The following is a 288,358-nucleotide window of genomic DNA, read 5'->3' as shown; positions in this document are numbered from 1 at the left end:
AACATAAAAGGGTTGAGACCACCTGTTCAGATAAGCCTTGTTCAATTAGGGATTGCCTTTCAATAGTCATGCATGAAGTCTGAATTTGGGAGGTTCCAGATGGACACAGGACCTTGAGTCAGTAGATCTTCGGAAACTGGAATCTCCCAAGGTTGATCCCTTGCCATCTGTTTTAACAGAGGAAACCAAGAGCAATGTAGCCAGAAGGGGATTACAGCTACCATTTTGCAATGTTCCCTGGAGATCTTCCTTAGAATAGCGTGGATAAGAGGAATTGGGGGAAAACTGGGGGAAAAATGTAAGCCAGATCAAAAAAACCCTCTGATCAATAGGGCATCCTGAGCGGCCACCTTCGGATGGCACGGAACCTGAGTGTTCTAAGCAGTTGCCATGAGGTCCACTTGGGAAAGGCCCCACCTCTGGACCAATTGTTTGAAGACCGTCTTTGAAAGTTGCCATTCTGATGCTTCTATCTGGTGTCTGCAGAGAAAGTCTGCTATTACATTCTCCTTTCCTGGGACATAGATTGCACACAGGTAGTGATGTCCCGAACGGTTCGCTGGCGAATAGTTCCTGGCGAACATAGCTTGTTCGCGTTCGCCACGGACAGCAAACATATGCGATGTTCGGTCCGCCCCCTATTCGTCATCATTGAGTAAACTTTGACCCTGCACCTCACAGTCAGCAGACACATTCCAGCCAATCAGCAGGAGACCCTCCCTCCTAGACCCTCCCACCTCATAGACAGCATACAATTTAGATTAATTCTGAAGCTGCATTCATTTTTTTTAATTTTTTTTTTGTGTTTGTGTTTATTATACATTATCCTCCATAGCCAGTAACCTGTGTTTATTATACAGTATCCCCCATAGCCAGTAACCTGTGTTCATTATATATTATCCTCCATAGCCAGTAACCTGTGCTTATTATACATTATCTCCCCCATAACCAGTAACCTGTGTTTATTATACATTATCCCCCACAACCAGTAACCTGTGTTTATTATACATTATCCTCCCCATAGCCAGTAACCTGTGTTTATTATACATTATCCCCCCATAGCCAGTAACCTGTGTTTATTATACATTATCCCCCCATAGCCAGTAACCTGTGTTTATTATACATTATCCTCCCATAGCCAGTAACCTGTGTTTATTATACATTATCCCCCCATAGCCAGTAACCTGTGTTTATTATACATTATCCCCCCACAACCAGTAACCTGTGTTTATTATACACTATCCCCCCATAGCCAGTAACCTGTGCTTATTATACATTATCCTCCCATAGCCAGTAACCTGTGTTTATTATACATTATCCTTCCATAGCCAGTAACCTGTGTTTATTATACATTATCCCTCCCATAGCCAGTAACCTGTGTTTATTATACATTATCCCTCCCATAGCCAGTAACCTGTGTTTATTATACATTATCCCCCCCATAGCCAGTAACCTGTGTTTATTATTCCTTATCCCCCATAGTCATTTATCGTTGGACCTAGGCAGCATGATGTCGTAGGCCGGCCCAGAGAGTGAGTGAGTGAATAATATAATATATATGTTCAGAAACATATTAGTAATATATGTAAATCGTGTTCTTGCAAAGAGGGTGAAAAGGTATTAAAGAAAAAAACACACTTATTGCATCAAATTTACAAAGCCAAACTTTTAAAAGCTTTCCTCATTTCTTTCTCGGGATGAGGAATATATCGGTTGTAGACTGACGATTTCCATCTGCCCAATCTTTTAATAATCAGTGTTGAAGGAGACCGAAGCTGCCCCCATTCTAAATGAAAGACCCGAGACATGGATACAACCCAATCTTAGGAGTAGTGTTCTGATGTAGAAGATTAATTTAGCCGTAGTCAGAGGGATTCAGTGAGAGTAGTGGTGAAATGTGTGTGGCATGACTGAGTGTGGGTAAGTAAGAGTCAAGTATTTTAACTGGGCACTAGTTCTAGGTGGGATAAAGTGGTATAGTGGATGGATGAGTAGTTTGGTTCGTTTTAGAGGTTTGTAGAGAAAGTATATAGTGATCATGATTTTTAGCAATATCCAATATTTTTAAGGTGGTCCCAGTGCCACCACTTATATCTAGTGTCACAAGCTTGCATTTAACAAAAAAAAAAACCTTTTTTGACTGTAATATAATAGCAGTCAGTTTCCTTCACACGTGTGCGTTTCAGGGCCTGCCAGGGCACAGTGTCACACCAGTGCAACTCATCTGGTGTAACAGTAGTGTACATTTAAAAAAAAAAAAAAAAAAAATACAGGGGGCTTGTTGTCACCTTTCGGGGACCCTTGGTGTTGTACGTGGCTGGGTGGAGGACATCAGTGAGGACAAGAACAGGACATGGCTAGCTTGGTATCCAACCTTGAGCAAATGGGGAGTTTGCGGTTGTGCAAATGGACTGTTTGCGGTGCGTTAAACGGGGAGTTTGGTCTTCCACTGTGAAGCGGGCGTAACCCTTACACTACCTGATCGATACAACATCATACCTGATGTTTTAAAGCACGTTATTCCAAACAATTTAGGAATGTTAGGTGACTTATGCCCTTTATGGATTAAAACCAGACTCTGCATCAACTATGTCATTTTCCATGGGAGTTTTGCCATGGATCCCCCTCTGGCATGCCACAGTCCAGGTGTTAGTCCCCTTGAAACAACTTTTCCATCACTATTGTGGCCAGAAAGAGTCTGTGGGTTTTAAAATTGGCCTGCCTATTGAAGTCTATGGCGGTTTGCCCGTTCGCGAACATTTGCGGAAGTTCGCGTTCGCTGTTCGCGAACGGAAAATGTTATGTTCGCGACATCACTACACACAGGCTCTCCACATGTACCTGTGCCCAGTTCATAAAAGGAAGTACTTCTCTCATCAGGGCAACACTTCTGGTTCCTCCTTGGTGGTTTATATATGCAGCAGCCGCCTTGTTGTCTACTCTTAATTTGATCCAAGAATTCTGGATATGGTGTTGGAAATGTAGGAGTGCTAGACATGTTGCTCTCAGTTCCCTGATGTTGGAAGGTAAACACTGTGTCCGTGGGAGCCATTTTGCTTGAAAAAATTGACTTCCCAAATGGCTCCCCATCCGTACTTACCGGCATCTGTAGTGATGACCACCCAATCCATTTCCCTCAAAGGAAAACCTCTGGATATGTTTTCTCATGACATCCACCAAAGGAGCTTCTTATTCAGCTGAAAAGTAATGTGGATCAACATTTCCCAATCCCTTGTCCTGAAATTCCTCAGGAAAAAAGTTGAAGAGGACGCAGGTTCTATTGCGCCCACCTGTTGTGGAGGAAAAGGTGCATAGGAGACTCATGAATTCTCTCGCCGGGGCTGAGGTCTTTAGATTGAAGCACCTTTTACAATCTTGTAAGATGATTTTCCTTTCGTGTGCAGGGGATACTACCGCTGTGTTGGTACTGACATTTGCTCCCAAGAATACCAGTTCTCTTGTCAGATGTAATTGATTCTTCTCGTGGTTGATGAGCCACCCGAATTGAGAGAGAGTCTCGATGACCAGCTCTTTGTGTTGAAGCATGGTCTCGAAGTCTGATGCCACTACAAGATGTTGTCTAGGTAGTGAAAAATTGCAACACCCTCTTTCCTGAGAAGAGCAATGATGGTGACCAGTATTTTCGAGAAGGTCCTTGGAGCTGTACTTATCCCAAAGGGAAGAACCTGAAATTGGAAGTGATCGTTCCTGACACAAAATCTCAGAAACTTCTGATGTTTGGCTGTGATAGGGACATGGAAATATGTATCCCTTAAGTCTACTGACATCAACCAATCCCTGTGATGAACAACGGCAATGATGGAACAGATGGATTCCATGCAAAATCTTCTTACTTTTAAGGAAAGGTTGAGCTGATGGAGATCTAAGATAGGTCTCCATTTCCCTCCTGGTTTCTTGACAAAAAATAGGGGGGAATAAAACCCTTGGAACTGTTCTTTCACAGGCACTGTTATGATGACTTCTTCTTGTAGAAGATTGCTTACATGAAGATTTAAGACCTCTCTCTTTTGTCTGTTGGTAGGAAGCCTTGTTCTGATGAACCTTGGTGGAGGAGTAAAATCTTCAAATTCCAGATGGTATCCTCCGGTGATTTTGGATTTCACCCATGCATCTGGAATGATTTCCCAGGCCCTCTGAAAGAATGATAGACGTATTCCTACACGAGGTATCTGGTGCAAGCCACCTTCAGAATTGCTTGTCGGGGTGAAGCATTGCTGTCAATAGGAATGTGGATCTTTTAGCTACCTTAATGATAGGAGCTTCTATTTTTGGGACAGCTGTCCACATTCTTGAATCTTCCTCTTTTATCGGATATAACTTGGAAAGTCTTTCTGGACTGGTAATTCTTTTCCCTGGATTATGCCATTCGGAATGCATCAGATCCTTAACAGAGCCATGGACTGGGAAAGAAGGTCTTCTCTTGTGTAAGTCCCCAAAGTGTCTGTCAGAAGATGAATATTCTTTGACCTCTTCTGGTAAATCTTCTGACCACCATATTCAAATGCTCCATAGCTTTTGAGCCCAAAGAGCAAGGCTGTTCCATAAACTCTTCCCCACTGGATGAGATTGGCTCAAATTCCAGAGAGCCTGAGGCCTGTCTGAAGTCATTGTCAGACTGATCTAAATCCACGCCAAAGATCTCATATCTGGGTCTTTTACCTCTATTGGATTCTGCAATCTCCTCTACCACTGCCTGTTTAATACAGTAAGCAATGTCTTGGGCTGAAGAGGTAAAAGCTTGTGGTTACTTCCGATGTTCGGACTCTCCTGCATCCATGGCTAAGCATTTTCTGCACAGCCTGCAGTTAGACAAAGGCCTTGCACTGCATCCTGGGCATCCTAGATGGAGATCTGGGGCCAGACTGGACTTGAGTGCTGCAAAACACAGAAGTCATATGACAGTCCCCTCCATGAACTCTTTTAGTAGAAATGTAAGGTAAAAAAAAAAAAAATCTTACCTATGACCTATTGTAAATCTTGCTGATTTTGCAGAAGGTGATGATGGTTCTATACTGGGTGTAGGGCTAAGAAAATAAAAAAGGTAATGCCCTCTTAACCCTAATACTTTGGATCTTCTGTGAGAATTCCAATGTGGATAAATAAAAGGTAAAGTTCCTACCTGCAGAGCTTGGAAACAGAATAGTAGAGAGCACTGTACCTTTAAGGGAAGAGAAACGAAGATTTTATTCCTTAAAATACCACCGTTTCAATTTTCCCACTCTGCCCCTTTAAGGGAATGCACTTGCGCGCATTGGCCGCTTGTCCGCGACTCCGCCATTTTGGCTAAAGTGCAGAAATTACGGCCACGTTTATTGCGCATGCGTCTTACAGGACTGTCGATCGTCTGATCCCAGGGGTTCCCAACTCCGCAGAAATTGGGCTACATGTGCCTGGGCTTCCTGAGGAGGGAGGCTGACCTCCTCCACAGGACAAGACCATATTAACATGATCAGGTGAGCATAAAACAAAAATTACTATTCAGAAAAAACTGGATAAAAAAAAATAAATGTCCTAGGACTAGGAGGACAGGAAAAATACTGAAGAGTGGAAGCTAATGGGGTCCTTATTATACAAGGGGAAGGTATGCTTAATTGTTTCATTGATTTTGTTTCCTATCCTGAAAGTTAGAGGGAGGAGCTAAACTCCATATGTTAAATGCTGCCATGATTAGCCAGGAAAACAAACAGTTTACCTTGTTAAACATTATTCGCTGCTTAAAAATGATTTGCTACTTTGTATGGGTCATGCTATTGAAACATAGGCAAAAAAAACCCTGGTTACAAATACTTGTCTGTTAGTCCACCCATTGTACAGTGCTACGGAACTTGTTGGCACTTTATAAATAATAATAATAATAATGTCACCTTCATCAAGAAGGGATCCATACATTACTAAAATAGACATTCTATGCATTCAAGAAACACTTTATTAAAAATAAAGTACCCAAATTTAGACTACCCAACTCAATTCCACGCAACACATACCTCCAAATCCAGAGGAGTCTCAATGCTCTTCCACAATTCATTATCCTTTGAATTATTACAAATTAAATCTGACTGTCAGGGCTCTAATTTTGCACTGCATTATAAACAATGTTACATATACATTGGGGTGCAGTTATGGCCCTAATGACCATCAAAGAAACCATCTTCATAACATTTTCACAAAGATCACACCGACCCAAATCCAATCACTGATCATCTGCGGAGATGCCAATCACATATGAGGATGCTACTGCAGAGCTTCATCTTCCTCTAATCAGGTTTTAAAACCTGTTTCGTCAGTGGTTAATAGCCAGTATGACCATATCTCTGGGGCCACATTTTTAAGTCACACTACTTAATTTAAAAAAGCATCACAACCTTACATTACTTCAAGATCTGCAGAACACCACTAATTCCCAGCTCATTAGTCCCTTAAAGATGGAAGCAATTGTACAAAATAAAACCTTATATTTGAGCTATACGTCTGTTCAACCATAGTTTACCTCTTTCATATTACGTGCACCCATACTTATATATTATTTTGTTCAGGAGAAAGAGGGCTTTCATTTCACATCAAATATATATATATATTTGTGGCCGGGACAATAAGCAGAGTTATAGTAGTAGTGGCATAAGTCAGTTGTGGTGTGCGGGATACGACGTTCTGGTAGGCCTGTAAAAAAAAGAGGGCCAACCAAATTGAATGGTTTGATAAAGGGATTGTTGTGCTGTTCTCATACCCTTCGCACATTAAAAGTGCCATATTCTCTTCCTCACCTCACATAGATAGTGTCCTATTCTCCTCCTTATCTTACATAGATAGTACCCGAATTGTACCTGAAAAGTTAAATGATTACATCACTTATATGTTGCATATTGAAAACCGACTCAGGGTGTCACGGCTTACCTTGGTGGGAGTCCAGTGTGCAGAGATATGCTCACCCTTGCAATTAAACACAGGCCAAGGTGGTCAGGGAAGAACTCACCTGGCCTGTGAGTCTGTGCACGGGGGCTGTTCAGGATAACCAGGTCGAAGTACAGACAAGGACTAGAGCAGGAGAATCGTCGTGGGTAAGCCAGTGGTCAGAGGATGCCAGAATTCAGGATAAACGAGTAGAGAGCCGAGGTCAGAGGATGCCAGAAGTCAGGGTACAACGAAATAACAATCCAAGGTCAGGAGAACACTGGAACACGGAACAGCAATTCTCGAACCAGAGTCAATGAACTGACACTGCCCTTAGGGAGGGGCAGTGTCTTATACCTTGTTAATTAGGTATCAGATTCAGCTGGAGAGTTACTGACAGGCCATGATTTCTCCGCCGGTCTCTTTCTTCACTAGTCACCTTGAGCTGGACCAATCCTATTTCCATAGGTTCATTTGAGTCAAGAGGAAGGTAGGATTGCTCTGGGGCCTTCCTAGGAACAGGAGCATAAAGAGGCAGCACGGGGTTGTGGTATTGGTACAGGTTCCCTTTGTTTCTGGGAATCTGGGATCCTCTGGGACGTGGTGCTGGTTTAGGCACAGCGGTCTTGCTAGGAGTCTTGCACTGTGCTTCCATGGCAGTCATGAAAGCATCCCATCCAGCAAGGACAGGACTCTGAGACTGCAACATTTCATGTGCCCATTGTTTAATTTTTCCAGACAGCAGGTTAATAGCTGCTCGGACCTTTATGAAGTCATTAGCATAAGTCCGAGACTTCAGGGAAAACACCAATTCACAATCCACTTTAAAGCATAGGAAGGAAGCATGGTTACCATCAAATCTCTCCAGCATAACTGTAAACGGTTCAGGATAAACAGGTTCCAGGGCTGGGCCTACCGTGCCTTTAAGAAAACGAACTTCACGCTGCAGCTCCAAGACAGTCTGGGCCAGGCTGGATACTTGCTGGGTAAGCAATTGAGACATCTCTGCAGACTCCATTATGGTCAGTTCATTCTGTCACGGCTTACCTTGGTGGGAGTCCAGTGCGCAGAGATATGCTCACCCTTGCAATTAAACACAGGCCAAGGTGGTCAGGGAAGAACTCACCTGGCCTGTGAGTCTGTGCACGGGGGCTGTTCAGGATAACCAGGTCGAAGTACAGACAAGGACTAGAGCAGGAGAATTGTCGTGGGTAAGCCAGTGGTCAGAGGATGCCAGAATTCAGGATAAACGAGTAGAGAGCCGAGGTCAGAGGATGCCAGAAGTCAGGGTACAACGAAATAACAATCCAAGGTCAGGAGAACACTGGAACACGGAACAGCAATACTCGAACCAGAGTCAATGAACTGACACTGCCCTTAGGGAGGGGCAGTGTCTTATACCTTGTTAATTAGGTATCAGATTCAGCTGGAGAGTTACTGACAGGTCTGAGCCTGGTGAAGTCCAGCCCCCTAGTGCTGCAGGCAATTCAAGAATAAACAGGAGTTATCCAAAGTCCTGAAATGGCTCAGAGGTAATGTTTCTAATACCCCACCTCCTATAGACTGTAAGCTCATTTGAGCAGGATCCTCTTCAACCTATTGTTCCTGTAAGTTTTCTTGTAATTGTCTTATTTATTGTTACATCACCCCTCTCAAAATATTGTAAAGCGCTACGGAATCTGTTGGCGCTATATAAATGGCAATAATAATAATAATAATAATAATATCAGGATACAGTCCAGAAGAACCACGGTTCAAATCCCCTGTTGGCCGCTTCTGGGGTGACCACGTCTGGCAGTCGGGATGTCACGGTGGCGATCATGACACAGGGATAGGGAGAGAACTAGAAACAGAGCCAGGCGTATTAACATGTCACTTGCACCTCGCTTCTCAACTCCTGTTTTGTCTACTCCTTCTTTGCCTTCAGAACCTGAATTAGGGGTTATGAAATTGTCTGAGGCAAAGAAACAGTTTAGGAGAATTGAGAGCCTCTGTATTTACTGTGGTAAAAAGGGACTTCTAAGGAATACTTGTCCGATATGTCCGGAAAACTTGCGCACCTAAGAACCGTCCGGGGACCGGCCTTAGGTGTGATTTAAATGTCCCCTGGGATACCTTAAAGTAGATTTCTCCTTTGTCTTACCGCTCAGTATAATTAAATGTTTTACTTGTGATGCCTTGATTGATTCGATGTACAGTTCACTAGCAAACACCTTTCATATCTCAAGGAGAAATCCACACCTTTGACCGTTGAGGCCATAGATGGAGACCACTTTCTCAACCTCTTATTACTCATGAAACATGTTATGATGTCATGAAACAAACTGTTATGATATGGGCTTTGCACAAAGAATGCATCACATTCCAGATAATTTCTTCCCCTTCTTGTCCTATTATCCGTGGTTTCCCTTGGTTTATGAAGCACAATACTCATCTTCATTGGGTCAAAGGGGAAATACTGGGATGGGGTAAGGAATGTACAGAAAAGTCTATGGTACCTGTAACTAGGAGATTGGGTACTGTTAATCTGCCATCTGCTACTCTTCTTTCTGCTGAAATTCCTGTACATTATATGGAGGTTAAAGAAAGATTTAATAAGGTATATACTGGTGCTTTACCTCCTCACAGATCATATGATTGCTCTACAGAGTTGTTACCCGGTACTATACCTCCTAAAGGAGGGGTATATACCTTGTCACCTCAGGATATTAAAATCATGGAGAACTACATAAAACAGTCCTTACAGAAAGGCCACATACGTAGATCTTTGTAACGAAATCCCTGTTTAACAAGCCTCAGAGAAACAGCATTTCGTTTTAACCATGCGTATATATGCCTAATTCGTATAGTGCTAAAGAACCGAACAAAACTATCGAAGCACCCGACCTCCCACTGAGGTCGTGTGCCCCTCATTTACCTCCCAGACCCTGCGGTTAACCGCAAGGTAATTGACGAAAGGCATGGTGGTCCTCGTTCGTTTGACGAACACGTGGCAGTCGCCATTTTAAAACCGTCAAACGCTCAGCGGTGGAAAGGCAACAATCCTCTGGAACTATTTTCGGACACTTATTTTGCCACCCACCGCTGATAAGTACCGAGTCCTCGTCCATACGGCTAATACCTCCCGAACATGTTAATCACCTTGCCATTTGGGACTTTCTTTTCACCCAAGACCTACCGACCCCAGGTAGCTACAATTATGGAACTCTCTTCGGATTGAATTACACGAACAACTGGTGAACTTAAACTTTACTCGACGTTATTGAGAACTGTGTTTGTGGGATCTGAGCGCTATCCGCCTATAATATGCGCTCCGATCCAAGCTATCTGGGGGTATGTGGAATATGGGGACTACGTTCGGTTAAATATAAGTTATATATTTTAATACTGTTTGGTTATAAAATAAAAAGAATATGTTTCTCTCTGCCTGGAGATAATTAGGTTCTCTTCAACCACTTAAGTTAATTATCTCCAGGATAGAGAGGAGGGGTTACATTGTGTATATTTTGTCACAGTCTTCCACAAGGTCCCATGTGGGAGTGCCCTTGCTGGGAGACCATCATAAAAGGGCTGAGTTTGGCGATCAATAAACACATCGTTTTACCCCTTCATGAAGTCTTGACTCATGTTTGGGGGATTGGGAGCTATAATCACTACTTCACTCTATTCAGCTTGGATTTCGGGAATCGCTACAGGGATCAGCGCTGCACGGATAGCAGGATCTTTTACAATCTTCTTCTCTTGCAGGGTGAGGCTTCTTTGTTGTATCAAAGAGATCTACGTCTGTGTATTGATTATAGGGCATTAAACAAGATAACCATTAAAAATACATAGATAGCCAGATAATCATGGGAGTTGTAGTTCAGCAACATCTGGGGGCCCGGAGTTTGAGGACCCATGATTTAGAACAAGAAATGCAAAGCTCCAGCTGTATTTCAGGACCTCATTAATGATGTTCTTAGAGAATATATCTATACTTTCGTATAAGTTTATCTTAATGATATACTCATTTCTTCCCCCTATCTCCATAGTGTATTGCAAACTTGAGAAATGCCTATTTGATCAGACAGAGGAGCAGTTTTTGGGCTATATAATTTCAGCCTCTGGTATTCAGATGGATCCACGTAAAACTAGAAGCCATTCTGCTTTAGCCATTACCCAATGGGTGAAAGTGACTCAAAGTTTTATTGGATTTGCTAACTACTACCGGAGATTCATAAAGGGATTCTCTACGGTGATAGCTCCAACTACCAACTTGACACGTAAAGGGGTTAATTGTCATATATAGTCCATTCTTTGTCAACAATGGTCGGCATCCCATTATCCTCCCTGCTGTATTCTCTAGTACTGCTATTCCTGCATTGGATGATCATCTCACTTGTATATGTACGGACTTGGACTAAGATCCATACAGCATTGGAGACAGAGGCTGCTTGTTTCAAATTTCCAGCTGATAAGTGGCGTGGTGCCACCCCTGTTTATAATGAACGCCGCCCGCTTTGGTCCTATGAATCATTATAACCCCTCATCCAACCTCAACAAAAATGGCACAGACGTGTGTGTGACATCATGCAAACAATGTGCATGCACGTTTTGGGATCAAAGGCAAAATACAACCAATCATAACCTTAGGAGGGTTATTTAAACTCAAAATAGCATTTGGTCAGTGCCCTGTTGTTGTTTCCACTAGTTGGTTGTCAGAGAGTATGTTCTTGTTCTAGTTCTTTTTGGTTTTTGACTTTGGCTTGTATTTTGAATTTCCCTTATTACTGGTATCCGTGACCTTTGGCTTGCTTCCTCTTTGTGTCTCTTTCTGTGTCCCTGACCTCGGCTAGTATTTTGACCATATTTATTACGTTAAGTCCGCCCATTTTAAGGCCCAATAAACTCTGTCCTTGTTCATTGTGTGTTACCTATTGTGCGTGTTGGGTCATATAGTAATCATGACAATTCCCTACAGTGCCCCCCCTCATGCTCCCCTCCTGCGGTGCTGAAGGGTTAAAATCCCTTCAGTCACTTTCCGGAATCCAGAGGCCCTTGGTCAGGCTCCATCTGCACTTGGTCAAGCTCCGCCTACACTCCTCATCCTGACGTTGGCGGGGGAGACCTAATGCCCTTGGCGGCAATGGCCGCACTCGCATTAGGATTTCTCCATAGGAAAGCATTAATCAATGGTTTCCTAAGGGGAAAAATCTGACGCTGGAGTTCCTCATGCAGAATGTGAGGACGTCCAGCATCATATATTAGACCAAAGGTCCATTTCGAGTCAGGAAGCCATCTAGTGGCTGTCTGGTAGACAACCACTGTGAGCAGACTTAGAGCTGCAATGTAAACATTGCAGTTCTCTGGAACTGCAATGATTTACATTGCCTCACTTAGTGCAAAGGGGACACAGCACCCAGACCACTTTAATGAGCTGAAGTGGTCTGGATGTCTACAGTGTCCCTTTAATTGTTTTATTTAGTATTTGCTTCATAAAAGTTAGAATTGTATTGAGTTGTTGTCAATTTCGTTATTTTATATTCAGGCTTTCTCCTACTTCTTTGTTTCCTCACTTTTGTGCCCTAGTTTTGGGGGGTTTCCCTTTGACACCCCTTGCCCTGTACTCTTTTGATTTAGGGCTGGGACATCTTTGGGTTAATTCACCAATTTTTGGATGGATGGATGCCTTGAATGACCAGTCCAAACCGGAGCCCAATGGTGCTGAAGGAGATATGACCATCTCCTCTCAAGGCACACTCCCTGTCATATTTTCCGGTTGTCAAGTAAGTTTGTCTGGCTCTGGTGGAGATTCACAGAGTATACCCCTGTTTGACTCTGATGAGCTGCATCATCCATGCTACAGCTTATTGTAGCTGTTTCTTGTCTACAGCCTGCACCTGCAGACTTTTTGCTGTAAACATTGCCTTTTCAGAGAAAAAAAAACTGTTTACATTACAGCCTTCCTGGGTCAGGGCTGCACAGTGGGTGCTGCACAGCTTTGCATGGAGACACTGAACATTCCTCATGAAGTTGCATTAACTCAAAGCATCTCTATGAAGAGATGCTGATTGGCCAGGGAGGTGTTTGTCTCCACATCCTGCCCTACCTCCTTAGCTGAAGTCTTTCTATAGAGAAGCATTGTAATTGGCTGAGATCATCAATTCTGATTATGTCAGCCAAGGGGGCGGATTGAGGACGTAGTCAGCACTGGCAAGCCAGTGGCGACAGACCAGTGTGGCGTTGGAAATAAGGTGAGTTTTCTAGTTATTTAAAGGGGGCCAAGTGGGGTAATGGAGGCTAGTGTTTGTGTTCCTGAGCCTATAATGGTGCTTTTCAATGACTCGGAGTGTCTCAGTCAGTGAGGGAGCGCTTGAAGTGATCTGTATGGATATTGAGCCAATGCTTCTCTATGATCTCAGCCAGTAGAGGAGTGACAGCTGCAGTGAGGGACTAAAATGAAGTAAATTACTTTAATTAACTATTCAAGAATGGGGGGTGGGTTGAATCTGAATAGTCAGGAAAACACTAACATTACAATACATCTTTGTATTCTGAACTGAGTGTTTTCTTAAGTTGTAATATGGTTTAAAAGATAATGTACAGGGGGGATTATGCTTTTCTTCTCTTCTTTTTTGTTTATGCAGTTTGATAGGTAAGCCTTTGATGTAGATTATCTTAGTTACATAGTAAAGCAGATTGAAAAAAGCTCCAGTCCACCTGCTGCTTTAAATGATAATGTCTGCATGCCGTTCATTTAAGTAATGTAAAATATGTCCAAGTGAGATCACGACTTATTGTTTACAGGTTACCTGGCTCCCCACAGTCTCCAGAGTGCTGGAATAATACCTTTCCTGGAAACTTTTCTTTGTGACACGGACACAATATGCAAAAACACATCCTACTCACCAGATCCATACACCCCAAAATCTGTCAGCAGGTACCAACTGAAATAAAACATTTGAATGTTGAGCTAGAAAGAATTTATATAAGCTGTATATGTGTAAGCTTAAAGTGACACTATAGTCACCAAAACAACTACAGCTTAATATAGTTGTTCTGGTGTCTATACCAACTCCCTGCAGACCGTTTGCAGTATACACTGTATTTTTAGAGAAAAAGCAGTGTTTACACTCCAGTGGCCACTCCTCAGGTGCTTCTTAAAGGACCACTATAGTGCCAGGAAAACATACTCGTTGTCCTGGCACTATAGTGCCCGGAGGGTCCCCCACCTTTAGGGCCCCCTCCCGCCGGGCTCTAGGGGGTGGAAGGTGTTAAACTTACCTCTTTCTCCAGCGCTGGGCGGGGGACTCTCCTTCTACTCTCCCCCTCCTCGGCTGAATGCGCATGCGCGGCAGGAGCCGCGCGGTCATTCAGCCAGTCCATGGGAAAGCATTCACAATGCTTTCCTATGGACGCTGGCATCTTCTCACTGTGAAAATCACAGTGAGAAGAGCGGAAGCGCCTCTAGCGGCTGTCAATGAGACAGCCACTAGAGGCTGGATTAACCCATAGTTAAACATATGTTTATAGAAAAAAGGGTTAAACCTAGCTGGACCTGGCACCCAGACCACTTCATTAAGCTGAAGTGGTCTGGGTGCCTATAGTGGTCCTTTAAGGCAGTGCAGTCTGAAATATTGCAAGATAAAGGATACCATATAATGTTACTTTTTATATACTCCAAATAATTCTGTAAAGAACAAATGCATAGATGTAAATACGTAAAATTATGTAAATGTAATGTACTACAATAAAGCTAGTAGAAAGAATAAATAAATAAATACAATTGAAATTCATTAACACTGCTATTTTGTTCTGGAATAGACAACATCCGTTGAAAATGATCAAATTCTGATCTTGGGCGGCAATTTCTAGAGGGTGGCCACCCCCAAATGCCCAGGCAAATACCTTGTTTGCCTCATTTTATGGGAGCCCAAGAGCTGGCCGGCTGGCCACCTTTGGGCTCCCCCGGGAAAGGCGGCCAGTTGTTTCCCAGGCAGGAGGACGGCCGGCGAGGGAACACTTTCCCCTGAGCGCTCTCATATTCCGGCTCCCGGCATCACTCTGTGGCGCGCGAGGGAGCTGAGCAGAGAGAGCTCAGGGGAAAGTGCTTCCTCGCCGCCCTTCCGCCCCAGAAACAACTGTCCGCCTTCCTGCCCAGCAGCCCAACTGGACCCCAGGTGAAAAATCCACCCAGCTATCCCAGAAGTAGGGAGGCTGGGTGGATTTCAATTAAAAAAAATAAATAATAATAATTGAGAGTGGGGGAAGTGTGTGTGTGTCAGTGAATGTGAGTGTGTGTGTGTCAGTGAATGTGAGTGTGTCAGTGAATGTGAGTGAGTGAGTGTGTGTCAGTGAATGTGAGTGTATGTCTGTCAGTGAATTTGAGTGAGTGTGTGTGTCTGTCAGTGAGTGTGTGTGTTTCAGTGAGTGTGTGTGTCAGTGAATTTGAGTGAGTGTGTGTGTCAGTGAGTGTATGCATCTATCAGTGAGTATGTGCATCTGTCAGTCAAAGTGCGGCCTTGACAGGAAGGGGTGGGGAAAATTTAAATTAGGGGTCGTGCCCGAGCACCATCATGCCTAGGGCAGTACAAATCCTAAATACACCACTGCCCATCCCTTCTGGTGCCCACCTCAGCCTCTAACCCTCACTGTACCCACCTCAGCCCCCTGCACCACCATCATCAGCTCCTATGCATCACCACCATCACAGCTCCTATGCAACACTGCACCTTTCACAGATCCTATGCCGCCCCCTGCAAATCACTCACATACTACACTGCAAATAGCACAATCCACATACGCAAACTTCACTGTATGCACATAATCCCACAAGCAGCATCCCCAGACATACAATACCACATGCAGCCTCCCTACACATACACCTCACAAGCAGCATCCCGACCATTGCGATACTTCATATAGGCTTCTTACACTTACACGCAATTATTACAATCACGTATATATCACTAACATATTCTGCAGCGCTGCACAATAGGTAAAACAAGACAAACAATGAATTCTTGAAGAAATATCTTCTTCAATCCAGAATCACACTCCTATTCTCAAATACAAAATGATATGATGGAAACATTTAAATACATACATAAAGGTAATCAACACAGTAAAGAGGGGACTATAGGTTTAAAAATAATATCAGGAAGTAGTAATTTACTGAGAGGGTAGTGGATGCATAGAATAGCCTTCCAGCTGAAGTGGTAGAGGTTAACACAGTAAAGGAGTTTAAGCATGCGTGGGATAGGCATAAGGCTATCCTAGCTATAAGATAAGGCCAGGGACTAATGAAAGTATTTAGAAAATTGGGCAGACTAGATGGGCCGAATGGTTCTTATCTGCCGTCACATTCTATGTTTCTATGTTTCTAAAACATGAAAAGGAGGTTGAAGTGGTAATAAAGTAGGAAGTAAATGTTCTTCTTTTGCACTTATGGATAACTGACATGGTTTAATCAAATGAGCACAGGCACTTCTTGATCTCAGGTAAAATATAAGTTTCAACTTTTTTTTCTCGTCCGGTTGCTTTATTTTAAGGATACAAAAACGCTCCATAGATACTGGAGGACGTGGCTTAACCGATTTACGGATTAACAACTCAACATCCTCACGTATGTTTTTCTTTTACACCTTTCTATTTAAATGTGGTATTGCTAACAATGGTCTGAGTATAATATACGTTTCGGATAGATTGAACTCTCCTAGTTTTAAAGCAAACAAGATACAGGACTTCAAGTACTACAGTAGACTCCATATTACTGATACTGCTAACAGCATACACTTTGTACTCTCATATAGAAGAGAAATTATTATCTGAGCGTACAGTAGTGCGAAACATGCAGTGGCAATTTTTGGATCTTTTAATACTTCAGCGATCAGTGGTAAATACTATATTTAGTTGTATTCTTAAAATAATTATGCACTCAAATACTATATTAAATCTTCTTGTCTTCCAAAACAGTACATGTTACTGTATTTCACTAATATATTAATTTGAAGAGGTTTTTTGGGGGCCCAATATAAATCAGGGGTGGCTAAGACTTAGTTTCTAAAATGTTTTACGACTACCTCCATGCTTTGCCAGTTGGACATCTACCTTTTGTCAAAAACGAATGCATATGTTTGAAATCTTTGTGTGCTTGAATCAGGGATGCATTTATGTGTAGTGTTAATGTTTGAAAACAGGGGTGTATTAATATTTACATATATAATGCCACACACAAACAGGTGTACACTGACACATAAACCTAGAAATATACACACTGACACACACACACATGTATATATAATAAGTCCAGAAACCTGCACTCAAGAGTGTTGAAAGAAATTTTGGCCCGGTGCTGGTCAGCAAGATTATCCAAACTGCACATAGACGATAGCACTGCAAGGACTTCAAAGTAAGGTAAAGCAAAACTTAACTTTCATTCAGCAGATGCTGTGCAAATAAATAATCAACGTTTCAGTTCCAACTCAAACTTTCTTCAGGATAGACAGGTAACCTGAAGAAAGTTCGAGTTAGAACTGAAACGTCGATTCTTTGTTTGCACAGCATCTGATGAATAGAAGTTAAGTTTTACTTTACCTTACTGTAAAATCTTTGGAGTGCTATCTTCTATATGCAGTTTATATATATATATATACCACTGTCACACACACACACACATGATTGTGGCTCTGAGTGTGAGAGTCATCTGATGGGCCTCACAGTCACATGGGCCTTGGTGCAGCTCCACTCCTGCTTTGAGTTATGAGTTGTTTTTTTTATTAAAATGTCTTCTATTATATTTCAGAGAGCAATTCAACAAACGTGGAACTTTCAAGAGATTGTATCAATAATGGAAAGGTAATGTTGCAGAACTGCACTATAATGAATTAGAACAAATTAACTGTAGAATGAAGTAAAAAATGTACATGGGAAAAAAAGGAACAGGAAAATATATACTCACTAGAAATAATATAAAGAACAAATACCTACTGGAAAAGATAAGCTGGTTGTAAAACAATGTTGAATGGGAAAATAGGATCTAAATCATATTTATTATATATTTTACAATTGTGTAGACTTCTAATGATACTACATTTGTGTATTATATCATCACTCTTACTATGAATACAGAGAATGATTTGTTAAATATGTCCTCTTCTTTTTCATTTGCAGATGCTGATCGACTACTTGAGTACCGGAAACATAAAAGGAGTGCTATGTTTTTTTGTTAATGCAAACCTTCCACTAAACATAAGCGACACAAACCTCATCTTTACTTCCTTCTGCTCAAGCAACCAGACCCTGTCAGATTTCATTGCTTCACAACTTATGTTACAGGTATCATAATGATGTAAATCAAGGAGCTATTCATTAACCTCTTTAATATTTATAGCTTGTCTATTTTTACTTGAATGTAGGCATTTGTATTTCAATCTGCTTCAATTCAGAGTTTTAGTAAATAACCCTGCCAGTCAACAAAGAAGGAGAAGTAAAACCACCGGGCCCGGTGCAAAAATTGTCTCTTATTCTCTCCTTCCCAGTCCATCCATGTGTATTATTCCCCCCAGCCCCTCCATGTGTCTCATCCCCCCCACCCCTCCATGTATTTTATTTCCCTTTACAGCTCACAAATGTCTCAATTCCCCCCAGCCTCTACATGTGTCTCATTCCCCCCCAGCCCCTTCATATGTCTCAATCCCTCCTCTAAGCCCCTCCTTGTGTCTCCCCCACCCCTCAACTCAATGTGTATCATTTCCCCTTCCAGCCCGCTTATGTGTCTCATTTCCCCTCCCAGGATGCCCATGTGTTTTAAATTCCCCCCCACCCACACACAGGGCCGTCTTTCCACATGGGCACACTGGGCACTTGCCTGGGGGCCCCAAAAGCATAGGACCGCACAGCATTGCATTGCTCATGTTTCCTTTGATCTCCCCTGCCGGCCCATGGAGAGCCGGCCCTGCTTATAATAAATATACATATGATCTCTTAACCTTATGTGCCACTCACATACACACTTCACCCCACCCCACACACAAACACAGCACCCCTCACACACACAGCACCACCCCACACACACACACTGCACCCCACCCCACCTCACACACAAACACAGCACCGCTCACAAACACACTCTGCACCCCTCACACACACCAAACCCTCTCACACTCTATACCCCCACACACACTGCACACCTCACACACACACACACACACACACACACACACCACCCCTTACACACACACAAACATACAGCACACACACACACAGCACCCCTCACGCACGCACTCTGCACCCCTCACAATCTTCTCCCCTCACACACAGCACCACCCCACATACAAAGAACCCCTCACACACACACACACCACCCCTCACACACACACTTTACACCCCTCACACACACTGTGTGTGTGTGGGTGTATTCAGCAGTCGGTGTGGGTGTATTCAGCAGTCGGTGTGTGTGCTGAGTATACATACAGACAGACTTATGAGTAAACACACAGATAGACTGCTGAGTATACACGCAGGTTGCTGAATACACACACACAGAGACTTCTAAATACACACACACACATAGAGACTGCTGAATACACACACAGACAGACAGACTGCAGAGTACACACAGACAGACTGCAGAGTACACACAGACTGACTGCAGAGTACACACAGACAGACTGCAGAATATACATACAGACTCCTGAATACACAGTCTGTTTAGAAACATAGAAACATAGAATGTGACGGCAGATAAGAACCATTCGGCCCATCTAGTCTACCCAATTTTTTTAAAAATACTTTCATTAGTTCCTGGCCTTATCTTATAGTTAGGATTAGCTAGTTAGCCTAATGCATATCCCACGCATGCTTAAACTCCTTTACTGTGTTAACCTCTACCACTTCAGCTGGAAGCCTACTCCATGCATCCACTACCCTCTCAGTAAAGTAATACTTCCGGATATTATTTTTAAACCTTTGCCCCTCTAATTTAAGACTATGTCCTCTTCTTGTGGTAGTTTTTCTTCTTTTAAATATAGCCTCCTTCTTTACTGTGTTGATTCCCTTTATGTATTTAAATGTTTATATTGAATGAGGTCTCACCAGTGTTCTGTACAATGGCATTAGCACTTCCCTCTTTCTGCTGCTAATACCTCTCCCTATACAACCAAGCATTTTGCTAGCATTTCCTGCTGCTCTATTACATTGTCTGCCTACCTTTAAGTCATCAGAAATAATCACCCCCTAAATCCCTTTCCACAGATGTTGAGGTTAGGACTCCATCAAATATTCTGTACTCTGCCCTTGGGTTTTTACGTCCAAGATGCATTATCTTGCACTTATCCACATTAAATGTCAGTTGCCACAACTCTGACCATTTTTCTAGTTTACCTAAATCATTTGCCATTTTGCTTATCCCTCCTGGAACATCAACCCTGTTACATATCTTAGTATCATCAGCAAAAAGACAAACCTTACCATCAAGACCTTCTGCAATATCACTAATAAAAACATAGTACAGATCCCCGAGGTACCCCACTGGTGACAAGCCCATGCTTTGAATATACTCCATTGACTACAACCCTCTGTTGCCTGTCACTCAGCCACTGCCTTACCCATTCAACAATATTGGAATCCAAACTTAAAGATTGCAGTTTATTGATAAGCCTTGTATGTGCAACAGTGTCAAAAGCCTTACTGAAATATAGGTAAGCAATGTCTACTGCACCACCCTGATCTATTATTTTAGTTACCCAATCAAAAAATCAATAAGATTGGTTTGGCATGATCTCCCTGAAGTAAACCCATGTTGTCTCTGATCTTGAAATCCATGTGTTTTTATATGTTCAAAAATCATATCCTTTAACATGGTTTCCATTACTTTTCCCACTACTGAAGTAAGGCTTACTGGCCTATAGTTGCCCGATTCCTCCCTACTACCTTTCTTGTGAATGGGCCCAACATTCGCTAACTTCCAATCTTCTGTGACTACTCCTGTTAACAATGATTGGTTAAATAAATCTGTTAATGGTTTTGCTAGTACACCACTAAGCTCTTTTAATAACTTTGGGTGTATTCCATCAGGTCCCATTGACTTATTTGTCTTTACTTTTGACAGTTGAAATAGAACCTCTTCTTCTGTAAACTCACATGTAACAAATGACTCATTTATCCTTTTTCTTAACTGAGGTCCCTTTCCTTCATTTTCATCTGTAAATACTGAACAAAAATATTCATTGAGGCAGTTAGCTAGACCTTTATCCTCTTCTACATACCTTCCTTCTTTTGTTTTTAATCTAACTAATCCTTGTTTTATTTTCCTATTCTCATTTATGTATCTAAAAAATGTTTTGTCCCCTTTTTTACTGACTGTGCTATTTTCTCTTCTGTGTGTGATTTGGAAACTCTTAGAACTTGCTTAGCTTCTTTTTGCCTAATCATATAGATCATTCTGAGTATACACACAGACAGACTGCTGAGTATACACACAGTCTGTGTGTGTATTCAGCAGTATGTGTGTGTGTACTCTGCAGTCAGTGTGTGTATTCATCAGTCTGTGTGTGTGCGTATTCAGCAATCTGTGTGTTGGTACGGGCCCCAGTGCTTATAATGCGGTTAAGATGGCACTAACTAAGATGGTGTCTCATTTCCCCCCCAGCCCATGTTACTCAATCACTCCCCTCAGCCCACCCATGTTTCTCATTCACTCACCCCAGCCCCTGCAAGCCACCCCGGCCCCTGCAATGTATCTCACCCCCCCAAGTGTCTCATTCCCTCCCCCCAGACCATTCCTGTGTCTCATTTCCTTCCCCCCCCATCCCCTCCATGTGTACATAATGATGAAAACTTACATCTGATTGTATTTGTTTCCTTTAAGATAAAGGACCCAACATCGATAATAACTACAATAAAAAAAGTCTCAGCACTGATAACAAAAGTGCAAAGTAACACAGCTCTATGGATCTTCCTCCTGAATATCCCAGAATTTATCAAAAATCCAGAGAGGTAAGGCAGAGAAAAAATAATTCAACATCATTCTGATACATAAGACATATTCATCCCTGTAATTACAATAAATAGCATCAAAATCTTACTCCTCACTTTTTAGACAGGGTATAATTTAGTGTTATTTTGTGTGTTATGGCAATGTTTTCATTGCAGGATTAACCTGCCTCTAGTGGCCATCATACTGACACCCACTAGAGATGCTTCAACTGAAACAGTGTAGTAAAACTTCTCTACTTCAATCAGATGGTCTTATAGAGACCATCTGATTGGCGCAGCTTAGCGTTTTGCTGCCCACGCACACTAGCTTCCCAATGTTTTCCTATAGGAAAGGATTAGATTGAATTGGCCGAGATCATCAAGCCTGAATGTTTAGATGATAGCTGCCAAAGTTAGCCAATGGTGAACCCCTATCTAGATAACTGTTTTAAGCTCACTTTTTTATCTGGTCCGTAATATTTTGCTATTTATTTCTCCTGTATTTGGTATCAAAACTAAAATCACCGATACTATACTATTAAGTTGAATAATTACGATAAATTAATGCACTTAGTGTATCTTAGTGTAGCATATGGGGAGGTTTTTATTGCAGACATTAAGTGGGTTTGTGTTTTGTGCCCTCAGAGATTACAAGGTTTGCTATTTTATAATTGCTGCAAACACTGAATCTCCTTTATATTAAAGGAAAACTTTATTGCTAAGCCTTTAGTGCTAACATTAACGGGTCCCTTATTCGACTTATTTTGTGTAATAGGAACTGTAGCTGCGTTGTAAACTTCATGTTACATAAACCCTTAATGGTCTTGGAGAGGTGTGTCAGCTGCAGTACTTGTCTGTTCAAATGCTGCTAGAAATGTTAATGGTATTTTTATATTACCTAATATTTTAACGTAGCTTTTTATTCAATATCCATGTAATTCATTAGAAAATGCGGGATGTCACTTTCTGTTCATTGTGTCATTTTAAGTGAATAAATTACACATAATTTTATTTTTATCCCCTTTAGTCTTTTGTCTAACGTAGAACTTAATCTGAACATCTCTTCAGACATAATGGGAGCTTCGAACATACAATCCTGCATCAATTGCATCTTCAGAATTGAAAAACAAGGTAAAACAGAGAGGATTCTGTTAACGTTTTCTGTGACCCAGTGAGAACATTTTAACTTAATTAAATATTTGCCAGCAGAATGAAATAGTTTTGGTCATAGAAATCCTTGTATTTAATGTATTTCCTGTATCTCCTGTTCATAAAATATGGCTATGATCATTTCAACATTGATACATCAGAATTATTTCCAATTAGAAAATCAAAAACAAATTACTTTCATAAAACCCAATACCCATGTTAGAATATGTCCTTACTAGAATTATGCTTGTTTGTGTTTTATCTCAACCTATTTGGTATCTGTTGTCAATTGCATTTCCCATCCCCAACTCAAGTTAGATGCAGAGTTGTCAGAGATTTAAAGAACCACTAAAGTTACCTAAAGGAAGTGTTCTTGGAGTACCCCTTTAACCCCTTAAGGACCAAACTTCTTGAATAAAAGAGAATCATGACATGCCACACATGTCATGTGTCCTTAAGGGGTTAAACTTCCAACCAATTAAGCATTTATACAGGATCGCCACATTCCAGGCTCACATCTTGGAAGTAACGTGTTGATTTCTAAGCACAATGTCCTTTCATCAAGTTATAAAAGCTCTACTTTCCCAGTTTTCATGTTCTCCTTTTATCTTATTCTACTTCCTCAAAATTCTCTCTCTCCCACCTGCATGTAAACTTTTCTTCTCTATTCCGCTGTATCAAAACCATTCCCCATACACTTGTTCCAGCTGGAGATGGTTGATACCATTCTTATCTTTCCCTCAATCTAATGAAGCTATGTTTCAAATGAAACAGGTGGCTGATTAAAAGCAGAGAGTAAGGCATGTATACCATTAGTGAGAACCAAAAATCTGGACCAGAAAGATGATTAAATTTCACTTTACTATAAAATGATAACTATAAAGTACTGTTATTTTACCATGACCATAATACTTCCCTATCTATAGAGCTACCTGCATTATCGAGGCCCCATCTTCTATATTAGTGGGGCAAAGTGTATCTTTTTCTTTTTTTAACTTAGTCCACAAAATAGCTGAAGCTTACTTGTGTTCTGAGACAGCCCTGTAGCTACTGAGCAAGCCATGTAATTGTTTGTCTTGTTTATATGTATTGATCACTTAGAGACCCATATATTCTTCCTTTACAGTGCTAAGCGGTTCAGTTAATGCCACATTACTGGGGATCATGCAAACATTAGCAGACGAAAACCTAAATGAGTTGGAAAACTGTATCTCATTGACCAAGGTGAGACCTTTCAAAAGTTTACTATTATTGGCATGCTTCAGTATAGATTCACGTGGCTGTACATATCAATTTAATGTCCACTTAATTAAACAAGAAGTAGTACAATTTACAACATAGCTAGCTGATTTTTACTTTTGTTAATTGTGTCATTGGTTAGGTTATTTAACCTATTGCACCCTTATCATGTTCTGTGCATCGTTGAAAATGTTGGATTTGATATCCCAATGAATGCATTTAATGTCATGCTATTCCAGTGTATGTAGTGCTCGATTCCTGTTTGCAACAGGGCATTCCAGATATCTATTGATAACATCCCCATCCCCCTTGATTGGGGACTTGAGACTAATTACGAGGAGTGGTCAGACTCACAGAGATCATTTGTTACATAGTTACAAAAGCTGGAAAGAGACATGCGCCCATCAAGTCCAGTTTTTCTCACCTCTGTTTTCGGGGTTGATCCAAAAGAAGGCAAAAAAAAAACAGTTTGAAGTACTTTCCAATTTTGCAACAAACTAGGAACAACATCATTCTTGACCCCAGGATGGCAGTCAGACCTCTCCTTGGATCAAGAAGCTGTTACCCCACATATGAAAAATTATATCCCTGAATATAATGATTTTGCAAGTTTTCATCCAAACATTTAATTGTAACCAGACAAGTTGGACACACAGGAACAGAGGGGTTCAGGGCAGTGGCACACTGCGGGGGAAGCAGCCCAACCCGGGTTCCACTCACTATGGGGGTGCCATGACAAGGGCCTGACTTAGATATGTGTGAGCTATGCGGCCGCACAGGTCGCCATGGCAGCTGGGGCTCCGGGCAACCGACACAGCTCTCACATGCAGGGGCCGATGTTGCAGCTGCAGAACTTTAAAACCAGCCAGCCACATGGAAGAAATTTGGAGGCAGGGCTAAATCAGGGTGCTGCGGAGCCAAACCGACAGCGGGGCTAAATGCGGCCTCCACCTGCTGCTGTTACTGCTGCACATCTAGGGGAAGCAGGAAGGAGTTCCTGCTTCTCCAACTAACAGACTTCAGGAGCTTCAATGGATCCACTCCACCTCCAGCCCATACTGTCTGTAAGTAAGAGTGTGTGTGTGTGTGTGTGTGTGACTGTCTGCTGTGACTGTGTGTGTGTATGTCTGTCTGCCTTTGACTGTGTTTGAGACTGCCTGTCTGTAACTGTGTGTGTGTGTGTGTGTGTGTCTGTCTGTCTGTCTGCCTGTGACTGTGTATGTGTGTATGACTGCCTGTAACTGTGTGTGTGTGTCTGTAACTGTATGTGTGTGACTGTCTGCCTGTGACTGTGTCTCTGTAACCGTATGTGTGTGATTGTCTGCCTGTAACTGTGTGTGTGTGAATGTCTGCCTGTGACTGTGTGTGAGACTGCCTGCCTGTAACTGTCCGTGTGTGACTGCCTGTAACTTTGTGTGACTGCCTGTGACTGTGTTTGTGTATGACTGTCTGCTTGTAACTGTGTGTGTGAGACTGTCTGCCTGTAGGTGTGTGTGATGATCTGCTTATAACTGTGTTTGTGCGTGTGTGACTGTCTGCCTGTGACTGTGTATGTGTGTGCATGACTGCACGTGTGACTGCCTGTGATTGTGTGATGCTGCCTGTATCTGTGTGTGACTATCTGCCTGTTACTGTATGTGTATGACTACCTTTGACTGTCTGCCTGTGATTGTGTGATGCTGCCTGTAACTGTGTGTGTGTGTGACTATCTGCGTGTGACTGGCTGCCTGTAACTGTGTGTGTGACTATCTACGTGTGATTATCTGCGTGTGACTGTCTGCATATGTGACTGCCTGTAATTGTGTGTATGTGTGTGCCTGTCTGCTTGTAATTGTGTGTGTGTGTGTGTGTGTGTGTGCCACTAACTAGAGCGGTGCCATGACTGCCAGTGTCATGATACATCCATTATTATACTGAAAGCAGCAAGGGTTGCTGCAGATGGAGTGGGTATTCAAGAATGCACACTGAAAGTTGGTAAATGAGGGTAAATGGCAGGTTATTGGGATGAGGTTTGAGTGGTTTCTGGTTATCATAGTGTGTGTAAAGGAGGTGAAGGGCCTTGGGTTGGGAGAGACCTCGCCAGCTGCTAGAAGCAGGAGGAGAGAAAATTAAAAGAGGTGTAAGTGGGTTTTGTATGCATGGGGTCAAGGATAAGATCGATTGGGGAGAGAGAGAAGAAAATTTAGTGCAGGGCATGAGATAAGATAAGGGGAAGTATAACAGAGAGTGGGAAATGTTGAGGTTGTTGGGGGATGAGGGAAGTGGGTGTAAGGAGAGATTTTGAAACTGAGAGAGAAGAAGGAGATGAAGAGACGGAGAAGGCAGTTTAGCAGAGCATTGCTAAACTTGGAAAAAGTTAATTGGAAATAATTGGAACATCAAGAACAGGTGTACAAAGAGTGAAGATTAAATTGTAGGGCTTAAGAAATTGCAGGAGTGTACTGATTAGAGGATGCCATTGTACATTATGTTTACATCTGCTTATGTACATTTTAATGGGTGCCAGACTATCTATAAATGCAATAATGAGCTTTGGGTGGGGTTATTCCACAGGGTTGAGAGCTATAATTAGCAAAATGAATGGCCATCAATAATACCTTTATCAATAATAACTCTGGAGTTTTGTAAAAAGAATATCTAAAGTTTCATCAGGTTTTTAACTCGTATTGGTTGTATTGTCTTTATTTAAGAGTTTTTAAAATCCTATATAACCGGTATAAAAATCAATTATGAATTGTAAGGACCATTTATGTATATCTGAATGTATTAATGTATTTGTATGTCCCGATGTATTTTTGTATAATGGAAGAAATGTAATAAATATCAAACATTTAAAATAAAATAAGGTTTTTAACTCCTTATCAACCCACAGTGGCTTCAATGCGAGACTGGAATGAGCCAGTGCGGGCCTGAGGTGATGCAAGCATTTGAAATATCTTATTGGCTGGTGACATCACTAAGTAATGGAACCAATAACAATTTTTGTAAGTTATCTGTCTTAAACTGACCAAACTGACCCCCTTTAGGAATATAGGAATGCCATATTAGTACACAAAATTTAGCAGCATGCACAAGCATGACATTCTGGGTTATGCACTAACATGTGAAGAAAATTTGACATTTAGAATTAATTTTAGGCAAAAAATAGCTGAATGGAAACATAACTCCCCAATGGTAGTGGATTCCTGATGCTTGTAGGTGGTAGGTTACAACTTGAAGGTTTGTCTACAGCAAAGTGTGGAGCGACATAAGTCGAGCAGGAAAGAAGGCATACATAATTTTCTCCCACAGCACAACTATGACTTCATTTTTATCCGTCCGAGTGTCAAAGGTAACAATTACCTCAAGTGGAACATTATTTAGCAATGCAGTTCGTTATGCTGATTTTTAAACCTTAGGTTTTACTATGGGGCAGTAGAGTTAGAATATAACACCTTATATTGAGGAAGTTTCCCAGCAGTGACATCCTCCAATATACCTCTAATCTTGAGGTTTCTGTTCCTAGCATTGTCATTCAGAGTATCCATGCATAGCCTGGTGTTGTGTTTTCATTGGTTAGAGATGTATCATGCTGGGCCTTTCTTTAGAATCAAGTCTAGTGTGTTCTGCTCTGGAGTGCTTTTAGTGTTCACTAAAGTTAAGGAGCAAGCCTGAGGCAACAACTCTACCAATGCATTGAAATGTGGATCCTCAGAGGAGTGGAAGCGGAGATTCAGAGCACAATCTAATGTAAATATTCACCCCTTAAAGTGACAACTATATGCAACTTACTTCATACATAGTTTTATTCAATCTCTCAAAAAAGTCCAACTGGTCGTGGCAGATGTCTCAAAAGTAAAAAAAAAAAAAATCTGAATATTTGAATAGTGTGTGATGTGCATATGTGACTTATTTTTGTTTTCTTAGTCTCTATTAAGTATTTAATAAAGTACAATTTTTATCAGAAGGTCCATTTTCCTGTATTCTGTTTGGTTTAGATTCTGAAGTGTGGAAAGGAGCTTAATTACCTTATTTTTGTGCAGACAAGAATCTGTTGTAGTTGACCTATTTCCATTCTGTGTATATCTCACAGTTTTAAATCATTCCCCATGCAGGTACATTTAACAGAACAAATGTGACATGTGACAAACCCATCAGCTTTCAGCAATTGTTTCAGAGTGCAAATGTACTCTTTACAGATATGAGCAGTGATCCAGCTAACTTTCGAAGGTGAGACTTTTTAGTAGATTTGAGAAACCTTCTTACATATTGCACCATTATTAGATACATTTTAGTAACCTAAATATTATAAAGATAAATAGTATCCACTCTGCATAAATCCATCAATTAAAGTAAAATTACTTAATACAGTAGAAATAATAGGTGGCTCATTAGCAAATTAGGAACCTGCTTTTACAAATAAAACCCAATTAATCCTAATTTAATTGATGCTATATTATATTCCTCCTTCTTTAATAACCAGGAGAATCAGCTTTCTTAAACCTCTAATTAAAAAATATGAACATTACGTACACTTATGCCTGTAGCTATATCAATGTATACATATGTATGTATGGTTATTTTAGTCACATGAAGAATATGAGAATGCTTAAAGGGCAACAAATAGTTGTGCGCTAACAAGTTTAGTATTAGAATTATTAGTCATCTAATAATTAGTCATTAGTCAATTATTAGTCATCAAAAAACAGTTTAAATAACAATTTCAGACTTTTGGCCAATCTCATCCTTATTTTTTATTTTTATTGCGCATATGCTTACAAACAGGCTAGCAATACCACAACAGCATTTGCAATCAGTTAAAATACAACATTGTGAGGCATGTACATGGCGTGTGATGGATCTGCACATTTTTGTTAATAATGACAGGCTAATCAAAAAACAAGTACACATTAACAAGTATGTCAGTAGGAAGTTAATTCATAAACCATAAGCAAGTTTGGCTCATCTGACTGACTATAGTAGGGAGGAGTAGTGTAATAAACATATGCTGAATCCCTGGTGAAGGCTAACTGCCCAAACTAAGTAAATTGCTAAAACATAGATATTTGTGCCAATGGCTGGTGCTGTGTAAGATGTATATGGCTATTTAACCATATGGAGCAGCGTTAAGAAACACTGTCGCATAGTGCGCTAGTTTAACACGAGTGCTGTCCTTGACAGGTGACAGGTTATGCAATCATCTGTTATTCCCCTATTTCAGGGTGCTTAAAGTATAGTGAAAGAATGAAAAAACTGGTGAAAAGTTACCATAATAAAAGCTGTTAGAGCCCCTCAAGCTCCTATTCACTATCGTTATATGCAACCTTAACATGTAAAGCCCATCACATCAATGCACAACAAAGGACGTGTAGCAATAGCAGGAGGGGTATATTAGAGCAGGCTTAGAGAGACAAGGTGGGCTATAGAGAGTGATAAACCATCAGTAGGTTACGTGATAGTCCCATAGTGTGGACTGGAGTGTTGCCCAATTCCTCAACCTATGCCGGCTGTTGGCGTGCACAGAATACAGGTGCTGGTAGAGTCCGAGAAGTTGGCAGAGGGAGTGTGCTGGGGGACAGCCCTCCTGCCCTCCTGCCCCAGGCTGGTATACAGGCCAACCTCAATGATCCACAGACTCGGGGGCTCAAACAGTCCAAGTTCATCCCCATATTTGAGAGACAGAAGGCCCTGTTGTTGTGTCTCTGCTGGAAGTGGGTGGTCTCTTGCCCGTCTGATCGATGCACCAAGGTCTTGCCCTTAGTAGCCTCTAGCTCAGGTGGGCTTGAAACAGGTTTTTTTTGTGCTTGGGACAGTGAAGTGTCCGGATGTGTTCTGTCACCCCCACTCCTCACTCTGCTCCCGGTCTCCTGCTCAGGCTGATGTGACACAGCAGTGACCTGTCTTGACTCCAGGGTGGCCAAAAAGTGGTCAAATATTGCGTTGAGTCGATGTACAAAGTCAAGTTGCAGCCTCCTTGCTGCATGTGTAGTGTCTTGCTAGCTCCTGAGTCCACAGCCATCTTGAGTAGATGGGTTGTGGAGTACGCAGATTCAGGGTAAGTGACATAGGGTGTCGCTTGTGTAGAAGGCCAGCCAGTGTGGACCATGATAACCCCCGCCGGTCCAAAGGGGGTGGACAGAGTTGTAGCTTTTCCTGTGGAAGCTCAGTGCCACAAGGTACAGGCAAGCGGCCGTCTCACCTGTCCGACGTTCACACTAGGCCTCTCTCGCACCACCAGGGATTGCAGAGGGAGCAAGCTTTATGAATGCTCCGAAGTGCTTCAGTATGGTTCAGGCACAGGTTCATCATGAAATAAGGGCTGCAGGGCGTGCTAGAACTCGAGTAATGGGCTCAATATAAGATTTGAACCTGGAGCTCAAAGAAAACACTTCCAGTGGCTATGCTGCTCAGGCCCTGCCCCCCTTTCATCCTCATTTAAAATATTTAGTAAATCAGACCCATCATAATGGATATTTAATAAGCTTTTGCAATTGTTTTCAAACAGATTGCAATTCATCAAAATTGTGGCCAATCAGCAGGTCATCCAAACTCCAAAATACATATGGGTATATCACAACAAAAATGACACAGACGGTTAGAAGTTATCATTTATATATTATTAATCATAAATTACAAGAAAAACATAAACAATAAATAAAGCATGTTAAAATTAGCAACAATAGGGTGGGGCTGGGCTGCCATGCTGGCAGGCTGCAAGTCACCACGGCTCCTGAGAGAATGGCTATTTCTAGCTACATACCGGCTTTCTAAAGCTGGTAACATCCTGGAAACCCGTGGAACAGGACCCTGGAGAGTCCCAGTGCAGCTGGAATGCCCGATACTGGGTGAATCTGGGTCCTGGTGTGAGGCTAGGGGATTTGAGGACTGAGGCCTACCCAGGGGAGAGTGGGGTGGACGGCCGCTGCCCCACTTTCAATCCCAGCCACTACTACAATGCGACCTATCTGATGCCTCCACGGCCCCTTTCACCCCCCGCCTTGGAGGCTGCGCGGATGACCCTGAGCTGCAACACCGGGGTGAATCGGATCACCCCTTAAGATGGCCGCAGGACCACATGGCGCAGGAGCAAGGAAAACAAGCTCCCAAACAAAGGAGGGAGCCCCCACTCCAGCACCAAAAACCTGTGGGAGAGCTTTGGACGACCCGGCTTCTCATTAAGGTACACAGGATGGGCCTCCACTTTCAGACCGGGGGGCACCCCTCAGACTTACTCTTAGGCAGAACAACCAAGCCGGAAGCCCTATTGCTGGACACACTCAGAACTAGAACAGTGGGCACATGTGATAAGCTCGACTAGAAATGTCTGCACGACGGGACCCCATAAGCACTACACCTCAGTGAGAAAGAGGAATGAGCCGTTACCAGAAGAACCAACTAAATTGCCCGTGTGACTATACCAGCAGACCCGAATAGCAGGGACCGGGGGGCTGCGCGGCCCTTCCTAACGGAACTCTGTGGTTTCAGCATACTATTGTCTAAGCATCCTTTGTTTGCAGTGTTGAAAATATTCCAGCTGTATGTTAGTTTACACCATAAGCAATAGATAGCCATTGCAATATTAATCCACATCTTAACTAAAGTTACTTAACCTACTGCATGGCACAATAGCTACATAATTAACTAAGCCTGTTTACGTTATGAGCTCATTATTAGCTACTGACATAAATGTCCAAGCCGGTTTACAGCTTAAACTCACTATTGTTGATGACGCTTCAATGACATAAAAATTCTGTGAAACAAAACGTAACCCTAAGCTATGCCTGTTTTAATGCTCCATTCGTTCAAACTGAAAATACTAGCGGTGAATATAGCGGGAGCACTACATGCTTAAATACCTTACCATTATCATTATATAAAACTGTGCAGACCTTATATGTGGCATATGTGAATGGTATGTCGAAAAATGCACTTGTGAATGCTGTTGTGGCACCACGACTTACATGTGAAATCTTGCACACCAAAAATAAATAATATAATTTTGTATTTATTTTTTTTAATTAGCAACAATGTATGTATATATATATATATAATTTTATATATATATATATATATATATATATATATATATATATATATATATATATATATATATATATATATATATACACATACATACATACATACACATTAAAAACATACACATAATTGTACGGCTAAATCACTACGTTAACTGAATTATTTTATTTATTTTTATGTTGGACCACTGTGCACAAGTCTAATATTTACAAACCCATTATCATAGTTAACAAATTGTACTTTTTGCTAAAACGTTGGCAATGACTTCATAGTAAGATTAATCTTTCATATTAGACATATTTAAAACCTTTGCAAATGTATAGAGCATCTTTGGTATAATGTATTCCCCACCTTTATATCTGCTCTGGATCAGAAACTGGGTTCCAGCCTTGCATGTATAAAATTGAAGCCCTTAAAACATTTAAAGGTAATAGACTTTAATATCAACATTATCCATGTAATTTTTAAATAAGAATTTTGATCGTATATTGTTATATTATGAACACATTACCGGATGCCGAAGAGCTGATCATGATGTTGATGCAACCACAATCTCCCTGTTCCAGTACTTTTCAAAAATATTTTTTACATTTTCTCAACAATTCAGTGCAAAGGTGCCCTAAACCTTATGCAAAACAGTGAAGATTAAGTGATTGCAATCATTCCAAAGATTTATTGACACATTGTACACTTGCACACAGGACCGGTGCTAGGATTTTTAGTTACACAGGCGAAGATGCATTTTGGTGCCCCCCACCCTCGTTTAAAATAAGGTTCATACAAACACAGAAATAATCATACAGAGACATACAGACACAGACAGAGACATACATGCAGGCATATAGACATACATACAGAGGCATACCGTCATACAGACACATACATACATACATAGACAGACATACAGAAACATACATACAGAGACATCCAGGCATACAGACACATACATACATACAGGCATACAAAGACATACACGCATACAGAGACATACAGACACATACATATATACAGGTATACAGAGACATACAGGCATACAGACACATACGTACAAAGACATACAGGCATACAGACACATACATTTGTACATACAGAGACATACAGGCATACGGACACATACATTTGTATATACAGAGACATACAGGCATACAGAAACATACAGACACATACATGCATACAGAAACATACATACAAAGACATACAGGCATCCAGAGACCTACATACATACATACAGAGACATACACACATACAGAGACATACACAATTACATACTAGTTCAATCTTGTCCCCTGGATGCATGCTGTCTGGCTCCTTGGAGTCCTGCCCTGCAGCCCAGCCCCATCACAGGGCGCCAGCCGCGCTGTGTGGTACACAGGGAGCAGGGATATGATGTCATTCATATCCTCGCCCCCTCCAACACATGGCGGCGGGCACCTGGTCGCAGGGGTTGCAGGGCTGTGACCCCTGCGACCGCGGTATTTACGCCAGTGCATGCAGATGCACACACAATTAAAGGACCACTACAGACACCCAGATCACATCAGCTCAATGAAGTGGTCTGGGTGTCAGGTCCCTCTAGTTTTAACCCTGCAGCTGAAAACATAGCAGTTTCAGAGAAACTGCTATGTTTCACCGAGGGTTAATCCAGCCTCTAGTGGATGTCTCACTGACAGCCGCTAGAGGAGCTTCCGCTATTCGAAAACACTGAACGTCCATAGGAAAGCATTGAGTAATGCTTTCCTATGGGCGGTTTGAATGCATGCGCGGCAAGAGCATTCGGAGCTGAGAGGCGGAGGGATCCCCAGCGCCAAGGGAGTCCGGCGCTAGAGAAAGGTAAGTGCTGAAGACACACACACACTCTCACGAACAGATGCATACACACCAGCTAACAGACACACACATTTACTGACAGACACACTCAGCGACAGACATACATACACACTCACTTACAAAACATACACTCTCACTGACAAACACTCACTAACAGACATCAAACAGACTCACTAATACACACACAAACACACTCAGTAAGAGACACACAGTAACACACTGACACTCACTAGCAGACACACTCACTGACACTCACTAGCAGACACACTCACTGACACTCACTAGCAAACACACACACTGACACTAGCAAACACACACACTGACACTAGCAGACACACTCACTGACACTATCAGACACACTCACTGACACTAGCAGACACACTCACTGACACTAGCAGACACACTCACTGACACTAGCAAACACACACAGTGACACTCACTAGCAGACACACACACTGACACTCACTAGCAGACACACACACTGACACTCACTAGCAGACACGCACACTGTCACTCACTGACACTCACTAGCAGACACACACACTAACACTCACACTAACACATGTTTTTTTATTTTTTATTTAATCCCTCAGCCTCCTTACCTTTTTGGAGTGCTGAAGGGATTCCCTGGGGTCCAGTGGTGCTGCTGGGCTCCTTGGCTGGCTGGCTGGCTTTTTCCCTTGCTGGCTGGCTGGCTCCCTCCCTCCCTCCCTGGCTGGCTGGCTGGCTTTTTCCCTTGCTGGCTGGCTGGCTGGCTCCCTCCCTCCCTCCCTGGCTGGCTGGCTGGCTCCCGGGCGGGCGCGAGGGAGCACTCTCCCATGTGTGCTTCCTCTTCAGCTCCCTCGCGCACCGCGTAGGGATGCCGGCGCCGGAAGATGACGTCATCTTCCGGCTCCGGTATCAGTATGCGGCGCGCGAGGGAGCTGAAGAGGAAGCACACATGGGAGAGTGCTCCCTCGCGCGCCCGCAGAACCGGGCGCTCGGCCACGCTACAACAGGTCGTCGGTTGGAGGGGAGCGCAGTGCGCTTCCCTCCTTCCGGTCAGCCTGATTTTGCGCCCCCACGGCCGGTGCGCCCTAAGGCGGCCGCCTGGGCCGCCTTATGGTAGCGCCGGCCCTGCTTGCACATAGGATTTGACATACAACTGAAAGCATTTTCAGTACCCAGAAATTTTCCAAAGTTCTTTTATTTGAGCAGAACAAACACGACAGATGTCAACCCAAAGTTGATGACAATTGGAAGCAATGTTACCAAATTCATTCAACTGTTTCCTGATTAATCATTATAAAGTACAAATGCATTGTTACAAAAATATATTGTAGCAAAATAAATTACACAATTAATATAGACATGTGCCATACTCAAAAATGTCTACTTTTAACATGTTTGCAAGAAATGTAAATGCATATCAATATCGATTTGGGCCACAACATGGTTAATGGCACATGTATCACCCATTAACAATACAACTGCACGATAAAAGGATCAAACAGACAGGTCAGATCTTTCCAAGATGCTTCCATTTTGCCTTTTGTTGACCTTGCGCTCTAAAAAACAAACAAAAACAAAAAAAGCGGATCAGATTCAGGCAGAAGTTCATAAAATGTTATCACTCTTATATAGGTAAAGGTTTGTGATAAGGCCAGTATAACCAAATCTCAATATATACCTAATTGTATCCCACTGCTTAAGAGAAAATATACTGAACTTAAAAAAAAAAAATAACAACAAATATTTGTGGTTGATGACAAATATCCTTGTCCTACCCTAATTAATCCCCAATGCAGGGAACTATAATGTTACTAAAAGCAGCCACAGTTTGCCAATACCAGCATGTGAGTGAACCTGATAGATGGCTCACCTTAGTAGGAATAACTACATTTAAAAAAAAAAAAAGGTTTGGTGTGATTGATGTGCATTCCCAGATGTGATGCCATGATGTATAGGGAGGGGTGGAAGCTGTGCTAATATGCCAAGCAAACGCCCTGCCACAAATGCAAGCAATCCAGCCTTTCTACATATCATCAATCAGTCAAATGAGGTCATACAAATCATAAACTATTTGACAAGCAGTCAAATAGTAACAAATAGCAGTTCACTTAGAATATGGGTAAAGACTCCCCTTGTGATAAATACAATTGTGAGGCATGAAACCACATTTTTTCATATCCAACAATAAGATTAGCTAATCTCCTCCTCATTTAACAAAATATATTCTTTGTATATTAGAAACAGGGATATTGAATAATATAAGGATCATCTTGCAAATGTTTATTAAATGCATAATGTCAGGGATTAACGATGGAGGTTCATTTGTAGAGGCTAGCACATCCTTGCAAGACACCACTAACCGGGAGACCTGATAGGAGACAGGGCAACAAGATAACGCAGCACAAGAACTTATGTTTATTAGGATGGGATAAAGAAAGAACGGTCAATTCTTAGAAGGTAAGTTGGTCCAGGTGGCACAGGTTTTTAGTAGGGTTTGCTAGATGAGTTTTTACAAGGGACTGTAGTTTTCTCTGCAATATTAACAATTGTTTGTTATTCATATACATGTAGTATATATATATATATATATATATATATATATATATATATATATATATATATATATATATATATATATATATAAACCAAAAATAATCAGCACTCACAGGATTTGTAGAAAAAAAAACGTATCTTTTACTCCAATCGTCAACGTTTCAGTTCCGCTTGGGAACTTTCATCAGGACAGCAAGCAACCATATATATATAGTTATTATATAACCATATATATAGTTATTGAAAAGGTACCTCCTTTTTACATTTTAAACACTCAGAAATTACATTAAAATAAGAATAAAGATCATAGAAACGTCAGCTTATATTTCACATCATAGCCACACTGAGCTTGTTAGCACACAATATTTTCATAATCTCTAACCAGTTTTATAAGAAAATGTTTCCAAGTAAGAGCATTTCCTCAGATGTGTCCTTCAGCTAAAACAAGTTATTAAAAACCACCAGATAATAAAGTTATGTCTCCAGGTGAGAAATTTTGCAGCGGATAAATATAACAATATTTAATGACATTTAAAAACATTTCTTCATGCTGTAATATAACAATAACATAAAGTAAAATTAAACTTCCTTTTATTAACGTTAAATTAGTGTTAATTTCAATATACCTATGGATACTCTTTATTTTTATTTTAATTATTCATTCATTTTATCAGTATTAAAAGACAAAAGATAAACGGAAAATCCAACATACAAATATATATTGTGATGGAGCTCCAGTACTCTGACTGAGTCCCTCCATTAAGTCCGCTTCCTCATAGCTATCAGGAACCCTGGAGCACTTCAGACCCTGTCAGCGAGGCTTGACTTGGATCACTGAAGGTATTGTCCACCCTCGACTAGGCTACTAGGAATATAGCCTTGTACACCCTTTTCATCAGCAGACCTTTTCCCAAACACCAGATGACACTTGGTGAAGGTTAAAACAACAACCAACTTTAATACACATAGCATAAATATTTATGCCCCCCAACAGCCTCATTTACATACAATAGGGTGAATAGCGCACTATAGTACAAGGAAGGTTGGGGCCAGACATACCCTGTGTAACGGACCGTTTCAGCATAAAAGGGGAAAAATGCGTTTAGGCGATAATCCCCTTTTCCATAGACCAGCAGCTACCATAAGCACCAACTTCCCGAACTCCCAAACTGCACGAATACACCAACTCTCGAACAGCAGACACACGAACCCTGGAAGCAGCCGAACAGGAAAAGCAATATGGACAGCTTACACTCCTGGCAGTCGGCATACAGTCCCCTTCCCCCCAAGAAAGAGACACACTCCAGCTTCAGGGTTAAACAGCAACTCATTTACTCAGGGCTACCTGCCCAGTATTTATGCAGGTCTCCCACCTGGTGGACACTCCCCTAGGGGACCAAATGGAAGACTGTAACAAAGGACAGACATAAACCAATTACAGACACACAGCAGTAAACATTCCCACAATGCATCCTGGTTTCCTCTCTTCTGCCCTGGAGATAATTGTAGAGGTAATCCAATTACCTCCCAGGACAAAGACAAGACTCCATTACACATGTGGGGATCTAAATACAGTATTATGCTTTAAAATATATAAAGTCACTTTTATTCCACCCAACACAGACATGTTACATATCCCCAGATAGCTCAGGTCTGGGTGCACATTATTAAGTGACTGGCACCCAGACTACACGAATACAGTTTAATCGCCATGGAGCCAAAGTCTTTAATCACACAAATAGGCTCCATGGTATAGCTATCTGGGTTACTACAATTCCCATAGAAATACCGAATTCCAGTGTTCGGTTAACCTTGTACGATAGGACCCAGGCGACAGACGGCTCAGCGGTGTTCGTGCAATTAAGTGTCCGTTTATAGTTCCATAGAATCCTCGCCGAACACCGCTGGTCTTTCGCACGATTAAAATGGCCGCTACCTCGTGGTCGGCAAACGAACAAAGGCCACCCAGCGTTCATCAATTAAGCTGCGGTTAACCGCAGCTTCTGGGCGGTTAATTGACGGCACACTCCATCTCCTAGGTGGTCCCTCATACGGTAGTTTGTTCGGTAGCTGGAATCTACTGAACACCCCGGCTGAAAGGCACGAATATGCCTTTCTGCAGGTAAAATAAAGCTTTTTAAAGTCTGGTCCATAGTCCAAAGGAAGCAGGCGAGCAACCAGGCTTCTCCAGCTCATAGTGGCGAGGTTGGTTTCGCCACACTTCTCCCCTTTACCAACTAGACTAACAGGGTACCTGACCTCCTGCCGGTCAGTGCCCTGGTTAGTCCAGCAACCCACCCACAAAACACAACTATTAGTACAGCCCCCCCACAATAACTGGGTACTACACCTGAAAAAATTACAAACTTGTCCAGGTCCAGGTGTCTCACCATGACTGTGTGGGGAACAGTTAGGCTGCCTTGGTGGGTTGCTGAGGGGGCAGAGACCAGCGGTATTCTGTCCTGGTGCCAGCACTACCACGGAAGTAGTCTGGTTGGAGCCTGGTTGCTGGAGACTGACTGTCTCCCCTTTAGGTGCATAGCTCAGCTGCCGGAGGGGGAGACCGACTGTCTCCCCTTTGGATACATCGCTCTGTGGCTGGGGGACAGGACCGACCGTCCCTACCCCTTGGGCTGTAAGTACAGAGACTACGGTCCCATCTGCACAGTCGTGGGGCTTAACATCTCCCCTTGGTGGGTTAGGCTGCCGCTGGAGAGAGGGTGTAACAAGCTCCTCTCTCTGGACGGTAAACTGCCGCTGGGGAGAGGGGGTAGCAGGCTCCTCTCCCTGCCACTCTCTCTGCTGGTGGAAAGGGGGACCAGCTGTCTCCCCTTTCATTCTCTTGCCCGGCTGCTGGGGTGCGAGACTGACTGTCTCTGCTCCCGGCAGGACACACTGCCGCTGGGGAGGATGGACGACACCATCAGCTCCCTGGGGTACACACTGCCGCTGGGGAGGAAGGGCGACACCTTCTGCTCCCTGGGACAGACACTGCCGCTGGGGAGGATGGACGACACCATCAGCTTCCTGGGGCACACAATGCCGCTGGGGAGGGAGGACGCTGCTCTCCTCTCCCTTCGCTTCACACTGCCTTCTTGGCATATCACTTTGCTGCTGGGGGGCAGGAACAACAACCTCTGCCCCCTGTAACTCAGCCTGCCGCTGGGGAGGAAGGACTGCACCTTCGGCTCCCTGGGACACACACGGCTGCTGGGGAGGATGGACGACACCATCAGCTCCCTGGGGCACACACGGCCGCTGGGGAGGGAGGACGCTGCTCTCCTCTCCCTTCACTTCACACTGCCTTCTTGGCATCTCACTTTGCTGCTGGGGGGCAGGAACAACAACCTCTGCCCCCTGTAACTCAGCCTGCCGCTGGGGAGGAAGGACTGCACCTTCGGCTCCCTGGGACACACACGGCTGCTGGGGAGGATGGACGACACCATCAGCTCCCTGGGGCACACACTGCCGCTGGGGAGGGAGGACGCTGCTCTCCTCTCCCTTCGCTTCACACTGCCTTCTTGGCATATCACTTTGCTGCTGGGGGGCAGGAACAACAACCTCTGCCCCCTGTAACTCAGCCTGCCGCTGGGGAGGAAGGACTGCACCTTCGGCTCCCTGGGACACACACGGCTGCTGGGGAGGATGGACGACACCATCATCTCCCTGGGGTACACCTTTGAGTCCCCGAAACGCACTCTGCCGCCGGATAGGGCAACCGATACCCTTGGCTGGATCTGCCATGAACCGCAGGTACTCATCTACATGTCCACTCACAAGCTGCACGCATTTCTCCGGGGGGTTGGGTCCGAAGAAAATCAGTCGTGATCTCAGCTCTTTGTCAAACTCCTCCTGCGTGTAGCTGGGTGCCATGCTTGCTCTGCTGCAGTTGGTTCCTTGTAGATAGGGGCGCTGTACGGGTACTGGCGTTGCCCTCACTTTGTAATCCAGGAATGGTGTTGTCTGTAGCTGTCCCTCTGGTTGTAGGAACGATCCCACCGCTGCCACCAATTGTAACGGACCGTTTCAGCATAAAAGGGGAAAAATGCGTTTAGGCGATAATCCCCTTTTCCATAGACCAGCAGCTACCATAAGCACCAACTTCCCGAACTCCCAAACTGCACGAATTCACCAACTCTCGAACAGCAGACACACGAACCCTGGAAGCAGCCGAACAGGAAAAGCAATATGGACAGCTTACACTCCTGGCAGTCGGCATACAGTCCCCTTCCCCCCAAGAAAGAGACACACTCCAGCTTCAGGGTTAAACAGTAACTCATTTACTCAGGGCTACCTGCCCAGTATTTATGCAGGTCTCCCACCTGGTGGACACTCCCCTAGGGGACCAAATGGAAGACTGTAACAAAGGACAGACATAAACCAATTACAGACACACAGCAGTAAACATTCCCACAATGCATCCTGGTTTCCTCTCTTCTGCCCTGGAGATAATTGTAGAGGTAATCCAATTACCTCCCAGGACAAAGACAAGACTCCATTACACATGTGGGGATCTAAATACAGTATTATGCTTTAAAATATATAAAGTCACTTTTATTCCACCCAACACAGACATGTTACATATCCCCAGATAGCTCAGGTCTGGGTGCACATTATTAAGTGACTGGCACCCAGACTACACGAATACAGTTTAATCGCCATGGAGCCAAAGTCTTTAATCACACAAATAGGCTCCATGGTATAGCTATCTGGGTTACTACAATTCCCATAGAAATACCGAATTCCAGTGTTCGGTTAACCTTGTACGATAGGACCCAGGCGACAGACGGCTCAGCGGTGTTCGTGCAATTAAGTGTCCGTTTATAGTTCCATAGAATCCTCGCCGAACACCGCTGGTCTTTCGCACGATTAAAATGGCCGCTACCTCGTGGTCGGCAAACGAACAAAGGCCACCCAGCGTTCATCAATTAAGCTGCGGTTAACCGCAGCTTCTGGGCGGTTAATTGACGGCACACTCCATCTCCTAGGTGGTCCCTCATACGGTAGTTTGTTCGGTAGCTGGAATCTACTGAACACCCCGGCTGAAAGGCACGAATATGCCTTTCTGCAGGTAAAATAAAGCTTTTTAAAGTCTGGTCCATAGTCCAAAGGAAGCAGGCGAGCAACCAGGCTTCTCCAGCTCATAGTGGCGAGGTTGGTTTCGCCACACCCTGCACCAATAATGGGCACAGGGTGACCAAAACACAAGAGGAATCTGGGGATCTACATATAGTTTGTATGTTTTTTCAGATCATGGGATGCATGAAGCCCTCATAGCCGATTAGTCTCTGGAAGTCTTGTTTGGACAGTCCAGACTGGGCTTACCGGTCACCCTGGGCCCCTAATAAGCACAGGGTGACTTAGACATAAGAGGGGACTTGGAAGTGGAGAAAGGGTGCTCCCAGTGAATCTGCTGTGGCCCCGCTCCTAAACCTATCCCCATATGACCCCATTCTCAGGGGGACACCGTGATACCCACGAACCCCAACAGCAAATCTGGAACCCTGTGTCTCCAGCCTAGTATTGTTCCCATCTGTCACGTATTCATCCGCTTATAGAAATGCGGATAATGACATTTACTGTCCACACAGGAAAAGTTGTGCCGAGCAGCAACCTAATCCACAGAAGGGTTAATGCTGAGCAGCAATTATGCAAATGAAACCTGGTAACTGACTTTGGGGTCAAAGACCGGTTACAGCCTATCAGATCTAGAGGAGGCGTATTTAGGCCCAGTTCTCATCCTGCTCAGTGCCCTGTCGTGGTTTCCCTTGTGGTTGTCCGAGAACGCGTTCCTGTTTATAGTTTTCTTCCTGTTTTTTTACTTTAGCTTTGTTTATTGACTTCTCTATATTCTGGTATCCTGACTCCTGGCTTTCCTCATCACTGCGTCCCTTTCTGTGTTCCCTGACCTCGGCTAGTATTTTTGACTATTCTATGTACGTTAAATCCGGCCATTCTAAGGACTGGTAATACGTTACTTATTTGTCATCCGTGCTATACAGTTCTACGTGCTGGATCAAACAGTAATCCTGACACCATCACATTCCTCTCCCTTCACAACGAGATAAACACAGAAGGAGACCCCCTCCCCAAAAAAAGTGTTCACTGCCCCTTCTCCCTGGAGTCCTCTCACTGGCTGAAAAGAAGGCATGTTAGCTGGGGCCCCTCTGACACGTGGCGGGGGATCTGGGCCAACTGTCACACCCTGTGATCTAGGTGTGGAGACCACGGTCCCATCTACACCTCCCAGGCCAGAGACCAGCAGAGCTTTGCCCAGATGCCAGCTCTTCCACTGGGGGAATGGTGAACTCTGGCTCCATGACCACCAGAAGGCTGTCCTCCCAGCTCTCTATCCCTCGAATTGCTGCAAGTTGAGGGCAAAGGCCAGTGTTCCTCTTTCCCAATGCCAGCCCTTCAGCTGAAGGAGTGGTGTTTTCCACAAGCTCCACTATCAGTAGAAGGCTGTACTCCCTGCTCTCAAGCCCCAGCATTGCTGCAAGTTAGGGGCAACGGCCAGTGGTCCTCTGTCCCAATGCCAGCTCATCTGCTGGGGTTGCACTTTGCCGCTGGGGAAGAAGACTGACTACCTCTTCTCCCTGTGTCACACTCTGCCGCTGGGAAGGGTGACCAACCATCTCCTCTACCTGTAATGCACACTGCCACTAGGAAGTCAGACCAACTGACTCCTCTCCCTAAAATGCACACTGCCAATGGGGAGGGAGATCGATACTCTCATCTCTGTGTAACCAACATCTTAACTGGGAGGAAGACCGCCCGTCTCCTTTCCCTGTAACTCACACTGCTGGTGGGGAGAGAGACAGACTGTCTCCTCTCCCTGTAATGCACACTCCTCCTGGAGAGGAACGAGGATGCTCTCCTCTCCCTGTAACGCACCTTGCTTCTGGGGAGGGAGGACAATACTCTCATCTCCCTTTAATGCACTCTGCCGCTGGGGAGGGAGAACCATACTCTCCTTTCCCTGTAACGCACCCTGCAGTTGGGAAGGGGAGATCCCCAACAACGCAATCGTGCACTTCCCCACCCCTTTTTTTGCAAGTAATCAGTCACCACAGAGAAAACAAAGTGACAGGGTGTGCAAACATATAGAAGATAGAAGTCAAATTGGATTATACACAGGTAAGACAATCAAAGGCATAAAACAATGAGTAAATTAAGGTAAGTAAAACCAATAAAAACAATAAAACAGGTACCCAAAAGGAAATAGCAGTAGTCTCAACATTAAAGTGTTTGTGATAGGTATATGTAAGAGTTCCTAAACACCTTGTTGGTGGACTGTCTTCTTCATTAAACTTGCTAGTCACCAGGATGTTTAGCGTCCGTAGATATATAAAAAGAAAAAGACTCCAATAGTGCAATACGTCTATAAAGGAAGAGCAGGGATATAAAATAATAACAATTTACTCACATGCAGTAGAGCTAAGTATGAAGCGCATACAGTGGTATAAATTCCCCACTCATAGGATATCAATGGAAGATGTAAACAGCAGGTATCTCAATGAGCAGGATATACATAGAACCAAAAACAGAAATAAAAAGCAGCAATAGTGCTTACTGTTTGAAAGTTATAAACCAGGATTAATAGTAAATAAGATGTACTCACACTTTTTTGAGCAGATAGCCTGCTCAGTATATTCTGAGTAGGTTGTATAATCCCCACCTGGGATTTTTGGTGAGATCCTTACTGGAGAAGTAAAAACAGGATGCCAGGTAATAAAAATAATAAAAGCAAAGAATGGCACAATACCCCAAAAAGGTAGCCAATAGACCTTTAATAAATACAAGTGAAACAATACACAACGCGTTTTTCCCAAGTAGGGCTTTATCAAATGGTTATCAACGTTTGATAACCACTTGATAAAGCCCTACTTGGGAAAAAATGCTCTCCCTACAATGTTTGCAACCAGGACCTGACAAAACCTCAGTTCTTAATTCAGGTTCTGCTAACCTCAGTGACACCACTTTTATTAAGATTTGGGCTCACTTTAATCAGCCCCAATTCAGTCAAATTGTACAAATATGCTTGAACTTGACTTATAGCAATTCTATTGTCTCAAACTCATCGATCACTGATGCCTTCAACATCATAAACCAAATAATACATTTGAGTGATGGTTCTGAATTGACTGAAGCCTACTGTAGCGGAGAGCTGGTCTTTACAGCTCTCCTACTGTAGCGGAGAGCTGGTTAACTCCACTAAAGATCCCAGTGAGGCTCAGGAACAAGTAATAAAAATACCATAATCACAGCAAGTGAGTAATAATCACAGCAAGCAAGGTAATCCACGAATATCCCAATAGGGATCCCAATGACTGAACGACACACAGCATCAGGAGCAGAACTAACTTTTAATCCACACCACCTCCTTTTAAAGCATTCTCCCATGCAAGGTCGGGATTCACCATAATTATTCCAGTAGCCAATAGTCCCCTCAGTGTGACACATAATCCTATTAAACATACTGTACTTTCCCCCGAATTCTGGATGTACCCCAAAACAAGCAGTTAGAATAATACTTTGGGTACCCCTTGGTAGCCCTGATCTGGGTGACTAACATATCTAAAATTCATCCAGATCGGACCAGGGGTTTGGAAGGTAGGTGGAGGGTGTAATTTGACCGACCGCACACGAGGTGGTATCCGAAAAAGGCTCCATGTGTTTTGGCCTTGCGGTCGGTCTCTGTTCGGGAGTTAAAATACATAGAAATACCTGCCATCCACAGCTAATCTTCCATTCGTATTAATTCCCTTGTTCGGGGCATTGATTTTACCGAATGAGGGGCTGACTAGTCCCTCCGTTCGTGAGTTATGGAGCTCTGGAGGTCGCAGCGGTGTTCGGTTGTTTGAGTGTCCGATTTGAGTTCCAGACACTCGACGACCAAACACCGCTGAGATTTCCATGCGTAAGATGGCCGCCGCATGTGGTTCGTATGCCGAACGGCGACCACACAGGCACATACAATGTATCAATTAAGCTGCAGTTTGCAGAGTGTGAACGCTTAACGAGGCGCACACTTCTCACTGGGGTGGTCTGATGGTTCGGTAGTTTCATTCATATGAAACTACCGAACAATCATACGAAAACTACATACACTTTACAGATATACAGGTAAACAATTACACTAATACATTTTCAATACAAATTCCTAAGAACAGCCTTAATACAATCCGCTACACCTACTTAAAACAGATAATTATTTTTTTTAATATCTGATATTACCTTAAATAAAATTTTTAACTTAAATTCATACTTAAATTATAGCAAGTTGATGGATTCTCTACAATCTGATGTCATCACAAATTTTGTCTTGGATTTTTTCTCTTCATCCAACCTACAAAACCTGGATTTTAATGCAATCAGCATAACCTCAAGTTTGTTCTGTATCAACCTCTGACATCTCTATGCAGATTCTAGATGCAGTCTTATTGCACCAACAAGTGATCAGAGTATATTGATCAACCTTTCTCAAATAGAAAAAAAATACAAAGTTTTAACAGTACCCTTGAAGGTCTGTTGAGCTTGCAAATCTAATGAATGCTAGACATCTGCAATTTGCTTTGGTCCGAATTTAAATTCAGATGAATTTCGGCTATTTGGACATTCGGATGCTTCCGAATGTCTGAATTTCTGAAGTGCCGAATTTCCGAAGTGCTGAACCAAACAGAGTTGCAGAAGTGCTGAATTTCTGAAGTGCTTTGGATTTCTGAAAAGTGGCAAAACAGAGAGGGAGGGAAAATTAAGGAAATTATGACAGGAATTTAACCCTAACCCTACCCCTAACTCTACCCCTCTCCCTAACCCTAACCCTACCCCTAACCGCTAGCCCGTAACCCTAACCCCTAAACACTTCCCTGTAACCCTAACTCTACCTCTACCCCTACTCCTACCCCTAACCCTACCCCTTATCCTACCCTTAACCTAACCCTAACCATAGTAGGATTAGGGATAAGGTTAGGGATAAGGTTAGGGGTAGGGTTAGGGATTGATTCGGGTTACGGGTAGAGTTAGGATTGTTGTTAGCGGTAGGGGTAGGTTTAGGGGTGGGGTTAGAGGTAGGGTAAGAGGAAGGCACGAATTCCTGAAGTCACGAAGTGCAGAATTGCCGAAGTCACGAATTTCGGAAGTGCCAAACCAAACTGAAATTTTTGCCCATGCACATCCCTAATGAATGCATCAGAATATTGCAGTGGAGGAACGGACAATCACACATGCACAATTTACACTTTTAATCTACCTCCCGTTTCCAACCTTGAAAGGGGCCTTCCCTGGTGTCCGGAGTGGTGGCTGAGGCTGTTGTGAGTTAGGGGCTGGCTCTCCCGGCCCAGCCCCCCTGCTCACTGCTTCCTCGATCTCTCCTGCGCGGCTCTATATTTTCACTGGGAGGAAGTGACGCTCGGCCGTCATTTCCTCCCTGAGCTGCCGAAAAGCATGGGGCCGGTCGCGCTGTTAAAAGGATACAGCACGTGACCGGGCACCTGCTTACAAAGGCCCACCCGGTTGCACCGGGGACCCATGGGGAAAAAAATAATATTAGAGGGCAGCAGGGCCCATGGGGCAGCTGCTTTGGGCCCCCCTGAGTAACTGGGTCACTGCAGCTGCCCCGTTTGCCCTGTGTTAAAGATGGCCCTGCAGGTGTTATTAAATGATTCTGGTTGCCAATTACCCCTAACTCTTTCCAAGTCAATGACTTTGAGTAGTATCTTAGAAAGTGGGATGATTTCCATAATACATGAAAGTATAACTGGATGCAACATAGAAGACAACAGTGTGAAAGAAGAATTAGTCTGCCTCCCTGAATCACTCGTCCTTGTCATCACATTCATCTCTAGAATAAATAGTATCATTGGCTTCAACATTAGCTGGGTTCAAGAAATAGAGACACCAATTGCACTTATTTCAGAAGAATTTAAAGAAAACAACATAACATGTACTGCTCTAGATAGGCATATTGTAGATATTATTAATTACATTTCTGAAACTGAAGCAAACTCTTTAATATATTTGATATCTACTATTTATCATCAGTCATTAAATGGACAGAATCTACTGCAATATTCTGATTACTGGAATGAAATAATACAGTTATACCTTTCCACACAAGGCCAGACACTTTCAAACGATACCGTTTTTGATATTTTCAATTATACCATATTTCAGTTGATCAATGCCCTTAATGACAGCACAAAAACTTGGCTTGTAGTGTCAGCAGTTTTGGAAACTTGTCAACAAGTCTTGGGACAAGTGAGCAAATGAGGTTGTATTAAGATTCTAAACACTGTTAACACATTGGGTGGATTGACTGACAGAGTGCTGGATTTTATCAGCTTGCTGCCAAATGATTACCTTTCCAATGCTCTAAGTGGAAATATCTCAGCCTTTTAAAATCCTATTCTGCAGTCGGTTTGAGTACTGAATGCAACAAATATGGAAGGCTGTGATAGTTCCCTGCAATCTCTCCTGATGTCCTTTGAGCATATGAACCTAACCGTTTTAGAGATAGATGATGGGTTGGTTGCTAATATGAGTAAGCTGGCATGCAATTTCATATTTAAAAATTATTTCAAAACCAATTGGACAGAATAACTGAAAATAATCACAGCTGTAATAATAAGCATATAATCAGCAGCTTATCCAAATGCTGCCATGTATTGCCATGTACTTCTACCAGTCCTTTTCAGCATCCTTAGTATCCTTATCAGAGGGAAGGAGATTCTCCAGAGGAAGCAGGGAGAATATCTCCACAAACTCCCCCATATCTTCTCCTTCACCTCCTTCGATTTCAAATGAAGCCCCAATGGGCCTGACCAGCACATGTATGAATAGCCATGTGCCGCCGGAGCCACCTCCGATACCATAGCGGGGACTGTACCGAGAACCGCGGGTGCCCCAAGCACCGCAGATGCCGCCGGCCCCACTGGAACAGGGGTCCCGGCCGTACCGGCCCTGGCAGGCCAGTTTCCCAGCTGACCCGCATTTGCGCATCTAAAGACGTAGGTTGCAGCCAGGTAGCCCATGCGCTGCACTCCCATTGCACCAGAAACCCCCTCATACTATCCACTAAACTAGACCACCCCGCCAATGAAGTAGTGCCCGTGTCCCCCTCACCTCCCATTCCGCCATCCCTGGTAGTCGAAAGGTACTCACCATGTGGCCCAGGAGCAGCGGAGCTGAGCTAGGCGGAACACCATGGGCCGAAGCTGTAACATCCAGTGGAGACGTCCCAGGTGCAGGAGCTGCGGAGGCCTGTGAGAAAGCCCGGTCTGGAGCAGCCTGCAACGGTAAAACAGGTGAGACTCCAACCCCTCCAGCAACCACAGGGCCACTACAGGGGCCAAAACAGAAGGGGAATGCCCAGTAGGCCCAAGGAAGACAGAAGGGGAAGCATGGGGGTTACCTGACCCACTAGAAACTGGTGAGGGTGCACCCCCTGCGTGCGTGGCAACCCCAGCCCCCCCAGATGGATAGGGGTGCCCAGAGACCTCTGTGAGGAACCCTGCAGCCTGCTTACCCGCCCGGATGCCCGATCAGCATTCCGCCCGGACGCCCAATCGGCACTCCGCCTGAGAAGGACACGTGCTGGGAAGTTTTGAGCACTGCGTGGGCTGCCACAGACCTTCTTGTGGCCCGCAGTGGAGAGAAAGGAACCATAGAGGCCGCAACCGGTTTCGATGCCGTGAGCAGGGCTTCGGTGTCTGCAGGCAAATGAGCTGGGCCTGCAGCTGCGCCCCGCCACCCTGAGAGCCTCAGCCCAAAGAGCAGCCAGGAGATTATTAGGAGCCCCTTACAGAAAATGGCCACCTATATATAGTGACACCACCCCTTCCCAGGACTCCACCCCTTAGCACACTCAAGGCCTCCCCTGCCCTGATTTTACCCTCCCCCTCACTCACACATGTCTCTTTTCCTGGCTAGCTTTCAGCCTGCCTCCTCAGGGTCTTTTTTGTACAGTAAATATTCTAATTATTATTGGGCCAGATGCATCCTAACTCAATGATGACTAATATTTTATACTAAAGTTGGTGTTGACTATGTTACCACGATTGAACGGTGTGCCAACTAGTTGTTCAACATCTTTATAAGCTTTGTTTACTCCCTTCTGAGATAAGCTAGGCATATGCTATAATTTAGTAAAATATTTTTTACAAAATTCCATAGTTTTTAAATGGGAATAACAACATTTGAATTTTATATTTTTAAAGGGCGTTGTAACAAGTGAATATCAATGTGTATTGCTTTGATTGCAAACATATTTATATAGTTGAGCCTTTTGATTTAAGTCCCACAAAAAAGGAAATCCAAAACACTATAACACATAGGCGTGCGCAGCCTATTGCATTAGGGTGTGCACCCTAAAGCACAAACACACGCCGCATGTGTAATATATATATATATATATATACATATACATATACACTGCTGTGTGTGTGTGTGCTGCTAGTGTGCTGTGTGAGGGTGGCGTGAGGGTGCTGTTAGTGTGTGTCTGAGGGTGCTGTTAGTGTGATGTGTGTGTGAGGGTGCTGGTAGTGTGCTATGTGGGTGAGGGTGTTTGTGTGGGTGCTGTTTGTGTGTGAGGGTGCTGGTAGTGTACTGTGTGTGAGGGTGTTTGTGTGTTTGTTAGGGTCCTGTTACTGTGCTGTGTGAGGGTGCTGTGTGTGTGAGGGTGCTGTTTGTGTGATGTGTGTGGGTGTCGTGTATTTGTGAGGGTGCTGTTTGTGTGTGTGTGTGGGTGTTTGTGAGGGTGCTGTTAGTGTGCTGTGTGTGAGGGTGTTGTGTGTTTGTAAAGGTGCTGTGTGTGTTTGTGAGAGTGCGGTTAGTGTACTGTGTGTGTGAGCGTGCTGTATGTGTCTAGGTGCTTTGTGTGTGTGGGCTGTATGTTTGGAGGGATTGTGGAGGTGGGGGCAGATTAGTAAATATCCCCCCTCCCTACCTTATGTAGGGAGGGGGATCCTTGCTGCCATGCGCCATCCCTTGTGGTCCAGTGGAGAGTGAACTCTAGCCTGCGGAGCTAGAGTTAACTCTCGCTAGATCTGAGTGTTGCCGTGGCAATGCTCAGATCTTGTGAGAGGAACCTGGCAGAGCTGCTGTCTAGAGCTCCCCGGGTCCTCTCCTGCCTCCCTCCATGTTACTGTGGGTTGGTGAGGTAGATCTTTGATCTCCCCGCCAGCCCATGGAGGCTTAGAGCAGAGCCGGCACTCAGATAGATATACACTCACAGACACACACACATTCACAGACACACACTCAGACAGACAGACAAACTTACAGACACACACACATACACTCACAGACACACACACTCAGACAGACAGACACACTTACAGACACACACACATACATTCACAGACACATACACACTCAGACAGACAGACACACTTACAGACACACACACACTCAGACAGACAGACACACTTACAGACACACACACATACATTCACAGACACACACACTCAGACAGACACACTTACAGACACACACACATACATTCACAGACACATGCACACACACTCAGACAGACAGACACACTTACAGACACACACACATACACTCACAGACACACACACACATTCACAGACACACACACTCAGACAGACAGACACACTTACATACACATACATTCACAGACACACTTACACACACACACACACTCAGACAGACAGACACACTTACAGACACACACACATACATTCACATGCACACTTACAGACACACACACACTCAGACAGACACACTTACAGACACACACACATACATTCACAGACACATACACACACACTCAGACAGACAGACACACTTACAGACACACACACATACACTCACAGACACACACACATTCACAGACACACACACACTCAGACAGACAGACACACTTACAGACACACACACACATACATTCACAGACACACTTACAGACACACACACACCCAGACAGACAGACACACTTACAGACACACACACATACATTCACAGGCACACTTACAGACACACACATTCAAATTATTTTTCTTTTAATTTAGTATGGCTACTAGGTCCTGTGAATAGGTCTGTGCCCTGTATGTCTCTTGGTGCTCCTGAAAGTATTTTAACAGCTGTTATTGTGAAACCCTTTGAATTACGCAAAGTAATAATCTCTTCCAAGATGACATGATGCACAACACTAATAGGGCACAAGTTGCACAGCGCAGTATTTGGTTAGTAAAATGATAATAAAACATGTATATTTCCATGAGATTAAGCAAAATTATTTAGTATAGTATTTCTCATTATTATTATTTATTTTTGTGCAGTCTTTGTTGCAGTGTTTTAAGCCTCACAGAAGAAATTATGTTAATTATTCAGAATGATGAGGCTTTGCAAACTCCATACAAAACAAACTTTACTTGCATGAAGAATTTAACACAATATCTTTTCAACTTCACATCAGGTATGCTTTGTTTTACATGTTTTTACTTTTTTACTAAGAAGTGATTAGTGACTTGGATAGAGAATAACTTACTTAATAACAGATATCAAGTAGAGGCAGCTGGTAATTCCCTGTCACTACTTTTGAAATGTTGCAGATGGTAAACAGTTGCTACTTTTGACCAGTAGTGACAGGTGCTTTAGTAAGTAGAGGCTAGTTGGTAAGAAGTGACAAGACTTTTCCCCATCAATCATGACTTTTTTTGTGGTCTTGGGTGGAACTCGAAATCCCAAAACAAATGAATATGCTTGTCCATTGCACAGCCAGTATGGCGCGCAGGGAATATGTAAGTCAACACATTGCAATTTCCTCATAACTGTATTTATCTAGTAAATGGGTAAATAAATGCATGTCTGATGTATATTTTTGTTATATTTGTATAGTAAATGGGTAAAGAAATACATGTCTGATGCATATTTTTGACATTTTAGAGCTTTGGGAAAATATCTCTAAAAGGTTTAATAGCAATCTGGAGTTTGGTAAAGCTAATTTTGCAATCTGTATTACTTTTATGGATGTAAAGATCCATGGATTTTGAGTATGCATTTTGTTTAGGTAAGATATTGCTGATTAATCACCTTATTTTTTGTAGGGAACCTTGATGAAGTGATGCAGACGATCCAGGATTTGTTTACTCAAAGCAATGTATCAGCAAACACATCAATGATTCCAGAGTTTCTCAAGCTAAAGGCAAGTTATCAATGTAAATTTTTTTTATGATAGTTATGATAGTTAATACTGATTAAACTGGCAATTCGGTAGAATCCAAGTGTGTCTTTAACCCATTAAGGACACATGACATGTGTGACATGTCATGATTCCCTTTTATTCCAGAAGTTTGGTTCATTTTGAATGCTTTCCTATGGGTATTCCATTGAATCTGGAGGTCCTCATGCATACGAAAAGTCATCTAAGAAGCCTGAGGTCCCTCTAGTGGCTGTTAGGTAGACAGCCACCAGAGGAGGACTTAACCCTGCAAGGTAATTATTGCAGTTTATAAAACCTGCAATAATTACGCTTGCAGGGCTAAGGGTGATGGGAGTTGGCACTCAGTCCACTTCAATGGGCTGAAGTGGTCTGGGTGCCTACGTCCCTTTAAGTGCTTTTAAAAATCAATGAGTATGAAATTGCTGAATAAAAAAATGAATAGTAATAGAGGGGCGGGGCATGACCACCATGCTAGCAGGTTGCATGCAAGACAAGCTCCTGCACAAAGAGACCTATTTTGCTGATAAAAGCTAAAACACTAACCACACAGCAACAGAAAATCGTGATATATTTGACAAATAACTGCAGGAGCCGCCCCCTCTCTGCCAAGGAGGTGGAGATGGGGCGGGCCAGTCACAGCGGACGCAAGTAGCGATGGAATAAAGGTTTTAACTCTTAATAGAAACTAATAAAGACAAGCCCCACTAGAGGGCCAAACTTCAGAAAAATTACCCTTACTATAATTTTATGTCTTTTGGTAACAAAAACGTCACTTTATTTAAATCCTTATTGAATACAATTTGGAAAGAAAAAATAGAGAAACCCCAAAACACAAACTAAATCAACAGGTAAATAAACAAGTGAAAAGTGACTAAATACTATAGTAGGCTCATATCCAAAATGTAGTGTTAAGCACCTCAGTAAAAATTTCAATATTCAACACAATGAGCCTTGGGTCCCATAAACATAAGGCCAGTTCCATGTTGGAGATGCTCTGACCCAATCATCTAGCTATCACTATTTCACTATTTGGCTTTTGTCAAAGTCACTCAGATCTTTTCACTTGCACATTTTCCGACTTTAAACACATAGAATTCAAGAACTGACTGTTCACTTGCTCGCCCTTACCAAATGTAAGTGTATAATATTATCTGTTCCTCTCCCTCAATACATGCATGTAACATCTGAGGTTAAAACTCTTCACCATTAAGAACTCCTTTACAAATACATTGAAGAAGTGCAAGACTGTTTCTAATTGTAAAATGGAGGAGTAAACCCATTTGCACCTGGGGCTTGCCATTTGTTAAGTTTTCCAACACAAATAAAATCTCATCTATGGTGATTCCTTAAATGAGTGCATTAGTGGTTTCTTTTTTCCATATTAAGATGGGTAAATTTTGTAAGTACTTGTGTATTCTAAAAATTCTCTCATTACATTTCTCCTTTGCCAGAGTTACACTATATAAGGTTTTGTAGTAACATGCAAATTATTTGGCGACCTCTCTATGGTTATAAGCGAACCTACTCTCTAAGTAATAAAGTCACTTGTTATATCTTGTGGAAGTAGCCACAAAAATCACCAGGTTCAATAAAAAAGTGTTTTAATGACCAATAAAATACACATGAGATATCTCTTCAGAGAATTTTAAAATTAATCACTTCTTATACTTTAGACCCGGAACTAGCCCTCCGTTTAGCTATCAGAACTTCAAATATGGTCACATTTCCTATTGGCTAAATTCTAGTGTAAACAACAGTTTGAGGTTACAATAAGTTCAGGGTTCAAATTACATGTTTCAACAGATCTTTCTAACAGATGGCTTGGCCAACAGATCTTTCTAACAGATGGCTTGACCACAGTCATGACACAAGGAACTTACATAAGTCTAGAATTTAGTGTTCAGTGTTGGCATGTATCTTACTACAGATAATTTGTTAGAATAATCTCTGCTTACCTAATCTAATCCTAACACATTTTCAACTGCCCATTCATGTCTCAAACCTTAATTTCATCTTCTAGAGCTGATCACACATCTCCCCCCCCGCCCCCGGCAACGGCTAACAGGACACTTACAGAATATCTTTTCCTGTTACAGTTCAAGAAACAGTCCTTGTAGAAATTAACTTGTAAAGAGAAACTGTTAGTAAAAAGCAACATATAATTCTTCAAATATTCTTCTTCTTCTTCGATTATACTCTAAGATGGCGGACAAACAGCAAAATGGCTGAAAGCATGTCAGTAGCAGGTTACATATGTTCACAATCTCAAGGTTCACTCATCTTGACTTTACCCACTACTCCCCACCATAAAACCAAGATCAAGTAGACTTTTCTATTTTTTTTCAACAAGATCCAATATTTGGGGGGGTTGTTTTATAATAGAGCAAATATTGTAATAATTAATAATAAACATGAGTATTTTTTTTTCTTCTAGATAAATCAATTACAGAACTTGACACTTGCGTGTGGATTTAGTGGCTCCCAGTCAAGTTCATGCAACAGATTGTGGAACCTTGTGGAATCAGGGATACAAAATGCTTCCACAAGTATAGTTTCTTCACTGAACATAACGACCATCTTGGAAGCAGTGGGACAGTTCTCACAAACTGTTCTTTCTTCTATGTTTAGCTCATTGTAAGTTTATTGATTAATTTATTTATAAAATATTTTACCAGGAAAGGATACATTGAGATTTCTCTAGATTTCAAGAAGTAAATCTTCATGATGCACATATATTTCTGCTTTTTATTCACTATCAACAGGATTTGAAGAATATATCTTAAATTGTCAAGGTAGAAAAATATTATTGAGATTAATGGTTTGGGTTCCTATAGTGTACCTTTAAATGTATACAGTTCATAACCTATGCAACTTATAGTTCACATCTACAACTTTTTCAACTTGATCCAGAGGTGATATCACAGATATTTAGACCCATTCACTTCCGCAAATGTTCGCGAACCGGCGAACCGCGCGAACCGCCATTGACTTCAATGGGCAGGCGAATTTTAAAAACAACAGGGACTCTTTCTGGCCACAAAAGTGATGGAAAAGTTGTTTCAAGGGGACTAACACCTGGACTGTGGCATGCCGGAGGGGGATCCATGGCAAAACTCCCATGGAAAATTGCACAGTTGATGCAGAGTCTGCTTTTAATCCATAAAGGGCAGAAATCACCTAACATTGACTCCTATCCTAATGATCCCTGATACACACTGACACAGAGCAGAATAGAGACTGTTCCCCCTACATAGGGTCACTTGGCAGATATGGATTGACACCTATCCTAATGATCCCTGATACACACTGACACAGAGCAGAATAGAGACTGTTCCCCCTACATAGGGTCACTTGGCAGATATGGATTGACACCTGTCCTCAAAACCCCTGATACACACTGACACAGAGCAGAATAGAGACTGTTCCCCCTACATAGGGTCACTTGGCAGATATGGATTGACACCTATCCTAATGATCCCTGATACACAGTGACACAGAGCAGAATAGAGACTGTTCCCCCTACATAGGGTCACTTGGCAGATATGGATTGACACCTGTCCTCAAAACCCCTGATACACACTGACACAGAGCAGTATAGAGACTGTTCCCCCTACATAGGGTCACTTGGCAGATATGGATTGACACCTGTCCTCAAAACCCCTGATACACACTGACACAGAGCAGAATAGAGACTGTTCCCCCTACATAGGGTCACTTGGCAGATATGGATTGACACCTGTCCTCAAAACCCCTGATGCACACTGACACAGAGCAGAATAGAGACTGTTCCCCCTACATAGGGTCACTTGGCAGATATGGATTGACACCTATCCTAATGATCCCTGATACATAGTGACACATAGCAGAATAGGGACTGTTCCTCCTACATAGGGTCACTTGGCAGATATGGATTGACACCTATCCTAATGATCCCTGATACACACTGACACAGAGCAGAATAGAGACTGTTCCCCCTACATAGGGTCACTTGGCAGATATGGATTGACACCTATCCTAATGATCCCTGATACACACTGACACAGAGCAGAATAGAGACTGTTCCCCCTACATAGGGTCACTTGGCAGATATGGATTGACACCTATCCTAATGATCCCTGATACACACTGACACAGAGCAGAATAGAGACTGTTCCTCCTACATAGGGTCACTTGGCAGATATGGATTGACACCTGTCCTAATGATCCCTGATACACACTGACACAGAGCAGAATAGAGACTGTTCCTCCTACATAGGGTCACTTGGCAGATATGGATTGACACCTGTCCTCAAAACCCCTGATACACACTGACACAGAGCAGAATAGAGACTGTTCCCCCTACATAGGGTCACTTGGCAGATATGGATTGACACCTATCCTAATGATCCCTGATACACACTGACACAGAGCAGAATAGAGACTGTTCCCCCTACATAGGGTCACTTGGCAGATATGGATTGACACCTGTCCTCAAAACCCCTGATACACACTGACACAGAGCAGAATGGAGACTGTTCCTCCTACATAGGGTCACTTGGCAGATATGGATTGACACCTATCCTAATGATCCCTGAAACACACTGACACAGAGCAGAATAGAGACTGTTCCCCCTACATAGGGTCACTTGGCAGATATGGATTGACACCTGTCCTAATGATCCCTGATACACACAGAAACAGAGCAGAATAGAGACTGTTCCCCCTACATAGGGTCACTTGGCAGATATGGATTGACACCTATCCTAATGATCCCTGATACACACTGACACAGAGCAGAATAGAGACTGTTCCCCCTACATAGGGTCACTTGGCAGATATGGATTGACACCTATCCTAATGATCCCTGATACACAGTGACACAGAGCAGAATAGAGACTGTTCCCCCTACATAGGGTCACTTGGCAGATATGGATTGACACCTGTCCTCAAAACCCCTGATACACACTGACACAGAGCAGAATAGAGACTGTTCCCCCTACATAGGGTCACTTGGCAGATATGGATTGACACCTGTCCTCAAAACCCCTGATACACACTGACACAGAGCAGAATAGAGACTGTTCCCCCTACATAGGGTCACTTGGCAGATATGGATTGACACCTGTCCTCAAAACCCCTGATACACACTGACACAGAGCAGAATAGAGACTGTTCCCTGTCCACAGAGACCATGATACACACTGACACAGAGCAGAATAGGGACTGTTACCCCTACATAGGGTCACTTGGCAGATATGGATTGACAAATCCCTGACAAACAGCTACCACATGCAAGGAAGGCAGCAGGGGCGCAAATGACCCACTCCCAACGCGGGAAGGTAGTGACGACAAATAACAATACAGGACTCTTTAGAGGCCCTGTAATTGTAATCAGTCCACTTGCACCAGTGGGCCTAAAAATTAGGCATGTACACATGCCTGAAAAATTTGGTATTGTTGCAGCCGCTGCTGTAGCAGCGGCCAGAAAAATTGATGTTTGTTTCACAGGCAGAAAGTGCCCTAAAACATGGCGGCTTGAACCCTAGTTGGTTGCGGATAAGTCACGCAAGTCAAACGTCATTCAGAGCTAAAATACAGCAGCGTGTGGACCATTTTTAGCCCAAGGCAGCTCATCTCATCAGGCCTTTTTTAAGCGAATGTATCGCCCAGTGTCAGTCCCTTCGGGATCCATCCCTCATTCATCTTAATAAAGGTGAGGCTAGACTTTTTAATCTAGACTTTTTTGACCTAGGCGACTTCTCTTCTCAGTGACAATACCTCCTGCTGCACTGAAGGTCCTTTCTGACAGGACACTTGAAGCGGGGCAGGCCAGAAGTTCTATCGCAAATTGGGATAGCTCAGGCCACAGGTCAAGCCTGCACACCCAGTAGTCAAGGGGTTCATCGCTCCTCAGAGTGTCGATATCTGCAGTTAAGGTGAGGTAGTCTGCTACCTGTCGGTCGAGTCGCTCTCTGAGGGTGGATCCCGAAGGGCTGTGGCGATGCATAGGACTTAAAAAGGTCCGCATGTCCTCCATCAACAACACGTCTTTAAAGCGTCCTGTCCTTGCCGGCGTGGTCGTGGGAGGAGGAGGAGGAGGACGACTTCCACCTCTCCCCCTGTTAGATTCCCGTTGTGCTGTGACATCACCCTTATACGCTGTGTAAAGCATACTTTTTAATTTATTTTGCAAATGCTGCATCCTTTCCGACTTGTAATTGGGTAACATTTCCGCCACTTTCTGCTTATACCGGGGGTCTAGTAGCGTGGACACCCAGTACAGGTCGTTCTCCTTCAGCCTTTTTATACGAGGGTCCCTCAACAGGCAGGACAGCATGAAAGACCCCATTTGCACAAGGTTGGATGCCGAGCTACTCATTTCCCGTTCCTCCTCCTCACTGATGTCATTGAAGGTATGTTCTTCCCCCCAGCCACGTACAACACCACGGGTACCAGATAGGTGACAACGAGCACCCTGGGATGCCTGTTGTGTTTGGTCTTGCTCCTCCTCCTCCTCCTCAAAGCTACAATCCTCCTCTGACTCCTCTTCCTCACAATCCTCTTCCAGCGTTGCCGCAGGTCCAGCAAGCGATGCTGATAAGGCTGTTTCTGGTGGTGATGGTGACCACAACTCTTCCTCTTCCTCTTCACGCTCATCTACAGCCTGATCCAGCACTCTTCGCAGGGCACGCTCCATGAAGAAAACAAATGGTATGATGTCGCTGATGGTGCCTTCGTTGCGACTGACTAGGTTTGTCACCTCCTCAAAAGGACGCATGAGAATACAGGCATTGCGCATGAGCGTCCAGTAACGTGGCAAAAAAATTCCCAGCTCCCCAGAGGCTGTCCTAGCACCCCGGTCATACAAATATTCATTAACAGCTTTTTCTTGTTGGAGCAGGCGGTCGAACATTAGGAGTGTTGAATTCCAACGTGTAGGGCTGTCGCAAATCAAGCGCCTCACTGGCATGTTGTTTCGCCGCTGGATATCGGCAAAGTGAGCCATGGCCGTGTAGGAATGCCTGAAATGGCCACACACCTTCCTGGCCTGCTTCAGGACGTCCTGTAAGCCTGTGTACTTATGCACAAAGCGTTGTACGATCAGATTACACACATGTGCCATGCACGGCACATGTGTCAACTTGCCCAACTTCAATGCCGCTATCAAATTTTTTCCGTTGTCACACACCACTTTGCCGATATCCAGTTGCTGCGGAGTCAGCCACTTTTCCACCTGTGCGTTCAGGGCGGACAGGAGTGCTTGTCCGGTGTGACTCTCTGCTTTCAAGCAAGTCAAACCCAAGACGGCGTGACACTGCCGTATCCGGGATGTGGAATAGTACCTGGGGAGCTGGGGGGGTGCCGTTGATGTGGAGCAAGACGCAGCGGCACAAGAGGACTCAGCCGAGGAGGTTATGGAAGAGGATGGAGTAGGAGGAGTAGAGGAGGTGGCAGCAGGACTGCCTGCAATTCGTGGCGGTGTCACCAACTCCTCTGCAATGCCACGCATTCCTTGCTTGTCAGCCGTCAGCAGGTTTACCCAATGCGCAGTGTAGGTGATATACCTGCCCTGACCATGCTTTGCAGACCAGGTATCAGTGGTCAGATGGACCCTTGCCCCAACACTGTGTGCCAGACCTGCCATGACTTCCTTTTGCACAATCGAGTACAAGTTGGGGATTGCCTTTTGTGAAAAGAATTTCCGGCCGGGTACCTTCCACTGCAGTGTCCCAATAGCTACAAATTTTTTGAACGCCTCAGACTCAACCAGATTGTATGGTAAAAGCTGGCGGGCTAATAGTTCGGACAAGCCAGCTGTCAGACGCTGGGCAAGGGGGTGACTTGGTGACATTGGCTTCTTACACTCAAACATGTCCTTGACAGAAACACATGACTGTGGGCAGATGAGCGGGAACTGCTCAAGGCGGGAGACGGAGTGGCGGATGGTTGAGAGGGGGCAAGAAGGACAGCAGTGGTTGACGTGGCTGAAGATGCTGGACCAGGAGGAGGATGGCGGCTTAGAGTAGGCGTGCTGCTTGTACTCATGTGTTGATCCCATAGGCGTTTGTGATGTGAGATCATGTGCCTACGCAAAGCAGTTGTACCTAGGTGGGTGTTGGACCTCCCACGACTCAGTTTCCTTTGGCACAGGTTGCAAATGGCATCGCTGTTGTCAGAGGCAGACACACAAAAAAAATGCCACACTGCTGAGCTCTGCAATGACGGCATTCTGGTGGTGGACACAGCATGCATTGATTGGCGTGCTGTCGGGCTGACCCCGGGTGCCGATGCATGCTGTCTGACTGTGCCACTAGCTCCTTGCGACGACCCCCCCCTGCTTCCAACTGGTCTCCTCCTCCTCCTCTCTGTCTCCCCATCTGAACTTTCGCCCTGTTCTTCTTCTCTTCTAGCGGGCACCCACGTGACATCCATGGACGCATCGTCATCATCAACCGCTTCGCTTGTATCTGACAACTCAGAAAAGGAAGCAGCAGCGGGTACAACATCATCATCATCACACCGTACCTCCATGTGTTTAATGCTGCCTGCCTGAGACATATCCCTGTTATCTACATCCTCTAGCAATAATGGTTGCGCATCACTCATTTCTTCAAACGGGTGTGTGAATAACTCCTCTGACATACCAAGTAAAGCGGCTGTGGTGCTAGTTTTGGTGGTGGCGGCAGGCGGGTGAGTGGTATCTTGAGAGGTGCCTGAAGCTAAGCTGGAGGAGGATGGTGCGTCAAGGTTCCGAGCGGAGGCTGTACAAGATTGGGTGTCCTGTGTTAGCCAGTCAACTAAGTCCTCAGAACTTTTCAAGTTCAGGGTACGTGGCTTCTGAAAACTGGGCATTATTCTAGGGCAAAAGGGAATCACAGCACCATGACCACGACGGCCCCTGCGGGGTGGCCTGCCTCTGCCTGTCATTTTTTGGGGGATTTGTGGTACTATGCGTGCAAGCTACTGTGAGACCAGATATGATTGGCAATGTGCACTGGAACAGTTCTGCAGAGCACACACTGTAGGCCTGAGACACCCGCTTGAAGACAAGTAACTGCTATTCAATCTATAACAGTGAAAAACAAATTTTGTTTTTAAAACCTCGCTATAGAGACACCAGATATGATTGGCAATGTGCACTGGAACAGTGCTGCAGAGCACACACTGTAGGCCTGAGACACCCGCTTGAAGACAAGTAACTGCTATTCAATCTATAACAGTGAAAAACAAATTTTGGTTGTAAAAGCACGCTATAGAGACACAAGATATGAGTTGCAACTGTCAAAGCATGCTGGCACAGGTCTGCAGAGCACACGCTGAAGTAGGCCTGACACCAAGATGCTTGCAGACAACTAACTGCTCTTCTATTACAGTGAAAAAAAATAATTTCTTTGAAATCGAAAGCTTAACCAATTGTTAAAACAGATATGAGTGGTGGCACTGGGCTAATAGGCACAGTATCCAATGTGAACCTCACACAGAAGCTGGCAGGCAGGCAACTGCTCTTCTATTACAGTGAAAAAAAATTATTTCTTTTAAATCGAAAGCTTAACCAATTGTTAAAACAGATATGAGTGGTGGCACTGGGCAAATAGGCACAGTATCCAATGTGAACCTCACACAGAAGCTGGCAGGCAGGCAACTGCTCTTCTATTACAGTGGAAACAAAATTTTGGTTGTAAAAGCACAATAAAGAGACACGAGATATGATTGGCAACTGTCAAAGCACGCTGGCACAGGTCTGCAGAGCACACGCTGAAGTAGGCCTGAAACACAGACGCTTGCAGACAACTAACTGCTCTTCTATTACAGTGAAAAAAAAAAAATATTTTAAATGTAAAGCTTAACCTATTGTTAAAACAGATATGAGTGGTGGCACTGGGCAAATAGGCACAGTATCCAATGTGAACCTCACACAGAAGCTGGCAGGCAGGCAACTGCTCTTCTATTACAGTGAAAAAAAATTTTTTATTTAAAATCTAAAGCTTAACCAATTGTTAAAACAGATATGAGTGGTGGCACTGACTGTGCAAATGGGCAAGGCATCCAACCTCACACAGAAGCTGGCAGGCAGGCAACTGCTCTTCTATTACAGTGAAAAAAAAATATTTATTTTAAATGTAAAGCTTAACCGATTGTTAAAACAGATATGAGTGGTGGCACTGACTGTGCAAATGGGCAAGGCATCCAAACTCACACAGAAGCTGGCAGGCAGGCAACTGCTCTTCTATTACAGTGAAAAAAATGATTTATTTAAAATCTAAAGCTTAACCAATTGTTAAAACAGATATGAGTGGTGGCACTGACTGTGCAAATGGGCAAGGCATCCAACCTCACACAGAAGCTGGCAGGCAGGCAACTGCTCTTCTATTACAGTGAAAAAAAAATATTTATTTTAAATGTAAAGCTTAACCGATTGTTAAAACAGATATGAGTGGTGGCACTGACTGTGCAAATGGGCAAGGCATCCAACCTCACACAGAAGCTGGCAGGCAGGCAACTGCTCTTCTATTACAGTGAAAACAAAATATTTATTTTAAATGTAAAGCTTAACCGATTGTTAAAACAGATATGAGTGGTGGCACTGACTGTGCAAATGGGCAAGGCATCCAACCTCACACAGAAGCTGGCAGGCAGGCAACTGCTCTTCTATTACAGTGAAAAAAATTTTTTATTTTAAATGTAAAGCTTAACCGATTGTTAAAACAGATATGAGTGGTGGCACTGGGCAAATAGGCACAGTATCCAATGTGAACCTCACACAGAAGCTGGCAGGCAGGCACCTGCAATTACATTACACAGGAAAAAAAAAAAAAAAGCAGCCTGATGTTCTAGCCCTAAAAAGGGCTTTTTGGGGTGCTGTCCTTACAGCAGAGATCAGATGAGTCCTTCAGGATTGTAGTGGACACTGAATACCCTAGCTTAGCTATCAATTTCCCTATGTAATCAGCAGCAGCTAAACTTTCCCTCCTCTTACTAAGCATGCATCTTCCGAATGAATCGAAAATGGATGCTGGGAGGGAGGTTGGAGGGTGTGGAAGGGAGGGAGTGCTGCTGATTGGCTGTAATGTGTCTGCTGACCGAGAGGCACAGGGTCAAAGTTTCCCCAATGATGACGAATAGGGGGCGGATCGAACTGCGCATGTGTCCGCCCGCCGCGGCGAACGCGAACACGCTAATTTCGCCGGGAACTGTTCGCCAGCGGACAGTTCGGTACATCACTAGTTCTCTTATATCCCGGTGGGTGCAAATAGTAAAATTATTGTGCATCTGTGGTGCAGTGGAAAATTAAGCTGCCTGATTTTATTTTGTTGGAGAAATAAAGAGAGTTTGTTTAAATTTTGTTTTATGTTTTGTTTGGAGAGTGGTACAGATATCTGTGATTTTATCCCTAAAGTACAATGCAGTCAGCTATAATTGAAATTGTTGAAAATTGAAGTCAAAATAGCTGAGCTGAAAATGCAAGACAATCATTTTTTTTTTTATAAAACACCCTATTCTGAGAGAAAGCTTTTTAAGTATCTAATACACTTTTTATTTCTTAGAATTTTTTCATACTGCTGCTAAATTTCCACTTTTTGATCATGCTATCGTGCCAACGTCTTTTTTTTTTTTTTAATTTAAACAAATTCGCTGCATCAATTCCCTTGACATAATTAAAATATCAGTGAAATTGTGACTTATCTACTGTAATTTCAAATTTAAGGCCAAGGTGGAAGCATAGCTGACAGAACATTTTACAGTTCTTTTTGGACTTAAATTTTAAAAATACTTGGAATGAATTTTAAACTTCTTCCAATGTTCACTTTAGTAATTACCAGGTTTCCGTTTTGCTTGTGCACTAGAATAAATTAGAGAGGTCACATATCGTGAATATAATAAGGTAAACACTTCCATGGTTACTTACTAAAGTGATACTTCAAGGTGATTTGAAAATTTTTTCCAAATGTAAGAATACAATAGTCCAAATTGATTCATTCTTTAGGAATGTATGCTTACAGTTTGGCTATTCTGGCATCAAAAATTCTGAATTCTAGATAATTCTCCAATATTTGTGATAGTCACTTTCATTTTATCTGTCTGAAAATGAAAAGGAAAAACAGCATTACTTAAGCTAAACATTAAACCTTCTAACTAGAAATGGTTTCTTACTTGTAACAGAACATTGAATCAAGAGTGTCCGAATTGTAATCTGTCTGATATCATTGAAATCTTCAACATTACGTCTATAAAAATACCTACAACATACCAAGGTATCTTTTTATTATTATTATTATTATTATTATTATTATTATTATTATTTATTGTCCATGATATCCAGTTGGCTCTGCTTTTTATTTATCAGAATAAATCTGTTACTGCCAAGGTTTTATTGTGTTTAAGAGTTGAAGGGGGTCTAAGGAGAAGTATTTATTCTTTAGATACAGAAAATAAGCTGTCAATGTTTCTTCTAATGCACTCTATGACAAATCACTGAAAGAAGATAAAAGTTAAATGAAAAGTGTTAGGTAGACTTGGAAATTTGTTTTGTTATGAACTGCAATTGTTCATTTAAATTCCAGAACTCCAAGTTGAAAAGAAGGAGAATCACAAATAATAATAATAATAACAATGTATTTAACCAGGAAAGGTACATTCAGATTACTCTGGTTTCCAAGTACGTCCTGGGGATGTTACCTTAGCCCAACATCCATAAAAAAAAATGCAATCATTTTGATTTGTGATTCTGAATTCCGTCCATGGGGCTGAAAAAGATGACTGATGTGGAAAAATGATTGATGGCTAGGGGATAGTTCCAAAATGTTGATTTTATTAACAGATCAAGTGAAAACACATCAATACAGGGATGAAAAAAGCAGAAGCAGTAAAAAAAGTTATATATTTAATAAAAATGTATAAACATTTATAATTGTTTTTACTGCTCCTCTTTTTCCCTCTATTGGTTACCTTTTCTCACTTGATATGTGAATCAAATTACAGGACAATTTGGAAAATGTAACATACAAGATCTAGCGCATTCAGTCTATAGAAACACCAACTTCATAAAATGTAATAGGTTTTTAAAAACACCTGACTTGGGCTAACATACCTCGTTTTTGGCAGGCACTATTCTAGCAACCTATTGTCAAAGAAAGGTCCTAGCTAGACCTTAACACTGCGGTGGCTGGGGCCGACAACAGGAGAGATGTCGGCCGCTGAACAGTAAAGCCTTTTATAACGCATCTCTTTTGGCCCATAGTGCAGTTTGCATCGTTGTTTCACGTGCATGTTCCAATGTCACAAGAACACCATTGGCCAATCAGACAAGTTCTTAGGGTATTAAAACTAATTTTTCACATTTCTCAGTACCCTGTTGTGGTTTCTTGTTTGGATATCCAAGAATGCATTACTTGTATTGATTCTTGTGTAATTTAATCTTGACTTGTACGTTGACTATTCTGACTTCTATTGGCTTGTCTAACATTTCCATACCTTCTATTTAACTGACCTTGGCTTGTCCTGTACTTTTCTACAATCTAAGTTGATTCTGGCAAGTCTAAGGTCTTGTAATACGTTTTCGCTTACTGATTTATAATAGTTAACTTAAATTCTGTATGTTGGGTATTAAACTATGCTGACACCTATTGCCTGCTCTTATAAGATTGACCCACTTTGGGGGTAATTCCACCCTCATAGGGCTCTTTCCAGTGCAAGGTGAAATGTGTGTGTGTTTGTGTGTATTTGTATATATATATATATATAAAAACAGGGGTCTGGCTGCACTCTCCTGAATATGCATAAATAGGGTGATGCTGGGAGCCAATTTATACAATAAAAAATAAAATCCACCAGGTGGGGTTCATGCCGGGCAGGCAACTGTATGAGAACACCAGGCGTGGGGTGGACCTGGCATGGTTCCTGACAAGCACCGGAATGCCTTCTCTGGCTCTGTCACTGGACGCGGAGAAGGCATTCGACCGCATGTTGTGGCCATAGCTCTTTCGACTGCTCCAACACCTCCAATTCCCAACAGCCTACATAACAGCAACCAGAGCTCTCTACGCCGACTTACAAGCTTGACCAATGATCACGGGGTCCCAGAGCATGCTGTTCCCCTTGACCAATGGCACGAGACAGGGGTGCCCACTGTCCCCACAACTCTTTGCTCTCACATTGGAACCTTTACTACAGGCGATCAGGAGAGACCAACACATACAGGGAGTGAACATAGCAAACCGACAATTTAAGGTCTCAGACTATGCTGACGATATCCTACACTGGTAGAGAGGTACGGGGACATCTCAGGATACAAGGTGAATCTCACCAAATCGGTTGCAATACCATTCCACCTAGAGAACAACGATACGCTACACATACAACGACACTATTACATCAAGATAGCCACCACAGCCTGCACCTACTTAGGTATCCAACTGACGTCAGACCCCACCCGACTGTTCTCCCACTACTACACACCACTGTTCCGGACCATATCGGAAGACCTAGAGAGATGGACAGACAAGCCCATCTCTTGGCTGGGATGGATACACACTATAAATATAAACATCTTACCTAGACTGCTGTTCCTCTTTCAAGCGCTGCCAATACGAGTGACCCAAGGAGACCTAGCCAATGTACACAGATCTATAGACACCTTCATTTGGCAGAAAAAATGCCCACGACTGTCCAGACACCTACTATACCTACCTAAAAACAGAGGGGGACTAGGACTACCAAATCTATATCATTACTATTTCGCAGCACAGTTGACCCAAGTTATCCATTGGCACTCCCCACCAGGCAAACGACAATGGGTTGAAATCGAATCTCTAATGACTGGGGCAGACAACCCCAATTCTATATATGGACCCCCAAACCACACAGAGCTATCCTACGAACTACCTGCCCAGCCATCCTGAATTCTATAGACCTGTGGGACAAGACACCCAAATACGCCCTAGACGGCCAACTATCAGCAATGACCCCAATACTGAGAAACATACTATTCCCCCCGGGCATGAGAGCAACAAACATTAAGGGACTTGAATGCACAGGTCTACAACGACTTATTCACCTCTATATAGAGGGTCAGACAGTCACATTTGAACACCTGAAATTTCTAGCGCCATTAACGACCAGAGACTATTTCCGATACATACAAATTAGGGACTTCGCAAACACCAAAGAAATAAAGACAGCCGCCAAATCCCCACTGACGTTCTTCGAGAAACTCTGTTTCACTGAAACATCACAAACACAACTAATAACACTACTTTACCAACACCTATGCTCCCACACGGAGGAGAAGTGACAACTACGATACACGGAACTATGGGAAACCGACCTAGGGGAGAATTTAGAGGGAACAGAGTTCTCCACGAGTGCCAAATCCTCAATATGTGTGACAATACAAGAGCAATCATACAAGACACTCTTTCACTGGTACATGACACCAGTGAAGCAGTACCACATGAAAATAAGCACTACCGACACCTGCTGACGACTATGTGGACACAGGGGGAGCTACATCCACATGTGGTGGCAGTGCCCCAGAGAACAAGAATACTGGCAGAGGGTAGAGACCCTCAGTTCGTCCCTGGACCCATGGGCGTGCCTCCTATGCAAACCGTCCGACGGCATACCCAAATATGAGCAAAAACTACTGAACATGATCTACTTAGCTGCATGTAGAGCCCTGGCCCAGCATTGGGCCTCTACAGACACCCCACCCGTAGCGCTAGTAATCAACAAATTGCGGGACAACCACCTAATGCACAGGTTAACCGCATGGGTCAGAAACACCAACACAACCTTCTAAAAAGATCGGGACTTAGGGGAGCAATATGACACTTAACTGCAAAACCGACACAATACGGAGGGGGGGAGGGGCGCAGATACTCAGGATATGGAAACACTGGGAACCCTTAAGACGCTGGGGGAAGACCACATGCATTGGACAAACTGCTATGTATACTGAGTGTAATGGATCGCCTGGCACCCAGACTGGGCACTTCTGTTGAAGGATGCTCTTAGCGCTTCCTGAGGACTCCAAGCACTCTAGCTGACACCACAACCACCGCAGGCCGAACCTCTCTTCCTTCAGAGCGAAGCAGGAACAAGCTCTTAAAATAGCTTAGGAGTGATTATAGCAAGGGAATATGCAGAGCATAGCAATCCCTTGTAGCAGATTCCCCCAATAAGAGACGACACTCCAAATTGAGAGTGAAGTAGAACTGGAGCTTTAATCCAACACTCTGCTTTTATGCACATTTTACACGATATTCATAACTTTAAAATTATACATCACATTCACATAACTTACATTTTCAGAATCAGCATACTCCAAATACAAACATATGTCAAAATCATACAAATTGGTCCAGTGGTTCAAAAGTTAGTTGGAAATCCCTTTTTGACCAACTGCAAGCATGGCTTGGGTGTGATAAGCCAATTATCTCCAGCATACAGAAAATATCTCAATTTACAACAACAGTAAAAACACATAAAAATACATAATTCCTATCATACTGAACAGAACCCCCACATTCAACCTATCCCCAGATAGCTTGGATCTGAACGCTCAATATATCCGAACAGCGCTCAGATCCTACGAACAGAATAAAATCGCCATGGGGTTAAAGTTTAGCAAGGGCTGATGAGAGATTGATGAGGGACAAAGTGGCAAGTTTAAACTGGTCTTGCAGTGTCCCTGGGACGACGCCCTGCTGGAGAACAATGGGACAAAACGGGGGAGGGGAAGAGGCACATTTTCTCATGGAATTAAAGGTGTACAAAAAGTGTGTTACAATCCAATGTGCCCAAATAATGTTTATTAAGGGCAAACTCTCCCAGGGGCCATAGTAACAAGGCAGGAGGCTGGGAAGCGGGTCTCTCCAGGACCAAGTGGCGAAGGGCACTTCGTCACACTGAGCACACCAATACTCTTACAGGTAAACTGCAAAGACAATTACAGAACAAAAACAAAACAAGGTGAAGTCAATCACACAAAAAAAGTGTGAAGATTCCTACATACACCAGTTTGTATTTGTAAACTAGCTCAATGTTCTACTTGTATACTGTGTAAATCTGTATTTCTATATACACAACAAAAATAAAGTATTAAAAAAATAAAATAAAATAAAATCCAGCGCACTCCATTATCCCCTAAACAGCAACTTCAGTGCTGATAGATTTAGTTCATTTTTTTTTTTTTTTAAAAACACCTAATCCAGGCAAAAAATAATGGGGGCTTAGTTACATTATATGATCATACATTGCATAAGCCTGTCACAACGTCAATGTACCCCATCTTTAGCATCATCTTTTTGTGTGGTAGTTTGTAGTGCTGTGACCTATGTTTGTGTAAAATTAATGGGGATAAAGACACTCCGCAGTCAGATTAGTTTCACTAGACATTTGTGTTGATGTTTGTGTAAAAGTAATTGGGATAAAGACACTCCACAGTCAGATTAGTTTCACTAGACATTTGTGTGGATGATTTGGAAGTGCTCTTCAGAATAACCAATCTCACTACCTCAATTCTTCCTCTATTTTTTGCTTGCAGGACATTTTTAGGAATGCCTAATTTTTACATAATTCCCATGCTATTCATATTAAAGAAGTGACTGTTCCTCTTTAAAACAACCATCTACCCCAAATCTCACATAATGGAACATGTTCTCCCATCTCTGATACCATATATAGAAATATATAAGATTCTGATAACCAAATAAATTTCACCAAGATATTGGATTCTGTCTTAAAATAGTTGTTAATTTTTTTTGCTCTTCTTACATCATGTATTTGAGATGCAACTGAGCATTTGGAAAAACAAAATACCCGATTCAAGGGATACATTTTTAATAGAAATTCTAATGATAATCTCACAAATGTCAACTTTTATATTATTTTTTTTTCTTGCTTTTTAGCAATATTAGGAAACCTGTTTGACAACAGCAGTCAGGTGGTGGACCAGTTGACACGGGTGGTGAATCTCAGTAAGACAAGTGCTGAAGCTCTTATGAATGTGGAAATTCCAGAGAATGTGACAGAGGTGGGTGATCATAGATAGTTTATCCTATCTAAGCCTACATGGGTCTCATGACACATAATTATCGTATCTCCAGAAGGATATTGATACTTTAGAGAGAGTTCAGAGAAGGGCTACTAAACTGCTTCATGGATTGCAAAATAAAACTTAAAAGGAAAGGTTAAAGGATCTTAACATGTATAGCTTGGGGGAAAGACGAGACGGGGGGGATATGATATTTAAAAGAAGAAAAACTACCACAACAATAGGATATAGTCTTAAATTAGAGGGGCAAAGGTTTAAAAATAATATCAGGAAGTATTACTTTACTAAGAGGGCAGTGGATGCTGAAGTGGTAGAGGTTAACACAGTGAATGAGTTTAAGCATGTGTAAGATAGGCATAAGGCTATCTTAGCGATAAGATAAGGCCAGGGACTAATTAAAGTATTTAGAAAATAAGGCAGACTAGATGGGCCGAATGGTTCTTATCTGCCATCACATTCTATTTTTCAATGTTTCTATAATTAACAAAACCCTAAGAAAACACAACACATTGTTAAATATCCCCACACTAGGCTAGACTTGTGTAAATGGTCGAACATATGAAATATGTTTTTGTTATACTATACTATTTTTAAGCATTTCTGTTATATGTGAGTTGAATAGGTTATTTAAATTGAAGGAAAACTGACTTGACTCACTTTCACTATGTCATATATGTATTTTATTTATACTATATTAATATTGTGTATTGGTCATAAAGACAGTGGTGTATCCTGGTTTTGTGCTGCCCTAGGCAGCACAAAACTCAGGCGCCCCCCCCCCCCCGCGCGCCCCCCCCACCCAACCTTTACCCCGCCCCGCATTCTAAATACACACACACACATTCACTGACACATACGCATACACTAACTAACAGAAACACACACTCGCTAACAGAAACACACACTCGCTAACAGAAACACACACTCGCTAACAGAAACACACACACACACTAACAGACACACTAACAGACACACACACACTCACAGGCAAACACACTCACAGACACCCACACTCACAGACACCCAAACTCACAGACACCCACACTCACAGACACCCACACTCACAGACACCCACACTCACAGACACCCACACTCACAGACACCCACACTAACAGACACCCACACTAACAGACACCCACACACACACACACTAACAGACACACACTAACAGACACACACTAACAGACACACACACACACTAACAGACACACACACACACTAACAGGCACACACACACACTAACAGGCACACACACTCTAAGACACACACACACACACACTAAGACAGACACACACACACTAAGACAGACACACTCACTAAGACAGACACACTCACTAAGACACACACTCACTAAGACACACACTCACTAAGACACACACTCACTAAGACACACTCACTCACTAAGACACACTCACTCACTAAGACACACACACTCACTAAGACACACACACTCACTAAGACACACACTCACTAAGACACACACTCACTAACAGACACACACTCACTAACAGACACACACACACACTCACTAACAGACACACACACACTCACTAACAGACACACACACTCACTAACAGACACACACACTCACTAACAGACACACACACACTCACTAACAGACACACACACACTCACTAACAGACACACACACACTCACTCACATTAACACTTTTCTTTTTTCTTTTTTTTACTTTAACCCCCCCAGCCTCCTTACCTTTGGGAATGCTGGGGGGGGGGTCATCTTTCTCCCTGGTGGTCCAGTGGCTGCTGGGCGGTCGGGCGGTCGGGTGGCGCAGCTGGGCGGGCGGCGAGGGAGCACTCCCCCTGAGCTGTCTGCTCAGCTCCCTCGCACGCCGCAGAGTGAGGCTGGGAGGCGGAGCCGGAATATGACATCATATTCCGGCTCCCAGACTCACTTTGCGGTGCGCGAGGGAGCTGAGCAGACAGCTCAGGGGGAGTGCTCCCTCGCCGCCCGCCCAGCTGCGCCGCCCGACCGCCCGACCGCCCAGCAGGTCTGTTAGCCGCAAGGCTAACAAGACATTTGCCTTGGGCATTTGGGGGGCGGCTTTTTTTGCCGCCCCCTGGAAAATGCCGCCCAAGGCAAATGCCTTGTTTGCCTCACGGCTAATACGCCCCTGCATAAAGAGCATAGCGCTTTCATATGCAAACTTGCAGGGGCAGCAAATATGACCCAAAATTAAGAGGAAGGGATCATTGGTGCTTAGAGTTACCCCCTAAAAGAGAAACAAACAAAAGTGTTAACCAAATGGGGAAAATGTCTGTCTGGATTTTCTCATAAGTTACCGAGTAACAAACTAAAAGTATTATAAAACCTTATTCTTTAATCCAAGGTTTGCAGACTAACTGAGGGCAAAAGTAAAGTAAACACAGTTTCTTAACATGACCTCCTAACAGGTATAGTGAATTACACTCAAAGATTTAACTGGCTATTTCCTTTCTTTCCTGACAGATTCTCTCTTGGTATACAACGCTTCAAAAGTGTCACTCCAATCTCTCCATTGTAGATGAACCTCTACAAGAGTTTTGTGTGCGGACTACTGCTAAAGGGTATGAAATGGCCATCATATTTCTGCAGCATGTGCATGTTTACAAGTTGATTTTTAGGGTGAGTATTACTTGCTATACAGTTTCCTATACAAAGCTCTTTTATCCAGTGTGTATTTTACGGACCAAACCAAGTGTTTGATGATTTGAATATCTGCCCCTAACCAAATTATTTATATTTAATGCGTGACCGCTCCTAAGTAAGTTCACACCAGACACAAGTTTCTGGTTGATGAAAGAACTTCAGGAATGTTTATTCAGGGGGCCGGCATGCCCCTTATAAAGCAAGAATACATCATATGCAAAATTATAGATAACAGAGAAAATACATCAATAATTGATTAGGTGTTAAGTGTTTTATCTAATGCACGTCCTACAAGGCGTGATGTCACTGTCATCACAGGAGTTTACTCCGGATTCCAGCGCCATCTTGTTACACGAGGTAGTTAGTCAATGGGAGGAGTGTAACGAGAATATACCCCAACACACAGGATTCAGCTAAACAGAAGACAAAACAGAGGGGAGATACGTCTACCAGACCTTAGAGTGGCCGGACTCGACATATATAGGAGAAGTACAGAGTTAGGAACGATCCGAGGTCAAGGGCACAAAGAGACAGCGTAAACTAGGACTAGCCGGGGTCTGGTAAACAGTAAACAGCAAGCCGGCAAACAGAACAGAAGAACAGATAAGGATAAAGAGATAACGTAGTCAGAAACAAAGCCAAGGTCAAGTACGAAGGAACACAACCAGGGCCGGACTGGCCCACCGGGATACCGGGAAATTTCCCGGTGGGCCGTCGGCACCTGGGGCCGGGGAGACATGTGGGTGTCCTGCGGCCGCATGGAAAGCTTGGATGGCGGCCGCAGGGGAAGCTCTTCTTGCGGCCGCAGGGGAAGCTCTTCTGGTGGCCGCTGGGGGAGCAGGCTGTTCTGTCTCTGCTCCCCCTCCCTCGCGCGCTAGAAAGAGACCGGCGCCGGAATATGACGTCATATTCCGGCCCCGGTCTCATTAAGCTGCGCGCGAGGGAGGGGGAGCAGAGACAGAACAACCTGCTCCCCCAGCGGCCGCCAGAAGAGCTTCCCCTGCGGCCGCAAGAAGAGCTTCAGGAAGGCTGGCTGGGCTGGAAGGTGAGCACACGGGTGGTACAAAGGGCACAGGAGGGGAGGGGGCTAAGAGGCCACAGGAAGGGGAGAGGGGCCAAAAGATGAGCACAAAAGGGGCTAAAGAGGGTACAAGTCAGAAGGGGGACTAAAGAGGGCACGGGAGGGGGCTAAAGAGGGCACAGGAAGGGAGGTGGCTAAAGAGGGCACGGGAGGGGGCTAAAGAGGGCACAGGAAGGGAGGGTGCTACATAAGGGCACAGGAGGGGAAGGGGCTAAAAGCACACTGGAGGACAGGGGGCAAAAGAGGGCACAGAAGGGGAGGGGCACCTATCAGTCTGCCCACCCACCCACACAGGTAGCAACAAATATGTATGTCAGTGGGAGTGTGTCTGTCTTTGTCATGCTGTGTGTGTGTGTGTCTGTGTGTCTGTGTCATGCTGTGTGTGTGTCATGCTGTGTGTGTGTGTGTCATGCTGTGTGTGTGTGTGTCCTGCTGTGTGTGTATGTGTCATGCTGTGTGTGTGTCTGTATGTGTCATGGTGTGTGTATGTCTGTCATGGTGTGTGTGTGTGTCAGTCGTAGTGTCTGTGTGTGTTTGTAAAAATAGTGTTTTACTCACCTTTTTTTTTCCAACGTCATGCTGGTCTCTGCCTCTATGACTGAGATCATCAAGCTTGATGATCTCAGCCAATCTGCACTGACACAGGAAGCGCCTCTAGTGACCGTCTGAGTGTCTGTCACTAGAGGTGTCACTAGGAAGCAATGTAAACACTGTCTTTTCTCTGAAAAGTCAGTGTTTACATTCAAAAGCCTGCAGGGACAGGCTATAGACACCAGAACCACTACATTAAGCTGTGTGTGTGCGCGCCTGCTAGTGAGCTTGCTTGCTTGCATCTGTGTGTGTGTCTGCTAGTGAGTGAGCTTGTGTTTTTATGTCAATGAGCTTATGTATATTAGTGAAATTGTTTGTCTATGAGGCTGTGTATCAATGAGCTTGTGTGTGTCAGTGAGATTGTCTGTGTCTGCATGTGAGTATGCTTACTGTATAATTAAATGTTTTACTCTGAAAGGACCAATATATTATATTAGAAAAAGCTATATATATATATATATATATATATATATATATATAATTACTTAATCATCTGGGGTGGCAAGACATAGCCTTACATATTACATGCGACAATATATGGCGCAATGACTTATGGGGCTGGCATAGATTTTTTTTCCCAGGGCTGCTTTGTATCCCCAGTCCAGCCCTGAACACAACTGAACACAACAAGCGCTAAAGGGAACTGAAACAGAAACCACGATAGGGCAAGGAACCAAGGGAAAAAGGTGAGTATAAATAACTAAACATCTATTTTGATTGGTCCCTGTCATCTCCACACCCCCGAAAGGTAAGTGTATGGGGAGTGTGGCATGACAGGGACCAATGGGAGGCCTTTTCCAATTTAGGCTCCCACTGTCCCTTTAAGAGCGTGCCAGAGACCCGCGGCGCGCTGTTAGAGTCAGGCGGCACACGTGACCGCTTCTCGCGGTCACTGGCCGCCTTCCTGTTCCTGCCTTCGGATGAGCCGCGCGCGGCTCGTGCAGCAGCAGGACCGCGCGCGTCTCGAACAGAGGACCCCGGCCGGGCCCTGTAAAGGGTAAGTACCGCTACAAGGGGTTGCCTCTAGTAGCCATTTTGAGTAAATATTGAATATGAGTATGAATGAGTAAATAGACATTTTACTAATTCTAATTTACGTCCATAACACAAAGCTCTTTTATCCAGTGTGTATTTTACTCCTCAGTCCTCCTGTCAAAATAATTGGCAAGAGCTTATTTCAAAGGATCGCTCTAGGCATTATAACCATGTTATCTCATTGGTGCCTCGTTGGTGTCTAATTGGTACTGTCCTTCCATTCAGTGTGAAACCATTTTTGAGAAATGTAATACTAAATGAAGGTTCCTGGCCACCACTGGATGTGTGGCTAATGCATACCTCCCAAGTGCCAAAATCCTTCTGTGCTTCTTTTTGAATCAAATGTCCCTGTTTTCTGGGAGCCCTATATGGTTAGTGTGTCTGATAGTATACCAGAGCTCCACAGCCATAATACTAACAGTAATGTGTCTTTGAACTACAATAAATGTGTTTAGAAATCAGTTTGTGTAAATAAGAAACTTTCTTCTTGTTCTAAATAAGATTTTAGTTGTATAAAATGCAATTAGGAAGTCATCTAAAAGTTTTCTTAACAGCCCTGCCCCTAGCCACTCCCACAAGCACACCCCTAAAATTAGAGTGCCTGTCTTTATCCATCTGAAATGTTAGAAATTATGCTAAGGCAGAGCTATACCAGTTCATATCAACAATGATAGGCTTACAGGCTGAAAGCAATCAGCTGACCCACTAAGCCATCCATTACTTCAAAGGCTAATGTTTCCTCATTAGCTTGATCAGCACAGAGTGGGCTGCTGGGACTATGGTTTAACATTAAGTCAGGGAACTCCAAACACTACAAATTCTTTCAATGAGATGATGTGTTTACGCCGACAGTGTCCCTTTAACTTCAGCAGAGACAACAATAAAGCCTGATTTTGTATGTTTAGGTAACTGCCAGAGATTAAACAACAATGATAAACAATCTATACGATTTTCAGCTAGGAAAATTTGTCCCTAGTCCCAATTCTTTTAATGTAGAAATGTCTAAAATTACCCTGCAGATGTACATTAGATTAAAAAAAGGGCAGTTAACCATATATAAAAATAGATGACAACTAATTGCTAAGTTTATCTACTGGTTTAAATATAAGTGACAGATTGTCTTTAATGAAGCCTTAAAATAGAAATGTATTATAATGTTTATCTTTGTTTTAGTTCCTTGTGCCAGCAAACTTGCAAAGACAGCTGGATCTGTTACTAGATTTGACGGATTATCTGACAAAACAAATAGGCACACATATGAATTATATTTCTTCTGAACAAGAGATTACTAAACTGCTGGACCTATTAAACACGTTGTATCCAGACACTACAACTACATCAGCTAAAACAACTAGACGCAGAAGTGAAAATGTAAGTATAACATGTTTTGGATGTTGCTGTACCAAAGCTATTTATAGAGAGGTAAGGGCAGGAAGGGGACAAACTTCTTAAAGTTGTGCAATCAGCATATACACTAGTGAGATCATATTATTCATTGCTCTACCATTGCAACTTTGACCAAATTTACTCATTATAAATAGTTTCTCAAAGAGTCCTTATGGACTGAAGTGCATTTCAGTTTTCAAACCACCTCTCTTCTTTGCTATGTTATATCTACACCCACTGTACAGGCTGAAGCATGTAGACAGTCTTGGCTACTTACTCCCAATCTGATGAGTCAATACCCCATATATCCCTGAGATTGGTCCATGAGGAGTATCAGCCTATTAGTTAGGGGGCAGGCAGCACCATTAATCTGTGTGATTCAGGCTAAAGCAATGGTGGGCGGCTAACTAATAAGATCTTGGTCATACAGTTTACTTTTATATAAATAATTGCAAGAACTTCATTAGTAATGCTGTAAGTTTACTTATTTCACTGTGAGCTCTCTCCAACCCTTTGTCAATGAAAATTAAAGTCGAATAAAGTATGCTCACCTCATTTCCACCGCAAAGACTCGCAGCACTTGCTCCGCCTCTGAAAATGTCGGTATAACTGCTGACGTCTTCCGCGATCTCTACTGACCCAATGCCTCTTATAGAGAAGCATTGGATTGGAGATGCACATACGCAGCCATGCTTCTCCACTCAAATCTGCTACGAGCAGCATTTAATTCTAGCACTGAGTTTCACTATGCCCTGGATGAGGATGCACCTCTATTGGCTGTCAGGAAGACAGCCACTAGAGGTGCATTTAGTCATGCATTAAAAGTATAATGTCATTGCATCCAGACTACTTCATTGAGATTAAGAGGTCTGGGTAACTTTTAAAAAAAATATGTTATTGCACTTATATTGCACTTCCAAAGCATAGCATCTGAAGATGAGTTTGGTGAGTTCCATCAAACCATGCATTCATTATCTGTGTATCATTGATTCTGCCCTATCTAGTCTCCACCATGGCACATGTGCAAATTATGTATATAGTTTTTTGTTTTTTGTTGAGAAAGTTTTACTTTGTTATCTGGCTGAGCTTTCATGTTGGACCAGGTTCAACTGCTATTTGACCAACTGCTGCACAACCTAACTTGATTATTGCTCAATTTTATTTATATTGACCATCATTTTCTTGAGTTTTGCGGAGGTTGTAAGACTTAGAATAAAAGTAAATTCTTGGAGTGCTTGGAATTGTCGATTACCAGGAAGAAGAGATCAGCTACCTCCTCACAAATATCACAGATCAAGTGTTCTAGGCACAACTTTATAGCAACTTCTTGAGTTAACTATCTGCAGATTGTGAGTCTTAAAGATACAATGTTGATACCAAAGTATACATTACCGAATAGTAATAGTTTGTAGCTTATATTTAATCTTCATCATTTTTTGGTTGTGCTTCCTTAAACTTTTTAAATAGATTTAATATATTAACATTTTGTAGAAGTATAAATATATTCTTCAGATACTGGAAATCATTATATATTCATAAATTAAAAAAACAATAATAATCAAATAGCCTAATTGTTTCATTGTTTTATGTGCATTCGTTCCTGTTCCATATCATACATTTGTAACATTTGAGGTGATTTTCGTGCTCCTGGCATCCCCTACATTATTTTCTAATTCAAAACCGTTGTCCGAATAGCTTTTCTGACCTTTTTTTCAGGATATATTTTTAATGACAAATAACACAAACGCTAGCTCACTCCTGGACCTCTCAAAATATTTCTGTAATAAGAATTACCAGAATCTCACTTCAGCCCTCAGCTCTCTAATACCCACTGTTGTTAAGTCACAACAAGCTACTGCGAAAAATATTACAAGTACCCTTGGAATTCCTGTTGGAAGTAAGTATATTTAATATTAAGGGTACCATACCAATGCATTACTGTAGCCCCTTACATAAGCAATTTTAATACTATATATGTTTTTCAGACAGTTTTTGCTCAGATTTATTTTCGAATCTGGTCAATTCAACATCTGGTGCTACCTACTGGATTTTCCTAAAACCCTTGTTATATGGACAAATACTATATACACCAGACACCAAGGAAACAAAAAAAATTATGCAGAAGGTAACACACTATGAATATGCATTGACCTGAGTAAATGTATGTTAAAGACTAATTGATAGACGATCAAAAAAATTACAAAGCAAATAACAGCATCTTACCCAAATATTCTATTTTTAAAGACCCCTTGACTTACGTCAGCTGGAATAACAGCATTAAATCCCAAAATGTCAAAAACATTTTGAAAATTCTGAGTTTAGTGAATAACCGTGTGAGTACTCTAGCTTTAATGATGTATAAATAAGGGTGAAGGCTTATTTTGGGGGAGGAGGGGAGAAATTTAAGTTGTGCTCTAAACACCAAAGCTGCTACAATTTATTGTAATTATTATGTTGCTATAAGTCTAAGGATGCTATCGCCCATTTTTTCTCAAACCATTTTGGAGCAGTTGCAAAGAAACAGGTAATCATGCTGGTGCACTAATTCCCCCAATAGTAATAATGTTGAATCTACACTGTTAACATTATCAAGTGCGATCTCATTTCACCTGCGCATCAACCCTCTCACAGCGATCGCAGTCTAGCACTGATCAATTTGGAAAAAACATTGAGGTAAATAACCAGGTCTGTAATGTCAGATGTATTCAGTTAACCTGAAACTGGGAAGAATTGACTAGGTAATCAGAGGTTTTAGGCCAAATTGATTAATTGGAAAATTCCCCAGATCAGCTAGCTTTGCAGATGGACTATTTTGGTTGAAAACATTTGCAGTACCTCTTCCAATTCTCTGTAATTCCGGGTTTGATGAATAAATCAGACTGAATAAAAATGAATTAAACGTGAATTCTACATTTTTGTTCTATCTAGTTAAAATTCAAAACATAGCTGACTTGGAATTATTTTTAAAATTTGACTTCTTTCATCTAAAACGTGAAACTAATTTTGAATTTGCACTTTAGTGAGAACCCTGCCCGTCCATGTAAGTTTGTGTGTGTTCGTGTGTACATGCATACATTTTTTAATTCAAATTATGTTACACAGTTTGTTATTTTCTCTTTCTTGTTAGACTAACAGTATGCTGCAGGAGGTCAAGGGTTACAAGGAAAACATCACCCGTTTTTATAATCAGATCCAGGTGTTAGAGAATAACTTTCCTCTGCTCTTGAAACCTCAACCTCTGATTGAAAAACTGCAGGTATAACATAGGCAGTGTTTTCTTTTTTCTTTTTTGTTTAAAGCTCTTTGGACTAGGCCACAATACAGAGACTCACTCCAAAATAATTGATTGTCGGGAATAAGACTCCAACATGGCTTCTGACAAAGGATCCCGGCTGAATAAGAAATGTCAGTCGCAGGTGCTATAATGCTATGCGTCTTACCAGCATGGCGTCATGCCCCGCCCCCCAGATTGTGATAATTTGAGGAGCTTATCCAAAAGAGTTAAATCAAGGCCTTACATATTTGATATGTATAACTATCATCACATATATAAGGCTATGAAATTAAAGTACCCATTTTATGGTCTATATGTTTTTGGGTGTAGTGCTGCCTAATAGCTGTTAAATAAAAGAAGGTTATTGGACACAGTTGGTTATGTTGTTACTGTCCAAAACAGAACTCAAGTGTTCCTACTCCCGTTTGTCTTCCTCCACGTTAATGGTGCTACCATCAGCTCCACCATGCAGGCTCGCTGCCTATGTGTTCTCTTTGACTCTGACCTCTCATGTCCAGTCGATCGGCAAATCCTGCCGCTTCAGTCTCAAAAACATTGCGCGCATGTGCCCTTACATAACACCAGAAGGTGCTGGTCCATGCCACTGTCCTTTCTCGTAAAAAAGAGAGGAAGGAGAGGTAGTGCCAATTAAATATGGATATTATATGGGTAGAGAAACACAGAAGACTGATAACATAAAAAGTAGTGTATATATACACTAGTGGGAGTAACTAAAAAATAGTCATATATAAAGTCCAAGGGTAAAATCACAATAATAACTTGCCAAAAGAGACAATTGCCAGATTAGGATATTCTTAGGGTCCGTATATAGAAACAAAGAGAAACTGATGGAGCAATATATCCGAGAAAAAGTGACAAAAATGTAAAGGTCTTATATAGTCCTCATGTTTTCCAAAGCTATAAACCAGCTCTAGTGTGAACAACATGCAGTGGCACAATCCCCACTTATAGGATACATGAGAAGTTTGTTGCTTAGGCAGGTGTCACAGCAATATGCAGACTATAAAATAGGATAAAAAGGAACAACAATAGTGCTCACTGTTTAAAAATAACCAGGGGTGTAGAATAACAGTTGGGTACTCCCATTTGATTAAGCAGACAAACTGCTCAATTGGTAGAGAGTAAGTGGTATAATCGCCACCTAGGATTCTTTGGAGTAGTCATCACAAGACTTCTCTAGGGCTGCATTGTTTCTGTGGAACTCCCTTCCCTTCTCAGATGCTCACTCAGTCCCCACTTCTACAAAAAAATCATTAAAAACTCTTCTTTACAAAAGTGTATCAATTATATATAATTATATATATATATATATATATATGAAACACAAGTTTTTAGTGAATACTATTCTACCAATCTACTTCTCTAATACTTTACTTGCCTTTTGAGTCACTTTACCCCACTCCCTCATTGAGCAGGGCCCTCAACCCCTCTGTTCCTGTGTGTCCAACTTGTCTGGTTACAATTATATATTTGTTAGTCCACCCATTGTAAAGCGCTGCGTAATTTGTTGGCGCTTTATAAATAATATTAATAGTAATATATACCATTTATGTGTCAATAACCAGAGAGAATAAAAAGATAGCAAGTAAGTATGAGCCATTCCCTACAAAAACTAGACATGAAAATAATATATATTACACCTGATTTAAATAATTAGTGTTGAAACGTTATTACAGTGTTTATTTATTTTCTTGATGCATCCTATATTTTTTACTTCCAACAGACAATGATCAACAATTCTTTTCTAAGTGCCATTCTACAGGAAATCCTCAATATTAATAGCACTGAGCTCTCCAAATTAAATGCAACTGGTAAGAATCATGTTTATCATCTGAGTTAATGTTGTATGAAAAAAAAAGATATATTATATTGAATGCACATTTTAAAATATCCATTTATGTTTAGTTTATAAAGGATTTGTGAAAATATGCAGTGCCAAAATCGCCCACTAGAGATCACTGTTTTAGCACCAACCAGTTACAATGTTCATTACATGGGGTACGAAGTGTGTCAGGATATCCAGTATTAATACTGAATTTTAACAGATTAATATCCAAATTGCAAGATTCAGGCTAAATTAGTTGTGACTTCCACTAAATTGGGGTATTTTTCCAGATCAGCAATTTTAGCCTCAATTCCGTCATTCTGATTTATTTTGTTACAATTCTGTGTTTAGTGAAAACTTTGTTATTGCAGGGGTAACTATATTCTAAATAATGAATATCAACTAAATGTGACCTTTTAGGTTAGCAGGCTACTTCTCCCATGGACAAAATAACACGGTCCGCTAGGGTATCAGGTCAAGACTATAGACTGTAAGCTCATTTGAGCGGGGTCCTCTTCAACCTATCGTTCTTGTAAGTTTTTTGTAATTGTCTTATTTATTGTTAAATATCCCCCTTTTATAATATTGTAAAGCGCTACGGAATCTGTTGGCACTATATAATGCTAACGATCCTGCCCACTGAGCTGGAGGCCAGCCTTCGCGGGTAGCAATCATTTCAAAGGTTGTCAGGTAAGCCTCCATGTCATCAACCTTAATCAATTTATGCAAAAAGTTGTTTACTCTGATGCGACACCCTCTATCCATAGTAGTGGTAGTCACACTTCTCTGTATAGCAGAGTCTAGTTAGTGAGATTCTGCCTTCCGGTTGTGTTTCCATAATACAGCCTATTTCTGTTGCCAATAAGCAATTTTTCTCCTGTTGGGCAACAATAGCCTGTCACTTTGACTCCATGAGGCTACTGATCTGGGCTGCTATTACACAGTTTGTGTCTCGCTCGGTAGTAGAAGTCTCTACTATTTAATAAATCCTTCATCCTGTTAGTTTGGTGTGTTCACATCCACCTAATTATTAGCACATACCACACATGCAGGCCTCTGTTTCAAAAACCCAATATCGGTTTGTAGAGTCACAATTCAGTAGTCCTCTAAACCCCACTGACCATAGAAACATGTTTTAATGCCCGCATCCTCCATCATCTTGTGACCTTTTAGGTTAGCAGGCTACGTCTCCCATGGGCAAATCAACACGGTCTGCTAGGGTATCAGGTACAGGACAACAGTCTCTTATGCAAAAAGGTTGTTTATTTACATTGTTCACAAAATCCAAACGACAATTAGTTTGGTAATAAATCCAGTAAAACAAAAAAGAAAATCCACAAACAGAATCCTAGCTCACATTAGGATTGCCACTTTTGTTGTAAACAAATACCCACCATACTAACTTGCATAATGAATTAAATATGCATCACATCACAGGATGTGATGTAAGAGATACAATACATTTGCAAGGGAAAATATAGCCACACACACAAATACATGCAAACACATATACACACTGATACATGCACACTGATATACAAATGCACACATTGACAGATACAAGCACACAATCACAGTGTGTTTGTGTGTATGGCATTGTGCATCTATGTAAGTGAAATTGTGTGTCTGACAGCGGGTAGCCTTGTGCATCTGTGAGTGTATATCTGTGTCTATTTGGAAATCTATTCATAAACAGGGCTATACATAGGACACGAGGTCACACATTTAGGCTGGAAGAAAGGAGATTTCATCTAAGGCAAAGAAAAGGTTTTTATACATAAAGAGCAATAAGGATATGGAATTCTCTGCCTGAAGAGGTGGTTTTGTCAGAGTCAATACAGATGTTTAAACTGCAATTGGATAAATACTTACAAAAACATAACATACAGGGATATAATTTCTAATTAGTGGGGTAACAGCTGCTTGATCCAAGGAGACATCTGACTGCTATTTTGGGGTCAAGAAGGAATTTTTTCCTAGTTTGTGGCAAAATTGGAAGCGCTTCAGACTAGGTTTTTTTGCCTTCTTTTGGATCAACAGCAACAACATATGTGAGGAAGGCTGAACTTGATGGACGCAAGTCTATTTTCAGCTATGTAACTATGTAACTATGTGACTGTCTAGAATGCACATTTGTGTATGTGAGCATGTGAATCTCTGTGTCTGGGAGAAAATGGGTGCATGGGGGGGTGGTGTTTGTGGTCTTGATGTGTATGTTCTGCTTTTGGTGATGTGTTGTGTGTTTATGTGAGTGAGGGGCAACTGTTTGTATATATGAGAGTATCATTCTGTGGAGGAATACCTGTGTGTGACAGGGTGATTTATTATCAAGTACATTTTTAGAAGTAAATATGGTATCTGCACGTGGCTGCACATGCTACCACTGTCCTTAAATGACCTACATGATATCTGCTGCCCTTAATGTCCTTTAATGTAGGCATATTTCTCTCCCACACCCTGACATATAACCATACCCCCTCCGCCCCCCTCCCCTTGCACCCCAAACCTCCCTTCCCTCCATGTAAGGGAACAGACTCCTGATCTTATCTCTCTATATATATTGCAGTGTTTCAATTGACAGTGCAGTGTTTCAATCAAATCAACATTCCGTGATTCATAGGAATGGGACACTGATCGGTTAGATCGGTGTTCCCCCTAGGGTACGCAAGAAGAAGCAGGTAAATGTGGGAAATATAATGCAAACAAAATAGGTGAAGCAAATAATATACTTTCCTCTCTTCTTGATATATCTAGTAATGCTGTAAAGATAGAGAGGTATATAATAGTGCAGATATCTTTAAAACATATATGTATATACTGCTTTACAAAAGAATGCACTCACAAGAGTGGAGCCATATACTAAACCTGGCTCTGGTGTGAATATCCTTAGGATCTTTATGGATAATCCAAGTCCCCCTGTGGATACTCTTGATACTTGGTATTGTTCCAATATTCTCCCAGGAGTTAATTGCATATAATGCAAAATAGGGTAAAAATAAAATTTATTTAATAAAACAATAGATCAAATAAATGGTAATAAAACTTCTTAGTAGTTTCCAGTACAGTACCAAAACGCGTTTCGCCGGTTGTGGCTTCGTCAGTTGGTATGGATGGTGCTAACATGTCTTTCAGTTCTTTAAATATCATTATTTTTTAAATTCACAGTCTTTTTTGTGGGAAATACATCTATTTACCTGCTTTTTCTGCCTGCAGAGTGATACAACTGTCTCATTCAAACGAACACTTTTAGATGAGACAGTTGTCTCATATGTATGCCTGTCTCTTTAAAAAAAGATAACATAAATATTATTGGAAATAAAATATAATGAATAGTATTTGTTTTGGAGCTACCCTACCTTGGGTTTAAGAATTATGCTAAGTGCACTGCTCTCTGGCTGAGCTGTTACTTTATGTGAGCTGCCCAGCCTTATCTAGTGATCTCCCAGAGCAGAACATGGAACACACAGTAAGAGCAGGGGAAGGGATTTGATGATTTCCTTATTCCCAACCCCTTTCTAGAGAGTACAGACTTCCACCGCTCAGTGGTGTATTTAGGTTTTGTGCTGCCCTAGGCAGGACTGTGCTCGGGCACCTCCCCCCAGTTTAAATTTTCCCCAGCCTTTCCTGTCAAGGCCCGCACTTTGACTGACAGGCAACCTCTCACTAACAGACGCCCACTCACTGACAGACGCACACACTCATTGACAGACACACACTCTCATATACACTGACAAACAATGACATACACACACTCACTGATTTGACACACTGATAGACATACACTTACTCGGACACGCACTCACTGTCAGACTAACTGACAGATGCACACTCGCACTAACAGACACAAGCACTGACTGACAGATGCACGCACTGACTGACAGACACACACTCACTCAAATTCACTGACACACACACATTCACTGAAACACACACTCACTTAAACACACACACTCACACACATTCACTGAAACACACACACATTCACTGACACACACATTCACTGACACACACACACTCACTCACATTCACTGACACTCACATTCACTCACATTCACTGATACACACACTCACACACACATACACACTCACTGACATTCACTGACACACACAATTATTTATATTATTATTTATTTTTAAAAATGTAAATCCACCCAGCCTCCCTACATTTGGGATAGCTGGGTGGATTTCTCACCTTGGGTCCAGTGGGGCTGCTGGGCAGGGAGGTGGCTGGACGTGCAGGCAGGCGGGCGGCAAGGGAGCACTTTCCCCTGAGCTCTCTGCTCAGCTCCCTTGTGTGCCGCAGAGTTATGCCCAGAGCCGGAATATGACATCATATGTCCCGGCATCATTGCGGGTCGCGCGAGGGAGCTGAGCAGAGAGCTCAGGGGAAAGTTCTCCCTCACCGCCCGCCCAGGAAACCACTGTCTGGCTGCACCAGGGGAGCCCAAAGGTGGCCAGCTGGCCAGCTCTTGGACTCCCATAAAACATGGCAAACAAGGTATTTGCCTGGGCATTTGGGGGCGTTTTTTGCCGCCCCCTGGAAATTTCCGCCCAAGGCAAATGCCTTGTTTGCCTCGTTGTAGATACATCCCTGCCACCGCTCCAGGTCTGCAGCCCCTTCTGTAAATCTGAAAACTTACTCTGAATGAACAGTCTACATGAGTTGTCAGTGTAAGGTTAGACAGGGCAGATGGTAAACACACTACAGGCAGCAGAGATCACTCCCACAGCACAACCTCATTCTTCACAGCAGAAAAATACCGGTCATTGCATTGCCATTATTTACAATATACCGGTACTGGCTGGGCAGCCCAAATACCGACTGTGCCGGTAAAATGCAAATTCCTGTCCTAATGTGTTTTACACCCCACCTCCTATAGAATGTAAGCTCGATTGAGCAGGGTCCTCTTCAACCTATTGTTCCCGTAAGTTTCAGAAGGAAAGAAAGTGGAATAGAGGGTCCACTTGCATATAGCAGGTGGGAACTCAAATCCACTGGGCAATACCTCCTAGGTAAAGTGTCACATAAATTAGGGTAAATAAACCTTTATTGGAAAATAATGAATAACACCAGAATATTGTGTAGAACAGGTTTATTCACCCTAATTTATGTGACGCTTTAGCTAGGAGGTATTGCCCAGTGGATTTGAGTTCCCACCTGCTATATGCTAGTGGACCCTCTATTCCACTTTCTTTCCTTCTGATTATTGTACCTGGGGTTAAGCCCCTTATACCTCCTGTAACCCCTTTTGGGTATTGGTGGTGGATTTTGTCCACTTCCTATTCCCTTTCTTTTTTTCCCGTAAGTTTATTTGTAATTGTCCTATTTATAGTTAAATCCCCTCTCATAATATTGTAAAGCGCTACGGAATCTGTTGGCGCTATATAAATGGCAATAATAATAATAATAATAATAATAACCCTAGCTCAAATTTGAGCACTTACTAAACATAAATAACTTCCCTTACTAATCCAGGGTTGTAAACTAACAAGCCCAGCAAAATAAACATAGGTTTCACCAACCTTTAGCACTTTCCCAGGACTGCTACTCTGCACAGGCCTGCTACCAGCAGGTCAAATTGTATCTCCTCCCTTTCTGCTCTGAGGCCTGCTATTTAAAGCCTCAGCAGTTGCTAATTAGGGCAGGTCAAGGAGTACAGGCGATAAGAGATTTTGGGTCCTAAATACCTTCCTTCTACTACTCTCTCATTAGGGCAGGTCAAGGAGTACAGGCTATAAGAGGTTTTGGGTCCTAAATACCTTCCTTCTACTACTCTCCTATTAGGGCAGGTGAAGGAGTACAGGCTATAAGAGATTTTGGGTACTAAATACCTTCCTTCTACTACTCTCCCATAAAATAAAAATATAGACTTTGTTCTGTGTTTCGTATCATCTAGGTATGGAGTTTGCTTAAAAGGACACTCCAGGCACCCAGACCACTTCTGCCCATTGGGTGCCAACTCCCACTACTCCTAACCCTGCAAGTGTAATTATTGCAGTTTTTTATAAACTGCAATAATTACATTGCACGGTTAACTCCCCCTCTAGTGGCTGTCTACTAGACAGCCACTAGAGGGAACTTCCTGATTTATAGCATGCGCATTAGGCCTCCTAGACTGTGTTTCTGACCCTATAGTGCTCCTTTAAACAGCTGAATTTAAGAGGATTGTTTACTAGCCAAGCATAACATATCAATATTAAATCCTTTCTTTAACAAAAGCAAAGCAAGGTAAAAATTAATTTTGTTTGTAAATCCCTACTTATCGTCCCTTTACATTAAAGGATCACTATAGTGTCAGGAAAACAAAGCTGTTTTCCTGACACTATAGTGCTCTGAGGGTCCTCCTCCCGTGGCACTGAAGCGGTTAAAGACCCTTTTGCCACTTACCTTAATCCAGCGCCGGGCTCTGGCGCTGGAGACCTCTCCTCCCTGTCCGCCGTCAGCTCCCCCGTCCAACGTCACTGGAGCCGAATGCGCGTGTGTGTCAAATGCTGCGCGCGCATTCAATGTGTCCATAGGAAAGCATTTCTCAATGCTTTCCTATGGACGCTCTGCGCAATGGAGGCGAAATTCACCTCCAGCGTAGCAAATGCACCTCTAGTGGCTGTCCGGAAGACAAAAATAGGAGTAAGAGAATAACAGAAGACAGGATACCTTTGTTGGTGCAAAACATCATTATCACTAATGGGTTATGCTACTCACAAGATAAAGTGACTGAAAAGTCACAAAAATTGTTAACAGTGGAAAAGAACATGAGAATTAATAATTCATGTCAGAAAAAAAAATCCAGAATTGTGCAGATTATTCAGAGATACATTTTCCTCTTTGAGTACACTACAGGATGTTTTTGCATTAGGAACCTGAAATGCTCTATATAGTTTGGTATATCTTTATTTAGTACACAGATGTGATTTGTATACGGATGGATACTTCACTTTGACACTTTATAAGTGTTTCTAAATACATTTACTTTGAATTCCTGCACTATGTTGCCTTTCTTTCATTGCATGATATCTCTCTATCTAATAAATCTATCTTTTTATCTTTACAGTAAATTCCCTCACTTTTGCTAACGTTAATATGCCTAGAATAAAAATGCTTGGAAATATTGCTGGTGTGTTATCAAGCTTGCTTTCTTGTGTGGATTACAACCGTGTCCATCCCATGAGTAGTGTAAATGAGATGCTGGTGAAGGCACAAAAGCTGCAAGACACTAACGAACTGTTTGCAGGTAACAAAAGGAAGTCTTAAGAGACAAAATATGAAAGTGAAATTTTTCTGTGGACCAGGCAGTTTGTATTTAACCATTATTAGTAAAAAAAAATCAAGGTGAATTACATATTTAACGTCAAAATAGCCAAGTTAGAAACATTCTCTAAGTGTTATATTTAGAACAATAGGTTAATTCTGAGATGGACTAGCACTTGTTATTTTTTTATGTCATTGTCCCAGCTATTGTCTATGAATACAAATGATAACTGAAATTAAATTCATATATATATTTTTTCATTAAATTATTTTTCCCACCCCCATTCCACAGCTGTTACATTCGATCTCCCCTCTGGAACTAGCCAAAAGAAAAGAGCTGCCTCTGGGACATCAACTTTGCCCAAGCAAATTAAATACAGCATCAGCATGCGTTCACTGCTATCACAAGACACAAGTTTTATCAGAGATCCTAACTGGATTACATGGCCACACAACTCTATAAATTTGTATAGTCGAAGCTTTGTCTACCTACAGGAAAACATTGAAAGAGCCATTGTTGAAATGCAGACAAACAAGAGTTTGGATGATGTAGCTGCACAGTACCAGCCTATGCCATTCCCCTGTTACAGCAAAGATGGGTATGTGCATGGATACACTGACATAGAAAAAATATAGCTACAAAACATAAACAAAGTTGGGACTTAGTCATGTTCATAAGCAAATACTTGGGGAGTGAAAGTTCACTGGGGTATTTGTAATTATGATGTCCATCTTTTAGCAATGATGATCAGCGGCATATGCTAGAACAGTGATGTTGAGCATTTTGTGAGCCCAAGTACCTAAACTGCAACACAAAACTAACGTATTTATCTCAAAATGCCAACACTGCAATTAAACCTGAAAACTGATGATTGTTTTAAACACTTCACACAATTATTTTTTTTTAGTTTTAAGGAGGTTTCAATGATATAAACAGTTTTTAATGAAAATATTTTTTTTGTCATCAAGTCTAATAAATAAAAAAAAACACCATACTCATTATAAAAAAATAAAAATAAATAAGGGATCTATTTACTAAAATTTAAATGTGGTACATTGGTTATGGAATTGCAACATCTAGTTTAGAAAAGCTGAAGTGAAGGAAATCCCTTATTCAAATCTTTTTTCATAAACCTTTTATAATTCTCTGGCTAATTAACCTGTAACAATAAAACTTATATCTGTCAGTCAGTGTACCCAGCAGCTGACATGAACAATATATAATATATATATCTCACATCACACATCATTTGCTTGAGCAGTCAAGTGCACTGGAAGCTGTCGATGTGATGAAGTTTTGACTCGCATGCTAACTGAGAGGCTTCTGTGTGCCTGCTGTGGCACACATGCCATTGCTTTGTTATTGCTGTGCTAGAAGGTTTATAAGGTTAATAACTAAGACACCTTGCAAATTCAGTACACTTTCACAATAAACACTAAGAAGAAAACTAAACCGGTAAACACATTCCAACTTTTGTATAATTTATCTTTTTGTTATTAATATTATAATTATTTACCAATAAATTATGGGTGTGTCAATATTCACAGATCTAGAGATTTACAATATGGTACAAAAAAGAAACTTATAGAAAACACTTTTTTTATTTTTCTGTCTTCACAGCTTCCTCTACAGCATATCCTTCTCACTGCCCAGTGGATTCATGATCATTTGGGTTCTTTTTATCGCTGCCTTTATAAAAAGACTTGTGCATGAGAAAGAGCTGAGACTGCATGAGGTAAGGTGAAAGAAAGCCCATAATTAGTCAGTGCACTACATGAAGAAACTTAAAGCTGTCTTCAGAAGCACGTAAAGGTACATGAAACAACAACATTATGTGTCCACATAAAAGAAGGCTAACTGTTTCAAGAAGCATTGATAAAGTTGTGCATGGTACTGTGTAGTAATTGTACTGGCCAGAATTAGCCTTTCTCTCGTGCTAAATGTTTGAATCATAACTAGAGGAGTACAGTCCACAATCTGGTTTCAGATATGTGAGTCTACTGTCATCGTATTCCCTTCCTAATAATTGAAATAACGATTCGAAAAACTAAATTCTGTCATGATATAATCACTTCATTCCTCTATCATGGCACTGGACACCCCAATAAAACTGTTAAGTTTGTGAAAAAAATAAACTTTTAAAAGAGCTTAGTGGTGTATTATAGTGATGTCGCGAACATAACATTTTCGGTTCGCAAAAGTTTACTCAATGATGACAAATATGGGGCGGACCGAACAGCGCATATGTTCACAGTCCGTGGCGAACGCGAACAAGCGATGTTCGCCGGAAAACTATTCGCCAGCGAACAGTTTGGCACATCACTAGTGTATTACCAAAACCATTAACGGATTTATTTTACCAACCATTGTTAACAGGAGTAGTCCCAGAAGATTAGAAGTTAGCGAATGTTGTACCCATTCACAAAAAAGGTAGTAGGGAGGAGTCAGGCAACTATAGGCCAGTAGGCTTTACTTCAGTAGCGGGGAAAGTGATGGAAACCATGTTAAAGGATAGGATTGTTGAACATCTAAAATCACATGGATTTCAAGATCAGAGACAACATGGGTTTACTTCAGGGAGATCATGCCAAATTAATCTTGTAGATTTTTTTGATTGGGTATCTAAGATAATAGATCGGAGTGGTGCAGTGGACATTGCTTACCAATATTTCAGTAAGGCTTTTGACATTGTTTCACATAGAAGGCTCATGAATAAACTACAATCTTTACATTTAGATTCCAATATTGTTGAATGGGTTCATGTCAGGATTACAAGTTAATCCAGCACGCAGAACTGTGTCACACCTAGGAGTAAGGATAACGTATAGCCGGACCTTAGAATGGCAGGACTTAATGTATCCAAGAATAGTCAAAATACTTGCCGAAGTCAGGAACATAGAATCAGACACAACGATGAGGGAAAGCCAAAAGTCAAGGATACCAGAATTCAGGGAAGTCAAAACAAAGCCAAAGTCAAATACCAGAAAATCAAGATAAGGAACGCACTTTTGGATTACCATCAGGATTAAACCATGACAGGGCAATGAGCAAAAAGAGAATTTAATTTAAATACCCCTCCTGTGGATCCGATTGGCTGTAACTGGCCTTTGACCCCAAGAGCAATTACCAGGTTTCCATGTGCATGATTGCTGCTCAGCACAAACCCTCCCGCGGATCTAATTGGCCATGACCAGCCTTTGACCCCAAAAGCAATTACCAGGTTCCCATGTGTATGATTGCTGCTCGGCACAAATTTTCCTGTCAGGAAGGTAATGCTGCTCAGCATAACTTTTCCTGTCAGGATGGTAATGCTGCTCAGCATAACTTTTCCTATCAGGACGGTAAATGCCATTTTATTTGCGGATGCATACGTGACAGTTAGGCAGTGGCTGAGTGACAGGCAACAGAGGTTGTAGTCAATGGAGTATATTCAAAGCAAGGTCCAGTTACCAGTGGGTACCTCGTGGATCTGTACTTGGACCCATTTTCTTTAATAATTTTTATGTGATATTGCAGAAGGTTTTGATGGTAAGATATGTCTGTTTGCTATTGATACCAAGATTTGCAACATGGTTGATGTTCCAGGAGGGATAAGCCAAATGATTTAGCTAGAAAAATTGTCAGAACTGTGGCAACTGACATTTAATGTGGATTGCAAGATAATGCATCTTGGGCAGGGGTCAAGTCCTGGGGAAAAAAGTGTGGGAACTCACCCAAGATTCCCGCCCCCACCCTTAAAAAAAAAAAAAAAAAAAAATTACACTCTTATGCATATAGTGCAGTGCATGTATAATGCATGTAGTGTGTTTGTAGTGAATGCAGAGTATGAATAATGAATGTAGTGTGTTTGTTTTGAGTGCAGTGTGTGTATAATGAATGTAGTGTGTTTGTAGTGAGTGCAGAGTGTGTATAATGAAAGTAGTGTGTTTGTAGTGAGTGCAGAGTGTGTATAATGAATGTTGTGTGTTTGTAGTGAGTGCAGTGTGTATAATGAATGTAGTGTGTTCGTAGTGAGTGCAGTGTGTATAATGAATGTAGTGTGCTTGTAGTGAGTGCAGAGTGTGTATAAGGAATGCAGTGTGTTTGTAGTGAATGCAGAGTGTGCATAGTGAATGTAGTGTGTAGTGAGTGCAGAGTGTTTATAATGAATACAGAGTGTGTATAATGAATGCAGAGTGTGTATGGTGAATGTAGTGTGTGTAGTGAGTACAGTATGTATAGTGAATGTAGTGTGTTTGTAGTGAGTGCAATGTGTGTATAATGAATGCAGTGTGTGTAGCGAATGTAGTGTGTTTGTAGTGAGTGCAGAGTGTGTATAATGAATGCAGAGTGTGTTTGTAATGAGTGCAGAGTGTGTATAATGCATGTAGTGTGTTTGTAGTAAGTGCAGATTGTGTATAATGAATGCAGTGTGTGTGCTGGATGAAGTGTGTGTGTGCTGGATGATGTGTGTGTGCTGGATGAAGTGTGTGTGTGGTGGATGACGTGTGTGTGTGTGTGCTGCATGATGTGTGTGTGTGTGTGTGTGTGTGCTGGATGATGTGTGTGTGTGTGTGTTGGATGATGTGTGTGTGTGTGTGCTGGATGATGTGTGTGTGTGTGTGTTGGATGATGTGTGTGTGTTGGATTGTGTGTGTGTGTGTGCGCAGGGTGATGTGTGTGTGTGTTGGATTGTGTGTGTGTGTTGGATGATGTGTGTGTGTGTGTTGGATGATGTGTGTGTTGGATTGTGTGTGTTGGATTGTGTGTGTGTATTGGATGATATGTGTGTGTGTGTGTTGGATTGTGTCTGTGTGTTGGATTGTGTGTGTGTGTGTGTGTGTGTTGGAGTGTGTGTGTGTGTGCTGGATGATGTGTGTGTTGGATGATGTGTGTGTGTGTTGGATTGTGTGTGTGTGTGCTGGATGATGTGTGTGTGTGTGTTGGATGATGTGTGTGTGTGTGTGCTGGATGATGTGTGTGTGTGTGTTGGATGATGTGTGTGTGTGTGTGTGTGTGTGTTGGATGATGTGTGTGTGTGTGTGTGTGTGTGTTGGATTGTGTGTGTGTGTGCTGGATGATGGGGGGGAGCATTTTTTTATTTTTTACTTTATGTGTTTATATTTTTTATTTTATTTTATTCCCCCCTTTTATTCCCCCCTCCCTGCTTCTTACCTTGTCAGGGAGGGGGAGATCGCCTGGTGGTCCAGTGGAGGGAAGCAGCCGCTGCACACAGGGGCCATCACACGCTGTGTTCCCTCTCCAGCTCTATCTCTCGCGTAACCTGTGGCAACGCTCTGACAGCCGCGGGTCTCGCGAGAGATAGAGCTGGAGAGGGAACACAGCGTGTGATGGCCCCTGTGTGCAGGTAGCAGGGCAGGTCCTGCAGGATCACTAGCGGGAATGGCGTTCCTGCTTTGGAAAAAGTGCAGGAATGCCGTTCCCATGAGTTCCTGCAGGACTCGAGCCCTGATCTTGGGCATAAAAACCCAAGAGCACAGTATAGAATATTCGATACAGTACTAACCTGAACATCTGAGGAAAGGGATTTTGGAATAATTATTTCAGATGACTTAAAGGTAGGCAGACAATGTAATAGAGCAGCAGGACATGCTAGCAGATTGCTTGGTTGCATAGAGAGAGGTATTAGCAGTAGAAAGAGAGAAGTCATCATGCCATTGTACAGAACACTGGTGAGACCTCACTTGGAGTATTGTACGCAGTACTGGCAGGGAGGGCGCGTCCATAAGGTGGCACAGACGGCTGCCTTAGGGCGCACCGGCTCTGGGGGCGCAAAATTCCAGTGACCAGCAGGAGGGAAGTGCTCCCTCCTGCCTGGTCACCTCCTGGATCCCCGGAGCGGCGCGGCGTGCGGCTGAACTGAATTAGGAGGCGGCGAGGGAGCTCTGATCTCTTTGACCGGCTCCCTCCCAGTGTTCTCCCCCTCCCCTCCCTCCCTGCCTCCCAGTGTTCTCCCCCTCCCCTCCCTCCCTCCCTCCCTCCCTCCCAGTGTTCTCCCCCTCCCCTCCATCCCTCCCTCCCAGTGTTCTCCCCCTCCCCTCCCTCCCTCCCTCCCTCCCAGTGTTCTCCCCCTCCCCTCCCTCCCTCCCAGTGTTCTCCCCCTCCCCTCCCTCCCTCCCAGTGTTCTCCCCCTCCCCTCCCTCCCTCCCAGTGTTCTCCCCCTCCCCTCCCTCCCTCCCAGTGTTCTCCCCCTCCCCTCCCTCCCAGTGTTCTCCCCCTCCCCTCATCCCTCCCAGTGTTCTCCCCCTCCCCTCCTCCCTCCCAGTGTTCTCCCCCTCCCTCCCTCCCAGTGTTCTCCCCCTCCCTCCCTCCCAGTGTTCTCCCCCTCCCCTCCCTCCCTCCCTCCCAGTGTTCTCCCCCTCCCCTCCCTCCCAGTGTTCTCCCCCTCCCCTCCCTCCCTCCCTCCCTCCCAGTGTTCTCCCCCTCCCTCCCAGTGTTCTCCCCCTCCCCTCCCTCCCTCCCTCCCAGTGTTCCCCCCCTCCCTCCCTCCCTCCCTCCCAGTGTTCTCCCCCTCCCCTCCCCCCTCCCAGTGTTCTCCCCTTCCCTCCCAGTGTTCTCCCCCTCCCCTCCCCCTCCCAGTGTTCTCCCCCTCCCTCCCAGTGTTCTCCCCCTCCCATCCCTCCCAGTGTTCTCCCCCTCCCTCCCTCCCAGTGTTCTCCCCCTCCCATCCCTCCCAGTGTTCTCCCCCTCCCATCCCTCCCAGTGTTCTCCCCCTCCACTCCCTCCCAGTGTTCTCCCCCTGCCTCCCAGTGTTCTCCCCCTCCCCTCCCCCTCCCTCCCAGTGTTCTCCCCCTTCCCTCCCTCCCAGTGTTCTCCCCCTGCCTCCCAGTGTTCTCCCCCTCCCCTCCCCCTCCCTCGCAGTGTTCTCCCCCTTCCCCCCCTTCCAGTGTTCTCCCCCTCCCCTCCCAGTGTTTTCCCCCTCCCTCCCAGTGTTCTCCCCCTCCCTCCCTCCCTCCCTCCCAGTGTTCTCCCCCTCCCCTCCCCCCTCCCAGTGTTCTCCCCCTCCCCTCCCTCCCAGTGTTCTCCCCCTTCCCTCCCTCCCAGTGTTCTCCCCCTCCCCTCCCTCCCAGTGTCCCCCCCTCCCCTCCTTCCCAGTGTTCTCCCCCTCCCCTCCCTCCCTCCCAGTGTTCTCCCCCTTCCCTCCCTCTGATCTCTCTGACCGGCTCCCTCGCGCGCCTTTTGCTGATGCCGCGGGAGCCGGAATATGACGTCATATTCCGGCTCCCGCGGCATCAGAAAACAGCCTGCGAGGGAGCCGGTCAGAGAGATCAGAGCTCCCTCGCCGCCTCCTAATTCAGTTCAGCCGCACGCCTCCCAGCAGCCCCACTGGACCACCAATGAGAGACCCACGCCAGCTCTCCAGGTAGGGAGGCTGGGTGGGACATTTAAATTTAATTTAGATTATTAATTACTGTGTGTGCATGTGAGTGTGAGTGTGTATGTCAGTGTGTATGTGTGTGAGTGAGTGTGTGTGTGTCTGTCAGTGTGTGTGTAAGTGTGTCTGAGTTTGTGTGTGAGTGAGTGTGTCTGTCGGTGTGTGTGAGTGTGTATGTCAGTGTGTATGTGTGTCTGTGAGTTTGTGTGTGTCTGTCAGTGTGTGTGTGTTAGTGAGTTTAAGCATGAGTGGGATAGGCATAAAGCTATCCTATATGTACAAAATAACAATGAATAGGCGCTCACTAAAATACTAAGGTGGAAGGCAGCAGTAAACCAGCAAGTATTCCCAATCCTTGCTAAATTATAAAGATGTGAGAGAGAAAGGTAGGTAAACCGTGCCAAAAAGGAAAAGTGTATTAAACAAATTCATGCAAATACATACACTATATGAAGTCCACTGAAATCAGATAGGAAAGGGTAATAGTACAGTATGTCGGGTATTAAAACAATTTATAATCCAATAAAATGCTAACTCACACTTTTTTGAGCTGCTAAGAGCTCTGCTGTTTAGCGCGTGGATGGTACAATCCCCATCTTAGGATACATAGAAATTTCTTGTACGGGACATCCAATTCTCAGTGGTCAAATATATAAGAGAAACAGAGAAAAAAAGAACCAATGGCACAGTATTTTGTAAATAATATAAAATGTAAAAAAGGTAGATGTAGCGGAATGTATTAAGCCTGTCCTATAACATACATGTGTGACTGTATTCGGTTATTGTATACATGTATTTCTGTATGATTTCGTATGTGGGTTCGGTAGTTTCATGGGAATGAAACTACCGAACCATGAGACCACCACAGCGAGAAGTGTGCGCCTCGTTAGGCGTTCACACTTCTCGCAAACCACAACTGTAACTATAATTGCTAATGCCTGGGTGGTCGCTGTTCGGTATACGAACCACGTGCGGCGGCCATCTTACGCATAAAAATCTCAGCGGTGTTTGGTCGTCGAGTGTCTGGAACTCAAATTGGACACTCAAACAATCGAACACCGCTGAGACCTCCAGAGCTCCATAACTACCGAACGGAGGGACCTAACGAATCCCCATTCGGTAGAAACAAAGTACCGAACGAGGGAACTATGATACAGGTGAATTCAAGTGTGGATGGCTAGGATTAATGTATGTTTTTACTGCCGAACGGAGACTGGCCGCAGGGCCCAAACGCATGGAACTCTTTTCGGATACCACCTCGTGTGCGGTCGGTCAAACTTCATCCTCCACCTAACTACCGAACCCCTGGTCCGATCTGGGTGAATTTTGGATATATTATTCACCCAGATCAGGGCTACCTGGCGGTACCCTAATATTGATGCTAGGTACTAGTTTAGGGGTACATCCAGGTTTGGGGTAATGTACAGTATAAGTTAAGGGGATTATGAGTCACTCTCTTGAGTTACTCTCTTAATTGATGTAAATCCCTCCCTTGCATGGGAGCATGCTTTATAAGGAACCCTGGAATAAAGATTGTCAGTTCTGCTCCTGAAACTGTGTGTCGTCCAGTTATTGGGATTGCTGTTGGGATATTGCTGTGTTACTTTGCCTGCTGGAAACTCTGCCTGTGGATTTACAATTGCCTTGTTCCTGAGCCTCACTGGGATCGTAAGTGGAGAATAGCTGTGGGATATCAGCTCTCCGCTACAGTAGATATCCTACTTACAATTTCCAGAGCAATGTCATCAAACCATACATTAGTGGATCCCATATAGTGTATGTATTTGCATGAATTTGTTTAAGACACTTTTCCTTTTTGGTGTGGTTTACCTACCTTTCTCTCTCACATAAGGCTATCCTGGACTTTAGATAAGGCTAGGGACTAATTAAAGTATTTAGAAAATTGGGCAGACTAGATGGGCCAAACGGTTCTTATCTGCCATCACATTCTATGTTTCTATGTTTCTAAAGTGTCCCTCAGTCACTCATAGTTTCTGGGGTTTGAGGGCCATAGAGAAACAAAGGGCATGGCATCTGAAAGATAGCACAATAATGCATATTGTGTCTGCATCTCTTTTCTAGAATAGTATAATAATGACCATCCACACCTTTGTTATAATGTTCCTTAGTAGAATTGCATAGCTAACACTAAAAGACATACATGTAATATCATTCTGTATTCATCATAATTTACTTTTTGTTAATTAATATTTAATGAAGGTTTTCTTTTTTTTTTTTGCCCACAGTATATGAAGATGATGGGAGTGAACTCCTGCAGCCACTTTTTTGCCTGGTTAATTGAGAGCCTGATTTTTCTAATTTTAACTGTCATCATCCTTGTGCTGATCCTGAAATATGGCAATATCTTTCCAAACAGCAATGGATTTATTCTTTTCCTATTTTTCCTGGATTATATTCTAACATTGATTGCCTTGAGTTACCTTATTAGTGTCTTCTTCCACAACACTAATGTGGCTGCATTGAGTGGCAGCTTAATATATATCAGTGCGTTTTTTCCATACATCGCAGTGATGTCAAGAGGAAATTCTATATCGTTTGCTGGGAAGAGTTTGTTGGTGAGTTTGCTGTTACAAATGGATACAGGTTTCAAACTCCATAGAAAGGAGTGTCTAATGTATTTAAAAATTTACTTTCAAAACATTGGCAAAATAATCATTTGGACAATAATTTCAGTTGTGCTTATTTGTGATAATATATCAGTACCAAAACAATGTGTAATTGTTTATCCTGTCAACCTCTAGCTCTTCTTCCAAAAAACAAACCTGTTGATTTTTTTAGGATTACATGCCAGTATATTAAATTCTTGTCTTTTTCTTTTTAGTGCTTGTTGTCTCCTACAGCGCTGAGCTATGGAGTTCGGTATATTGCGTATTATGAACAACAAAATATGGGTGAGTTCCAGTGTAATTGCAAACTTTTAATTGTGGCAAGTGAAGCAACAAGGGTCTCAAGTATGTTAGAAAGGGCACGGCCCCAATGTCCAAATGGGTTTACTCAAATGTTATATGTTGCTGTTGTCATTATCTGGGCCCTAAAGACCATAGGCCAACATGGAATATCCTTTTAATTTAGTGTTGGGGTTTGGTAACTCTCCGTAACATGCAGATCTTAATAGTTAATGGTCCCTCTTTGGAATAAAGTCCAGAAAGAACAGACTGCCATTCATCCTTAAAGGGTTACATAATGAACTAACTATGTGTCATATGAGTTCTTAAGATGGACATGCATGTTCCTGACATTTTTAAAATGTACAACAATAATAACTAAAGGGACACTATAGTCACCTGAACAACTTTAGCTTAATGAAGCAGTTTTGGTGTATAGAACATGCCCCTGCAGCCTCACTGCTCAATCCTCTGCCATTTAGGAGTTAAATCCCTTTGTTTATGAACCCTAGTCACACCTCCCTGCATGTGACTTGCACAGCCTTCCATAAAGACGTCCTGTAAAGAGAGCCCTATTTAGGCTTTCTTTATTGCAAGTTCTGTTTAATTAAGATTTTCTTATCCCCTGCTATGTTAATAGCTTGCTAGTTCCTGCAAGAGCCTCCTGTATGTGATTAAAGTTCAATTTAGAGATTGAGATACAATTATTTAAGGTTAATTACATCTGTTTGTAAGTGAAACCAGTTTTTTTTTCATGCAGGCTCTGTCAATCATAGCCAGGGGAAGTGTGGCTAGGGCTGCATAAACAGAAACAAAGTGATTTAATTCCTAAATGGCAGTGAATTGAGCAGTGAAATTTTAGGGGAATGATCTATACACCAAAACTGCTTTATTTAGCTAAAGTAATTTAGGTGACTATAGTGTTCCTTTAAGAAAAATAATACAAAGAGTACAATGAATTGTAAACACCTTAAAATAATCTTTCTTTTGTAATATACCATTTTATTTTTTTAATTAATGTATTTTGAATTATTTGAAAAAAATCACTTTGCTACCATTCCCACTCCACCTTTCTGGCATACATATTTATGCATCTTTATGCACCTGGTTAGATTGGTTGGATTTTCGCTTATCTGACCCAAATGCTTGTCATTTTGCAAATGGCCATTGCTTTTCAGAATCACCTGACAGAAAATTCTGCAGGTAGAAAACGCATACAATTTAAAAAGCATCATAAATTGCAAAATAATAAACACTGGGTCAGATTACTGAAAATCCAATTAAAGGTGTATAACTATGGCTGATATTCAAGGAGGGCTGGGAAAGGTAGGCAAGTATATTTAAAAAAAAATGTTTTTGGATTGTAAAAAATGAGACGGTATATTATAACATTAAATATAGTGACATTTTGATGACTGTGTTTAATGGTATCATCTGTAAATCAGCCATCAAATTAAAATTAGTTCTGTCTAGGGAGGATCCTGTGGTCTCACTGGAACCTCTTTACAGCTGTTTGCTGTACTCTGGTGCATGCACGAGAGTAAATGAGTGACTTCGTCCCCTGGCAGCTGAAGCACCAGGAGCACTAGAGGACCCACCAGAAGAGGATGGTGTTGCCCGCAAGGGACAGGTTCAGATAAGTAGAACTCAATTTTACCTCACTACCGGACCCCTAGCAGCGATGTCACCGTCGGGGGCCTTTGCAAATTATGGTGACAGTGCTGCTTTAAAGAGAATGTGTCATCTGCAAAAAATAAAATAGGTGTCAACATGTAATGTTACTGTTCTACTATCCTATATTTGTATGACAGATGTAGTTTCAAGATTAGAATATAGTCACTTAACAACAGTTCTCTTTTTGTCTCTTTATCATTAAAGGAATTCAATGGAATAACATATATGAATCTCCCGTGATTAACGACACATTTAATTGTGGCTGGATATGCTGGATGATGTTAATAGACTCTTGTATTTACTTTGTTGTTGGAGCTTATATTCGGACAGTTTTTCCAGGTAGAAATCCACTGGATAAGATATAATGCAGATGTAGAGCAGCCAAGTCCAGCAGCATTCCTCTTTTATTATGTTTATGCTTATTTCATTTATGCATTGTATTATTTCATATATACATAATACTATTTAATATATATATATATATATATATATATGTACTAGTCATACAGATAGCAGTGATATGAGTTATTTTATTTTGCATACCAGTACACTTGTGGTCCTCAGCACTCAGTAGACTTGAGCAATTAGTTTTAAACTAATCACAAGTCGTACTAATATTGGGTGATCCCTGAGTTGTCTAAATAGTGTAACTCCAAATCGCCATATGACCAAATCATAAAGCAAACAAAAGGAGGAAGGAACAAGCCATTTTGTTTGTTTCATTATTTGGAATTCCATCTGTAGCACAAAAAAAAAAAAAAAAAAGAAGATGATTGATGGAAAAAAAATGATCGATGGTTGAAGACAACCACTAAATGTTAATTTTATTCAGCGTTCAAGTGAAACGTGTCCATTAAAGGAAAAAAATAAAGCTTGATAAAGACCTAGAATGTTCGAAACATTGCTGCTTTTGCCCCGATAAATCTGCTATTTCTGTTATCCCGGAGTGCCTAAACCATTATTTATTCTGCATATCTCTGAAGGGAGGCCTGACCAGCCCTGGCTTCAGAGCAAATGGGTTATTTGGTGAGTGTAGTATTCAGTACGTTTCTATTGGAAATTTAAAGTGAATTTTAAATTTTAGGACAAAAACAGCCAAATTGAAAACGTGGAAACCTTTTCAATTCAGTTATTTTGAGTTTAGAATTTAAAGTTCACTTTTAATTAATTTTGAATACCTGAAAATTCACACCTTGTCCAATAAACCTGCCATCCTCCCTATGCTGTTATACAAGTATAAACATTTTTAGTCAAGAAAGACACAGCTTTTAATTCCCGCTTCCTCATTGTCTTTTAGGAAAATATGGCACTAGCGCCCCCTGGTATTTCCCATTTATTCCATCTTACTGGCTGGGCTGGTGCGGATTATCCATGTGTTGTGCTAAGAAACCGAGTGGTTTGCAGTTGACAAATATGATATCAAAAGTTGAATCTAACAAAAATGGTGAGTATGAGTGAGACATGAAAACTACTACAAATATTGTTGTAAAATAAGTAATGTTGATCTTAAGAATTAAAACCACATTTCTGTTACACATGTGTAGTCACAGAAATTGATTTTCCCTCCTCTTTGGCTTTGGTAATATGGGCATGACTAAAGATAATGTGTAGGGTACTTGTTTGGCACTTGTACAATCAAATTTACAGGGAATACTTCTGTAGCTATTTATGGGGTAAATAATATAAAAAATAATATTTTATAAAAATTATCAAAACTTATTTAATAATTTTTATTAATATCAAAAATGTATATTTTGGCACTGTTTCCTCTTGATTGATCTAAAGCGAAGAGTTACCCACTATATTAACTCTTATAGAACCTGGAGTACATTTATTAGAGTATTTGTATTTCACACATTAATCACAACCAATTTTAAAAATATAATTGACAATAATTAATAATGATGATATGTAACATGTAACATGCAGGACATTAATCAGCGAATATTTAGGTATAACAATAAGTATAACATATGGCAACAATTATGGCACAATAACCACAATAAAGATCATTTCTAAATCACTTAAGGGTGATAAGATTGTTAGTCTACATAGAAATTACCCACCAGTAGGATCAGAATACTGAGTACAAGTTTTCAAGACATGAATAATTAAATAGCTTATTAGAAACAGTGTCCAGCATTCGATTCATTTCCAAAAGAGTTACATGCAAAAGTTACAAATAATTCCTCTAGAATTTAATCAACAGTTATTTTGACAATACTACAGAAATCTTTTAGCTCAGCTTTAGAGTCATAAAAGAACTAGATGCTGAGAGGCAGAATCACGTAGCTCCAAGTTGTAAAAACTAGATGCTGAAAGGCAGAATCACACAGAGAGAATCACGCAGCTCCAAGTCATAAAAACTAGATGCTGACAGTTTGCTAGAATCAGTACACAGTGAATTAACTCACTCACTGCTGGCTACAATTCTCACAGACTAAACACTTAAATATTGCAATAAAATATACAATGTTTCTCACACAAAGTCAACTTAACTATTCTATTCCATTCTGTAACCAAAAGAACATTTCTAAGTAATTGCTGCAGATAATTAACCTTTTCTTGATATTTCAAAGATAAGTCAGTATCTCTGGATAATAACTTAATATGCTAAACTTGGCAATTTACCAGCGATTTTATATATATATATATATGAAATCTGATCAGTATTATCCAGGTATATTTCTGCTTTTAGTAAAAAAAAATAAAAAAATATTAAATTAAATTAAAATAAATTAAACTAGCATACTTGCCAGTTTTCTTGGTAGAAAATTCTTAAGGTTATAGATATAATCCAAATGAATGGTTAATGTGAGTAAGTGTTTAGATAGAGAAATTGAGTAGAAATATAAAATAGTTCTATAAGATTTCTAAGTCAGAATTGATTTTGCTAACAAAGAAATTCAGTTGGAAAGGTGTGTCCAGAGTGTCCCTTTGTCTGGTCTGATCTAATGCTTTGGCGATATCTCTCCAAAACCTGGTCCCGCCTCTACCTACCTACCTATCTTGTGTCCACCCTAGAAACCTCTCCAATCTTATCTCCATCCCATGTAATTCTCCCTTTAAACCCTCCTTCCATTCTGCCCTCTGGAATGCACGCTCTGTGTGCAACATAACTAGATCTACTTCCATCCATGATTTATTCATCTCACGCTTCCCTAACTTACTTTTTTTTATCTAAATTCTGGCTCTCTCCTTCTGACACAGCTACCCATGCCACATTATTCTATGGTGGTCTACAGTTTACGCACAACCCAAGGCAATCTGATAGTAAAAGTGGTGGTTTAGGGTTTCTGCTTTCACCCCACTGCTCCTTCAAAGCTCTACCCACCCCCCCTTCTCTTTTTTTTTCTCCTCCTTTGAAATTCCCTCAATTAATTTTTTCAAATCCATATCTGCATACATTGCAGTTATTTATCAGCCCCCTGGTTCTACTCGTCTCTTGCTTGACCATTTTGCTGCCTGGCTTCCTTACTTCCTTTCAAGCAATATCTCATCCCTAATTCTCTGGGATTTTAATATTCGCATAAACCCACCCTTGTCCTCGCATAAACCCACCCTTGTCCTCAGTAGCCCTTAAAACATATTCCAATCACCTCCTCCTTTAGCCTATCACAATGAGCTAATTCTCCCACACATGTAGCTGGCAATACCCTAGATCTTGTTTTTCAAATGCATGTTCAGTTTCCAATCTTTGCAATACTCCATTTCCTCTATCAGACCACCAGCTCCTATCATTTGTTCTTGAGTCCAATATCCTCAACCTAATCCCCCTCAACACAGGAGGAATTTGAATTCCCTTGATCTCCAGCAGCTGTCAACTGTAATCCATTCTGAACTCTCATCCATCCCTACCCTCTCTGGCTATCTCCTCATATAATGCTACCCTCACCTCTGCCCTAGACGCTGCAGCCCCACTCCAAGCACGCACCTCAAGGAGGGCACACCTCCAACTGTGGCACACTAAGTCAACATGCTACCTGCAGAGATGCTCCCGCTCAGCTGAACGCTGCTGGAGGAAGTCCTGCACCTTGTCAGACTTCCTTCAATTTTGTCTTCATATAGTACAGCCCTCACCTTTGCTAAACACTCTTACTTTTCATCTCTTAGTTCATGCTCACGCAATCCCAGACTTCTCTTTAATACCTTCAACTCTCTTCTTCGCCCACCTCAAGCCATCCTTCAAACTGATCTTTCGACAGATAGCCATGCATGCTACTTTACCAACAAGATTGAATAGTTAAGGAAATAATTCTCCCCCCTTTGCTCCTCCCTTTTGCAACCACACATCGACTGTACCTTCCCTTCAGGCCTTCTTCCCAGCTCCAGGACAGGAGGTGGCTTCGCTTCTCCTCTCCTCTCGTCCCACCACCTGTCCGCTTGATCCAGTACCTTCCGACCTTATCAGAAATCTCTCCCCTTGTCTTGTACCATCCTTAACACACATCCTAAACTGCTCTCTTTCATCTGGTGTTGTCCCTGCTCCCCTAGACCCATCTTCCCCTTCCAACTATAGTCCCATACCCCTGCTTCCTTTATCCTCAAAACTTCTAGAAAGACTTGTCTTTACTCATATGACTCACTTCCTAAATTCCAACTCCCTCCTCGATCCTCTTCAATCTGGCTTTCGCCCCCTCCACTCTACTGAGACTGCTCTTATTAAAGCTACAAATGACCTAATTGCAGCTAAATCCAAAGACCACTACTCTATACTAATTCTTCTTGACCTCTATGCTGCCTTTGACACTGTTGAGCATGGCCTCCTTCTCCTAACTCTTTAATCTCTTGGTCTCTGTGACACAGCCCTCTCATGGTTCTCCAGCTATCTCTCCCAACGCTCATTCAGTGTCTCTTTTTCCAATGACACCTCCTCTCCTGATCCTGTCTCAGTTGGAGTCCCTCAAGGTTCAGTTCTTGGTCCCCTTTTGTTCTCTCTCTATACTGCCTCTCCTGGCAAACTCATTAATTCATATGGATTCCACTACCACCACGACACCCAGATATACCTCTCCTCCCCTGCTGTCCTACAACGTGACACCAATTGCCTCTCTTCTATCTCAGATTGGATGACCTCCCGCTTTCTGAAACTAAATCTCTCTAAAACTTTCTTATTTCTTATTTTTCCTCCTCATAACACTGATCCTCCTCCTTCCATCTCCCGGCAGTCTGACGGTACCTGCCTCACCCCATCCTTTCAAGCTCGCTGTCTTGGTGTCATTTTTGATCCTGGTCTCATCTTTGCGTCTCACGTCCAGTCTGTTGCTAAAATCTGTCGATTCCAGCTTAAAAACATTGCCCGCATACGCTACTTTCTTACACAAGATGCTGCCAAGGAGTTTGTTCATGCTCTAGTAATCTCTCGCATGGATTACTGTAATTCCCTGCTAATTGGTCTCCCCAGAAGTCATACTATATTTATTTTTAAGTTAGATGTGGGCAGTACTTGTTTTAGATTTAGCTCCCTTTGTTAACAAAAATGTAAAAAAACAAACAAAAAACAAACATTAAAACTACAAATAATCCCCCACTGAGACAGACTTCTCTGAGCAGCCTAATCTGCTAAAATTGAGATAATTATGCTTAATGATCTCAGGTACTTTTATATAAGAAACAGCTGCTGTGCTTGATGATGCTAAATGTGAAGACCTACAAAAATCCAGGATCTTAAGAAAGCAGTGCCTCTTATGGCTGTATGTTTTTTTTGGCTAAATGTGAATATTGACATTTCTCAGAATTGTGAGACATTGCAATTTTATACATTGCCAGAGAAAAGGGGCAGCATATATGCACCAAAGCCCCTACATTAAGAAGCAATTTTGTTTCTTAGAGTTTCCCTTAAAATATTTCATCCCACAATAAACAGCCATAACTTTAGCATTTTGGGAGCACATACATTTGCTATGGCAAACTCCAAATATACTATTACAACTGTAGACAAACAAGTGTTTTAGTTAGCAATAATTTTACTGAGCCTATTAACTTATTCATCTTTTGTCAATTCCAATAACATAATGTATAGGCAAAGGGAGTTTAAGCTCACCTGATGTGGACTTTGTCATCCAAACTTTAACAGAAAAAAAGTATATTGTTTTTGCTTCAACAAGCAGAAACAGGTCATTTCCAGCTAAAAATAAAAGTAAGTAATATATTCAACAAAACTGAAAGAGCACTTTCAACATTATGTTATGTATTGTTCTGCAAGAAATGTCACCGCAGTGAACTCTGTAATATTTTTTTACGTAAAAATAATAACTTGCCAAATTAACCTGAATAATGCTATTCTTGAAATTTGAAAATGAAATGAAAATTTTAGATAGAACATGAGGGCAGAGGGTATATATTGTATTCCTACACGTTCCTATAATGTTGGATAGTAATTTTAGCTTGATCTACAGTTAACTAATTTTGAGACACTGTTTTTCTTGACTAAGTATCCATCACATATATTTTTCTGTGACAGTAAAGCAGTCAAAAAATGTAGTTCATTTCGTGTTTATTCTTGAAATCTTTAAATGATACAGGGGAAGCAAGGCATAGCAAAATGTCTAGAACTGTTGTGTTTCAATGTAAACAGACATTTTATTTGAGGCTATTGAACATTCTGCATCTATGAAACATTCCATAGTTCCAAAATTAACAGTTAGAACTATGGTATTTAGAAACTAAAATAAGTTGTATACATGTATCCTGGGAATATCAGTTGACTTCATTTTGCAGATTTGGACCTTTCTCCAAATAATGAGCCAGAGCACACTGACCTCAACATTGGTGTCTCCCTCCATGGCTTAACTAAGACCTACAAGTCCAAGGTGGCCGTTCAAGATCTGAACCTGACATTCTATGAGAGCCATATAACAGCACTTCTTGGACACAATGGTGCTGGAAAAACAACCACTATGTAAGTACAAGAGGAAATAGAACACATGTATAAACTACAGAATAGGCAACCCACAGTTGCCACATTGGGTTTGATGGTGTATGCATGTGAACTTGAACATAACGTTAGGTAGGCTAGCATAACTGTATGGAAGATGTAATAATATGACTTTCTTCAGTTCCCCCATGTTCCCCCTTGGTTTTCTTTTAGTTCTATGCTGACTGGCCTACTCAGTGCCACATCAGGGACTATATATGTATATGGTGATGATATCAGAACTAAAATGGACCGTGCAAGAAGAAACATGGGAGTCTGCATGCAGTATGATGTATTGTTTGACCATCTAACAACTAAAGAGCACCTGCTGCTATATGGGTCTATTAAAGCACCCCAATGGAAAAAGAGACAACTACACGAAGAAGTAAAAAGGTATCATACAGCAAGTTGATATTAAATAAAAACTAATATGTAAAGTTTAAATATGTATCTAAAGAACATATCACTACCTAGCTTTCTTTTTTTTTTTTGCTCTCCAAAGTACCTTCTTTTGGACAATTACCCATTAAAATATTTCAGAAATCAAGTAAGATTGGTGGGATATGTTGAATTCAACATGAAGTTTTATGTTCCAAGTGTATTTTCAGTTCAAAAATAAAAAAATGTGAAATCCTCAAATATTAGCAAGGGATACTGACAACATTTTAATCACTATATCATGCCCAAGGTTCTTTATTGAAGAAAATAATATGGTGTAATGATTAAAAGAAGAACACTCTAGGTTTTCTACTCTCCTTGTTGGGTCAGAGATGTAATTAGGGAAAACAAAATCTTTACAGTTTTTTGAAGAAATCCCAGTGTTTGTGCCACTTTTCACTTTAACTGAACTTGGTTTGCGTCTGTATCCCAGACTGAGTCTGAATTTTAGTCACTTCCATTCATTTCAATTATTTTATTCTCCTGTTAACATCACTGAGTGAAAAAATGATATGTCATAAGAACTTTTTTTTATATGAACTCAAATGGCAGTGGGCCTGTAGAAAAAGAGAAATGATGCCTTGTAATCCTGTATTGATTACACAATGTTGGTACAGCAGTATGGAAATCTGTGTCTATAAAAAAGACAATATAAACGCAGATTCTTGTTTAGAGGCTTCCTCTGAGAGCAGCTACATAAAAGCAGGTGTGGATGGAAATTTGGCCAGAGATTTGCGTCGGGGTGATCAATTCAGGAATATGACTAGTACCAAACATTTATTGCTGTGATTATTTATATATATATATTTGTGGTCAGGGACAAAGGCTGTAATATATCAAAGTCGGCTGTGGTGTGCTAAAAATGACGTTCAGGTAGGCCTGTAAATAAAGAGTGCACAACAAGGGTATTCATCTTAGAAAGAGAGTGTGGTGGATGGGATGAATCGATCAGCAACGGCCCGCACGAGGAGCCGTCTGATTATTTATAGCTGGGTAACCCCTCCCACAACTACAGGCTATAGCCTTAATATTTGTGGTTAGGGATAAAGGCCGTAATAAAGCAAAGTTAGTTGTGGCCTGTAAATAAAAAGGGGAAACGGTTTCCTAAATTACACACTTTATTACATAAGTATTTACAAAACCAAAGTCTTAAATGCATTCCTTAACTCTTTCTCAGGTTGATGTATGTATCTGTTGTATGCTGGGAATTACTAGCAACCTAGGTTTTTGTTTTAAAATGTGTACTGGGACATTTGCACTAGATGCAGCTGATGCTTCATCGGTTCTAAAAGAATGCCCTGTGAATGAGGAAGGGCCAAAACAAAGATTCATGAATATAGTTCCCATATAAAATGTAAATTTAGCTGTCGTGCGAGGATTACCGTGCAGTGTCAGAAGGGGTTTATTGCCTCTTTGATTAGTTAATGTTTGGCAGTAGTCGGATGAAGTTTTAAGAAATCCTGTAAATGAAAGTGGGACAGCATCAGTTATGGTATCTGAGAATGTGTACACAGACCAAATAAAACTGACTGGTAGCTGCAAGCCAAGTTAAACACTCAATAAGCCTCATAATTATTAGGTAATATTATGTCACAAGGTGCCACATTGTCAGTGTAGCATTTAACTGCTTGACAATGCCAAAGTTGCCCCAAGTATATGCAGCTGCCACAGTAGGGTATACCTCAAAAAGGACTGATGCCTGCTAAAAGTAGGGCAGGCTAACAGGAGCCAACTGTCCCTGAACCACCTGTCATTGTAAATGGCAGCAAAGCCAATATGGGTAGCCACATCTGTCCAGATGACTGGGGACAATTCTGTCTGAAGGGGGATATTAAGTAAAAACTCAGGCCACTTTAATAAATCAGCTTTAGCCTGACAGTCAAGCGAGAGCAAACTGTCATCCTCTGGGAGAGGGGGCAGGAGGCAGAGCAGCCTACAGATAAAAGAACAACCCTAAGGGATAATTTTCATTGCAAAATTTAGTGAGTCTAGGAGAGATTGTAGATCTCTACCTGAACAGGCCCCTTGAACAAGGAACCTGTTTATATATTCCTTAATTTGCCAAAGTTTTTTTTCGAGGAGACTAGACTGCATTAAAAGAGAATCTAACTGTATACCTAGAAAAACCAGACTGGTAGTGGGACAAATAACCGTATCCTTAGCAAGTAGAGTAGAGAACAAAGCATTCTCAATTGTGAAAAAATTGTCAAGGTAGTGAATCACTACTGGGCATCTCATAACATTGAGGAGGAGCCAACACAATGTTTCAGCAAACATTTTTTGTCCCCAAAAGTAAACCTAGTAAAAAAAATAAATATATATATATATATATATATATATATATAAAACTCTCTCTCCATTTAATGCTGTGCAGGTGCCATAATGATGGGTGAACGGGAAGCAACTTGAAGGCATTTTTTAAAGTCGGTTTTACTAAGCCTTATTGCCTTACCGACCTTCAAGATTGCTTGTATTGCATTGTCTACCATAGCATATTGGATAGATAATCCCTGTGAAGGTATAAGAAAGTTGATACTGGGAAAAGTTGAAGAATGAGGTGCAGATGGTTCAATAATCAATCTTTTTTTATTGGTGAACTTGTTGAGATACATATATGGTAAGTGTGCCAACTAGAAAAGGGACAACGACAAGAGAAAGGGCCCAGCATGAAGCTGTAATAGAGTTCTTTACGAATTAGCTAATCCACGATGAGAGGGTCATGCAGAGTGGTCAGAAAATTGTGGGAACCTGTCAGTATGGAGATAATACATGTGTGAAACCCTTGTGAAAACCAAGTGATGAGGAAATCCACCAAGTAAGAGGATGGGTGATTTTTTTTAAGAGATAAGGTAGATTATCGATATTAACTTCTGTCTGTAAGTCATTGCTAAGGAAACAAACAGTTTAAGTACATGGACCTGGATGTGCCCATAAACACAAGGAGCAGACATGCAACAATCGACAAGCGCTAAACCCTCAACTGCCTGACTTGTTGCATAGCTGGGCCTTATCAAGGAACACAATAGGGCTTCCTAATTTACATTGTTACATAGCTGAAAATAAACATTTGTCCATCAAGTTAGCTTTACTCACATTTGATTTTTGTTGTTGATCGAAAAGAAGGCAAAAATCCCAGTCTGAAGCACTTCCAATTGTGCAACAAACTAGGAAAAAAATCCTTCTCAACCCATGAATGGCCGTCCGATATCATCTTGGATCAAGAAGCTATAACCCCACCTATTAAAATATATATTCCTTTATATTCTGCTTTTGAAAGTATTTATCCAATTGCTGTTTAAACATCTGTATAAAACCACCTCTTTAGGCAGAACATTCCACATCCTGTTCTTACTGTAAAAAGGCCCTTTCCTTTTCCTTAAACTAAATTTCCTTTCCTCCTGTCTAAATACGTGACCTCTTGTTTTATGAATAGTCCTATTTATGAATATATTTACAAAGAATGGTTTGTATTGGCTCCAAATATATTTGTATAATGCTATCATATCCCCTTTGTGGCACTGTTTTTCAAAACTAAACAGATTTAAATTTGTTAACTTCTCTTTATAACTAAAATGCTCCATTCCTTTTATTAATTTTGTAGCCTACCTTTGCACTTTTTATAGTGCCATAACATCCTTCTTTAGAACAGGTGCCCAAAATTGCACAGCATGTTCAAGATGTGGTCTTAACAGTGACTTATAAAGAGGCAAAATTATGTTATTCATCCCGAGAAATAATGCCCCTTTTTATACATGACAATCAGGGCTGCCATCAGAAATTTTGGGGCCCCTAACACTGCTCAAGTTTTTGGCGCCCTGGGACGCGCCTCTGTAACGAAGCATCCTGTACCCCAGTTGGGTACCTCCGCCGACGGATGCTCCTAGTGCTCACCGAGGAATCCGAGCACTCCTCCTGACACCATAAGCACTGCAGACCCCACAACCGCCGCAGACCCCACAACCGTGTTCGAATGTCGAATGGCGGCCACTTCGACTGTTTGGGAGTTTGAAGTTCGAACTGTGGCCATAAAAATCCAAAAAGGCCAAGTGTTATCACAGTGGCCATAGTCACAGCGTAGGAGGCTGGCAAGTATGCCCCTTCAAGAACCAGTGGCGAAGTTGCTTTCATCACAGACATATATCCAGTGGTGTATTTTGTGCTGCCCTAGGCATGCCTAAACTTATGCACCCCCCTTCCAATCTAAATATTCCCCATCCCTTCCTTTGAGGGCCACACCTCTCCCTATTTTGGTCCCACCTCTTCTTCTTTAGGCTCCTCATCTCTGTCCTCAAACAGCTTATGAAAGTAATATTTGCCATCAAACCTCTTTCAAGTACCATCTTTGTCACAAAACAACTTTACAATGCAATATTTTCCCCCAACCAGCTTAGCAATGCCATATTTACACCCAAACAGCTTGACAGTGCCACTTGCTACATCATGGCAATCAGCTATAAATGCATAAACTTGGTATATCTTGCCAATGATATACCAGGTGAGAGCGGCATTCAGCTCAGAAGTGAGTTGAGGTTGTGGAGATGGGTGGGGGCCAATAGGGTTAGTGTCACCCGGTGCGGTAACTCATGTTGCTACCCCCCCCCCCCCCATTGCCCCCTGTGGGTTCTCCTCTTGTACCAGATCATACAGAATCCTTAGTGCAATTATGCAATTATTCAGTGTATTATGGGGATCAATAACAAATTACAATTCCAGGATAGGATACGGTTAACACAAACCAACATTTAGAAGAAAGGAAAACAAAAAACACTTAACTCTTACACATTTCAATAAGTTTACAAACAAAGGTATAATCAGCAACTAACTCAAGTAGCGGTGTAATGTCCAACTCTCAGAACATATTAATTTCCAGAAGCAATGTTACTGACACACTATGACAGAATTCTCAAGTGCCCCTCTTTAGGGCAGCACATTTGTTTGGACAACAAAGCTTGTATTCTAATCTGATTAAATTATACAATACAGCTTGCACTCTAATGTAATTAAGATAACCAATAAAGCGTGCCCTCTAATATAATTTATATAACCAATAAAGCTTGCACTATAACTGAATTACATTATAATGCAAGCTTTATTACCTAACTGAATTACATTAGACATTAATGAGGCATATAGTCTGTGTATATATAGATGGGAGCCTATTACGTTTAGAGAGAGTTATACAGTCTGTGTTATTACAGATAGGAGCATTTTACATATAGAGAAAGTCATATAATTTGGGTTATTACAGATAGGAGCATTTTACATATAGAGAAAGTCATATAATTTGGGTTATTACAGATAGGAGCATTTTACATATAGAAAAAGCCATATAATTTGGGTTTTTCCAACTAGGAGCATTTTACTTATAGAGAAAGCCATATCATTTGGATTATTCCAAATAGGAACATTTTACATATAGAGAAAGCCAATCTAATTTGGGTTATTACAGATAGGAGAAAGTTACATATAGAGAAGGCCATGTAGTATGTGTGTATATAGATATTTTACATATATATAGAAAGCTATATAGTTTGTGTTATTACAGGCATTCTACAAAAACAAGATATATAGAACTATAGTACACTGCTCAAAAAAATAAAGAGAACACAAACATAACACATCCTAGATTTTTTTTGCTAGGATGTATTTAAACTAGGAGGGGGGGGGGGGGGGGAGGCAAAAGGGTGATAAAACATAAATCCAATTGTCCCCCAAAACAAGGACAGAAGGTGCTTACCTAGATTTCAGTAAGGCTTTTGACACTGTTGCACAAAGAAGGCTTATCAATAAACTGCAATCTTTAAGTTTGGATTCCAATATTGTTGAATGGGTGAGGCAGTGGCTGAGTGACAGGCAACAGAGGGTTGTAGTCAATAGAGTATATTCGAAGCTTGGGCTTGTCACCAGTGGGGTACTTCAGGGATCTGTACTTGGACCCATTCTCTTTAATATTTTTATTAGTGATATCGCAGAAGGTCTTGATGGTAAGGTATGTCTTTTTGCTGATGATACTAAGATATGTAATGTTGATGTTCCAGGAGGGATAAGCCAAATGGCTAATGATTTAGGTAAAGTAGAAAAATGGTCAGAGTTGTGGAAACTGACATTTTTTTTTTTTAAATTCTTTATTTTTGTTTGTGCAGGTGGTTACAATAATTCAATAAGCGCCACACCAGCGTATTTCAGTTTTCATACAAGTTAAACAGTGGCATGATAAGTTGCACAATTTTTATATTTAACATGCTTAACTAAACAGTTGGAACAGGTGAGTGATATAAAATGAAGTAGATTAAAATTATTGGATGCTTAACATTGCAGGGTCGCCTATGCTATGGTAGAGATTGCAGGAACACATTTAAGACAAAGCAGTATCTGGCTACAGTGTAACGAAAAGTAATCATGCTATGAATATTGAGGTAATAGAAAGGACATTACATGCAGTGACGAATTCAAGATACAATATATATATATATATATATATATATATATATATATATAGGCATAGCTAGGTAGGTAACGATTAGCAGTACCTCATTACTTGTATTAATAACAGGTTAGAACAGTGGGATATACGGCAAAAAGTGGTTATGGAGGGGTCGCTGCCAGGCCAATTTAAAGTAGCCGCAAGAGTTATATGGGAACCTGTAGCCACGACATCATGCTGTTAAGTCTCAGGGTGTGTGTGGCAGGACAGCCCAGAAATATAGGCGAGCAGTCAGCCTATGCCTAAGGCCTGGAAGCAAAGCGTAGGGCTTGGGGGCTTACCGTTGCCACTAGAGAGTCTTGTAGGGAGTTCATGTAGCTCAGCAAGTTCAGGTGGAGGTCGGCATATCCCCGCCAGGGCGCAGTGCTCTTCCGGCCCCAGGTCTGTGTGAGAGCTTGCATCTGGGTTCTGGTTCTCTTGATCACCTTATCCTTCCGCCGCCTGGGGTATGCAGGGGATCTGTGGGATGCGGGCAGCCGCCGGCGAGTGATCCTCCGCGCCTGTGGGTGAAGCTGTGAGGCTGAGCCTCGTGTGGCTCTCGGCCTATGAAGGTGAGTGGCCATGTTGTGAGGTATGTTAGCTGTGGGGATCCCTCGTGGGAGTTTGGAATTCCTTCCCAGCTCACCCTCCTCTTGCGGGTTTGCGGGTGTCCCATTCCCCCTCCGATTACTTCCATCTTGACCTCTTACTTGCTGCTGGGTTGGGGATGGTGCTGTGCCTGCCTCTATTGCTGCCCAGAAACGGTTAAAGATTTCGTCCAGTCGCTTTAATGATTGCTCCTCATAGCTCTGCTGTACACACCAGGGCTGCTTGTGCTCATGAGGTAAGGGCACTGTTGCCATCTTTGGAGATCCTGCAGTCGTGTGGGGTGATGAAGTGCCTGAGGGTGTCTCGTGGCTCACCAAGTTTTTCCCGGTGCGGCCTCCTGGTTCGGGCGTTGTGGTGCTCGTTTCAGCGCACTGTGCGGACCGGGATATCCCCCACCGGTCCAAAGAGGGGGGGGGGTAGGAGGATTGAGGTGTCTGTGAGCCTGGTCTCTAGCGAGGAGAGCGGAAGCCTCTCCACGCTTCGATCCCTGGTAGGCCTCAGCAGGTTTCTAGGGTTCCCGGCTAGTGTCAGGCTTGCTTCGGGTGTCGAAGGGTTCCCCCGGGTATCCCCTCCTCGCTTATTCTCCTCCAGAGAGTGGACGTGCCGGATTTCTGGGGTTTTTCCCCCCAAAACAGCAGTTTTGGTCAGGAGCTTGGGTCCTGCACGTCTGCTCAGCCTGGAAGCTAGGCTCCGCCGTGGCAACTGACATTTAATGGGGATAAGTGCAAGATAATGCATCTTGGACGTAAAAACCCAAGGGCAGAGTACAGAATATTTGATAGAGTCCTAACCTCAACATCTGAGGAAAGGGATTTAGGGGTGATTATTTCTGATGACTTAAAGGTAGGCAGACAATGTAATAGAGCAGCAGGAAATGCTAGCAGAATGCTTGGTTGTATAGGGAGAGGTATTAGCAGTAGAAAGAGGGAAGTGCTCATGCCATTGTACAGAACACTGGTGAGACCTCACTTGGAGTATTGTACGCAGTACTGGAGACCGTATCTTCAGAAGGATATTGATACCTTAGAGAGAGTTTAGAGAAGGGCTACTAAACTGGTTCATGGATTGCAGGATAAAACTTACCAGGAAAGGTTAAAGGATCTTAACATGCATAGCTTGGAGTAAAGACGAGACAGGGGGGATATGATAGAAACATTTAAATACATAAAGGGAATCAACACAGTAAAGGAGGAGACCATATTTAAAAGAAGAAAAACTACCACAACAAGAGGACATAGTCTTAAATTAGAGGGACGAAGGTTTAAAAATAATATCAGGAAGTATTACTTTACTGAGAGGGTAGTGGATGCATGGAATAGACTTCTGGGTGAAGTGGTAGAGGTTAACACAGTAAAGGAGTTTAAGCATGCGTGGGATAGGCATAAGGCTAGCCTAACTATAAGATAAGGCCAGAGACTAATGAAAGTATTTAGAAAATTGGGCAGACTAGATGGCCTGAATGGTTCTTATCTGCCGTCACATTCTATGTTTCTATGTTTCTAGATCTGAATGAATTAAATATTCTTCTGAAATACATTGTTCTTTACATAGTTGAATGTGCTGACAACAAAATCACACAAAAATAAAAAAATGGAAATCACATTTTCAACCCATGGAGGTCTGGATTTGGAGTCACACTCAAAATTAAAGTGGAAAAACACACTGCAGGCTGATCCAACTTTGATGTAATGTCCTTAAAACAAGTCAAAATGAGGCTCAGTAGTGTATGTGGCCTCCACTTGCTCCACTCTTGATGAGGTGGCGGATGGTCTCCTGAGGGATCTCCTCCCAGACCTGGACTAAAGCATCTGTCAACTCCTGGACAGTCTGTGGTGCAACGTGACCTTGGTGGATGGAGCAAGACATGATGTCCCAGATGTGCTCAACTGGATTCAGGTCTGGGGCCAGTCCATAGCATCAATGCCTTCGTCTTGCAGGAACTGCTGACACACTCCAGCCACATGAGGTCTAGCATTTTCTTGCATTAGGAGGAACCCAGGGCCAACCGCACAAGCATATGGTCTCACAAGGTGTCTGAGAATCTTATTTAGGTACCTAATGGCAGTCAGGCTACCACTGGCGAGCACATGGAGGGCTGTGCGGCCCCCCAAAGAAATGCCACCCACACCATTACTGACCCAATGCCAAACCGGTCATGCTGGAGGATATTGCACGCAGCAGAACGTTCTCCACGGCGTCTCCAGACTCTGTCACGTCTGTCACATGTGCTCAGTGTGAACCTGCTTTCATCTGTGAAGAGCACAGGGCGACAGTGGCGAATTTGCCAATCTTGGTGTTCTCTGGCAAATGCCAAACGTCCTACACGGTGTTGGGCTGTAAGCACAACCCCCACCTGTGGACGTCAGGCCCTCATACCACCCTCATGGAGTCTGTTTCTGACCGTTTGAGCAGACACATGCACATTTGTGGCCTGCTGGAGGTCATTTTGCAGGGCTCTGGCAGTGCTCCTCCTGTTCCTCCTTGCACAAAAGCGGAGGTAGTGGTCCTGCTGCTGGGTTGTTGCCCTCCTACGGCCTCCTCCACATCTCCTGAGGAGAGGACGAGGCTGTGGCAACGCTCTGACAGCCGCGGGTGTCGCGGGACTTACACTGTGAGCAGAACGGAGCTGACAGGGGAGCTGCACGGAGGTGAAGGGAGCTGACAGGAGCCTCTTGTAATGAGCCCGACGGTCCTAGTCTGTATTATGGCAATGTAAGTTGCCACAATACAGACCTTGACTCGAGTATAACACGAGTGCTGCTTTTTCAGCACAAAAAATGTGCCGAAAAACTTGTCTTATACTTGAGTATATACGGTATATTACATATATATACTAGAGAGAAGAATATATGAAAATTGTGTATACAAGATTTTGATTGTATGATTTAATGGGTGTATGACGTGCATTATGTTTTTGCAGGATCTTGAAAGACACTGACCTGTATAATCATCGTCACAAGCGAGTAAAGGCCTTATCTGGTGGGATGAGGAGAAAGCTGTCCATTTCTATAGCTCTGATTGGTGGATCCAAAGTTGTTATCTTAGATGAACCCACCACAGGTGTAGACCCGTGCTCAAGGCGTGCTATCTGGGAAGTTATTTCCAGAAACAAGATTGGTAAGAAACACAAACTCAGTGAGAATCATAATTGACATTCACAGAGATATATATAGAGCTATAGAAACTGCAGTATGATCCACATCCACAGAGATGCAGTGAAAGCTTATATTTCATTGTAGGACATTTATTATGAATTTAACATTGGGTTTCTGTAAATTACATTATATTATTCCAGACAAAACAATAATTTTATCTACTCACCACTTGGACGAGGCAGAAATCTTGAGTGATCGAATTGCTTTCCTTGAGCAGGGAAGACTGAGGTGTTGTGGATCTCCATTTTATCTTAAGGAGAAATTTGGAACTGGCTACCATCTTACTCTCACCAAAAAGGTAAATTGCTTTATTATTTTGTTTTACCCATAGAAGTCAAGTGAAGGGCATGTAAAGATAATATTAACATTAAAAGAACACTCCAAGCTCTTTTTCCCCCTTATGTAAGTTATCAAACTATTTACTAATGGTTTGACTTTATAGCAGTTTGACTTCCTACCTAGGCTCCACTGGGCACAATTCCCTGCTTTTGTCTCTTGCTACAAGCTTCCATTATCCCTTCTAAGCTTGGTCGCACACTGCCAAGCTTAATTCAGAGCTGAAAGCAGAGAGCTTCCAGCAGAGAGGATGCAACCAGCGGCATCCAGCAGACCCCAGGTAAGAAGTCAAACTGTTACCAAATAATTTCACTTGTTACATTGGGGATGGGGGCAATCCTATCACTTTAACCACTACTGTGCACTGTAGTTGTTATGGTGCTTGGAGTTTTTCATTTAAGGGTACTTGTTAAATGAAAGGTGGAAATTAGGGATATTTACCTGCAAAAATCTGCTGCATGTGATATTCAGTTAGAGAAACAATGAAAACCACTGATATAGCAAGTAGAATGCCAGAAAATAATTAGATGAATGCTTCTGGCATTCTACAAAAAAATATATACATTTTAATAAAATAAATACAAGGCAAAAGACTCACATGGAAAGTATAACATTAAATACATGATACAATTGTGCTCAAAAGTTTGCATACCCTTGGCGAATTGGTAATATGTGTACCATTTTTAAAGAAAAAAATGAGTGAACAGGCAAAACACATTTCTTTTATTATTTATGGGATTCATAGTCAAATATGGTTATAACAGAATGTCATAATCTTAAAACAAAACATGGCAACAAAGAAAAAATGAAATGACCCCTGTTCAAAAGTTCATACCCTTTGTCCATACTGTGTATTGCCCCCTTTAGCATAAATCACAGTGTGCAGTCTTTTGTAATAGTTTTCTATTACAATTTTTGAAGGTGGTATAGCTGCCCATTTATCTTGGTAAAAGGTCTCCAGTTCATGCAAAGTCTTTGGTCATCTTGCTTGAACTGCACGTTTTAGATATCCCCAGAGTGGCTCGGTGATATTAAGGTCAGGAGACTGTGATGGCTGCTCCAAAACCTTAATCTTTTTCTGCTGTAACCACTTGCTTAGGTTCATTTCCATGCTGTAGTGACAAGACCAAAATAGAGCCTTACGTTCACAACCATAAGCGCTATGTTTGGAGAGGGGTTAACAAGGCCTATAGTGAAAATAATACCATGCCCACTGTGAAGCATGGTGGTGACTCACTGACAGTGGCGTACTAAGGGGGGTGGGGCGGTCCGCCCCGGGTGCCATTTAGTAGGGGGGTGCCACACTCTGTACCTCCTGCTGGTCGCATTAACAATCCTTTCCCTCGCGGCTCCAGCACTCAGTGAGTGAGTCAGAGCACAGGGAGGGGATTCCCAGCCTGTGTTCTGAGTCATCACTGAGCTCCAGGGAGGTTGTTATGGAGTGTGCCAGCAGGGGGCGCAGAGTGTGTATTCTGCCAGGTTTCTCCCCTGCGGCCACTCTGCCTGCACCTCCTGCACTGCCTGAGCTGGGATGGAAAGAGACAGCCCCTGAATCATGGTAAGATAATATTATTGTAAATTCACCCTCACCCCCTCCCAGGGCCGGTGCAAGGATTTTTGCCGCCCTAGGCAAAAAAATTTTGCCGCCCCCCCATATGTCCAGCCCACCATGTGACATCACAATGCCCCGCCCATATGCTCTGCCATATGGGCCAACGCCAGTCTTCACAAAGTGTCTTATCTGAAAAGACAGTGTGTTTACATTAGAAAGCCTACAGGCACAGGCTATAGACACCAGAACCACTACATTATGCTGTAGTGCTTCTGGTGACTATAGTATCCATTTAATGTGAGGTAAATTAGAGATTAGTGCCACTAATAATATATTGGATTGCCTACTTACCACCAGATGAGGACAAGAGGCTGATGATGGGCTCAGTCTGGCTCCACAGGTCTGGTGTAGAAGAGGCTCTCTAGAGACTGTTTTTAACAGTGCTCACAACAATTAACGAACAGGAAGCAGCTCCATTTTTTAGGGCCCCTTACACAGCTCAAGGTCTGGGCCCCCAGGGGGCATACGCCTACAATGCCCACCCATAAATCCACCTACATGGCCCATCCGTGAGTTGGGGATGTTTTATGTGTGCAATTTGTGTAAGGGATGTAGTGTGTTTATAGGGGATGTAGTGTGTTTTTGCTTGTAAGGAATGCATTGTATGTTTCTGGGTGTGTGTGTGTAAGGGGTGCAAGGTTTGTTTCTGTGTATGTAATTGAATGCAGTGTGTGTCTGTAAGGGGTGCATTAATTATGTAAGAGAACGTAAGGGATGAATTGTGTGTTTCGGGTGTGTCTGTGTGTGAGTAGGAATGCATTGTTTGTTTCTGTGTGTGTGGGGGGGATGCATTGTGTATGTGTGTAGTGTAAAAGAGAGGGTTTGTGGGGTAGGATAGGGTCCTTATCCCCCCCTCCCTCCTATAGTGCTCCTTATCCCCCCCTCCCATAGTGCTCCTTATCCCCCCCCCTCCCATAGTGCTCCTTATCCCCCTCCTCCCATAGTGCTCCTTATCCCCCCCTCCCATAGTGGTCCTTATCCCAACCATCCCTCCCCTAGTGGTCCTTATCCCAACCATCCCTCCCCTAGTGGTCCTTATACCCCCCCATCCCTCCCCTAGTGGTCCTTATACCCCCCCTCCCCTAGTGGTCCTTATACCCCCCCCCCCTAGTGGTCCTTATACCCCCCCCTCCCTTAGTGGTCCTTATACCCCCCCCCGTAGTGGTCCTTATACCCCCCCTCCCTTAGTGGTCCTTATACCCTCCCCCCCTCCCTTAGTGGTCCTTATACCCTCCCTCCCTCCCTTAGTAATCCTTATACCCTCCCCCCCTCCCTTAGTGGTCCTTATACCCCCTCCCTCCCTTAGTGGTCCTTATACCCTCCCCCAGTGGTCCTTATACCCCCCTCCCCTAGTGGTCCTTATACCCCCCTCCCTTAGTGGTCCTTATACCCCCCCCCCTCCCTTAGTGGTCCTTATACCCCCCTCCCTTAGTGGTCCTTATACCCCCCCTCCCTTAGTGGTCCTTATACCCCCCTCCCTTAGTGGTCCTTATACCCTCCCCCCCCTCCCTTAGTGGTCCTTATACCCCCCCCTCCCTTAGTGGTCCTTATACCCCCCCCCCCTTAGTGGTCCTTATACACCCCCCCCTCCCTTAGTGGTCCTTATACCCTCCCCCCTCCCTTAGTGGTCCTTATACCCTCCCCCCCTCCCTTAGTGGTCCTTAAACCCTCCCTCCCTCCCTTAGTGGTCCTTAACACCCCCCCCCCTTAGTAGTCCTTAACACCCCCTCCCCCCTTAGTGGTCCTTACCCTCCCCTCCTGCCCATGTAGCGTGGCCGGGCGGCGCGGAACGCGGGACAGGAACCATTGTTTCCTGTACCCGGCCGCCGGCGGAATGACAGGAAATGCTCACTGAGTGAGCACTTCCTGTCATTCCGCCGGCGGCCGGGTACAGGAAACAAAGGTTCCTGTCCCCGTTCCGCGCTGCCCGGCCACGCTACATGGAGACCGGCAGGAGGGAGCGCTCTGCGCTTCCCTCCTGCCGGTCACTCAAACCCGGCCGCCCTCCGTGCAGCAGTGCTGCGCCGCCTGGGGCTTGCTAAAGCGCTCAGGCGGCGCAGCATGAGGAGGCGCACCGGGGACAGGGATCCGGCACCCCCTAGTAAGTTGCGCCCTAGGCGGCTGCCTAGGTCGCCTTACAGGTGGCGCCGGCCCTGCCCCCTCCCTCAGTCACCCTGTCACCCCCCCACTCAGTCACCCTGTCACCCCCTCCCTCAGTCACCCTCTCACCCCCTCCCTCAGTCACCCTGTCACCCCCCCCAGTCACCCTCTCACCCCCACTCACCCTGTCACCACCCCTCAGTCACCCTCTCACCCCCTCCCTCAGTCACCCTCTCACCCCCCCTCACCCTGTCACCACCCCTCAGTCACCCTCTCACCCCCTCCCTCAGTCACCCTGTCACCCCCCACTCAGTCACCCCCTCACCCTGTCACCACCCCTCAGTCACCCTCTCACCCCCTCCCTCAGTCACCCTCTCACCCCCCCTCACCCTGTCACCACCCCTCAGTCACCCTCTTACCCCCTCCCTCAGTCACCCTGTCACCCCCCCACTCAGTCACCCTATCACCAGTCACCCCCCCTCAGTCATGTATGATAGATAGGATATTTTGGGATTCTGTAAGTGTACCTATAATAGAGGACAAAACATAGTGCAAATATTGCTTTAAAATTAAAATGAAGCTTCCAATGATTAGAATGCACTCACATATTCCAGAATAAATAAAGCGTGTTATAGGTGCCTCCCCTTGGTGGAAGAGAAAAAGGGGGGTGTGTTCCTTTAAAAGCTCCCTCCTCGAGTGATAGCCAATGGGGTATCCGGGTCAGCTAGAAGATTCACAGACAGCAGACCAAACGGAGTACTTAAATGGCAATTTATTCACTTGTAGAAAGGTGTATGATAAAAATCATAAAAACAAATTGAGATAACGATGCTGGTCCTACGCGTTTCGTCCTTGTACAAAAGGACTTCCTCAGGGACCTCTTTCAATGATCAATAATCAAACAGGTACATAAAATCACAGCAGCATCCTAAACATACTAACAATAAAACAACTTATATAGGGCTAGTCCCTTGGAGTCATTGGTGGAATAGTGGGTGTCTTCAAATCCTGCAGTTCTAATTCGTCAGGGTATTCTCCTTCAGGTGTAAATACACCTGAAGGAGAATACCCTGACGAATTAGAACTGCAGGATTTGAAGACACCCACTATTCCACCAATGACTCCAAGGGACTAGCCCTATATAAGTTGTTTTATTGTTAGTATGTTTAGGATGCTGCTGTGATTTTATGTACCTGTTTGATTATTGATCATTGAAAGAGGTCCCTGAGGAAGTCCTTTTGTACAAGGACGAAACGCGTAGGACCAGCATCGTTATCTCAATTTGTTTTTATGATTTTTATCATACACCTTTCTACAAGTGAATAAATTGCCATTTAAGTACTCCGTTTGGTCTGCTGTCTGTGAATCTTCTAGCTGACCCGGATACCCCATTGGCTATCACTCGAGGAGGGAGCTTTTAAAGGAACACACCCCCCTTTTTCTCTTCCACCAAGGGGAGGCACCTATAACACGCTTTATTTATCCTGGAATATGTGAGTGCATTCTAATCATTGGAAGCTTCATTTTAATTTTAAAGCAATATTTGCACTATGTTTTGTCCTCTATTATAGGTACACTTACAGAATCCCAAAATATCCTATCTATCATACATACCTTGTTATATGGTTATCAGCTGGGAGATAACCTTGGGAAGTCGTGTGCCTATAAGTTAAGTTTTTTGTGTTTTTATATATTTTACATATTTTCACATTTGTTCACGGGTGTCCGTGTGTCTGTTACCCCCCCTCAGTCACCCTGTCACACCCCCTCACCCTGTCACCCCCTCTCCTAGTCACCCTCTCACCCCCTCTCTGTCACCCTGTCACCCCCTCTCTGTCACCCTGTCACCCCCCTCAGTCACCCTGTCACCCCCCCTCACCCTGTCACCCCCTCCCTCAGTCACTCTGTCACCCCCCTCAGTCACCCTGTCACCCCCCAGTCACTCTGTCATCCCCTCCCTCAGTCACCCTGTCACCCCCTCCCTCAGTCACCCTGTCACCCCCTACCTCAGTCACCCTGTCACCCCCTCCCTCAGTCACTCTGTCACCAGTCACCCCCTCCTTCTGTCATCCAGTCACTCCCTCCCTCAGTCACTCTGTTACCCCCTCACTCTGCCACAAGTTACCCCCTCATTCTGCCACCAGTCACCCCCTCCCTCAGTCACCCTGTCACCCTCTCCTTCAGTCACCCCGCCTCAGTCACCAGTCACCTCCCTCAGTCAATCTGTCAGTCATCCCCTCCTTCAGTCACCCTGTCACCCCCTCCCTAAGTCACTCAGTCACCATCACCCCCTCCCTCAGTCACTCTGTCACTAACCACCCCCTCACTCTGCGACCTGTCATCCCCTCACTCTGCCACCAGTCACCCCCTCACTCTGCCACCAGTCACCCCCTCCCTCAGTCACCCTGTCACCCTCTCCCTCAGTAACCCAGCCTCAGTCACCAGTCACCTCCCTCAGTCAATCTGTCAGTCACCCCCTCCCTCAGTCACCCTGTCACCCCCTCCCTAAGTCACTCAGTCACCCTGTCACCCCCTCCCTCAGTCACTCTGTCACTAACCACCCCCTCACTCTGCGACCTGTCATCCCCTCACTCTGCCACCTCTCATCCCCTCACTCACTCTGCCACCCCCTCACTCTGCCACCTGTCACTCCCTCCTTCCCCCACTCTGCCACCTGTCACTCCCTCTTTCCCTCACTCTGCTACCTGTCACTCCCTCCCACGCTCTGTCAGCCCCTCCCTCCTACGCTCTGCAACCTGTCCCCGCCTCACTCTGCCATCCCTATCCCACCCCACACTATGTGTCTTACCCATACTACATCCCTATCACCCCTACACCAGGTCTGTCTCCTAAATTACTATCAATAATGATTTGTATTAGGACAAGTAGATTGTCATGGCAGACAAGTAGATTGGGCAAACACTTTAGTCCCTGGACAAGTAGTTGTTTTTTAAATTTCAACACCCCTGCCCTCGCTGCCATATACACCCCTGCCTTGTCATAATACCCTCCCTGCTATAAACCCACCCTGGCATATACCCCTTTAACATGTCATATAATACCCACACTGCCATAATACCCTCCCTGCTATATACCTCCACCGTATCATAATACACACCCTGCCATACACCCCTGCCTTGACATAATATCCTCTCTTCCATATAACACCCAATCCCATTGTTCCCACCCGTGACATAAAACACCATATACTCACCACCTCACCTGCAGTCACCTCCTTCAATCCGCTGTGTGCAATGGCACACACTGTCATAGTATCCACCACACTGTCCCACCCTGCCATATACCTTTCTCCTGCTAGTAATACTCACCCACTTACATATACATCCATGTTGTCACATTCCCCCAGACAGATAGGACAGATATATACTGGGAGGCAGTGAGATTAAACATTTTTATGGACCATATAGGAGTTTGTGTGCGCCCTGCAGTAAGCCGGCAGCCGGGGTATGACGTCATCCTGGCATCGGCATCACTACTGGTCGTGCAAGTGAGCTGTGAAGGAAGAGCACAGAGATCCCAGCCCAGCAGCAACCGCTTGTCACTCCCAGAGTAAGGTAGGGAGGTTGGTTGGACCTCTTAATAACTAAATGCGTGTGTATATCTGTGGTTGTGTATATGTTTATTGGTAGCTCCCTAATTTGGTGTCCTTAAATATGTCAATCCCACATAAGGATAACAAATAAGTGAGTTATCTACTAAACAACCTAAAGATTAAAATTAAGAAAAAGGCTTTTTAAATTTTGATCTTTTAGCTGTTTAGTAGAGAATTCCCTAAATTGGTGCCCTTATGTGAGATTCCATATGTAAAGATACCAAATTAGGGTGCTATTTAGCAGATAGCTCCCTTATTTGGTGTCCTTAAATATGGCAATCCCACATAAGGATAAGAAATAGGGGAGTTATCCGCAAAACAAAGATCAAAGTTAAAAGGTGTCAGCCATCCCAGAAATCTAGGTGGCTGATGTGAATTCTATGCAAATGTGTTGTCTGATGCCAGCATGCACAACATGCTGTCGTCAGACAGCCAATGGCAGCACGTTACCCCATTACCTAGTGAAAATTATTAATGCTTCCAGCCCCCACTGTTTATGTGCTTCCCCTATATATTGTTCCTAGAGTCACCACTACTTCAGGGACCCAGTTGTGCGCTGTGGTGCTTTAATGGTGCGACCAGGCTTCTATAATAATATAATGGCAGCCCTGGGGGAAGTGAAATTCAGTCACTTCCTCCCAGCTAACACTGAGACACGCAGGATGGAGGGCGGCACTGATTGGGAGAGAACTAGAGCCCAACTCCCAACAGCCTCAGCCAGCAGGTACTAAACAGGAGGATGGCATTGTGTATCTGTATGTGTGTCTGTGTAGTTGCATGTGTGTAAATGTGTGTCTGTAAATATCTACATACATCTCAGCATCTTGCCAACACTACACACAAACACATCTCTGCATTCCAGTGCAAACACTACATACAAACACACCTCTGTATTAAAACATCACCATTATATATAACCACACCACTGCATCTCGCCAACACTACACACAAAAGCATGCCTGCATTAAAATGCCAACACTACATACAAACACACCCATACATTCACTCACACTTACTCCATACAAAAGCATGCTTACATTGAAACACGCAAGCACTGCTCAATGCTACATACATTAAAAAAATTGTGGGTGTTTTTTACATTTTAAAGTGCAGGGGGGAGGGTGCCAAAACTAGGAACCGCCCCGGGTGCCATATGCTCTAGGTACACCCCTGCTCACTGATGTTATGGGCGTGTGTCACCTCTAAAGACACGCCTGCTCAGTGCATCCATGTGAGAGCTAACAAACTCATTGACTATTCATACACAGACACTAATTGCAATTTAAAAAAATAACTTTTATTTGCCATTTTAACCTGTGTGCGTCACCTTGTGTGCCTGTAACAAGGTAAAACATTCAAGGGTATGTAAACTTTTGATCAGGGCCATTTGGGTGATTTCTGTTATCATTATGATTTAAAAAGGAGTCAAACAACTATGTGATAATAAATAGCTTCATATGATCACTGTCAGTCATATTTTCAAAATCAATGCCAAAATTTCACAATTTCTGCCAGGGTATGCAAACTTTTGAGCACAACTGTACATGATCATAATGTTATGATGATACCTATACATGTCAAAAATGGCAAACCACTTGCTGCTTTTTGTTTAAAGGGACACTATAGTCACCTGAACAACTTCAGCTTAATGAGGTTGTTTAGGTGAGTGCTACAGCTACCCGGAGCCTTTTTCTTGTAAGCACTGTATTTTCTGAGAAAATGCAGTGTTTACATTGGAAGCTTGGAACACCTCTTGTTGCAGTCAATCAGACGGCCACCAGAGGGACTTCCGAGTTCAGAGGCCCTAAAAAGGCCTCTCGTCCGATGCATTCTGGGTGAATGCATCAGACGGGCTATCAGCACACAAAGCACTGTGAACGCGCTTTGTGTGCTGACAGCCTGTCAGCACTGCTGTGGGCGTGGCTTCAGCTGACAGCTGAAGCCCGAACCCACAGGGATGCTGTCTGGCCACAATAGTGGTTGAAGGGGGGGGGGGGGGACCTACTCTCCTCCCCCCCCCCCCCCGGCCCCCACCCCTGTGCGGCGGGTGGGGGCCCTAAAATTATCAATAAGGGGGGACCTATTGCCCCCCCCCCGGCCCCCACCCCTGTGCGGCGGGTGGGGGCCTTAAAATAAAAAATAAGGGGGGGACATACTGCCCCCCCCCGGCCCCCACCCCTGTGCGGCGGGTGAGGGCCCTAAAATTCACAATAAGGGGGGGGGCCTACTGCCCCCCCCCAGCTCCCACCCTTGAGCGGTGGGTGGGGGCCCTAAAATTCACAATAGGGGGGGGGCCTACTGCCCCCCCCCCGGCCCCCACCCCTGAGCGGTGGGTGGGGGCCCTAAAATTCACAATAGGGGGGGGACCTACTGTCCCCCCCCGGCCCCCACCCCTGTGCGGCGGGTGGGGGCCCTAAAATTCACAATAAGGGGGGGGGCCTACTGCCCCCCCCGGCCCCCACCCCTGAGCGGTGGGTGGGGGCCCTAAAATTATCAATAGGGGGGGACCTATTGTCTCCCCCCGGCCCCCACCCCTGAGCGGTGGGTGGGGGCCCTAAATACAAAGGGGGTGGGGACCCTAGTTAACCCTCCCCCCCCCAAAAAAAAACAACTTATCTCCCTACCTACCCCCCTCACCCTTAAAATAATGAGGGGGGACCCTTTAACTAAAAACCTGTAAAGAAAAAAAAAATAAGATAAAAACAACTTACCATTCGATGTTTTCTTTCTTCTAAAATCTTCTTTCTTCAGCCCCAAAAAAGGCCAAATAAAAATCCATAATAACCGACGCAATAAAAAAAAAAAAAAAAAACCCGAGCGCAAAAAAAATAATCCATCTTCACCCATGGAGGGCTCCGCGCAGACTGAGCTCCGCAGGGCGGGGGAAGGCTTATAAAGCCTTGCCCCGCCCTGCAATTAGGCTAAGAACACTCTGATTGGTGGGTTTAAGCCAATCAGAGTGCTCTTTGTCATTTTACAAGCGTGGGAAAGTTCTTTGGAATTTTCCCACGCTTGTAAAATGACACAGAGCAATGTGATTGGATGGCTTGAAATCCATCCAATCACAGTGCTCTGTGTCATTTTACAAGCGTGGGAAAATTCCAAAGAACTTTCCCACGCTTGTAAAATGACAAAGAGCACTCTGATTGGCTTAAACCCACCAATCAGAGTGTTCTTAGCCTAATTGCAGGGCGGGGCAAGGCTTTATAAGCCTTCCCCCGCCCTGCGGAGCTCAGTCTGCGCGGAGCCCTCCATGGGTGAAGATGGATTATTTTTTTTGCGCTCGGGTTTTTTTTTTTTTTTTTTTATTGCGTCGGTTATTATGGATTTTTATTTGGCCTTTTTTGGGGCTGAAGAAAGAAGATTTTAGAAGAAAGAAAACATCGAATGGTAAGTTGTTTTTATCTTATTTTTTTTTCTTTACAGGTTTTTAGTTAAAGGGTCCCCCCTCATTATTTTAAGGGTGAGGGGGGTAGGTAGGGAGATAAGTTTTTTTTTTTTGGGGGGGGGGGGAGAGGGTTAACTAGGGTCCCCACCCCCTTTGTATTTAGGGCCCCCACCCACCGCTCAGGGGTGGGGGCCGGGGGGAGACAATAGGTCCCCCCCTATTGATAATTTTAGGGCCCCCACCCACCGCTCAGGGGTGGGGGCCGGGGGGGACAGTAGGTCCCCTCCCTATTGTGAATTTTAGGGCCCCCACCCACCGCTCAGGGGTGGGGGCCGGGGGGAAACAATAGGTCCCCCCCCTATTGATAATTTTAGGGCCCCCACCCACTGCTCAGGGGTGGGGGCCGGGGGGGGCAGTAGGCCCCCCCCCTTATTGTGAATTTTAGGGCCCCCACCCGCCGCACAGGGGTGGGGGCCAGGGGGGGACAGTAGGTCCCCCCCTATTGATAATTTTAGGGCCCCCACACGCCGCACAGGGGTGGGGGCCGGGGGGGGACAGTAGGTCCCCTCCCTATTGTGAATTTTAGGGCCCCCACCCACCGCTCAGGGGTGGGGGCCGGGGGGGGACAATAGGTCCCCCCCCTATTGATAATTTTAGGGCCCCCACCCACCGCTCAGGGGTGGGGGCCGGGGGGGGCAGTAGGCCCCCCCCTTATTGTGAATTTTAGGGCCCCCACCCGCCGCACAGGGGTGGGGGCCGGGGGGGGACAGTAGGTCCCCTCCCTATTGTGAATTTTAGGGCCCCCACCCACCGCTCAGGGGTGGGGGCCGGGGGGGGACAATAGGTCCCCCCCTATTGATAATTTTAGGGCCCCCACCCACCGCTCAGGGGTGGGGGCCGGGGGGGGGCAGTAGGTCCCCCCCCTTATTTTTTATTTTAGGGCCCCCACCCGCCGCACAGGGGTGGGGGCCGGGGGGGGGGGGACAGTAGGTCCCCCCCCTATTGTGAATTTTAGGGCCCCCACCCACCGCTCAGGGGTGGGGGCCGGGGGGGGACAGTAGGTCCCCCCTTATTGATATAGTTTTAGAAAGCGAGCTGAGCTGTCAGTCAGACAGCTCAGCTCGCGAACGCGCATTCCGCGCACATGCGCGGTAAAGCGCTCAGGTTCTTCATAGGGCGGCTGTCAATGCCGCTCTATGAAGAACGCGATTGGTGCAGCGCGAAGCCGCGCATGCGCACCACATCGCCCTCTCCATTGGGCCCCGCGATTTCGTCATTTTGACGAAAAAGGGGGCGCGGCCTGGCTGGGAGCTCGGCGCTGGAACGGAGGTAAGTTTTTAATATAAAAACACCTCGAATTTTTTTTTAATTAAATGTAAGTTCATATAAAAGCAAGAAGGAAGGCTGGGGGACCTGTCTTTCTTGCTTTTATATGTAGACTATAGAGTCCCTTTAAGTCCCTTAAAAATATGAATATTAATTAGATTTATTGTTTTAATTTCAGTTTTCAAGTCGAGAGGATGAAAGACAGTGCAATACAGAAATAGTGACTGCACTTATCCAGTCACATATCCCAGAGGCAAACCTGAAAGAAGATGTAGCTGGTGAACTTGTGTACACCTTGCCCCGTTTTAATACAGATATATCTGAAGCCTATTTATCTCTCCTCAGAGCGCTGGATACCAGCCTAAGTGATTTACATATTGGTTGCTATGGAATCTCAGATACCACTATAGAAGAGGTATTTGTTTTAAATCTTGTTGCTTCCTCTTTGAAAAAAGACTATATGTGTGTCAATGAACATAGACGAACGCACCAGAGCAGGGAATCCCTTAACTCCTCACCCAGTCGGTAAGTGAGGAGTGTCTGTACATCCATCTAGAGAGTTTTCTATCACCCCTACCAATGCCTTTGGCTGATAATACTACAGTATATATGTTTTTTTTTTATTCTTTCAGATGTTGATCTGTCTATATTTATATTTATATATTCAGGTTCTATGTTTTTTTTTTATAACTTATTGTGGCGTTCATTTGCATATATTTTTCCTTTTTGGCTCCTGTTTTATTTTACACTGTGTTTGAAGTGATAGAGGGAAAACAATTTAAGGGTATTATACGCCATTGTTTAGGTTGTAAGCATAGAGTGATATTTCATATTTGGTATAATTATTCTAGCGTTGCTGAAGAAATAATCACAATTTTATGAAAGACAAGAGGCAAATATTTGCTTAAACTTCTTTACTGACACCTTCAGCAGCAAAGAAACAGTTAACATGGTTAAGAAAAACAACTAATCAGAAGAGGCAAGTAAAACACTCAACTGGACCCTTCCACTTCCTCTTCCTTTGATAGCAGGAGAGTAGAAAATTAACTAAGGAGTCGAAACATTGCAACTGGAACCATAAGAACCTGCAGAAACCTTTTTCACACCGAAAAGAAAAACAGATAGACGTGTTAAAGTAAAAAGTAACAAAAATAGTCATAAATAGATTAAACCATAGTATAGCATTAAGACATAATACAAACCCCCAAACTAAAACTATAATAACATCCTACGCAGTTTGAAAAGGTAAACAAAAACATAGAATGTGAGCCAAAAAAACGGGGGAAAGGGAATATTGCTTCCGAATGTCCGAAGTGATGAACCGAACCGAATCACCGAAGTGCCCATTTTCGGAAGTGCCGAACCGAACCGAATTGACAAATTTCAAAAGTGCCGAAGTGCTTCAGATTTCTGAAAAGTGGCAAAAAAGGAGAGGGAGGGAAAATTAAGGGAATAATGCTTCCAAATATCCGAATTTCCGAAGTGCCGAACCAAACCAAATTGCTGAATTTTCGAAGTGCTTCAGATTTCTGAAAAGTGGCAAAACAGGAGAGGGAGGGAAAATTAAGGGAATGATGACAGGAATCTAACCCTAAACCTACCCCTACTCCTAACCCTACACCTAACCCTAACCCTACCTCTACCCCTAACCTTACCCCAAAACCTACCCCTAACCATACTCCTAATCCTACCCCTAGGGTTAGATTCCTGTCATCATTCCCATAATTTTCCCTCCCTCTCCTGTTTTGCCACTTTTTAGAAATCTGAAGCACTTCGGCACTTCCGTAATTCGGCACTTCAGCAAATATAGACCATTGTGAGAAGAAAAGGGAAATACAAGATGGCCACAATAGGAGCAGTAAAGGGATCCGAACCCTTTTCCAAAAAACAGCTATACCATGACCCTCACACCAGAAAATAGGTCTTTCTAGTATTCAGAGCCCTGGAGTTCCAGAGTTCCAAGCCATTAACGATAGGCCTGACACATTCCAGGATCCAGACCACCAGGGACAGACGTTCCTAAGACTCCAATGTGTGCGGACCTCGTCAAGACCCAATAGGAGTTATGGAGATTGTGGAGGAACCAGGGGATCATCATAAGGCCAATGCAAACTGAAGCAGGAACCATGGCTGGACTCTCCATAAAGGTGTCAAAAGCAGGATTGACACACCTTGATGTCTGACAAATGTTGACATTTCAGACGGGATTACCTTTAGAGGTGAATACACCCTGTTCCAAATTATTATGCAAATTATATTTTTCTCATTTACCTAAATAATTTATGTAAATAACAGTCAGCATAATTCTCATGTTATCAACTATTAAGAGTACAATTCAAATGTTATTGAACAAACCTCCTAATGATAATAGTATTTTTTTAAACATAAAAACGTACAATGCACTGTTCCAAATTATTACGCACAGTAAGTTTCAAAACACTTTATAGGTTGTAAAGAACTGAAAACTGTCATTTGTTGTGTTTGCAGCATATTAATCATATGCTGCAAACACAATCATACTTATAACAACATTTTAACTTTTTAAACATTTTAACAGGTCATGTTACATTTTAACATAGGACCCCTTATTTGATAGCAGTTTCACAAGTCTTGCATCCATTGAACTTGTGACTTTTTGGACAGTTTCTGCTTGAATTTGTTTGCAAGATGTCAGAATTGCTCCCAGAGCTGCTGTTTGGATGTAAACTGCCTCCCACCCTCAGACCTTTTGCTTGAGGGTGCTCCAAAGGTTCTCAATAGGATTGAGGTCAGTGGAGGATGGAAGCCACACCATGGCTTTCTCTCCTTTTATCCCCATAGCAGCCATTGATGCAGATGAATTCTTTGCAGCATGAGATGGTGAATTGTCATGCATGAAGATGATTTTATTACGGAAAGCATAGTTCTTCCTTCTGTACCAGGGAAGAAAGTGGTCAGTCAGAATCATACTTTGCAGAGGTCATCTTTACACCTTCAGGGACCCTAAGGGGGCCGACCAGCTCTCTTCCCATAATTCCCGCCCAAAACATGACTCCACCACCGCCTTGCTGACGTCACAGCCTTATTGGAACAGGGTGGCCGTCCACCAACCATCCACTACTCCATCCATCTGGACCATCCAGGGTTGCACGGCACTCATCAGTGAACAGGACTGTTTGAAAATTAGTCTTCATGTATTTTTCTGCCCAATGCAGCCGTTTCTGCTTGCGAACATTGGTTAGTGGTGGCCGAATAGAAGGTTTATGCACAGTTGCAAGACTCTGGAGGACTCTACACCTTGATGTCTGTGGGACTCCAGAGGCACCAGCAGCTTCAAATATCTGTTTGCTGCTATGTAATGGTATTTTAGCAGCTGCTCTCTTGATCCGATGCATGGATCTGGCAGAAATCTTCCTCAATGTGCCTTTATCTGCACAAACCCATCTGTGCTCTGTATCGGCCACAAATCTCTTAATAGTGCGATGATCACGCTTATGTTTTCGTGAAATATTATTATAATATATAATGTTTTCATACCTCGTCCAAGGCATTGAACTATTTCACTCTTTTCGGCAGCAGAGAGATCCTTTTTCTTCCCCATATTGCATGAAAATGAAAATGGTGCCCTGCTTAATAGTGATGTCCCGAACGGTTCGCTGGCGAATAGTTCCTGGCGAACATAGCATGTTCGCGACCACCACCGCGGGCGAACACATGCGGTGTTCGGTCCGCCCCCTATTCATCATCATTGAGTAAACTTTGACCCTGTACCTCACAGTCAGCAGACACATTACAGCCAATCAGCAGCACACCCTCCCTAGCAGACCCTCCCACCTACTGGACAGCATCCATTTTAGATTAATTCTGAAGCTGCAACCATTTTTTTTTTTTTAGTGCATATAAATGTTACAAGCAGATACTCCCCCCAGACACTCTGTATTACTGCAGATACTCCTTCCAGACACCGTGTGTTAGTGCAGATACTCTCTCCAGACACCCTGTGCTACTACAGATACTCCCCCAGACACTCTGTGTTACTGCAGATACTCCCTCCAGACACTGACACAGAGCAGAATAGGGACTGTTCCCCCTACAAAGGGTCACTTGGCAGATATGGATTGACACCTATCCTAAGGATCCCTGATAAACACTGACACGGAGCCCTCCATGGGTGAAAATGGATTCATTTTTTTTGCGCTCGGGTTTTTTATTTTATTTTTAAGTTCGACGGGTATGATGGCTTTTTATTTGGCCTTTTTTGGGGCTGAAAAATGAAGATTTTAGAAAAAAGAAGACGTTGAATAGTAAGTTGAATTTTACTTTACAGGGTAGTAATTTTATTCCCCCCTCACTATTTTTTAGGGTAGGTAGGGGCTTTTTTATTTGGTTGTGTGACTAGGGGCTCGGGGGCCCCTAGTCACCTTTGATGGGGGAGGGGGGGATTTTCATTTAGGGCCCCCACACACTGCACACACTATATACACTATGCACACTCTACACACACTGCATACACACTGCATACACTATACACACACTGCACTAACTATACACACACTGCACACACTATACACACACTGCATACACACTATATACGCACTATACACACACTGCATACACACTATACACACACTGCACACACTATAAACACACACTGTACACACTATACACATATTGTACACACTGCATACACACTGCACACTCTATACACACTGCACACTCTACACACACTGCATACACACTGCATACACTATACACACACTGCACACACTATACACACACACTACACACACTGCATACACACTGCACGCAATATACACACACTGCATACACACTGCACACACTATACACACTGCATACACTATGCACACACTGCACACTCTATACACACACTGCACACACTACACACACACTGCACACACTATACACACTCTACACACACTGCATACACACTGCACACACTGCATACACTATACACACACTACACACACTGCATACACTATGCACACACTGCATACACTATGCACACACTGCACACTCTATACACACACTGCACGCACTATACACACACTGCACACACTATACACACACTGCACACACTGCACACACTGCACACACACTGCATACACTATACACACACACTGCATACACACTGCATACACTATACACACACTGCATACACCCTATACACACACTGCATACACACTATATACACAATATACACACTGCACACACTGCACACACTATACACACAATATACACACACACTGTACACACTATACACACACTGTACACACTATACACACACTGTACACACTATGCACACACTGTACACACTATGCACACACTGCACACACTCTACACACACTGCACACACTCTACACACACTGCACACACTTTACACACACTATACACACACACACTATACACACAATATACACACACTGTACACACTATACACACACTGCATAAACATACATTTAAACAAATTGCAGTTGTTGTTTACATTTCAAAGTTGGGGACGGGGGTGCCAAATAAAAGATCCGCCCCAGGTGCCAAATGCTCCAGGTACGCCCCTGTATAGAGGGGAGCCATGTTACTCTGTATATAGAGAGGAGCCATGTTTACACTGTATATAGAGGGAGCCATGTTATTCTGTATATAGAGGGAGCCATGTTTACACAGTATATAGAGGGAAGCCATGTTACTCTGTATATAGAGGGAGCCATGTTGTTCTGTATATAGAGGGAGCCATGTTTACACTGTATATAGAGGGAAGCCATGTTACTCTGTATATAGAGGGAGCCATGTTATTCTGTATATATAGGGAGCCATGTTATTCTGTATATAGAGGGAGCCATGTTTACAAGGTATATAGAGGGAAGCCATGTTACTCTGTATATAGAGAGGAGCCATGTTTACACTGTATATAGAGGAAGCCATGTTATTCTGTATATAGAGGGAGCCATGTTTACACAGTATATAGAGGGAAGCCATGTTACTCTGTATATAGAGGGAGCCATGTTATTCTGTATATAGAGGGAGCCATGTTTACACTGTATATAGAGGGAAGCCATGTTACTCTGTATATAGAGGGAGCCATGTTATTCTGTATATAGAGGGAGCCATGTTATTCTGTATATAGAGGGAGCCATGTTTACAAGGTATATAGAGGGAAGCCATGTTACTCTGTATATAGAGAGGAGCCATGTTTACACTGTATATAGAGGGAAGCCATGTTACTCTGTATATAGAGAGGAGCCATGTTTACACTGTAAATAGAGGGAGCCATGTTATTCTGTATATAGAGGGAGCCATGTTTACACGGTATATAGAGCAAAGCCATGTTACTCTGTATATAGAGGGAGCCATGTTAGTCTGTATATAGAGGGAGCCATGTTTACACTGTATATATAGGGAAGCCATGTTACTTTGTATATAGAGAGGAGCCATGTTTACACTGTATATAGAGGGAGCCATGTTTACTCTGTATATAGAGGGAGCCATGTTACTATCTGAGGTGGTTAACTATGATTGGCCCTGGCATGTTTGTTAGTCTGGCCTGCATGGTTGTATGGCATGAATAAAAGTAGCATGTTTCAACTATATTAGTAGTTAGACTAGTTTGCAAATGGGGAGTTTGCGGTTGTGCAAATGGACTGTTTGCGGTTGTTTGCGGTGCGTTAATCAGGGTGTTTGGTCTGTCACTGTAAAGCGGGCGTAGCCCTTACACTACCTGATCGATACAACATCATACCTGATGTTTTAAAGCACTTTATTCCAAACAATTTAGGAATGTTAGGTGATTTATGCCCTTTATGGATTAAAACCAGACTCTGCATCAACTGTGTAATTTTCCATGGGAGTTTTGCCATAGATCCCCCTCCGGCATGCCACAGTCAAGGTGTTAGTCCCCTTGAAACAACTTTTCCATCACTTTTGTGGCCAGAAACAGTCCCTGTGGGTTTTAAAATTCGCCTGCCCATTGAAGTCTATGGCGGTTCGCCCGGTTCGCGAACGTTTGCGGAAGTTCCCGTTCGCTGTTTGCGAACCGAAAATTTCATGTTCGCGACATCACTACTGCTTAATAATGTGGAACACCCTCCTTTAGTAGTTTTTCCTTAAATTGGGCTCACCTGGCAATCTAATTATCACAGGTGTCCGAGATTGTTTTCAGTGATCAAAAGAGCCCTGAGACACATTGCCATGAGTTAAACTGAAAAACAAAATATTTAATCTTTGTGACACTTAAATAGAATTTGCATAATAATTTGGAACAGGGTGTAGATCCAGATGAAGAGGCCCGCCAAGAGGCAGAATATTTATGGGACGCACCAGTCACTGGCGACTCTTCAATGACGGGAGAACCAAACCACCACAAGGTTGTCCTGACCTGGTAGGCACTCCGCCCTGATGGAGAGATGTCGGTCCAGACAGTAGTGGTACAGATCCTTCATAAGATTTATCAAAATCTTTGACCAGGAACTGCCCAGCCAGTGTAGGTAGCACAGTTCTGCTTTCGAAGAACTAGTGCACAGTGCACCTTGTCTTTTGTGAAATAAAAAATTGCAAATCAGTTCCAGACATTTTTTATGTGAAGAGTTCATTTTTCCAGAGTCCAAAGGCCACCCATGGCCACTCGATCGCATGCCACACCCCAGCCCAAGGTGTTAGCGTCTGATTCCAGGATGAAGTCCAAAAATGGCCTTACCGGTCCATGCCTCCATTTGAGTTGGCCACCGACGGAGCTCTAGACAAACCTCATCTGTTAAGCAAACAGTCTGATTGTAAGAGGTGGAGTTCTGTGGCTTCTGCGCCTTCAAACATTGCATGGCACGATAGCTCAAAAGACCATGGAAATTGGCCTGGATAGAGGCAGGAGACCTATGGCCCATGCCAAATCTCATAGAGTGACATGAGGTCGTTGAAACAGTCGTCTGATCTTTTTCCGCATAGCCTAGACCTTGGAGGATGGGAGCCTTAGCAACGCATTCACAGAGTCCACCGTGAAGCCCAGGATTTGCACCGACTATGATTGAGTCAACTCTGACTTTGCCTCATTAATGTCGTATCTGAGATCCTGTAATTGATGGATCATCAGTAGAGCATCGCCCCTCAATATGTCCGGATACTGAGCCATAGGGAGGATGTTGACCAGGTATACAATGGAACAACTTCCATCGCCATGACCTTCTTTAGAAGCTTGGTAAAACACCAAGGGGCGAAACTGAGGCCAAAAAGCAGGCATGTGAATTGCTATTGCTGAGGAGAAGAATAGAAAAAAGAGGGGGGGGGTGGAGAGTCCCCAACTGTCTTGTCCCCCTGTGCTGAGCCCCACAGGATATCCAGCGTCTCAAGTGTTGTGTCTCATGGACAGCTCCTTCTTATCGCTGGGCCATATATTCCTGCCATGAAGTCCAGATCTGTGCACATTTCTCTGCACGTCCATTAAGAGAGGCCATGAGGGTCTCCATGTTGCAAGCCTCCTCCACTTTAGCAATCCATTGTCAGATGGTAGGCACCTCTGTTGTGTGCTATTTAATAGGAATTAGGATTTGGCAGCATTCAGAGGATGCCTAGTCAAAAATATTCTATACTTGACTTGACGAGTGGCAGTTTTTTGTGGTGGAGCAGCATACCCCAGTGTCTCGTTCTCACCTGGCCATATATTTGGTTGGAGCTCTAGGTCCCGTGGTCAGCAGCACAAAATAGAGGACTGAGATACCCCTATATATGTGTGGTCTTGAGCTATGCACAGCATCTCAAATTTCATCATATATATATATATATATATATATATATATATATATATATATATATATATATGTATGTATGTATGTGTATATATATATATGTGTATATATATATATATATATATATATATATATATATATATATCAAATGTTTGCCTCTCTGAGCTGTATAGAATGCTTGTAGTTGAAAGAATCACAGTCTATCAATGCAGGTTGGGGCTCTGTCACCATTAAAGAAAGTTAAGTAAATATGAAGTCTCCTGTCTTGCATTAAAATTTTGTTTTCTCACTGCCTACCTATGGCCAATGTCCAACCACCTAGTCATTTATGACATGTACAAGACAGCATATTGTTACTAAAGATTATCTGTAAGGATAAACAATCAGAACTCTCATTATTATCACAGCTCAAAAACAATAAACTGTTTTAACTTGTAGCAAATACAACTGTAGGCATGAGGAAATGTAATGTTGAAACTGCTTTGTGGAAGGGTGCATCGGATGGCCAAATATAATGCCTTCTGTGTGTAGCATTTCTTTAGCACTAAGTGAATTGCAAATATTGTCATGCAGGTGTTTTTCAAACTGATGGATGGTGTTCCCAATGATGAGCAGGGTGGCATCACCTCATCTAATGCACAGTTGGTTTTGCCAATAGCAACTACGGACACTCTTATGATTGTAGAGTCCTCTTCATCTAGCCACAATTCTGAAGACAGCAATGGTAGGTTCATAACGTCTATATTCTACACAAACAAAATCTTAGCAGGTTATTAACTAACGTTCAAACTGATGGGAATATAGAGTGCATTCCAAGTGAGTTCAAGTTTAAGGCCAAAATAGCCAAACTGAGAACAGAATTTACTTTTTATAATTCTGCAATTTTGGCATGCATTTTGAAATTCACTTTGAATTCCTGGCAAATCTCACTTTTGCAAAAAGCCCTGTTAATATATAATCAGTCAATCTTAAAATAGCTAGATCTGACCAGTCAGCGTCCTCTAATATCAAGTCATTATGTAGAAGAGCCCTTCTATTGCACTGATCTCACGGCCCTAATCCCAGCCACTTATAAATTGCAGGACCTGTGCAAAAGGTATTACCCTGTTCTTGCCTGACACAAATGTCCCTTATTCCTATAAATGGCTTGTAAGTTTAATTTGTGTTGATTCACAGACTCATGGTAAAAACAAAACAAAAACACTTTATTGCCACTTCACAAATGTGCAACAGCATCATTAGCAGGCCAGGAACAAGAGCCTTGAGGCAGAATATGTTATTTTTTTCTTAAGAAGGCTGTGCTAGCAAAGTTACTGCAACCAGAAAAGTGTTTTAATTAAAAAACAAAACAAAAACAAAAAAACGGTTTGGTTGGAGTTATCCTTTAAGAATTCATGTCTAACTCTAAGGAAGCTCATCACCATTTTAATATGTCCTACAGATCCTTAAGGAATCTTTACAGGCAACCAGAACTGATCTGGCTCCAGTGACCCTGTTGTTTCAGTCTTGTAATGTTAAACAGTGTCATTTTGTAAAACACACCTCTAGTGCATGACAACACTGAATGTCCTCAAATGCTTTTCATAGGAAATTAGCATTTTAGTGGATTAATGTGGTGCTCACTGCGCATAGGTTTGTCGACCCCAATGCTTCTCTCAGAGAATCATTGGATTGGGTGACAAGAAGAATAGGATACTGACTGCGGGACAACATCACTGGAGACCAAGCTGAGGGCTGCACAGAGTGAGTCTTGGTCCTGGAAATTAGATAACTAAACCCCATTTTTCCCTTTATTTATATCTCTTTTAGTAGGGGCCCTGAATCTAAATAGGGAGTAGAACACTTTGGCATGAGGAATATGTTTGTATTCCTAATGATGTAGTGTTCCTTTAAATATTCATGTAATTTGTACATAAACTCAGCTTTAATGGGGCAAGTTTTGGGAACAGAATGTGTTTAGTAGGAATAACTTGTTTCCATTGGTTGTTTCATATGTTATCAAATGAATATCTCTCCCCATCTTTTACTTTGCTTTTTATTTTTTCATTACAGACCAAGCACTAACTAATGTGCCAAATGTCAGTGGCTTGACTCTTATTTTCAAGAAATGTTTGGCTATATTTATTAAGAGGTTGCACAACTCTAAACGAAACTGGAAGGGTCTAATTTCTCAAGTCTTTCTTCCTGTGTTATTTGTCATTATTGCAATGGGTGTGGGAACCCTTTCTTCAAGTAATTCAAGTTACCCAGAACTCGAATTATCACCTAATCTGTATGGCACTACCGATCAATCAGTGCCATTTGGGTAAGTTAAATAAAATGAATATATAGAAAGGACAATCTAGAGATATAAATTCTACCCAATATAGACTCTATACCAAGATAATAAAATACATTTAAAAAAAATTGCAGAAATTCAAAAAGTCTGGAATGCAAAGATTTCCCTTAAAATATATATTAGTAGTAAACTGAAAATACTATCTCAATTGCCACCATAATGCTACATACAGTAGTATCATATATGGTTATGTGTCGATTTGCAAAATTGGTGCATTTTTGTACAATTCTTGATGTGTTGTTTTTTTTTTTTTTTTGTAGTAGCATTTATAGTGATATATACATGAAAAGTTACAATATAAACTAGGCTACATTGGTGTCGCTAACTTGCAGCGTATCATTGTAGGATAACCCAAGTCTATGATGTACTTAATGCAATTGATGCAGAATAGAGTATCATTAGAGGACTGGTCATTAAGCAACTAGGATCAAAAGGGTGGTAGAGGTAGGAATATCATAAAATTATGTGAACAATATAAAACTCGGACTTAAGCAATGCTTACAGCTCCTCCTACACCTCTGAAGGATTTGATATTAAATATGTTCAGCTATGACTTTACTGCGAATAATGGCACTGTCATGTTTTTTGTTTTTCAAAAAAATTTTTTTATTGTAAATGCAAGATAGAATCGACATGACATAAATTGTAATATTAATCAAAAGAGTCAGGTAAATGACAACAACAATGTCGATGGGGTACCTGACAAATTGGACATTTACTTTTTTCTTATTTAACACAAGCAACAGAACATAGTAAACTAAAGACAGTAAAGGAAAAGGTAAAGATATCTCAAACGCCTAATCCTACTAATTCTTTAGCAATGCATACTCTGTGTGGTCACTACCATGCTACAAAAGTCGTCCACACAACCTTGCACCACGCATCACAAAGGAGGGACAAATCCCATCAAAATTATTATAGATAGAGCAAAGGAGTTGCACAGTGAGAGGATGTTGGAGACAGAGAAATGTTCCCATGAGCCATGAGGGAGGGATATAATGACTTCCCCAAAACACCTTGGTAAGGAACTGTGACATCATCTACTGTTAGAGGCTTCCCAGCAAAGCAGCACTGTAACCCATAGCGGTCATATGAAAACATCTAAATCCATCGGCTGGTAGTATGATATGCGAACAGGAGAGAAGGTACTCAACTCCGTCACTTGATAATGGAGGAGACGCAGGTGCACTGTGAAAGGAGCTTGGACACAATTTGCAATGTAATACCCTGAGTCCACCAGGGCCAACTGAAAGCAGACAACCCAGCAGATAATAGAATGAAGAGCCAATACTTTGCAAAACTACACTTAGTGTAGAGAACTGGGATAATGTACTAGAAGAAACTAAGGACTATTGAACCAAAATAAACTAAAGGTCGATCTGCCACTCTAGTATGGGATATGTCTAGATTTGAGAACACTGCAAAATTAGCGAGTTATGTTTTGTAAGGGGTCATGACTCGCCACCACCTTCGCCAAGAACAACGCCGTGTACTTCAGGCTGCCTCTCAACTTTGAATCATCCAAAGGAATCATCCAAAGTAAGGTTGTCTGATCTCCAAGTCAACAACCTTGTTGGTTAAGGTTGCTAGCCAATACATTTTAAATAGAATTGAATGGAATGTATTGTATAAGCATGTAAAGCTTCAAGATTGAGTAGGAAGCCTTGGTAGAGGAGCACAACATTGTATCCAATGGGTTTTCCCAGTCGGTGGTCATAAAAGTCTGTGTAGTAGTTAAGTAGTAGTGTCACACCTGAAAGTAAGCATACCACGCAAGTGGAAGGTCTGGGAAGCGCTCCTTGAGTTCTGCAAGCATTAAAACATTTTGAGCACTGTAATCAACAAAGGAGCGGAGAGTTACAATCCCACAAACAGCCCACAACGTGAAGAGGTAGTGATCACCAGTAGGAAAATCTGGGCTGTGAAAGAGTGATATCTGAACAAACGGAGGGGATTGGCTCCTAGTTTTGATCGGGCTTGTTTCCAAATCCAAATAGGTGTACTTGGGGGGGGGGGAGGTTAACAAGCTGCCATCTGGGAGATAACGGTATGATCTATGAAAAAGGTTCAGACAACGTCAGACTGTATTCTTTAGTATTTGGTAGATTTAACCCCCCATTGGCCTTATATTTGTATAGTTTTGTAAGGCTAATGCATGCTTTGTGTCCCTGCCAGAGAAATGGTCTATGTTTCTTGTTCAATAGGGCTTCACCTTTTTTGAGAGTCATAAAGGGATAACCTGGAGGGGATATAACAATTTAGGGAAACAAATTAATTTGATTCGATTAGCCCTACCTATATATAATAAGGGCAGTCTATGCCAATGTTCAAACTCTGATTAGATTCTTGTTAGGATGGGGGTTACATTAATTTTGTATAAGCAATGTTTTTCGGGATTTTAACTTCCAGATATTTTAGTGCCTGCTGGTCCCACTTCAAGGGCAGTCCTCATGGCAATGGTGAGGTGGAGCCTTTTTACCAAATGAAGGGTGCACAAATTATTCCAGTTAATCTTAGACCCGTCATGGTATGACCTGTCTGTCAGGATTGGGGTAACCCCTACATGCAGGGAGAAGGATGGTAGCCAAAATAAAAGGAAGAACAGGCTACGTATACCGGACCTTAGAGTGGCCGGACTTAGCATATGCCTAAAATGGCAAGAATCATAGTAAAAAAGGATGCCTAGGTCAAGGAATACAGAGAACGACAATACAAGCCAAGGTCAAAGGGATACAGAGAGTCAAAATACAAAACCGAAACAGGAAAAACAGAATAATAATAAACGCACTTTCGGGGTAACAAGAACCATGACAGGGCAATGATTCCCAGCAAGGGGGGAACTTATATAGGTCTAGAAAGGATACTATTGGACACCATCATCACCCTGCACCAGGACACAGAAAGGGGTGTGACCTGTGCAAGATGTCCAACAAATATGACATCACTAAAAGGTGAGTATAAAGTTTAACACCCATAGGGTCCTTTAATTTCAAAGGATGCCGTTAGGTGGTGTGAGGTTGCAATGGAAATCTGGCAATCTTGCAGATAGTGCAGAGCTGTCTGCAGTTCTGTGGAGAGAACTGCAGCTGGAGGTATCCAGGAACATGGTGGTCACCCCAGTGAGGGCAGCGTGGGACTGGGATCTTCATGGCTGCCATGCAGCACCCCCAGGTATGACACTGTCATAGCCTTGACTTTCCCCTACTTCACTCGAGAGAAAGAGGTGTGCAACAGGGCTGTCTGCTCTCACTGCTGTTATTTAATTTAGCTACCGACCCCTTACTCAGAGCCATTGAAACCATACAGGGGTTCAAAGGAATACCAGTTGTCGAGGGCACCTTGAAAAGTTATCAATAAAGTTAGCCTAACTGGACTGTAGATCAGGATCCATTCGGATCCGTGTCGAAACTGCAGATTACATATTGTAAGTTAGAATGTAAGAGGATCGCTACTATGGACTTGAAGTTGTATTTAGCAGCTATACAGGATTGAATCCAAGGGGTCTTGAATTGAGTGGTGTCAGAGTGTGACCAGTGGGTTTCGAGCAAAAGTATAATCTGGGCTTGGCGTTTGGTTAAGTAGGTGAGTTATTTCTTTTGTTTGATTGGTGCGTTTGCACTTTTTACATTCCACGAAAGGAACTTGAGATGGAGCAGGAATAATTTATGTTGATTGAGACATTCTTGTTGTGGAGCATAGTATAATGCATGAGAATGCATAGGTTTGGGGCTCTATCTGTCCTAGCCCGAGAAGATGGACAAGTCCCAGGGGTGGAGTGAATGGGGTTTACAGCGAGTCTGGCATGAACGGGGCCTAGTGGCCCAAGCTATGTGCAATGGTGGGAAAAAAAGAATGTGAGAATGATGGCATTACTGCTCCTCACAAATAGGTGAGGAACGAGCTGATGAGCAGGGCAAATCTTTTTCCTAGTCCAGCATGACATCGTGAAGGAGCTTGGAGGCCTCAGCAACCAAAGAGGTGCAGAGGGTGCGATTACCAATTTGTAGGACAAGGGAAGCAGGATAAAGAAGGGCAAAATGTATTGCTCTGAGCAGATAGGTGCAAATGCCTTTCGCTGTTCAGTGACTTGCGCTGAGTAATCTTTAAATATCAATAATCTGTTTCCCTGGTATGTTAGGCTTTGAAGGCTGTTAATATACAAACTGTGCCATAAAGGTTGAGGAATTTCGCTATGATTGGTTGTGGTCTTTGCTGGGTTTGTCTGGGTCAAGCCTGTGTGCTCTTTCAGTGACAGGAGGAGTGTCTGAAGAATAGCAAACTATCAAGTGTCCAAAGCAGGTCTGAAGAGTGGAAATAATGTCAGCAAGGTTGTTTCTCCCACTCCTGTTCTCTAGGTCATCTAATGTTGTCTTTCAGAGCGGTCAATGTAGTATGTTGTGGTTGAATTGTGAATTGTAGTTGGTGTAACTCATCCTCCGTGGTACTCTGCCTTGTTTCAAATCACATGAGTTGAAAAAAGGAATTTGAAGAACATGCAGTGTGCTATCGATGGACTCCTTGTTGTCCTTGAAGTGGGATTCGAAGACGGGTTGGAGGAGGTAGGAGACTTTCAGTTTCAGAATCTTTTTGTGAAATTAAGTAACTTTGGTGAGCTGCTGGAATGGACACTCCTCTGCATCTGAGTCCATAGGGGAGAAGCAAGGAGTAGAGGGCAGTGTAGGTTCTTTAAGATGCAGCGTCTTTGCCGGTCTATATGGTTTACCTTGTGCTGGTTTTGAAGCAGTTTTGTCAATAAATATGTCCATGATAGGGGTACAAAAGGGGGGGGTGAGGGGCATGAAAGGAAAAGCCAGACTTCAGAGAGAAGTTGGTCTATGTAAGGCTTATGAGTCATTGGAGGAATTTGAGTCACGCAGATATGGAGATAGAAATAGAGTATATCAAGCAGCACAGTAAGTGCACAGTATCTGCTTCGGGCTTCCTAGTGTTTGTGATCAGAGTGACAATATGTGATGAGGAAAATAAGAAAGTCCAAGTGAGAAAAAAAAACCAGCACATATACCATGCAGGTTAAAGTAATAGGCATATACAGCAAGTGAAGTTAGAGCCCAGCAACCACAACTATCAGGTAGGTTGAAGCAATTGGCATTCCACAGTTCCTTAGAATGGTACAGGTTGGTAGTAAAGCAAGCAGGTGAGCCCAGAAACTATAAGTGCAAAAAAGTTGAAGCAAAAGGCATACATAGTAAGTGAGTTCCTTGGAGTAGTATAGGCAGTTAGTAAAGCAACCAGATGATCCCAGAAACCACAATTACTAGGCAGGTGGAAGCGATAAGCATGCACAGCAAGTGGGTTTCGTAGAGTTGCATAGGCTGTTGGTAAAGCAAGCAGAGAGTCCAGAGACCACAAATACCATACAGGTCAGGGCAATAAGCAATTCCTTATAATGGCACAGGCTGTTGGTAAAGCAAGAAGATGAGCCCAAAAACCACAGACACCAGACATGCTGGAGCAATAGGTATATACAGTAAGTGAAGCATTCCACAATTCCTTAGAGTGGCACAGGCAGTTGGTGAATTGAGCAGATGAGCTAAAAAAATAACTACTAGACTAGAGGATACTTGCTTTGAGTAATATAAGTGGACTGTTTAAGCGCCCAGACATGCCTGGTGGAAGCAACAACTTAAATCTCCTATCTTGGAGATGGTATGGATGATGAAATCACTTGTGTATCAGTCACTGTCCATAGAAGTGGCTCGGTACCTCAATCCACCGCGATGAACCAGTAGCTTCAACTCTCTGTTAATTTGCATGCGCAAATCATCTGTGTAGGATACATGAATGATTTCCCACATATCAGGGCAGCTAAGTCTTTAGTGTGGGCATGAATAACGGCAGCTTACACATGTTTTACTTGTTTTTCTCCATTTTATTTTCATTTTAAAGAATCTGTATCAAATTTAAAATTCTTGATAGGTAACAACACAAAACTAGTATTTTTTTATATTTTAATTTACATCGTATTGTAATTATTCATAAAATGTCAACATTCTCTGCAGTTTGTGAACAATGGGTTCACAAGATATACAAATAAGTTACACTAAGTTTTATTTAGTTTAATTTACAGAAAAAAAGAGGCCTTGCACAAACAAGTTTGCAATCATATTCCCTTTTCGAACACAGACAGACCATACAATGCATATTATTTAACCCTTCATGATGTTGTGTGCTTGAGTATCATGCTGTTTCATGCATGCACATTAATCAAGGATCTCCCAAGCACACACGCACTCATATATCATTTCACAGTAGACGTCACAGCATGCATGAACAAGCCTGGAGTGTCATGGTAAAATTGGATAACTTTTGTTTTTGTCATAAAAATCACAGTTTATTTTTCAAGGTTATATAATAAAAGAACTGAGGATCTGATGTCTGCAATGAACTCTCCGCCAGGCATTGATAACTACTGTCTGAACAACAACATGTAAGTGTATTATGTGTACTTTCATTAACTTATAATTAATAGCTCATTCTCTGTGTACTGTAATCAACAATTAGAATTTAAACAAACATTGTGCCAGCTTACTATCTTAAGCACCCAGGCTATATTGAAGCCCACGGAGAAAGCACAGCTTAGGGAATCCCTCCCTCCCTTTGTAGATTTTTTCCCCGCTTGTTCACAGCGGCGGGGTGGGGTAAGGAATATTAAGGATAATGGGCCTTAGTTAAGAGAGGAGTAAGGTTAGTTAGTTGATTGGTTAAAAGGGTACAATGTTTGTACATGTTTTGATAGGTTTCGAGTCCGTTGGTGGTTCATAACCTCGGTGGTGTTCAGAGTCCATTGATGGCTCAGAATCTTGGTGGTGTAGGGGTATCTGGGTATACCCCTACCAGGTGAAATTGATCAATGTTGATATGTTATTATATGATTGTTATATATTGGAAATGTATTATGTGGTGGGTCATTACCTTGATGTAAATATGGGAAAGATGATACGAGATTGGGGGATGTGGCAGGTAATGACCCTTATATATATATTATTATTGTTATCTTTATTATCAATAAAGCTGTTGACAATTTGACCCATAACTCTAAGTGTCAGTATCTTATTGGGTGGGTTGGGTTCAAGTTATATATCCCTCCCCCTGCCCATATGGCGACTATGCACCTGTCATGAGATGTGACGCGTTTGTGACCAAGGCCTTTTTAGCACTTTTTCCATGCATTCATTCTATCACAATTTTACAATTTTTGTTTAAGTGCACCCATAGATAGTATGTACCTTTTTAAAGAAGGAATATGACTTTCTTATGATACCCTATGTTTATACATAACATAATATAAAATATGGAAGAAAAAAAACACATTTTTTCTCAGTTTTACATTTAATAATTTCTACACAACAAATGCAACTAAAGTTAACAAACTTAAAATAGATTCACTAATTATTCCTGATTGTTAAAATACCCACTATGTCTAGGATTTCAATAAATGTTTAGAAGTTATAAATTAAATGTAAGGAATAAAATACTGTTTTAAGGCAAAAAAAATAAAAAAATTGGAATAAGAGTCGCATAGGACAAAAATGTGTATATTTGTAGACAGTACGTCCATAATCATTTTATCACAAACCTCAAAAGATTAAATTTTTTTGTGTTTTTCACACATGTTTTATTTTGAGAAAACAGACCACGTGTTTCCCACTACTGTAAACATCCCATATTTGTATTCTGCTACTGTTCTCAAGTACAATGATACCCACATGTATACATTTGCACCAAAGCCTACTCATAATACTAGCCCTAACACTACCCTTAATCCAACCCCAAATCCAACCCATAATCTAATCCCTAATCCAACCCCAAATCCAACCCAAAATCCAACCCGTAATCTTACTCATAATCCTACCCATAATCCAACTCCTAATCCTGGCCCTAATCACACTCCATAATCCCACACCCTAATCCTACTTCAATAGAATTTCCTGTTTTATATAGTACAAAGCGTTCTGTACTCTGTACTGTGTGATTGAACCAGAGTCACCATGGCTGATCATAACTGCTCAGCTGGGATATTTAAAATTATTTAAAGAGCTATGTGCAGCGCTACTTTTGAATGCTGCAAATAGCTCATCTGCCAATCTGGGCCCACTAATTGCTGCTCTATGCCATCATACAGGGCAGGGCTTAATGCCATCTGATGGTATAGATTGCCATGCATTAAAAGTACTGTCAGGGTTAAATCACTGCTGATACCAAGGAGCCCCAGATATCATTGGACCTCTGGTGGTTCCCTCTATCAGCTGGGTCCACAATTAGTGGTCGCAGTCTATGTTTAGGGCTCTAAGTTAATTTAAAGGATCACTATATCATCCTTAGGACCCCCACCCTCAGAGTCTCCCTCCCTTGGCGCTGAAGGGGTTAAAACCCCTTCAGTTACTTACCTTAATCCAGCACCGGGCTCCCTCGGCGCTGGTGACTTCTGACTCTGAAGTCGGCTCCCGAGTGGAGCGGAATGCGCATGCGCGGCTAGAGCTGCGCGCGCATTCAAACAGCCAATAGGGAAGCATTTCTCAATGCTTTCCTATGGACATTCTGCGCGCTGGATGACATTTTCTCATCCAGCGTCGCAGAAGCGCCTCTAGCGGCTGTCAGGAAGACAGCCACCAGAGGTTGGATTAACCCTGCTAAGTAAACATAGCTTTCTTATTTAGTTATCTACCTGATTAGTGATGGGTGAGTAAGACACTTTTTTGACTCACCTCAATCTCTGTCTAAACAGAAGGTGAATTTGGCCAATGAAAGTCTATCTTTGGTCTCAGTCCTATGAGAGAATAACATAACTACTTTTTATTGTCTTATTATTTTCAATGATGCCTTGAGCTACATATACAAACTAGTATTGTACCCACTCATGACATACTTGGACAGCTTCGAGTATAGATAAGTCATGTTTAGAATATTACCCCCTTTACTTCCACAATAGAGTATACATATCTTACTTTCATGTACTTTGTAGAATGAAATTTGGTCCTTACATTCATTTATATATAAGAATGATTACCAGCTTGCAGGGGAAAACACTTCTCTGTCAGAAGCCAATATTCGCCCATTGATTGCTGACAAGTGGGCTGAAAATGTCAACTCAATCCCTTTATTCCAAACAGCACAAGAATGTCAGTGGTTGATATGATTCCTGGGTATTCAAAGTGAGTTAAAAGTGAATTTAAAAAAAAAAAAATCCAAATTAAAAAAAAAAAAAAAAAAGTAAATTCTCTTTCAGTTTTACTATTTTGGATTTAAATGTGGCCTTAAACTTAAAATTTCTGGCAGTTCTCACTGTAGTCCATGACCCTGCCTGTATTTGCATGAAATGTTGTCCCCTTTTCTAATACCACAGCCTATCTAAATGAAAAACACGACAACACAATTTCAACATAGTGCAGGAAAGTGGCAAAATATGTGTATTGTCTTGTTTTAGAGCATGCTTGAATGAATCCAGTTTAGGGTCATGGAACTCAACTGGCAACCAGTCACTCACCTATGGCACCTGCAACTGCGCAAGTGGAGTTTCGGTAAGTTGAACTGTGTGCAAATATAATGCATGATAACCAAGAGAATACTAGTAGGAGATCTTTGCAGACTTTCTTAGGCCTTTGTTTGGTGTACTCAGAAGTATGAATAAATTAACGTATAACCTTAATCAACCCTGTATTTGAAGTTATTTTATCTTCAGGTGCAATAAACTGGTTGTATGCTCCATTTAAATATTTTTTTTTTTTGCTAAGACCAACTAACATTGACATGATAAGTATTAGTATTAATAGAAAGAAATCAAGTGTTCTCATGGTTTTGCACTTTTCTTTACTGAAAAAAAAAATTCATTATTAAAATAATAATAAGGTGCTCAAACAAGTGCAGGAAGTAGCATGCAATTTTTAGGATGGCATAAACACCCACCAACAGGAATGGAACATTTGCACTCTACCATTTATTATAGCTTTTTTGTCATCTTCATATATGAGCACTACTGCACTATTGCAGCTATTTACCTTATCTTATATAATTAATAACAATTATAGTGTCAAGATTCAGAGTTTTGCGTTGGTTATAGACCAGGGATGGAACTGGTCTGTAGAGATTAGGATTAAGATTACAATTCAAAAGTTTAGGTTTAGGCAATGGTTCACAAACTTTTCAGGTTCAATGCGTCCTTAATATTTAAATATTTTCCCAAGTCAAAATAAAGTTCTACATTTTATATCTATATGGTGCTACGGCATATACTGGCTCTATAGTATAATGTATAGTGTTGGTGTTTGATTGAAGGGTTGCTTGTATTTAATTTTAGTGTTTTAATACAAAGGTGTGTTTGTATGTAATGTTTGCACTTGATTGCAGGTGTGCTTGGATGTAATGATCACTTGTAAATATGGATGTACATTTATGTGTAGTATTGGTGTTTGAGTGAAGTGGTGTGTTTGTATATAATTTTGAGTTTCATGGCAGGGGTGTGTTTGTATGTAATATTTGTGTTAGATTGCAGGAGTGTGTTTGTATATTGTGCTAGTGTTTGACTACTTGGATGTATGCACAGACACTGCCACATACATACATACACAGATATGCATAAACATTAACAAATAGAAACATATAAATACACTGACAGATACACAGAAATTCATATTGACACCAACACATAAACACACAGATACACACACAGACACATACACACACCTTGACAAACACATATACCAACATATACACACACACACACACACAAACGCACAACCTGACACAGATATACACGCACCTGATACACACAAACACTCATGCACGCACATGCACACGCCATAATACACAGATGCAAACACTGAGACACAGATACACATACATATACACAGATGTACACCCTGGCACACAGATGTTTGCGCACATACTGACACATAGATACATACACTGACATATACACACACAAACACAGATGCACACCCTGACAAACAGATGCACACTAACACAGATGCACACCCTAAAACACAGATACACAGACTGATATATACACACAGACTATATACACACAAACACAGATGCACACCATGACACACACACCTCGACACAGATACACACACACACACACACACAATCTGATATACACAAAAGCATATATTTTTAATTATTTTATATCTACAGCCACCCTCCTGTTAGGTAAGCTTGTGTCCAAGAGGGTGGCTTGCTTGTAGATTTCTTCCTGCTGCTGACTGGTGGGAGTGAGAGGTCTGGAGCAGCTCTTCATGCTCCTTCTCCTCTCGCCTCCCCACCCCTCATGCTTTGCATGCTGCCTCCTCTCCCTCTGTCTCTCTGCACAAAGCTGGGTTGAAGTGACAAGCTGTCACTTTCTCCCATCCTGCTGACACTACAGGGGTCCGGTCACGGTCTTAAAGAACTACGGCACCCGACTGGGCCCCTGTTCAGCAGAAATGTTTCACAGTGCTATCATAGCACCGCACCGCGGCACACAATTTGGGAACCGCTGGGTTTAGGGATAATTTCTTTTGATTAATGCAAATAAGCATATTTAAGTGAAATTGAAGTCTATTCATTAAACAAGTTGTGAAAATGTGAAAACTGACTTGTAAAATAACAATAGTTTTGAAAAAAAAAATGAATTCAGCAAGGTTGAAATTTGCAGCCATGTTGTTTTGGTCTACTCTGTTATTGAGAATATCCTAAAGTATATGCACGTGCATTATGAGGACAAATTAAATATATTACATCCACCACAGGCTAGTATGCTCTCAGAATCTAGGGACAAAGCTCAGTTGGAGTTCACACTAATAATCCAGTATGCTCTCAGAATCTAGGAAAATAGGGCAGTTGGACTTCACAGCAACGATTCCAATGTGCTCTCATAATCTAGGGATGTAGAGTTTTTGGATCAGAGACTGATGTTTCCAATATTTTATTATATAAAGAGAGACTTTCATAGTATGCTCTTAATATTCCAGTATACTCACAAAATCTAGAGATAATACAGTTGAAATTCACATTTTTGATTCCTATTCATGGTAAATATGCAGACCCTAAAAGGTCAGAGCTTAAATATTCTCCCAGTTCCAATATAACAAGATGTATATTTATATTACAGTACATTACACATGACAAAAACATTATAAATAGAAGCGCAAATTATACATTGGATAGGAACAAAGTGAAAAAGTCATAACTTCTGGAACTGTCCACAGTGTCATAAAGATAACAAACGTAGCATGACCTTCAAATATGATTCCAATACCGGGAACACTTACTTCTTCTGTGTACTTCTTTACACCGTAGGCAAAATATATATATATTTTTTTTTGGTTGAGAATTTCGTTCTATGTTCTGCAGGTATGTGCTGTTCCTAATGCTGTGCCCCCACACCGCAGGACCTACTCTGGACAAATGCTTTACAATGTCTCTAAACATGTTATGGAGGACTATCTGCTAGCCACTACTTTGGAATTTGTCCAAAAACGGTAAGAGGTATCAGCTTCATGACTACAGCCGTTTCTTATGGGAGCTTTGACTGACTAACCAGAAGAATTGCTGAAAATACAGAAAAAGATATTTACATTTTGAACGTGTATGCAATTTATGCCAGATTAAGCACCAGTAGCCTTTTCAGTACTGGAGACTTTTGGATTTCTATATATGTATGTTTATATGTGTGTATACGTGTGTGTGTGTGTGTGTACACATATAATGTAGTGAAATATTGGTTTTTCAACTGAAAGAATATGATTTTAATCCATGTAAGCAATCTTTTTATTGTTATTCTGTATAGTCCAAGGGTATTACCTATACCGCTCCCTATGTCCAACCCTAAACATGCTCAGGTTTTAAACCACATTTCTGAATACATTTAGAGTATTACATCAACCTATATTTATAAATGCCACACCTGCTGTATTAACCTTCCACCTGCTGTACTAACCCCATACCTGCTATGTTAATTCTGTGGACTCAAACCCGGGTCAACCCACCACAAGCAATACATTGATTTTGTGTGTCTCCCAGTTGTTAAGCTTAGTGGAAACATGGGAAATGTGTTTCATATCTAACTGTCTGTTTATCCATCTAACTGTCTGTCTGTCTACAGTGTATAATCATCATGATTTCATCATCAAATAGTAAAAATATATCTCTAAATCTTTGTTGTGAATAGTTTATCAATAATAATACAAATACATTGATGCTTATTTTGCAGTTATGGAGCCTGGAGCTTTGGAGTTCCAAGAACTAAAAGCTTCATTCCTCAACCAGAAAATATGACATTAACTACGGTAAAAAAAAGTCATGAACATATCTGATGAATATTGATAAATATTGACTAAATTGATGAGGACTGTTGAAAAATATTGTGATGAACTTTTTATCTGGTAATTTACATGAGGCAACGTTTATTTGTTGTGAACCTAACTTCAATAAATATGTTCAAATGTAAAATTTCTGAAGGAATATATATATATATATATATATATATATATATATATATATATATATATATATATATATATATATATATATATATATTCAGATTTGTCTCTGTGCATTCAATATTGTGTTCTTGTTTATTTTAGATCTGGTATAACAATGAGGGTCCTCACAGCCTCCCAGCTTTCCTCAACAGTTTCAACAATTTTCTCCTTAGGTCAAACCTGCCAAAAAATGTGTCCAACCAATATGGTAAGGAAAAAAAAGAGTATGAAATATAAAAATTAAAAACTATGAAAGGACAGGAATATGTCAAAATGATTTCCCAATGTTATCCAAACATGACGCAGTGATGGGTTTCTCGGTTTGGACAAGCAAGGACACTTAGTATGCAGCGCCAGCAGCTCTTTTGAATGTACATTTGATGCTTGAGGAGGTTTTTTAAATTGTATGATTGTATCAAATTACTTGGAAAGGTTTCATAGGAATGAACTGCATGCCGTTAACACAGCCGTCTTCCACTTCTCATGTAAGATAAATACTCTTATAAGCCAAGCATGGTTAGAATGCATGAGTCCTCTTTCTTTCTGAATCTATATTTAAATAAACATTTACTGTCCCATAAAGATGTCCATGATAGCACAAAAATAATCAACTTGCTATTTGAAAAGTAGACACTGAATTATCTAACCTCCCATTGTGCAATGGACAGTCGCAATATATATTTGATAAAGTTTCATATCTAAGCAAGAATAGGTGGAATTAATTCTTGAGTAACTTGCGATTCTCTTAGTGAGAAAATAAAGCATTTTGATGGTATCTAGACAGTAGAGTTGAGCGGACACCTGGATGTTGGGGTCCGGCGGGTTTGGCCGAACTTCGGAAAAAAGTCCGGGTTCGGGATCGTACTTGACCCTGAACTTGACCCTGAACCCGAACCCCATTGAAGTCAGTGGGGACCCGAACTTTTGGGCACAAAAATGGCTCTAAAAAAGTCCTGGAAAGGGCTAGAGGGCTGCAAAAGGAAGAAAAATGGGGATACGAGTAGGACAGGTGCCCTGCAAACAAATGTGGATAGGGAAATCACTTAAAATAACATAAAAGACATAAAATAAGCAGTCACTTAGTAGATAACTCCCTAATACCCACGGTATTAGGGAGCTATCTACCAAAAGGCTAAAAGACCTAAATTGGTCTTTCAGCCAAATTTACTAATACTAAGCAAAGATTACTTAGTACTAGTAAATTCAGCCCCTACTCGCTATACCGAAAAAAATGAATTGCCCCCACCCCTGTGTGACGGGTGAGGGCCCTAAATAACAATAAGGGGGGGACCTACTGTCCTCCCCCCCCGGTCCCCACCCCTAAGCGGTGGGGGCCATAAATAAGAATGAACAGGGGGACTCCTGTCCTCCCCCCTCGGCCCCCACCCCTGAGTGGAGGGTGGGGGCCCTAAATAAAAATGTAACCCCCCCAGGTGACTAGGGGTCCCCAAACCCCTAGTCACCCCTCTCCCCCCAAAAAGATAACCCCTTCCTACCTCCCTCATCCTAAAAATAATGAGGGGGGATCCTTATCTAAATACCTGTAAAAAAAAAAATAGACTTACCATTTGATGTCTTCTTTCTTCTAAACTCTTCTTTTTTCAGCCCCAAAAAAGGCCAAATAAAAATCCATAATAACCGACGCACTTAAAAAAAAAAAACAAAACGAGCGCAAAAATAAAAAAATCAATTTTCACCCATGGACTGAGCTCTGCAGGGCGGAGGAAGGCTTATAAAGCCTTGCCCCGCCCTGCAATTAGGCTCAGAGCACTCTGATTGGTGGGTTTATCAGAGTGCTCTGACAGGTATATGAAGAGACTGACAGGTAAGTTTCTACATTTACCTGTCACAGCACTCTGATTGGTTGGCTTGAAATCCACCAATCAGATTTCTCTGTGTCATTTTACACAGTGTGGGAAAGTTCTTTGGAATTTTCCCACGCTGTGTAATTTGACTCATAACACTCTGATTGGTGGATTAAGTAACCAATCAGAGTGTTATGAGTCAAATTACACAGCGTGGGAAAATTCCAAAGATCTTTCCTACGCTGTGAGCTCACTGCTCACTGTTTAATAGACATGCCCCTACTCGCGGTATAGCGAGTAGGGGCAAACTAAGTAACCAGCTTATATAGAGGCTGGGTCACATGCTGCACTGGCCAATCACAGCCATTCCCTTAGTAGGCATGGCTGTGATGGCTTCTAAGTGCACACAAATCAAACGCTTGTTGATTGGCTGCCCTGCAGCCTTTCAAAATGCGTCATTAAATCGCCGAACACCGAACTCCAACCCGAACATACACTGATATGTCCCTGTTCGGGTCTGGGTTCGCTCAACTCTAATAGACACAGCTTATTTTCCATAAACACATTAGATTTAAGCCTGCATATATCTTTCAGATAGATGCCATAATGCAGGTCCTGCATTCAATCCCATTGACATTACAGCTTAATTATACCACCATCCATCATGACTGTAGCTGTTAGCTTCTCCTACTGATAGCTAGGAAGATTCCCTTGAGTCAGTTTCCTAACTACTCCTGCACTTGTGCCATTGCAGCTAAGGGTATTTCTGTAGGATGTAGGAAGGTAGGTGCATTTGTTTATCTGAACCTTAAACACATCACATGCTGTTTGTTAAATACTGTTCTTCAGTGTTGAGGGAAACATTTTAAACCTGGATAACCGCAAGGTTGGCTACATTCTATTCTGTGCAACTCAATGTCCTCTCGTTTTCCTCTGACTACCTGTGCACATTTAATATTCATAAAATTATGCTTTCTGATCTTCAAATAAGTATATCTTTAAATATATACATTTGCTGCCAGTTTCATAAATGCAAAATATAGCTTACAGTTATATGTACCTGAAGCTTTCTCTCCACATGTTTTTTGGATGAAAAAGTCCCTTGTGAATTACCTTTAAATGGAGAGCACTGTTTTAGTTGACCTATGTATTCATTGGTTGCTCATTCTCTTCTAGCACAGTGTGTTTTTCATGCCCTGTAAGCAGTCCCTGTAAGCAGTGTTAATGCTTTACTGCTTTGAAGAACTCTAGACTAAAAACTTGGAAATGAGCATTTCACATTGGCAGCTCTGCTTCCTGACATGTTTGCAAAAAATACATCTGAGCTTGTGCTGGTCTCTGTAGAGGCATTCCTTAATATGGAAAATGATTCATATGCCAGCAGACCCATGTTACACAGTACAGTTTACCCTAGACTTCCACCCTGACTGTACATTTTGTCACTCACCTTGTAGCTGCTAGTATAGTCTAGGACAGGGGTAGGCAACCTACGGCACTCGAGATGTTTTGCACGGCACTCAAGGCTGCTAGAGCCAAACAGGTTCTGGCCTATCAGGAGTCCCAGTAAAACTTCAGATATCTGCTAATCCAAAAAGGTGGATCAATTTATGCATTGCAGCACGTAGAAGAAGTGATCTCAGATCACTTCCTCTCAGCACTAGTGAATGGGAAACCACACAGTAGTAGAGCAGCACACAGTTGCAGCTCCTGTCTTTGACATGTACCTGGCCGGCCTGGTCCCCACTGGAACCCAAGGAAGTCACCCACACTGCTAGATATATACACAGAAATGCAGAATAACCCTTCCCACCATACAAATAAAACAGACAGCCCACACACAATCCGAACAAACGCAACACCACTAACAATCCACATACATGCACACAACCCCACGACTCCACCAAAGTGGATGTGACATATCCATCCACACACACAATTCCACAAGCAGCCCCCATACACAGCTTACATTCATATGTATCATACACAATACCATAAACTACTCATGAACATATACAATATAATAGCTCATATACGAAGGGCCGTCTTTAACACGGGGCAAACGGGGTAGCTGCACCGTGAGCCCCGCTGGCCTCAACTATTTTTCACCCCCCGGCCGGTAATCCGCACACTAAGGAGGCCCACCGGCTGGCCCATGCACAAAGGGCCACCCGGTGGGCTTCTGTCAGCAGAGGTCTAGTCGCGCGCTGAGGCGCTTTAACAGCGCGAGTGGGCCCCTTGCTTTTCGGCAGCAGGCTGGGAGGAAGGGACGGCCGTGCATCACTTCCTCCCACAAAGAGAGGAGCGCGCGGGAAAGAAGAGTAGGCAGAGTGGAAGGGGGGCTGGCCGAGAGAGCCAGACCCCAACTCCCAACACCTTCAGCCACCAGCAGGAAAGGTAGGAAACTGGAGGGTGGGTTTAAAAGTGTAAATTTTGTGTGTGTTAGTATGCTTGTGTGTGTGTGTCATTATATCTGTGTGTGTCAGTATTTCTATCTGTGTGTGTCAGTATGTCTGTGTCTGTCAGTATGTCTGTCAGTGTGTGTGTCAGCATATCTGTGTGTGAGTGTCAGCATACCTGTGTGTGTGTGTTAGTATGTCTGTGTGTGTCAGCGTGTCTGTGTGTTTCAGCGTTGGGGTGGAGGACGTGATTGCACACCTGGGAGGGGGGACAGGGTCCAGGGGGCCCCAAGCAAATGCTTTTCCCAGGGTCCAGTCAATATTAAAGACGGCCCTGCATATACGCATATATACAATGATACAAAGCAATTACAGTAAAAATAACACAAGCAGAATACGTCAGCATACACACCTCAATTTAAAAAAAATAGGACAGCGCGCTACGGGACATCACAATCACAAAAACTAAAAGGTTGCCTACCCCTGGTCTAGGATCCCACTGGGAAAACTGTCAGTGGTGACTGAGTGGAGATAAACTGCTCTGAAATACAATGTATCACAAATCCCTCCAAGCAGAAGCGGTTTAATTTTTAAGGTGGTTTGAAATTGCCAGATAAAAGTGGACTGGAGCTTTAGAGATTTGAAAGGGAATTAAATCCTGTTTTCAATGTTATACTTGGACTTCTTTTAAAATAATAAAAATCATAAAGTCATATAAAGTGGATTTCCTATCTGTCACTTTGCAGTGTTATAACTGTAGTTGGCAACTATGCCACAGCAACAGGACTTAAGCTGAGTCCACAACATACAGAACAAAGGTAGCATACAGTACCTAGATCAGCTCAGAAAATATCCTTATTTTATATTCTTCCTTTTATTCTGTCTTATTTTACTTTAACCATTTTGCAACTGAAAGAGTTTCTACCAATACTATTTAAAAGAAAACTGTTACACTGGGAGTACACTAGTTCAATGTTAAATGAAATATCATCTTTTGTAATATATATTATGCTTTCAAACGTAGAGATACAATAACACTATTTTATTTCTTTAGGTATTTTTGTCTCCAATAAACCACTTAATGAACCTGTGCCACAGGCAAGCATGTAAGATCATTAATTATGTGACTGAAATTGTGATAATTAAAAATTCCAATTGTGTTCTATAAATTATTAAAACAAAATTCCATTGTTGAAAAAAACAAAACACATTGTTATCCAACAAATAAAAATCATTAATAGTTGAAACCATGTAGATTAAATTAATTAGAAATGTGTTCATAAGATAGATGGATAGAAGGATAGATAGATAGATAGATAGATAGATAGATAGATAGATAGATAGATAGATAGATAGATAGATAGATAGATGGATGGATGGATAGAGTAAGTATATTAGATAGGGGTAGATAGATAACTCATTTTTTGCTCAATCCCATTTGGATAATAATATTTTCATTAAACTTAGTTCACATCCACTTTCCAAAATCACCAGTCCAACCTTAAACAGAGCAATAATTTCATAGAAGTAAAACGAGTTAAATAAACTGCTAATTTAGTTTAATTACTTACTCAGTTTAAATATAACACATGCTATCTGTTTTGTATCTGTTTCTTAAAGTGAATCTCTTGGTGAGTATATCCTCTTGTTTTGCACTATAAACCATATCAAAGAGTACAGTTCTAAGCTGTGAATCTGCCATTTCTTTTCCCAAAGTCAACATCCAACTTTTGTTACTAACCAACTCCCAGAAATGCAAACGTTGGAGTTTAGTTAAATGCAATTCTTAGCAAATTAGACAGCAGGAATCTTCCAGGAATCTTCCAGCAACTAGATTGTTTTTGGTTAATAGGGCAGCCATAAAGAAGTGAATTACAGATTATTCTCTTTGCAAAAACATTTCATGTATATTACTGTAATGCATATTTACATTAAAGTATATAAATAAAGCCAAGATATATCACAGTTATATATTTAATTACATATGCCTTCCATGTGGCATGGTATAGGAATGATCCCTACTTATTGTGAGCCAGTCTTAATATAATCTTTCAGAAATATAGCAAGTTTGTGGTTTGTTTGTGAGTTGTTGTCCTCCTAACCTTTCCACCTTATTCCTTGTCATGCACAGGAAGCAAAGAAAATGTGTTTAGCACTATATATATTGACATGTTTCTGTGCTTCTCAAGGATTTACCTTTCTACAAAGATTTCTTTTGTTGAGCCTTAATACAGTTCTTCTTATTATGGTCACACTCTTAATCTATGAGACGTGCTGCACTAATACAGAAGTTGTTTTTACCTCTACAGTTTCCTGGGTAGCCTTATTTATTTTTATTATTTCACAGATATGTAGTCGTTCTTCTGACTAAGCAATAATTCTAAGGCTTTTGGTTTCTCAGCGAAAGCATGCTATTTGTGAAATATATTCTCATTGTTTTTCTAGGATTGCGACTCTAGTCAATACTTTGTTAGCTCTTTCTATATTGGTTGGTTACTCGATCACTACTTCAAGTTTTGTCACCTACACTGTCAAAGAACATAACACTGGAGCAAAGAGGCTGCAGCATATTGCTGGTGTTGGTGAGGTCTGCTACTGGGTGATACACTTCCTTTACGACATGGTAATTATCTTCTTGATATCCTATACTTTTGGCTGCCCATTGAGAGAAACAGTAATTACAAGTCTATGCCACAAAATATATTTTCTGTGTTAGACAGGCTACTTACTGTAGATATGGCTAGGGCTGAATGAACAGAGTGATTTAACTCCTAAACGGCAGAGAATTGAACAATGTGAATGCAGAGTGTGCAGGATGTTGTAAAGGTCCCCTAAATTGCACTTTCCAAGATTGCATATCAATGCTTTCCATGGTGGGATCATCCTCTCCTACAATGCCACAATAGCGCCTTCATTTCCAATACAGGGTGATATGTCTTTAACTGCTGTGCCGGAGAGCAAGAGAACCACCTGTAAGGAGGTTCTCTTGGTCCTTATGTCAGTCAGTGGTCTGTTGATTGACACTTGGTTAGGGTGGTATTTTTTCTAAGCATACTTTTTTTTTTCCTCTGCACATTTGCTAGTAATTCCTCTTTCATGTATGTACGTAGTGGGGAATCGCGATGCAGCCTAGAACAAAATCTAACCCCATTAAACCCCCCAGTAACGACAGACCACTTAGTATGGATGAAACAGGCCACAGCATTTATTATCACAACTAAATTACTGCAAAACACATCCATAACTTTGTTTATTAAATCTCTTCTTTTCTGTAACCAAAACATTAGACATAAATAAGCATAAATTAACATATATACATATATAACTCCACCCATAGTGTTATACAGTGACCCAACCGTCCTTGCCAATAAAAACATGGAGTGGTTCCTAATCACCACTCCCTCTCACCTCCCCCCTCGTCATAAAAAATCCTTCCAATGCCTGCCATCAGCAGACCTTATCCACGCTCGATGGGCACGAGACCTCAGGCAACCTAAAGTTTAACCTTTGGAGCAGGGGAGGTTTGAGACCTTAAAAACTTGTTCATCTCATTCCATATACTTAAACGTAACCTCAAACTCAATTGGCAAGGACATACCCCCGGCTAGCTGCGACAAAATATACTATAGGGTGGGCGGGAGGGAAGCTGTTTGCTGGCCCGAATCCCAAGTGGCACTGAGGTAAGACCTCCCCCACACTGTCTTACACAGAACATAATCACACCCACAGACTCTTCCCAACCAATCCCATGCATCTATCCCCACACTCCTACATGTGCCCTTGTCCGCTTAGCTGCGCTATCTCCCCAGGGCCTCAATGTATATAAGGAATGTAATGCTTATATACACACAAAGCCATACTTGGCATATTAAGGAGGTAATTTAACAATCCAACCCCTTAGAAACAACCAATTGTCTTGTTGTTGCCCAAGATTACTATAAATAAACCATTTTCCTGTAGCAATATACGTGAAGAACTTTTACTTTCTTGTGAAGCCAGGCATCAGAATTTGTATGCTGTGAATAGAAGTGTTAGTGGTAAGGAATACATTTTGAAGTTATATCTCCCTCAAAGAGAATATCATACAACCTGTTGCACTGGACAGACAAGTATCTCATTAATAGTTGTTTCTGTTATCACAGTATTCTATTAATAATAGAAAATGAATATACTCTCTTCAGCTTTCCCCCAAAAAATATTAAGTTACTTTCTTTAGAACTTGTTACCTAAAGGACAAATTTTATTTAATAAAAAAATGTTTATTGTTATCATGGGCATCCGCAGGAATTTTTCCGGGGGGGGGGGGGGGGGGGCATAATTGTAATGACATCTATGCTTGGCCCCTTTTTGACAGTGTCAGGAAGGGGAGGAGCATAGTGATTATCACATAAAGCCAGGGTGAATAGCGTTTTCACAACTATGGTGTCAGGAATACATGTTTGTATTCCTGACACTATAGTGTTCCTTTAAGCAATTTAAAGGAACATTCTGGTCACCATAACTTCATCTAAATGAAAATGCTATGATGCCAGGAAGCCCCTGGGTGCTCTTTCCTTTAAGGGGTTAAACCGCTCTCAAATGGTTTAACCCCAAAGGCTTCCTCCAGCTCCAGGTCCCTCAGTGGTATTCGGCATCTGAAACGGAGTGTCAGGAAGTGCAGATTGACGTCAGGCATGGGTGCCGCTGATTGGCTAGAGTTGTCAGTTGACGCTCTAAGCCAATCGCTAGTTCCCGGTTCATAATTTTTTTTTACTTTTTTATGACCGCTCTAGCCAACAGCAACACCCCTACCCAGCGGCACTCTGTGCTTCCTGACACTCAGTAAATAAAAGTGAACACATTAACACTGATATTTTTTTTTACCGGGGGAGATGAGAAGGTCCAGAGTTTCCCTGCCAGGTCCAGATACCAAAGCCTTATGATGTGGTGTCCAGAATAAAGTGGGGTTCACTTCATTTGTCCTTCCTACTCCAATCTCCTTTTCTTCTCCTTCATTTGACAGTCTTCTTTTTCTTCTGACACTGTCTTCTATATTTGTCTCCTTCTGCTCCTTTACCTTTCTGCTTCTTTCTGCTTATTTTGCGCCCTTCTGCTCCTTTCTCATTCTGATTCCTTTCTGCTCTATGCAGACCCATTCTGCTCCTTTTACTACTTTAGCTTTCTGCTCCTTGCAGACCCTTTCTGCTCCTTCTCCTACTTTAGCTTTGTGCTCCTTGCTGTCCCTTTCTGCTCCTTCTTCAACTTTACCTTTGTGCGCCTTCTGATTCTTTCTGCTCCTTTACCGTTGTGCTCCTTCTGTCCCTTTCTGCTCCTTGCAGACCCTTCCTGCCCCTTGCATACCCTTCCTGCTCCTTGCTGCCCCTGCTCCTTGCTGACTCTTCATTGAGACCCCCCCCCATGCCTCACTTGCCTAATCTATAGGCTGCCCCCCCCCATGCCTCACTTGCCTAATCTTTAGGCTGCCCCCATGCCTCCCTTGCCTAATCTTTAGGCTGCCCCCATGCCTCACTCCCCTAATCTATAGGCTGCACCCCATGCATTACTCCCCTAATATATAGGTTGCCCCCCATCCCTCACTCCCCTAATATATAGGCTGCCCCCCATCCCTCACTCCCCTAATCTATAGGCTGCCCCCCCATCCATCACTCTCCTAATATATAGGCTGCCCCCCCATCCCTCACTCCCCTAATATATAGGCTGCCCCCCATCCCTCACTCTCCTAATATATAGGCTCCCCCCCCATCCCTCACTCCCCTAATATATAGGCTGCCCCCCCATCCCTCACTCCCCTAATATATAGGCTGCCCCCCATGCCTTACTCCCCTAATATATAGGCTGCCCCCATGCCTTACCCCTCTAATATATAGGCTGCCCCCCATGCCTTACTCCCCTAATATATAGGCGGCCCCCCATGCCTTACTCCCCTAATATATAGGCTGCCCCCCATGCCTTACTCCCCTAATATATAGGCTGCCCCCATACCTTACCCCTCTAATATATAGTCTGCCCCCCATGCCTTACTCCCCTAATATATAGGCTGCCCCCCATGCCTTACTCCCCTAATATATAGGCTGCCCCCCCATGCCTTACTCCCCTAATATATAGGCTGCCCCCCAATGCCTTACTCCCCTAATATATAGGCTGCCCCCTATGCCTTACTCCCCTAATATATAAGCTGCCCCCCCATCCCTCACTCCCCAAATATATAGGCTGCCCCCCCATCCCTCACTCCCCTAATATATAGGCTGCCCCCCATCCCTCACTCTCCTAATATATAGGCTGCCCCCCCATCCCTCACTCTCCTAATATATAGGCTGCCCCATCCCTCACTCCCCTAATATATAGGCCCCCATCCCTCACTCCCCTAATATGTAGGCTGCCCCCCCATCCCTCACTCCCCTAATATATAGGCTGCCCCCCCATCAATCACTCCCCTAATATATAGGCTGCCCCCCCATCCCTCACTCTCCTAATATATAGGCTGCCCCCCCATCCCTCACTCCCCTAATATATAGGCTGCCCCCCCATCCCTAACTCCCCTAATATAGGCTGCCCCCCAATGCCTTACTCCCCTAATATATAGGCTGCCCCCCATCCCTCACACCCCTAATATATAGGCTGCCCCCCATCCCTCACTCCCCTAATCTATAGGCTGCCCCCCCATCCCTCACTCCCCTAATATATAGGCTGCCCCCCATCCCTCACTCCCCTAATATATAGGTTGCCCCCCATCCCTCACTCCCCTAATATATAGGCTGCCCCCCATCCCTCACACCCCTAATATATAGGCTGCCCCCCATCCCTCACTCCTCTAATCTATAGGCTGCCCCCCCCATCCCTCACTCCCCTAATATATAGGCTGCCCCACCATCCCTCACTCTCCTAATATATAGGCTGCCCCCATCCCTTACTCCACTAATATATAGGCTGCCCCCCCATCCCTCACTCCCCTAATATATAGGCTGCCCCCCCATCCCTCACTCCCCTAATATATAGGCTGCCCCCCATCCCTTACTCCCCTAATATATAGGCTATTTTAAACCCCCCACCCCTCAATTACCTGATCTGTAGGCTGTCTCTGCCTGCATGTGTTGCTCCCCTGCGGTTACACTCAGCAGAGAGAAGCAGGGATAGATGCAGCTTCCTGTCCCTGTCTCTCTCCATACACAGCGCCACCTACTGGCCGGCGCCGGTATTGCAGTTCATTTTAAATCTCACACGAAAAATAGCAGAACAAGCTGAAAAATCCAGGGGGGGGAAAGTGCCCCCCCTTGCCCCCCCCCTTGCGGACGCCCATGATTGTTATTATTATATCTACTATAATTTACAACGTACATAATCTTGCATAAATTAATTATGTTAGATTTAGGTTTGTAGAAATATATTATAGCTTAAACAGAACTGAAAGTTGTGTTTAGACTTATCAGCATTGCAGTACATAGTAAGATAATTAACCCCTTAGTGACCAGACCGTTTTTCAATTTCTTACCGTTAAGGACCAGGGCTGTTTTTACATTTCTGCGGTGTTTGTGTAACCACACATATTATATACCGCTTTTCTCGCCATTAAATGGTCTTTCTAAAGATACTATTATGTTCATCATATCATATAATTTACTATAAAAAAAATTTAAAAACACACTTTTTCTAACTTTGTTCCCCAAAATCTGTTACTCATCTACAACCGCCAGAAAACACCCATGCTAAATAGTTTCTACATTTTTCCTGAGTTAAGAAATACCCAATGTTAACATGTTCTTAGCTTTTTTTTGCAAGTTATAAGGAAATAAGTACAAGTAGCACTTTGCTATTTCCAAACCATTTTGGAACCATTGTAATACTGATATCTGTCAGGAATCCCTGAGTAACCCTTCACATGTATATATTTTTTTAAAAGAAGACAACCTAATCTGGGGTATTTTGACTCTTTTCATTCAACCATTTTACCACCGATCTATGCCAAATTAAAAAACAAAATAAAAATTGGCGATTTTTTGACACACATAGCAATTTAAGAATACATGTACGGAAAACTTTAAGTGGTACTGCCAAAGAACACCCCAATATGTGTTCAGCAACATCTCCTGAGTACAGTGATACCACCCGTGTGTTGGGTTCTCTGGGGGATAAAAGACCTTATTTGGAGGGTGCGCATTCCAGTTTTCCAACTTGGTCATCATGCACCAATTTGGGACATTTTTTTAAGCCGGCCAAAGTAATTTACCCCCGTCTACCCATATATTTTTTAAAAGTAGACAGCCTAGGGTATTTCAAATGGTGGTATTTTAACACTTTCCATGCACTGATTCTACCACCAGTCTTTGTCAAACTTTTGGGTTGTCATTTGTTTGTGTTAGTTTTCTCTTACATTGTACTTTAGGCATGGATTCTCAGTTCCCGTTATGTGTTACAGACAAACAAACATCCCAATATGTGTTCAGCAACATCTCCTGAGTACAGTGATACAACCTATGCATAGATTTGTTGGGTTGTTTGGGGGGTGCAATGCCAAACTTCTGACATGTGTTTTTCAAATTTGACACATCCTCTCCTACAATGCCACAATAGCGCCTTCATTGCCAATGCGTTAGGATATGAACAGGGTGATATGTCTTTAACTGCTGTGCCGGAGCAAGAGAACCACCTGTAAGGAGGTTCTCTTGGTCCTTATGTCAGTCAGTGGTCTGTTGATTGACACTTGGTTAGGGTGGTATTTTTTCTAAGCATACTTTTTTTTCCTCTGCACATTTGCTAGTAATTCCTCTTCCACAATGTATATAAGGAATGTAATGCTTATATACACACAAAGCCATACTTGGCATATTAAGGAGGTAATTTAACAATCCAACCCCTTAGAAACATCCAATTGTCTTGGTTATTGCATGAAAACACTCTGGCGCAGTAAAAGTGAAAAACAAACAAACTCAGGAACAGTAAACGTAACAAAACCTGAACAGTATATATATATTTTTTTAATGGACAAGTGTGTGGTATTGCTTGAAGCAGTCCCCAATGCAGAGTCCAGGCTGTCCAGGGCAATCAGGACAGTAAAAGACAATGTCCTTTTTCTGACCCCTCTTGAAACAGACTCTGCATCTGTTTTGAGGATTCTGTATTGCCGCAGTAGGTGGGATTTAAAAAAAAAGTGGGTAGCCCTAACTCTGCTCTCTCCCATCACCACCCGGGGAGCAGGTGCATCTTGGTACAAAATCCACAAAATTATCTGGAGTTGAAACTGTAAAAAAGTCAGTTTCATTCCAGGGTTTGGTTTTTTGCACAACAAAAAAGCGTTGTGGGTTGCAATCTGCAATAAGTAAATTGCAACCATTTTGTACCAGGCCCTTGTCTTTCGTATAATTAGGTAGGGCTGCAGCAGCTGATCTGCCAGATCTCCCCCACCCATATGCCGGTTATAGGCCTTGATGCCCACTGGCTTCATCTTGCTCTCAGCTCTGCCACGTACAGAGACCTCCACAGTCCTCTCAGTGTGGATGGTGGTAAGACGGTACACATCCTTCTTGTCTCTATACTTAACTACCAACAGCTCTTTTTGGCGCAGAGCTGAGGTCTCCCCCCCTTTCGTAGCCGGGTGGGTGCAAGTTGTCCTTGGAAACCAGCACAATTCTTTCTGATTGTAACACAAGCTACTGTATCAAAACAATACAGTAGCTTGAACAAAGGGACACTTGTATAAAATTTGTCTGAATACAAGTGGTACCCTTTGTTTATCAGGGGGGATATCAGGTCCCAGACAATCTTGCCACTGGTTCCCATATGTTCTGGGCAACCTGGAGGGTCAAGGTGGCTATCCTTTCTCTCGTACACCCAGAAGGCCTGAGTATACCCAGTCTCGCTCTCCCAGAGCTTATAAACCTTTACACCATACCTGGAGTGCTTAGAAGGAATATACTCCTTCCCTTATACTTGGGGATTTCAATATCCCAGTCAATAACCCCAATTGCACTGATTCCTTTCGTCTGCTCTCTGTAACCTCCTCCTTTGGCCTTATGCAATGGTCCAATTTAGCAACCCATACAGCAGGAAACACTCTTGATTTTGCCTTCACCAACCTCTGCACTGCCTCTAATCTCTCCAATATTCTTTCCTCTATCTGACCACCATCTGCTGACTTTTGACATTGGCATACCTAAGACCCAATTGACACCACCGTCTGAACATCACTCTCACAGAAACCTCCAATGTCTTGACCTAGAGCATTTCTCCACTAATCTCCAAACTCTCCTTTTACCTATCTCAAACCCCACCTATCCTAGTTCTGCAACCTCCTTCTACAATTTCACCCTCTCCTCTCAACTAGACATCATGGCACCTTGTACATTTAAACACCGCAGGCCCCCCAACAACAACTCTGGCACACCAAGCTCACTCAATACCTCCTAAAATGCTCCAGAACTGCTGAACACTCTTGGAGAAAGTCTCACTGTGCATCTGACTTTTTCCACTATAAATTTATGCTGAGCTCATACAGCCTGGCTCTTTCCTCTGCAAAAGTTAATTACTTCAACAAACGACTATTTCACATATTTACATCTCTTCTTCGCCCTGCTGTTCCTCCTCCACCTACTAACTTGACCGCCTCAGACTTTGCAACTCACTTCACTGACAAGATCTCTACAATCAGAGAAGAGATCTCTCATCTTTCTTCTTCCCCTTACAATATTTCCCCTAACTTCACTCCCTCTGCTGTTCTATGTTCATTCGCACCCGCTACATTGGAAGAGGTTTCTGCTCTGCTCTAGTCCTCCCGCCCCACCACCTGCTCCCTAGATTCAATTCCCTCGCATCTCATCCTTACTCTGTCTTCTTCTCATCCTCCGCAATATCGGTTTACAAGATATTGCTCTCTCCTGGTGCTCCTCCTACCTCTCCCAGCGCTCTTTCAGTGTTTCTTTCTCTGGTTCTGCTTCTTCTCCCCAACTCCTCTCTGTTGGTGTCCCCCAAGGTTCAGTCCTTGGTCCCGTACTGTTCTCCATCTATACTGCCTCCCTTGGTAAACTCATTAGCTCCTTTGGCTTCCAATATCATTTCTATGCAGATGACACGCAAATTTACCTGTCCTCTCCTGATCTCTCCCCGTCCCTTTTGACTAGTGTCTCTGACTGCCTCTCTGCTGTTTCTAACTGGATGGCTGCCCACTTCCTTAAACTCAACTTGACCAAAACTGAAATTCTGGTCTTTCCTCCCTCAAGTGTTGTTACTCCTGTGTCTGTCTCCCTCCAAGTCAACGGTGCTACCATCAGCTCCACCACGCAGGCTCGCTGCCTAGGTGTTCTCTTTGACTCCGACCTCTCCTTCAAGCCTCGTGTTCAATCTATCGCCAAATCCTGTCATTTCCATCTCAAAAACATTGCGCGCATCTGCCCCTACTTAACGACAGATGCGACTAAAGTGTTGGTCCATTCCACTGTCCTTTCTCGCCTTGACTACTGTAATCCGCTTCTCAGTGGTCTTACGTGCTCCCAACTTGCGCCGTTACAGTCCATAAAGAATGCGGCGGTGAGGCTCATCTTCCTGTCCGGCCACACCTCCCATGCCTCACCCTTCTGTCAGTCCCTACATTGGCTTCCTATAAAATATAGAGCTTAATTTAAAATTCTGGTTCTTGCTTTCAAATCTCTACATAATGCTGCTCCCACCTATCTATCCTCCCTTATACAAAAGTATGTCCCATCTAGGCCCTTACGATCTGCGGAAGACTTATGTCTATCTTCTGTCCGTACTCCCACCTCTGATGCTCGCCTTCAATATTTCTCAAGGGCTGCACCATTCCTGTGGAACTCGCTTCCCTCCTCCGTTAGATGCTCACCCAGTCTCCACTCCTTCAAAAAATCGTTAAAAACCCACTTCTTCATAAAAGCGTATCAATTAAACTGTTGATAGCTCCCAACTGATTCCTCTTCAACAGTCACTAGTCTAATACTATCCTTACCTTTTGTGTCATTTTACCCCACTCCCTCTAGCATGTAAGCTCATTGAGCAGGGCCCTCAACCCCTCTGTTCCTGTGTGTCCAACTTCTCTGGTTACAACTACATGTCTGTTCGTCCACCCATTGTAAAGCACTGCGGAATTTGACGGCGCTCTATAAATATAATAATAATAATTATAATAATCCCAGCCTTCCCTTATACTTCATCAGGGATTCATCCGCGCATATATTCCTTCCAGGTGTATAAGCCTCTGCAACCCTGGCAGAGAAGTGGGTAGTCAGGGGGCGGATTTTATACAGCCTGTCAAACTGGGGATGCTGTTGTCGCTGAAGTGCATGAAATGTAGAATAATTTCATACCTCTTCTTCAACATGGGGCTACTGCTCCAGTCAGAGCGGATGGAGGGCTTCTTTATGATGCCCATCAGCATAGTGAATGCCCAAAAAAGAGTCATGCTTTGAAGCATGAAACTGATGGGCATATAAATTAGTTTGGGCGACAATGTTCCCCAATACATCATTGCCCAGAAACATCTCCATAAACTGTTGGGGGCTAAATTCTGCGACATTCACTTTGATGCCAGGATTTGCGATGAGGCACTACCCACTCCTCAGCAGCACTGCCAGCTGGAGCAATAGGTCTCCTTCTGGCAGGGGGCCTAGCACCCACAGAAACATCATCACTAGATACATCACTAGCAGCAGACACTATATCTAGTGATGTATCTGTGCACCTGGAAGGGTCAAAATCAGAGTCGGAGTCAGACATAGATGTGTCAGACTCTAACGCAAGGATGGCATACGCCTCCTCATCGATATAAGACCTCTGTGACATGATCACAATAACTTTTTTTAGTGATCTGTCACAAAAAAAATTACTCCTTAAAAAAGGCACAGACAGCATAAAAGTGCTGCTTTGCAAAAGACAGTGATTTATAGTGATCACTAGCAAGATAGGGGTTAAAGGCTCTGAAAAGAGCCTTTGGGTCTCACAATTTTACAAATCCCTACCTAAAACTACCTAAATATCTCCAGACAAATACCAGACAAATGGGGATCATAGTTACAATAAAATTGTTATAGGGGCAAGTTCTGATTGGATGACCCTAGCCTGCCTCTATGATAAGGTAGGCTAGGGACACCCCCGGAAGCCCAATGATGCACTGCCTTTAGAAAGGCAGAGCCATATTGAAAGCCACATGGCTCGGAAGGAGGGCGGGGGGGTTAATACATAGGGAGGCATTCAGCACACAGGCAGAGCATCAAATTCCTGCCCGATGGCTTCCGATGCTCTGCTACACAGCCAGGTGTCAAGTGGGGCGACCTGGAAGTGATCACTCGTGGGGAGCTATCACTCAGCGGCCTGGCAGTCAGGAGAGGTATTGCAGAGTGCCTCAACATCGAGGAATCGCTGCAATACCGCAAAAGCGACTGGCAGTATCAGCGCTCACATTTGACGCCGACGAGGTCATTAACAACCGTTTTTTTAACAACAGAAGCATTATGATTATTTCTGCATATTGTAGCACATATGTCTTTATTATACCCAAAACTTGAAAACTAACAGAAACATTCAAATGTGTTTATAACTTAAAGGGAATCTCCAGTGCCAGGAAAACAATCCGTTTTCCTGTCACTGGAGGTTCCCTCTCCCTCCCACCCCCCAATCCCCAGTTACTGAAGGGGTAAGAACCCCTTCAGTCACTTACCTGAGGCAGCGGCGATGTCCCTCGTCGCTGTCTCCTCCTCCGCGCCGCTCCTCCTCTGCATTGCGTCGGCCGGTGTGCACGACTGATCCCGCCCACCGGCCGAGGAGACCTAATGCGCATGCGCGGCAAAAGCATTAGCACTAGAGGTGGAGTTAACCCTGCAAGGTAATTATTGCAGTTTATAAAAAACTGCAATAATTACACTTGCAGGGTTAGGAGTAGTGGGAGTTGGCACCCAGACCACTCCAATCTGGGTGCCTGGAGTGTCCCTTTAAATTAAAATAAATCCATAGATAATATATGTTATAATAATCAAAATTCAGCATTTAACCATTGATACATCAGTTAATACAAGGTATATGCCTACCTGTGACAAAAAGCTGGGAATGGTGGGTGCAATGTGTTGGAATTAAACAAATCCCTTTAGCAATATACACTAATCAGCCAATATATTAAAACCATTTGCCTAATATCGTGTGGATCCCACTTGTTCCGCCAAAACAGCTGTGATGTGTCAAAGTATGGCTTTGAATGTGTCCTGTGGTATCCGGCATCAAGAAATTAGCAGCTGATCCTTTAAGTCCTGCAAGTTGCGAGGTGGATCTGGGGTATTGAGATCTGGGGAATTTGGAGGACAAGGCAACATCTTGAACTTTTTGTCATGTTCCTCAAACCATTCCTGACCAATTTTTGCATTGTGGCAGGGTGCAATTTCCTGCTGAGAGAGGCCACTGCCATCAGGGAACACCATTGCCATGAAAGGCATCCTACTGCCATATCTTCCCAGGTAAACAATGTACACACACCCGGTTATCCACCTGATCTAAAAGAAATTGTGATACATCAGACTAGGCAGCTCTCTTCCATTTAGAGAAATATATACCAGGAATAATGTGAGTGCTGGTGAATGCTGCCTCTCAAGGCCCCAACTCCCAGAGGGCATAAATATAAAATATGTCAAAAGAATGTGAGACTTGAAGAACTATCTTAATATCCAACTAGAGGGAGCTAAACACTAGGCATACAAAGAAATAATTACCAGTCTTACAGTATGTAGATATAAAAGTTACTCAGCCACAAGCGATGCAATAGGGAAAAAAACACAGTAAAAATGCAGTTTATTTGATCATGAGTCGTGACCAGTGGGGCTCCCATTATAATTTTTATACTATTACTGTGGATGGTGCTGGGCTTTGGTTTGGCACATAGTGTTATCTTTTTTGTATATATATCAATTCTATTTTTTAATCTTTATGTATATTGAGCTTTTTAGTTGTGTGTCATCAAATAAACTATATTTCTAACTGTGTTTTCTTTGCTAATTTTTATATCCATATACTGCAAGAAATACACAGATAGGATAAGCTCTAGAGCATGGTTCGTCAACCTGGTCCCTACCGCCCACTAGTGGGCGTTTCAGGATTCCAGGTGGGCGGTAGGGACTTTGGAGATTAAAATCTCCTATTGAGCGAGTGAGCAGACGCGCGCGCGCGCGAGAGAGAGTGAGCCCACACATCAAGACACCAACGAGTGAGTAAGCGGGCGTGCGCGCGTGCGAGAGAGCGAGCGCACACATCAAGACACCAACGTGCGCGAGAGGGCGGGAGGGCGCAGAGGGCGGGCGCAGGTGGGCGTGAGCGCACACAACGATCAACCTTTCTTTTGTGCGAGAAAGGGCGGGCGGGTGCGAGCGAGCGCGCGCACATCAATGGACGCGCGCATGCACGCAAACACGCGGGAAGAGGAAGGGGAGGAGTAGATATTGATAGCAGGGACAGGCAGACGCAGGCAGAAATGGAGCAGAGCAGTGGCAAAATAAGAGAAAGAACAGTTATAGGCAGGAAGAAAAGAGAATTGTTGTTGGCTAATAATAAGTGGGCTAACTAGCTCAGCCTTATTTTTGTACCTAAGGAAGGTAAAAGAAAAGAGATAAAAAAAAAAAAAACAACCAAAAAAAGGAAGAAAATTGAGAAATGGGGATAAAATAAAGGAGGAGAGTAAGCAGTGTTTAGTCTGGCTTACAAATTAGCAGTTGCAAAATAGGAGAAAGAAAAGTTATAGGCAGGAAAAAAGAGAGAATTGTTGTTGGCTAATAAAAAGTGGGCTAACTAGCTCTGCGTTACTCAGGGCCGGATTGGGTATGAAAACCAGCCCTGGAAAAAAATACATACCAGCCCCATAGCATTGCGGAGTCATCAGAATTCAGCTTAACAGCCCATTAAAATGCGGACGCATATAACGCCGTAACAGCGTTAAAGGGACACTATAGTCACCCAGACAATTTCAGCTCAATGAAGTGGCCTGGGTGCAATGTCCCTCAGGTTTTAACCCTTCACATGTAAACATAGCAGTTTCAGAGAAACTGCTACATTTACATTTGCGGTTAATCCAGCCTCTAGTGGCTGTCTTCCGGAAAGACACTAGAGGCGCATCTGCGACGCTGGAGGCACATTTCACCTCCATCACGCAGAGTGTCCATAGGAAAGAATTGAGAAATGCTTTCCTATGGACACTTTGAATGCGCGCGCGGCCATGCGCATTCAGCTCCAGTGACGTCGTACGGGGGAGCTGACGTCAGACAGGGAGGAGAGGTCACCAGCGCCGAGGAAGCCTGGCGCTGGATTAAGGTAAGTAACTGAAGGAATTTTAACCCCTTCAGCGCCACGGGAGGGGGACCCTGAGGGTGTGGGCACCCTCAGAGCACTAAAGTGTCAGGAAAACCGCTTTGTTTTCCTGACACTATAGTGATCCTTTAACAGTTTAAGGGGTTATTTTGGCCTGTGGAAGCCAAATGGTTATACACCTATGCTCTAAACCAGGAATAGACATCCTTTGCCACTCCAGATGTTGTGGACTACACCTCCCATGATGCTTTGCAAGCCTTAATGGAGATGTAGTCAAAAAACAAAGGGAGTGTTGAAGGTTACCTACCCCTGCACTAAACCAAAAATATATAATACAGTTCCTACCCCATAACTATAATATTTAATGCTCTCATCCAACAAGTAAGTTCTTAATATAAGAACAGTGACTGAGTCACACAAAAACAAAAGTTTTAGACTTTAGAAAAACAGACTTTTCTAAAATTAGAATATGTGTAAAGGAGTCATTATCAGACTGGAGCAATTTAAATGGAGTCCAAAAGAAATGGGATTATTTCAAAGTTGCACTACTGAAGGCAACAGAAAATTGCATTAGGCTTGTCAGTAAAAGCAAAAAATTCAAGAAACCACTGTGGTACTCCGCAGATGTGGCCAAAATAGTAAAAAACAAAAAGTTAGCATTTAGTAACTATAAAAAAACCCAGAGTGAGGAAGACAGAATGACCTATAAGATTAGGCAGAAAGAGGCTAAGCAAGTTATAAGAGCTTCCAAATCACACACAGAAGAGAAAATAGCACAGTCAGTAAAAAAAGGGGGACAAAACTTTTTTTAGATACATAAATGAGAAAAGAAAAGTAAAACAAGGATTAGTTAGATTAAAAACAAAAGAAGGAAGGTATGTAGATAGGGATAAACGTCTAGCTGACTGCCTCAATGAATATTTTTGTTCGGTATTTACAGATGAAAATGAAGGAAAGGGACCTCAGTTAAGAAAAAGGATAAATGAGTAATTTATTACACGTGAGTTTACAGAGGAAGAGGTTCTATTTCAACTGTCAAAAGTAAAGACAAATAAGTCAATGGGACCTGATGGAATACACCCAAAGCTATTAAAATAGCTTAGTGGTGTACTAGCAAAACCATTAACAGATTTATTTAACCAATCATTGATAACAGGAGTAGTCCCAGAAGATTGGAAGTTAGCGAATGTTGTGCCCATTCACAAGAAAGGTAATAGGGAGGAGTCGGGCAACTATAGGCCAGTAAGCCTTACTTCAGTAGTGGGGAAAGTGATGGAAACCATGTTAAAGGATAGGATTGTTGAACATCTAAAAACACATGGATTTCAAGATCAGAGACAACATGGGTTTACTTCAGGGAGATCATGCCAAACTAATCTTATTGATTTTTTTGATTGGGTAACTAAAATTATAGATCAGGGTGGTGCAGTAGACATTGCTTACCTAGATTTCAGTAAGGCTTTTGACACTGTTGCACATAGAAGGCTTATCAATAAACTACAATCTTTGAGTTTGGATTCCAATATTGTTGAATGGGTAAGGCAGTGGCTGAGTGACAGGCAACAGAGGGTTGTAGTCAATGGAGTATATTCGAAGCTTGGGCTTGTCACCAGTGGGGTACCTCAGGGATCTGTACTTGGACCCATTCTCTTTAATATTTTTATTAGTGATATTGCAGAAGGTCTGTCTTTTTGCGGATGGTATGTCTTTTTGCGGATGATACTAAGATATGTAACAGGGTTGATGTTCCAGGAGAGATAAGCCAAATGGAAAATGATTTAGGTAAACTAGAAAAATGGTCAGAGTTGTGGCAACTGACATTTAATGTGGATAAGTGCAAGATAATGCATCTTGGACGTAAAAACCCAAGGGCAGAGTACAGAATATTTGATAGAGTCCTAACCTCGACATCTGAGGAAAGGGATTTAGGGGTGATTATTTCTGATGACTTAAAGGTAGGCAGACAATGTAATAGAGCAGCAGGAAATGCTAGCAGAATGCTTGGTTGTATAGGGAGAGGTATTAGCAGTAGAAAGAGGGAAGTGCTCATGCCATTGTACAGAACACTGGTGAGACCTCACTTGGAGTACTGTACACAGTACTGGAGACCCTATCTTCAGAAGGATATTGATACCTTAGAGAGAGTTCAGAGAAGGGCTACTAAACTGGTTCATGGATTGCAGGATAAAACTTACCAGGAAAGGTTAAAGGATCTTAACATGTATAGCTTGGAGGAAAGACGAGACGGGGGGATATGATAGAAACATTTAAATACATAAAGGGAATCAACACAGTAAAGGAGGAGACTATATTTAAAAGAAGAAAAACTACAACAACAAGAGGACATAGTCTTAAATTAGAGGGACAAAGGTTTAAAAATAATATCAGGAAGTATTACTTTACTGAGAGGGTAGTGGATGCATGGAATAGCCTTCCAGCTGAAGTGGTAGAGGTTAACACAGTAAAGGAGTTTAAGCATGCGTGGGATAGGCATAAGGCTATCCTAACTATAAGATAAGGCCAGGGACTAATGAAAGTATTTAGAAAACTGGGCAGACTAGATGGGCCGAATGGTTCTTATCTGCCGTCACATTCTATGTTTCTATGTTTCTATAACCCCCTTCCCTCCACAGTTCCTAATAAATATATTACAAATATAATTCCCTCACCCCTGTAGCCTCCTCTATTTACATTTCCTTCTACACACACACACACATATATATATATATATATATATATATATATATACATATATATATATATATATATATATATATAAAATATTAATTGGGCCAGAAATATAAATGTAAAAAATATAATTATTGCCTCATCTCAAATTCCCAAGTCAGATCTTTCCCGTCCCCCTCTCCCCCTATCTAATACACTGCTGACCCCCCTCCCCCTAATATACTGCTGTCACCCCCCTCTTCTAATATACTGCTGTCACCCCCTCCTCTAATATACTGCTGACCCCTCCCTCCCCTAATACACAGTTAACCCCCCTCCCCTAATACATTACTGCCCCCCTTTTTCCCCTCCCCAATACATTACTGCCCCCCTTATTCCCCTCCCCAATACATTACTGCCCCCCTCCCAATACATTACTGCCCTCCTTCCCCCCCTCTCCAATACATTACTGCCCTCCCCTCCCCATTACATTACTGCCCCCCTTCTTCCCCTCCCCAATACATTACTACCCCCCTTCCCCAATACATTACTGCCCTCCCCTTCCCCAATACATTACTGCCCCCCTCACCTAAATACATTACTGCCCCCTCCCCAATACATTACTGCCCCCCCTCCCCTAAATACATTACTCCCCTCCCCAATACATTACTGCCCCCTCTCCAATACATTACTGCCCCCTCTCCCCTCCCCAATACATTACTGACCCCCTCCCTCCCCAATACATTACTGCCCCCCTCCCCCATACATTAATGATCCCCCTCCCCTCCCCATACATTAATGATCCCCCTCCCCCCCATACATTAATGACCCCCATACATTACTGACCCCCCCTCCCCCATACATTACTGACCCCCCTCCCCTCCCCCATACATTAATGACCACCCCCTCCCTAATACATTAATGACCACCCCCATCCCCTCCCCAATACATTAATGACCCCCCCAATACATTAATGACCCCTTCCTCAATACATTAATGACCCCCTTCCCCTCCCCCATACATTACTGACCCCCCTCCCCTCCCCATACATTAATGACCCCCCCTCCCCTCCCCCATACATTACTGACCCCCCTCCCCTCCCCAATACATTAATGACCACCCCCCTCCCCAATACATTAATGACCCCCCCAATACATTAATGACCACCCCCTCCCCTATACATTAATGACCCCCCTCCCCTCATCCATACATTACTGACCCCCTCCCCTCCCCATACATTAATGACCCCCCTCCCCTCCCCCATACATTAATGACCACCCCCCTCCCCTCCCCAATATATTAATGACCACCCCCTCCCCTCCCCCATACATTAATGACCACCCCCACTCCCCTCCCCAATATATTAATGACCACCCCCCTCCCCTCCCCAATACATTAATGACCACCCCCCCTCCCCTCCCCATACATTAATGACCCCCCTCCCCTCCCCCATACATTACTGACCCCCCTCCCCAATACATTAATGACCACCCCCCTCCCCAATACATTAATGACCCCCCTAATACATTAATGACCCCCCATACATTAATGACCCCCCTCCCCTCATCCATACATTACTGACCCCCCTCCCCTCCCCATACATTAATGACCCCCCTCCCCTCCCCCATACATTAATGACCACCCCCTCCCCTCCCCAATATATTAATGACCACCCCCTCCCCTCCCCCATACATTAATGACCACCCCCCCTCCCCTCCCCAATATATTAATGACCACCCCCCTCCCCTCCCCAATACATTAATGACCACCCCCCCTCCCCTCCCCATACATTAATGACCCCCCCATACATTACTGACCCCCCTCCCCAATACATTAATGACCACCCCCCTCCCCAATACATTAATGACCCCCCCTAATACATTAATGACCACCCCCCTCCCCTATACATTAATGACCCCCCTCCCCTCATCCATACATTACTGACCCCCCTCCCCTCCCCATACATTAATGACCCCCCTCCCCTCCCCCATACATTAATGACCACCCCCCTCCCCTCCCCAATATATTAATGACCACCCCCTCCCCTCCCCCATACATTAATGACCACCCCCCCTCCCCTCCCCAATATATTAATGACCACCCCCCTCCCCTCCCCAATACATTAATGACCACCCCCCCTCCCCTCCCCAATACATTAATGACCAACCCCCCTCCCCTCCCCAATATATTAATGACCACCCCCCCTCCCCAATACATTAATGACCACCCCCCTCCCCAATACATTAATGACCACCACCCCTCCCCAATACATTAATGACCACCACCCCTCCCCAATACATTAATGACCACCACCCCTCCCCTCTCCAATACATTAATTAATTAGGTCCCCCAAACCCCTTTATTCTTACCTTTACAAGTTCCAACAGCTCAGGGAAAAAAGGCCGCGATGCAGTTTCAGTAGAGCCGCCGCCGCGCAGCCGCCGGATGTGACGTCATGTCGTCATTTGCCGCTCACATTCGGCGGCTGACAGGAAGCAGCAGCGGCCGGCTCAGGTGTGGCTGCAGCCGCGCGGTTGTGGCTGCGACCGCGCGGCCGCATAGGGTAACAGAAATGTTAAAGCGGCCCCAGGGCAGCCAAATGTTAAAGCGGCCCCAGGGCAGCCAAATGTTAAAGCGGCCCCAGGGCTGGCGGCCTACCGGGAAATTTCCCGGTATCCCGGTAGGCCAGTCCGGCCCTGGCGTTACTTTTGTACCTAATGAAGGTAAAAGAAAAGAGATTAAAAAAAACAACAAAAAAAGGGAAGAAAATTGAGAAAAGGGGATAAAATAAAGGAGGAGAGTAAGCAGTGTTTAGTCTGGCTTACAAATTAGCAGTTGCAAAATAAGAGAAAGAAAAGTTATAGGCAGAAAGAAAAGAGAATTGTTGTTGGCTAATAATAAGTGGGCTAACTAGCTCAGCCTTATTTTTGTACCTAAGGAAGGTAAAAGAAAAGAGACAAAAAAAAACAACCAAAAAAAAGGAAGAAAATTGAGAAAAGGGGATAAAATAAAGGAGGAGAGCAAGCAGTGTTTAGTCTGGCTTACAAATTAGCAGTTGCAAAATAGGAGAAAGAAAAGTTATAGGCAGGAAAAAAGAGAGAATTGTTGTTGGCTAATAAAAAGTGGGCTACCTAGCTCAGCGTTACTTTTGTACCTAAGGAAGATAAAAGAAAAGAGATAAAAAAAACAACAAAAAAAGGGAAGAAAATTGAGAAAAGGGGATAAAATAAAGGAGGAGAGTAAGCAGTGTTTAGTCTGGCTTATAAATTAAGTTTTGTTATCTTGTAAAATAAAAGAAAAAAATAAGTAGGGAAGGAGAAGGAGAAAATAAAAAAGGGAAAAAGAGATCCTTGATATAGTGATATATACTAAGGAAGGTAAAGAAGAAGGCAGGAAAAGGAATTTCTTTTGATGGTGACACTTAATAAAAATTGGCACCTAATACAGCATTGTTTTTGGAGTTTGTAATAAAAGAGAAAAGAGGGGGGGGGGAGCACTGTGTGTGGTGCAGATCAAAACGTGGTAAGAGTAAAAGTAATTGTTAAATTGTGAAACTAATTTAGAACCCATGTCTGAAAAAAAGAAATATGCTCGTGGCTATTTACTAGAGTATCTGAAGATGGGTTTCATTGAATCTGTTACAAATAAACAGCTTCCAATGTGTTTACTGTGCCACAAGACATTATCTAATGAAGCAATGAAGCCAAGTCGATTGAGAGAACATCTCGCTACAAAGCATTCGCAAGATAAAGATAAGCCCATTGAATATTTTCAGGAGATCTATAAAAGATTTAAAAAACGTCCAACAATAGCTACATCCTTTCAAAAACAACATGCAAAGAATGAGGATGGATTAACTGCAGCTTATCGTATATCACACTTAATTGCAAAAAGTGGTAAAAGCCATAATACTGGAGAAACTTTGATAATACCCTCTATCAAAGAATTTATCTCAACAGTAATGCATCAGGATATACCTGAAGTTTTAAAAACATTGCCCCTTAGCGATAACACAGTAAAGAGACGCATTGACAAAATGGCGGCTAATGTTGAAAATAAACTTATAGGTATTCTCCAAAATTCGTCATTTTCCATACAATTGGATGAGTCTGTCATTGCAGATAATAATGCTCTACTGATGACATATGTACGGTACCTTGATGAAAACAATACATTGCAAGAAGAAATGCTATTCACTGTCAATCTGATTACAGATACAAAAGGATTATCAATATTTAATGCTGTGAAATCATACTTTGCAAAAAATAATATACCCTTGAACAATATTGTTGCATGTGCTACTGATGGAGCACCATCAATGGTAGGCCGCTATCATGGGTTTGTTGCTTACTTGAAGGAAGAAGTGCCAAACGTTTTGTGTATTCATTGTGTTGTGCACAGACAACATATTGTAGGAAAACATTTAAGTACAAGTCTCCATTCATCATTAAGTATAATAATTAAAGCTGTAAATAAGATAAAATCTAATGCCAAGTGTGATAGAATGTTTCGACAGCTGTGCCAGGATAATAACGAGCAGTTTATTAGGTTACTTTTACATACAGAAGTTCAATGGCTCTCAAAGGGTACATGCTTGTCTCGTTTTGTTGCATTATTTGATAGTGTCGTACAGTTTTTTGAAAGTGATAATGAGGCTGGTCTCTATGAACAGTTAAAAAACGTAAAGAATGATGCCTTTTATTTGGCAGACATTTTCAAGAGATTTAATGAAATAAATTTGCAGCTTCAAGGAGCCAATATAACTCTCATAAGTTGCAAAAATATTGTGTAATTATTTATCGAAAAGCTTGATCTTCTCCGTCATAATATTTTAAAGAGAGAATTTCATCAGTTTCCTGAATTGTCCTCTATAAACAATGATGTAACTCCGGGGGATATTGAAAGATTCAGTAGCCACCTCAAGGAACTCAAATTGGATATGGAAAAACGATTTCAAGATATTTTGAACTTAAAGGTGCATGACTGGATGATAAATCCTTTTACAGCAAATGTTGCTGAGGTTGATATAACTTGCCAAGAAGAACTATTAGAACTTAAATATGACGAAGAGAGTAAATGTAATTTTGGCAGTGGTGGATACCAAAAACTCTGGCAAAATAAAAAAATGCCTGCGTTATATCCAAATATGTGGAAAATTATGTTCAACTTATTAATACCTTTCCCTACCACATATCTTGTAGAATCAGGCTTTAGTGCTGTTAATCATATTATGAGCAAACAGAGAAATCGTCTGAATATCACCGAAAGAGGAGACCTTCGTTTGTTCCTTACGAAAATCGAACCAGATATAAAATATTTAGTCTCGCAGCATCAACCTCAAGGATCTCACTAGTAAAGCTAATTTAAATTTACTTTATTGTTTTCTAATTAAACTTTATAAAGTTAAAAACATTATAAACATGCATAAAGTAGAAATAAAAAGATAAATGTACGTACATTTCTTTTTTTTTAAAACACCCTCCTTTCTTAACCAATATTCCGCACTTGCGCAAAAACTGGTGGGCGGTAAGGAAATGTTTCCATCAAGAAAGATGCATTAGTGGGCGGTAGGTAAAAAAAGGTTGACTACCACTGCTCTAGAGTGTCAGCTGAATATAGATATGATAGCAGGCAGCATCATATCCCTTACTGAAAGATATACCTTTATTGTTTTCCATATACTGCAAGACCTGTAAATATTTATTTGTATGCCTGGTGTCTAGCGACCTCTAGTGGTATTTTAAGATAATTCTTCAAGTCTCACATTCTTTTGAATACTCTCTTCCATTGCACCATGGTCCCCACGCTTTCATCCCCATTGAAGTTACTTTCGGCGGTGGACATGGGTCATCATGGGCACTCTGACCGGTCTGCAGCTACTCAGCCCCATACACAGTAAACTGTGATGCACTCTGTTTTCAGCAATTTTAGCTAGAGCAACTCTTCTGTGTTATTGGACCAGATGGGCTAGTGTTCACTCCTCACCTGCATCAATGAGCCTGGGGCCCTTGACCCTGATTCACTGGTTGTCCTTCTTTGGTAGGTACTAACCCCTTCACCCCACGAGACTTGCTATTGGAGATGCTCTGACCTAGTCTTCTGACCTAGTCCTTGTCAAAGTCACTCAGATCTTTTTGATTGCCCATTTTCTGCCTAATATATCCTCTCCTCTGACAGTTGCTATTATAATGATATAATTAATGTTATTTACTTCAGAATGTGAATAAGGAATGTAGTGTATAAGTGGTGCAGTGTGTGTATATAAAGGGTGTTGTGTCTATAGGGGATCTCGTGTGCAGGGGTGCAGTGTGTGAGGGGTGCATGTGCATGTGTGAGGGTCTACTGTGTTTGAATGTGGGGTGCAGTGTGTTTAGTGTGTGAGTGGTGTGGTTGTGTGAAGGTATAGTGTTCGTGATGTGCAGTTTTTGGATGTGTGTGAAGGGTGCAGTGTGTGGGGGGGGTACCATGTGTGTGTGTGAGGGGTGCCATGTGTATGAGGGTTGCAGTGTGTGTGTGAGAGGTGCAGTGTGTATGTGTGGGGTGCAGTGTGTATGTGTGTGAGAGGTACAATATGTGTGAGGGGTGCAATGTGTGTGTGTGTTAGGGGTGCAGTGTGTGTATGAGAGGTGCAATGTTTGTGAGGCGTGCAGTGTTTGTATGTGTGTAAGGGGTGCAGTGTGTGTGAGGGGTGACGTGTATGTGAGGGGAGCCGTGTGTGTGTGAGGGGTGCAGTGTGTGTATGAGCGGTGCAGTGTATATGTGTGTTGGGGGTGCAGTGTGTGAGGGGTGCAGTGTGCATGTGCAAGAGGTGTAGAGTGTGTGAGAAGTGAAGTGTGGGTGAGGGTTGCAGTGTGTGTATTAGAGGTGCAATGTTTGTAAGTGATGCAGTGTGTGTGTGGGGTGCATGGTGAAGAATGCAATGTGTGTGTGATGGGCGCAGAGTGTTTTGTGCGTGTGTGATGGTGCAGTGTGTTTTTTTTGTGAGGAGTGTAGTGTGTATGAGTGGTGCAGTGTGTGCACAAGATGTGCAGTGCATGTATGTATGTGAGGGGTGTATGTGTATAGTGTATCTTGTGTGAAAAGTGTGTGCACAAGGGGTGCAAAGTGTGTGTAGTGTGCGTGTGAGAGGTATGTGTGTGAAAAGTGTAGTGTAAGAGGGGTGTAGTGTGTGGAGTGCAAAGTGTGTGGGGGTGCAGTGTGGGTGTGTGAGGGGTGCAGTGTGAGTGTGTCAGGGGTGCAGTGTGTGTGTTCATTATGTCGGGTTCAAAGTGTGTGTGAGGGGTACAGTGTGCTTTTTGTGTGAGGGGTAGAGTGTGTTGTGAGGTTATTTATGGGGTAATAAATATTAAAAATAATATTTTATAAAAATTAACAATTTTTAGTAATTTTAAAATTAATATTTTGGCACTGCTTCTCCTTGATTGAGTTAAAGTGAGTTACCCACTATTTTTATTGTTATAAACCCTGGAGTACGTTTATTAGAGGATTTGTATTTCACACATTAATCACAACCAATTATAAAAATTTTATTTATTGTGACAAATAATTAATAATATGTAATATGCATGACAATAATCTGTGAATATTTGGTATAACAATAGTATAAAATATGACAATAATTATGGCAACAATTACCACAACAAAGATAGTTTCTAAATTATTTGTCTTAAGGTAAGAGTGTTAGTCCACATAGAAATTATCCACCAGTAGGGTCAGTATACTTAGCAAATATTAGTACAGATTTCAGTACATGAATAATCAATTAGCTATTAATACATTAGCTAATGTATTACAATGATGACATCGTCAGTGAAAGTGATGTTTTTTGCATTTTTCACACACAAACGGCACTTTTTACTTCCGAGTATAACAGTACCCCTCATGTACAGGTTTTAAGGTGTTTCAAAAGTTACAGAGTCAAATATAAGGCTTGCGTTTCAGTTTTTTCACATTGAAATTAGCCAGATTGGTTACGCTGCCTTTGAGACCGTATGGTACCCCAGGAATGAAAATTACCCCCATGATGGCATACCATTTGCAATAGTAGACAACCCAAGGTATTGCAAATGGGATATGTCCAGTCTTTTTTAGTAGCCACGTAGTCACAAATACTGGCCAAAATTGGTGTTCAAATTAGTTTTTTGCATTTTTCACACACAAAGAAATATTAACGCTAACCTTGGCTAGTGTTTGTGACCAAGTGGCTACTAAAAAAGACTGGACATACCCCATTTGCAATACCATGGGTTGTCTACTATTGCAAATGGTATGCCATCATGGGGGTAATGCTCATTTCTGGGCTACCATACGGTCTCAAAGGCAATGTAAGCAATCTGGCGAATTTGCATGTGAAAAAAAATGAAAAATGTAACATGCTATATTTGACCCTGTAACTTCCCAGAACACAGTACATAGGGGGTACTGCTTTACACGTGAGACATCGCTGAATACAAATATGTGTATTTTATTGCAGTAATAGCAAACAGTATTATGACATGCACTGTTAAAATGTCAAGTAGAACTAAAAAAATTAAATAAAATTCTCTTTTTCTCCCATTTTTTTAAATATTTTATTCATATTAAATTGTTTCATAGCTAAATAGTTGATGTTAAATGAAAGCCCTGTTTCTCCTGAATAAAATGATATATAATAAGTGTGGGTTCATTTAATATGAAAGAGGTGAATTACAGTTGGACAGACATATAGCGTGCCAGGTTTTGTTTACGTTTTGTTTTGATCAAAACGTGTACATTTGGCTCAGTCCTTAACCCCTTAACGCCGTTACGACGTTCCATGCCGTCCCACATTAAATGGGCTTTAAAGCCGTTGCGGCGGCATGGAACGCCGTAACGGCTTTGAGCCCCAGGAGATGAGTTGTACTCACCTCCACCGCGATCCTCTTCTGGGGGGCTGCCTGACAGCCCAGGCAGCCCCCCTCCGGCAAATGAGGCCCCCAGGGGCCATGTGATCGCTCTCAAAGAGCGATCACATGGCCCCCTATAGCTGGCTATGGATCTGCCAGCAGGGGAACTGTCTGAAATATCACACAGTCCCCCTGCTGGTGGGAAAGTAAAAATAAATAAATTAAACAAGTGTAAAAATAAATTAAATATATATATATATATATATATATATATATATATATATATATATATATATATATATATATATATAATATGTATATATATTATATATATAATATATATACATATTATATATATGTAACGTCTTACAAAGTGTATTTTAATACTAATATAAGTATATATATTAATATTAAAATACACTTAGAATGACGTTACATATATATAATATGTATATATATTATATATATAATTGATGTACATATATATATATATATATTATATATAAATACGTATAATTAAAATAAATAAAGTAATAAAATAAATAAATAAAATATTAAACAACATTTAATATAAATTATATATGCATATGTAATTTCATTCTAACTGTATTTTGTTATTAATATATATATATCGGTAAGAAAATACACTTAGAATGACATTCTATATATATATCTATCTATATATAAAATACAAATAACCGCAAATATATATATATATAGATAAATACATATAATTACATAAAAGATTACATTAGTATACACGTAGAATTTAAATACCTATAAATGCATATATATTAAAATTCTACGTGTATATTTAAATAATCTTTTAACATAATTATGTGATTTGATTAATTAAAATGTGATTGACATGCCTGACAACACAGGGAGAAAGTGCAGAAAATTTAATTCGCAAGCACTATATTTGACCCTGTAACTCTCCAAGACACCATAAAACCTATACATAGGGGGTACTGTTTTACTCGGGAGACTTCGCTGAACTCAAATATTAGTGTTTCAAACTGGTAAATTGTATTACAACAATGATATTTTAAGTAAAAGTTAAGTTATTCGCATTTTTTACAAACGAACGGCACTTATATGGTCTATATTATTGTTGTAATATGTTTTACGGTTTTAAAACACTAATATTTGTGTTTAGTGAAGTCTCCCGAGAATAACAGTACCCCCCATGTACAGGTTTTATGGTGTTTTGGAAAGTTAGAGAGTCACATATAAGGCTTGCATTTCATTTTTTTCACATTGAAATTTGCCAGATTGGTTATGTTGCCTTTGAGAGCGTATGGTAGCCCAGGAATGAGAATTACCCCCATGATGGCATAGCATTTGCAAAAGTAGACAACCCAATGTATTGCAAGTGGGGTATGTCCAGTCTTTCTTAGTAGCCACTTAGTCACAAACACTGGCCAAATATTCGTTTTTTGCTTTTTTCACACAAAAACAAATATGAACGCTAACTTTGGTCAGTGTTTGTGACTAAGTGGCTACTAAAAAAGACTAAACATAACCCACTTTCAATACCTTGGCTTGTCTACTTTTTCAAATGCTATGCCATTATGGGGGTAATTCTCATTCCTGGGCTACCACACCGTCTCAAAGGTAACATTACTAATCTGGAAAATTTTAATTTAAAAATTGAATTTTCTATATTTGACCCTGTAACTTTCCAAAACAACATAAAACCTGTTAATGGGTACTGTTGTACTCGTGAGACATCGCTGATTACAAATATGTGCATTTTATTGCAGTAAAACCTAACAGTGTTCACAGTTAAAATGTCAGACGGAAATGCAAATTTAAAAAAAAATCTTATTTTCTCACATTTTTTGTAATTTTATTCATAATAAATTATGTTCCATATATGAATAGTTAATGATAGATTAAAGCCCTGTTTCTCCTGAACAAAATGATATATAATAAGTGTGCTTGTATATAATTTGAAAGAGGGGAACTACGGGTGAACAGACATATAGCGCAAATTCCAGTTTTTGTTTACGTTTTGTTTTGATCAGAACGTGCACTATTGACTCCGTCCTGAAGGGGTTAAGGGGTTAAAAAGTATACATATTGTTTTTGTACTGTTTAGCGCACCCTACACTTCCTTGTCTTGTATTCTATTGTATTGATTGGTTGTACCTGTGAGGGAACAACCTTGGAGTGTCACTTTTTACATTGTTATGTAGCACCACGTTTTCACTACATTGATTCATATTCTGACAGATGCATGGTTATAGACGATAACATAAATGCACTTGTTTGTTACTCAGATCATGTACTTAATACCAGTGGCAATTTCCATCGCAGTGATAGCAGCATTTAAGCTTCCAGCTTTCTGCAATGATTCTAACCTGGGAGCCGTGTCTGTACTCTTCATTTTATTTGGGTAAGTGATTTGTTTTTTGTTTTTTTTACCCGTTAGCATCATTTTTGCATCACTGAATGCCATGTGTGCATACTACATAAATTGATGGCCTAGCAAATAAGTGAATATCTTTACCAAATATATTCAAAGCTCAACAGAACAGAATTGATTTCAGTAACAAGAAACAGTACTAATGTTTAAAGTTTCTTTGTCCTTAGTAAACGTGTTCTGTTAGTGAACCAGCACCTATTTTATAATAATGTTACAGTTTGCAATGTACATTTGTCTCTGGAGTTTAATTACTTTTTAATAAGATTTGATTGTAATGAAATATTTTTAGAAGCTCTATAAAACACTTGTGTGAATGATTTCCCCCTGCTGTAAATGGTTCTACTTTATTTACCCCAATTTATATATTTAACCAATAAATCTTTTTGCGTATTCCATTGCTTATTTGGAGTGTAGGTTTGGCTACAATTTTGCGTCTGGCCACCACATATTAAACCTTTAAACAGCCTTAAATGGTTGAACTTGCTGGCCATTGTTTAGCCAATATATGTACAAAACTATGTAACTGAATTAAGTACTTTGTTTATTACTAACCTTTAATAGTTAGATACACATGGTAATCTTTGCAGCCATTCAAGCCAAACAACAGAGCCTATAACACTCTTGCACATAGCCATCAAGGCAGCTGTCATGTGCTCCTTCTCCTCTTTCTTCATGGACCCTGTATCTACATATCATAAGCAAAATATTTCAACTGCATTATGTTTCCACTGACTACTTTCCTTTTCTGTCCCCTGTAGTTATGCAACCTTTGCGTGGATGTATCTAATAGCAGGAACCTTTAAGAACTCTGGCATGGCTTTCATTGTGTATGTGGGCATCAACTTGTTCATCGCCATCAACACAATCATTCCATCATCTATAATTTACTTCCTCGTCCAGCAAACAGGCCTTTTCAATGTGGACTATGAGGTACTTACTCTTATATTTATAAACATTACCTTGAAACTCTCTTCTATCCTTCCTATGTCAGTGTACTGTTTCATGACTTTGAATTTTGTATTCCATAATTTCTTTGCCAGCTCTTTCTAAAACTGTTTGATATCTTAACTTTCTTCTTAGGGTTTTATTAAGTATTAAACTCATTTATTTAAATTTTTATTTCCAGAGTCTAAATAATATATATAATACCCTCACAAATGTCTTCAAGACTTTCCCTCAATTCTGCTTTGGGTACGGTATGGTCCTGCTCTCCCAACAGCAGTATATACAAAATAAACAGTCTTTATATGGATATGATAAGAAAGTCAATGTTTACAGCATGGATATTTTAGGTTGGAACCTTTCTGCTATGGCTATCCAAGGAACATTGTGCTTACTGCTGCGACTGCTCCTGAACGAGGGAATCATTTTCAGTGTGAAGTAAGTAATGCGTTTTTTGAATAGTAGCGATTAACAATTTGCTGGCACTTTTGAAATAAGAATAAGTTTAATAACAACGATATGCATTATTTAACCAGGTTAAACCATCACTAGTTTCCCAAGCCATCCTGGGCTATAGAAGATAAGCTTACTTTGTCAAACATTTTATACTTTAATGTGACGGAAAACAAAAAATTTTTTTTGAAGAACCTAGACTTTATTACCTATATGAGGAGAAAATAAAATGATCACTTTTAAACTCAAATCCTAAAATGTTCCGTAAGGAAGAGTGTATAGGGTGTTAGCTTAATGAAGTGGTCTGGGTGCCAGGTCCAGCTAGGGTTAACCCATTTTTTTATAAACATAGCAGTTTCAGAGAAACTGCTATGTTTATAAATGGGTTAATCCAGCCTCCAAATCCTCTAGTGGCTGTCTCACTGACAGCCGCTAGAGGCGCTTGCGTGATTCTCACTGTGAAAATCACAGTGAGAGCATGCAAGCGTCCATAGGAAAGCATTGATAATGCTTTCCTATGAGACCGGCTGAATGCGCACGCAGCTCTTGCCGCGCGTGCGCATTCAGCCGAATGGGAGGAGAGGAGGAGGATCGGAGGAGGAGAGCTCCCCACCCGGCACTGGATAAAACCCTTTACTCTCCATCCAGCCCGGCGGGAGGGGGTCCCTGAGGGTGGGGGCACCCTCAGGGCACTATAGTGCCAGGAAAACGAGTATGTTTTCCTGGCACTATAGTGGTCCTTTAATATAATGTCACAAATCGCCATCTAACATATAAAACCTACACTTCCGTGTATTTAGAGTGGGAGTCAGTTTTTGATAGCTATTTTTGGTTGTCTGTGACAGAGCTCCTGTACTCCGACTGAGTACCTCCGCCCAATCCGCTTCCTAGACAGTTGCAGGGACATTGGAACTTTCCATCTGGAGCTTTTCCACCCGATCAGGCTCCAGCTCTCCTTCCAGGCAGGTATCATCCCCTCTGCAGCTCTGCTTCCAAGGAGGTATCGTCCCTTCTGCCTATTCCACTGCAGTCCTTCTTTTTTCAGGCAGGTATCATCCCCTCTCCCTATTCCACTGCAGCTCTGCATACAATAATTATGGTTATTGCATTTACAAATGTAATTGAGGCTCTCAGGGCTACAGGGATCATGCAGCCAGCAAAAAGGTCTAAAGGCTCGGTCACTGGGATTCCTAAAAATCCACACAGAACACCAAGTTTCAAATGGAATTAACATGCAATACTTGATTTTACTTGGGACTAGCCCAAAAGTTCATTACAACAGTCAAATAACATTATACAACATACAGGAACTTTTTATAACACAATGACATATTTATAATGGAGTGGGGATGACAATAATTGACAGAAAATATCTCTCCTGCCTGCAGAATTAGCAATATGCAAATTACCCAAATATGCAAATTATCAAGCCTTGCTATTCAGGTAGTGCATATAGTTTTTGCTAGATTCTTGCAACCAACAGGGGGCACTGTACAGGCTCCACAGCCAAATCCACCTAGCTGATTGCGAGCATTAGCAAGACTGGAGAGCACACTAACATTTAACACTAAACAATTACATTACACACACCCTGCACCTACAATGGGCACAGGGTGACTTAAACATAGGAGTCAACAGGGGGCTGGTGGCACTCACCTGAACATGCATAAATAGGGTGCTGCTGAGAGCCAATTTATACAATAAAAAGAAGAAAATCCAGCACACTCCCTTATTCACTAAACAGCAACTTTGGTGCTGACAGATTTATTAGTTTTTTAAAGACTCCTAATCTAGGCAAAAAATAATGGGGGTTTAGTTACATTATATGATTATACATTGCATAAGCCTGCCACAACGTCAATGTATCCCATCTTTGGCAGGTCCTACTCTAACAGCCTAATGTCTGCTTCATGAGCTACTTACTTGGGGAAAAAATTCCATCTGGAGTTCTCTGCAGTACAAGGCTAAATAGGGCCATAGGATAAAACATAGGAGTCATCCAGGGATCTAATTGAAGTGTCCATCTTATACTCCCAGTGTTGGTGACTACGGTCACATATCTCCCCCTTCCAATGGAGACTAACCTGGGAGAAGATTCTGAATGGGTTTACTTCCAAATTAGTAATTTTGGTAATCTCTAGGCCAAAGCAAGGTTCAGGATAGAAAACCATTTTAAAAGAGTCACTTACCCAGCCAACCATGTCATTTCTCATAGTATGTAACTGCAGCAGGGCAAAAGTGTCAACTAAACCTTCTTCCTTAAGTTCTATCAGCCGCTGGAGAGAATACAGAGTGGCCAGTGTCTCTAAATCAATGAGTTGGGGATCTGAGCAAACTACTAAGCATTCTGGGATTACACTAGTGGAAACTGTAGACCCCTCCACCAATATGGGACAAATAACCACTCTGCCCCGATGCCAGCGCTTCAGCTGGAGTTATGGTGAGCTCCCCCTACTGCTGCTGGGCAAAGAGCCTGCTCAGGTCCTCTCCCCAGGATGTTAACCTCCCCTCCCTGAAGCTCTTTCTGCCACTGGGGAGATGGGCGGCCTGCACCATATCCCAGACACACACTCTGCTGATAGGACGATATTAGGGTGGCTTGGGCTCCCATGCTACGGGGTTGGGTATCTAGGTCGACTGCCCAGTGATCCACGTGTGGAGACCATGGTCCCATCCACACCACCTGTGCCAAAAACCTATGGGGCTTGTGGGAATTGAGACCAGCGGTGCTCTGCACTGATGCCAGCTCTTCTGCTGGAGTGACGACTGCAACTTAGGTGGCCAATACTCAACAGTTCTGCTCCACCGATTGTTGTAGACAGAGTCTAGTAACACTGCCCTTCTGCCAGCTCTTCCATTGGGGTTGCACTCTGTCTCCACTCCCGGTAACTTACTTTGCCACTGGGGAAGGGAACTGATTATCTCTGCTCCCTGTAACTCGCACTGCTGCTGGGGAGGGGGATGTTACTCTTTTCTCCCTGAAGGACCAATTGCTCCTGGGGAGATGTCTGAGTGGCTGTAGACCCCATGCCAGGGGTTTAGGGATCTGGGCCGACTGCCCAGCATCCAAAGATTACACTGGTGGAGACTATAGTCCCCTCCACCAATGCAGGACAAATATTATATTTTTGTAGTGTTGGGGACAGAGGACTCTGCACTCTGTCCTGATGCCAGCGCTTCAGCTGGGGGTATGGTTAGCACCTCGGACTCATCCACTAATGTAGAGCTCTTCTCCACTCTCACACCTGCAGGAGCAACAGCAGGTTGGGGGCAGAGGACAGTGGCACTCTGTCCCAATGCCAGCACTTCAGCTGGAGTAGTGGCTGCAACTCCGGTGGCCAATACTCAATAGTCCTGGGCCACCAACTGTTGTAGACAGCAACACTCTGCCCTGCTGCCAGCTCTTCTGCTGGGGTTGCACTCTGCTGCTGGGGAGATAGGTCAATTACAACTACTTGGTCGAGATCTGCCGCTGGGAAGGGAGACTGATTGCCTCTATTCCTTGGGTTGCACTCTGCCGCTGGGGGCCAGCTACCTTTACCTCTGCATGATGGGTTCCCATCTGCCGCTGGGGAGGGAGGCTAACACCCTCTGATATAAAGTCAATTAAATCTGTGGGCACATTCTCCCAGATCAATTGCACTACCTCTGCCGAATGGCCGCTGCAAAACTCTTTTCGCTGGAGACCTCCTCCCCTAGTCTTGGCCATCTGGAACTTGCAGTCTCTTTTGGCTTGTAAATTAACAGTGTTGCCTGGAAGGTCTCCATCGAAACATTAGAGCCATACCAGGCCAGTCGCTGCCGCACCTCAAACAGAATCTCTGATTTAGAGTCAGAAGATGCCATCCCTGCCTAGTCCAACTCTGTGGCCACCTCTGCTTATGGATTGCCTCCGAAGAAAGCCAATCGCTCCAACAGTCTGCTCTGGAGCTCCTTTCCTGACAAGGATACTGCACGAGTGCTAGTGCTATCCCTCTCCAGAAGATGCGCAGGGTTCCAAGACGATGCGCTGATATCCCAGGGACTATTCCCCAGTTGCTTGGAAGCCATCCCATCGCTGCCACCAAATGTTACATAGTTACATAGTTACATAGTTACATAGTTACATAGCTGAAAAGAGACTTGCGTCCATCAAGTTCAGCCTTCCTCACATTTGTTTTTTGCTGTTGATCCAAAAGAAGGATATAAAAAAAAAAAAACCCAGTTTGAATCACTTCCAATTTTGCAACAAGCTAGGAAAAAAATTCCTTCTTGACCCCAGAATGGCAGTCAGATTTATCCTTGGATCAAGCAGTTATTACCCTACATTGAAAGATTATATCCTTGAATATTCTGTTTTTGCAAGTATGCATCTAGTAGCTGTTTGAACATCTGTATGGACTCTGATAAAACCACTTCTTCAGGCAGAGAATTCCACATCCTGATTGTTCTTACAGTAAAAAAACCTTTCCTTTGCCTTAGACGAAATCTTCTTTCTTCTAGTCTAAACGCATGACCTCGTGTCCTATGTAAAGTCCGGTTTGTGAATAGATTTCCACACAATGGTTTGTATTGGCCTCGAATATATTTGTATAATGTTATCATATCCCCTCTCAGGCGACGTTTTTCTAAACTAAATAGGTTTAAATTTGTTAACCTTTCTTCATAGCTGATATGTTCCATTCCTTTTATTAATTTTGTAGCCCGCCTCTGCACTTTTTCTAGTGCCATAATATCCTTCTTTAGAACAGGTGCCCAAAATTGCACAGCATATTCAATGTGTGGTCTTACCAGTGATTTATAAAGAGGCAAAATTATATTCTCGTCCCGAGAATGAATGCCCTTTTTCATGCATGACAATACCCTCCTGGCCTTGGCCACTGCTGATTGACATTGCACATTGTTGCATAGTTTGTTGTCTATAACAATTCCCAAGTCCTTTTCGTGTGTTGTTATCCCTAATTCGCTTCCATTAAGGGTATACGTTGCTTGTGTATTCTTTACGCCGAAGTGCATAACTTTGCATTTTTCAACATTACATTTCATCTGCCATTTGAGTGCCCAGTCCTCCAGTCTATCTAAATCCCTCTGCAGCAAAGTAATATCTTGCTCACATTGTATTATTTTACAAAGTTTTGTGTCATCTGCAAACACTGAAACATGACTTTCAATGCTGTCTTCAAGATCATTTATAAACATGTTAAATAGAAGGGGTCCCAGAACAGACCCCTGAGGGACACCACTTGCCACCTCTGTCCAGCTTGAAAATTTACCATTAACGACAACTCTTTGTACTCTGTTTTTAAGCCAATGTTCTACCCAAGAACAAGCATTTTCATCTAGACCGATTTCCTTGAGTTTGAACACTAATCTTCTGTGTGGAACTGTATCAAATGCCTTGGCAAAGTCCAAATAGATCACATCCACTGCAACACCCTGATCTATACTTCTACTTACTTCTTCGTAGAATGCAATCAAGTTAGTTTGACACGACCTGTGCTTCATAAAACCGTGCTGATTTTTGCTGATAACCATGGAATTCTTGAATATAATCCCTTAATAACCTTTCAAATATTTTACCAGCCACAGAAGTTAAGCTCACAGGTCTATAATTTCCAGGCAAGGATTTTGAACCCTTTTTGAATATAGGAACCACATCTGCCTTCCTCCAATCCTCCGGAACACTTCCTGAAAGAAAAGAATCTTGAAAGATTAAAAACAGAGGTTCACTTATTTCTACACTTAGTTCCTTAAGTACACGTGGATGGATACCGTCAGGCCCGGGAGCTTTGTTTACATTAACTTTCTTTAGTTGCTGCAGCACCTTGTCTTGAGTTAACCAATTACAATTATTCTGCAAGTTTTTAGTAGCAATCATTTGCACATCTATTGCCATGGGTTCTTCCTTAATATATACAGAGGAGAAATAGTTATTTAAAATTCCTGCCTTTTCCTGGTCTTCATTGACTAACACCCCCGTTTCAGTTTTTAGTGTAGCTACACTTTCATTTTTGGGTTTTTTAGAATTTATGTACTTAAAAAATGCTTTAGGGTTGGTTTTGCTCTCTTTAGCTATCATTTTTTCATTTTGAAGTTTAGCAAGTCTAATTGCCTTTTTGCACGCATTATTTGCTTCCTTATATCTTTTATAAGATGCATCGGATTTGTCCGATTTAAATGCTTTAAATGCCCTTTTCTTATTTTTAATCTCTTGTTTTACTTTTCTAGTAAGCCACATTGGTTTTAATTTGTTTCTTTTATATTTATTTCCCAATGGTACATACTGAGAAATGTACCTTTCTAATATTTGTTGGAAGATGATCCATTTATCCTCAGTGTTCTTTTCACTAAAGAGTTTATGCCAGTCAATATATTGTAAAGCTTCCCTTAACTTATTGAAATTGGCCTTTTTAAAATTATATGTTTTAGTATACCCCATGTGCTTTTGTTTTTTTGAGTTTATTTCAAAGGACACTATATTGTGATCACTATTTCCCAAGTGCTCACCTACTTGAATGTTGGTCAAAAGATCAATGTTGTTTGTTAAAACCAGGTCCAGACAAGCGTCCATTCTAGTTGGTGCTTGTACTAGTTGTGACATGAAGGTGTCATTTAACAAGTTTAAAAACCTAATTCCCTTTGCTGAGCTACTAGTCCCTCTGTCCCAATTTATGTCCGGGTAATTAAAATCTCCAATAATTAAAGTGTTACCCAGATTTGCAGCTTTCTCAATTTGCTCAAACAGCTGTTGTTCCTCGTCAATATTAACATTAGGCGGTTTATAACATATCCCAACCAATAGTTGGTTTCCCTTGTTTTCCCCCACGCAGATATTTACCCATAAAGCCTCCACATTTTCCTCATCGCATTCCATTTGCTTAAGATTTGGCTTTAAATCATGGTTGACATACAAACATACCCCACCACCCTTCTTTTTTTGCCTATCCTTCCTAAATAACATGTACCCATTTAAGTTAACTGCCCAGTCATGTGTCTCATCCCACCATGTTTCAGTTATGCCTATTATATCATATTGTTTAGTGTATGCTAATGCCTCTAGTTCCCCAATTTTGTTATTTAGGCTCCTTGCATTAGTAAGCATACATTTAATATCATGCATCACTTGTATATTTTGTGAATTATCAACATTACATAGCTTCTCTGTTCTGAGCTTGCCCCTCCCCCCGTCTCCACCCTCCTTGTACTGTGCTAAAGCCCATTTCCTTTCTGTCCTATCTCCATTTTGTAAATTACTATGAACCTCCCCCCCTACTACTAGTTTAAAGTCTCCTCCAACCTTCTAGCCATCCTATCCCCCAGCACTGCAGACCCTCTCCCGTTTAGGTGCAATCCATCACTACTATAAAGGTTGTACCCAATCGCAAAGTCGGCCCAGTGCTCTAAAAACCCAAAACCCTCCTTCCTGCACCAAGACTTCAGCCACGAATTAACCTCACTAATCTCCCGCTGCCTTTCCACTGTAGCGCGTGGCACAGGTAATATCTCAGAGAATACCACCTTGGAGGTCCTTTTCTTAAGTTTGCTACCTAATTCCCTGAAATCATTCTTTAGGACCTTCCATCTTCCTCTTACTTTGTCATTGGTACCAACATGGACCATGACCGCTGGGTCATCCCCAGCCCCTCCCAATAATCCATCCACTCTATCAGCAACATGCCGGACCCGAGCACCCGGGAGACAGCAAACTGTCCGGTTGAGCCGATCAGAGCGGCAGATTGCCCTATCTGCTCTCCTAATGATAGAGTCCCCTACCACCAAAACCTGTCTTGCCTTCCTTACATTTTGATTCCCACCCGTACTAGGGGGGCTGTTAGCTCGGCTGTTAGAAGTAACAGCTTCCTCTAATACAGCTACTCCTGAGCTGATGCTCCCAACATCTTCCCTCAAACGGGCAAATCTGCTAGGTTGCACCAAATCAGGACTAGCTAGCCCTTTCCTCTTCCCTCCCCCCCTGCTTCCTCGCCCCACTGTCACCCAGCTACATGCCTGTTCCCCATCTGTCATATCTCCTCCCTCTCCACTACCTGTCCCCACTAAACTCTGCTCAGTCAGCAGCAGACTCCTCTCAAGATTGTCGATCTCCCTCAAAGTTGCGATTTGCTTCTCGAGATCTCCAATCTGAGCTTCCAGAGAAGCCACTCGCACACAACCATCACAGAGGTATGGACCATGGACGGGTACATCCAGGCATCCATACATGCAACAAGATGTGCATTGAGTTAAATTAACAATCTTGCTAACACTCATTTCCCCAGATACAGATAAAAATAACAAATATATAAATAATAATAAATAATAAAAAAAATAAAAAAAAAAATAAAAAAAAAAAAAAATTTTTTTAAAAAATATAAAAAAAATATATAAAATAAATAATTACAAATTACCTTGATAGTTTAAACCCCTAGTTAGTTTGAACTCCTGGTTTTCTAACTCCTACTTGAAAGAGTCTACTTAATAGAGTCTGCTTCCATGTGACTGAGCTTCCTAGCCACATGAAGGGACACTGGAACTTTTCCACCCCAGTTGAAGAAGCTTGACTTGGGTCCTTCTGGAGCTTTTCCACCCGACCAGGCTGCAGTTCTCCTTCCAGGCAGTTACCATCCCCTCTGCCTATCTCACTGCAGCTCTGCAAACAGTGATTATGGTTATTGCCTTTACAAATGCAATTGATGCTCTCAGGCCTAGCTCTTTTGATTTATCCTGAACAGGAACTTGACAGGAACAGGGGTGAGGATGACAATAATTAACAGGAAATTACATATTTATAAAGAGGTGAGTAAGCCAATAATTAACAGAAAATATCTCTCCTGCCTGCAGAATTAGCAATATGTAAATTAACCTGAATATGCTAATTGGCAAGTCTTGTTATTCAGGTAGTGCGGATAGCTGCTGCTAAATCCTTGCAACCAACAGGTGGCGCTGTACAGGCTCCACAGTCAAATAGACCTAGTTGATTGCAAGCATTAGCAAGACAGGAGAGCACACTAACATTTAACACTAAACAATTACATTAAACACACCCTGCATCCACAATGGGCACATGGTGACTTAAACATAGGAGTCATACAGGGATCTAATTGAAGTGTCCATCTTATACTCCCAGTGATGTTGACTACTGTCACAGTGTCCTATTAAAGTGTCAGTGTTAAAACAGCGACCCAAAACAACATATGATACTGTAGCGGTTATGGTACTTGGAGGGTTATTTTAATTAATTTTTTTGAGTGACAATTTCCCATCAATACTGCAATCTTTAAATACTGTAGGGAAATGAAATAGCAAAAACATATGCAATGATAATACTAGGTAGTGTTAACTCCTTAGCGAGGCTGCCTCTTTATTTTTATTGTTTTACTCATGAGAACTAAGAGATAGATAAAACATAGAATTTGTTAGGCAAAAGTGGGCATTCACCCCTTGGTTTATCTATCAGAGCATTGGTGCATGAATTACCCACAAAAAGCTAAATCGGACATGTCTAACGGGTTCTGCACGGTTATCACTCATGGCTGCCGTGGTGTTAGGGTGAGAGCCCTGCGCTGCCAGAGTGACTTAGCATTTTTAAGGGTAAGGAAGCCTGTTTGAGTACCTCAAAAACATCTAATGCGAGTGTCCGTAAATGATTTGTTGTTTTGAATAACCTCGCGTTATAGCCCTGGGTTATGGATAATAGTGGTGTTGTAGCATGCTGGGCTTAATCCAACTCTAATTTTTAATGCCCCTAACCAAGGGGGCCCCAGGGTCAGATTGGCTCTGTTGCCTTTGAGACCGTATGGTAGCCAAGGTCAATATCAGAATATATCAAGAGAGACTTACTATAAACATTAATGTGTTTTAAGACAGAAACCACTTTCTGATTGGTCCACATCATCTCTGTGACTCCAAATTGATCAAATATGGGGTTGCCTAGATGATGTGGTCACTTTAGGTTTGGCGTGAGCTTGCATAATTTTATACATTAAAGACGTGCCATTTAAGCGGACAGCATCTAAGATTCTACAGGGAGAAATGGCTGAATACATTTCAGGCCGTGCGAACAAGTAGAGGGAGATGTTCAAAAGGTAAGTGAAATATTCCCTATTCAGGTCGCACGGCCATGTGTAGCACCAACGAGGGGAGCAGTGCGGGCACCAGGAGCAGGTAAGCATGTTGCACTTAAAACTCCTAAACAATATGCCAATCCATGCAAGATGCCAAACAGCAAACTTAAATAAATAATCTTCTAGCTTTACTGTTATTGTAGAGAAACCTCATGGGGGTTGCTAGCACCTGGGCTGGTAGTAAAATTTGAGAATTAAACATTTTACCCATTTTCATTTACAGCTGCTATAATAATCATTTATAAGCTGAACATTATAAACAAAACTTAATAACAATGGCTTGACCTAGTGTTTATTATAGTTTGGTGAAACATGGTCCTTATGGGACATAACAATAACTTTCATTCTTATTCAGGAGCTTTTTAAAAAGAACTTGCCTAAAGAAGTACCAAATTGTATTGACAAATACAGATGCAGATGAAGATGACGATGTCAAAGCAGAGAGAGAGCGAGTAGAATCCGGTAGGGCAGATGAAGCTGTTTTAGAACTTCAAGGCCTTACTAAGATATTCTACCATCTGAAGAAAGGGATGATTGCGGTCAATAATATGACTTTGGCTATTCCGCCTGGAGAGGTAAGAATGGCAGAATTTGCTGATTCATTCTTAATGCAATACATAATGGGTGGTTTCTTGGTATAAATTCGATTTTGGACTGCATACCCAGTTAACCAGGATTCTGAAGAAACCCAAAAAGATATTGAGTTTTCATCGCCATTCATTAATCCAAGTATTTTGGAGAACTGACAAGGGAATTGCAAAATCTAGGCTCCAAATTTGAAAAAAAACAAAAACTACACTATAGATTATTTTTCCAGTTTGTTTATTTTGATCTTAGATTTATAATCTTGTGTAATACCTCCACAATTGTTTTTCTTATGCATACACCCTAGTCATTTATTTTTTGTTCATTTTACTGACCATAATTAAAAATACACGTAAACAATTTTAACACAAAGTTCTTACTAAATTTCATGCCTCAACTTTTCTAGACATGAAATTTGTAAATAACAAGTAAAAAAAATACTATAACATCACAGGAAATGAAGTGAAGCTATGATTTAGACATTGTCATGGTGACTGTAGCGGTCTGCGGGTACTGCAGCTGAGTACCCATGTTACTTCTAGGCTTCTTAGGCTATTTTCAGACCATCCTGTATCGCCTTGCAAAGCCAAAGTATCCCGTGCTGTTAGAAGTGCTCAGATGCCCATCTCAAAGTGCTCTGAGAAGTATACAGATGCAAGTATAGCAGTGATTATAGTCTTTACGCCACACTATGAGTAGAGACTGCATGTAGGGGCTAAACAGAACAGAGTTTATTTCAGCTCTGCAGAGGTATTTTTACAAACAAAGGGTCACTTGCATACAATAGGGTAAATAACAGTACATATAATTCCCCATCAAGTCCTTTTCCTATAATTCCTTGGGGTGGAATCTGTGCATAAAAGAAGCCTGTTTTCAATAAAGATTGGCAGAGTTCAGTGTTTTAACCTCCAAAACTGTGTGTCGTCCGCTTATTGGAGGGAAGGAAGATTTAACCCGTGTCTGCTGTTCCAGCTAGCAGGGGATGCAACGGGGAAAAGTCCTTGAAAGGACTAAGAGCTTTCAGGGCAGAGTGGCGTCTCTTCCTGGGAGCGCATAGAGCTAAGTCCCCTTACCAGGTAAGAGTTCCTGATCGGCTGAAGGAAGGGAACTAGTGGGGTTAACCGGTCGGGTTCCCGTGTATTGGAAAGTATTAATTTCAGATGTTGGGAATAAGATTTCATATCAATGTTTTGTAGCTTGGAGATTTTATGTGATCTCTATTCTAACTAAGTAATTTTTTTTTTTTTTATATATATATATATAAAAGTGCTTTGGACTTCTAGGTGTTAATTGTGCTGGAAAAACAACCACTTTCAAGATGCTGACAGGGGATATTACTCCATCTAAAGGAAACATCAAAGTCAGAAATCAATCTGGGTATGTTATTCTTGCAAAATAATGTTCTTTTTTTACTCAAAGTGGAGTAGAATACTTGGACACAGTTATGATACACTATCCCTCATTATTGAAAAGAGGCATATTAATTATCTGCATACGTTTGAAAATGTTATACTGATATTAAATTATTATATTACTTGACATGAGGGAGTCTGAAGGATAAGAAAAACTGTAACTTTCAAGATTGATGTAGACTGATATAGAGCTTGTTCTAGATTTGTCTTGTACCATCTTTTTTTTGTCAATCTTTATTTTCGTTGTGCATGAAGGTACATAGGAGCTTGTAAAGCCACGATCAAGACAAGTGAAACAATAACAGGCATAGTTAAACATTGCCATGGCATTTAGAATATGTGCACATTTTTGTGTATATGAGAAATCATGATAAGCAGATATGTCTAATAGAACATTACTCAAAGATGAACGAAACATGTTGATGTGTTATACTAAGCAAGGCAATAAAATATATTATAGACATGTAAGCATCAGAAAATCCACTTTGGTTAAATCTGAAACTTTGGAGCGAGTTAATAAGGTGACAATTGGACCTATAACATGGTCCGATCATGCACCTGTAAGTTTAGTTATAAAAAATAATGCTGAATATAAATGTAGAGATAAATGGAGACTAAATGAAAATTTACTAAAATCAGTGTTTACAAACACTCAGGTTATAAAATAAATATAAAGAAAACACAAATCCTGATAAAAGGTCTAAGTGGACCTGGGGTAGACAAACTCAAAAAAGATTTCAAATGTGACTGGGAAGCAAGGAATATAAAATATTTAGGGGTGAAACTATCTCTAGATTATAGAGAAATTGGAGAACTTAATTATACAGAAATTGCTATCCAATTTAGGAACATCTTAAAAAATTGGAAGGGATTGGAACTTTCTTGGTTGGGTAGGATTGAAGCAGTAAACTTCTATTTTTATTTAGTAATCTCCCACTGAGGGTGTCATGCCAGACGATACGCGGTCTTCAAAGGCAATTATCAAACTATATATGGCAAGATAGGAGACCTAGAGTGTCATTGGAAATATTACAGAGAGACTGGAAAGAAGGGGGAATTTGTTTCCCAGATATACAGAAACTATATATGAACAATATGGTAGCACACTTAATTAAGTGCGATAATTTTACAATGTCAAGACCAAATTGGTTAGACATTGAAAAATCAGACCTCTGTAATATTGAACCCCTATTTCTCTGGTGGTGCGACAGTGAATTTTTAAAAAATATAAGATCTAGCAACCCGATGAACAATACAATGATTTACATTGTTAAGCACTTGAAAAAAAAATATGGAACAAAACATATATCATTAAATGCCCCATTAATAAGCTTAAAACTTTACATAAAGGATATAAATATTCAAGAATGGGAAAATTGTGGAATAGTAAGAATAGCAGAACTTCTAAATAATAACAAAATACTGCCATTTCCAATGTTACAGTCTAAATATAACCTCCCTTCGAAGGAAATATTTAACTACTTAAGAATAAAATCCTTTACTATGGGAAAAGTCCTTTCGGAAACTTCTCCAATTGACCAGTTCGTAGCATCCCATTCTAAAAAAAAAATCGCATCTAGATTTAATCAATTTTTAAGAAGCCAAAGGCAAATAGATAAAGCGCCAGCAATGAATAAATGGGAGCAAGAACTTCATTTTTCATCCTCGGCTGAGGATTGGTTTTCGGGTTTACAAGCAGTAAAAAGATATCTACATGGGGTGAATATACAGGAAGTGTACTTCAAACTAGTATACCGTTGGTACTTGGTACCTACTCGCCTTCATAGATTTCAACCCACACTCCTACCAGATTGTTGGAGATGTGGCAGGGAGTTAGGTTCATTCTCCCACATCTGGTGGGACTGTGAGGAGTTGAAACCTATGAAAATAATCTTATCGGAACTGGTAGATTTTATGTTTGAGATTCAGACTGTGATTACGCCCCAAATGTTTTTGTTTCATCTGGATCTGCCAAAAAGCAATATAAAACTAAAAATTCTTATGATTCACATCTGTATGGCAATAAAAATAGTTATGGCTAGAAATTGGAGAAATATGGGTGCGCTAAACTGGCATGATATATGTACACAGATAGATTACCAACGCAGCATGGAAGCTGGGATAGCTTTAAACAAGATATCCAGAGAGAAATATAATGAAGTTTGGGTCCCTTGGGTTAGATATATTAACCATAAAACTCAAACCCCCCGCTCCCCTATAGAGAGCTACTCTTAGGCAGTAGTGAAATGTGAGATGTATGGATAAGATGAACTGTATGTATGGTATGATTGTATGACTGTAGATATAGCAGAAACTGGGTATATGTTTATTCGAAACACGGTCCTATTGTTATCTACATTTTATATTTTATTGCAATGTAACTTAATGTACTGTGTTCTAAATTTATAGTTGAAAGCTGTATCTGAATGAATTTTTAAAAATGAAAATAAAGATTTATATATATATATAAAAAAAAATCCATTTTCTACCATGGGGTAGTACTGCATTAGGTTAACCATATACGGAAGCTGTGTAGGTAAATACAACAAGATGGCTAGAAATTAAGCTGCTTCACAGCAATGTAGAGTTACAAGTGGAGGCACCCACTAAGATAAGCCCTCTGCTACCTTGCTGCATTTTAGAGATGTAAGAGGTAAAGAAGAAGAAAAAAATAAATACACAAGCTCACTGCGCACATTTAGAGAGGTCTTGTAAATGCAAAACTATCAGCGGGCATCAAGGATTTGGCATCAGAGAGCCAGAGATCAATAATGTGTGGTAAGTGCAGAGTCAGCCAACAACTTGACATGGGAACATGAAGGCAGCAGATAGGCACATCTAACCAGGAACAAGGCATGGCAACCCTGCAGCCTAAGGCCATAGTGAAGGCATGCCTCATTGTACCACGGGCTTGGGGACTCATGGCAGAGTCCAAGTTCTTCCCCCTTTTGATTTGACAGAGGCTCCCCATCGGCTTTCCGTTTGGGTAGGCCAAAGCTGGGTTGCACAAGTGTGGAAGATGCATCTATAGAGGGCTTGTGCACCTGGTGCGTGGCCTTCCCCCTGGTTCCAAATACGTGCCGACATGATACGAGCCTCTATCTGTGTCCAGAAGTGTGTAAAGATCTCGTCAAGACATGCCAGCGATTCTCAAATGCGCCATTCAGAGCTGATTTAGACTGTGTAGGTCAATGTTCAGGAGGTATGTGTCCTCCATTTTGTAGAAGCGTGCGGGACCTGTGCAGCAGTTGAGACCTGTGCAGTAGTAGTTGCTTATAGTCTGTAGAGGATATTGGAGCCGAGGCGTACCTTGGCTGATCATGGGTAGATTAATCAGCCGCCTCCCTCATTCCTTGTCACCAATTAGGCCTTAGCTAGGATGCAGGATTGTCCCAGTTGGGTGCTGACCGAGGTAAGTGGTGCCACACTCGCAGATTGATAGCCTGGATATTGCAGTAGATCAGCATGATCCCTTGGAGTCAGATTTATGGGTCAATTAGTCAGCTGGAGAGGCTGAATCATGAGAAATCTCCAAAAGCTCATGCAGTGTGAAACCAATCCCCATGCCGGTCAGGCCCCACCCTTTCTTGTCCCGTCTTAATATAATTATCATACCTGTACAGAGGTGATTTAAGAAACATGATATGTATTTGGCCATACTGAAACAATAAAACATAGCTTTACGGGGCGGGGCCTAGCAGCCGAGCTGGCCAGACGTGTGTGTCTCTGTGTCTCGGCAATTACTGTCCATAATCGTGAATTCTACAGCCCTGCACCATGACTGATTATTACTGAACCAAGTGGGAGCTCGTGGATACAAGCATTGAATACTTCTGAAGAGATAAACCACGCTCCTCACATGCGGCCTAGCACAGAAGGCGACCTCATGACAGGGAGAGGCGGCCGACCTCCCAACATGTGGACCACTTTGAGCAGTGGCCCTGCTGATACCCCGCATCCCCCCCCTCTGGACCGGTGGGGGTTATCCCGGTCCCCGCTGGGGAAACCTCCATATCTACAGCACTCCGAACCGCTGCCGGAGCGAAGCCTGCAGGCCGAGCCCAAGATGGCCGCCGAATCTCTACCTGAGCAATCTCGAGTGGGGTCAGACATCCAAGCATGAAAAAAGAGCTTCGAGGCCCGATTTAATCAAATCTGTCAAGACTTCTGGAGGCGTTTGGAACGCAGACCAACCCCCCAGGACTTACCTGCTACACAGAAGATTGCAGCTGAATCTGCTGTCCGCAGATCCGATGCCGGAGCGCACCCGAAATGCCGAAAGTCACACCAGAGGTCTTACAAGGCACCGGAGAGGAGAACAACACAACATCACAGTAAGACTGCCTTGCCGTCCCGCCGCTACTTGCCGGCTAGGCGCCCTGGGGAAAGCAGAAAACCCTCGACTAAGCCGCTCCGTCGGGTGATTCCCACCTAGCAGCGCAGACCAGGAGCCCAGAGAGGACTCAGACGCCCTAGCCAGATATCTGATCTGAGTTGCTCGTCGGCCGGGACGGGATGGGAGCGCACAGGCATTCGGGGCTGGTGGCCACCTGCCGTATGGAGGGATGGACTTGGGTGTCTCAGTCCTAGCAGCCCGCCATTAATGGGCATCAGATAAGCAGCCCCACACGAAGAGCAAAGAGCCCTTGGAGTACAGCCTGCTCTCAGTGCGGGCTTGATTACAGGGGAATTTTTAATAACTACTGATGGCAAATATGCAATATTACCTGTGTGAGACGAGCCTGAAGGTCTTAATCCATACGATATGACTGCCTAAACATCCCTTTTGCAGTGAAACTATGCCCCACTGTTGAAATGTAGTGCTCATTACTTTTCTCCCACAGCATGACTAGAGCTTAGCTCGTACACACTGGGAAACACTAGCCAGATTGATAAGGCGAGATACCTCCCTAGGAGGCAAACACCGGCCCCACCGACAGCTTCCCCTCCCGCAGCCGCTGATCCATTTAAGCTCGGTGTGGGCATGCTATTTCAATCCACAACCCACAAATTGCTTCTTAAACATGCTCCATCCCTAGAACTAGTACCCGGCAGATATTAAGCGACAGAACAAACTAGATTAAGATTAACGTGTACACTGGAATCATATTTTGTCTGACGGTATTAAGTTCAGCCCACCCAGTATGCCTTGATAACGCCTGATGCCTTTGCATTGTCAGACAAAACTTGTTTTAGCCAGTTTACCCGAGCTCATGGTTAACCTTATACGCTACTCACCTCAGCTAGACTTACCTGGCATAACCCTAGTGTATTTTGTGTTCAACTCAACATATATACCGTAAGTTATGTACACTCATGTTAAGCCTGTTCAATTATCACAAAAATTGTACATGTACTCACACCACTGATTCACCTGCATACTATGCGCACGCTGTCGTGGCGTTTGTTTATACGATGTACTTACCTGCACAACAAAAAATAAAGAATAAAAAAAAAAAACATAGCTTTACAAAACACAGTCCTTTATCTCATCTAATCTACAGTATGTAGGATAGATGAGACTTCTGGGGAATGATTGTATCCGGGGTCACATGGAGTTTGCTCTTTCTTCTTGCAGCTTTTTTTATTCCCTTTTTTTCCTCTATCACTGCCTTTCCCTTTAGTGCATATTGGTTTGGATTACTCTTGAGTTTTCATGATCTGTGACCATTGATTACAGGACAATATATTTCATGGAAATGTGTGTATACATTTTGTTAATGCCCAGTATGTGATTATGTCAACCTGCTACCTTGTCATGACAGATTATACTTTGTGTATGTGTTTCTCTAGTCAACTTTTTGTAATATTGTTTTCTTAAAAATAAATCTCATTGGTAAAACTAATAGCTAAGCAAAATGTCAAGTGTCATCATGGGCCCTCTACTGTCATACTGCTTTCTTGTGAAAATGATCACCTCTAGTTGGTCTGGCTGGGAGTGATCTGTTTCTAAATACTACTTTTAGAAAAAGTAATTTTTTTACACTTTAGCAACACTAAGTATAAATCCCTTCTTGAGGACAATCTCATACCTTAAGAACAAAACGCAATTAATACTTGATGTTCAAAAAATGATACTTTCTTGTAGCATAGTGTATGTGTAGTTATGGATGGCGATAAAAAGTAGCTCTAGGAGACCTATTATGGTGACAAGATAAATTTTATCCCATTGATTCAATTGGTAAGTCAGTTAGCTAAAGTAAGATGTTTCAACTTTTTTTGAGATATTGTTAAATCCCAAACAGCACTAGAATGTCGGGGAAAAAAAATAGATTTTTTTTTTGTAGGTTTTACATAACAGCACTTGATTATATATTTACTGACGATCAATGCTATGTGGAAATAAACAAAGAAGACAAACAGAGTCAAGATATTACCTTCAATGACTCCTGTATTGCAATAAAGGCTCTTGTTTATATTATATTCTTTCCACGTTGGATGGAAAAAAAATATTGATATATGAGAATTTCAGCTTAACTGTACAAAGTTATGATACAGATAAAAATACTATGCCCCACAACGTTCGAAAGTAAAATCATGTACATTTTTCAAGACATTAGACACATTCACAAGTGTCACGTCAGATTTATTACAGATATACATCGGCATGAGTACAGAAGAACTATCAATTATATATTGTAAGAATATATGTCCCTCACTTGCTCTAATACTCTACACAGGAATATGGTGGATGTTTTGGGTTTCAACCAAGACTGGTCATCCTTTGGATATTGCCCCCAGGATGATGCTTTGGATGACTTCATGACTGGAGAAGAACACTTGTACTATTATGCACGAATTCATGGGATCCCAGAAAAGTCAATTACATCTGTAAGTAAACCATGTTTATCAATGTGGCATTAGGAAACAAATATATACACAAATATATATGTAAAGGTCTTCCCGTCCAGATAAATGGACAAGATCTTTTTAACTGTCTGCAATGTTTAGTTTTATAAAAAACTGTTCTTACTTTTGTACTGAATGTCAAAAGTGCCTGAGTGCTTTTTGCTGCCATTATTGTTTGAGAAAAGACACACAATAGAAGGGGATATTATCAACCTCACCTTGCAAACACCATACTTTCCAAAGCAGCATTTAATTCACGTATAATATGTGTAGTGCGTAATATTTGTATCATTGTATATTTTATGGAGAGCCGGCCTAAAGATAGACTCCAGCTGTTGCTACAAATTCCATTTATCTGGGGATTTTATCTCTGAAATTGGAAGAAAACCGTTTTAACTGCTTTTCTTATAACGTATGCATTTTCTTGACTTTTAAAGGTGGTTTTGGACAAACTAACTTTGAATAGTCTCTTCTATTTATTTATTTATTAGTTAGCTATTTACATTGTGTTTTGATTAATAGGTTTGCAACAGACTTCTTCACAAACTTTGCCTCATTCAATACAAGGATGTAATTACTGCCAATTATAGCTGCGGCACACGAAGGAAGCTATCTACCGCTCTGGCCCTTGTTGGACGGCCTTCTATTCTGCTTTTGGTAAAGAGAGTGCTTCAAACTGCTACTAACAATATTAATAATTACAGTGAGGGCAGCATAGAGTGGACAACAATTTGTTGGCCCATCAGGCTCTCATTTGTTAATACCAAACTTAACATATTGAATTGAAAGTATGACATGAATGCTTGTAAATTTATAGATACTTCCTGCACACAAAGAAAAGTAAATTAGACAGTATGACTGTATCAAAAAAGTGTTGGTAAATCAAGGCAAGCTGATATGCTTGTCTGTAATACACTTGTTACCCTACAACCCAACACTCACAATGTGACTCCACTAGAAGAAACAAAGACAGATAGAAGGTCCCTAAACCGGTGCTTAGAATGGCCGGATAATGGAATATACATTCAAGTACGTCAGAACAAGTCATGGTCAAGGAAAGCTAGAAATACACAATACAAGAAACAAAGCTGAGTCAGGGGAGCCAGAAAACAGAGTAGTCGAGAGCAGGTCGGGTCAATACCAAAAGTATACAAAACAGACAAAAGCATTATTTGAATACTAGGAACCACAACAGGGCACTGTGTGTTTTGCAGACTGAGATTTGTATAGTGTTTAGAGCATTTCTGACATCATGACGCCAGCACTTGAGAATCAATATGTGAGGAACTGACTCTGCTGGGTTTTGAACGCTGGTTTACATGCTGCTAAACCTCTTCCTTACCAGTACACCAGCCTGCCTTTTGCAAATTTACCTGAGATCTGATAACCTTGACTCTACAAGCAATGGTATCAGTGACAACTCTCTTTAGCTGTGTCTGGTCAGGTGTCTGGTTCTTGGCCTATAAAAGCTACTTCCTGTCTCTGTACCTTTGCCAGATTATTGTGGTTCCTGTACTCTCTAATCAAGCTTGTTCCTGTTTCTCCTACCTGTTGCTGAATTTGGACCGTTTTGACTTTGCTGCTTCTCCTTCCCACTGACCTCGGCTTGCCTCACTACGATTATCATCTTTCTGCCCCAGTCTCCCATCTCTGCTTAAGACCAGATGGCCACTCAAGGCTCAGGGGCTCAACCACCTGGGTAACGAGTGGCTACCTCTGGCAGAAAACATTGCTGATCTGGCTACTGGACGCCAAAACTTTGTAACATCAATATCATTACACAATAATAATTACAGCACATGCATGTTTGTTGCACACTAGTTCTAATGAAAATAATTGAATCCTTTGCAGTGGTAAAAATTATTACCATAGCCAAATTTGTATGCATTTGGATGAAGATAGGGTTGTCCGTATAATAATATTTATATTAAAATGATAGCTAGCAAGGTAACATTGAGTGAGAATGTAAGAGGTGTAAGAGGCATAGACTCTAGTCGGGTCAGAGGCCAGCCTACCTTATTTTTGTATAAGAGGACTATGTGTCTTTTGGTTGTGTAGATTCAGCTTGTGAACTAGAAATGCAAATGTTGTTTATCTTTGGTTTTGTATAGGATGAGCCAAGCTCAGGAATGGACCCACAAACAAAGAGACATCTTTGGAAAATTATCTCTGAAGAAGTTAAGGATCGGTGTGCAGTAGTGCTCACATCTCACAGGTGAGGGGCATTTGATATTTACTTGTAAAGCAAATCTAACTTCTATGGTGCAACTACTTTATCAGTTTATTCAGAAGAGAGCAAATCTTAGATCATATAATGCCCAGGTTGCCCAAACAAGTAAAATAATATAAAGCAAAATGTTATTCTTCTTTCACTGGATATGCAACAGGGATATCAAGTTAGTGTATGCTATAAGCCAAAAAGAAGAAAGGAAAACTGTAAATTTGGAGATGGTTAAAGTTAATGGTATGGTAGATGAAGTATTAGGAAGCCGAGGTGAATGAGGGCTAGTATTATATTGAGGAAGGGTTGAGAAACAGAGAGAGGAGTCAGGGTTTGCAGTACAGCGAGAGAAGGGTTATTGCTATGAAATAGAGGCGGCGGTTTGGTTAGCAGTATTGTTATTGAAGGGTTAAAGTTGGAAAACATGAAGAATGTGTAGTTTTAGTAAATATAAGAAAAGAGAGAAAAATAAAAGGTGGTTACTTGCAGGGCCGGTGCAAGGATTTCTGCCGCCCTAGGCAAAGATCCATTTTGTCCCCCTTCATGTCGCTCTCTCACTGACAGACACACACTGGCAGATACACTATTTCACTGACAGACACACACAGAAACTCACTCACTGACAGACACACACATAAACTCACCCACAGACATACACTCACTCACTGACAGACTCAGAAACGCACTCACTGACAGACATACACTCACTTACTGACAGAAGCACACACACAGACATTCACTGACAGACACACATAGATACTCACTGACATACATATACACACACAGACAGACACTCACTGACATACATACACTCACTGACAGAAACACACTGACCGATACACACACACAGGCAGACACTCACTGACATACATACACTCACTCACTGACAGACACACATACAGGCAGACACACACACACAGGCAGACACTCACTGACATGCATACACTCACTCACTGACAGACACACACACACAGGCAGACACTCACTGATAGACACACACACTGACAGTCAAACGCTCACACACTCACTGACAGACACACACACACACACAGGCAGACACTCACTGACATACATACACTCTCTCACTGAAAGACACACACGAAGACACACACACTGACAGTCAAACACTCACACACTCACTGACAGACACACACACAGGCAGACACTCACTGACATACATACATACACTCACTGACAGACACACACACACACAAACACACTTACAGACATCCTGCCTCCTTACCTCCCTAGGGTTCAGTGTGGTGCAGCTTCTCACTCCTCCAGCGCGCTGTTTAGTATGCAGGGGCCGGAATTACGTCATATTCCTGTTCTCGACATCACAGAGGGCCGTGTGAGGGAGGAGTGGGAAGCTGCAAAAAGAGCCTCCCTCGCTGCCCACACTGCTGCCTGTCTGCCTCCTCTCCTCGGCCGGCATTCATTGGCAGAGCAGGCAGCTGCTATGAGGGTAAGCAGGTGCCTGTGCTGCCATACCAAAAAACGGACAGCTTTGAGGGTGCCTGAGGTGGCCATATGGCCACCTCCTGGGCTCCTTGTGACAAGGCTCCTCCAGGCGCACCCATTTTCGGACGCCTGGAGGATCTGCCCGGCACTGAGGGGGCGGCTCTAGAGCCGCTCACCCAACACTGCGGCTCATGAGAGGGAGAGCCCACCAGGAAATATCCCGGTGGGTGCCCCCAGCAGGCCAGTGCCCTAGGCGAATGCCTAGTTCACCTAACGGTGGCGCAGGCCCTGGTTACATGCAGCACAGCCCAAAGAAGAATTAAATCACCAAAGTGGGGAGATTGTTCAATTCAATGTAGCTTAAGTGCTCCACATTATTTGTTCTCCATCATATTAAGCACAAATTTCGAATTATAGAAAACCTAAATCTGATTTGCCACTGGGCATTGGAGAGGACTGATCGCTAGCCTCCTGCGACTATGGCCCTGGGATGTATTGCCCTTTAAGAACTGCATATAGGCATCATGGATTTTTGTATACTGTTTCTTGCCCTTTAACTGTGTGGTACAAAGAAAGGGTTTGTACTTTTAAACTGGCACTTCGGACGCAGTTGAAGTGCCGAAGTAGTCGAAGTGGCCACCATTAGACAGTCGAACACGTGGCGGCGGCCATTTTAATGCAGTCGAATGCGGTCAGTGGTGTGTGCCGTCAACTCCCTGGAACGGAAATCGGCCACACATTTGAACGAATACCGCTGACCTATACCTTCCCCTGCCCTTCGACACTACGGCTGGAGACTAAGTCCCGTTCGGAAATTCAAACACACGTTCGAACGGGACTTTGTCATTTGGCGTAAAATAGACCTCCATTATACTATTGAACACTGCTAAAACGCGGCCCCGGTTCCACTTCGACACTTCGACAGAAGTCGAAGTGAGTTCGACGATTCGAACGCCGCCTTCGGATGGGACTTTGTTATTTTCAAGGCAGTAATAGACCGACCGCACAGCCTGAATCTGTGGAACTGTTTTGGGCATGCAAACAGGCGTGCGGTCGGTCCAAAGATACTTTTTAATATTTCTGGAACCACTGGACGGATTCTCACGAATTTTGAATATGTTGTTCCACAAGTTATGTTGTTCATAAAAAGTTTTATTCATGTACTATGTAAAATGAGAAAGTTATTAAAATGCATAAAATGTATGATTTTTCAGCTTGGAGATAATTGAGTAGATACAGTAAGAAACTCAATTATCTCCCAAGCAGAGGGGAGGGAATTTGTGGGATGTAACCGATATCTGATTGCAGTGGCGTACTAAGGGGGGGGCGGAGGGGGCGGAGGGGGCGGCCCGCCCCGGGTGCCACTGACTAGGGGGGTGCCATGACGTCCGGTGTCATGTGTCACCCCCCGGCCCCCATCATTACGCTGCGCACAGCCGCAGCACCTTTGCGGCCCGGCAGGACTTACATGGATGAGAAGGGGAGGAGTGTTGCGGGCCGCGGCATCGCGCAACGTGATGACGTCGTGCGCAGCGCCGTCAGCCCGCCTTCACGGATCTTCAGCGGAAGGATCCGGGCGGTGAGGGACCCAGTCGGTCAAGGCATCAATAAAATGTAAGTAGTAATTTTATGTGATGGGGCTAAATTAATTAAAGGGGGGGGGGGTGGATAATGGATTAAAGAATTAAAGGGGAGGGAGGTTTAATTAAGGGGGGTGTGTATTAATTAAGGGGGGTGTATTAATTAAGGGGGTGTATTAATTAGGGGGGGGTGTATTAATTAAGGGGGGAGTGAGTATTAATTAAGGGGGTGTATTAATTAAGGGGGTGTATTAATTAAGGTTTGAGTATTAATTAAGGGGGGTGTATTAATTAAGGGGGTGTATTAAGGGGGGAGTGAGTATTAATTAAGGGGGTGTATTAATTAAGGGGGGAGTGAATATTAAGGGGGGTGTATTAATTAAGGGGGTGTATTAATTAAGGGGGGTGCATTAATTAAGGGGGGTGTATTGATTAATTAAGGGGGGTGAGTATTAATTAAGGGGGGAGTGAGTATTAATTAAGGGTGTGTGGATTAATTAAGGGGGGTGTATTAAGGGGGTGTGGGTTAATTAAGGGGGGTGTATTAAGTAAGGGGGTGTGGATTAATTAAGGGGGGTGTATTAATTAAGGGGGGAGTGAGTATTAATTAAGGGGGGTGTATTAATTAAGGGGGGTGTATTAATTAAGGGGGGTGTATTAATTAAGGGGCGTGTATTGATTAATTAAGGGGGGAGTATTAATTAAGGGGGGAGTGAGTATTAATTAAGGGGGGTGTGGATTAAGGGGGGTGTATTAAGGGGGTGTGGGTTAATTAAGGGGAGAGTGAGTATTAATTAAGGGTGGTGTATTAAGGGGGAGTGAGGATTAATTAAGGGGTGAGAGGATTAATTAAGGGGTGAGTGGATTAATTAAGGGGGTGTAATAATTAAGGGGTGTGTGGATTAATTAAGGGGGGTGTACTAATTAAGGGTGTGTGGATTAATTAAGGGGGGTGGAGTAATTAAGGGGGGTGTATTAAGGGGGAGTGAGGATTAATTAAGGGGGTGTATTAATTAAGGGGTGTGTGGATTAATTAAGGGGATGTATTAATTAAGGGGTGTGTGGATTAATTAAGGGGGTGTATTAATTAAGGGGGAGTGAGGATTAATTAAGGGGTGTGTATTAATTAAGGGGGGTGAGGATTTATTAAGGGGGGTGTATTAATTAAGGGGGGTGTGGATTAATTAAAGGGGGCTGTGGATTAAAGAATTAAAGGGGGAGGTTTAAATAATGGGGGTGCAGGGTTTTTTTGATTAAGGGGGTTGCAGTATTCTATTTATTAAGGGAGGATGTGCACTGCAGATTTTTGTTTTTTTGTTAAGGGGGTGTGCAGGGTTTTTATAAGGGGGGTGTGCAGGTTTTTTGTTATTAATTAAGGGGTTGTGTACGTTTTTGTTTTTTATTAAGGGGGTGTGCAGGGTTTTTTATTAAGGGGGTGTGCAGGATTTTTATGTGTAGGGAGTGAATGAAATTTATGTGATCGGGGTGCAGGGTTTTTATATGAAGGGCGAGACAAGGGGCTTTGTAGAAAGGGGCGGGGCAGGGCAGGAGTTTTCTAGAAGGTTCTCACCAGCCCCTTTCTACAAAAGCACTGGTATTGAAACTATTGAAAAAATATGTGGGTGTTTTCTTACATTTTTATTATGGGGGGGGGGGGGGGGGGGGGCACACTCAGGGTCCGCCCCGGGTGCCAAATGCTCTAGGTACGCCCCTGTCTGATTGGTTAATGCCTAATTGCCTGTGGGCGTCTCCCTTGCAGGGGAGCACTGCATAAAAGCAGAGTCCCTGTCATTAAACATCAGAGATCTTCTTGACCCTCAATATGTAGCCTTGTCTCGTTATTGGAGGGAACTGCTATATCACACTGGGGATTGCTATGCTCTGCATACTCCCTTGAGCTGTAATCACTTAGCTCTTTTGAGAGCTTGATCCTGTTACGCTCTCCTTGGAGGAGAGGTCTTCCCCACACGTTCCTGGATGCTGGAGGTTCATGCAGGGTGGAAGGAAGACGGCGAGACTCCAGTTAAGCTACGGCGGTTGTGGAGTCTGCGGTGGTTGTGGTGTCTGCTGCAGTGTTTGGAGTCCTCAGGAAGCGCTAGGAGCATCCGTCAACGGAAGGTGTCCGTTACAGACCGCAATTAAAATTATGCTATGTGAAGAATCAAATTGAACCCTGTGTAAGAGGTAAGAGAATGCACTAAAATTGGTTGTATTACCATGGGAACCAGGGGAACAAACTGCTGATGGTACCACTTTTTAAAAGTTGTCCCAGCTCTGGCCATCTTACACAATTTAAAGAATATATACCAATTAATCACTAGATGTAAGTGATAGTGAAATCTAAAACCTTTTGTTATCTATACATGGAATATTCTGTTCCTTATGAATACCCCAATTTTTATCTTCACAGTATTGGTTATCTGCAAATATTTTCAATTCAATTTCTGGTTTGTCAATTGTTTATTTTGATCACCTTTTGGGGGGTTCTCAGCTTGCTAGTTTTTCACTTGTATTGAAATTCTCAACCAGTTTTAATTTCTGATATGATGCAGCCAGCAGGCAGCATAATCTTTGCTTAGCTGCCCACACCTACAATGTAAATTATTTTTTTGCCCTCTCATTTTAAAGAGATTCAAGCAATGCCCATTTTCAACTCCTTCCAAGCAGAAGTGTTATTTTTAAATTGCAAATAAAAAATAAAATACAAAACAATATATAATCTCAGAGAAACCTGCATACTCCATTATCTTAACCCCTTAAGAACACATGACATGTGTGACATGTCATGATTCCCTTTTATTCCAGAGGTTTGGTCCTTAAGGGGTTAAACTGGCTTTAAATCCCACAAACAGTTTTTAAAAACACCTTACTGAGGCAAAAATAATGGGAATTTAGTTACAGTATATAATCATAGACTGCATAGTTCTATGATTGGCCCTTGAATGGGTTGTTCAAAACCAAGGATGTTAGTGTGAATTCCCATGTACTTACATATGAAACTAGGAACTCTGCAAAACCTAATCATCAGAGGCAGCAACAAAAATCCAATAAATGATCGGACAGACACTTGCAACCCTTACAAGTGTCTCCCAGGCTGTTCTCCGCTTGCGTCCTTCATGTGTGAAGTGTGTGTCTGCATTTTTCACTATACTAGAAGTGCAGATTTCATTAGAAATTGGCATTTTTATGAAGTAACCTTGTTATACCCCTGGGTGTTAATCGGACCACCGGTCCTGTTATTTCCTGGTTAGGTTAGTGTCATATGGTTGACACTGCTCAGAGCGCCTGCCTTATAAAGACTTCTCATTGAGCTGCATTGGGAAGGAAGTGTCAAGCTTCAGAAATAGAAAATTAAGGCTGGTAGACATTGAAGCTCTGTGTCAATTAATCAAGACATTCAATTCAGTTTTGCTTTTTTATATACTGAGTAAATCGTTCGGAAAATGTCAATAAAAGGTTTGAAGGAAGGAGTTGAGTTCAAAACCAGGAATTGTAGGACAAAAGTACTAATCAACATGAAAACTAAAAGGAATTGGGATTGTTTTTAAAAGCAGATTTATCTGAAAATGTCATAGGAAGAAGTGTTTCAGTTAAAGCAATAAAAAAACACTACAAGCTTTTAGTGTGAGGAACCATGCTAGGCTATAGAACTACATCTATGTAATATGTAAAATGTTCCCATCTACATCAGACTTATGCTGGAGACAATGTGGGGAAATTAGTAATATATATCAGAGTAACAGAGAAGATAAAAAATGAACCAATCACAGTACAGATATCAGTAATACAGGGTAATGAAGTCCCTCTCACTTCCTCTTTCGTGATGCAGCCGCACCAGTAGTAGTCAACCATGTGAATTGTGATGAAGATTCAACCAGGTAGACGAAAAACACAGTGTCCTCAACTATGTAAACCAGGATGTATTCTTGAATGCAAATGATGTCTCAAAGTAGCAGGAAATGTTTCACACTAGAAATAAAAAAACAGAGACTCGTGAAAGTATGGTATAAAATATCTGTTGCTAACAGATATAACACAACTGGAATAAGTCATTATGTAAGAATAAAACTTTTATTCAACTGAGATAAGTCATTATATAACTTTGCAAACATCCTAGCAATTAGTATGCATAACTGAATAACATCATTAATTACAATTATTAGCATAGACCATAGAAGGTCAATCGAAGTCCATCAGAAATTGAGCTATGAAGATAAGCGTTCAGACAAAAGGGAGGGAAAAGTTGTGGGAAAATATTTGCCTCCTGCTTTTAATAAAATTTTGATTATTCGGTCATTAGCACTAGAATAATCCCTATTTATATGGAAAGACAGGAGACTTCATAGTTGCTATTTTAACGCCTGTAAATAAGAGGAAAAAAGGCATGAGAAATAAAAGGTACGGAAGGTTGATTCTCTAGACCAGTCGGCCGAGGGTAATATGTCAGAGAGGGATCCACCTGCCAGAAAACCAGAGGATGCAGCAGCACTATGAACCGAATGAGCACAGAAGGAGGCATCAACACCTGCAAGGTTGAAAAGCCATCAATCAATGAGCGATTATAGAACAGGACACTGGTTGGCGAGGTCAAACTTGAGAATTAAGAGTGGACCTTTAGGATCCCGTAGGGGAATAGTGAAAGAGATATATTGTTATAGGCAATGCGCTACACAGAGAGAGGGTCTATCTGGGAAAAAGTGGTAAAAAAACTGAGGATGACAGAGTCTTAGTTCTACGGGAAATAGAAAATCTAACACCTTCAGAATAGAAAGTGATAGCGTGAAAGTCAAAATATCGGACGTTGGAAACTCTACTGAATAAAACTAAACACAGGAGCAAGGTCAGCTTAGCGGAAAATTGTCTCAACAAGAGGTCAGCATTAGTTGGCCACGGTTCCAAAAAGGAACAAACTAGCGAGACGTCCCAAAATTAGGAATATTGAGGTGCAGGTGGTCTAGCCAGTCTGATGCTACGTAAGAGTATGCAGATCGGTGGATGTCTACCCACAGCAAAGTCATCAACAGGAGTGTGTGCTGCTGAAATTGGTCAAATAGTGAGGATAGGAAATTCATAATGGAAACTATAGTTGCTGAAAAGGGATCAATATCCCTTTCCACACACCAGCTATTCCAGATCTGCCAACTGGAGAGGTAGGAGCTTCGAGTTCCTGGAGCCCATGAATCCCTTAATAATCCTTTAGCAGTAGACGAAAGTCCCAACATACACCAAAATCCCTTGAAACGGTCCAAGACACCGACTGTAGATGATCCTGAATGACCAAAGTATAGAATTCTTTTGTAGGACCTCGGAGAAGGCCTGGAGACTGAAGAAGGAGCAGGGGGATAATCTATTGACAACTCCTGGAGGATGGGATACCAGGGCTGTGCTCTCCACAGAGGGGTAATAAGAAGTATTGTCACACCGAGTTTCTGCAGAGTCAGAGGAATGAGAGAGAATAGGGGGAAGGCATTAGACCCCCATTGAGGCCATGTCTGAAGAAATGCATCAACAGCTTAACATGCTGGGTCTGGAAGCCAGCTGAAAAATTCCTCGGTCTGGCGATTCAGTCGGGAAGTGAAAAGGTCTAAGTGTAAAGGGAAACGAGCCTGTCAAAGGAGATGGAATACGTCCGGGTCCAGTTGCCAGTCATTGGCGTCCCTCCAGTGTTGGAAAAACCAGTCTGCTACTAGGTTATCCAGGCGTGGGAGGTATTCTGCATGACGGAAATATTCCTGGTCAAACAAAATTGGTAGAGTTCTTTTGTCAAATCTGAAAGAAGTTTGGAGTGGGAACCTCCTAATCGATTTACTTGGCGGACAGCAGATAGGTTGTCAATCTGTAGAATTAGAGAGCAATTGTAGGCATCCTTTGCGAAGCTGCGTGCAACGAAGGAGCCAGCAATCAGTATGAGGCAATTTATGTGAAGAGTCTATTCTGAAGGTCTCCAAAGTCCTCCAGTGAATAAGTCTGAGCAAGTCGCGCCCCAACCTTTGAGACTGACATCCGATTCTCGGATGAAATCTGGTTGGGATCCGAATATGGCTCTCCCATTCCAAGCTTCCATACTGTGGAGCCACCAATCTAGTTCCAGTCTGACCTCTTTGGTCAGGGAGATCAGCTGATCGTACGATGTGGACCTTTGAAGGTAGAATGTTTTGAGATGTTGCATTGCCCTGTAGTGTAGTGGTCCAGGGAAGATGGCCTGAATGGAGGCTGACAGTAGAACTATGACTCTTGCCAAATCACGGAGATAGATGCAAGGAGAGCCTAAGAGTCTCTGTGTGTCTTTCTTTATATTTTTTATTTTGGAGAGAGGGAGTTGGAGAATACACTGAATCGAGTCTTTCTGAAAATCCAGGAATTGTATGGTCTGTGATGGGAGAAGACAAGACTTCTCAAAGTTGATTATGAATCCTAGATTCTGTAGGAGAGCGGTGGTAATTTCCATGTGTAAATATAGAGTATGAGGGTCTTGGGCCATAATGAGTATGTCGTCCAGATAGATGATGGACCTGACGCCCTGAGATCAAAGGAGGGCCATAACTGGTTTCATGAGTTTTGTGAAGCACCAGAGGGCGGATGAAAGCCTGTATGTGAGGCAAGTGAATTGCCAGAGTTTGTGATGCCAGAGGAATTGAAGGTAACTTCGATGAGCAGAGGCAATTGAAATGGTAAGGTAGGCATCCTTGAGGATGAAGTGGGAGAGCCAATCTCCCTCGCAGAGCAGGTTGCATAGAAGGTGTATCCCATTTTAACGTGTTGATAAACAGATGGATTTAAATCTTGTAATTTGATGACTGACCGAAATTCTCCAGTCTTTTTCTTGATCAAGAAAACATTGCTGATTAATGTTGGGGGGCCAGTGGAAGGTTTGATGGCTCCTTTATCTCTGAGTTTGCAAAGTTTGGAATGCAGAGTCACCTCTTCGGCTTGACTCAGTCATAGAGAAGTGGGTGCTCCTTCCTGATATGGATGGGACATGAATTCTATTTGGAAACCTCATACTGTTTGAAGGATCCAGGGATCTATAGTTAGTAGAGACCATTAAGGGGAAAATTTGTTAGACGGCCTGCAATATGAACATGGAAATAAGGTGGATTACCTAAAGCAGTGCGTCCGCGGAGAGAAGCAGATCTGCGTCCTCTGGTGGGACCTATGCCAGGGAACAGTTGTCTGTGATAGGGTTTGTATTGACTTGAACTCCACTGTTCAGTAAGGAGAGGCCTAAAGCCAGTGAAGGCCTGTCTTCTGGTTGCTAGGCCTCTATGGTGACCGGCTCTCTCAACAGACACAACCAAAAGTATTACTGTGCTGAGAAATAAAATAAAAAAACGTACCTTGAATCATGATTATTTATTTATTTATTTTTTAATCTACTTTGTTAACCATTTCTTTGCTACTGGGAGGTTTGAGTAAAGAAAGTAAAGCAAATATGAAGCCCCCTGACTTTCCATAAAATTGGCTGCCTGGAGCAGACTGTCTGTAGTATTTATTATCATTAATAACTGTTTAAACATTGCAGCGTACTGCAACTTTAAGACGTAACCTATTCAAATGTTCTTAAATTCTAAATACAAAAATGTGTATGTTCCTAAATACACCTTGGGCTGGAGCCTGATGCAAAACACAAATGACACATATGACACCTCCTGCAAGACCCTGCACTATAGTAAAAGGCACAACAATGTGTTGTGTATCACTGATCTCCACTGTAGAAAATGTGCAGTATTGTGCAGTGTAGCGCTGTGTATCTCAGAGCTCCAGGACAATAAAACGTAAGTAAGATGCCTTGAATGAGCATATCATAGATTTCCACAGTAAAACATTTCACAGTAATATACAGTGAGTGAGCATATCATGGATTTCCACAGTAAAACATTTCACAGTAATGTGCAATGTGTGTGAGTGTATCACAGAGCTTCACAGTAACACAGACTGCAGTAATAGGAGTAATTGGATCAAATTGTCAGTATATTAAATAAAGTTGAAATTGAAGCTTTGCCCATAGGGGCAACATAGAGGGACCAGGCTGTATGTAGGGGATGGCTGTGGTCAATAACACTAATACATAATACAAGTCTGATTTATAACGCTTCTCTTCTTTTCCTCTTTTACAGCATGGAGGAGTGTGAAGCCCTCTGCACCAGACTGGCCATCATGGTAAAAGGAAAATTTCAATGCATCGGATCCCTACAGCACATAAAGAACAGGTCAGCTACATATATTTATTTTCAGATATTTTTTTTGTGAACATTTTGAGATGTTATATCAATATATGCAGTACAAAACATGTTTAGCTGTATAAAATACAGAAAATGTATATATGAAACATTATTAAAGAGGGGAAAGAAGACCAGGAAAGGAAGGGGAAGGGGAAGGGGATAAAGCGAGAATTGTAACCCTTTTAGTTGTGTAATGATGTGAGAATAATTTTCTTAATTTTTTAAATATATCTACAATACTATTGTTTGATACTTCATAGATAACTCTGACATGTGGGTGTAACCAGGGGCGTATTAGCCGCGAGGCAAACAAGGCATTTGCCTTGGGCGGCATTTTCCAGGGGGCGGCAAAAAACGCTGCCCCCAAATGCCCAAGGCAAATGTCTTGTTAGCCTTGCGGCTAACAGACATGCTGGGCTGGTTGCTGGTTGCTGGGCGGCCGGCGAGGGAGCTCTTCCCATGAGCTCTCTGCTCAGCTCCCTCACGCGCCGCCCGCAGAGTGAGACTGGGAGCCGGAATATGACGTCATATTCTGGCTCCGCCTCCCAGCCTCACTCTGCGGGCGGCGCGCGAGGGAGCTGAGCAGAGAGCTCAGGGGAAGAGCTCCCTTGCCGGCCGCCCAGCCTGCCCGCCAGTGCCGTCCTGCAGCCACTGGACCACCAGGGAATTGGAGAACCCCCCCACCCCCAGCATTCCCAAAGGTAGGGGGGGGGGGAGTAAATAAAAAAAAAAAAAAAAATTGTTAATGTGAGTGTGTGTGTCTCTGACTGTGTGTGTCTGATAGTGTGTGTGTCTGATAGTGTGTGTGTCTGTTAGTGTGTGTGTGTGTCTGTTAGTGTGTGTGTGTGTGTGTGTGTGTCTGTTAGTGTGTGTGTTAGTGTGTGTGTGTCTGACTGTGTGTGTCTGACTGTGTGTCCGACAGTGTGTGTCTGTTAGTGTGTGTGTCTGTTAGTGTGTGTGTGTCCGACTGTGTGTGTTTGTTAGTGTGTGTGTGTGTGTGTCCGACTGTGTGTGTCCGACTGTGTGTGTCTGTTAGCTAGTGTATGCGTATCTGTCAGTGAATGTGTGTGTATTTAGAAGGCGGGGAAGGGTTGGGTGGGGGTGGCGCGCGTGCGCGCGGGGGGGGGGGGGTGTCTGAGTTTTGTCCTGCCTAGGGCAGCACAAAACCAAGATACACCACTGGGTGTAACACCTTCAAAGGGTTTGTATCGTATTAACGTGATCAAATCAAAATAATAATAATGAAAGAAAATAAAGTAAGGAGCCGGTAAATAGCAATAATATTTTTAACCTTTTTACTTTGCTGCATTTTCCCACTGATCCAAGTGAATATTTAACCATCAAAGTAAATTGTATCTCAGCACTGATACATCAGTCACAGTTTTTTATTGTCAAATCAGAGAGTCTGCTGCTGCTTTACTCATCCTGCACTACAGGGAGTGCAGAATTATTAGGCAAATGAGTATTTTGACCACATCATCCTCTTTATGCATGTTGTCTTACTCCAAGCTGTATAGGCTCGAAAGCCTACTACCAATTAAGCACATTAGGTGATGTGCATCTCTGTAATGAGAAGGGGTGTGGTCTAATGACATCAACACCCTATATCAGGTGTGCATAATTATTAGGCAACTTCCTTTCCTTTGGCAAAATGGGTCAAAAGAAGGACTTGACAGGCTCAGAAAAGTCAAAAATAGTGAGATATCTTGCAGAGGGATGCAGCACTCTTAAAATTGCAAAGCTTCTGAAGCGTGATCATCGAACAATCAAGCGTTTCATTCAAAATAGTCAACAGGGTCGCAAGAAGCGTGTGGAAAAACCAAGGCGCAAGATAACTGCCCATGAACTGAGAAAAGTCAAGCGTGCAGCTGCCAAGATGCCACTTGCCACCAGTTTGGCCATATTTCAGAGCTGCAACATCACTGGAGTGCCCAAAAGCACAAGGTGTGCAATACTCAGAGACATGGCCAAGGTAAGAAAGGCTGAAAGACGACCACCACTGAACAAGACACACAAGCTGAAACGTCAAGACTGGGCCAAGAAATATCTCAAGACTGATTTTTCTAAGGTTTTATGGACTGATGAAATGAGAGTGAGTCTTGATGGGCCAGATGGATGGGCCCGTGGCTGGATTGGTAAAGGGCAGAGAGCTCCAGTCCGACGCCAGCAAGGTGGAGGTGGAGTACTGGTTTGGGCTGGTATCATCAAAGATGAGCTTGTGGGGCCTTTTCGGGTTGAGGATGGAGTCAAGCTCAACTCCCAGTCCTACTGCCAGTTTCTGGAAGACACCTTCTTCAAGCAGTGGTACAGGAAGAAGTCTGCATCCTTCAAGAAAAACATGATTTTCATGCAGGACAATGCTCCATCACACGCGTCCAAGTACTCCACAGCGTGGCTGGCAAGAAAGGGTATAAAAGAAGAAAATCTAATGACATGGCCTCCTTGTTCACCTGATCTGAACCCCATTGAGAACCTGTGGTCCATCATCAAATGTGAGATTTACAAGGAGGGAAAACAGTACACCTCTCTGAACAGTGTCTGGGAGGCTGTGGTTGCTTCTGCACGCAATGTTGATGGTGAACAGATCAAAACACTGACAGAATCCATGGATGGCAGGCTTTTGAGTGTCCTTGCAAAGAAAGGTGGCTATATTGGTCACTGATTTGTTTTTGTTTTGTTTTTGAATGTCAGAAATGTATATTTGTGAATGTTGAGATGTTATTTTGGTTTCACTGGTAAAAATAAATACTTGAAATGGGTATATATTTGTTTTTTGTTAAGTTGCCTAATAATTATGCACAGTAATAGTCACCTGCACACACAGATATCCCCCTAAAATAGCTAAAACTAAAAACAAACTAAAAACTACTTCCAAAAATATTCAGCTTTGATATTAAAGATTTTTTGGGGTTCATTGAGAACATGGTTGTTGTTCAATAATAAAATTAATCCTCAAAAATACAACTTGCCTAATAATTCTGCACTCCCTGTATAACCTCACATTAACACAACCTTTCTCACCTCCTCCTTGTGCTGAAAATCACATATACAGCCATTAGCACTAAATATGTGGAAACCAGGGCCGGTGCAAGGATTTCTGTCGCCCTATGCAAAGATCCATTTTGCTGCCCCCTCGTGTCACTCTCTTACTGACAGACACACATTGGCAGACACACTCACTCACTGACAGACACACACAGAAACTCACTGACAGACATACACTCACTCACTAACAGACACACACACAGGCAGACACTTACTGACAGACATACACTTACTCATTGACACACACAGGCAGACACATACACACAGACAGAGACTCACTGACATACATATACTCACTCACAGGCAGACACACACACACACACAGGCAGCACTCACTGACATACATTCACTCACTCACTGACAGACACACACATGCACAAAAACACACTCACTGAAAGTCAAACACTCACACACTCACTGACACAGACTCAGACATCCAGCCTCCTTACCTCCCATGGGTCCAGTGTGGGGCAGTTCCTCACTCCTCCAGCACGCTGTTTAGTATCTCGGGGCTGGAATTATGTCATATTCCGGGCCCGGGCATCTCAGAGGGCGCGCGAGGGAGAAGTGGGAAGATGCACTGCCACACTGCTACCTGCCTGCCTTCTCTCCTCTGCCGGCATTCATTGGCAGAGCAGACACCCGCCATCAGGGTAAGCAGGTGCCTACTCTGCCATACCGAAAAACGGACAGCTTCGGGAGCGCCCTGAGGTGGCCATATGACCACCTCCTGGGCCCCCTATGACAAGGCTCCTCCAGGCGCCCCCATTTTCAGGGGCAGCTCTCAAACTGTAAGCCCAGCGTTGCGGCTCAGGAGAGGGAGAGCCCACTAGGAAATATCCCGGTGGGCGCCCCCAGCAGGCCTGCGCCCTAGGCGAATGTCTAGTTCGCCTAACTGTGGCACCTGCCCTTTTGGAAACACAAATTGCAACACCTACAAATTAACTCACAATCACAGAAATGAGGTGCTAAGCACTCTACTATAAAGAATAATATTACAAAAATGTTATGGAATACCAATGTCAACATAAAAATTTACCCGTTTTTTGTTTGTTTGTGCTCTGTTTGTTTGTGCACTCCTGCACTGATACAGTAAGAACTACATACATATACAAAATGTGATTCTTTTTATAAATGTGATTAACTATACTTTTTATAAATGTGACTAACTATACTTTTAACTATAGGTGCATACATGCAATCTCCCTATGACTGGTTACAATTGTCCAATGTAGACAGCAGACAATACCCCAAGGCAGGCTTCCGTGTTGATGTCAGGCACTACATGCTATTTCTCTTGGTTCCATGAATAAAATGGAAAGAAGGACATTCTGATTTTTCAAAGCATTTTGTAAATATGTTATTACTATTTATTGAAGAAAAAAGAACATCCTTACTGTTCCTTTAAGTAACACAGTTGTAACGGAGATTTGCATTTTATGAAGTCTATGTGATGGAATTAAGTCTATGTAATGTATGCATTTGTAGTACTATTTGAAGAAGTAGCTACACTATATAAACAGTTTTAATAATAATACAAATAATAATAAATACTTCACTTTTCCTTTAACCCCTTAAGGACACAGCTTCAGAAGCTTGTCTTTCACTTAATGACACAAGCATTTTTTGCATTTTTTGCTGTTTGCGTTCAACTGCAATTTGCATTTTACTAATTTATTGCACCGGCGCATATTATATACCGTTTTTTAAAGGACAGAAAGGGCTTTAATTTGATGTAACATATATTTACATAAATGCTTATGTATTATTAAAAAATACAGAAAAATGAAAAAAAAAATGAAAAATCTTGATTTTCTTTTTACAGTTTTTGCAATAATAATGTGTGCACAATTAGTGCAGGTTAAGGAAAGTAATTAAAAATAAATTCATTTAGTTGTTCTGATTTACAGAATATATAATGTGTCTGGGATTTTATGTTTTTTTTGGTAGTTACAGGTCACAAAGCACAAGGAGTAAAATAAACTTTTAATGTGGAGCGATTTTAGAATTTGGTATGTTTGTCTTGTAAGCTTAATAGCCATAAAAGAAAACAAAATTGCCACACAAAAGTATATATTTATATAAAGTAGACACCACAGGCTATTTACCTAAGGTTGTTTTGACACTTTCTACATAGCCATTTTACCGCCAACCTCTGCTAAATATTGGAGTAAAATTGTGTTTTTGGGGGTTTTTTGGCACACAAACTTATAACAAAGAACTTCTCATGTGTATTTTGTAAAGTTGGTGTGTGCTATTCCTGTACAAAGTTTTATTATGTGTTCAGTTACTTCTGCTGAGTACAACGGTACCCCCATTGTATGTCTTTGGCACTATTTCGTGAAGCTACAGTGCCATATGGGAGACCTGTCCTTTTCAGTATTCACAGTAGAATTTTGAGAGACGGATTTAATGAGCCTATGCTTCCATTTGGGGTATTATAACAGTTTGACTGTTCAAAAAAAAAACCACAAAGGCCTACCATTTGTAAAAGTAGACACTCCAGGGTATCTCATAAGGTGCATATTGTGCCTTAACATGCCCCCATTTTTTTACCATTACATGCCAAAGTATGTGGTAAAAAATAATGTTGTGCATTTTTGTTGGGCATTCAGTATTCACAGTAGAATTTTGAGAGACGGATTTAATGAGCCTATGCTTCCATTTGGGGTATTATAACAGTTTGACTGTTCAAAAAACCCCACAAAGGCCTACCATTTGTAAAAGTAGACACTCCAGGGTATATCATAAGGTGCATATTGTGCCTTAGCATGCCCCCATTTTTTCACCAATATATGCCAAAGTATGTGGTAAAAAATAATTTGGGGCATTTTTTTACATACGGATTGCATTTTTGCTGGGCATTTTGTATATTTCATATGTGCCACTAAGTTCAAAACCTCCAATTTATGCTCAGCTAAGTCTTCTGAGTAAAACGACATCCCCAATGAATGTCTTTGGCACTATTTTGTGAAGCTACAGTGCCATATTGGAGACCAAGCCATATCAGTTTTTACAGAACTTTGAATTTTGACGCTGGGCCTATGTGCAATTTCCAAGCATCTTCGCAGGTTTTAAATTCAAACTACCCCACAAAGGCCTACCATTTCTTAAAGTAGACACCCCAGGGTATTTCAAAAGGCATATTTTGAACATTAGCGTGGGATAATTTTTCCGCTAGCTTGTACCAGGTGTAGTGGTAATAAGCGTTTTTTCTGCCTTTTTGACACACAAAGTGAGTTTGCACAGTATATTTTGCAAACCTTATGTGTGCTACGACTGTATAATACTTCATATGTTGCTCAGCTATGTCAGCTGAGTACAAAAATACCCCCGTATGTACTTTTGCCAGGTATATGTGGACATCAGAGGGGCACATTTGGGACATAGTCATTCCAGTTTTTTTCAAACTTTAAATTTTTACGCTGTGCCCATGTCCCATTTTAGAGTATGTTACCAGGCTATATAATTCAAACTACCCCACAAAGGCATACCATTTCTTAAAGAAGACATCCCAGGATATTTCAAAAGGCATATTTTGAACCTTAGTGTGGGATCATTTTTCCGCTAGCTTGTACCAGGTGTAGTGGTAATAAGCATTTTTCTGCCTTTTTGACACACAAAGTGAGTTTGCACAGTATATTTTGCAAGCCTTATGTGTACCACCACTCTATAATACTTTATATGTTGCTCAGCTATGTCGGCTGAGTACAAAAATACCCCCGTATGTACCTTTGCCAGGTATATGTGGACATCGGAGGGGCACATTTGGGACACAGCCATTCCATTTTTTTCAAACTTTAAATTTTTACGCTGTGCCCATGTCCCATTTTAGAGTATTTTACCAGGCTATATAATCCAAATACCCCATAAAGCCATACCATTTCTTAAAGAAGACATCCCAGGGTATTTCAAAAGGCATATTTTGAACCATAGCGTGGGATAATTTTTCCGCTAGCTTGTACCAGGTGTAGTGGTAATGAGCGTTATTAAATTTCTTTTTTAACTTTTGAAAACTTTTTTTACTTTTTAAAACAATTTTTTTAACTTTTGTTTTGCTTATTAATTTTTTTAAAGTTTCCTAAACTTTCGTAAAACTTTTTTTTACAGATTTAAAATTTTTCTAAGCTTTTTCTTTTACCGTTAACCCCTAACTAGCAGTAAGCTGCACTAACAGTAAATTCCCCATTTTCCCATAACTCACACCCACCCCAGCTAGCAAAATATTTAATTATACAATATTTAAATTAGTTAATTAAATAAATTTAACCCCTGAGGGTTAAAAATTAAATACAATTTAATCGTCAGGGGTTAAGAAAAATTAGATCACAGTATAATACTGTGATCTGTATTTTGATCACTGTAGGCAGTGATAGACTGGCAGGGAAGGGGTTAATTTTTATTTGGACTGGGTAAAGGGTTTATTTTTTTTAATTTTTTACTTAAACGTTATTAAAACTTTTTTTTTAACTTAATTTTTTAACTTTTTAAAGCTTATTTTAAAACTTTTTTTAACGTTAACCCCTAGTTAGCCTAACACTAAATCCCCCAATTCCCCACTAACTTCCACCCTCCCCAGCTAGCTAAATTTATAATTTTAAAATATTTAAATTAATTAATACAATCAATTTAACCCCTGAGGGTTAAAAAAAAAGAATTAACCCTCAGGGGTTAAAAAAAAATAAGATCATATTAAAATGTAATCCCTGCCAATTGATCACTGTAGTCAGTGATCAATTGGCAGGGATGGGGTTAATTTTTATTAAAATGGGTAACGGGGGGTGGGATTTTAATTTTAATTATTTTTTTTTTACACCAGGGGCAGGATCCCTGAAGATCCGTCTCCCTGCACTTCACACTGAACCCGGAAGTGCAGGGAGGCGGAGGTGAGTATACAGAGCACATGTGCTCGCTCTGACATGCTGTCAGAGCAGGCACATGTACTGGGGCAGCCCGATCCGGTGCTCCCGGGCTGTTCAGCGGTGTTTGATCGTTGAGTTCATGGAACTCAAATCGGACACGCGACGGCACGCAACGGCACAAACATCGCTGAACTTTACCTTCTCAAGACTTCGACGCTTCGACTGGAGTCGAGCGCAATTCGACAATTCGAACGGCACTTTAACACTGACGGTTTGCACAAATGGTTGCCGTTCGTCTATTTGAACTAAATTTAACATGGGAAATAGACCGGCCGCACAGCCTAATTCTCTGGACCTATTATTCATCCTTCTTGGCCTCACATTCCAGAATCAATGTGTTCCTTAACAATTCTTTAGAGATGCAATACCTTAAACCCTCTGCAATTAATTTAATTACATGGTCTGATCATGCAGAATTAGCTACAACATTTCACTTACCGAGAATAGCAGACATTAGAATGGGTCAAGGAAGAAATAACTCATTATTTTAAGGAAAACACCTCACAAGAAATTTCACCCCAGATATTGTGGGCTGCTCACAAAATGGTTCAGCGTGGAGTTCTCATAAAAATAGCTACTCAAAAAAATAAAGAGCCAAAAAACCTTTTAAACTGCTGAAGGCACTAAGGAAATTTGAAATGCACCTTAAGACCAGTCCAACATGGGAAGGGCTAGAAAAACTTGCCTAATTGAGATGCTTAGTTAAGAAGGAATATTTGGATGAGCAGACATGTGACATATTAGAATTTAAAAGAAAAGAATGCACCATTAGCCAGGTCCTAAGACCTAACTGTCAATTTAAATTTATTTCGGCAATTAAAACAGCAAGTGGTGATCTAGTTGCCTCCACCAGTGGATATTAATCACGTTTCTACTCAGTATTATACGGAGTTAAATAATCATTTCCCTGAACTTACCAAGACTAACATGAGCTATGTGGCAGAGGTCCGCTCTTTTTGGATAAAGTTCCTACTGGCGAGATGGAAGAGGAAAATCTATTGGCCCTGGGACAAGATATAACAGTACAGGAAATTAACAACGTGATTTTGGCACAGAAGGCAAACAAATCCACTCGCCCAGGTGGCTTTGATGGGTCCTATTTAAAAAAACATTTCAGGAAGAATTAGTTCCCAAGCTCAAAATAATGTTTAATGAATTTCTGCAAGGAGGTAAAAAGACCCCTGACATGCTAAAAGCGAACATTGTTCTTATTCCAAAACCAGATTGAGACCATGCCTACGCCTCAAATTTTTAACCCATATCCCTAATAAATTATGATATGAAGGAATTTGCTAAAACATTAGCCATGTGCTTAGGACTGCTTCTACCTCATATATCCTGATCAGGTGTGATTTGTTTAATTATTTGAGGACACAAGAAGAGGGATTGACTTGGTCTGGTGGGCAAATAAATAACAGCTACTATATGGACACTGAAAAGGCCTTTGATAGGGTTCAATGGCCTTTTTTGTTCAAACTTTTCTCGAAAAATAAAATTGCCCAACAGTGTCATACATGCTGTTGATGTGCTCTAAGCAGAACTGACAGCCCAAAGCATAATACCCGGGCAACTATGAACCCCTTTCGCTTAAGCAATGGTATGCAGCATGGGTGTCCCCTTTCCCCTCTACTTTTTATCATAGTACTGGAACCATTACTGCAACTGATACGTTCGGGTTTTAGGATTGCATAAAGGGTTTTCGGATTGCGAACAAAGAATTTGTTTGGTCAGCATATGCAGATGATTTGTTGCTCCTTTCTGATCCGTTGATCTCTATGGCTCTCTTGGCGAATTTGTTGGAAGAGTTTAGTTCTGTTTCAGTATATAAGATAAACCTTGATGAGTCAGTGGCTCTTGCCTTCTACATGTCGACTGCGGACACTGTACACATTGAGTCCAAATACAAAATAAAGATCTCCCAGTTATCCACAGTATTTAAGTATTAACCTGAAAGCAGAGAAGAATATGCTGTTTGTAGAAAATTACTCTAAATTGATTACAATCTTGATCCAGAATCTTTCCAATTGGGTAGGCAAACCAAATTTTTTGATAAGTAGAATCCTAGTGGTTAAAATGAACATCCTGCCAAGGGTCCTTTTCTTGTTTCACAGAATCCCAACTTTAGTCACAAGAAAAGATCTCCAGAACCTCCATGGCAACATAAAATGTGTAGGATCACTAGAAATGTATTATATCACCCAAAATTGCTAGAAGGCTTGAGACTGCCAAATGCGTGTATATATTACCCGAGAGGTAAAAAGATTGGTTGACCTTGAGTCATTGTTAATGGGATTAGATCTCCGCAATTTTTTATATGGGTCCTCAGAGCCGATAGACACATGTTACGTGCTCAATGTATGGCTATTCTTTATTCCATTATGATATGGGACAAAGTGGTTGTTAAATACTTCTTCTCCCTCCTCCCTAACCCTTTACCTACTTAACAGAGCCATTCCGCTGGGGTTGATAGTCAGGGATTTTAAGGATTTAGAGGCAGCAGGGCTCCATAGATATATATAATTATACCAACATAACATAATACAAACCTTTGAGGAACTAAGGGCCATAACACCATTGTCATCTAGGAGTTTTTTTTAAATACATGCAAGTACGTGACTTTGCGCTGAAGGACAGTGTACAAGAGCAGCACGTAACCCACTAACCTTCTTTGAAAAACTTTGTCTACATGGACTCACATAAAAGGGCTTGATTACTCAGCTAGAAGGGACCTTGATGTACACTGAACAGTGACAGAGTGACTTAAATCAATGGCTGGAGGGTGGCAGCTGGGAAGAAATCTGGGAGACTGTTTTTGTGACCACATGCAAGATGGTACAAAGTTAACAAAAGTGTAATCCAATATTTTACAGTTTTATAAAACATCTAGTACCTTTTGTTTATTTTATCTACATGCAAGATTGTGTTGTATGAGACTAATTGAAGATTCTCCTTTTCTTACTTTGGGATGTGATAGATCATGAGAAAGAGACAACACTCCCCCTTCTCTCACCCGTTTACTCTTTGTTTTTTGTTTTCTCCCCCTTTCTTTTATTTTATTTTCAGTTTACTAAAATATAACCTGGCAGTCAGCGTTACAAAGTAGCCAGCGGAATAAATGTTAATTCGATAGTTCTTAGATTGTTTATGGACAAAACCAGCATTTCAAATTATCCTAATAATTTTCTAATTTTGTACCACATGAATTAGAGAGTTTTGCAGGTTTTGTGAAATGTTACCAACAACAGAGTTTCCTTATTTATCAATATATATGATATATGTATTAACGTATTTGGAAGCAAGGCCTCGGAGCATCTTTTATGGCTGAAAGTAAAGTTTAAAAAAAAAAAAAAATAGATAAAACCTACCCCCACACCGGTCTCCCATTTGATATCCTTTTGCAGAAAATGTAATGATATAGCCACATCATTATTATTGCAATGGACTTCCCCTTAGGAACATTTGTGAATAAGCATTTTGGTATAGCAATGCAGCAATTTTGCAAATGCAGCTTAATGTACTACAATGTTGAAAGATTATAGAGTACATTCTTATGCCTGCCATACCATAATATAGAAGTGTCCTGCTGTGTTCTTCCAACTGGACTACAATCCCCATATTTATTTTTCATTTATTTCCTAAAACTGATAGATTATTGTGTAAGGTGCAATCGTTGAACTAAAGAGAAGTACAACTAAGCTTTAATGAATAGAGTGCTTGATCTGTGTTTATTGTATACAGCTTTACAGCTACTGTAAGTCTAGGGCATTAAGTGTAATGGAGGATGTAATATGAAAGTGCTTAGCTCTGCCTAGCTTTAACTCTGACTTTTAACTTTGACTTTTTAAAGAGACCAGACTGAAAAATAATAGATTCCCTAATCACAACTATAGAGACATGATAAAGAAAGGTTAACTTGTCTGACATTCACTTGAGCTTATAATTACCATTTTGATATCTGTTTTCAGGTTTGGAAGAGGATTCACAGTGAAGATGCACTTAAAAGACTTATCTGTCAGTGTGGAGATAATCACCAACTTCATGCATTCTCACTTCCCAAACACATATCTGAAGGTAAAATAAGTAACATTTACAATCAATTCTAGAAACTACTCATTTTTTCTCTAGAGATATCCATTTTTTTAAATGTGCAAAGTTTCTGAAAATGTCATAATTATCTAAGCTCTCTATTTTAGTCATTCCTATTTCCACAACGAGCATGGAAACAAAGACAAATCTTTGGATATCTCACATAAACAATCTTGCTGTATAGATTATGGTGCCAGGAATGCCCTCTCTATCCATTCTAGGTACTCGAACTATTTTTAGAACAGTCTGACTTTTTACCTGCGGTCTGCCGGGTGAGGCTCTCTGCTGGGTGCGGCTCTCGTACAAAAGATTAAGAACTGTGATGCTCTAGAAGTCAAGAGGATGGCCGAGGAAATCTGAAATAAGTCATGCAATAAATGACCTAGAATAATATATTACCTTTAATGTGGGCAATTTAATTTTACCATTTTCACAAGCTCCAATCTATAGATCTGCAATGAAAGATTCCCGGTTTGGTAAATGATCCTCCAGTATCTAAAGGGAAAAATCAACTGTCAAAAGTAAAGACAAATAAGTCAATGGGGCCTGATGGGATACACCCAAAGTTATTAAAAGAGTTTAGTGGTGTACCATTAAAAGATTTATTTAACCAATCATTGTTAACAGGAGTTGTCACGAACGTACCCTACTCCAAGAGTGTATGTGACGTAGTTGTGGTGGTGAAAGGGTTACTTTACTGAAAAAAGTTCACTATTTGTCTACACTAGACAGGAAATAATGAAAAACCCACCAAATATAACTTAGCACAATATCTATGTAATTGATTGTGACATACCCATCTGTCTGTGAAGTACTTCTATTTTCCCTCCATTCGTCTGTTTGTTTGGCTATTTCCCCTGTCCGTGCAGCCCCTACGTTTATTTATTAATTTTACCGAACAACTGCCGAACGGCTGGCCACCCAGCAGGGAAGTGTGCTGCTGGTTAACCTCTTGGCCTCATCAGAACGTTGTGGTTAACCGCAGACACTTCCTAATTGTCGAATTCCGACTGGGTGGTCGTCGTTCGTATGCCGACCATGAGGCGGCGGCCATCTTGGACGTACAAATGCCCAGCGGTGTTCGTCGACGGTTTCATGGAACTAAAAACGGACACTATTTCGCGAACACCGCTGAAGCCGCTGACCTCCCTTCTGTTCATCCAGCATACGAACGCCGGCCCATTTGGTACTTTTCTGCACGAATGGACTTACCCCAGATAGCGATGCCATGGAGCCCATTCGTATAACGAAAGACTATGTGAAAGTCTTTGGCTCCATGGCGATTGAACTGTATGTATGTGATCTGAGCGCCATTTGGTAATAATGTGCACTCAGATCTAAGCTTAATTGTACCTAGTGCATTCGGTAGTTTTAAAGTTATATATTTTTATGTGTTTTTACTGCCACATGTAAAATTGAGTTTTGCCTCTATCCTGGGAGATAATTGAATTACTTCACAATTATCTCCAGGATAGAGAGGAGGGTTCTTCACAGCTAAAGGGGGGTGTTTATGCCTCTAACACTGTGATTGGCTACTGTGTTATTATTGTCCCAGTTTTCCACCAGGTCCCCTAGGGGAGTTTCCACCTGGTGCAAGACCTGCACAAATACCGGGCAGGTAGCCCCATTAAACCAGATCTCTGCTGACCCTCAATACGGAGCTTTGTCTCGTACTTGGGGGGATTAATTCGTATGGATTTACTGTTCAGCTGTTTGGAATGGAGAGTGTTCGTATGATTCTTGTTCGGCAGGTTGGCGTGTTCGTTAGCTGCCTTCGCATTTGGGAAGGGAACATCCTAAACGGCATTAACCCCTTGTATACCTGGAGGTGCCGTTACATTGATAAATACTAATTAGTCTCTTCAAGTAACAGGATTCTTAACCAGAAAAAGGCAGAACTGTGGGTTAAATATTCTGTGGGTTAAATATGAATGTTTTTTCCTTCCTTTGGATATGATACTGGAACAAGGCTAATGGGCATTAACATATCAAAGGATTGAACTATCAACTGAGAGTTTCAGGCCAAATGGTCAAAGTCAGTTAGTTTACATTGAAACTAGACATACAGGCGGCACAAGTGTAAAATGTCTCACCTTGCAGGGCCTATGATAGATCAAAAAGGGCAATCCTTTTCACACCTTGCAGAATACCCTATTGATCAAAAGAGCAATTTCTCTCTGTCATTTGTCCTCTACCCAGGGGTCAAATTATTGATGCACTACACACGTTAGATTAAATAGCAATATTCTATAGTGCAACAATGAATTATGTACCCTTGCCATGACAGGAGTAGTCACAGAAGATTGGAAGTTAAAGGGACACTATAGTCACCTGAACAACTTTAGCTTAATGAAGAAGTTTTGGTGTATAGAACATGCCCCTGCAGCCTCACTGCTCAATCCTCTGCAATTTAGGAGTTAAATCCCTTTGTTTATGAACCCTAGTCACACCTCCGTGCATGTGACTTGCACAGCCTTCCATAAACACTTCCTGTAAAGAGAGCCCTATTTAGGCTTTCTTTATTGCAAGTTCTGTTTAATCAAAATTTTCTTATCCCCTGCTATGTTAATAGCTTGCTAGACCCTGCAAGAGCCTCCTGTATGTGATTAAAGTTCAATTTAGAGATTGAGATACAATTATTTAAGGTAAATTACATCTGTTTGAAAGTGAAACCAGTTTTTTTCATGCAGGCTCTGTCAATCATAGCCAGGGGAGGTGTGGCTAGGGCTGCATAAACAGAAACAGGGATTTAACTCCTAAATGACAGTGAATTGAGCAGCGAAATTGCAGGGGAATGATCTATACACTAAAACTGCTTTATTTAGCTAAAGTAATTTAGGTGACTATAGTGTTCCTTTAACAAATGTTGTGTCCATTCGAAAAAAAGATAGTAGGGAGGAGTCAGGTAACTATAGGCCTTACGTCAGTAGTGAGGAAAGTAAAGGAAACCATGTTAAAGGATAGGATTGTTGAACATCTAAAATCACATGGATTTCAAGATCAGAGACAACATGGGTTTACTTTAGGGAGATCACGCCAAATTAATCTTATTGATTTTTTTGATTGCGTAACTAAAATAATAAATCAGGGTGGTTCAGTAGACATTACTTACCTAGATTTCAGTAAGGCTTTTGACACTGTTGCACGTAGAACGCTTATCAATAAACTGCAATCTTTAAGTTTGGATTCCAATATTGTTGAATGGGTAAGGCAGTGACTAAGTGACAGGCAACAGAGGGTTGTAGTCATTGGAGTTTATTCAAAGCATGGTCTTGGCACCAGTGGGATACCTCAGGTATCTGTACTTGAATCCATTCTCTTTAATATTTTTATTAGTGATATTGCAGAAGGTCTTGATGGTAAGGTATGTCTTTTTGCTGATGATACTAAGATATATAACAGGGTTGATGTTCCAGGAGGGATAAGCCAAATGGCAAATGATTTAGGTAAACTAGAAAAATGGTCAGAGTTGTGGCAGCTGGATAAGTGCAAGATAATGCATCTTGGATGTAAAAACCCAAGGGCAGAGTACAGAATATTTGATAGAGTCCTAACCTCAACATCTGAGGAAAGGAATTTAGGGGTGATTATTTCAGATGACTTAAAGGCAGGCAGACAATATAATAGAGCAGCATGAAATGCTAGCAGAATGTTTGGTTGTATAGGGAGAGGTATTAGCAGAAGAAAGAGGGAAGTGTTCATGCCATTGTACAGAACACTGGTGAGACCAGAAATATATTGATACTTTGGAGAGAATTCAGAGAATGACTACTAAACTGGTTCATTGATTGCAGGATAAAACTTACCAGGAAAGGTTAAAGGATCTTCATATGTAAAGCTCGTGGAAAGACAAGACAGGGGGGATATGATAGAAACATTTAAATACTTAAAGGGAATCAACACAGTAAAGGAGGAGACTACCGTATATATTTGAGTATAAGTTGAGTTTTTCGACACATTTTTGTGCTGAAAAACCCCAACTTGACTTATACTCGAGTCAATGTCTGTATTATGGCAACTTACATTGCCATAATACAGACATGGGGCTGTTGGGGGCTGGCAGAGAGCATTTACTTACCTCTCCTGCAGCTCCTGTCAGCTCCCTCCTCCTCCGCGCTGGTCCGGTCAGCTCCCAGTGTAAGTCTCGCGAGAGCCGCGGGGTCAGAGCGTTGCCACGGGTTACCGTGGCAATGCTCCGCGAGACCGCAAGACTTACACTGGGAGCTGACCGGACCGGAGGAGAAGGGAGCTGACAGGAGCTGCAGGAAAGGTAAGTGACAGCTTCCTGCCAGCCCCCTCCTACACAGTACACACCACTGGACCACCAGGAAATGAGAGCCCCCCTCCCTAGCCAGCTAACAAGCAGGGAGGGGGGACAAAAAAAAATAATAAAATAAAATATTAATAAATTAAAAAATAATAATAATAAAAAAATATTACAAATAAAACAAAAAAAATAATATTAAAATAATAATAATTAAAAAATAATAAAAAAAATGCCCACCCCCCACCAAGGCTCTGCATCACACACACACACGCACTCAGACACACACACTGCACTCAGACACACACACTGCACTCATACACACACTGCATTCACACACACACTGCACTCATACACACACACACTGCACTCATACACACACACTGCATTAATTATATACACACACTGTAAATAAATATTCAATTAATATAATGTTTTTAGGATCTAATTTTATTTAGAAATTTACCAGTAGCTGCTGCATTTCCCACCCTAGTCTTATACTCGAGTCAATACGTTTTCCCAGTTTTTTGGGGTAAAATTAGGGGCCTCGGCTTATATTCCGGTCGGCTTATACTCGAGTATATACGGTATATTTAAAAGAAGAAAAACTACCACAACAAGAGGGCATAGTCATAAATAAGCGGGGGAAAAGGTTTCAAAATAATATCAGGAAATATTACTTTGCTGAGAGGGTAGTGGATGCATGGAATAGCCTTCCAGCTGAAATGGTAGAGGTTAACACAGTGAAGGAGTTTAAGCATGCGTGGGATAGGCATAAGGCTATCCTAGCTATAAGATAAGGCCAGGGATTAATGAACGTATTTAGAAAATTGGGCAGACTAGATGGGCCGGATGGGTCTTATCTGCCGTCACATGTTTTTATGTTTTTATGCTTCTATTGTGTCATCTAGTAAACCATTACCTGTGATTCCTGCAGAGCTTGAATGAGTTTAATCCATCGAGTCACCTTGGGGATTGAAACCGGTATTAATTTACCCGGAGATATGTTCAGGTGGAAACCAAATTAACACTTTTATTATGAGCTGCTTGGAGAAAGTAATCAGACCAGACCGTTTTTGATTTAAAGATTACTTACAGATTATATACTACTTTGTAAAGACAGCTTTGTGACTTGCGCACCAAAAACCGGATGGGTGAATTCACACTGTACCATAAAAGGAAATTACAGAACTAAGCATATTTCAATGGTTATAAATAAAAAAACATTAGGACATAAGAAGGGGGGTTAAGGGTAAAGCTGCAATCGTCTCCTCAGAAACCACAAAATGTCACAAGTCATGATTTTATGCTTACTTGTGCTTATTTGTCAGACACTCGAAACTAGACTAAAAGTTAAAAAGCATAACATGAAAGTAAAAACAGACTGGACATATGGTCATCTTAGTAGCTTGAGCCTGGGGTCAAGGGACCTTCCATTACAGGATCTGAGAGCGTGTTATGCAATTTCTGCACAGCTGAGTGCCTTGTGTCTTGCAGTATATTTTTACATGAAGAGCTGGGTGGGAAAGAGTGAACATTTCTTTTGTCATGTGACCCATACAATTCAATGACAAGTACAGGCTGTGGCGAATACCAAAAAATAGCCTTGTACAAAAACCATAAAAAACTGAATCACTAAGTCACGTATGTGTCCTAAAGGACCCCCACCCCTTTTATTACTTTTTTCTAATTTTTCAATTTTTATCTATTTAAAAAAAAAATCACACTTGATACATGTCTCCCATATATTTCCACTTTGTCTTTCTTCCATTTTATGATAATTCCCAATGCTACATTGAATCCCTGAATTCATACTATTTTTTTATTATGTAGCAGTTTGGGGTACACAATGCCCCCACATTTACAAGAAACCTGCAAGAAACAAAACTCCTCCGCTTTTAAGCCACATTCTTGCACTACTTGTTTGCACACATTTTTTGAGTCCATTATAGTCAAATAACTACAATTGTAAATAACTGTCTATTTTTATTTACAGGATCACCATTTCACTATGGTGGAATATCACGTACCGGGGTCTGCCGGAGGTGTTGCCAGTATATTTGATCTTATTGAAACCAACAAGGCAAACCTGCACATCATTAATTATTCAGTCAGCCAGACAACACTGGATGAGGTACAGATAAACAAATATCATATTGGTCGATTACAGTTTTGCCATTGTTTAAAATGTAATAGAGTAATAACATATTAGCCTGGCAGTGCCACTTTTTTTTTCATTGAGTAGTTAATTATGCATGCTTCTAAAATAGTCAGATGGAGGCTTGATTGAACATTAAACAAATATGAGCACCTGGCTATTCCAAACAGCATGGGAGTCTGTTAGTGTAAACTTTTAAAAATAATTTCACTATTCTGCCTTAAACAAAATAGCTATGTTGAAGCACTCAGCAGATGAACTCAGCTGTGGGGCTGTTTAAGCATTCAAAACAAGCGATATGGAGAGTTCTTAGTTGAAAGGAACACTGTAAACGCCAGCTTAATTTAAATTCATCCTTGGACACCAGAGATTTATCTATAGGGAAGCGCAGCATGAGCGCATTACTACAAGTCCTTAGTGTTGAAAGGCAACTAGAATCCGCCAGAAAGCACTTCAGCAGCACTCTCTGTAGGTTGGGGTCTTGCAAGACAGGCGCCTTTAGAGCATGGGCCAGCCCCATTTCCTCCCAATAATTTGGCCTCATATTTATGCTGTGAATTTCACTGTTCTAATTTCTTTAGTTTTTCTATAAAAAGAAAAATGATTATTCTACGCTCTATTCAGAATAACTCTACCCACTCAGCCATGCCCCCCATTTTCACAAAACATACTTTTAATTGAAAGGTAACTAATGTAGCCCAGCCAATGAGATATACATGCGGAGTTACATTACAGAAAGCAATGTGGAAAAAGTACAGAATTAAAATGAGATCAAACCCTTTCAAATGTACTTAAGTTGTGTTAGTGCCAAGAATGTGCCTGGATTCTCCTCTGAAGCTTGCTTGTTCTAAAATTTAGACTCAAGTAGCAAAAAAAATTTCAAAGCAGTCACTAAAGATATTGTTGGACTACAACTCTCATATTTCCGTGACATCGATAAGATGGCAGTCAATGACATATAGAGGGCTTCAGTTTGGCACACCTGAAATAAATTGGATCAAATATATTTACTGTATTATACTGTATTTTGATATTTAGAATGCAATGCAATCAGTATTTCTGGACTATAGGTTAATTTCTGTCCAATACTCATTGCATTTAAAAAAAATAAGTAAAATAGAAACTATTCATTTAGTTTGCAGCACAAGGACTCCTCTGCATGCCTGCTGACGTCTTCACAATCTCCTCCAATCCAATGCTTCTTATAGTTATCAAAGTTTGTGCATGGCTAAAAAAAAAATTGCAAAATGCTTGCTGATATATAGCTTTTGTTTGATAAATGTTATTTAGAAATACAATTATACTAACAATATTGTGCTTTATTTATTTCTAGATTTTAATCAATTTTGCCCAATCTCAAGCAACTCATGATAATTCAAGCATAAGCAGCCAAGATGTTATTCAAGTTGTCAGTACCTAAAGAGCCACAAACATTGAAGGTTTAGCAAGCAATCTCAGGAACACATGACAATCAAACAAGGTCATCTTGAAAGACTATTTCAGTTGAATTACCTTTTGAGTTATCTTCTTCTGGATTTTTAAATAGTATTAATATATGTTATTGCACTTGTGTACGTCATGTTTGTACGATGTATATTTATTCAAACTTTAAAAATATGTTGAGGCTGCCATGTAGAGTGTGAACATAAAAATGAAGAATTAAGTAATCAAATGTTAACACGACCTGAATGACATTATAGTATAACATAGGGGTGCCAATACAGATTGCCTCTCTGCTCTATGATAAAGGCCAGTAATTGTCATTAGATGGAGCTGGAAGCTTGACTTGCAAAAATTTAATTAAGTTGATGTATACCAAACCAATCAAATTTAGATGGAAAAAAATTACAGCCAGAAATGTATACGCATTCTTTTATGGAATTTAAATGTATACACAATCTTTTATTTTAAATCCTATATTTTTGTAAACTGTTTGTCTTACTCTTTGCTTAAAAGGCAAATTTGAAAATGTTTACAATTTCCTAGTGTTATTAAAAAATGTTTTAATGTAACTAGTTTCATCAATATATAACCTACCACTTCTACTTATTTAGCGTTTTGTATACCTGAGACACACTTACACAAAATAATAATAATAAGTAGTTAGCATACTGGTGTGTTAGTGATTGGCAATGTTTCATGAATAGTCTAATTTGTACATTTAGTCTCAAAGCATGCATGGCACATTAAAAAGAAAAGCAAAAATGACTTAAATATAAAACTCTGCATATTTTTAAACAATGGACACCATACAAATGTAATTCACCTTTTTTCCCCATTGATTTACTGGTATGCATTTTTTTTTTTCAAGTTTAAGATTTATTGGTGCCATTAGTGGATAAAAACAAAGTACACAGGGGTAAGTTGACAGTAAGACATAAAATGTGGTTTTCCATTACAGATGACATTGTGTATATCACTATTCCATCATAATGTCCAACATTTTTGGGTGTTTGGATTCATCTAGCTGAATTTCATAAGGCTTGGTAGTTTCTAGAGTTTTTACACAATTGTGAATTGTGGGTTTAATGGTGGACTTCCATAGTTTGTTAATAACACTAAGTGCAGCCATTATAATATAGTATATCAGGTATTTTGGGTATTTTTTGATGCCTTTGGGTAATAAATGGAGTAATTTATTTCAGGGTTTTTTGAGAGCTAGATTGTTGTGGACCTGTGGATCATAATGGCTGCATCCTGCCAGTATTTAGTCAATAATGGACATTGCCACCAGATATGGAGCATAGTTCTACCTTGAGTTAGGCATCTCAAGCACGAATCTGGTACTTGTGCAAAATAATGTTTAAGTCAGGTTGGTACCAGCGGTAGAGAATTTTGCTTGATAGTTCAACATGTGTTTTACACATAGTAAGCTGTTTATGCTCTTGTAGTATTTACACCATGCATCATCAGTAGAATCTGTTCAACCATTGGGTCGCAGGTTCAAATCCTGGCAGGGTTGACTCAGCCCTTCCGAGGTAGATAAAATGAGTACCATTACATCGGGTAATAATAATAACCCCTGGATGTTGGGCTAAGGTAACATCCCCAGGACGTACGTGAAAACCAGAGTTATGAATGTACCTGTGACAAACTCCCCTTTTCAAGTGAGTTTGCCACGAGTTCTTGGAGGGGAATACTTGCCAACCTTTTACCCTGTGACTATGGCCCCTGCAATAGAACTGGCTAATACACTCCAAACAGGCTCTGTTCATGCAATTGGGACTATATGGTTAGTTTACCGAACAACCGCATGAACAGAGACCAGCCTGGAGCTTGTTAACACCTATTAACAACTTGGAACGTTTCTCACCGCAGTGTTCTGATTGTTCGTCTGGGTGGCCGCAATTCCTATGAACAACCACGAGGTGGCGGCCATCTTGTTCACAGGAACGCAGGCAGCGGTGTTTGGGCATGAATTTAATGGAACTGAAATTGGATACAGAAACTCCTGAACACCGCTGGACTTCCATCATCGCCTGCGTTTGTTTCTATTCAGCTTAGAAGGGCACTGAATAGAAACATTCGTCTAGATTAAGGGAACAAGCTCCAGGGTAAGACTATTGACTGTTCGGCAGTTTGTTCATTTGCAAACTACCGAACTAGACCGGCCACAAGCCCTGATTATTTGGAACTGTTTTGGGCATGAAACCATGCGTGCGGTCGGTCAAAAAGAGACTTCCAGGAATTTCCTGAACCCCTACTCTGATTTAGGTGATATTTGGATATGTTGTTCACCCAGATCAGGGCTATCAGGGAATGTTACTTTTATGGGGATATGTTGGGGTACTTATTGGACTTTTTAAAAATATGTGTTTTTTTCTGTCTAGGAATAATTAAGTTATTGTATTATCTACCTTTATTGTATCACAGGCAGAGGGGAGGGATTGTGTACTGTATGTGGGAGTGTTGTTCATTGTTACATTGTTTTGATTGGCTTCTGTACTTTGTGTCCTGTGCACAACAAGGTCCACCTGGGCATCAACCTTGTTGTGAAACTTGTATAAAAGGCAGTGTGCCTCCATTAAACTGCTATTCCTGCTTACAATCCAAAACTGTGTGTCGTCCTGTTATTGGAGGGAAAGACGATTTGCTCCTGTGTCTGCTGTTCCAGCTTGCAGGAGAATCAACAGGGAAAGTCCTTCTAAGGACTAGAGCTAATTCCCCATTCGGTTCCAGAGTTCCTAGGACTGAGTGTCTTCCAGTGCCTAGAAGTGTCAGAGCTAACTCCCCATTCGGCTCCAGGAAGGAGGTGGCAGTTCCGGGACCCCAGTCAAGCCATGGCGACTGAGGGCAAGAAGTGCTGCGGTTTGTCCCCTGTTTCAGCTAGGAAGCGGTCCTTGGTGGAGGTGCCCAGTCGGGGTGCCAGGGGGTCCGTTACACTGCCTTTCCTGGTTATATACTGTGTTATTAAGTGTTCTTGCATAGCAAGACCACTTAATGTTATCTCACATATATATTATTATTATTATTCTTATTATTCTTATTATAGCCAAATTTGCCACCCTAACTCCTCCCACAGTTTTTACACTACATAGACAAAAATATACCAAAACGTGCAGATTGTTCCCGATCGGATTGCTATTACTTTGTGGAACGTTTCGCCGAATGGTTCACGGAATATCGTCGTTCTTGTGGCGAAATTTGTCCCATAGGAATGAATGGCAAAGCTAGAGTGGGAGCTGGCAAAAGCTGAAAAATCAGGACATGATTTCTAAACTGCCACCACTCCCTCATTTTCAGGACCACCTACACAAATCTTATATCAAAACGTTCAGCTATCCCTGCTGCCACTAGAAATGTCCACGGCTAAGCCATAGTCCTGATAGTTTTCACAATATGACCATTTGTTTGCAACTCACGCCTTCCATTGACATTCATTGAAACTCCACTCTGCAAAGCTCACATTTGAAGGGCAATTTCTAAACTGCGACTGTGCCTTCATTGTTAATATCTCAGAGACATACTATACATCAAAATGTAGGTCTGGGTCTTGTGATTCTCACAATATAAAGCTCTTCACTGTAGGAATTATAGTTTTTAAAATACGACCGTTTGAAGATGGCAACCGCCAAAATACTCTGACCTGTGCAAGGCTGCAGCAGCAAGTGATGTCATAGACAAAGCCTTTTACACCTGCTAATTTTTTATAACTGTATGTTTTAATGTAACTGTGAAGCACTTTGGGCAACAACATTGCAATTAAATGTGCTATATAAATAAATACTAACAGTTACTCCGCCCACTCTAGTTGTAGACTACTGATGGAGGCAAGAACACTTCACACAATTTCCCCAGAAATTGTAGCTTTTCTAGTTATTATTACTATTATTATTATTATGGTTCAAATAGGGAGCATGCTAGATTATTTTCCTAGGATGTTATAAAAGTAAAAGTGGTTGGTTTAAACATGGCGTAGATAATGGAAATACGTTTTTTAGGGTTTTTATCTTTAAGCAGACTTTCTTTGCATCCATCAGCCATTGCCCTTGTACATACGTGTTAAACAATACAGTTTGTTTTTTTGACGAAGATTGCAATTCTAAGTATGATAAATTAGCTATATGAGTTATACCATATTGAGTGTGGACATCAGTGAAACATATTAAGTTAGTTCCTCTTAATAATTGGTGCATAGTGATGATACCGTGTGTGAGCCATTGTTTGTAATTAAAGTCTGGGATGAGTTGGGATAGTGCCATTATAAGGAGTGCAGGTGATGTTATATCTATCTGTCCCAGTCAGTTTCGGTTTTCATGTCCCATACTTTAAGTGTGAGTATCATGGTGGGTAACATGTTTTGAAGCTTTGGTCGTTGGTTTTGGGGTATCCATGCTAGAGTGGGAAGGGTGCTGCCATTCGAGTAAATTGATTAAATATACACCAATTGGTGTGGCGTAATTTAAAGAAAAGCTGAATAGCAATGATCCTATCAAGTCTGCCCTGTAGTATCCTAGAAGATTGGACATCCCCATTCCGCCACGTGAGAAGGGTTTATATAGTGTTGTCTTTGCTACTCTGGGCCCTATGTGTCCCCAAATAAAGGTATTAAGCAGTTTTTGCACTTCCGTGAGATAACCGGAGGGAAGTTTGATCAGAAATGTACTAAAGAGATACTGTATTTTCGGTAATATTGTCATCTTAAGTATAGCCATCCTCCCCATCCATGAGAGATATTTCCCCTTCCAATTCATTAAATAATTCTTAATTGCATTCAGTAGTTTTAAATAGTTTGCTTTGTATAACTTGTTGGTGTTGGCCACACTCTCAGAAATTTTAGATTGTCATTTCTCCAATCATAGGCAGAATTGTGTTTTAGCTTTTCTAAGATGTTCTCGGGTATGCTAATGCTTATAGCTTGGGTTTTCAACATGTAGAGCTTATAACAGGATCATCTGCTGTGCTGAGATAAGATGGAATGGAAGTTTGGCAGGGATAAGTATTGTTGATCTAAAATATGTCATCTGAAAAAATAGTCAATTTGTATTCATGTCCTTTAAGTTTGAGTCCATGTATGTTTGGATTGTCTCGTATTAGTTGAGTTAAGGGTTCTAAGGCTAAGATGTAACGGAAGTGGGAAAGAGGGCACCCCTAATACAGTGGTTGGATATGTGTCACGACTAGTAATGTGGTCCAGCACGCAGAATCTATGTAAACATATACATAAGTCAGAAAAGGAAAAATAACAGGACAGAGCGTAAACCGGACCTTAGAATGGCCGGACTAATACGCTAGAGACAGAGAATGGTCAAAGGGAAAGCCGAGGTCAAGGAAGCCAGAAAATACTCAATACCGATAATACAAGCCAAGTCAGGGAAACCAGAGATCAGAATAACCAGGGAAACGCCAAGGATCAGGATACCAGGAAATCAGAAACACGAAACTAGCACTTTCAGGAAACCAGGAAACTGAAACCACGACATGGCAAAGTACTAGGGTGAATTAGGGGTTTAAATACCCCTCTCTAAGCTATGATTGGTCAGAGGGCGACCTCTGACCCCAGAACGTACGTGTGCGTTGACGTCGTGACGTCACGCACACGTTAGTATAATTCTCGGGGGCGGGGCTATCCATAGACGCGACCACGTGGTCGGCGCCATATTGGATTCGGGCGTGATGCCCGGAAGAACTACACGCGCGGTTCCCGGCTCGCCGACGAGCAGGTAAGCTCGTGTAGTCGGAGCGGTCGTGCCGGTCGGGCACGACCGTGAGGCTCGGCGGGCCGGTGACCGCAACAGTACCCCCCACTCGAAGACCGCGCACCGAGCGGGAAGGACCCGGCTTAAGAGGAAAGCGGTTGTGAAATGACCGGATAAGACGGGGCGCATGGACCCGGTCAGCAGGAACCCAACAACGTTCCTCGGGACCATAACCCTTCCAGTCAACGAGATAGGACAAGACACCTCTGGATAATTTGGAGTCCATGATAGAACGGACTTCGTATTCCTCTTGATCACCCACTACCAAGGGCGGAGGAGGAGTGGATACCCTTGTGTAGCGATTGCAAGTAAGGGGCTTGAGCAGAGACACATGGAAAGTATTCGCTATTCTCATATGAGCCGGTAGTGCCAAAGTATAGGTCACTGGATTAATACATTGGGTAACTCGAAAGGGACCAATGTACCGAGGGGCAAATTTCATGGACGGGACCTTAAGCTTGATATGTCTTGTGGAGAGCCACACCCTGTCACCTGGAATATAGACAGGATTAGCGCCCCGTTTCTTGTCAGCTTGGACCTTCGCTCGTAATGAGGCTTTTTGCAGAGCTGAATGGACGGAATCCCAAGTATCATGAATCGAATCTAAACGGGTGTTCAAAGCGGGGATTTCTGTGTCTGAGAATGCAGAAGGAAAAACAGTGGGGTGATAACCCTGATTAACAAAGAATGGACTGTGATTAGAAGATTCATGAGTGGCGTTGTTTCTGGCGAACTCAGCCATGGGTAAGAGCTCGTACCAGTTAGATTGATTGGCATTTATAAAGCAACGTAAATAGGCTTCTAAAGACTGATTCGCCCTCTCTGCTGCTCCATTTGTTTGAGGGTGATATGCTGACGAAAAGGAGAGTTCGATGCCCAATTGTTTGCAAAAGGAACGCCAAAACCTAGAAACAAACTGGGTACCTCTGTCAGATACTATGCTTTTGGGTACACCGTGCAACCGAAAGATCTCTCTCAAGAATATTTGAACTAGATCTTGAGCAGATGGTAATTTTTTAAGTGGGACGAAATGTGCCATCTTCGTGAATCTATCAATGACCATAAGGACTGTATTAAACCCGTTTGAACTGGGTAGATCCACAATGAAATCCATGGCCAAGTGGGTCCATGGAGCACTAGGTATGGGCAGTGGTTGTAATAGTCCAGGAGGTGACCTGGGAGGAACTTTAGAAACAGCACATATTTGACATGCCCCAACATAATCTTTGACATCGTTTCTAAGAGCAGGCCACCAAAATCTCCTGGAGATGGCAGAGAGAGTTTTATGGACTCCAGGATGGCCCGCTGTGAGGCTGTCATGGAACAAATCTAGTACCTTCTTTTGAAACTGAGGTGACACATACAGTTTGTCCGGAGGTTTTCCCACAGGTGCCTGAGTTTGATCTGCTATTATGGCACAGAAGAGTGGAGAAGACACTTCGGAAACTGTAGTGGCAATGAGGCATTCAGGAGGTACAATAGGATATATCACCTGTTCCGGAACTTCATCTGTCTCAAACTGCCGAGAAAGTGCATCTGCCTTGGTGTTTTTAGTACCAGGTCTGTATGTAATTACGAAATTGAATCGGGAGAGGAACAATGACCACCTAGCCTGACGAGAGGACAGTCTCTTAGCGTCCCCAATATAAGCCAAATTCTTATGATCAGTAAAGATCAAAAGTGGCTCTTTGGAACCTTCCAAGAGATGCCTCCATTCCTTAAGGGCAAGTACAATGGCCAAAAGTTCCCTATTCCCTATGTCGTAATTCCTCTCTGCAGGTGTGAGTTTACGAGAGTAAAATCCACAGGGATGTAAAGGCGTATCAGGACTCTCTCTTTGAGACAGAATGGCTCCAACTCCTGTCTCTGATGCATCCACCTCTAGGATAAATGGTTTGGATGGATCAGGATGGGTCAGGACAGGTGCTGAGGAAAATAAAGATTTTAATCGTTCAAATGCCTCTCTTGCTTCTTTGGGCCAAGATATACAATTTGCTCCTTTTTTTGTTAAATTGGTTATAGGGGAAATCACGGAGGAAAATCCCCTTATGAATTTGCGGTAGTAATTCGCAAAACCTATAAAGCGTTGAGTAGCTTTAAGGCCCTTGGGTAATGGCCACTGTAAGACTGCCTCCAGTTTACGAGGATCCATCTGGAAACCAGACGGAGATATAACGTATCCAAGGAATTGTATCTCCGTTTGGTCAAACTGGCATTTCTCCAGTTTACAGTAAAGGCCGTTCTGTAACAGGGTTTTCAGTACAATTCTCACATGTTCGTGATGTGTCTCTAGGTCTGGGGAATAGATGAGAATGTCGTCCAAATACACTAGAACGAACATGTGAAGGTACTCTCTTAGGACATCGTTGATAAAATCCTGGAATACCGCTGGAGCGTTACATAATCCAAACGGCATAACCAGGTATTCGTAATGTCCCATTCTGGTGTTAAATGCGGTCTTCCATTCGTGACCGTCCTTAATTCTGACTAGATTGTAGGCACTTCGGAGATCGAGCTTGGTAAAGACTCGAGCTCCCTTTAATCTGTCGAATAGCTCTGATATAAGGGGAATAGGGTAGGCATTTTTTATGGTAATCCTATTCAAACCCCTATAATCAATACAAGGGCGTAGGTCTCCTTCTTTTTTAGAGACAAAGAAGAATCCAGCCCCGGCTGGTGAGGAGGACCTACGGATATGACCCTTTCTGAGAGCATCCTTAATATATTCCTCCAAACAAAGATTTTCTTGGGGGGACAAGGCATAGACTCCTCCCTTGGGAGGCATAGTCCCTGGTAATAAGTTTATAGTACAGTCATAAGGTCTATGAGGAGGTAACCCTTCTGACTGGACCTTGTTAAATACCTCTTTCAAATCCATATACTGCTGAGGAATTTGTGTGGTCAAGGGAGGTGTAACAGGAACATTAATGGTGCCAATAGGTTGTGGGATTTGCTTAAAGCAAACACCTTTGCATCTCTCACCCCAACTCACAATCTCTCCTTCAATCCAATCTAAACGTGGATTGTGTTTCAGGAGCCAAGGGAAACCGAGTATTATCGGAACTGTAGGTGAAGATATGATTTGAAAGGTAATTTCTTCAGAGTGGAGAATACCCACTGAAACAGTGATTGGCAGAGTTTCGTGTGTGATGAAAGGCTGGGTAAGAGGCCTTCCATCAATGGCCTCGACTGCTATAGGTTTCTCTTTATGTCTTAAGGGCAGGAGATGTTTAGCAGAGAACTCTTTGTCTAGGAAATTCTCCGCTGCCCCAGAGTCAATCATAGCCTCACACTGAACAGTAGTGTTCTCGAAAGATAAGGTTACTTTGACCAGGAAACGGTTCTTAGTCAATTTAGGGGACATATACATCACACCTAAGGTCGGTCCCCGTACGTGCCTTAGGTGTGCAAGTTTTCCGGCCGAACCGGGCATGACGATCTTAGATGTCCCTTCTTGCCACAATACATACATAACCCCTCGTTACGTCTGTGTTGTCTCTCTGCCTCAGTGAGTTTAGCACTACCCAATTGCATGGGTTCAGGTTCTGGAAGAGGCGTTTGGCTACTCACCACTGGGTTAGAGAAACGAGGAGCTATGGACAAATTAGAACGTCTGTTACGTTGTTTGTTTTTCTCTCTCTCTCTGAGCCGGTGATCAATGTTTATCATGTAGGCAATAAACTCATTAAGACTAACCGGAAGGTCTCTAGCTGCAGTTTCATCTTGTATATTCTCAGCTAAACCTTCAGAGAAAGCAGCCACCAGACCGCTATTGGTCCAATCAACCTCAGACGCTAATGTCCTGAACTCTATTGCATAATCGGCTACAGAACGATTGCCTTGCCTGATTCTCATAAGGGCTTTGGCAGCGTTCTTCTCCCTGCCTTTAGGTTCAAATGTAGCCTTAAAGGCCGTAAGAAAGGTACTGTAATCACGGGCTATTGCGTCACCACTTTCCCATAAGGGGTTAGCCCAAGTCAAGGCTTTTCCAGTTAATTGGTTCATCAGATAGCCTATTTTAGATCTATCTGTTGGGAATGAACCTGGGGAGGCCTCAAAGTGGTATTCTATTTGGTTTAAAAAACCTCTAAATTCCTTAGAATCACCTCCATAACGAGGGGGCGGGGACAAAGTTATGGACGGTGGTTTATGTGGTACGGGAACCACTACAGGTGGCGGAACCACAGGTGGTACAGGAGGGACCTCTAAATAGGCAGTCCTCTGGAGCAAGGTCTGAAATGCCTGAGCAAATTGGTCTAACCTGTGGTCCATATCCTCCACCCTATTTTCACAGGCGATCATATGTTTGCATAGTTCTGCAGGATCCATGGCCATGTCGTAATGTCACGACTAGTAATGTGGTCCAGCACGCAGAATCTATGTAAACATATACATAAGTCAGAAAAGGAAAAATAACAGGACAGAGCGTAAACCGGACCTTAGAATGGCCGGACTAATACGCTAGAGACAGAGAATGGTCAAAGGGAAAGCCGAGGTCAAGGAAGCCAGAAAATACTCAATACCGATAATACAAGCCAAGTCAGGGAAACCAGAGATCAGAATAACCAGGGAAACGCCAAGGATCAGGATACCAGGAAATCAGAAACACGAAACTAGCACTTTCAGGAAACCAGGAAACTGAAACCACGACATGGCAAAGTACTAGGGTGAATTAGGGGTTTAAATACCCCTCTCTAAGCTATGATTGGTCAGAGGGCGACCTCTGACCCCAGAACGTACGTGTGCGTTGACGTCGTGACGTCACGCACACGTTAGTATAATTCTCGGGGGCGGGGCTATCCATAGACGCGACCACGTGGTCGGCGCCATATTGGATTCGGGCGTGATGCCCGGAAGAACTACACGCGCGGTTCCCGGCTCGCCGACGAGCAGGTAAGCTCGTGTAGTCGGAGCGGTCGTGCCGGTCGGGCACGACCGTGAGGCTCGGCGGGCCGGTGACCGCAACAATATGAAACCCCCATTTACCACTCAGATGGTTGGTGTAGAATATAATGAGGATATAAGGGTCAAGAACTGAGATGGGAAATTAAATTTGCGGAGGACCGCTAGGAGAAAGGGCCAGTGCAGTCTATCAAAAGCTTTTTCCACATCCGAGAAGAGAAAAACACTAGGGGCCCCCCTCCTCACAGCCCATATAGCAGGTTCAAAATTTTTCGGGTGCCGTCTTCACTATGTCTACCACTCACAAACCCTCCTGATCTTCGCCTATCAATGTGGAGACGATGGACGCAAGCCTGTTGGAGAAGATTTTTGCCAACAATTTTATATCCATATTAAGGAGTGATATGAGTCTTTGATTTGGTCTCCTGTTCGGGGGTTTACCAGATTTTGGCATGGTGGTAACATGTCCTATTAACATTTCAGTTAATATGGTTCTGGTAATTAAAATGTGGCTAAATGAGTTTTCCAGGTGTGGTGCTAAAAGTGGTGCAAATGGTTTATAATAGGCATTTGTGAGTCGGTCAGGGCCAGGAGATTTGCCAGCTGGGAGGGATTGGATTGTTTGGATAATTTCTTGTGTTGTTACTTGTGCCTGTAGTGTTGTCCGGTGGTGTTGGGATAAGGTGGGTATGGATATGAGGCTTAAAAAGTCTTCTATTTCTTGTGTGGATAGTTGGTGTATGGTGGTGCAGTCTTTAAGGTTATATAGTGCATGGTAATATGCTACTATCTCATCATTGATGTCCTGGGGGTTATGTAGTTTAGCTCCTGTGGCTGTGAGCCTGTCTTTTTCGTGGTATGGCTGCTAATTATTTCCCTGCTTTGTTACCCTGTGAATAGTGTTGTAATTTAATTTTTTTAAGCATGCATGTGGTTTTGGCAAGTTGCATTTCATTTATATGTTTGGTTGTTTCCTTGATGATCTTAGAGTGTTGGTCTGATGGCTGTATATAGTGAGCATGTGACATATCTCTTAGGGTATCTCTTGGTCATGTAACAAAGTGTTGTTAAGGATCCAGGGAGGCCTACCTATGTGTTTGTACTGGTCACCTGGTGTCAAATCGAGTGGTGCGTGATTGGACCATAAGATTTTTAATATGGAGCATTGTACTATGTTCTATATTAAAGGCCCCAAAACCAGGATGTTCCTGGAGTGCAATTTGCACACATTGGAGTAATAGGTAAAGTCTCGGACGTTCGGAAGACAGGCCCTCCTGTGATAATTTTGTTAGGACTCTGTGTACCTTATTGCGTTTTGCTTCCTCTAAAAGAAGGCCTGTAAACTGAGCTGGACAACCAAAGAATATATGGACGTTGCTTCAATAGTATTTGCCCCTCTTACAAAGTAACTTTAACAACCTGGGAGATGTGGGACACATGGAGATTGGCGCATTCAAAATTATAAAATCTGGTAACCGCTATAGTTGAATATTAACAGTACATACTAAGCCTACGGCAAATTGTAAAAGTAAATGTTGGGCCGAAGTGATCACAAATGTACTAATGTTTATCAGTACTATCAAATAATTGTCAATTATTACCTTTACCCCTCCCCCTTTCTTTTCCTTCTGTTCTGTTAGCATACACCTGTACCTTATAATTCACACGATAATACTATTTATCTGAAAAATTATAAACATGTAGGGAAGTGTGTTAACCAAAAATACCTCATCCTTATAGTGTGTTATACTGGCAGCTTGCAGCAACGACAGCTTAGGGTTCCTTGTCAGTGCCCCTTTCTATGCTGCAATTTTGTGCCAACTTGGTGAGAGCTTACTGGGAGATTTTGCGGCTTTCGGCGACTTTTGTGTAGAGATGGCCCATCCGGTCAACAATTGTAGACCTTCTTCTCCCCATAGAAGGTGATCAAATCACCTTGATCCCGCCATTGCAAGTGATTAGTAGTTTCGTGGGGAACCCCCACCTGTAGCGATTGCACTGGCATAGGCGTGCGCACGGGGTGTGCCGGGTGTGCCTGGGCACACCCAAATCCCCGTGGCACGCCTATGTATTGAGTCCTGCAGGAACAGCGTTCCTGCACTTTTATTTGAGCAGGAACGCTGTTCCTGCGGGCACTCAGTGCCCCCTTCCTCACCCTATGTTCCCCCTGTCATGGGGGGGGGGGCAGGTGGTGAAGGACCCCCACCCCCCGGTCAAGCGCCGGTCTCCACTCAGCCGCGGCGAGGGAGCTGTGTGCTCTCTGCTTCCTCTCGCCGCGCGCTGTTTGCTTATGCCGGGAGCCGGAATATGACGTCATATTCCGGCTCTCAGCTACAGCAGACAGCCCACGCGGCGAGAGGAAGCAGAGAGCACACAGCTCCCTCGCCGCGGCTGAGTGGAGACCGGCGCTTGACCGACCCACTGGACCCCAGGGACAAGTCCACTAGCACTCCAGGTAGGGAGGCTGGGTGGACATTTTTTTATTAAAAAAATAATAATTTGTATGTATGTGTCTGTGAGTGATTGTGTCTGTGAATGTATGTGTGTATGTGTGTATGTGTCTGTGAGTGAGTGTCTTTGAATGTATGTATGTGTGTGTGTCTGTGAGTGAGTGTGTCTGTGAATGTATGTATGTGTGTCTGTAAGTGTGTCTGTGAATGTAGGTGTGTGTCTGAGTGTGTGTGGCTGAATGTGTGTGGGTGTCTGTGAATGTGTGTGTGTGCACGCGTATATATGTGTGTCTGTGTATGTGTCAGTCTGTGTGTGCACGCATATATATATATATATATATATATATATACACACACACACACACACACGTGTATATTATTTTTTTGGGGAGGTGGGAAAAGAGTTCCCACACTTTATTCCCCAGGACTTCACCGGAGATCTCCGGATCTCCCCTGTCGGCTCACGCAGAGTCGGCGCTATCTGAGTGCCGGCTCTGCTCTAAGCCTCCATGGGCTGGCGGGGAGATCAAAGATCTACCTCACCAGCCCACAGCAACATGGAGGGAGGCAGTAGAGGACCCGGAGAGCGCTAGACAGCAGCTCCGCCAGGTTCCTCTCACGAGATCTGAGCATTGCCACGGCAACACTCAGATCTCGCGAGAGTTAACTCTAGCCCCGCAGGCTAGAGTTCCCTCTCCACTGGACCACCAGGGATGGCACATGGCAGCAAGGATCCCCCCTCCCTATATAAGGTAGGGAGGGGGGATATTTACTAATCTGCCCCCACCTCCACAATCCCTCCAAACATACAGCCCGCACGCTCACACACACAGTACACTAACCGCACCCTCACAAACACACAACACCCTCACACACAGCACACTAACAGCACCCTCACAAACACACGACACCCACACACATCACACAAATGGCACCATCACATGCACACATCACACAAACAGCACCCTCACACACAGCACCCTCACACAGCACAGTAACAGGACCCTAACAAACACACACACAAACACCCTCACCCACATAGCACACTACCAGCACCCTCACACAGCACACAAGCAGCACACACATACACAGCAGTGTATGTGTGTGTGTATGTATGTATGTATGTATGTATGTATGTATGTATGTATGTGTATATATATATATATATATATATATATATATATACACATGCGCCGTGTGTTTGTGCTTTAGGGTGCACACCCTAATGCAATAGGCTGCGCACGCCTATGTGCACTGGTCTAGAAGCAATTCTGTTACTGGATGGAAGGCCTTTCGACGCCTCAGGGGCTCAGCAGAGAGGTCGGCCAGTATAAGAACCGTCGGGCAGAGATCACTTCCTCCCAGCTGTACGGAGAGAGCGCTGCACGGGAGAAAGGGAGGAGGAGGCACACACAGGCAGCACGAGGGGAGAGAGAAAGGAGCTGTAGCAGACCCCACACTCTCTCCCCTCTGCCAGCAGCAGCAGGACTGCAAGCATGCCACACCTGGAAACGAATGGTATGTTAACAGGAGGGTACATGCAAAAATAAAATAAATGTTTATGTATTATGTCAGAAATGTGTGTGTATCTGTGTCCCATTGTGTTTTTGTGTGTATCTGTATCATAGTGTGTTTTTGTGTGTATCTGTGTCATAATGTGTGTGTCTGAGTGTTTTTGTGTATATGTGTGTCACTGTGTGTATCTGTGTTACAGCGTGTGTGAGTGTCTCAGTGTGTGTGTGTGTGTGTATCTGAGTCACAGTGTGTGTGTATATTTGTGTCTGTGTTTGCATGTGCCATTGTGTATATTTGTGTTAATGTGTATGTATATCTGTGCAAGTATGTAGATTAGTGTGTGCATCTGTGTCAGGGTGTGTGTGTGTGTCAGTGTGTATATACATTTGCATGTATGTGTCAGTGTGTTTATATGTGTGTTTCTGTGTATGTTTATGTGTAAGTATGTATGTGGCAGTGTATGTTTGTATGTGCATATATTCTCGCAATCAAACACCAACACAAAATGAAACACACTCCTTCAATCTAACACAAAACTTACATACAAGCACACCCCTGCATTCAAGCTCCAAAATTATATACAAATACACTCCTTTACTCAAACACCAATACAACACACAAATGTACATTCACATTTAAAAGCTAACATCCCCGCAATCAAACGCAAACATTATGTACAAACACACCCCTGTATTAAAACATTACAATTATATACAAGAACCCCTTCAATCAAACACTAACACTTCACACAAAGCATACCTACATTTATAAGCCAACACTACATATAAACACACCCCTTCATTCAAATGCAAACACTACACACAATTACACAACTGCATTCAAATGGCAACAGTACATACAAATACACCCCTACATGCACACATATATTCCGTACAATGCTGTACATGCTTACATTCAAACACACAAACACTGCTCACAAATACAACCCTGTAAGGATGGGAAAATGGAAGATCCCCAGCTGGCATAGCATCTTTGGAGTTGTATGACAGATGGGTATTTACCTTTTGGCCACTCTTGCACTAGACGGGGGCCCAAAACCTTTCTTGCTCCAGGGCCCTCTCTACATTAGTTCTGCCACTGCTGACGGGTATTCTTCATGCAGTGAGGTTGTATTCTTGCTTGAGTTCAGGATTAGTTACTTGATGTGGAAGTAGTGTGCTCTAAGTATTATGTCCCTCAGTGTTGAATCTGGTAAGTAGCGCAGCTATTCAGTCCACTAAAAGCATGTCTGCCAGGCTCCCAGGAGCATACGCTTGTAGTGGGATGCGCACATACACTTGTGCGGGACTCCCCTCAAGCTTAGATTGTTCCTTCAACCCTATCTTCGGTATCCGCCATCCATGTTTCCAGAAAGTCCACCTGGCCCTCTAGAGCCAATTTCACTGACCTTCTGTTCCATATGGGACATTCTTGTGCCCAGATCTGTGACTTCTTTGCGCAACTGGTCTGCAGTATGTGGCCATGTTGCTACCAGCTTATCTGTAAGAGCTTCCAGGGATCTGGTGGTGAATTCTTTCATTAAGCCATCCGAGGTGCAGGGCTCTTCCATCACCAACATTTGTGTACTGGCATCCGAGTTTTTCTGCGCCATATTGTATGTCAGCCCACGCGGCCAGGGACGCAGGAGGTGGTTTATGGCCATTAAATTGAGTTTTTCAGCGCATGGCAAGTTATATTTGCTCCTTGGTTGTGACATCTTGTAACAGATGTGAAATTGTGAAGTTCTCCGATCAGTTAATCGAGTAGTCTCGGAGCCCAAATGTCGGAACTATAACTTAGGCGTCCATATTACTCAGTGGTCCACCCACCCCCCTGGCAGCTTACCATTGAAGCACCAATAACAAAAAATGTATAAATATTTTAATCTTTCACATTGTGCTATTTATGATAAGGTACAGTAAATTGGTTTGTTAATTTTAATTATTTAGGTTCATGGGACATTCAGTGGTTGACAAGCATTCTAAAAGTAGAAGACAGTCAGGTCTGTTCTAGATTTATAATTTTTTTCTTCAAAGGCTTTAAGAGTCTTTAAATCCAGCATCATATTTACAGTAGTTCTGTTTAAAGTGACAAAATACATTTATTAAAATCAGTAAACCAAACATGTAAATACTTTCCATGTGCAGAAAGTAAAAATTTAAATCCTCTCCATGAGTTACTGAGCTTCTAGGTGCAATGGAGAGACAACTGATTATATCCTGTAGAAGTAATGGGTTGGATCTGTATAGTACTAAATTAAGATACATAAAATATATATTTTTTTTAAGTTGATGTCAACTCACATGGCTACAAAAGTAAAGCTTTCTTGAATAACAGGTCAAATAAATTATGTCATTTGTGATTTAAATGTGCTTTCTATTTTGTGATTATAATCTTTATTGCCAATTTTGTATAAGTAATACCTGCACTGATAAGCGGTTTATATTGTGAGCTGTAACGAAGATTGGTTGTTTGTAATTTACTAATGATGATAATGGTTCTATTTCAAAAATTGTTTTAACCAAGCAAGATAGATGATTTTATTTTCAAATTAATAAAAATATATGCAATATAAAACTGTTGTCTGAAATATCTAATTCAGATTCCGTAGTGCTTTACAATATTATGAGAGGGGGGATGTAACTATAAATAGGACAATTACAAGAAAACTTACAGGAACAATAGGTTGAAGAGGACCCTGCACAAACAAGCTTACAGTCTATAGGAAGTGGGGTATAAGACACGTTAGGACAGGAAATATCAATCAAATAGGGTGGAAGTGAAGCAGAGCTGGAGGAGAGAGTAAAGCACTGCCCTATAAGATAGAGCAAGAGACAGGTATGGCAGGCCATAAGCTTTCCTAAAGAGATGGGTTTTAAGGCACTTCTTAAAGGATTGAAGACTAGGGGAGAGTCTGATGGGGGTAGGCAGGCTATTGCATAGGAAAGGAACCACCCGCGAGAAGTTCTCCAAGCGCGAGTTGGCCGTGCGGGTGCGAGCAGCGGTCAGTAGGTGGTCACGGGTAGAGCGGAGGGAATGAGGAGGGGCATACCTTTGGATCTGTGAAGAGATATAAGAGGGGCTAGAATTGCTCAGTGCTTTAAATGTATGGGTTAGCACTTTGAATTGACTCCTATAGGATACAGGGAGCCAATGTAAGGACTGGCAGAGGGGTGAGGTGTGAGAGGACCGACTAGAGAGGAAAATAAGTCTGGCGGCGGCATTCATTACAGACTGTAGTGGGGTAATACGGCTTTTGGGGAGACCAATCAGGAGAGGGTTACAATAATCCATGTGAGAAATAACTAGAGCAAGGACAAGCTCCTTGTTGGCATCTTGTGTAAGAAAGAGGCGGATGCGGGCTATGTTTTTCAGTTGGTATCTACAGGATTTGGCTACAAACTGGATATATAAACATGTTACACCCCCTCCCCATCCAAAAAAAAATATGACCACTGTCACCACTAGCCTAAGGCAATGACAACAGTTACAGGGGTTACAATAGCCTCCCCATTCCCCACATAGGGCTTACTGACATCTTCACTAGCCCCAGGGGTGACAGGAAACTGCATATGGCAAGACAACCTTATTCTCCTGGCCAGAGATCCAATGTGATGACGAGAAATAGCAGCAGAGGACCGATAAGATGTCCCGGGGGAGTAGGGAGGGAGCTACCCAGGGTGGGAGGTCTTGATGCAGTGACAGACTTTCAATTTATAAATACTCCACTCCCTGCACAGTTTCTTCGCCAGGACCCCAAGTTTTAGGCTGCTTCACTAATTGCCTGTCACTAACCTGAGGGGAAGAAGAGCTGTGTGCTGTACTCCTAGCATAGTCCTAACCTGGGATAGGAGGGAGCATAAGAGAATAGCTCAGTGTGCCTGAGGAGTTCTTATGCAAAGCTTTGGCAAGTTTAGGTCTTGCATTTCAACTAAGAGGCCTCTTGGTATCAGTTGTAGAATGCATGCCATATGTTCATCATCGCTGTCATAAATGGTACCGTTGTGGGATTGCCATATTTAGGGAACCAAATTAGGGAGCTGTTTAATAGATAGCTCCTTTTTTGTGTCCGTTTTAAGGTATACCATGAAAATGCATACATATATCCATTGGGGTTATATCTACAGAACTGTGATTTCTAATTGTTTGCTCATTTGGGCAGGGGAGTGTTACTTTAATACACCTAACTCACAAAAAATCTACACATAAGGGTAATAACATTAACATCAGAAATGTATTCTAATATATCAGTAAAGTGGGCATCATCTAAAAATATTAAAAAAAAAATGTCTGAAAATTTATTTTATTTACAATTGTCAAGATAACCAGGGACCATAGCATGCAGATCCCAAACCCAGAAAAACCAAAGAGAGAGTAATGTCATAAAGAGAGTCTAACCTATCTGTCCCTACCTGTTTTTTTTTTTACCTGTCCTTGGAGTGGCAGGGCTTAACAATAAGCCTGTTGTAGGTCATAATAGCAGTACAGTCAGACAAACAAGTCAAGGTGAGAATGTGGAGAGATCAGAAGAAACTGAATAACTAGCCAAGGTCACGAAATTGAGGCATCAGTAGAGCGAATGAGTAAGCCAAGATCAATATCAAAATAGACAGTAAACAAGGAACATCCTATTGGGTCTAAGGAAAACCACAAAAAGGTGCAAGGCCGCTGAAGAGATGGTGCCACGATTAATGTTGCATGTGATATTTCTTTAACACACCCCAGCAGTATCAGGTTGCATCTGATTATTTTAATTTCTTAGGTCAGGACCTCCTTGCACTATTAATCTGTTTCCACTATAAAGTGAAAACACTTTAGCAATACATACAACATTTTTAAACACAGTTGGTTAGCTCTTAAATAAGTAAATTCACAAAGATTTCTAACCTCAGCTAAATTATATCACAGACTGTATTGTTAATAAAAATAGAGCTTCTAAAAACATCACCAAATGGTGCCCAAGAGTGTAGGGGGGTATGTGCTCCTGTAGGAGCAACAGTCCAAGAAAAGTGATGTCCAGGCTGCCCAACCCAAAAAAATACTATATGCATGCACTTATAATTGTAACATTTTAAAACGGTTCAACAAAAGAAACATATGCATGATAGCAAATGACAGGGATCTTTACAGTCAGATTATTATTATTATTATTATTATTATTATTTTTATTATTATATAGCGCCAACAAATTCTGTAGCGCTTTACAATAGTTGGACAAACAAACATGTAACTGTAACCATACAAGTTTGACGCACAGGGACAGGCTTGTCAATACATTAGCCAGATTGGGCAGAAAAAGTACCAAGACTATAACAAAGGCGTTGGCACCTGAAGGGTCAATGAGTTGCATTTGTTTGCTATTATGTTGACCACTTAGCCTACATCCAGGGTCCCACCGATATGGGATAGAGCTGTTCCACAGGAGCTTGGTAGTGGTCTCAAGGAGTGTTGCCAAATAATAGCAGAATGGGAAAAATCTCCATCAAAGACAAAGACATGTCCTTCAAAAGTAAAGGTTGGAGAGGCTCTAACACTAGTCATTATTGCAACTTTGTCTGCTTTCATGTGAAACCATATCAAAATGTTTCTGGGAACATCAGTTGGTGCTCTTTCGTGTCTGGTCTCTGGAAAGTGATAGTCCACTGTAATGCCTTTAGCCCTAGAAGGAAGTCCAAAGCCTCCTGAGCAATTAAGGTATCTCTAATGCATAGATTCTTATGCCGGCGAAAGTCCTCCATGTAGGCTAATTTAGTCTCATGTAAGTGTTGTTTCTGTTGTAGATACACTAAGGCATTAGCAATGTCCTGCTCTTTGCTTCCATAATTGCCAACATTCTCCTCAACTTTCTGTATTTGACCTGCCAGTAAATAATTGTATTCTAAAGTAAAATGGTGACCTCGTGTGGTACAAATGTAGAAAATGTTTTCAATGTAGGATTACAGTGATACAGATTTATACAATGCATGTTATAATGGTGACATCTAGTGGATAAATATTATAATCACATCTTATATTAACACCATATCTCCAAACAATAGATACAAAGAAAGGTTAAACATCTAAATCTATGTGAAGGCCAATAGATGTCAATGTTTTAAAGTGTATGTCCTTCCAATTTCAGTCCTTATGATGTTTTCTTCTTTACAATGACATTAGTGTATTCAAATACCATAGATTTTTAGGAAAGTTACAAATATAAATATTTATAAGGACCAGGCTGATGTACCGTATTTAAACACAATCAAATGAGAACAATTATTTATTTATTTAGAAAATATTTTACCAGGATGGATATATTGAGATTTCTCTCATTTTCAAATATGTCCTGGGTCCACAAAACATGCATTGTTACAAAAATACAATATACAAACAAACAATATATATATATATATATATATATATACATACACACATATATAAATTTAATACATAACAAGTAATAAATATATTCATCCATGACCGGTGCATTCTGTGCTGAGGTATAGATCTCTTAGATTTTAGATTGAATGAAGATTTGTCTCTGAGGTTATTCCATAATTGCAGTGCTCTGTAGGGAAATGAGGATCGAGCTACTTTATATTTGTATTGCGGTATGCTAAATATCATGCTAGTACTGGATCGGAGGTTATAGGAGGTGGAATAATGGAGGTGGAGGTGATATTGCAGAAGGTAAAGTATGTCTTTTTGCTGATGATACTAAGATATGTAACAGGGTTGATGATCCAGGAGGGATAAGCCAAATGGCAAATGATTTAGGAAACTAGAAAAATGGTCAGAGTTGTGGTAACTGACATTTAATGTGGATAAGTGCAAGATAATGCACCTTAGATGTAAAAATCCAAGGGCAGAGTACAGAATATTTGATAGAGTCCTAACCTCAACATCTGAGGAAAGGGATTTAGGGGTGATTATTTCCGATGACTTAAAGGTAGGCAGACAATATAATAGAGCAGCTGGAAATGCTAGCAGAATGCTTGGTTGTATAGGGAGAGGTATTAGCAGTAGAAAGAGGGAAGTGCTCATGCCATTGTACAGAACACTGGTGAGACCTCACTTGGGAGTATTGTACGCAGTACTGGAGACCGTATCTTCAGAAGGATATTGATATCTTAGAGAGAGTTCAGAGAAAGGCTACTAAACTGGTTCATGGATTGCAGGATAAAACTTACCAGGAAAGGTTAAAGGATCTTAACATGTATAGCTTGGAGGAAAGACGAGACAGGGGGGAAATGATAGAAACATTTAAATACATAAAGGGAATTAACACAGTAAAGGAGGAGACTATATTTAAAAGAAGAAAAACTACCACAACAAGTGGACATAGTCTTAAATTAGAAGGACAAAGGTTTAAAAATAATATCAGGAAGTATTACTTTACTGAGAGGGTAGTGGATGCATGGAATAGCCTTCCAGCTGAAGTGGTAGAGGTTAATACAGTAAAGGAGTTTGTAGATAAGCTTGCTTGTTTCTTTTGTATTGTCTTTAATTTCCTTGATGGCATGCTAACATGGTTATTTACTAAAGTTGCTGTATAAGTAAGTTATTAACTGTAGTTAGACTAGTCTAAAGCTAAAGCCACTGAGGTTGTAAGTGATTCTTGCATGGATGACCTAACTGCCTTTATACAGTGGCAAGAAAAATTATGTGTTCCCTTTGGAAGTACCTCATTTTCTGCATCGATTGGCTGTAAAATGTCATCTCATCTTAATCAATGTCACAAGTATAGAATAACACAAATGCACAAACAATTATAATCTTTCATGTCTTTATTGAACACATCCCATTAAACATTCACAGTGCTGTGGAAAAAGTAAGCGAAGACTTGGATTTCATAGCTAATTGATCCTCCATTGGCAGCAATAGACTCAACCAAGCATTTTCAGTAGCTGTGGATAAGACCTGTACAACATTCGGGAGTAATTTTGTGCCACTCTTTCTTACAGAACTGCTGCAGCTCAACCATATTCTTAGGATGTCTAGTGTGAACTGCATTTGAGGTCATTGCACACAATCTCTATGAGGTTAAGGTCTTTTCTCTGACTGAGCCATCCCAAAAGTATGGTTGTATTTTTATAAGCAATTCTGTAGTGGATTTGCATTGATGTTTAGGATCATTGTCCTGTTGCATCACTCAACTTCTATTGAGCTTTAGCCACCCTGATATTACCCTGTAGGATATCTTGATAATCTTGGACATTAATTCTACCTATGGTGACGGTCCAGGACATGAAGCAGCAAAGCAGCCCTAAATAATAATGCTCAACCTTACTTAACTGCTAGGATGGAGTTTTAATGTTGGTATGTTGGTATGTTGCCCTTTTTACACCATACATAGAGCTGAATATTCTCCCAAAAAAACTCAACCTTATTTTAATCAGTCCACAAAACATTGTGGAGTGTCAAGGTGGTCTTTGGCAAAATTCAGGCAGATATCAATGTATTTTTTGAAAAGCAGTAGCTTTCTGCAATGGACACTATGCTTTCTTAATGTTTCTTATATAGTAGATTCATGATGTTAGCTAGTTATTTAGTCTTTAGCTGTCACTCTAGGGTTCTTTTGTACTTTATTGAGAATTGTTTTAAATCAGCGTTTAGTAAGTGGACAATTGCAACTAGCATGGCAGCAAACATAGTATGACCAATAGATTCCAGGGACATTGGCATTTAGGTGTGATAAAGCTCTACGGAGCTCACATAGTGGCCCCTAGTAGCTTGCAGAAAAAATGCAGGCAGAATAAATGTGCAAGAGAAAACTGGAGGGAAAGAAAAAGAGGAGAGGAATGGGATGAAAGGAGGAGAAGAAGAAAAAGAAAATACGAAAAAAAAGAAACCCAAATTAAGGAGCAAATATGGAAGTTCATAAACAAACAAAAAAATGAGAATGAAAACAAAGAACTCAATACAATAGGAGGGAGGGCAAGGTTGCCGCAGGACAGCAGGTCCCAAAAGTCCAGTTAGATAGATTTCACTCCACTGCCTAAGCAAACCTGAGCCTCAGGGGAGAGCAAGTAATCCAGCCAATAAAACCAACAGGTTATATAAGGCTGCATTTCGACTTCTGTTGTGGCCAACATACTTTTACCATATTGCGTTTCTCTGTTTTTGCCTGTCCTCAGAATTCTCATATTTTCAGTTTTTGTTGCAATTTCATGATAACATGGTGGCTCGTGTCTTGGATTTTGGCGAAACAACTGAGACCTTCCCAATCACCAATAGCATCAAGCAAATGTGTGTTTTAAAACCCACTTTGTTCAGCATGATGTTCTCGGCCACTGTGAACGATGCCTTTCAACAATTCATTGAAGTAATCGACCTGAAATACATAATTGATAAGAAACTTTTCAATTTGGTGTAACTATATTTCATCATTAAGATGAAGGACACTGTGCTTATAGATTTTTACTTAGTTGATGATTGTACTCTGAATGCTACTTCAGAGACAAAAATGCAAGCAAGTATCAACTAATTTTACCTGCATACAACACCATTCGTTTCAACAAGGTTGAGGTCATGACCAAGTGTCATTGTAAATTGACAGAAATGTCAAGCAGTGGACCACTCAGGTATTTGGACAGTAGCCTTTCTAAAACATGGTCAATTGGTGCTGAAGTAAAGTGTAGAATTGCTAAAGCCAACTGCTAAATGCCTTTGAGTGATTGCGCTCTTACATCTGGGAACTTCAAGGGATCTGCCTACCAATGGAACTAAAGGTCTACCAATCAGTGGTGCTTCCAACTCTTCTGTACTCCTATGAGGAGTGGACTGTTTACCAGAGACATGTGCATTGGCTCAATCACTTCCACGTGTCCCATACCTCCCAAGTGTCCCTGTTAACAAAGAACAGTCCCTATTTTGGGCACAAATCCCTTCTTTTGTAGGAGCTCCATATTGTTGGTGTGTCTGAGTGTATAACAGAGCTCCACAGCAATAATACTCACAGTAAGGTGTCCTTAAACTACAATAAATGTGTTTAGAAATCAATCTGTGAAAATAAGATACATTGTTCTTGTTCTAAATTATTTTTTAAGTACATGAATTATTAGTAAGTTACATACCATTTCTTACAAAAGCCCCGGCCACAGCCCCACTCACACCCCTAAACAAGTGAATCTATATGTCCATTTTAAATCTTGGGAGGTATAATGGCCCATCTACCACTAGTGATGTACCGAACTGTTCACTGGCGAATAGTTCCCGGCGAACATAGCGTGTTCGGGTTCACCACGGCAGGCGAACACATGCGCGGTTCGATCCGCCCCCTATTCGTCATCATTGAGTAAACTTTGACCCTGTGCCTCACGGTCAGCAGACACATTCCAGCAAATTAGCAGCAGACCCTCCCTTCCAGACCCTCCCACCTCCTGTACAGCATCCATTTTAGATTCATTCTGAAGCTGCATTCTTAGATAGAGGAGGGAAGTGTAGCTGCTGCTCATTTTATAGGGAAATTGATAGCTAGGCTAGGATATTCAGTGTCCACTACAGTCTTGAAGGACTCATCTGATCTCTGCTGTAAGGACAGCACCCCAAAAAGAACTTTTTAGGGCTAGAACATCAGTCTGCTTTTCTTTTTTTTTCTGTGTAATGTAATTGCAGTTGCCTGCCTGCCAGCTTCTGTGTCAGGCAAGTGGATACTGTGCCCACTTGCCCAGTGCCACCACTCATATCTGGTGTCACAATAGCTTAAGCTTGCATTTAAAAACAAAAAAAAATGTCACTGTAATAGATTGAATAGCAGTTAGTTGTCTGCCAGCTTCTGTGTCAGGCTCACAGTGGATACTGTGCCCACTTGCCCAGTGCCACCACTCATATCTGGTGTCACAATAGCTTAAGCTTGCATTTAAAAACAAAAAATGTTTTTCACTGTAATAGATTGAATAGCAGTTAGTTGTCTGCCAGCTTCTGTGTCAGGCTCATAGTGGATACTGTGCCCACTTGCCCAGTGCCACCACTCATTTCTGGTGTCACAATAGCTTAAGCTTGCATTTAAAAACAAAAAAATTCACTGTAATAGATTGAATAGCAGTTAGTTGTCTGCCAGTTTGTGTGTCAGGCTCACAGTGGATACTGTGCCCACTTGCCCAGTGCCACCACTCATATCTGGTGTCACAATAGCTTAAGCTTGCATTTAAAAACAAAAATAGTTTTCACTGTAATAGATTGAATAGCAGTTAGTTGTCTGCCAGCTTCTGTGTCAGGCTCACAGTGGATACTGTTCCCACTTGCCCAGTGCCACCACTCATATCTGGTGTCACAATAGCTTAAGCTTGCATTTAAAAACAAAAAAAATGTTTTCACTGTAATAGATTGAATAGCAGTTAGTTGTCTGCCTGCTTCTGTGTCAGGCTCACAGTGGATACTGTGCCCACTTGCCCAGTGCCACCACTCATGTCTGGTGTCACAATAGCTTAAGCTTGCATTTAAAAACAAAAACATTTTTTCACTGTAATTGATTAAATAGCAGTTAGTTGTCTGCCAGCTTCTGTGTCAGGCTCACAGTGGATACTGTGCCCACTTGCCCAGTGCCACCACTCATATCTGGTGTCACAATAGCTTAAGCTTGCATTTAAAAACAAAAAAAAATGTTTTTCACTGTAATAGATTGAATAGCAGTTAGTTGTCTGCCAGCTTCTGTGTCAGGCTCACAGTGGATAATGTGCCCACTTGCCCAGTGCCACCACTCATATCTGGTGTCACAATAGCTTAAGCTTGCATTTAAAAAAAAAAATGCTTTCACTGTAATTGATTAAATAGCAGTTAGTTGTCTGCCAGCTTCTGTGTCAGGCTCACAGTGGATACTGTGCCCACTTGCCCAGTGCCACCACTCATATCTGGTGTTACAATAGCTTAAGCTTGCATTTAAAAACAAAAAAAATGTTTTTCACTGTAATAGATTGAATAGCAGTTAGTTGTCTGCCAGCTTCTGTGTCAGGCTCACAGTGGATAATGTGCCCACTTGCCCAGTGCCACCACTCATATCTGGTGTCACAATAGCTTAAGCTTGCATTTAAAAACAAAAAATGTTTTTCACTGTAATAGATTAAAAAGCAGTTAGTTGTCTGCCAGCTTCTGTGTCAGGCTCACAGTGGATACTGTGCCCACTTGCCCAGTGCCACCACTCATATCTGGTGTCACAATAGCTTAAGCTTGCATTTAAAAAGAACATTTTTTTTTTACTGTAATAGATTGAATAGCAGTTAGTTGTCTGCCAGCTTCTGTGTCAGGCTCACAGTGGATACTGTGCCCACTTGCCCAGTGCCACCACTCATATCTGGTGTCAGGCCTTCAGCGTGCACTTTGACACTCATATCTGGTGTCACACTAGCGTGCCTTTAAAAAGCAAAAAAGTTTTTCTCTGTAAGCTAATAGCAGTCAGTGTACTTCAAGTGGGTGTCAGGCCTTCAGCGTGTACTCTGCCAACCTCTGCAAGTGCACTTTGCCACTCATATCTGGTGTCACAATAGCGTGCCTTTAAAAGGCAAAAAAGTTTTTCACTGTAAGCTAATAGCAGTCAGTGTCCTTCAAGTGGGTGTCAGGCCTTCAGCGTGTACTCTGCCGACCTCTGCAAGTGCACTTTGCCACTCATATCTGGTGTCACTATAGCGTGCATTTAAAAATAAAAAAATGTTTTTACTGTTATAGATTGAATAGCAATTAGTTGTCTTCAAGCGGGTGTCAGGCCTACAGCGTGTACTCTGCCAACCTCTGCCAGTGCACATTGCCACTCATATCTGGTCTCACAGTAGCTTGCACGCATAGTACCACTAATCCAAAAAAAAAAATGACAGGCAGAAGCAGGCCACCCCGCAGGGGCCATAGTGGTCGTGGTGCTGTGATTCCCTTTGGCCCTAGAATAATGCCCAGTTTCAGAGGCCACGTACCCTGAACTTGAAAAGTTCTGAGGACATAGTTGACTGACTTACACAGGACACCCAATCTTCTACAGCTTCCACTCGGAGCCTAGACGCACCATCCTCCTCCAGCTTAGCTGGATACCACTCACCCGCCTGCCGCCACCACCAACACTAGCACCACAGGCGCTTCACTTGGTATGTCAGAGGAGTTATTTACACATCCGTTTGAAGAAATGAGTGATGCGCAACCATTATTGCCAGAGGATGTAGATAACAGGGATATGTCTCAGGCAGGCAGCATTACACACATGGACGTACGGTGTGATGATGATGATGTTGTACCCGCTGCTGCTTCCTTTGCTCAGTTGTCAGATACAAGTGAAGCGGTTGATGATGACGATGCGTCCATGGATGTCACGTGGGTGCCCGCTCGGCAAGAAGAAGAACAGGGTGAAAGTTCAGATGGGGAGACAGAGAGGAGGAGGAGGAGACGAGTTGGAAGCAGGGGGAGGTCGTCGCAAGGAGCTAGTGGCACAGTCAGACAGCATGCATCGGCACCCGGGGTCAGCCCGACAGCACGCCAATCAACGCATGCTGTGTCCACCACCAAAATGCCATCATTACAGAGCTCAGTAGTGTGGCATTTTTTTGTGTGTCTGCCTCTGACAACAGCGATGCCATTTGCAACCTGTGCCAAAAGAAACTGAGTCGTGGGAAGTCCAACACCCACCTAGGTACAACTGCTTTGCGTAGGCACATGATCGCACATCACAAACGCCTATGGGATCAACACATGAGTACAAGCAGCACACAAACTCAAAGCCGCCATCCTCCTCCTGGTCCAGCATCTTCAGCCACGTCAACCAATGCTGTCCTCCTTGCCCCCTCTCAACCATCCGCCACTCCGTCTCTCGCCTTGAGCAGTTCCCGCTCATCTGCCCACAGTCAGGTGTCTGTCAAGGACATGTTTGAGCGTAAGAAGCCAATGTCAGAAAGTCACCCCCTTGCCCAGCGTCTAACAGTTGGCTTGTCTGAACTTTTAGCCCGCCAGCTTTTACCATACAAGCTGGTGGAGTGTGAGGCATTCAAAAAATTTGTGGCTATTGGGATACCGCAGTGGAAGGTACCCGGACGAAATTTCTTTGCACAAAAGGCAATCCCCAACCTGTACTCGATTGTGCAAAAGGAAGTAATGGCATGTCTGGCACACAGTGTTGGGGCAAGGGTCCATCTGACCACTGATACCTGGTCTGCAAATCATGATTAGGGCAGGTATATCACCTACACTGCGCATTGGAATCGCAATTGGAAGCATGAAATGCGTGGCTCTGCAGAGGAGTTGGTGACACCGCCACGACTTGCAGGCAGGCCTCCTCTACTCCTCCTACTCCATCCTCTTCCATAACCTCCTGAGTCCTCTTCTGCTGCTGCGTCTTGCTCCACATCAACGGCAGCCCCCCAGCTCCCCAGGTACTATTCCACATCCCGGATATGGCAGTGTCACGCCGTCTTGGGTTTGACTTGCTTGAAAGCAGAGAGTCACACCGGACAAGCACTCCTGTCCGCTCTGAACGCACAGGTGGAAAAGTGGCTGACTCCGCAGCAACTGGATATCGGCAAAGTGGTTTGTGACAACGGAACAAATTTGTTGGCGGCATTGAAGTTGGGCAAGTTGACGCATGTGCCGTGCATCACACATGTGTGTAATCTGATCGTACAACACTTTGTGCATAAGTACACAGGCTTACAGGACGTCCTGAAGCAGGCCAGGAAGGTGTGTGGCCATTTCAGGTGTTCCTACATGGCCATGGCGCACTTTGCAGATATCCAGCGGCGAAACAACATGCCAGTGAGGCGCTTGATTTGCGACAGCCCGACACGTTGGAATTCAACACTCCTAATGTTTGACCGCCTGCTCCAACAAGAAAAAGCCGTTAATGAATATTTGTATGACCGGGGTGCTAGGACAGCCTCTGGGGAGCTGGGAATTTTTTTGCCATGTTACTGGACGCTCATGCGCAATGCCTGTAGGCTCATGCGTTCTTTTGAGGAGGTGACAAACCTAGTCAGTCGCACCGAAGGCACCATCAGTGACATCATACCATTTGTTTTCTTCCTGGAGCGTGCCCTGCGAAGAGTGCTGGATCTGGCCGTAGATGAGCGTGAAGAGGAAGAGGAAGAGTTGTGGTCACCATCACCACCAGAAACAGCCTTATCAGCATCGCTTGCTGGACCTGCGGCAACGCTGGAAGAGGATTGTGAGGAAGAGGAGTCAGAGGAGGAATGTGGCTTTGAGGAGGAGGAGGAAGACCAACCACAACAGGCATCCCAGGGTGATCGTTGTCACCTATCTGGTACCCGTGGTGTTGTACGTGGTTGGGGGGAAGAACATACCTTCATTGAGATCACTGAGGAGGAGGAACGGGAAATGAGTAGCTCGGCATCCATCCTTGTGCAAATGGGGTCTTTCATGCTGTCGTGCCTGTTGAGGGACCCTCGTATAAAAAGGCTGAAGGAGAACGACCTGTACTGGGTGTCCACGCTACTAGACCCCCGGTATAAGCAGAAAGTGGCGGAAATGTTACCAAATTACAACAAGTCGGAAAGGATGCAGCATTTGCAAAATAAATTTAAAAAGTATGCTTGTAACGGATCACCTGGCACCCCGACTTGGTACCTCCGTTAATGGATGCTCCTAGTGCTTCCTGAGGGCTCCAAGCACTCTGGCAGACACCATAATCACCGAATCCAAGAAAACCTTTAAATTCTCCCAAGCGTATGAATGCTGTAGACCATTGAATAGGAACCATACGAATAGGCTTGTACCCCTAGCAGTCAACTGGAACAGCATACAATAAATCCTTTCCCCAATAATGAGACGACACATCACTTTGAGGTTAAAACAGGAACACTCGACTGGCTCATCCAGCCTGGCTTTTATTACACTAATCCACATACAGGCCACACCCAGGGGGAGGCATAAAATAACCAATCACATACATGGTTCAGCCCACACATCCCCTCCCCTCAGATAACATTAAACTCAATTATCCGGTACACTTTTTCAGCCAAGTTCTGGATGTACCCCAAAACCCGGGGGTACACCTTTAAATCCAGCATCGCTTGGATTCAAGTAATTCGGATGAATGGTTCGTGAGATATGGGGTTCCAAAGATTTGACCGACCGCATGGGTAAAGTATCCGAAAACAGTTCCATGCATTTTGGCCCTGCGGTCGGTCACAAACAAGGGAATGAAAACAGGCGAATTGCCTGTGTTATAGAGCCTGGAGAGGGTTTGAATGAATTCCCTTGTTTATGGGGTTCTTTCTACCGAACGGCGGGTCATTCGGTAGTTTCCATACGAATTTCTGGAAGTATGGAGGTCTCAGCGGTGTTTGCCTAGTCAAGTGTCCGATTTTAGTTCCAGACACTCGACGGCAAAACACCGCTGTTCGGTAGTTTAAGATGGCCGCCGCCACGTGTTTGTTTCCCGAATGGCGGCCACCCAGAGGACAAAGAATACATTACACTGATTGCCAATTACCCGTTTGCAACATTGTTGCAAACTGTAATTGGAGGCACACTTATTCCTGGGTGGTCTGGTTGTTCGGTAGTTTCACTCAATATAATAAATGGAGTGATTCTACCGAACAATCAGATGAATGCTGCATACATATCCCAGGTTAAACTTAACACACAAATACACATAGAATATTACAGGCAGTACACTAGAATATGTAGCACAGTCTTAAAGGGACAGTAGTCCCAAAAGTCCCAATATGTCCATAGATGCTGTTAAAAGGGCCAGTAGCAGCAATATACAGTACAATATGCCCCAAATAACCCAGGGGCCATAGTCAGCAGGTAGGAGGCTAGCAAACAGGCTTCTCCAGGGCCCAGTGGCGAGGTTGGTTTCGCCACAATGCTTTACACAGCGTATAAGGGTGATGTCACAGCACAACGGGAATTTAACAGGGGAAGAGGTGAAAGTCATCCTCCTCCTCCTCCTCCCACGACCACGACGGCAAGGACAGGATGCTTTAAAGACATGTTGTTGATGGAGGACATGCGGAGCTTTTTAAGTCCTACGCATCGCCACAGCCCTTCGGGATCCACCCTCAGAGAACGACTCGACCGACAGGTAGTAGACTACCTCGGCTTAACTGCAGATATCGACACTATGAGGAGCGATGAACCCCTTGACTACTGGGTGTGCAGGCTTGACCTGTGGCCTGAGCTATCCCAATTTGCGATAGAACTTCTGGCCTGCCCTGCTTCAAGTGTCCTGTCAGAAAGGACCTTCAGTGCAGCAGGAGGTATTGTCACTGAGAAGAGAAGTCGCCTAGGTCAAAAAAGTCTAGATTACCTCACCTTTATTAAGATGAATGAGGGATGGATCCCGAAGGGACTGACAGTGGGCGATACATTCAACTAAAAAAGGCCTGATGAGATGAGCTGCCTTTGGCTAAAAATGGTGACCCTATGTAGGAGTAACAGTCCCTATTCTGCTCTGTGTCAGTGTGTATCAGGGTCCCTGAGGACAGGTGTCAATCCATATCTGCCAAGTGACCCTATGTAGGGGGAACAGTCCCGATTCTGCTCTGTGTCAGTGTATATCAGAGATCATTAAGATAGGTGTCAATCCATATCTGCCAAGTGACCCTATGTAGGGGGAACAGTCCCTATTCTGCTCTGTGTCAGTGTGTATCAGGGTCTTTGAGGACAGGTGTCAATCCATATCTGCCAAGTGACCCTATGTAGGGGGAACAGTCCCTATTCTGCTCTGTGTCAGTGTGTATCAGGGATCATTAGGATAGGCGTCAATCCACATCTGCCAAGTGACCCTATGCAGGGGAAACAGTCCCTATTCTGCTCTGTGTCAGTGTGTATCAGGGATCATTAGGATAGGTGTCAATCCATATCTGCCCAAGTGACCCTATGTAGGGGGAACAGTCCCTATTCTGCTCTGTGTCAGTGTGTATCATGGATCATTAGGATAGGTGTCAATCCATATCTGCCAAGTGACCCTATGTAGGGGGAACAGTCCCTATTCTGCTCTGTGTCAGTGTGTATCAGGGTCTCTGAGGACAGGTGTCAATCCATATCTGCCAAGTGACCCTATGTAGGGGGACCAGTCCCTATTCTGCTCTGTGTCAGTGTGTTTCAGGGATCATTAGGATAGGTGCCAATCCATATCTGCCAAGTGACCCTATGCAGGGGAAACAGTCCCTATTCTGCTCTGTGTCAGTGTGTATCAGGGATCATTAGGATAGGTGTCAATCCATATCTGCCCAAGTGACCCTATGTAGGGGGAACAGTCCCTATTCTGCTCTGTGTCAGTGTGTATCAGGGATCATTAGGATAGGTGTCAATCCATATCTGCCAAGTGACCCTGTGTAGGGGGAACAGTTCCTATTCTGCTCTGTGTCAGTGTGTATCAGGGATCATTAGGATAGGTGTCAATACATATCTGCCAAGTGACCCTATGTAGGGGGAACAGTCCCTATTCTGCTCTGTGTCAGTGTGAATCAGGGTCTCTGAGGACAGGTGTCAATCCATATCTGCCAAGTGACCCTATGTAGGAGGAACAGTCCCTATTCTGCTCTGTGTCAGTGTGTATCAGGGATCATTAGGATAGGCGTCAATCCACATCTGCCAAGTGACCCTATGCAGGGGAAACAGTCCCTATTCTGCTCTGTGTCAGTGTGTATCAGGGATCATTAGGATAGGTGTCAATCCATATCTGCCCAAGTGACCCTATGTAGGGGGAACAGTCCCTATTCTGCTCTGTGTCAGTGTGTATCATGGATCATTAGGATAGGTGTCAATCCATATCTGCCAAGTGACCCTATGTAGGGGGAACAGTCCCTATTCTGCTCTGTGTCAGTGTGTATCAGGGTCTCTGAGGACAGGTGTCAATCCATATCTGCCAAGTGACCCTATGTAGGGGGACCAGTCCCTATTCTGCTCTGTGTCAGTGTGTTTCAGGGATCATTAGGATAGGTGCCAATCCATATCTGCCAAGTGACCCTATGCAGGGGAAACAGTCCCTATTCTGCTCTGTGTCAGTGTGTATCAGGGATCATTAGGATAGGTGTCAATCCATATCTGCCCAAGTGACCCTATGTAGGGGGAACAGTCCCTATTCTGCTCTGTGTCAGTGTTTATCATGGATCATTAGGATAGGTGTCAATCCATATCTGCCAAGTGACCCTATGTAGGGGGAACAGTCCCTATTCTGCTCTGTGTCAGTGTGTATCAGGGATCATTAGGATAGGTGTCAATCCATATCTGCCAAGTGACCCTGTGTAGGGGGAACAGTTCCTATTCTGCTCTGTGTCAGTGTGTATCAGGGATCATTAGGATAGGTGTCAATACATATCTGCCAAGTGACCCTATGTAGGGGGAACAGTCCCTATTCTGCTCTGTGTCAGTGTGAATCAGGGTCTCTGAGGACAGGTGTCAATCCATATCTGCCAAGTGACCCTATGTAGGAGAAACAGTCCCTATTCTGCTCTGTGTCAGTGTGTATCAGGGATCATTAGGATAGGCGTCAATCCACATCTGCCAAGTGACCCTATGCAGGGGAAACAGTCCCTATTCTGCTCTGTGTCAGTGTGTATCAGGGATCATTAGGATAGGTGTCAATCCATATCTGCCCAAGTGACCCTATGTAGGGGGAACAGTCCCTATTCTGCTCTGTGTCAGTGTGTATCATGGATCATTAGGATAGGTGTCAATCCATATCTGCCAAGTGACCCTATGTAGGGGGAACAGTCCCTATTCTGCTCTGTGTCAGTGTGTATCAGGGTCTCTGAGGACAGGTGTCAATCCATATCTGCCAAGTGACCCTATGTAGGGGGACCAGTCCCTATTCTGCTCTGTGTCAGTGTGTTTCAGGGATCATTAGGATAGGTGCCAATCCATATCTGCCAAGTGACCCTATGCAGGGGAAACAGTCCCTATTCTGCTCTGTGTCAGTGTGTATCAGGGATCATTAGGATAGGTGTCAATCCATATCTGCCCAAGTGACCCTATGTAGGGGGAACAGTCCCTATTCTGCTCTGTGTCAGTGTTTATCATGGATCATTAGGATAGGTGTCAATCCATATCTGCCAAGTGACCCTATGTAGGGGGAACAGTCCCTATTCTGCTCTGTGTCAGTGTGTATCAGGGATCATTAGGATAGGTGTCAATCCATATCTGCCAAGTGACCCTGTGTAGGGGGAACAGTTCCTATTCTGCTCTGTGTCAGTGTGTATCAGGGATCATTAGGATAGGTGTCAATACATATCTGCCAAGTGACCCTATGTAGGGGGAACAGTCCCTATTCTGCTCTGTGTCAGTGTGAATCAGGGTCTCTGAGGACAGGTGTCAATCCATATCTGCCAAGTGACCCTATGTAGGAGGAACAGTCCCTATTCTGCTCTGTGTCAGTGTGTATCAGGGTCCCCGAGGACAGGTGTCAATCCATATCTGCCAAGTGACCCTATGTAGAGGAAACAGTCCCTATTCTGCTCTGTGTCAGTGTGTATCAGGGTCTCTGAGGACAGGTGTCAATCCATATGTCAAGGTGTCAATATGTCATATGTCAGGTGTCAATCCATATCCATTGTGATTTAGGAATGTTAGGTGATTTATGCCCTTTATGGATTAAAACCATCAACTGTGTAATTTTCCATGGGAGTTTTGCCATGGATCCCCCTCCGGCATGCCACAGTCCAGGTGTTAGTCCCCTTGAAACAACTTTTCCATCACTATTGAGGCCAGAAAGAGTCCCTGTGGGTTTTAAAATTCAGCTGCCCATTGAAGTCAATTGCGGTTCGTCCGGTTCGCGAACGTTTGCGGAAGTTCGCGTCCGCCGTTCGCGAACCGAAAATCTTGTGTTCGCGACATCACTACAGGGCATGTTAGAAATTAAAGCAGTAGAAGGGGGATTGAGAAAAACCTAAAATATATATACACTTAAAATTTAAAATACATAATCAAGCTTTCTTATATACTAAAATAGTAGATCGCTTCAATAATATTTTATATATATATATATATATATATTTATATATATATATATATATATATATATATATATATATATTCAAAATAATAATTTGAATAGATTTTTCATTATTATTAAATTCTAACACTAGCTATAAGTGTATTAAAGATATATACATTATAAGTTAAAACATATTATCAGTAACACATGTAGTCTAACACAATGGATGGTCAGTGTAACTGAAATCCAGAATCAGATAAGATTTGCACATAAGACATAATCCTTCCAAGCAATTAATTAAAATTATGAGGGAGGTCTAATGGAAGTTTCTATAATACCCCATTGTAAGACGTGAGTTGAACCAAAGTGCAGACATGTCAGCCATGTAAAATGACAGCACAACTGACATATTTCAGTCTGTTATAAACTAAGCCAAACTCTTTAAACATTGACAGCCATATATGACTGATTGGCTATAAAGATAACAGTTTTCCACATCATTTTTGTCATGGATTTTAATTAACCCTTAGGACAAAGTGGTAATTCGAAATAATGATGAAAACAAGCATGAGACAATTGTGCCAGCTATTGATGAAATTCAATAAAATTGACCACTAGAATGAGGTCAGCACTGATTATAATAATGTACGCCCATCTAATTCCATTGATCACTTTTAAAAAGTTGACGTGAAAAATAGATGTAAGAGAATTCCTTGAAAGTAAGAACACAGACTTCTTAAAGTGAGAAAAAAAGAGAGGGGAAACAGACATACATACACTCTTGGGAACACTTTTTTTTATTATTATTATACTTCAGACGTGTTTTGCAAATATTTGTATATATTTTAGGCCTTGGTACTCTTGTCATCATAAATATCTTGTGCTGTCCTATTAAACTCCCTGTGACCCCTCTCCCCCACCCCTTGCTTGATTTTATTGTATATTCTAGGCATGTGCATGGGGAAAATATTCGGCACGGACCGGCATTCCGAAATTCGGGTCTTCATCAATTGGGGACTTTGGCAATTCGGCACTTTGACATTTTGGAACTTCGGCAACTTCGGCACTTGACCACTTCGGAACTTCGCCACTTCGGAACTTCGGCACCTTTGGCACTTCGGAACTTAGACACTTCAGAACTTCGGCACTTTGGCACTTCAGAACTTCGGTACTTAAGAACTTCGGCACTTCGGAACTTCGCCAACTTCGGAACTTCGGCAACTTCAGAACTCCGGCATTTCGGGACTTTTGTTGCAGCCGCTTGGTAGATAACTCCCTAATTCCCACGGTATTAGGGAGTTATCTACCAAAAGACTGAAAGACCTAAATTGGTCTTTCAGCCAAATTTACTAATACTAAGTAAAAATTACTTAGTATTAGTAAATTGTGCCCCTACTCGCAATACCGCGAGTAGGGGCATGTCTATTAAACAGTGAGCAGCCTGTAGCTGCTCACTGTTAAAAAAAAAAGGTTCCCCCCTCCCTGAGTGGGTGGGGGCCCTAAAGTAAAAAAGGGGGGAGGACCTATTGTCCTCCCCACCGGCCCCCACCCCTGAGCGGTGGGTGGGGGCCCTAAATAAAAATGGGGGGGACCTAATGTCCTCCCACCTGGCCACCACCCCTAAGCGGCAGGTGGGGGCCCTAAATACAAATGGGGGGGACTTAATGTCCTCCCCCTGGCCCCCACCCCTGAATGGCGGGTGGGGGCCCTAAATACAAATGGGGGGACCTTATGTCCTCCCCCCTGGCCCCCACCCCTGAGCAATGGGTGGGGGCCCTAAACAAGAATAAGGGGGGGACCTAATGTCCTCCCCCCTGGCCCCCACCCCTGAGCGGTGGGTGGGGGCCCTAAATACAAATTGGGGGGATCTATTGTCCTCCCCCTGGCCCCCACCCCTGAGCGGTGGGTGGGGGCCCTTAACAAAAATAAGGGGGGACCTATTGTCCTCCCCCCAGGCCTCCACCCCTGAGCGGCAGGTGGGGTTCCTAAATACAAATGGGGGGACCTAATGTCCTCCCTCTGGCCCCCACCCCTGAGTGGTGGGTGGGGGCCCTTAACAAAAATAAGGGGGGGACCTATTGTCCTCCCCCCAGGCCCCCACCCCTGAGCGGCAGGTGGGGTTCCTAAATACAAATGGGGGGGACCTATTGTCCTCCCCCCTAGCCCCCACCCCTGAGCAGTGGGTGGGGGCCCTAAACAAAAAATAAGGGAGGGGACCTAATGTCCTCCCCCCTGGACCCCAACCCTTAGCAGTGGGTGGGGGCCCTAAATGAAAATTTAACCCCCCTTCCCCCTAGTCACCCCCTCCCCCAAAAAATAAACTCCTGCCTACCCCCCTCACCCTAAAAATAATGAGAGGGGACCTTTAACTAAAACCTGTAAAAATAAATACAAATAAACTTACCATTCAATGTTTTCTTTCTTCTAAAATCTTATTTTTTCAGCCCCTAAAAAGGGCAAATAAAAATCCATAATAACCCACGCATTTAAAAAAAAAAAAAAAAAAAAACAACCGAGTGCAAAAAAAAATAATCCATCTTCACCCGGCGAGGGCTCCGCGCAGACTGAGCTCTGCAGGGCGGGGGAAGGCTTATAAAGCCTTGCCCCGACCTGTAATTAGGCTCAGAGCACTCTGATTGGTGGGTTTAAGCCATCCAATCAGAAAGCTCTGACAGGTAAATGAAGAGACTGACAGGTAAGTCTCTAAATTTACCTGTCACAGCCTTTTCCCACGCTGTGTAATTTGACTCATAACTCTCTGATTGGTTACGTAATCCACCAGAGTGTTATGCGTCAAATTACACATATTTAGGGCCCCCACCCGCCGCTCAGGGGTGGGGGCCAGGGGGGAGGACATTAGGTCCCCCCCCTTATTTTTGTTTAGGGCCCCCACCCACCGCTCAGGGGTGGGGGCCAGGGGGGGACATTAGGTCCCCCCCCAATTTGTGTTCAGGGCCCCCACCCACTGCTCAGGGGTGGGGGCCAGGGGGGAGGACATTAGGTCCCCCCAATTTGTATTTAGGGCCCCCACCCACCGCTCAGGGGTGGGGGCCAGGGGGAGGACATTAGATCCCCCCCTTATTCTTGTTTAGGGCCCCCACCCACCACTCAGGGGTGGGGGCCAGGGGAGAGGACATTAGGTCCCCCTCATTTTTATTTAGGGCCCCCACCCTCTGCTTAGGGGTGGGGGCCGGTGGGGAGGACAATAGGTCCGCCCCCCTTTTTTTACTTTAGGGCCCCCACCCACCGCTCAGGGGTGGGGGCCGGTGGGGAGGACAATAGGTCCTCCCCCCTTTTTTTACTTTAGGGCCCCCACCCGCTCAGGGAGGGGGGACCCTCTTTTATTTTTTTTAATAGACATGCCCCTACTCACGGTATAGCGAGTAGGGGCATAATTTACTAATACCAACCAAGTAATCTTTACTTAGTATTAGTAAATTTGGCTGAAAGACCAATTTAGGTCTTTCAGCCTTTTAGTAGATAGCTCCCTAATACCGTGCGAATTAGGGAGTTATCTACTTATTCATTCCTGTCATTACATTGTCTGGCTAAGTAACTTACATTTTATATGAATGTGTGTTACTTGATTGTTGTAAGTGTTGCAAATGCTTACAGCGGAATCCTGTCTATGTTTGTATACTTTTTATTTGAAATTGTATAAAGTGTAACATTCTTCTTCTTTCACTGGGTAAGTATATTCGGACTTAGGCAATAATGTGCTTCGGAACTTCAGCACTTTGACACCTCGGAACTTCGGGAACTTCGGAACTTTGGCACTTCAGCAATTCGGCACTTCGGCACTACTACACTTTGGAAATTCGGTAAGTTCGGCACTTCGAGACTTCAGCAATTCGGCACTTCGGCAAGTCAACTATTGGGACATTCGGAAGCACCCAAATGTCCGAATTATCTGAAATTCGGCATAATTTTAATTCGGACCGAAAAGAATTGCACATGTCTAGTATATTCTTATTTATCAATTTGCTTTGCCCTTTTACTTTTGGAGGGAGAGAGAGACACTTATGCCCAGTGTATTTTTTTTATTTGCTCATTCTGTTTTGTCTGCCTGTTTATGGGTTGAGATCTTTACTTTTTTTCTTTTCTTCCCCTCCTCTTTTCTGGCCCTCGACTCGCTTAGTCTGGACCTTCGCTATGCCTGATTTGATTATTGGGTGATTCAGAGGGTAGGAAAGTAAACATGATGGTGTTTTTGGGGTTATCATTTCCATTTTGCATATCCATGTATCCCAGTCTTCTATTTGGGTATATCTATTTCCCAAGTTCACAAGGATACCCCTTTCCATTCTTGCTTGCCATATTAATTATTGAGTGCGTGGAATTATCCCTGTTTTCCAGTTTCGTGCTAGAAGTAGTTTAGCTGCTGTAATTATATGTAAAATTATCATCAATATTTTTTTTATCGTTTTTGGCCAGTGTAAGTTTAGCAGAACCACTTCTGGCTTAAAAACAAATTTTATTTCCGTTATTTGATATATTACCTTGATTACATCTTTCCAGAATGTATTTATGGGTATGCACTGCCAACAACTGTGGATTAAATTGTCTTCATTAATATTACATTTCCAGCATCTGTCTGATGACTCTGGGAATTTTTTCTTTAAACGTTTCGGTGTTAGGTACCATCTGTTTGAGCATTTAAATTGGGTTTCCGTAAGATTTAAGCAGTGTACATATTCATTAAATTTATTTAGAGAGCTTATCCACTCTTCCTCTATATGTACTTGTAGTTCTTTTTCCCATTTATTAATAAGTTCTATAGGTTTATTGTGTCTCCATCTGTATATACTTAAGCGCATTTTTTTTTAGTTCTTTTATTTGAGTAGATGTTTGAGGATTGTGATTTTCTCCCCCTCCTTTTGAAGGAGAAATTCTACTAACAAGCCCTTAATTCACAGAAAGTTAAAAGTGTCTTTGGGGGGAATGTTGAATTCCTCCATAATTTGATTGGAGGTTTTTATTTTATGTACCACCAGTATATTTTTAAATTCCCTTATCCCCCCAGTGTTCCAAGTGTCTATTTTTATGTTGTCTGACATATCTAAAATTCTAGAAAAAGGGAGCACATCTATTATTCTATCTCTTAGACCTATGTTGTTTGAGAATTTGTCCCACCAACTCGTTAACTCTTTGAGTATCTGAGATTTATGCCTCTTTGATTGATTTTTTGTTCACGTCTGGGACCCAAAATAGTGACGTTAAATTTCCTACCCCAGTTTTGACTTTTTCCATTTTATACCATGTTTCTTGGATTGCAGCAATATTTTGTGAAAACAATATGGAAAAGTCTGCTAGCTTGATAGCATTGTAAAATTTCCAGGCACCCCAAACCTCCATCCTACCTTGATCTAGCCCAAACTTTCATTTTAACTCTTGCTTTCTTGCCTCTCCATACAAATTTAAAAAAAGGATGAGTCTAGTAAAGATAACCAGTTTTCTGGGAGATTATGTGGGATCATTCTCTATAAGAACAGCCATTTTGGTAAAATATATGCTTTTAGGATATTGAACTTTGCCGACCAGGAAAATCCCATACCTTTCCAGTCCCTCAAGTTTTTTTGTGTTTGTAAGGGTAAAACGTTGGCTTCTACTAGGTCTTTTAAATCAGAGGTTAATGATATACCTAAATATTTTTGCCTTTCCTTGTTTTCTGAGAAGCCAAGGTTTTCTACAAGAAAATTAATTAACCTTTTGTTCAATTTGTATCTATCAATATTGATTTCTCTATATTCCTTTTATATCCTGACACTTTGGAGTATTTTATTTATCTCCTTCAGAAGCTCTGGGACTGGGGTTTTTGGTTCTTCTAAACTTAGTAAGATGTCATCTGCATAAATCTTTAATTTACTTTGTCCTAAGGAGTTCGTAAATCCTTTAATATTTTTTATTTTGTCTTATTAGAATCGCAAAGGGGTTCTAACACCATTATGTACAGTAAAGTGGAAAGAGGACATCCTCTCCTGGTCCCATTTTTAACACTGAAGTTTTGTGATGTGAATCTTGACCCTGTTACTTTAGCTGATGGAGAGTTGTAGATATAGCTTGTAATAATGATCCAGTGATTGGAAATTGTTTTAAAGTGGCAAACCTGAAACTCCATCCAATCCTGTCAAATGCGTTCTCTGCATCTATTGACAGTAGCATTAGAGAGGTTGCATTATTCTCTGTGTCTTCTAATATGTTTATTATTTTTGTAAAATTGTTGATTGAAGACCTCCCTGGTATGAATCCTACTTGGTCATTATTAATTAATTGTGGTATGACTGTTTTTAATTAATCAGCAAGGATAGAAGATAATATTTTAATATCTGTATTGATTATTGATATAGGTCTATAATTGCCAATCCGTTCTAAATCTTTATCTGCTTGAAGGATAGGGACAATATTCACTCTCAACAGCTCTCCAAAACAGCTTCCTGTTTTGATTATATAGTTGAAAATAGTAGTAAGTTCCCTTTTTAGTTGGTCTTTCATTAGTTTTATAAAATTTGTTTGTGAAGCCATCTGGGCCTGGGGCAGTCTTTATTTTAAGCTTATCTATGGATTTACTGACCTCTATTTCTGTTATAGGCGGGTTTATCAGCTTTAATTGGTCGGGTAGGGTTTTTGGCATGGATACGTTTTCGAAGAATTCTTCAATCTCTTTTTTCTTGCCATATATTTATTTTGATAGATTATATAGATTCTGATACATTTTTTGAAATGCTCTACCTATTTTTTTCTGGGGGCCATTAGATAGGTTTCTTTATCTTTTATTTTAATTACTCTTTTATGTTTCGCTTTTTAAAATGTATTAGACATTAATGTTTCTGGCTTGTTACCCTTTAGATACCACTTGGATTGTAGTGCTTCTAACTGCTTGGTTGCTTTATTCACTAGCTAAATATTTATCTGTTTTTCTGTTTCTGCAATCTTCCTTGCTATTTGTGTGGAAGGTGCTGTTTTATTTTGCCTCTTATATTCGCGTAATGTTAAATATCTGATCATCTGCAATAAGCAAGCCTGATTTCAAAACTATCATCCCCAATACTGCTGTAAGAAAGCCTGTGCTCCATCAGCTGATCGTCTGCAATAAGCAAGCCTGATTTAAAAACTATCAAGCCCCAATACTGCTGTAAGAAAGTCTGTGCTCCGTTAGCTGATCGTCTGCAATAAGCAAGCCTGATTTCAAACCTATCAAGCCCCAATACTGCTGTAAGAAAGTCTGTGCTCCATCAGCTGATCGTCTGCAATAAGCAAGCCTGATTTCAAACCTATCAAGCCCCAATACTGCTGTAAGAAAGTCTGTGCTCCATCAGCTGAGAATTTCTTTGTCAGCCAGACCAATTCTGGTTTTAGAAAATGTTGACCTTCTGTTCTCACCTTGCTATTCTCATAAATATTTTCTTTCGCTAAACACACTTACCTCATACTCATACATCCATTTGATTATCTCCAGCCATAGAACTTCTACAAAGAATATCTCTACCAGATTGGTCATTATATAAGGTTTATTTTAATATTTCCTAGAAGCAGACATATACCTTGATAATACTGATTGGATTTCAACATGTTTGAATCATAATTAGCTAAAAGGAATAATTCAGGATTTCAGACTGCAGCTGAAATGAAGGAATTATATTGATTCGCTGGAAATTTGCCTAGTTTAGCATTTCAAGCTATTATCCAGATATATCAGACACATCCTTAACAATTCAGGGATAAGTCTCAAGATTATATCAAATACTAACTGCAGTAAAACTATTTTAAGGTTTAGGATTTTCTTATGGTTATTGGATAGTAAAGAATAGTTAATTTGAGTATTTGCAATAGTTAAAATGTTTACTCTGTGAGAGCTTAGCCAGCTGTGAAAGTAACTGTGTTGATCTAATCTTAACTAACTGCTAGTATCAGTACTTGCTAAGTATACTAACCCTTATTGATAGATAATTTCTGAGTGGATTGCTAACTCATCACCCCAAGACAAGTGATTTAGAGATTATCTCTGTGATGGTTATGGTTGTCATTGTGTCATATATTATGCCTATTTTTTTTTTACCAAATATTTACTGATTATTGTCATGCATGCTACATATTATTATTATTATTATTATTATTATTATTAATAATAATTATTATTTGTCACAATAAAATATATTTTTATATGTAATTATTATTTTAATCAGTTGTGATTAATGTGTGAAATATAAATTGCTAACAAAAGTGCTCCAGGGTCTATAAGAGTTAAAATAGTGAGTAATCACCAACA

At 42.1% G+C, this 288,358-nt stretch overlaps 1 protein-coding gene across 1 annotated transcript; it reads left to right on the top strand.

Moving 5' to 3' along the window:
• The first annotated feature begins 89,803 nt into the window (after positions 1-89,803).
• On the top strand, positions 89,804-244,644 carry ABCA12 (ATP binding cassette subfamily A member 12). Its single transcript, XM_063429419.1, has 33 exons — positions 89,804-89,954; positions 90,264-90,570; positions 91,593-91,707; positions 99,594-99,923; positions 100,190-100,259; positions 102,132-102,266; positions 103,225-103,371; positions 108,648-108,828; positions 109,018-109,236; positions 119,274-119,470; positions 119,649-119,806; positions 132,062-132,298; positions 141,186-141,336; positions 142,665-142,917; positions 149,315-149,398; positions 152,396-152,489; positions 155,302-155,429; positions 156,161-156,236; positions 156,534-156,639; positions 161,687-161,738; positions 163,078-163,255; positions 190,730-190,845; positions 191,634-191,805; positions 192,002-192,255; positions 202,726-202,945; positions 204,223-204,332; positions 211,048-211,198; positions 211,739-211,873; positions 213,328-213,431; positions 224,596-224,688; positions 236,633-236,738; positions 243,014-243,151; positions 244,509-244,644. The coding sequence occupies exons 1-33, from the start codon at positions 89,804-89,806 to the stop codon at positions 244,593-244,595; spliced, it is 5,055 nt and encodes a 1,684-aa protein (XP_063285489.1). The 3' UTR covers positions 244,596-244,644.
• The last annotated feature ends 43,714 nt before the right edge of the window (positions 244,645-288,358 follow it).

Source organism: Pelobates fuscus, chromosome 8 (genome assembly GCF_036172605.1).
Source record: "Pelobates fuscus isolate aPelFus1 chromosome 8, aPelFus1.pri, whole genome shotgun sequence".
Lineage (NCBI taxonomy): Eukaryota > Metazoa > Chordata > Amphibia > Anura > Pelobatidae > Pelobates > Pelobates fuscus.
The sequence above is the reverse complement of the archived record's forward strand: the minus strand, read 5'-3'. Positions and strand labels throughout refer to the sequence as shown.

What these genes read in the sequence shown, in the direction of transcription:
- ABCA12 (XM_063429419.1), top strand. Translation starts at nt 89,804, where the DNA reads ATGCCTAGAATAAAAATGCTTGGAAATATTGCTGGTGTGTTATCAAGC. An exon ending in AAGAGCTGAGACTGCATGAG is followed by an intron (nt 91,708 to 99,593) that starts GTAAGGTGAAAG and finishes TTTTGCCCACAG; the next exon opens with TATATGAAGATGATGGGAGT. An exon ending in CTACACGAAGAAGTAAAAAG is followed by an intron (nt 109,237 to 119,273) that starts GTATCATACAGC and finishes ATGTTTTTGCAG; the next exon opens with GATCTTGAAAGACACTGACC.